We start from the raw sequence: 276,003 nt of genomic DNA, 5'->3' as shown, positions 1-276,003 counted from the left end.
TTAAACTCGTCCCTGCCGAGGGCAAATGATGTCTTTCTGGATTTTGGTTTTCTTTAAGGCAGCTTTTCCTCTAAGTTGCACCAAGGCAAAAAAAGCAAAAACAGTTGATTGCTGTCTTTACACCTTTGCCTGAACTATCTTCTCCTGTCATCTACACCTTAGTCCTTTTGCCTAATATGTTGGGAAGCATTCTCCTGCAGGCGGTAATCCCGGGCCTCAGCGAGGGACCAGTCAAACTGGACTCTAACAGGAGAGCTAGAAGGAAGACAATGACAACTTGCTACTGGACTTCTGGAACAAACGTCGTGATCTCATAATTTGTCCCTTTCATCCTCTGCCAGCCTCAAGGGGTTTCCTCAGTTCCATGTCTCTTTTGGGTAGTGCCTGCAACCCTATGGCAGAGCAAAGGTGGAAGTGGAGATGTTTTAAATCTTTTTGGTCTGCTTTTTTTTTTCGGGGGGGCGGGGGTTCGAGACAAGGTTTCTCTGTAGGCTTGGATGCCTGTCCTGGAACTAGCTCTTGTAGACCAGGCTGGCCTCAAACTCTCCAGTGCTGGAATTAAAGGCATGCACCACCACCGCTCGGCTTTTGGTCTGCTTTTTGTTTTTGTTTGTTTGTTTGTTTGTTTGTTTTTTGTTGTTGTTGTTTTTCCGAGACAGGGTTTCTCTGTGGCTTTTGGGACCTGTCCTGGAACTAGCTCTTGTAGACCAGGCTGGCCTCGAACTCACAGTTTCGCCTGCCTCTGCCTCCCGAGTGCTGGGATTAAAGGTGTGTGCTACCACTTTTTTAGAGGAACCCGTGTCCCCCAATTTGGATTGGACATTTGAAGAGTTTTCCAAACATTATACAGTTGAGGTGTTGTGTATGGCCCCAGACCGAAGCCTGCTCTCTCTCTCTCCGGAGTGTCCATGTGTCCCAACCATCTGAATGTCTTCTCTGTCAAGGAGTCATTAGCCCGCGATCATCCAGCGGTTCCCTCAGGGATCTTTCTGCCTGAAGCTCAAACAGGCCCTGCTCCAGGCGTGCATTAAATAGCATGAAAACACAAAATGCTACCCATCGAGAGGGGTATGTCCCACATGTCCACCTGTAGGATTTACCTCCAACATGACAGAGCCACAGAACACATGAATATGAGCATGGTCTACTCCACACAGACGGCAGACAAACCCCTCTCCAAGCCAACCCCTTCCCCCGCTGCCTGCCCCGCCCTGTGCTTCAGAGCTCTGCTCCTCTGGCCTCCCTAGCTTGCTCCTAGCAACAGCCAACAGCTCTCTCAGTTGCCAGGCAACAAACGAACCTGTCAGCCCCTTGGAGGCCCCACTCTAGGGAGGTGGGCAGCACACAGACCCCAGTCTATGGAGGTAGAGAGAGAAGACATGGCCCTCTCCAGGCCTGGGGCAGATTCCACAGCTCTTGCACCCTTCCCAGCAGCCAGCCATTCCTCTCCAGCTCCATAGTCTTCCTAGGAAGATTGGCAGCTCCTACTTCCAATGCTTTGGCTGCTCTTTCCTCATTTCCATGTGCGTCTCCAGAGCTATGGCCAGGCTTCGGCTCGCCACTCCAGTTACTTCCCTCCATTCCCATCAATTCAGAACTCACGTGGTTATCTCATCTGATTTCTTCCTGATTGTCAGTCCCGTGTTTGAGCCTCTGCCAGATAGCTCTGACTTCCACAAACCCATTTTGCCCAGAACTGGGTATATCCATCCCACCCCACTTGTACCTGTTCCTGGACAGTCACCTCCTGGTCCCTCCCACTAGCCAGAGTCAGGACCCTTCACGTCGGTCCACCAAATACACCCGCTGTTAGCTTCTCCAGTCTGTTCTCTGCCCCCCTTAGAGCCCCATTCTAGGAAGACACCGTCCGTCCTCTCCAGCCCTGCTTCCACAGGGTGACCAGGAGGACAACTGAAGGAACTTACATCGCTCCCTTTGTACAAATCTCTAGCTCCCTCCCTAGTATCATGAGGATAAACACGGCAAACACTGGTTTAAACTTTGCTAGAAGTCTGGAGGAGTAGAACACACCTTCAGTCCCAACACTCGGGAGGCAGAGAGGTGGATCACTGTGAGTTCAGGGCCAACCTGGTCCAGGACAGGCAGGAGAGAGACTGTCTCAATAAATAAATAAATTTTCACCAGAGGTAAAACAACTCTTGCCTGAAAGGACTCTGGAAAAGCTGCTGGCTGTGACTGACTTTGGACAAGGATCAGATGCCTTCTATGTCCTTGTTTGCTTACTAGTAAAGTGGATCTGTTTATACCCAAAGCACAGGACCAAGGGAGGAAATAGGTAAATGTTTAAAATGTCTGTGGCAAACAGAACGCTTCAGTGCAGGCAAATTGTTAAAATAGTGATTTATTTATTTTTGTTTTTTTGAGACAGGATTTCTCTGTGTAACAGTCCTGGCTGTCCTTGAACTCACTTTTTTAGACCAAACTGGCCTCAAACTCACTGAGATTCACCTATCTCTGCTTCCTAAGAGCTAGGACTAAAGGTACGTGCCACTACCACCCAGCTCTACAACAGTGACTTTCCTAGACCTTGTAGTGACTGACCTGAAGCTGTGGCAGTCCTGCTTCCGGAGAGCTGGGATTACAGGAATGGACCACCGTCATACCACTCTATCTTGCCTTGCTGGAGCACTTCATCCTCTATCCCATTAATCACTGCTATTCCAGCCATTTGGTTTTTTTTTTTTAAGATTTATTTATTTAGGGCTGGAGAGATGGTTCAGAGGTTAAGAGCACTGGTTGCTCTTCCAGAGGTCAATTCCCAGCAACCACATGGTGGCTCACAATCGTCTGTAATGAGACCTGGTGCCCTCTTCTGGCACGTAGACATACATGCAGGGAACACTATGTACACAATAAATAAATAAAATTAAAAAAAAAAACCCAAGATTTATTTTATTTATTGTGTATACAGTATTCTGCCTACATGCATGCCTGCAGGCCAGAGGAGGGCACCAGATCTCATTACAGATAGTTGTGAGCCACCATGTGATTGCTGGAAATTGAATCACTGAGCCATCTCTCCAGTCCACTATTTAGTTTTTTTTAATCTTTTTTTAAATTATTGCACTGCCATTTTCCATTTATTTATTTTTTAATGATTTTATTTATTTATTATGTATACACCCTGCATGTGTTGAACACCAGAAGAGGGCACCAGATCTCATCACAGATGGTTGTGAACCACCATGTGGTTGCTGGGAATTGAACTCAGGACCTTTGGAAGAGCAGCCAGTCCTCTTAACCTCTGAGCCATCTCTCCAGCCCCCCAGCCATTTGTTTTATCTCCAGGCTGTGGAATAGGTCTCTCCGGCATCCACTGTCCTGTCTTAGGCTATATACCACTGGAGTGGGAGCAGTGATTTTCAACCTGTGGGTTGCCACCCCTTTGGGGGTGAAACAACCTTTTCACAGAGGTCACATATTTACATTATAATTCATAACAGTAGCAAAGAAAATAACTTTATGGCTGGGGGTCACCACAGCATGAGGCACTGTATTAAAGGGTCAGAGCATTCGGGAGGCTGAGAACCATGTCACTGAAGTGAGTCTCATGGTGGGTTTCCCAACCCAGGTTCTGTTTCCAGATCTACAGGGCAGCAGGTAAGTGTTTGTCAATGACACTAATAAGTTACCTCAAATCTGCTTTACCCTACGTGGGGTCTCCTCATCTTAGAGATGAATGGATACCACCTATAACCCCAGCAAGGCAGAGGTGGAGGCTGGAGGAACTGAAATTGAAGGTCACCTTCCATTCTTAACAAACCTGAAACTAGTCTGGGCTGTCCAGAGGGTCAGACCCTGTCCCAGCCCTTCCCCCAGCCATTTGCAAGAAAAGAACTGCCATAATCGTACTAATGCTGCCTGGGAAGTCCAGGGAACTTTCTTGGTGGAAGAGATATTCTGAGCAGAACAGTGAGAGAGAACATTCCAGTAAGAGGCCTGGTGAGTTGTAGCAGCTCAGCAGTTAAGAACCTCGAAGCTCTAGCAGGGGATCTGGGTTTGGTTCTCAGCACCCACATGGTGGCTCACAACCATCCTTAACTCCAGTTCCAGGGGATCTGATATCCTTCCTCTCTTGACCTCTTCAGGCACTGCACAGAAGTGGTGCCCAAACATATATGCAGGCAAAACACTCATAGCCATTAAATAAAATGAACTGGGCAGTGATGGCACATGTCTTTCTTCGATCCCAGCACTCAAAAGGCAGAGATAGGCAGATCTCAGAGTTCTAGGCCAGCCTGGTCCACAGAGAGAGTTCCAGAAAGGTCAGGGCTACACAGAAAAACCCTGTCTCAAAAAACCCAAATAAATAAATAAATCTTAAAAAATAAATTAGAAAATGTTGCTGGGTGGTGGTGGCGCATGCTTTTAATTCCAGCATTCGGGAGGCAGAGGCAGGTGGATCTCTGTGAGTTCGAGGCCAGCCTGGTCTACAAGAGCTAGTTCCAGGACAGGCTCCGTCTCGAAAAATCAAAAAAAAAGAAAAAAGAAAATGTTTAGAGGAGGAGGCAGGCACCACACATGAAAAGGAGACAGGTAAGACTGAAAAGTGGGACTCAGGGAGGGGGGAACCCCTTGTTTATAACTCGATAAGCCGAGGACCAGGTGACTTGTCTGTCCAGCCCCCATGAAGACAGCAAAAGTTCCAGGTTTCTCCACTCTCAGGAACCCAGGAGTGCTTTGGGGGCAGAGGGTAGTTTAGCAAGAGCCAGAGACCAGAAGAAACCTGGATTGTGGCCGGCCCACCGAGCTCAGCACCACCTAGGCCCGACTGGAAAGCGTGATGATCAGCAGTGAGAGTGGCGGCAGCTGGAATGCTGAAGGGAACGCTGTCTCACCCCCACAGGGCCAGGACAGCCTTGCGGCTCACCACAGGCCACAGAGCGTGTCCAGCTTGTCCTGAGTTCCTGTCAAGCCGCAGGCCTGAGCAGGGTGAGGAACAGAGACCCCTTTAGTGGGCTGTGACACCCTAGCCTACAGGCGCCAGGAAGAGGAAGCTGCCAACACTTCCCCAAAGGCAGTTTCAGAGTGGGTGTGTCTGCCACTTTGGCCCTGAGTCCAGGAATGGTCAGGACCCCAAGGGAGGGCCAAGACCCTAGGTACCCCGCCTCCATGGAGATTAGGAGGCCTGGAGTCACCAGACAAAGACCCATGACCACAAATCACTCACTACCTTGGAGACAAGGCATTGCCAACTTCTGCTTGGAGCTTTCAGTGGTTCAGTGGCCAGAGCTCCTGTCCTGGCTATTACCCCCCCACCCCCGCGAACCAAGTCCCACCTTCTGGTCTGTCCCCTGTACTTCCCCCTTTGTGCTTGGCCCAGCAGTGATTCTGAAATTGAAGTGGGCGATCTTCCCCTCTCTTCCCTGTCAGGGTGCTTTTTTTTTTTCCCAAAAGGAACAGACCGAACCTGGGGCCCTAGACCCTAAGTTTTCCCTTTCTGACCATCTCTTCACAATCATTGACTTCAGCTTAGAGAACTGAAGACCTGAACTCTTTGCCCAGAAGTGACATCTGTCACATTACTGTCCTCCTGGTGCTGCTGAGGGCGGAGTCCGCCCGCCTTCCTTCCCTGCCCTAGTGTTCCTAGCCTTGGCACCCAGCAGTTTTCAGTGCTTGAGCAGGTGAAGTTTCCCACACATTGGGATGCGGGGGAGGGGGGGGACAGATCCACTGAGGAGGAAGTGACTCTGGGAGATTTGTGCAGGGACGTCAGCTTGAGGAAGAGAGCTCTGTCTCATGGAAAGGGACCATTGTGTGACACGCACAGAGGAGGGGGACAGCTCAGCCAGCAGCAAATGCAGATCTTGGGGCAGGAAGGAGCTTGCTGCTCCTGGACCAGGAGAGAGATTGGCTAGTAACGTGAGCTATGAGTAAGGACAGGAATGTGACAGATGCCACTGAGGAGGAAGGACACCTAGCATCTCCAAATGAGGGAGGGACCCAGATCTATCCTTGGAAGTCCTACTTGTCCTGGCCTGTTATAGATAAGCAGAATGACCCTGGAACCTTGCAATAGAACAAGAGGACACTCAGAGCTTTGGGGCCAAGAACCGAGCCTCCCTTCTCTTAGTGGTTGAATAGTGGCCCAATCCTCTACCTCCTGGGGGACAATCAGGGTCCTAGGAGGGCGTAGGAAATGGTAATCAGTTTTATCCCAGGAGCCACCGCTTTGCTCAGGTTGTTACCTAGTCCTCCTTCTTCCAGAGGCTGGGACTGGTAGCCTCTCCCGTGACTCGTTAGCGCTGTCATTAGTACTGCTTCCTGGAATTTAATTTAATGAAGAGGCAAAAACAGCTCTAATGAAGGTGATGTAACAGCAGCCACTGGGCAGGGTGCACCTTGCCATGTGGGAATGAGAGCTTTCTGTAGATGGTGGCCCGGAATAGAGAAGGGAGAAGGAGAGTGCTCGTTCTGGGGGGACGGCTGGTCAACCAAAAGTGATCAAACACCTAGAGGGACGCCTGGTGAGGAGTAACATAGGCTGCCAGAGAAGCTGCAGCCTCCAGGAAGCTGTCAGCCAGGAAGAAGACCCTAAGATGAGGACCAGCGCCTGTCATTGCAGCAGGCCAGGTGTAAGGTAGCGCCAGAAAGGAGGACAGAGCACAAAGGCCACGCATGGGCAAGAAAGAGTCAAACCTATGGCTCTCAGATGTGAGGAAAAAGAACAATCTAACTGTATTTTATGATGAAATCATTTGAAGGCTTTTTTCTTCTTTTTTAGACAGAGTAACAGGATTTGACGTTTCATTTTTAAAGATTTGTTTTTTTTAATTAATTAATCAGTTATTTACACAGTGTCTCACTATGTAGCTCTGGCTGGCCTGGAACTCATTAGGTAGACCAGGCTGACCTTGAACTCAGAGACCCTCCAGTCTCTGTCTCCTGAACAGTATTGAAGGTGTGTCTCACCACACTAAGTTGTTCTTAATTTTTAAGTGTGTATTAGGTTTTGTCTGCATGTATATAAGTATGTGCATCATATATGTGTGCCTGGTGTCCATGGAGGCCAGAAGAGGATCATACACCCCTCAGATTAGAATTATGGTTGTGAGTTGCCCTGTGGGTGCTGGGAACTGAACCTGGGTCCTCTGTAAGAACAAGTACTCTCAGCTAGTGAGCTATCTCTCAAGACCCAGTTTTAATTTTTGTTGTTTTTGGTTTTGGAGAAAGGGTCTCTTTGTGGAACAGCTTTGACTGTCCTGGAACTTGCTTTTTGTTGATCAAGAAGGCTTGGAACTCATAGATCTGCCTGCCTCTCTCTGCCTCCCAAGTGGTGGGATTAAAGGTCTGTGCCGTCACCACCCCGCCCCAGTTTAAGTTTTTTAAAAAAGACTTAAGTCAGGCATGGTGGCATATACCTTTAATCTGTGAGTTTGAAGCCACCATAGTCTACATTGTGAGTTCCAGGACATAGTGAGACCCTTAAAAAAAAAGAAGAAGAAGAATTTACTTATACAACTGTTTTGTCTACACACATGTATTAGAAGGTACTGGAAGACAGTTGTGAGCAACCATGTATGCTGGCGGACAAATGCCAGTACTCTGGAAGAGACCCAGTGCTCTTAATTGCTGAGCCGTCTCTCCTGCCCCTTTCTTCCATTTTTAAATTACGTGTATTTGTGTGTGGGTGCGTACATGTGAATGCAGTGCCCTTGGAGGTCAGAAGAGGGTGTCAGATCCCAGGAGCTGAAGTTACACACATTCAAATTGCCCAACATGGGTGCTAGGAACTGAATTCTGTCCTCTGCAAGAGTAGCAAGTGCTCTTAACTGCTGAGCCAGCTCTCCAGTCCCAAGATCTGATATTTTAATGATCCCTCTGGCTCCTATGAGAAACACAGCCTAAGGACAAGAGGCTGGGAGGCAGGGAGCAGCCATCATGTGAGGTGATGGAGTGAAGCCTGTCCCACGGGACTGTCCTGTCTCCTAGGAGATGAGATTTTAGGTGTGTGTATACAAATAACAATAAGGGGCTGTCTTTTGCTTCCTCCAGCAGGCCTAGGACTGGTTGGTCTCCTTTTAGTCTTCCCTGAAGGCTTAGCCTTTTCTCCAGATAAAGGTGGCTCTTTCTATATAAAAAGACCTTTTAAGGCCGAGTGTGGTGGCCCTTTCCTTTAGCCCCAGCATTCATGAGGCAGAGGCAGGACTCTGTGAGGTCGAAGCCAGCCTGGTCTGCATGAGTTCCAGGTCAGCTGGGACTACATGGTGAGACCTGATCTTAAAATAAATAAATACATTATTGTTGGCGTGTGTGTGTGCGTGTGTGTGGTAGGGCACATGTATGGAGAACAAAAGAGAACTTTGTGGAGTAGGTTGTCTCTCTACTTTTAAGCAGGTTTCCGGGATTTAACTCAGACTGTCAGGCTTATACCGCTGAGCCATCTAGCTGCCCCAAGAACACTTCTGAAGTCCCCATAATGGTTTCTTCACCCTTTCTGCACCGCTCCTTCTTCAGGAAGCCTTCCTGGCCCTGCCCCAGGGTCTTGACCAGTGACCACAGTCCACAGAGGACTATTTCACAAGTTAAAAAAACTGGGGACTGCTCAGGCGTGAATCTTAGAGCTGTGCAGGGAGCATCGTCGTGGGGTACCGCTTGTCTCGGACTCTGCACCCAGTCCTCTAGTACCCTTCAGTTATCGACATCCCCTCCTAAATGTCTCACTGCCTCCCCCCAAAAATCTACCTCCGGCCGAGCAGAAGGCGGAAGTGGTCTCCCAGAGAGTTGCCCCGCCTCTTCCGGGATCTCTGGGCCAGAGCGCGCGATTTCAGCGGCCACCTTCATGGAGGAGCGGCGCCCCCTGGCGGGCAGAGAGCGCATGCGGCTCAGGAACCGTGGCGGACCACGCTCTTCATCCATCTTCCTCTCTAGTCCTCGCTTGGCCTTGGACCAACACTTCTGGTTGCTACCGCCTTCCAGGTCTTCTTGTTTCCTGCCATGGGCTCTAGTTTCGCTTCCGCCGAAGCGTCAGTACGTGGCCGTCGAGGCCTAGTTCCTCAAAGCAGTCCCTGTTTAACATCTTGTTTGCCCTGTGCCCTCTGTGGTACCCTGTTGCTTTTCCCTTGCCGGGCAGCGGAATCCATCCCATCCAAGCCCTCCTCCCTTATAGCCATATCAGCTGGTCCTTAGAATGTCTCCAGTGACAACTGTCTCTCCTGGTGCTTTATCCGTTCTGTTCAGGATTCTCCCACCCTCTCGGTTTTCACGGCACAGCTGAGATTGGAGATTTAGAAAGTGGACGTCTTGCCTGCTTCCTGAAGGCTTAGGCTCGGTGTCGGTCGCTGTGCCCAGCCCGAGATATGCACTGTGGGAACTGAAATGCACTGTGGAGTTTGGCCCGAAAGTCAAGGGTAGGATACGGAGAGAAACTGAGTAATACCTGTGAAGGGGCTCTGAGACCCCTTAGGACCTGGGGAACATAGCTCAGCGGCTATGGCCTGCCTGTAATGTGCATAGCTCTGGTTCTGTCCCCAGCGGGTGAGAGAAGGGATCTGGGTATGGGTTGGGGATGTAGCTGAATCTCTCAGTTGGTAGGAGTGCTCTCTAGCACGCAAGAAGCCTTGGTTCCATATCCGGCACCACCTAAACTGGACATGATGCATGCATGCGATCTGAGAAATGAAGGCAGGGGAAAAGGGTCCATTCTGAGGTCTTCCCCAAGATCAGGTAGCAAGTGGACCCAGACTAGATCCCTATGGTATTCACCCGCTCACAATACCCCTATGGAGATCTGGGATCGGCTCTCCCTCCCTCTTTTCTGCCACCTCCGTATAATCAAGAGTCCCTGCACAGCTCAGACCACCAGAGGGCAGCAGAGGCCGCCTGCTGTAAATTCCGGGGCTAGGCGCTCAGGGCTCAGGCCACTCAGGCTCACTAGGCTGGCGGTGCTCAGGCTTTGAGGCCTTAGATTTTGTTGTTGTTTGTTTGTTTTCTTGGGGTTGTTAGTTTTGTTTTCTTGGGACAGAATCTTTCCTCGTAGTCCGTCTGTCTACAACTCCCTATGTAGACTAAACTAGCCTTAACCTAGACCTTGTGAAGTTTTGAAAGCAGGTTTCTTGTTCTTTTCTTTTCTCTTTTTTCTTTTCTTCCTCCCTCCCTCTCTTCCTCCTTCCTCCCTCCCTTCCTCCTTCCTTTCTGTCTTTCTTTGTAGAGATTTATTTTATGTGTGTACGTGCACATGTGTGCAGGTTCTTATGGAGGTCAGAAGAAAGTGTAAATGTCTGGAGTCAGAGCTTCAAATGTAGGTGCTGGGAACTGGACTCAGGTCCTCTGGAAGAGCAGCAAGTGCTCTTAACTGCTGAGCCTTCTCCGGCTCCCTGAAAGCAGTTTTGTTCTTTCAGACTTTCTTTCGGGGCTAGTCTTTCTAGGTCGCTCGCTTGTCATCACGTGTCACTGCTACAGGCTGACTGAAGGAAAGCCATTTGCTTAGCTTTTACACTGGGGTCAAGGCAGACTCCTGCACATGTCCCCAGGTCTTCCTACATGCTTGTTACTGTAACGGCTCATCTGGGACTCAGTGCGTGCTAGCTACCGCACTTGGTCAGGTTTCCAGCCACATTGCGCTCTCTGGTTTCCAGGTATCACTGAATACCTTCTCCATCACTGTCTTCTCGCTCAGTTTCCCCAGCATCCTTCTCGCCAGCTCCAGCTCGTCAGCCAGCTAAACTCCTCCATTTTTATTCTTTTCAGCATTAATTTCCAGTCTGTCTCTGCCTTCATTTCTTTCTTCCCTATTTTTTTTCATTTCATTTCATTTTTTAAACTTAAAAAACATGTGTAAACAGGACTGGAGAGATGGTTCAGAGGTTAAGAGCACTGGCTGCTCTTCCAGAGGTCCTGAGTTCAATTCCCAGCAACCACATGGTGGCTTACAACCGTCTGTAATGAGATCTGGTGTCCTCTTCTATCATGCAGACATATTTGCAGACAGAACACTATGTGTAAAAAGATAAATACATCTTTAAAAAATATGTGCATGAACACATAAATTCAAGTGCCCAAGAGGAGCAGAGACTTTGGAAGCCCTGGAGCTGGAGTTAGAGGCAGTTGTGAGCCCTCTGATGTGGATGCTGGGACTCAAACTTGGGACTTACAGACTAACAGTACAGAATCTAAACCTCTAAGCCATCTCTCAATTCAGCAACTAGAGCAATCCGTGAAACACTTAGACTTACAAGCGGGGTGTGGTGGCATGCGTCTTTAATCCTAGCATTCTATTGGCAGAGGCAGGTGGGCATCTGTGAGTGCAAGGCCAGCCTGGTCTACAGAGGGAGTTCCAGTCTAATCGAGGCGACACATCCAGATCTTGTCACAAGGCATGAGGGCTGGAGAGATGGCTCAGTGGCTAAGAGCACTGGCTGCTCTTGTAGAGAGGCCTGGCTTGATTCCCAGCACCCACATAGCAGCTCACAACCATCTGTTAACTCCAGTTCCAGGCAATCTGATGCCCTCTTCTAACCTTCTCAGGTCAGACATACGTGAGGTACTCATCTTCACATGTAGACAAAACACTTACGCACATTAAAAGTAAACAGATAAGTAAAAAGTATTGTCTGCTTTAAAAAAACCAACCAGTCAGACATGGTGGCGCATAAAGCAACACAAAGGGGGGAAAAAAGCAAAACAAAACAAAGAAAACTAAAAGCCTTTGAGTTGCCCCTTACCACTGAATCTGAATCAGACCTTACTCTCTTTCATTTCAGGGCCTGGCATTGTTCTCAGGCTGCAAAAAAAGTCCAAACATCCTGTGGTGGCTGACAGGACCCCACAGCAAGTCCCCTCTTCTGGACATTTCTACTTTGTTTCACCCAGGCCCAGCTTCAGTGACCTCCTGGCTGTTCCTCCTATGTTAGGGCACGTGAGGGCCTCAGGGCTTCCCATTGTCCAGTCCTGCTGACTGGAACAATCTCCCGAGTTTCCCCTGCATGTCCCCCTGAACATTCCTGTATGGTTTCTTCTGAGTGTCTGAAGGAAAGTCCATCTTCTGTGAGGTCCACCCTGGCCCACCTCATGACCCCTCTCCATTGCAACTTTTGATGCTTTTGCTCTGTCCAGTACTAAGCATTTTCTTTATCTACTTGGTTTTTCGAGAAAGAATTTCTCTGTGTAGCCCTGGCTGTCCTGGAACTTACTCTGTAGACCAGGCTGGCCTCAAACTCAGAGATCCTCCTGCCTCTGCCTCCTGAGTGCTGGGATTAAAGGTGTGCACCACCACCACTGACACATCTTTCTATTATTATTATTATTATTACTATTAATATGCACTGGTATTTTGCCATCGGTGTCGGGTCCCCTCAAACTGGAGTTACAGATAGTTGTGAGCTGCCACGTGGGTGTGGGGAATTGAACACAGGTCGTTTGGAAGAGCAACCGCTACTGCTCTCAACTGCTGAGCCAGCTCTCCAATCCCATCTTCGTTATTTTTATTAACTTTGTTTGTTTGTTTGTTTTTTGAGACAGGGTCTCACTATGTAGCCTGGCTGTCCTGGCACTCACTCTGTAGACTAGGCTGGCCTCAAACTCAGAGATCCACTTGCCTCTGCCTCCCAAGGGCTGGAATTAAAAGTGTGTGCCACTATGCCCGGCTAGTACAAAGTATCTTCTAATGAGTGAGATAACTTAGTGGTCATGTTTAATGCCTGTGTGCTAAAGGTCCCTTTCCCTTGTTCATTGTCATTTAAGGGAGTGTTTGGCAGTATGGTGGTGGCGGCACATGCTTTGATCCCAGCACTTAGAAGGCAGAGGCAGGTAGACCTCTGTGATTTTGAGGCCAACCTGGTCTATAAAGCGAGTTCCAGGACAGCCAGCACTATACAAAGGAACCCCCCCCCCAAAACAAAACAAAAACCCAACCCAACCAAACTAAAATGTTTGTGAAAAGTTTCCATAAATATTTTTGGGATGGTTTCTATATATCTTGAGAGATAAGCCTGTGCCTAATACGTGTGAGTCCCTGGGTCTGATCCCCACCACTCTACCTGGAAATAGGACTGGACCCTGGGTTCAATATCCAACACCACAATAACAAAACAAAAAACAAAAAAATGGATGACTCATTTTTCAGATGACAGGAGATTGTACACTTGGTGCAGAGATGCAGGCAAGGTCATCTCCTGGGCAGTGAGGGACCAATATATTTTTCTCGTCTATATTATCTTTTTGGTTTTTCTGTCTGTCTGTCTCTCTCTCTCTCTTTTTTCTTTTTTGTTTTTTCAAGACAGTGTTTCTCTGTAGCTTTGGAACCTGTCCTGGAACTAGCTCTTGTAGACCAGACTGCCCTCGAACTCACAGAGATCCACCTGCCTCTGCCTCCCGAGTGCTGGGATTAAAGGCATGTACCACCCCCACCTGTCTCTTTTTTAAAAGACTCACTTATTTATTTATTCTATATACAGGGTTCTGTCTGCATGTATGCCCACACGCCAGAAGAGAGCACCAGATCTCATTACAGATGGTTGTGAGCTACCATGCGAGTGCTGGGAATTGAACTCAGGACCTCTGGAAGAGCAGCCAGTGCTCTTAACCCTGAGCTATTTCTCCAGCCCCTTTATGGACTCATTATGTAGCTGTGGCTAGCCTTAGACTTGGAGTCTTCCTGGTCTAGTCAGTGCTAAGTACATTATCTTATTTTTCTATGAAGATCAGTCGTTAGAAAATAGTGAACGGCAATGAGAGTTGGATATGGTGGCACACCCCTGTAATCCCACCTCTGAGAGAACTGGAAGTTTGAGGCTAGCGTGAGCTACATGGTGAGGTCTTATCTTCCATTTCCTCACCAGGAAAAGAATGTGCTAGACTTTTGGGGTGCTCTAACAGCAATATTTCAAAGAAGACAAATATTCCCCAGTGCCTCTGAGTGTGTGCATGTGTGTGCGTTACCATGAGTTGCCCTCGGCCTCACGCTTGCTAGACAAGCACTCTGCCCTGCACTTCCAAGTCTAGAACATAGTTTTTCTCAAAAGCATAAAGAAGGAAAAGACCTAGGAAGCTATTCAAAACATATGCTGACCATCGATGATATTCAAAGAACTGTGGACCCGTCCTTGTGGAGGCTGGATCCTCGGGTCCCTGGACTGGCAGCCAATGTGGGAATACTCCCTTCACAGCCCCATGGGTACGTGGTTCTTGAATCTACAGTGCCTACATCACTTGTCCCATTCCTACTGGAGCCTGCCACCCTTGGTCAAGCTGAACGTGCAGAGAAGAACTGTGGAGTGAGGGTCCCCCTCCACACTGGCTCTGTATGGGAGCTACTGTTGTCACATCTGAACAGAGAAGCCTGCAGCCTTGGCTGCTGTCCCATCCTTCTTTGAATAGAGGATGTAAAAGGCTCTCAGATCTGCACATGGGATAGACTCTGCCCTTGACTATCCCTTACTGTCCATGAGCCAGGTGTTCTAGACAAGACTGGTGCCCCACCTAACAGAGAAGAGACTGGTGACCCCCAGGGGACAGTCCCTCCTGACAGTGTACCTTAGGTTGCATCTACTGCTAGGTCAGTGTCCAGAAGTTTCTTGTGGCCACAGGGCTCCTGGTTGAAGTCAGGTACCTAGGACCCATGGGACTCAGGAAGCCCCCCGCTGCTAGCTGGCACAGCTATGCCACCAGCTTGAAGTTCTTTCTTCAGGTCTTTCCCAAGCTGGCAGTTGCTTTTCAAGTTCAAACTGGATTTTTCTTGCTGTCCTTTCGCTGGTGGCCTAGCCTGGTGCAGGGTCTTTCCTAATGAGGGTTTAGTGCCAAGGCCTGGGCACTTCCATCCCTCTGGGCTGTAGCTGATTCAGGCCTGAAAGTTGCAGTGGGCAGCTTCCCAGTCCCACTTGGGCCAGGATACCTGGGGCTGCCCTGGATCCTTGAAGTCCCTGCCTTGCCTTGAACTTCACTCTCCCTTAGTCACTTAGGACTATCCCGACTCCCCTGATACTCACTAACCTCCCTTTATTCATAGAGGTGCTTATTAGCGATAAAAAGAACTGTGCTGCAAAGGGAAGGGTCCAGCTTCAAGGACCTGGACACGGAGTTGACAAACAGCCTAGGAGCTGGAGGATGGCAGGGCCCTTTCCTGAGGCTTCTGCAAGGCTCAGTTGCCCCCAGCTCAGACCCTCTCTGGAGCTGCTGGGGATGCACCTCACGTTGCCTCCTTCCGCAGGCTTCTCTCTGTCCCATTTCCTAGGGCCTCATTAATTCCTCCCCACCTCGCCCCGTGAGAAAGCAGGTCTGTGCTGAACTTGGCCCGGGCCCAGAGCTGGGTCTGAACATGCCACTGGTTAGTCGGAGAGGCAGGAGGTGGGGTGGGGGTGGGGGGTCTTGCTCAGTCCCCACTCATGTATGCAAGCAGACAGGAGAACCCCAGCGCCATCCATACCCTTATTAGCCCCTACCCTACTTTCCAGAACCCCGAAGACTATGGAGACCAAGAATATAAAACACAATCGGTCTTATGTATAATATTTATAAAAGGCCAGCCTCCCCAGCTCCATGCCAGTCTGCCTCCTGGGGGTTTTGACTCCCAAGGGCCCAGCCTCTCTTCTCCCAGCAGTGGAATGTAAGTCATGGCCCCGGCTTGAGGTGTGGGAGTCCCAGCCTCCCCAGGACTGGTGAGGGTGCCTACTAACCCCATCCTTAGCAGAACCTGCAGACCCCAGATATGGGGTAGGATAGGGTCTCCCTCCAGGAAGGAGATGCAAGAAGAGAACAAGAGTATCCTAGATTTGGGGCCCAGTTGTTGGAAAGGGGGCTGGGAGAGCAGCAGGCGGGGTGGGTTGGGTGGGGAAGGGGGGTGATGAGCCCTCTGGGTGCAGACTGTGGCTTCCCAGCAGGGCTGGGGGATGCCTTCAGGCCTGGGTTCTGGCTCTGTGTGGCTCAGGAGGTGGCTGCTGGGTCTTGGTGTACACAGCTGTGGGAGGGAGAGGAGGGTGGAGGGTTTTGGTGGGATCTGAGGCAGCAGCTCCACCCTGTTCCGAGCTCAGGAAGCCCCTGCAGCCCTGGAGCCCAGCAGGGGATGGTCCAAGGGCCTTGGTCCTGGCTCTTCAACAAAAAACCTTCCAACGGGAGAGGATATGGGTGGAGCCCATAGTATTTACAGAGTCTCTCTCCCCTGTCTTTCTCCCCTTACTGAGCCCCTGGTTGGGAGCAGGGGCTGGAGAGGGAGGGCAGGGGTGCTAGGATGAATACACAGAACAAGATGGGAGTCCTCCTAATGGTTTCCTCCATGATGGCTGGTCCCAGAGACCCAGTCAATGATGATGAAACTCAAACTCATGGTCATCAGCAAGAAGCCAACCGCAGCAAAACAAAGGGCCTGTTGAGTATCAGAGATGAATGAAAGAACCAAGATAGGACAGTTCCCTTAACCCCGCCCCAGCCCACCAGCACCCAGACCCCTCCTACCAGGATTTTAGGGGTGGATCTTGCAGGCTCCTTCTCAGTGGGCATGATTCGGAAGTAGAAGATGGCGGGAAAGATGAAGATGAGGCACGGAGCAGATGTGGCACCTGCAAAGACAGCTGGGTCACAGTCTCCTCCTGGCCCAGGTCTGAGGTGGACTCCCAGTGTTGTGAGAGTCCTGACTGATTCCAGGAGAGTTCACCAGCCTTCTCCTGCCTTCTCATCCGCTAGGCTGCAAGGCCTATGGTGTTGGTGGGTCAGGAAAATGTAAGTGAACGAAGCAAACAAGGAAGAAGAGAAACTTACTACAGAATAAAGCCATATGGATCCTGGGTTCCTAACACAGCTTGTTATAATTTGGATCTTGAATGCCCTTAGAAGGCCCTAGCATTTGGTGGTGGGGTCTCTAGGAGGTTCAAGTTCGGGTAGTCAGGTTGGTGCTGTTTGGAAGGGCAAGACTTTTAGAAGGTGGAATCTTGAGGGCAGTTCTTAAGCATTGGCATGGGCCCCTTAAGGGGACTGTGAGGCTTTGATCTGCTCCTCTTTCCCTTTTAGTTCTTAGCCATGGGGTAAGCCGTTTTGTTCTGTCACACACTTCTGTCATGATGGATTATCCCATTACAGCCCTCAAATCAATTGGCACCAGTCAATCACGACTGGAACCTGCAAAAGTATGAGCCAAATAAACCTTTTTGTTTATATGGGCACAAGGCTATCCCAGAATAGCCTCAATCTGTATAGTCAAGAATGACCTTGGGCATTAGTAGTGGCCCTTGCCTTTAATCCCAGTACTCAGGAAGCAGAGGAAGGTAGATGTCCGAGGCCAGCCTGGTCTACAGCGCGAGTTCCAGGACAGGCTCCAAAACTACACAGAGAAACTCACTCAGGTGGGGGTGGGGGAGAAGGAAAGGAAAAAAAAAGAACGATCTTGTACTCCTGGTTTTCCTGCCTCCACCTTCTCAATGCTGGGAACATAGGCTTGTGCCACACACAATGCCTTGCTTACGTGCTGCTGGGCTCTGACCCAGGGAAGGCACCATGCACGCATAGCCAGGCAAACACTCCACTAAACACTAAGCTGCTAAGCTATGTCCTCAGCTCCTGGACCTTTCCTCTCTTTTTATTTAATCTAAATTTCTCCATTTATTGTTTTGTCTGTGTGTGTATGGGTAAGGGCATGTGTGTCACTGTACACATGTGGAGGTCAGAGGGCATGTGTGTCACTGTACACGTGTGGAGGTCAGAGGACATGTGTGTCACTGTACACGTGTGGAGGTCAGAGGACAACCTAGAGGAGCTGGTTCTCTTCTTCCTCGTGTGAGTCCCAGGGTCCAAATTCAAGCTGTCATTGCTTGGTGGCAGGCGCCCTCACGGTCATCTCACCAGCCCTGCGTGTTCTCTTTATAGGTTTATAACTGCCTCGTGGGCTCGTTATAGTGGCACAGAGCTGACTTGACAGGCACAAAGGTCCCCAAGATTCTTCCATCACTTCAACAATGCATTTCTGTCTGTTGGCTTCAGCTCAATGCAGATTTGGAACATATGGAAGCAAGAGTGTTTTCAGATAGTCACAAGTCTCAGTACCCAGACCAGTGAGGCGGACTGAAGAGGAGGGTCAAGGGGTCAGACTTGGGTCATCCCAAAGATGTTTCAGAACTGTCTAATTTTCCAGCTTGGAACCTCAGCTGGGATGGGACAGTGGACAGCATAGCAAGATGCTTGGAGTCTGATTGTCCTGGATTGTGGCTGGATCGAGACTCTAGGCTCCCCAACCGCAGCTCTTCTGTTCCTTCAGTCACTCTGGACTTTGGTTCCCCGAAATGTAAAATGGGGTAAAACTTTCTGAGACCTTTTGCTATTGCCAGAAGCATCTTGCTATACTGCCTGGGCTGGTCTTGAACACCTGGGCTCAAGTCATTCTCGTGTTCCATCCTTTCCAGCTAAGATAACTACCGTCCCCAATCCAGGGAGGTCCTTCGTGAAGACTTGGTCCTAGGGACTGTCCCGTCATCTAGTGAAGAGGACCAACTCAGTGGTTTTGAGCCTTCAGAATGGACTGCAATAGTTTAAGGACAAGAGTTCAAATTGGAGCCTAGATCATGTACACAGGGGGGGGGGGGCAGGCAACTATCACTTAAATGGAGGGTATGTGCTGAGGGGGTCTGCTGGATGTATAGAGATGAAAAGTCTCTGGGACACTATGGGAATTCATACAGCAAGGCCAGACTCTCACCAATGATCCCAAAGATGCCCAAGATGTTGGGGGCGAAGATAACCAGCAGGTTGATGCAAGTAAGCAGGCCAGTGGCGATGAGCACGTGCCGCAACCAGCTGAACTCCTGGTTCTGAAACAGCATCTGCTGAATGGCGCGTCGTACCTGGGCATGGAAAGCGCCATCAGTCCGGTGACCCCCATTAGACCCTCCCTTCCGCTGGCCCCGTAACCTGTCTGCTGGCTCACCGGGAACAGGACGATGGGAACCGTAAGTGTGACTGCTATCAGCACGGCCACGCGTACACATAAGATCAGCGCGTCAAACGGGTCCACCTTGCTGTAGGTATGCAGCAGCTCCGACTCCACCCCGTCTGTGGCAGGCAGGGAGGGTGGTCAGCAGGCCAGGGGGCGGTGGACCCTGACACTGTGGGAAGTGGCACTCAGACTCACCTCCACAGCTGCAGGACACAGTCAGGCATTACACAGCTAGTGAGTGCCTAGTAATCAGGACACTATGGCCACTGACCAGCCCTTGCCTCCCAGCCCAGCCTCTGATCCCACCCGTGCTGATCCAGCCATACCATAGAAGGTGAGGTAGCCGAAGAGGGCAGCCAGGAAGTACATGACATACATGACAGCAATGGACAGGTTGGAGATGTGTTGCATCTTCTTCTTGGAGGGGCTGCAGGCAGTAAGAGAGGGGGCTTGGTGACAAGCTGACCCACCTTGTGATAACTATATATCCTCAAGGGTCCCTCTGGCTATCATGGAACTCCCGTTGTAGACCAGGCTGGCCTTGAACTTATAGAGGTCCACCTGCCTCTGCCTCCTGAGTGCTGGGATCAAAGGTGTGCACCACCACTGCCCAGCTCCTAATTCCCACTCTTATCGAACATGAATATCTTTGGTCTGGTGACATAGGCCTTATCCCCTCTCCCTCTAGACACCTATCTAAGAGCACATCATTCTCTCCAGACCGTCAAGGCCGCCACCATCCCTCCCCAGCCCAGGCACCTACTCCTTGAGTTCTGTATATATAGGCAGCACCTCAGGGTGGCAGACGAAGGCGAAGGCCATGATGGGGATGGTATACGCTGTCTGAAGACACACAGAACTATGTCAAGGCAGCCCTTCCCCCAGGCCCTCTCCCCACTTCCCCGGCCTGGCTCGGCCTGTTGGAACCTGTGAGTTGAGTGTGAAGTAGCTTGGGGTGCAGAAGGCTGCAGCCTCAGGCTCTCCCTGTTGCTGTGCCTTCTCCTCCAGTACCACCATGTGGCTGAAGTTGCCTGTGGCATTGGCCAAGTCGTGTGGCAATGGGCAGGGAACTTGGAACTTCTTGTAGATGACCTGGGTGAGGATGGGTGAGAGCGTCAGTGTCGGGCTAAGCTGCTGGCAAAGTCACCATGAAGCCATGTTTAAGCTTAGAAGAGCTGCCTTCTCACTCTGGCTTCCCCAGAGGTCCTCCCACCCCTGCCCTGCCCTGCCCTGCCCTGCCCTGCCCACAGAGGACTCCCTTGGGCCACTGCTCCCTCCTGACCAACATGGAAGGTGGCTCACTGCGATCAAGAAGAACACCATGCAGCTGAGAGAGAAGCCACTGGAGTAGCCCAGGTAACCTGCCGAGGAGAGGATTGTGAGAGTCAGGCCTCCCTTGCGTGTCCCTTCACGACCACCCGCTGACCCTGGTGACTCACCAAGCTGCCGCATTAGTGCCAGGGGCAGAATGATGGTGACAGACACCAGGATCACAAGGTAGTTGCCATCCATGTACCACGCCCTGAAGGAAGAAGAGTGGGGAACCACAGTCAGAACCTCCTCAGTCTGGGGTAGGGACCCCTGCTTCTCCCTGTTAGGGCACTAGTAAGGCCATCTTGTGTCCTCTGACCAACATGTAACTATAACTCCGGGTCTCCCTGCGCTTGATCTGAGAAAGAGGGTAGGTCTCATCTCACACTCCTGAGTGTGAGCTGGCCCGGGACACAGCTCGTGTGGGTCCCCTCCTGACTGCAGGTGCTGGTAGTGTCCTAAGCACACATAGGCCTGGGCCCATCCTGATGCAGGTGGCAGGGTGAAAGGGCATGGCTCAGGGAGGGTCTGTGTTTTTCTTGGGGGTCTCAGGGACTTGCCAATAACTTGTGGCCCTTGTGGTCTTTCTTGGCACCTGCATCTTGTGTTATTCAGGCCCTCCTCTGTCCTGGAAATGAACGCGGGGCACAGATAAGGGTAGAAGTTCCGGGACCATTCCTTCTTCTAGATTCCTTGGGAAAGGTCCCTGGGACCCTAGGTGCAGAATCCTGATTCTTTCTCTCAGCGTTTTCTCAATCGTGTGGCCCCTTTGCTTGCAGGCACTGGGTGGTCAGGAGCAGGGTTAACCTCTCCTCCCTTCCTCTCAAACACAAAGCAAGGCTGATGCCCAGCCGATGCTGGCTAAGTAGTAGGCACCCCCACACATGCCCTGGGCTTAATCTCTTGGTAGTGGCGGCGGGGGTGGGGGTGACCCCATGGTCAGGAATAGCAGGTGCTTAGAGCTAAGCCTGAGGCCCTTCTGCTCATGAGCAGGGTCCTGGGTCACATGGACCCTAGCTTTCTCGTTCTAAAAGTCCCCTCTTGGGGCTTTCCCTGGATGTTCCGCACAGAGACGGGAACTGAATGTGGCTCTATTTGCCGTCCTCTGCCCTCCAGGAGCCACACTTCTGACCTGTCTAGCAGGCTGGCTGGGCACCCATTGCTTCCCACCCTCCTTCCCCAGGCTCACGAGGTTGGCTTCTCCAGATTCAGGAAAGTCTGTATGACAAGAGGCAACTCAGACTTGATGATGTACAGGTAGCTGGACATGGCTGGGGGAGAAGGCAGGGGACAGCTGCTGAGGTCAGCTGAACCAGCCAGCTCATCCTGCACCCCACTGCCCCCACCCACCAGTCTCACCTCCAATGTTCTGCAGCGTGATGGCCAGAGCTGCTGCCAGCTTTCCTGGGGTCCCAAAGGCACGGTAGCCCAGCTGCTCATAGGCACGGATGCCTATAGAAACCGGATGTCAGGATAGCCAGGGGAGCTTGCCCCAGTTCACCTTAGCCCGCCCCCTCTGCAGGCCTGCTCAAGGCTCACCCACAATCCCCGAAGACTTGAGGAGCAGGTGGATGGAGTAGCTAGATAGCAGGGCAACAGCTGTCAGAAGGAACCTGGAGAACGTGAAGGAAAAGAGGCCACTGGAGGTTGGCTGGCAGGGAGTGGTGAGCTCAAGGAGGCTGGGAGGAAGGAGGAGTCTGTGACATAAATGTCTGAGGAGCGGGTGCAAGTCAGGAGACTCCAGAGATACGAACACTACTCTCTTTGACCCAGAGTGCAACGTGACCCAGGTGGGGGTCCTCTGGGTCGAGTGCCCTGTGCCTGCACTCCGAGCCCCTTTTTCTGGAGTCTTTGGGACAAACATGTTTTCCATTCAGGCTTTAGGGCCGGGCCACCAAATCAAGGACACGTGTGGCCACCCAAGGCCTGGCCACAAGGGTTCAGCCATCACGTGTAAACGTAGTAGAACAGACTCAGGCCTGTCGAGCTGGCCTTGTGGGTTTGAGGAACAGTGAGGTATATTTGTCCGGCTGGGGATGTTTTTGTAGCCGTGGACTGGTGCAGAGTAAGAAGTGCCCACCCACTGGATAGCGAACTGGAAGGTCCTGGGAGGTCATGGTTGGTGGTTGGCAGCTGTTCAGGGCTGTTTGCAGAGGCACTCACAGGAAAAGGATGATGCCGGTATTGGCCATGGCATAGGCGAGACCCAGGATGCCACTGCCCATGATGGCATTGCTGAGATTGAACACGGACATCCCAAACGATGTCTTCCCCTCGAACTGCAGGTACCAGAGTGGGATGGGGGAAAATGGGGCATTGTAGCATCCTTCCTCATTGTCCCTCAGTCTCCCATTGCCTCCCCAGAGCATCTCATCACTGTGTCCAACTTCCCCACAGTCCCCCAAGTCCCTCAGGTTGCCCAGCTCACATCGGTGAAGTGTGGCGCCTTGCTGGAGCTTTTCTCAAGGAAGCCCTTGCCTTCCGCACAGTGTTGGGGGTCTTCGGCCCTGCAGGAGGAGACCAGCACAAGTGACTTGGCTCCATCCCTCGTCCCTGTGTCCTGTGCCTTTGCCCAGTGCTTCCCTGAGCTACCACCAGATCCCTCTTCTACTTACCTCTGTGTGTCTGTTGCGGACACGCCCACTGGTAGAAGCCCCTCCAAGTGCTTGCCATTGGGCACCAGTTCCACCATCTCTGTCTGTCGGGGTATCTCCATGGCTCAGGGACTCCCCGGGAGCACCGCTCACACACCAACACAGTCAGACGTCTGTGGAACAGTCAGCCCCTCTGGTTATCTTTGGGATCATGATCTGGTCTCCCACATGAAGTCAGTGGCCATAGTACATCTCTGAGAGGGTCACTTAGGCAGCCAGGCACATGGAGGCTCACTGGGACCCGTCTCTTCCTTGGGATCTACCTTTGGGGTATGGAGTAGCACTTGGACATCTGAGCTCCTAGGACACCCTGATAAAGTACATACTCATAAAGTACAAGTCCCCTGTGTAGACCAGTCCAAGCAAGCTGTTAGGGCCTCAGTTTCTCTACCTGCAAAGCTTGGACCATTTGGGTGATCTGAGTCCATAGCTGAGTGGCACCAGAAACCCTGAATGCTAAGTGCTAGGTCCTGACCCCTCTCTGCATGTGCGCCTTGGAGTGAATCCCCTTCCTCACAGTAGCCCTGGGACACAGTTTCCTGAACTGGTCCTGTGTGCCAGGGGCCTCCTGGCCAACTTAGAATGGCACTGCCCGATGGCTGGAGGCCTTGGGAGAGGGTGAGGGATGTGGGCCCTGTTCCCAGATGCCCGGCGGGCTCTGTTGGCAGTCAGAACAAAGGGCCCTCTGTGGGCTGAGAGCTGGCGCTGTGGACAGCAGGCGCAGAAGATGCCCCCTCCAGAGCCAGGAGGCCTGAGGCGGTGCTGGGGCTGGACACCTGGGCCTGTCCAGCCTAGTTGTGGTGAAAGGCCCTCAGGGGCCCTTCCAGGAAATGGATGTCCCAGGGCACAGTTCTCTGGGCCACTTGGTCTTCATGCTCCTCACAGCCCTGGCCTCAGGACCATGCTTTCCTTCTAGCATTGCCTCTCTCGCCAGGGAGCCCCGGATCCAGGGCCTGCCATTGAAGCCACACCCTCTAAGCAGAACCCTCATTTCCCTGGGCCAGGAGCTCAAGGCTTGGCTGGCTGAAGAGGAGCCCAGGTCATTGTTGGGTGCCCCCTCTCTCTCTGGGCTTGGCTCAGTTGGACTGCAGAGGATCCAGCTTCCTCACTTCCCACTGAGCACCGCCCAGACAACTCGCTGGCCCCTCTCCCATCTCTGGGGCCAGGGGTTACCTACCGTGTCCAGAGATGTCTGGGCAAAGTGAACCCAGGCTTTTTCAGAACATCCTAAAGGCCAGAGTAGCCAGCAGAGGGGCTGAACCAGAGTGGAGACCAGAAAGGGGTGTGTGTGCCAGGCAGGATAGCCAGAGCCTGGGCCTGAGGCATAACAAGGTATCTCAAACCCAGCACTGACTCCTCTCCCTACTCCAGCCCCTAAGGGTCTCAGGTTGTCTTTGAGGTGAGAAGCTACAAGAAGCTCAAGCAAACACTCAGGATTGATCTTGACGCTCCAGGGAGCCAGGCTCAGGCCTTAGGCCCCCACACCCTGTAGACATCTGTCTCACTACGCCCACCGCAGTACCTCACTCACTGTTCTGGCTCAGAGCTCAGAGCTCGAACACCTCAGCCCTGGGGACTCCCCACCTGGCACCATTACCTCCCTCTGTCTCCCTGGTTGCTGATTTTGAACTCCTCATCCTCCCAGCTCGCCTACTGAGGACCCTGACTGTGTGGGCTTCCGTTCGTGGACTCTCTTCCCCTCTGTCACCCATCCCTCTATAGGCTGCCCTCACACTGCCCCTCTGATGAGCCCTCCCAGAATCTCACCTAGGTCGAAGGTTCCACTGCCAGGTCTCCAAAATCCCTCCAGAGTACCCCCTGGCACTCAGTAGGTTGCCCTTGCTTGGTCCCCACCCTGGGCAAGCTGGGACAAGCTCTTGGAGTGTGTTGTGTCAGCAGTCTAAGCCAAGCAACCTCTCTGCCGTAATGACAGAGGCCCCCAGGCTTGCCTGGGCTGGTGTGTGCAGGGCTTCGTTCTGTTATGGCATCAGGGTACCAAGCAGCTTGACACGGCCTCCAGGGAGACTAAGTCCATGGAATGGCTATGGGAGGTGCCTAAGGTGCTGGCTCTAGGCTCCCTGTCCCCTTTCAGGATGTGGGGCAGAAATCTTTGGGACCTGGTGGCTATTATTCATAACCAGTCATTACTAGGTCTCGGGCTGCCCTGAGATCCCAGGAAGGATGTAGAATCTTTGTCCTTAAGTGATCTCCAGTCTGGTAGAGGTGATGATACTCTTCTATGTCCCATTACCCCTCCTCCCAGCCACCGCTCTAAATCTCCTGCTACAACTGAATGTGAAACATATTCTTGTGCACAAAAGTTAGGGGGGAGGGAGTTATCAAGGGAGGTTTCCTGGAGGAGGTGGTGTAGCCAAGCCTAAATTTCCACCAGAAGCTCCAAGGCGTGAAGCAAGGAAGAGAGCCTTGGGCAGAGGGCACAGCGTGGACATGGGTTCTGAGGTGTGGTATCAGCAGGAGGTGAGGGTGGAATGAAGAGTCCATGGCTACAGACAAACCTTCCAGAGCTTAAAGGCTAGGTGAGGGTCTTCACTCAGTGAAGGCTGTTTCAGGACCAGAGTCCCACAGTGGAGACTAGTTTTGACCCTATGAAGGAGACTTCAGACCTCTCCCAAGGCTGCCAGCTCACCTCTTCCAGCCTGTACCCTCCTTGGCTATCTCCTGCCCTCCTATGTGTCGGGGAGTCAGGGTACTCAGGAGAGGAACCTGATTAAGGAAAGCTGGCAGCAGAGCCAGTCCCGCAGAGGCGAAGGCCCAGACTGTGCCCTAGAGTGGATCAGCCTCACAGTGTGACATGAACAGAGCACTCTCACCCGGGACTTCACGGTCGTCTGATACCTAGGGGTCCTGTGAGGCTAGACCAAAGCTGGCAACAGAATCAGGGAGCTCTAGGAGGCTTCGCCTTCACGAGCAGGCCATGGATGTCCAAATGGTCAAGTCTTAGGGTACAGAGAGCACCGAGCCCTCAGGCAGGTCATCAGGACGGCTTTGGTCATAAGTGCCGTATGGGCCCAGACAGTGAGCTGATGGCTGTCCCAGACCATTGCTCTGATGCTTGTTTGTTCTTTAGGGAGATGGGGAGGGGCTGCAGCATTACCAGGATGGTGCATCAAGTAACGCCTGCCCACGCGGGCTTCACAGAGCGAGAATTCATCAGGCACACCTCGGCAGGTGTTGACTTTGGCTAATTAAAGACTTGTAGGCCTAGGAATCCAGGCCAGCATGGGTTGGCTGTTTGCATCAGCCACTATGGGAACCACAGCTTTCTATCCTGCAGCACAGTTCCTAGGTCCTGCTAGCCTCCATTCTCAGGGACATGCGTGGATTTGCCGGGTAGGCTGGCTGCACGGTGGACTGTACTTCTCCCAGTCCTGTGGCCATATGTTTTGATGGGGGGTGGGTGTCATGTGAAGTTCATTTTTATAGCCCAGGCTTCCTGGACCTGGGCAGCCTTGACCTCAGCCTAAGGAAGACCTGGTGAGGAGCAGGTTGCTTAGAGTAAAGGGTCACTATGCCTACCACTGGGGGCCCCAAGTGGGGAAAGCTTTTCCTAGTTTAGCCATTATGACAGAGTACCTCTAGATAAGCGACCTCTCTGCTGGCCTGCTTCTCCTGATTTTAAAGAGAAGGACTTCATCCTGGGACAAAACGTTTATGACTGGGAAATCAGTGCACAGCCGACATGTTTGAACTTTAAGTCCCTAACACACAGCCCCAGAGACTGCTGGGAGAAGCTGCTGCCCTAAGAGACTGAGGTGCAGGGCAAGTAGGAGTCTATCAAAACAGTCGGTCACCTCTGGCCCCTCCCCCAGGCCACAGCTTCACATTGTGGTGGTAGAAGACCCAGACCCCAGTCCTGTACCTGCCACTATCCCATCATCATCACACAACAGAACAGGAGAGGGCAGCATGTGGCCAGTGTGTGGCTGGCATAGATGACCTGACGAGGTGCATGCGTAAGAGTGGGCAAAGCCACTCTGATGGCCTGGCGCATTGATAAGCTAGCCACCCCAAAGACTCAGGCTCTGCTCCTTGGCCCAGGGATCTGTAGCCTGTGTCTTGGTATTCTGGCTATCCGGAAGTGCCTAGGAGGATCTGAGGAGCCCAGCTGGGGCCGGAAGGTAGACTTTCCTGTGACAGGGTACGTTTCCTAGACAACCGGCAGATGCTTAAGAGCCACCTTGGCCTCATCTCCCACCTCAACTTGGACCCTCTCTGCTCAGGCTGGTTCTAAGAGAAACTGCAGCCAGAACCTCCTGGCCCAAGCTGGCCAGAGCCAGCAACAGTCCCTCCTCCAGCTCCATTGCCAGCTTGTTCAGAGGGACGTGCGGCCAGAGGGCCTGCTGAGGCAGAGGACAGGACATCACGTGACTGTGGCCCCCCAGAGGCAGGGGAGACCCTGCGCCAGCCAGCCCATCTTCCTCCCTGCCGACCCGGAATCCCCTGGAGGTGGCCAAATATTTGGACAGCCGGACTCCTGGCCCCAAGGAAAACTGGAACACAGGCCTGGGGCAGTTTGGGACTCATTGTAGACCCTGATGGGGGGCTAAAGCAAGGTCAGCTTGGAGGAGGGGAGACATTAGGTCAGGAGGATTGAGGTAGAGGGAGGGAGAGAGGGGAGAGATCTGAGGGGAGAGAGTGCAAGAGAAAACACACACATTTCACACATGCGCCCATGCGTACTGATCTAGACAGACAACCAGACAGACAGACAGGGGCCCAGGGAGATAGAGAAACTTGGTTGGATATTCAGGGGCACAGACAAAAGAAAACAGGGAGAAGCAAAAACCATACTTAAGTAGATGATTTGATATTCAGGCAAGGAGAAAGAGACAGTGAGGGAGGTCAGAAACAAAGATGACCATTCGAAGGTAGAGGGGGAGAAAGATGGTGGCAGGAGACAGCCAGCGAAAGACAGAGCCTCACATGTGGTGGCACAAACCTTAAGGCACAGCACTTGGGAGGCAGAGATTGAATGATCTCTATGAGTTAGAGGCCAGCCTGGTCTATACAGTAAGTTCCAGAGTTCCAGACCAGGCACAGCTGTGTAATACGACTCTGTCTTTTTTTTTTTTTTTTTTTTTTTTTGGTTTTTCGAGATAGGTTTTCCCTGTAGCTTTAGAGCCTGTCCTGGAACTAGCTCTAGTAGACCAGGGTGGCCTTGAAAAACTCAGAGATCCGCCTGCCTCTGCCTCCCAAGTGCTGAGATTAAAGGCGTGCGCCACCACCTGGCTACAACTCTGTCTTAAAAAACAAAGATAGAGAGCCTGGAAGGAGCCCGAATGGCCATGAGTGGAGGAGGAGGAGGAGGCAGGTATCACAGCACAGCAGGTACCATAGGGTGTCCAGCTGGAACTCAAGAGGGACTCCATAAGACCTCCACTGCATCTTCAGCGCTCCGGGAATTCAGATTCTATCCCAATGAGATGCAATGTTATCCAGTGGAGCCAAGCCCAGGAGGGTCATAAGGCCAGGTTCTACTAGAAAACTTGGAGACCTCAAAGCTGGTTCCTGAGACTTATTTACCTGAATAATGGAAAAGACAAACAGAAGTGATGGCCAGCTGGGGTGACTCCTATTGTCAGTGGCCACACACAGGTGCAGACGTGCTGGCTGAGGGGCTGTGTACAGGACGTGGCCCGCAGAGCGGAAATCCAAAACCAAGCAACTCTAGGCTGCTGGCAGGAAAGCCCCTCCTGCCCCAGCAGCTGGTCCTTCCCTTTGGCCCCCAGAAGTGCTGCCTGGTCCTTTAGAACTCCCACCCTACTGCCCTGTATCTGTCTTCCCATCCAGAGTCAAAGGCCTGCCTCTTCAGTACCCTTCCAGGCACCACACTGTGAGCAAGGCACATAGTAGGTGCTTAATCAACATCACTGAATGAATGGAATGGGTTCAAAGCCCTCTGAAGGTTCTCAGTCCAATTTACCTACTCTGAGGCGCCTGGTCCCTGGCGATGTCTAAAATAGAACTCCTCCCCCAGGGCCCCTTCCTGCTACAGCATAGCCTACACATCACCCCAGAAGCCAAAACTGCATCTCCCTAGCAGGCACTATCTTGCAGACATGCTTTGCCCTCGACCCACACCCAGCCTAGACTTCCAGGGCTTGCTTCATTAACTTCATATCTTTTCCGGGTCCAGTCTAGAGTTCATGATCTACCCGCCTTTATTGAGCCTGTTTCTCCATTTGTGTGGGACTCTAAGGCCACTCTCCAGGCCAATGACACAGCCACAGGAATAACCAGCTCCTTCCAGCTGGCTATCTGGAGCCTTGGACTGTGGTGGACAGCAAGCTTGAGACAAGAATTGGCACTCAGCAGGCTTGAGGGGACAATGAGAAGACAGGTTTCATGGATTCGGGCAGGAGAAAACTGAGACACAGTCTCATCCTTCCTGGAGACACAGTCCCCTACTCAAACCCAAGAAGTCAGAAATTGCCATTCCTGGTTTCAGTCATCCCAGCCTCTCCAAAATATGTCAGGCACAGGCTCATGCACTCGGGATCCTTCCACCATGGGGCTTCCCACGAAGGGTTTCCACAGCTGTGCAGAAGTTCCCTACTTCCAAACGGAGCTATCCTTGGGTTTATCTAGTTTTCTATCCCCACCCCCTGACACGCAATGAGTGCGCCAAGGGACTGGCTTCCCTTCCGAAAATAAGTCCCCATCACAAATATGTGCCAGGCATTTCTTCTATGAACAATATAATGGCGGGAAGTGGATGAAGTCCTAGAGGTAAGAACAGGACTGGCGGGCTAAAGGAAGAAAGCACATGGAGGTGTCCTCCATGGTACTCCTTAGGGAGCAAGAACCTTTGATGTAGGTCTCCTTAGCATTGTGCAGAAGGCAGACCTGGATTCAGGTCTCGGGGTCACGGGGGTGCAGATTCTCACATGCCCCACCCTTGGCCCCCTTCTCTAGTGTAAACAAACGGCATGCATTCATTGTAGCCAATGAAAGGGGCCAACCCAGCAGGGGTGGGCTCCTGAAAACGGAGTCTTGGGCCCCTGGCTAGTTCTCACACTCAGGCCAGCCAGGTGGTCCACAGGTGGAGAGGAGCGCCCATTGGGCCCCGCCCTCAGGCCAAAGAGCCAAAGGAACCCAGAGCAGGCGGTGCCCACCGACCCCACTGCAAATGACACTGGTTCTGGGGCTAACGTGGATCCCGCGGGTCCTCAGGCGTCCCAGCCCGATCTGCCCTCAAACTCTGCCCAGCGAGGCCGGAATAAATGTACCCAGAATGCCAGCGTGCCAGCCGGCGGATCTGCCTCTCAAGCGCCCGTCGGGGCAGCGCTCCAGCGTCTGCTCCCCGCCACTCTCTAGCTGGTGCCGGTGGGTCCTGACTCGGGAAGTCGGTCCACTGTCTCCTGAGCCTCAAACTAGGTGTCCTGTGGACTTAAACCCCGGGCTGCTGTCCCCTTGCTGTTCAGCTTGGCCCTGCCAAGAAAAGGAGTAGAGGAGGTGCCCCTCCCAGCACCCTGGCGCAAGCTTGGAGCTGGGGTGCCTACAGGCAGGCTCGCAGACCTGTGCCCTGGAGCGCGCAGGGCTCTGACTCTTGGAAAACTGGGACGCCTGCCCGGGTCTCAGGGTACGAGAGAGCTGCCCAAGCCCACTAGGGACTGGAGAATGTATACTGGGCTCGACCCGCACAGCGTCCCTGTACTGGTGGCTCTATAACCCCGGCAGTACCTGGCCTCGTGGTGGGCACGTTCGGCGCTCCGCCCCGAAGAGTGAGATCCGCTCTGCTCCAGGCTGAGCGCTGGGCTGCTGCAGCAACTGCAGCCGCAGGGGATGAAGGGTGGCCGGCCCCGCCCCTGGCCCGCCCCCGGCCCGCCAATCCCCGGCGGCCCGAGGGAGGAGGGGCTGGTCCGGGGAGGAGCGGGGGCCTGGCCGGCTTGCCTCAAAGGGGCAGTCGGTGCCCTCGGTGCCCTCGGAGCCTATAGGTGGGAGAGCCTGGATGGGGAGGGGTCGCTTGAGCCCTGAAGGATCGGGGCGATGGTTCAGGTCAAAGCAGAGATCTTTGTGAGAATTGTAGGTCCCCTGAACCCCTGAAAGACTCTGCCTACAACTTTGTAAACCTCATGGGATCTTCAGCCAAAAGGAGTGGGAACACCCACCGTAAGGTTTAAGTTCAGTGACGGGCTTTAAATGGACGACTTTCAGACTTGATGCCTTTTCTACCTTGCTTGGTCGCCTTTGCTTGTCAGTGGTGGATGGAGCGGGGAGAGTGGCTGTCCGAACCAGTTTTTTCTTCACCCCAGAGAGTCGGTATCCTTGAGGCTGAAGCAGGGGTGGGCTGGGAGAGCTGCAACATGAGGGAGGCAAGGGGAGACTGCTGTGTTTCTTTTCTGGTCTTGCATGTCTATGCCCTCTATTCCGTTTCTAAGATTAAGCGGCTGCTGTCAGCCAGCCTGTCAGAAGTGGGGGCAGGACTTTGAGGAAAGGACTTTCGGAGGACTCATTCTTGACTGGCTATCAGGGCCATCTCTTCCTGCTTCCCACCTAGAGCTCTGGTGAGGAAAGTGGTGTGGTAGGGAGCTGGGGAGGGGTGTTGGCTTTCAGAATGGGGGGGGGGGTTGGAACAGCTGTGCCCCTTGCTTCTCAGCCACTGGCTCTGATCCGATTAATGCCATGGCCTCTGCTGTTTGTTCCTTTCCAAGCTGGACTTCTCGGTCATATCTACCTCCTGATGTCATCTCTCCTTCCTGATGCTGTGGAGACCTTCAGAGACCAGGTCTCACCTCCTTTATGCCCCAGGCTGGGAGTCAGGACTCCTCAAATCTAGCAGGCCTGGATTCTCTTCTTGCTGACTCATAGCACCACCACAGCCAAGCCCAAGCGTGCCTCAGTTTCCCTCTGGCCAGGGAGAGGTAGGTGAAGAGAAAGCCATAAGCCATGAATTTAGGACTAGACGCTGGCTGTGAAGGCTAGTGAGCTGGGAGACTAAGCAAAACAGCCCTGGGATGGTGATAGCCTCCGGAAAGTCAAGCCTACATTTCTGGTAGCTAGATGACAGAAAGGACAGCTTTTCATCCTTAGCTGAGGTTGACATAACTTCTAGACCCGACCTTACCATGCCATGAAGAGCCACTAACTAGACTCTCACCCTCCAAAACAGCAGGAGAAGCTAGAGAGGGCGGCTCATGCTGGCAATCCCAGCCCTCCAGAGGGAAGGGGGAGAACAAAATGGCATGAGCCAGAACCACCTTGAATACTCACTGGAGATATTTGTCAAGGGGTAATGGCACCAACGGGCAGTTCCTGAGGATCCAGGTCAGGCTCCAGGTTCTCAGCATATGAGGATTGGGGTCCTGGGTCCAAACTGAACGGGAGCAGAAACCGACTGGGTTGGGCTGCTGTGGCAGGATTGGAGGCTAGTGAGATGAGGGGTCCCTGGGTAAGGCCAATCATGGCTAAGCTGGGGGGAGGGTGCCTGTTTGTCATTCCTGGGCCTGGACCCCTGCCAGGGTAAATAGAGCTCCGAAGGCCTTTCTCACCACCTGTGGAATCTCCCAGCCCAGCCTGCCTTAGCTGCAGAGCCAGGATAGGATGGATAGGACACACTGGTGACTGCCAGGCACCTTCCCCCAGAGGTCTGAAGAAATGCCCATCCGTGTAACCGCCATGTCGGGAGTAACTTCCAAGAGTGGGAGAGCTTCATCTGTGGCATCAGGCCAGCCCTTGCCTCCGTTCCCTGATCTCCACATTTCAAACACAGGCCTAAAAGACTGCCCGACAGATGGGATGGATTTTAGATGGATCTTAGGTCCTAGGATCTTACAGACTCTCCTTCCAAAACCATGTTAGCCCCTTGCTCTTCTCAGCCCTTGTCTAGCCATCCTCCAGTGGGGCAGCCTCTCTCACCATATCCCACCCTACACGGTTCCTTGAGACCCTTTCCAACAGCCATGCCTGGTCTTCACCGCTAACCTCGTCCTTGGATCCACAGTTTGCATGGATACTTGCAGGCTCCTCCCTTACACCGCCAAACCAACTTACTTCCGGTCAGCCATTCCTCCCCACATAGCATGGCTGACCACACATGGCCCTACTGTTCCCGGAACATGCCAGATTTCATGCGTCTGTGCCTCTGCCCTTGCGTTTCCCCCGAGCTTGAGATCCTCACAGTCCTATCTCCTCGGCAACCTTTGGTTTGTCCTTCAGCACCCAAAGGTGCTGAGAGCACTGCCCCAAACTGACAAAGAACCAGCTATTCCAGAGTTTGCAGTGGCCACCCAATCAACACCCCTCACCCTTCCCCCCTCCCACCCGCCAGTCCCAGCCTCAGAATCTACACATGCTCTCCATAGAGCACCCAGATGAGAAGCGCCTGCCAGAATGAGTGCACGAACAAATGAGAGCCTGGTGGAGGAGCGGCCTGTGGGGCAGACCCAGCCCAGGGGAGGGAAGGGACATGCCAGAGTGCAAAGAGAAAGAAAACTCCAGGGAGAGACTGGCACACGACAGGATCAGCGCTGGTCCAGGCTATGTGCAGGGCTGAGATACTTGTTAAGCAGTTGTGTTGGGGACTCTATGGGTTTACGGGAGAGGAGAATCTTATTTTACACTCCAGGGTGGAAGACCCAGACCCATGCTTCTGACTACACTGGTTCATTGTTTGGTGCCCAGGAGGCTACTCTTGGGCACAAGCAGAGTTAAATGTCACATTATAGAACCTAGAAGTATGGAAGTGACCTGTGGGCAATCCTCCTATCTAGCTTTCCCCAGCTTGGGTCCCTAGAGCTGGTGGCCTCCCAACCAAGCCTGCTTCTGCAGGTCTGGCATGCCTGCCCTCTCTCCCCTAGCTTCTCTGGCCACTGAAGCAGCTTAATGAGCCCAGGTCACATGGACCGTGCTGCTGCCCATGGGAAGGCCCACACTCCCAGTGGTCATCCAGCCAGGCCTTGACGTCAGTGGTATTAACCATCCACTTGTCTAATCTCTGGTCAGTGGCCTGGCCAGGCTAGACCTGTCAGAGCCAGAGCTGAAGATCATGAGGGCACCTCAGGGACACTTTGAGGGTGTAGGGCAGACAAGGTAGCTGGATAATAAATTCCCTAACTTGACAGACAGATGTGATCATGGTGCTCTCTCAGATGTCGGCCCTGGACTGAAGGCCACAGGCGTTCACTGAGCTTCCTTCTTAGAGTGCATTTGCACTCGGATGGTCAGTGGAGCTGAGGATTCCCGCAGAGGAGACTCCCCTCATACATAGGGCAGCTTGAGTATTTTCAAAGTGCCTATCTTGGGTTAGTTCAGCAGCATTTATAAACAAAAGTCTTTTAGCAGCTGTTGCTTCTTCCTCAGCATTCAAACAATTCAAAGAGAGCATAATAGCATACAGTATCAAGATTCTCTGTGTATTTTCCATCTTTATTTTAACCTCTATTTCTTCTATTTTTACTTTTACTTTTTGAGACAGGATCTCGGTATATCTTTGTCCTGGAATAACTCTGTAGACCAGGCTGTCCTTGAACTCACAGAGATTCCTCTGTCTCTGCCTCCCCAGTGCTGGGCTCAAAGGTGTGTGCTACCATACCTTGAACTCACAGAGATCTGTCTGTCTCTGTCTCCCAGGCATTGGGATTAAAGGCGTGTGCTACCACAACTTGAAGTCACAGAGGTCAATCTCTACCTCTGTCCTTGAAGCTAGAATGGCTAGCTTCAAGACAACCTAGACCACATAGTACATCCTGTCTCAAAAACAAAATAAATCGCCGTGATGGCACACACCCAGCCCTCTAGAGATAGAGGCAAGTGGATCTCTGTGAGTTCAAAGCCAGCCTGGTCTATAAAACAAGTTCCAGGATAGCCAGGGCTGTTACACAGAGAAACCCTGTCTTGAAAACAAACAAACATTAAATCTTTAAAAATAAAATTCAGGCTGGTTGGTGGGTGGCACACGTCTTTACCCCTAGCACTTGGGAAGCAGAGGCAGGCGGATTTCTGAGTTTGAGGACAGCCTGGTCTACAGAGTGAGTCCCAGGACAGCAGAGCTGTACAGAGAAATCCTGTCTCAGAAACCAAAAATGATAACTACAACAAAAACCCAAACAAACAAACAAAAAATCAGGAATCAAGCATGGTGGCATTTAATCACAGCAGGCTGGTTTCTGTGGGGCTGAGGACACTCTGATCTACATGGCAAGTTCCAGGCTGACCAAGGCTACATAAAGAAAGCCTGTCTTCAAAATTTTTTTTACGAGTCACAGTCCAGTGCGGTGTCACATATCTTTAAAGTCACAGCAAGATGGCTCAGTGGACAAAGCACTGGCCGAGCAAGTCTGCGTTTCACCCCCGGAACCCACATGAAGATGGAAGAAGAGACGACAAAGTTGTCCTCCGGCCTCTGCATTTGCACTGTGGTACACGCATGCGCCCACACACCCCTGTGTACACAATGATAAATAAAACTCTAAGAGTCAAGATTAATGCAAAAATTCACTGTGAATGCAATTTTAATAATCCAAGAAAGGCATGCTAATATTTATTGGAGCCTGAACCATATAGAAAAATTTCTGGCTGGTGGCGCACGCCTTTAATCCCAGCACTCGGGAGGCAGAGGCAGGCAGATTTCTGTGAGTTCGAGGCCAGCCTGGTCTATAAGAGCTAGTTCCAGGACAGGCACCAAAAAAGCTACAGAGAAACCTTGTCTCAAAAAAAAAAATGTTTTTATATATGTTTTCTTTTTCTATTTTTAATTTTTTTTTTCGAGACAAGGTTTCTCTGTAACAGTTATGGCTGTCCTGGAACTCTTTGTAGACCAGAATGGCCTCAAACTCACAGAGATGCACCTGCCTCTCCCTCTTGAGTGTTAGAATTAAAGGCGTGCACCACCACTGCCTAGCATTTTTGCTCATTTTTGGTGGTGGTAGTGAAATACATCTACCACAGAATTTATAGTCTTAACCATTAAAATTTTTATGGGTTATTAATGTGTGTGTGTGTGAGAGAGAGTGAGAGACAGACAGACAGACAGACAGACAAAGAGAGAATGTGTGAGTGTTGGTGCACACATGCCATGGCCTGTATGGAAGGGTGGGAGACACCTTTGGGGAGTCAGTTTTGCCTGCCCCACCTTGATTTTCAGGCAGAGTCTCTCAGTTTTTCCATGCTGAGTCCTCCATGAGCTTCCAGGCAGTGCTCCTGTCTCACTGTAGAAGTCCTGAGATTACAGAAGGAAAGTATCGCATTCGTCTCTGTCTTTCTCTCATGGCTTCCAGCTCCGCTCGTCGGGTCTGTGCGGCAAGTGTTCTCACGCAGGAAGACACCTCCCTAGTTCCATCTTAGTTATTTTGTTGATATATTTGTTTGTTTTGTCTTTTGAGACAGTGTTTCTCTCCATGTAGCCCTGGCTGTTCTGTTCAGAGATCCACCTCACCAGTGCTGGGGTTACAGGTGTGCTGGCCGCCAGTGCTCGGAAGTGCTGAGCCAGCTCTCTCCAGTCCCGATTTCTTTCCAAGACTTATTTTGTTATTTATTATGGGGTGTGTGTGTGTGTGTGTGTGTGTGTGTGTATCTGTGTAGGGGTTTGTGAATATGAGTACTGGTGCCTTTCTGAAGTCAGAAGAAAGCATCAGATCCCCTGGAGCTGGAGTTACAGGTGGTTGTGAACCGCCTGATGTGAGAACTCCAATCCTTGGAAGAGCAATATATGCTCTTAACAGCTGAGACATTTCTCCAGTTCCCCTAATTCTGATTTGGGGGGGGGGGGTCTCACTATGTATCCGTGATTGACCTGGAACTTGCTACACAGACCAAGATAGTCTCACACAAAAACCTGCCTGCCTCTGCTTCCTAAGTGCCCGGATTAAAAACATGTACATCATACCAGCCCTTGGCTGCCACTGTTGTTCTGGAGATGAGAGTCTTGCCCTAATCCTAGCCACAATCCTGTTTCAGTGTTGAGTGCTTCGGTAAGTCCTCATTACCTCCACCTGGCATCTGACCCTCTCCACTGTCTCCCCACGTGTCCTCCCCTTCCTGGCTCCTGCTTCCCTGAGCACCCGGGCTTACAAGTTCAGTCCGCTCTTACGCCGCTCTACTGACTCTGTCAGAGGAGCTTCTGCCTCAGCTCTCCTTGTCACTAGGTGCCTTCGAAGAAGCATGCCTATAATTCCAGCCCCACCTGAGTCTGAGGCAGGAGAACAGTGAGTTCGTAGCTAGCCTAGGCTACCCAGTAAGATCCTGTCTCATAAAACAAGCAAACAAAAAACTCCCTGATGACCCGAGACTGTCCCAGTAACATTTCCCATATCCCTCAGCCTCTGCCAAGAGTCATGAGCTGGACCCATTATGCTCCTCCAAGGTCTCTCGAGCCCAAGTCAGGTCACACACTTGCGCTTTACTTCGGAAGGGATTCTCTTCCTAGGTCACACATGCCTACTACTGGGAACTTAATAAATGTCTCAGACTCATGGTAATTAAGATTCCCCCACTGACCCAAGAAAGAACAGCAGACCTGGTGCAAAGGTTTATTGCTGAGTCTGGGCACGTAGCTGAGGAAGTACAGATTACGCCCTAGCCTTGCTGGACAGAATCACTGTGTCTCAGACAGTAGCACTGCCTCTGGTCCACAGGCTTAAGCAAAGACTTGCTGCTTGACGAAGAAAGCGGAAGTGGCTGGAGGACGTGGGACATTGTCTCTAATGGTTCAGGCCTGGTTTTCACTTCTCTCTCCCAAGGACTGGGCCCTGAATTAGGAGGGAGAACAGAGTCACATGGGATTGCCTGCGACTTCACATGGGATATTCTTTGCCCGTGGTTGATCAATAGGCATTGGACTCTGCCCTCAGCCACCCCTCAGCATAGCTTGGTTATTGGTCATAGCGGATGTCAATGTACTCTCCTTCAATACACCATACCTTGATCAGAAAACCCTGAGTATTGTGTGGGGGCGAACGAGGTGGGGTGTGGAAGTGTCCAAGGACAGAGAGGGAAGACCCAGAGGGACAGGGACTGGGAGAGACCCTGAGCCTGGTATTTGGGAATAGGTTTGGCTTGTGTCTCTCCCTGGCACCCATCTCAAAGTCACTAATTTATCTATGTGAGGCTACAAAAGACCAGAGCTTGAACTTTGGATCCCTTGGGTTACTGGAAGGGACAGTCACTGACCACTGGGTGGACAGATGTTGGACTTGTCATATGCAGGGAGCAGGCTGGAAAGACCTGCTGGCAAGTGACAGGCCTGCTTGAGGGAGGGATACCTCAAGCCCTTCATGAAAGCTGGGGAGGGAGGGCGGGCTGTTTGCTGAACCGAGATCCACCAGGTGAGCTGCTGCTGGTGGGGGTGGCAGAAGGGCGTCAGGAGACCTGGGTCACTGGGGCATTGCTGAGTCACTGTGAGCTCCAGCTGTCCCAAGTTCTGCCTTGTCCTAGCTGAGGCTAGCTGCTGTGGGTCCAAGAGGCCAGTGCAGCCAGGCGGTGAAGGGCGGGATTGGGGACCTAGGGGAGGGTCCGCACTTCAAGCCTCAGGGCTTTGGATGTGTGGCTAAGGGAGCAGCAGGTTGAGGCACAGGAGTTATTGGAGGGGACTACAGGGAAGCTGGGCTACAGAGTCTCAGAGCAAGGGACACACATGATTTCTGGCATCTGTGAAGAGAAAAGGGAAGGGAACTTTAGCATCCTTGAGCAGCAAAATAAACGGGATTAGGCGTTGTAGGGGCAGCCCCATGCACCTAGAAGTTGGGGAGCGAAGAACAAATGTTGAGCATAAGAGTAAGGGAGGGGCCTATTGTAATGGGTGAAGCCTAAAAGCCATGGGACGGGGCTTAGGGGTGGGCAGCAGTAAATGGGGCAGTCTGGAGCAGTGAGCACCGTGAGGAACGAGGGGCAGGGTTCGGGTCCTGAGATTACCGAGAAGGACGGTGGAAGATCTGGCTAGCTAGGATCCCATCTCAGAAGAGCCCGCAGTCTTTGAGGTTCTCCTTGATGATAATGTCGGTGACAGCGTCAAAGACGAACTTGACGTTCTGTGTGTCGGTGGCGCACGTCATGTGAGAGTAGATCTCCTTCACGTCACGTCGCATGTTAAGCTCGAGGAACTGCACTTTGATGTAGTTGCCGGCATCCTCGTAAGTGTTAGGTCCTGCAGCAGAGGGCAGCACTCACTCGGCGCGGGAAGACCTCCCTCGGGAAGGAGCATGCGGCGGGAATCCGTGGGGCTGGGGCACCGCCTGGCGGTCGGGACTAGGGAATCTCACCATCGTAATCGGGAAAGCAGATGCTGAGGTGTGCCTTTTTTATCTTCTCAGAGAAAACGTCCTTCTTGTTGAGGAAGAGCACAATGGATGTCGTGGCGAAGTAGCGATGGTTGCAGATGCTGTTGAACAGGTGCAGGCTCTCGTGCATTCGGTTCTGAGGAAGGCAGAGGCTGTTGGACACCAGGCTGCGCAGGCCGCGGCCCCTTGGTCTCTGGGCTCCTGAGATGTAGGCGCCTCCTCACTCCAAGCGCTCCCAGACAGCCTCTGCTTTGTGGGTCTCAGTGGCTACCTCGGCTCCACCTCCCTTCTCAAACACTCAGACCCCCCCTTGTCACTTACCACTTCGTCGTCCTCCACCAGCACCATGTCATAAGCGCTCAGTGCGGCGATGAAAATAATGCAGGTCACACCCTCAAAGCAGTGGATCCACTTTTTGCGCTCGGACCGCTGCCCGCCCACATCGAACATTCTGTAGGACAGAGCCAAGTCCGGATTTGGACCCGTGTATCAGGTCACTCGGATATGCCCACTGGCACCCCTTGTCTTCCTAAGCTGGCTGGAGAGCTCTCATATGGATTGGCATCTGAGGTGACCAGCCTTTCTCCCGGCAAGGGTAGGCCTTCACTCGGGACAGTGAAGTTCCGGTCAGGCCAGCGGAACAAGCGTGCAGGGGTCTTACCTGAAGTTGAGGTCCTTGAAGGAGAACTGTGTCTCGATGATGCCAGTGGTTTTGACACGAGAACGCAACACGTCCTGCTCAGTGGGCACATACCCTGGAGCCACCAGACGCTCGAGGTCTGAAAGGTAGCTGAGGAAGACCACTCATGAGTGGGTGAATAGTGTGGGAGATCACCCCAGCTGGGTCCTGCCAACCCACCCACCACCTCTGCTCCCTGGATCCCCGCCCACCTTTGCTCTCTGAATCCCCGCCCACCTCTGCTCCCTGCATCCCCGCCCACCTCCTCCGCTCCCTGCATCCATCTGTGCACTCACTAGCCAGCAGAGTCATTAAGCTGGTACTCTGAGGCACGTTCAAAGCAGGCTTGGATGCCCGAGTCTTTCCACAAACGCTGAATGATGTCGGACATCTCCTTGGGCATCGTGCCTTCTTCAATGGTATCCGCCATGTGCATCAACTTCCGGGCATCATCCTGGTGGTAGGGTAGGGTAGTGGTTGTGAACCTGAGCCCAGCCAGCTGCCTCGAGCCCCCAGGGACAGATATCAGCCTGCCCCACCTGTCGTGCGGAGTCTCCATACTGAATGTTGAGCGTGGTCATAGCCCGAACAATGGCCAGGATGGACTGCAGAGTGTTGCCATAAATGATGGCAATGAACTCGAGGCATTCTTCCAGCGAATAACCATCCTGGTGGATAATCCTACAACCCAAACCGCAGTCAGAGCTTCCTAGGCCAGCAGGGAAGGACTATCACTAAGGGCTTAGGATGGGCAGGGAACACTCACTTCATCTGCTTGACAATGGTGCTCTTCCCGGATTCACCAGCACCTGGAAGGGAAGCTGTACCTCAGAGCCGCACTGACCAGCACTGACCACCTCCTTTGGATCAGAGCTCTGGGGTGCCAGTTAGAACTCTAGCTACACTTGCCCTCATTTCTATCCAAAGTAAAGTCTTGAAGACCCCTAGGGGGAAATGGTTGGAAATAACAAAAGGGACCTACATCCTACATCAGTTATTCAAGTGGGGATTCCCCAAGATTCTTGTTTATAGAGCCTTTATTATACAGCCAGACCAAAATAAGGAAGTCCTCTAGGGCCACCTTGTGGGTATTTCTGGCACTGCATGTACAGGATTATCTGACTAGAACCAACCTCTGCTTTTCACCTAAAGACTAAAGAGATGCCTCTGAGAGGCTCAGAGGGAATTAGCACCTTAGATGGGGGAGAGGACAGAGCTGACATCCTTTCTGAGCCTGCCCTCCTCAAGGGTGTTGGATACAATTAATGGGATTTCCGGCTTAGCTTCTCGGCCTTTCTCCTGGGGGCCCTGGCTGCCCCCCTAAACCAGCAACTTTCCCTTGGGGGTTAAGCAGTGGCAGTGCCCCCATTTCTCTTCACTACCCATGGGATCATGGGCTGGGCTCTATTCATGTGGGCGTCAATATCTTTCCACTTTCAACCCCCACCCCACCCCTACACAGGGTTTCTCTGTATAGCTCTGGCTAGTCTAGAACATTCTCTGAAGACCAGGTTGACCTCAGACTCAGGGATCCACCTGCCTCTGCCTCCCAGGTGCTGGGATTAAAGGCGTGCGCCACCGCTGGCGTTTTCCACTTTCTTTAGCGGTTTCACAGGTCTACCAACGATAAAGTTATCGTACTCATGGACGACCCTAGAGCCTTATTCCTGAGGGAAAAAGAGCCACCAAGAAGACCCAAGCCTTGTTGAGCAGGCTTTGGAAAGCCAAAGGCTAGAGCTCGAGGGCCTGAATGCACACCTTCATACAAAGACGCGTTTGGTAAACTTATGCAGAGCGTCTCTGGGAAATTGTCATGGGATACCTAACCTTGGGGGACTGGGACATCATCACCTGTCAGACCTTGCTGGGGAATGGCTCCTACTCTGGACCCTACCCCACCACATTGTCACAAACACACACACACACACACACACCCCGCAAGGAATCCTTGCCTCATAGAAAGGGGCTGCTTGCCTGGCCCCAGGCTGCTGACCCACAGCAGCCCCTCCCCAACACTGGCCGCACCCCTACCCAGCAGCAGCAGCTTCACGGTGCGAGCATCCTTCTCAGCGTCCTCTTTCAGCTTCTTTTCTAGCTCTCTGGAATGCTTCTCCTCAGCGCTGGCCCCAGCCCCCATGGTCCCAGAAGCAGGCAAAGGGACAGGGTAGGCAGCTTCTGACCTCCTCAGACCTTTTGGCCCTAAAGCTGGCAATCAACTGGCTCTCTACAGACCTGTGCAGGCCCTGGCAGGATTGCTTAGTGGGATTTGGGAGCTAGGAATGCTCTAGGGCCAATCAGAGACAAGGACAGGTGAAGCTCAGTCTCCTAGCTTTTTAATCAGGCTGGCATGGCCCCAATCCTCGGGTTGCTGACTCTGCACCCCTCCACCCCCTCCAACTCTCCAGAAGAGACCCTAGCAAGTCCTTCCCCTGTCCTATAAGAGTTTGCTTGGTATAGTTGAGGAAACCGGGGTGGGGACTGACCGGGAATGCTGATGGAGAAGCAGGCACAGAGGACCTACTGCTTGCCCAGCTGGATTCACACCACTCTTTTGTAAGATTACATGGAACTTGGGGGAAGGTGGTGCCCAAACCACCGTCCCATTTGACAGGTTAGGAGAGATGGAGTCACATGATTAGCAGTGGTTCACGAGTGGGGTGTCTCCAGATCAGAGGGTTCTGTCCCTGCTGGAAGCCACAAGGGGATAGACTTTATATTTGCCTCATATTCGTGGCTAAATATGACCTGAGCATGTTCCCTACATGCCTTCTGCAGGGCAAGTCTGCTGTGCATGCCTGCGTGTGTCTTCCTGCTCCATACTAGGACTTACTGACACACTTGAACCTGTATGTGTGTATGTATGTGTACCTGCTAGTAGCTTGACCACATGCACTTATATACCTGTTTATGTGACTATGCATGTTGGCATGTACTTTACTCCTGAGCTGCATCCCAGCATCCTATGCATGCCTGTACTGGTACAGGTGGTCGTATGTTTATTTTTCTGTGCTTTGTGTGGGTTCACAGCTGTTCACATGTGCCTGAATGTGCAAATGTGTTAACTGTGACACACCCTACAGCCCACTTGTCTATGTATTTAGGTGCACACCTGTGTCCATGCGTGTGTGCACAGAGCTTGCCTCTGCCGGTCCATGTGCATACATTTGTCTATATTTACATGTATATTTAGGTGCAACAAAATCACTATAGAGGTGGCTAAACTCTGAGTGAATCTTTGGCAGGCTGATTGTCAGAGACGGATGCTGAGGCTGGGTCTGCCCCAGAGTATGGGAGAGTGGGGATTCACCTGCCCTGCTCCTATTCAGTCCACTCACAATGTGGGACCTGCCCGGGGTAGCACCAAAACCTGACAACCTCTACCGGGTCTGGAGACCGGGTTCAGTGTAGCAGTCGGCGAAAGCATGGCACCTGCTGAGCTTGTCCGCACACAACTGAAAACCTGTATCCTGGATCTCAAGGCTATCTAGACTGGTCTGGAGCCTCCTCATTGGACCCCTTTCCTGAAACCAGACCTGACTCTTCCACAGACTACTAGGAGGGTGCCAGGGCCACAGGCACTGAGCATGAAGTTACCCCTAATCAGGCGGTGCAGGAAGCAGCTAACTTAAACATTGGGCATTTATCCTCTGCTCAGGAGCCACCTACATCTTCCCTTACACACTGCAGGCAGCCGCAGGGGTCTCCAAGTCAGTACAAGAGCACTAACTAAATCTAGCCTGTTTTTCTACATATGGGTTTTTTTTAAAAATTATTTATTTTATCGGTGCTTTGCCTGCACATCTACCTATGTGAAGCTGTCGGATCCCTTGAAACTGGAGCTGTCACATGGATTCTGGGAAGTGAACCTAGGTCCTCTGGAAGGACAGCTAGTGCTCCGAACTGCTGAGCCATCTCATCTCTCCAGCCCCAAAATGGGGGAGTGCTTTTTTGGGGGGGCTTGAGACCGGGTTTCTGTGTAGCCCTGGCTGTCCTCAAAGGCACAGAGATTCGCCTGCCTCTGCCTCTCTAGTGCTGAGAAGTGTGGGCCTAACCCACCTCCATTCCCACTCCAACCACCAAGGAGAGAAGGCAAAGTCTAGTCCCAGAGCCAGTGTTTATTAGCAGGATGGAACCCAAGAGCAGCTGTGGCCTGGGGAGCAGAGGGCTGCAGGAGCCCCCCATCTACCCAACTGCCCCCAGAGCTATTTACACCCATCACCAGAAGCGGTGGGCATTGGGGAACCTTGGGGATTCCCTGCAGGCCCTGGGCCTCCACCATGGCCCATCTACCCTCAGGGCTGGGGGCTCTTTTGAGCCCAGCCCTCTGCTTCTCTCCCCACGGGTCAAGGTGGCACAGGAAAAGCTAAGGAGGTAGAGTGGGGTGGACCTGTCAGGACAGGCAAGGAAGGGAGAAGAGAAAGTCCTGCCCCACCCAGGCAGACTTCTCTTCTGATCCCAATAAATAGAGAATAAATACCTGGGAAAGGTTGGCCTTGACTGAGCACCCCTGACCCAGGCAGGGGCCTGAATCCTGTGATGGCCCCCGTCCTCCCTTCTCTGAGTGCTCTCAGGCCCCACCCCCAGGCCCCACAGCAGTCCTGGTGTCCATGTCTACGCCACGGAACAGCTGACAACACTCATCAGCAAAGGTATATGGTCCATGCCCTGGCAAATAGGGCTCGCTCCCTCCCTGTGTTCTGTAGATCTTGACAGCTGTTGAGCAAGATTTCCGCAGTCTGGGGACTGTGTGGTCTTGGCCTGGCCCTGGCAACTTCCTGGACCAGGCTGGGCATGCTCAGTCATGTGCCATTGCTGACCAACATGGGTCTAAGTTCTGAATAATGCTGCCACTAAGGCAGGCTATATACCCACCAATAAATACTGTCTTTGCAGGGGTAGGGTATGTATAGAATATAGATATTTTATATATATATATATATATATATCTTTTATATTAAAAGGGATGAGGGGCTAGGCTGGTCCTATGTAGGCCTCCAGTAGCTGCCTCATGTGTCCGGAGGGTGATGACGACGGTTCCGGGGCTTTTTCTGGTCCTGGGGTTCAGGAGGTCTAAGCGCTCCTGGAGCCTCCCTGGGGTTGGGGGGCACATGACGCCAGTAACCCTGGCAGTACTGATGGATGAGGCCCACTTCCGGCTGGGCGAGGAGCTGGGCCAGCTCCTGATAAGGAGGTGTGGGAAGGCCTGTGCCAGGAGGTGGAGGGACGCTCACAGCCAGTGGGGGGAAGAGGGCAGCATGAACGGCGTCCCGGCCCAGTACATGCAGCTGCACCCGAGTGACGATGTGCTTGAAGTTGTTCTCAGTGGCCGTGCAGGAGTAGAGGCCGCGGTCACCAAGCTGCAGGGCACGAAGCAGCAGCCCCTGCTCTGTACGCAGGAAGCGGTCCTCTGCACGAATCTGCAGGGGTAGGGGTGGGGGCTCAGGGGCTGGGTCACCACTCCACGGCCCTAGCCAGCTTCCAGATGAGACCACCTTCGTGGCCATTCCAAGCAGAGACACCCACATGGTATTTCCACATACCAAGGAAAAAGCCCACGTACTGCTTGCACATGAGAGGGATCTGAATAAGGAATCCACACATATTCCCAGTTCAGGAGGTGGATGATGACCCTGGGGGTTAGGGGTTCTGAACAATGAATGAGAAAATTTTGGAGCACACACAGAATTTCCATTTAATGAGAATACCCAATTGTGGCACCCACATACCATTTCCACATAAAGAGGGACACCAGTAAGGTTTTTCCAGAGAATATCCACAGAGTTTCCATATACTGGAGCTCACCCACGTGATGTTCCATACAAGGAGGATACCCCAACAGAGTACAGATATGGAATAGTTTGTTCTTTTGGTTTTTCAAGACGGGGTTTCTCTGTGTAGCCCTGGCTGTCCTGGAACTTGTTCTGTAGACCAGGCTGGCCTCGAGCTCAAAGATCCGCCTGTCTCTACCTCTTGTGTGCTGAGATTAAAGGCGTGCGCCACCATGCCCAGCTCAGATATGGAATATTTATCAAATGAATCCAGCCTATGAACGGATCCATATACTGAAGCCTAACCCACAGCTGCTATGTAAACTCATTTCACTTCAGTGATTTCGGTGTAAGGATGGGCACTTAGAAGGGGTTCACAGAGTGAAGGCTGCCCCAAGCTGGCTGCCAGGCTCTGTTTCCCCAACACGGGCTCCCACTGCAAACAGGAACTCCCACACCCACAGTGCAGAATTTGCCCCTTGTGGGACATAGGAACTCACCTCACGGCGCCGGTCACTGGGATCTCGCTGGAACAGCCACTTAACAGTGGCTTGGGGTGAGCGAGGCTGGCACTCAAGGAAAGCCGCACTGCCAGCCACTCCATACTGCACAGACTCTATGGCATTCTTGTTTGCTGTGGATCAAGAGGGCCTTGAGTGGAAGCAGCATTGCTCCTAGGCAGTCAGTCTGTTCAGTAGGGAGAGGCAGGCATCAAGGGGCACCCACACACAAAGACAGGACAACATCACTGGGAATCTATCCACATTCTGATCCCATGCCTAAGGTTCCCACCACTCAGGGAGTCATCTGCAACTTCACGGTGTGTGTGTGGGGTGTCTGTGGGCATAGTTGAGAAGCACCCTTCATGGTGTGTGTGTGTGTGTGTGTGTCTGTGGGCATAGTCGAGAAGCACCCTACAGGAAGGGCAACATGCTCACTCACCATTGGAATTGAACCCACGGCACTGCCTGATGGGGTTCCCGTGGCGGACATCTTGCCGGCGACTCCGCCTGGATGAGGATAACTCCTGAAGGAGTGTTCTTGGGAGGCTTGCTCCCAGGTTCCTGCACCCCAAGACTCTAGAGCAGGGCCCTATACCCCAGGGCAGTTATGTCTTCTTATCCATGCTCCACTCTGCTCTCACCCCCCTGAGCTCCCAGAGCTGTGGATAACATCCAAGGTTCTGGCGGTCTATACCTCTTGGAGGATGCTGTGTAGCGGGAGCAGGTCTGGCCATCCCAGGCACAGTAGGGATCGCGGGCAAGGCAGCAGTCAGCACAGGCAGCTCCATATGCCTGGCAGCGGTGCAGGCTCAGGTGTGTAACACCCACGGCTGAGGCCACATAGAGTTGTTGCTGGGGGCGGAAGCGGGGGAGTGTCAGCTCTCTTCCCACAGATAGTCCCAGGGTAGCCAGTCGGGCTGGACTCCTTCTCTCCCTGTTTCATGTTTCACTTTCCCATCCTGGTGCCAAGGGCGTGACCCCACTGGGACGCAGGCTCCAACCTCACTCCCAGTCCACACTGCCAAAAACTCACCCTCTTGGAAGAGATGGTCATAGTCTTCACGGCTGCTGGTTCCTGGAAGAAAACAGGGGTCAGTTTGGGACCCTGCGGAACCCTCCCAGCCCTGACTTAGATCTAAGGTTAGAGGCTGGGGGCCAGAGAGGGGCAAGGTACTGTGGACAGGACTGGGCGGTACTTCACCTACCTTGAAGACCTCCACTTCCTCCAGCATGAGCTCCTCCACCTCCTGGTCATCCTTGGGCAGCACGATGACCTTCTGCACTGTCCCGCGGTCTGGAACGGGCCGGGCAGGACCTCAGTGAGGCTGAGGATGCTGGGGAAGGGGCAAAGCCTCAGCCCCTTCCCCACCAAAGCCCCATCTCCTCTAGGGCAGTGGAGTAGGGCTTCCATGCTGAGGTTCAGGGGCCTCCCTTGGATAAAGGGAGAGTTGCGGGGGTGGGAGGACTAGAACAGGACAAAGGGGGTCATTGCCAGGGTCTGCACCCCACACCCAGACTTTCATTTTGGGCTCTGCTGAGAATAGAAAATGGGCAACTGAGTTGGGAGCTGTCATAATTGTGACAAGTATAATTACGTATGTGTTATGTGTGTGTGTGTGTATGTGTGTGTATGCATACATGCATGGGCAAGCATAGATCCATGTATCCTAAGTTCTTTTCAAGTCATACAAGGGCCCCTAGGTGCCTGGTGTTCCTGCTTTTCTGGCTATTCTGGTCAAGGAGAGAAGGTTCCCACAGTTGAGTTTGAAGCAACCCCTAGCTGGGCAGGATCTGGCCCCAGGATCAGTTCCTCCCATCCAGTGGGCCCAGTGTGGGAGGGTCTGAGAGCAGCAGTGGGTACCTGTGCCCAGGAAAAGCACCTCATAGCGCCCATCAGCTGCATCCACCTGGTCCACAGCGACGGTGGTGAGGCGGTAGGGTGCACCTGTACGGACCACCAGGGGTCGCCGCTGCAGCGGGTATACAGCCTGGTACATGAGTGGATGGGTACGCATGAAGTTGATGACTTCGTCAGGATAATCCTTAGTGGACTTCATTGACGGCGTAAAGGTTCCGCCAGGGCACTGTAGGCAGATAAAGAGCGAGCGTCAGTCCTAGGCTGTCCAGGTGGGGCACACGGACCCAGGAGCGCAGAAGCTTCCAGACTGACCCTATACCTACCTGTTTCCCTCTCCAGATCCCTTCCTGACTTCTCCCTTCCACCAGATCATGTGTCATGACCTCATGGCAGCTTTTGGCTAAACTGACCACTCCCTTCCCGTGTCCTCACCCCTGCCCAGCTGTCTCCTTCCTCTCTGGCTGTCCCTCTGGCTTCATTGCTCTTTCCTGTGCAGCTGGGCTGCTGGCCTCAAGAAGATGACACACAGTAGACCTGCTTCCCCTCCCCAATGCCTTGCTTCTGCCTGGGGCTCAAGTCGGTCCTTCCAATTCCAACTTCATTCTGGTAGGAAGCCTTCCCAGACCCCTTCCGAGACCAGTTTCCCCGGGGCAGTCCTGATGACCCACAGACACACCTGCCACTGCATCAGGTCAGATCACAGCCAAGTTCCCACACTCAGTCTCCTGGGGCAGGCCCACCCAGGTCACACTCAGATAAAGTGGGATAGTTACCAACAACACAGAGCGAGCATGGCTTGATCCTGCCCACTCCTCATCACTGTCCCTGCTGGCAGCCAGCCAGATTGACTTCTGCCCCTCTAAACTTCACCTCTCACAAAGTTTCCTAGAGTACCCTCCATGGGGCAGCCCACCACAGCAGGCCCCATCTGCCTCAGAACCCTGGGCGGACGCTTTCCTGACAGCTCGATGTGTGTTGTGTGAATAGTAATTTTCTTTTCTTTTTTCTTTCTTTTTTTTTTCCTTTCCTTTCCTTTCCTTTTCTTTTTCTTTTTCTTTCTTTTTTTTTTTTTTTTTGAGACAGGGTCTCTCAGTCCTGGCTGTCCCAGAACTCACTCTTAGACCAGGCTGGCTGCGAACTCACAGAGATCCATCTGTCTCTACCTCCTAAGTGCTGGGATTAAAGGTGTGAGCCACCATGCCTGGCTGTGAATACAAGTTTCTAGGTGTGCTGTGTCTCACTGCCTTGTTGACTGAGAGCGTCATTAGAGTGGAGTCCATGCCTGCAGAGGGTGGAGGAGGCCTCTTAAAAACAAAGTAAAGAAGCTAGGAAGATGGCTCAGAAGATACGAGCACTGGCTGCTCTTTTAGAAGTCCAAGGTTAATTAATTCCCAGCACCCACATTGAGGTTACAACCATCTGTAAGTTCAGGGGATCCGATGTCCTCTCCTGGCCTCTGTAAGAACCAGGCATGCATGTGGTGCACAGACATACATGCAGGCCAAGCACCCATACACATACAATAACAAAAACCAGAGGACATGCCTTCAATCCCAGCATGTGGGAGGTAGAGACAGGCAGAACTTTGAGTTTGAGCCAAGCCTGATCCACTTAGTGACTTCCAGGCCAACCAGGGATAAACAGTCTCAAGACAGCAAGGTTGAAAAAAAAGCTGTGTGGTGGTGGCGCATGCCTTTAATCCTGGCACTCTGAAGGCAGAGGCAGGTAGTTTTCTGAGTTCTGAATTGGAGGCTAGCCTAGTCTACAAAAAGAGAAACACATGGGGGCACTTACTGTGCCAGGCCGGGGATATGGCATCTTTCCTGAGAAGGGCATCCACTGGTAGTTGGGGCCCTCCTTGTGAGCAAAGGGCCCATTGAAGACCATACGGATGTCAGCCATAGAGTAGACACACACAGCAGAGCCTCGGAACACGGAGCTGTGTACGAACGAGCAGGTTACTGCTATGGCAAGGACAGGACAGACCCTGGGCCCATATCTACCCAACAGCTCATAACCGGGCCAGGGTCCTCCTCCACAAGCTATAACCCCCAATCCTGCCACTGCATGGCCTGACTCCAATCTCACCCTGAGGAGGTAAAGACAGCATAAATGACGGGGTTCCTGACATCCTGGGTCTGCTGCACAAACACATCCTCTGGAACAAAAGAGAGAAGGTACTGGGGACACTGCCCAAGGGAGAAGCCGGCCCCTAGAGGGACCCTGACCGTCGATCCATCCTCCATCACCCTCTATAGCTCTAGGATCCCGCTAGCTTGTTGAGCACTCACGGAGTTCATCGAAGTGGGTCTCGATGCCATCCTCCCCTGGCACCGAGCAGACAAGTCGTGCCTTCAGGAATGTGCTCCACTTGTTGACGAGGCAGCAATGGCCGCCATCATCATTCTGGAGGTGTGGGCAGGGAGCCAGATCAGATCAACTCATTCACCCCAAGACTGGCTGAAGTAGGTCTGGGGAGGGAGGGGCAGCGGAGTTTTATAGACACTTACGAGGCAGATGCGCCCGATGCGGGCATATACAGCGGGGTTCTGTGGAGCCTCTGCGGAGCGCTCTCGGAAGAAGAAGTAGAGTTTGTCGTCATTCCGCTCTGCGCTGTCAGGGATGAGCTCAGCATGGATAAATGAAGGGTCTGCGGGCAGATAGGCGGGCAGGGGTCAGCAGCATGGACACCCTGGCTATGCTTCTTTCTCTCCAGGAGAATCCCCAATAGGAAACCAGTCCTGTCCCAAGTTAGTCAGTCACAGGCTCAAAACTACCCCCCAGGCATGCGTCTGTAGACTTCCTTGCATGTCACAGCCACACTTCCCACTAAGGGCTTGTGACTGGTGCTCACCATTGAGCCACCGCGAGTTGTACTGATCGGTGCGCATGGCCGTCTGCTTCCCAAGCGTGCGGAAGATGGCTGCATCAGTGCCCATAAAATCGATGTACACTCCTGCATAGAGCTCCTCATCTGTAGGAGGGTCAGACGTTAGTCAGGGGACTGCTCAGACTCGGGGACTCCTAGGCAGAGGCATGCCCCACCATGGGGACTGCTCAGACTCGGGGACTCCTAGGCAGAGGCATGCCCCACACACACACTTTGAGATGCCCAGGGCATGATCATATCTTTTGTTACATGTTTACAACTGGTTCTTGGAGGAGACCTGTCAGGAGCAATAGCCAATTTCTGGGATTCCCCCATCCCAGCTTGTCTCAAGCTGCTAACCTGTAGTCACACAGGGCTGGGAGGACACACCAGTGTCATCCTGTAAGATTTCTACCACATGATTGTAACAGGCCTAAAGAGCCTCAAAAGCCAGATTACAATGTGGCAATGTAGTAAAACAATTAGGAAGTAATAAATTTTGAGCATTTATTATATTTTGCTGCCATTACTTCTGTTTTAAGACAATTGATTTGGTTGCAAGCCTTTATAATTTAATTTCCAATAATAGCCATATTTAACAACTGGATCACAAAATTCCTGGAAATTCAGCTGCTGAGCTGGCTCCAGCACATCCTATCTTCCTTCTGAGAGTCTCCAGAGTAAACCCTACCTCCCTCAAGTTATATCCTCTATTCTGGACTCAGCCTTCTTATTCACCAAGGGGAAAACACCTGCCCCTCCCCCAGCCCCAGGGACCTTTCCCAGGCTTGCAGGTGGCACAGCACCTGGCAGCTACTGTGTGAGATACCCTGGGGATGGACATTACGAACAGTCAAAAAGCAGGCAGAGGGCGAGATCAGGGGCAAGCAAGGTCCCCATGCTTCAAGCAGGTGCAACAGTGACTCCAGTCTCCAATAGGACACTTCCTTAAGAAGAGCCCCACTCTCCCAGACATCTGCATAGTACAGAAACGCGCCCTCCCTAGCTGGTCTGGGTGCTCTGTGTGAGCCCCTTCCGGTCTCCTTGACACATGAAGGAGCTATGGGACCCCTCAAACGACTCTCAGTACAAACCCAGCTTATCTCCCCTCTAGGCAAGACATAGCTCCAAGGGTTCCAGGCTTTGCAAAGACTCCACTTGGTATCTCGGGGGAGACCTGGCCTCTGGCTTATACACCTAGCTCTGCCTCTCAGCTCACCCAGGAATCTGTGCTGTGCCCTGACCCCCTCCAGGTATGCTAATGGGACATGGTCATGTTCTCTGACAAGGTCAACTCAGGAGTGTTGGTGACCCCCACACCTTCTAGTGGCAAAGGCTACATACTGACACCATAGAACCAGGGTGGGACGAAGGCACTCACTGATAAGGGCTGAGGCTGTGTCCAGCTTGGGGTCGTATGGACATTTGCCCTTCCCTGACTCCAGTCTCTCAGGCTCCAAGTAGAAGATGTAATCCTGCAGGGTAGAGAGGGGCTCAGCACATCCAGGCCAGTCCCACTGACAAGGATAAATTTCATAAGGTTCCTAGGCAAGAATGAACCCTAAGGGAAACCCTGAGTCCATCCCCTATACACCCCCAGGGTCCTTGGGTTTGAACTTCAGCCAGCCAGATCTCCTGGGGCAGGTCCATGGTATTTCCAAGGGAACTAATTTCTGATCTTATGCCTCAGACAAGGACTAAGAACCAAGTCTCAGAGGTCCAGGTCTTGGGGACCATAGGGTGAGTTTATATGGGCTAAAGTCCCTCCACGCTCAGGAAGATGCTTGCTAAACAACCTTGGGCTACAGAGGCCTGATACTTTGAGCTATACCTGCCTCTCCTGGGCCAAGGAGGGGCTGCAGACCTGAGTAGGAATGGGGGCATAGTTAGAATAAGAACAAGGCCTGGGGTCTTGTTCTCCTAGCATCGGGTCCAAACAGGGAGCTCAAGGTTTGTCTCCAGGCTTTTTGCTCTACCTGTGGACCTCAGGATGGACCCAAAGGTCATTCATTGATTTTCTGTCCCTCCACATCTCCCCAGAGAGTCAAGTTGGGGGAGTGGGGAGACAGCTGAGACCGTGTGGGATTCACAAAGCTAACAGCCATCTCTCCCCACACCACCCACTTTGCCCTGGGAGATGCTAGAAAGATCTGTGAAGTCTCTGGGACCAGGGAGAGCTCGCAGGCCTGGTGGGGAGGGCAGGGCAAAGGCAGGGCAAGGGAAGAGGAGGAATGCACAGAGGAAGGTGGCAGCGAGTGGCAGGATGGTGATGGGAAGGTCAGTTACACTTCGCACACGTAACCTCCTGTACACACAGACCGGCAGGCAACACAACTGGCACATGTAACTCACCACACACACATAGAATCTAGACAGCCTTAGATCTTCAGCACTCCCCATCAGGAAGACAGACACACACACACACACACACACACACACCATCACGCACAAACACGTAATCTCATACGTACTCACATGTTGTCATTCACCGGCAGCCTCTGCCCCCCTGCCCGCCCCTGCCCAGCCCCAGCTTGCCTTACCCAGCCCAGACTCCCAATCTTGACTAATGGACAGACACACTGCCTCAAAGGAGAGCCCCCATATGTGAGTGTGCAGGACTCCTGTGTCTGCTACCTGACCCACAGGAGGCATGGGAATAGACACATAGGAGTCATATGCCAGACCCTCTGTGGATAAAAAGGTGTGCCCAAGCACAGGCTGGCATGTGCTCATGTGTGTCTCCACACACATTCTCAGGACTGAGGCACAACTGTCCCCAGGACTCCTGTCTTCCCCACCTGGTGGCGTCAGGATTTCTTGCCTGCAGGGGTCCCACTGAGGCTGACAGGAGTCCAGCTGGAGCTGCTTTCAGAACCTGAGGGCACTGCAGGGGAAGGGATGGGAATGGGGTGGGGGCATGAGGGAGGAGGGAGATACTGGGGTAGCTGGCCTTGGGGCCAGGCCCAGGGTAAACTGAGCTCAGAAGTCATCTGGCTTGGCAAAAGACTAGAAGGATGAGGCCCACCTGGCGTGGGGCTGTGGGCGTCGGGCGGTCGGCACCATCTGTGGCCCTGCTGCCTCGGCCTTTGACCACCTGCATCTGGGTCCATGGTGGGGCCTGAGAAGATGAGGAATAGAGAGTTAGAGCTGGGGATGGCAGGGGCTGGGGGAGCGGGCTTGGGCTGCCAGCCTCTCATACCATACAGGTCAGGAACACACATGAACACATGGGCCCCCAGAGAACATATATGCATGTGTACACACACATACACACAGACTTGGCACACGCCTGTACACGCATGTGCCCCTTATGTCCAGTCACTCTCACACAAGCCCTACGTAGGTTACATCAACTCACATACATGCCCACATGGAAATGGAAAAGGGCAGAAGCAGGCAGGGTGGAGCAGAGCTGGGGAAAGGGCAGCTTCCCCAACCCCTGGGCCAAGGGGAGGAAGGCCGCTCTCCCCCCCAGGCCACAATGGTGGAAGCTGACCCAGGTTTCCAGCCTTCTGATACCAAAGACCCCACCAGGTCCTATGACTTGGCAGTTGGGTGAAGATCCACAGGCACAGCCAGGAGAATTACTGCCCCATGTGGGGCAAATGCTTACTATGCGCCAGGCACAGTGCTAGCTGGAGAGCGCTAACTCACTGCCTCTTCCTCACACCGACCTGTTAGAAGGGAACCGTGAGCCCCATTTCCAGGTCAGGAAACTGAGGCTCAGAGAGCTGAACAACTTACTCACCCAAGGTCACTGGGCTCGGAAGTGGTAAGGATGGGGCTCAAGCCCATCCTCCCATCAGGACCTTGGAATGAAGCCACCAGAGGGGACAGCAGAGAGCCAGGGCTGGAAGCTCACTCACCTGCGCACGACGGCCACGGTTCACATAGGTGCACATGGGATTGTAGGCACCGGTCCCGCACACATACAGATGTGTTCGGTTCCAGGGCTGGATGAGCCTGACGAAATTCCCACACTCTCCCTGCGGCCAGACAGAAAGCCGTGTAGATGCTCAGATACCTGCCCAGCCGCGCTCCCGCTCCGAGGTCACGGCCTCACCCTCCGGGCCCCAAGGCACTCACGTTGCCATCCTTGCCCGACAGTATGCACTCCTCAATGCGCTGTGGGGAGGCTGCCCAGTGGATCTGCCAAAGATGGGGGTTAGAGGATGCAGCCTGCAGGCCAGGCCCCTGACCCTGGGCTCCATGCCCTTCACCCTGCTCTGCCCCACTTCCAGGACAGCCCTTACAATGAGAGGCTCTCGGTTGATGTCATGCAGATCCAGGGACAGCACGTAGTCCTTGCTGCCCACGTACATGCGGTCATGGTCCTCGTCCTTGAGTAGGATTCTGTAGTCGGTAGTGTTGAGCAGGAAGTTGAAGAAGTGGGCGGTACCCGTGGCCTTGAGTTCTGTGGATGAAGAGGACACCAATTAGGGCTTTCAAGAGACAAACTCCCTCTGACAGAGAGGCACTGGGGCCACAGTTGTCCTAAGCTTCCACTTCCTCTCCCAGGGCCTACTTAGCTCCCTCTCCAGTTGCTGACAGCCATGGAGGGGAAAGTGGGACATGTGGGCAGGCCGGAGAAAGGGCCACACCCAAAGCTAAACCCTTGATTTACAGGCAGCCCAAGCTAATCCCAATGAAAGGGCCATGGGTGCAAGCCAGGGTGTATGATGGCATCCATCAAAGAGTCTGCTCAGGTGGGGGGGTAGATGTTTCCTCTCAGGGTGGGGGCCTGAAAGGGTTAATGAGCAGGTGGAAGTGGGGGGGCGGGGTAAGGACATGCTGCAGATGCTAGCACAGAGCCTGGATACCCTGCCCTCACCCTAGCTGACCACCAGGCAGAGGACATAGCTGGCACACTTCAAGGTCTCCACCTGCCCTGAAACAGGCTAGCCAGACACTAAAAAGCCCTGAAAGAGCCATAACACCCTATAGAACTTCAGTCCATCAGACCCCTCAAGGCTGCTAAGGAGACTCTCAGTCTACTCTGAACGAGCCTGGAGGTGTCAGCGTGAGAAAGGAGGCTCCCCCAGCAATGCTATATATAGGAGCCCCATGCCAGGGGCCAAGGGCAGGGGGTACAGCTGGGCCTTCTGTTTTCCCTTCTGCTTGTTTGCAGCAGCCCTGACTCCCATTCTCAGGATACCAAGACAGAGCCTTTCCTGGGATGAATGACAGGTAGCTCAGCCAACAACAAGCCAACAATGCGCACAGGACTCCTGGAAGTTTGTGAACCTGTCTTTGGGGGAGCTGAAAGGTTCACTTGGTAAGCCTGTCCCCTGTTCAACTCCAGCTATTTTTAGCTCAGGAGAGGTGAAAATTATGATTGAGGGTCATGAATATCCACTAGAAAGGGGGCATAGGTGGCAACATACAGAACACATACATGTACATACAGGAAATACACTTTACAGGTATGTAAGTGTGTCCTGCAACAGATGAGAGACTACTGGAGCATATATGAACATTCCCTGATCCCACAGCTGGCACCCAACTTCACAGGTGGAGCAACTGAGTGGGAGACCAGGACTAGGCACCTGGAGAGAGAACAGCTGAGATCTGAAGCCCGGGACACAGCCTGAAGGTGGCACCAGCAGGTGGCTGGCCCTGATTGGCCTGGCTCTGATTCCAGCTGGTCTGTAGAGACCCTAGGATAAGCTAGAGGGGCATGCTTGAGACCAGCAAGCTGGTTAGGGCACATGACAGGGATGGTCTGGGCTGGGCTATGGAGGAAGGAGATCTGACCGTCGGCCTCGAGACCGTGTCCAGTTCAGGATCTTACTGTTTAGAACTGCAGGGCAAAGAGAAGCCTTGCCCTGCTCAGACCTGATTATGTAGCAACAAGGGAGTATAGGTGATGACCTTGGCCAGCCACTGGGACAGAGGGACGCAGGGACGCCAAAGATCAAAGGGCCGATCCCTGCCTGGCTATGGCCTCACCCGCCTGTCCGGCGGTGCCTCTGAAGTCCTGGGCAGGGCAGCCTGGGCACCTGTCCTGCACCTGTTGTTGGGTCACTCGGAGTCTCCTGCCTGGCCACCCAGTCACAGTGACAACAGGAAAGTAAACACTCCCCCACCCCCAGGGCTGCGAAGTGGCCAGAGAGGAAGTGGGGCTGCCAGTGGAGCCCCCCCCAGGCTGGGACAGCCTGCCAGGGGTTATTTATACCCTGGCTGGGGGCATGGCCTTGGTTGTGCCCTTACTCATCCTGCTACACTGGGGGGCACATCAGGGGCAATGAAAGACAGGAGGGCAGAAGATCAAGTGGACACCTTCTAATAGCACCTAGGTCAGCAGTGGGAGGTTCAGAGAGCTAGCCTCCACGCACTCAAGCAGCCATAATCCCAAAGCCTTATGCTTCCACATCCCTATTCACTTTTGGCCTCCTAACCTAGACCCTACCCTACGCTGACTACCAGGGACTAAGATCCAAGTCCAAACCAGCATTCTGCTCCCAGGGCCCCACCTCCCTGTGAGAAAGACAAGACATCACTGGGCAGACGAGGAAAGAAAGTTCTAGAAAGGAAACAGAAGGCTCTCTTTGATGTATGTTGACACACCACCGCTATCTCCTCCAGTCTGGCCCAGGTGGAGGATGCCTCTCAGTCAGGCGCCTTGGAGCTTTGTGTTTACATCCAGTTTATCAGTGAGGACGGACATCAGGGTATAAGAAAGGGAAGAGACAGGCAGACTGCATGAAGATTGATGTCTGAAGGTTGGGGGCGCCGATGGAAACCAGTCCTGGTGATGAGAGACTGCCTGCCAGGAGATGAAGAGTCGGAAGGTGACTCGTCCTCCATCATCAAGAGACATGATTCAGGACCCTAGGGACTCCTCTCAATGGCCTCAGGACATGGCGTCAATGGCTCTGGTATTACAGGACACTCTGGTGTCACAGGACATGATGCTTTAGTCACTGTGGAAATGGTGAGGAGGCGGGGAGTCCCCAGGAGGCAATGCAGGTTGGAGAAGAGGGCAGAGGAAGGAAGGTCAGGGATCCTTATCCCTGGCTATGGCTCCACTTCTACTCTGGACCGTACTGACACACCCCCTGCTCCCCGCCCCCATTGAAATACCCTTGGCTCTGAGCTTCGTTTTCCAGTCTAGGACATTTCATGAGCGTCCTAAATTTCACAGTCAAGGTGGCCTGGATGGAGCCTGGGAGCTGTTACGCTTCTTGCCTCCTCAACACATCCTTGAAGGATATCTGTCTCAAGGGGCCCAGAGAATGGGCTGGGGTTCCCGGATCTTTTCCTGAGGAAGCAGGCTTCCTTCCAGAAGTCTCCATCACCTGAAGGATGTCCATCTCCCACTCACATCTCTGCTACTCCATTTCCTAGTGCTGGGGTGACGGGCAAAGAGGGCCACAGGGACGGAAGAGGCTTCCTGTTGACTCAGCCCCAATCTCCGCGACGCCAGCACGTTCCCCCAGCCCCACCCACAGAATCACAGCTGAATCTCAATTCATCAGAGCCAGCTCACATACAAGAAAAGCGGAGACAGGTAGTTCTCCAGGGTCGAGAGAGTCATGTGGAGGGCTCTAGCCTCGCTAACTCAAGACTCAAGTGTGTCAGGAGAAAACACAAATAAACCCCACGACTATCCCACAGCCTGGGCTGCTTCCTGACCTACCCTACCTAACCCGTGTACCACGGGGCAACCTGATCTACCCTACCTACCCTGTGTACCACGGGCAATCTAACCTACCCTACCTACTCTGTGTACCACGGGGCAACCTGACCTATCCTATCTAAACTGGGTACCACAGGACAAAGGATCTGGGGCTTTTATCCTCTCCCCAGGAAGCCTGGCTCAGAGCGGGAAGGGACATTCAAGCAGGTACCCTTAGCTGACACCTGCAGTATGAGCAGATCCTACTAGGTCCAGTACTCTGTAAGGGACTTGGGCCCACAGGGTCCGGGGGCCTGAGCGGTATCAGTGTGTGTGGTGCTGATGCTGACCTGGCCAAGTCATGTCTTCAGACCTCTACTCAGTGCATGACGGTAAGGCTCCAGTCAAAGTGAGTTCTGAGCTTGTCAGGGGAGGGTGGTGGCCTGGGTGCTGTTTCCTGGGAAGAGCCCCACACCCCGGCTCTCACCCAAGCTGGGCACAGGTTGGGTGGGGTAGCATCCGGGAAGGATTTTCCCGTCATGGGAAGGAAGAGCCTTTTCTGGCATCAGACACCTCATTTCCGCAGCCGTTCCCAGCTTCCAGACCTCTCCCTGTGGCTGTTAAGACACTGGCCTGGCGCAGAATGGCCTGGCCAAGGTCCAGGGGCAGGAACAATCTCAGTGCCTTCGGGCTTGATCCTGGGCTCTCTGTGTGGTTGATGCCTTACTCTAAAGAAGCCAGCAGGCGTGTCCACAGCCCTCCCCAGAGACCCCCAAGTGGGCGGGCCCCACACCCTGCTGTGCGTCTCTCGGACATCAGACCTGCCACCAGTGAGGCAGGGGCTGCTGCAAAAAGAAGAATCTCATAGGAGAGGTGGGTGCCGCCCCCTTGGTTACAGCTCCACAAAGCAATAGGCTCTGACTGACAGCACGACCTCCCCCGCTAAGGGCTGGGGACGAGGGAGTGATAGACAGGTCCCTATAGCCCAGTTCTGACCTCTGACCTCCTGTGGGTTAGTGGCAGCCCTAATCCCTGAGCTGAAGAGAAGAAATGGGATTGGGTGTGAAGGGGCTGCCAATCTGGATCTTTGTTAGTGCATCATCCACCAGGAAGACAGGCCTCGTGACCTGAGGAGGGAAACTGAGGCAAACCAGATAGATCTATATCTTATATATTTAAGATAGATAGATAGATAGATGGATGGATAGATAGATAGATAGATAGATAGATAGATAGATGAAAGCAGTGGCAGTGATGTTAAGTGGTAGAGCCCAGGAGCCCAGGAAATCCCCACTCAGCATTCCCATGGGTTCTAGGAAAGGGTCACCCTTAGCATCTTCCACTCCTCCAAAGCTATGAGGGGCCCCAGAGGAAGGCCCAGGGGCTGGCCTGGCCCCCTGGCTCCCAGCCTAATCCTCTTTTAATGAGCGGCCAGCCGGAAGGCCTCAGCCCCTGGCCACAGCTCTTCAACCCTGGGAGCCCCAGCCAGACTGAGTTGGGGGCAGGGCATCCCAGAAGTCTTAGTATGTTCCACCGGCTAGCTCAGGGCATTTACCCCACTCATACCATACCCAAAGCCAAGACTTCAGCCACGGACCAGGTCCACTCTGGGCCCTATCAACAGCAGTAGTACTTGCCGTTGCTGCCATGGACCCTCCCTTGGGCACTAATATATAATAACATGTAATATCTACAGTCAAACTCAAGTTTCACTTGGGGCTGAGCAAGAGGGGGCTGCCACTGCTGATCACCTTTCCCTAAGAAACCCTAGAAGTCAGGATGAGGATTTGGCCTTGGTGATGAGCTGTATCTCCTTGGGGAACAGACTATCCTAAACCACCATGTCCCCGGCCCCTTCCTGACCAGGCATTATAAAAGCAAGAAGCCTTCCTAGGATTCACAGGCACGGCACCCCACCACCAAGCAGGTGAGCCAGGTCGATGCCAACAAAACCAATTACAGCCGCTCTCACCCAATTAGCAACTAATTATGGCCTCATAGTCCGTTCAACATAATTAACATGTAAATGACTCCGTGTGTTTATATTCAATAACCACTTTGATTGAATTTAATTTAAATGTCTGAACTGGGAACCCAGTTACCATATTTCCCCTACAGTTGCCACTTCCAGGAAACCTACTCCAGGGGAGGGGGAGAGAAGTGAGCGCTCCTGCTCCAGGTCCTAAATCCTTGTACTTCTATCCCAGAGGAGTAGGGAGGTAGAAAGGTAGGAAGAAACCCTGATGGGACCCTCCAGATGGGAAATCCTCTAGAACAAGGGGCCGCTTCTTAAGGGCTACTGTAAACATCCCAGCTGCTCAGTAAACACCAAGCTCGAGTAAGAGCCACCCAGATGGACTAAAGCTCCTCCACTCTTCCTTCCCATCTCGGGCGGGGGGCTGGGGGCTGGGGGCTGGGGGCGGGGGGCTGGGCCTGCTATTCCCACGGCCGTTCTGCCCCACTGCCCACCTGCTCCGCCCAGGAGAGGGCAGACAAGGGACTAGGAGCCAGCTCATTCTGAAGTCAGGAAGAGCCGAGGGGAATGAGCAGCGGGGTCATGACACTCCAATCAAGCACACACAAGCCCAGAAGCAGAGGGTCCACACCTTGTCCTAGGGATGTCCAATCACTTCTGACCCTCTGTCCCCGCAAAGGAGGGCTCTCCAGACAAGATGCCTTCCCTCAATTCCACCTATCCCATGGCCCCATGATGTCTAGGCTGTTGGACAGAAGGTCAGGAGTCCTACAAGTACCATGCACAGCAGCCATATGAAAACACACATGGGCATCTGCCAGGTAGGACCAGCACAGTTCAGAGACTCCCTATATAGGGGAGCGGGGAGAAGGTGACCAGTGTAGGGCAACTGAGGCCAGGCAATCCCAGAATGCACAGCAAGCAATGTGAAAGGACCGAAAGGGCCAGCCCGAGGGGAACGCAGATCCACTTCTCAGGTAGAAAGAGCGAACCAATTTTCAGAGGTCTCCAGCTCCAAAGGCCCAGGGACTCACCCCTCCTCCCACATTCCAGACCTGGCCCGGAAACCCCTCACTCCTTCCTCCACCACAGCCTCCTCCTCCACCCCCACGACTGCAAAAGACAACAAACTCTCCATGGCTCATTTACTGCTATAAATCACCCGGACAGACAGGCCAGGATGGGACCGACAGGCTTGTGGGTGTCAAGACCCTCCCCTGCCCGCGGCCCAGCCATCATCTCTGCTGTCCTCCTCAGACTCACAGAGACCCTGCAGGCCCTTCCCACCACCCTTACAGGATGCCCCAGACAGCTGAAGCCCCTACCCCTTCACATTTTTATGGGGAAACCAAGGCAGGGATGCTTAGAGCCAATCCTGGAGGTTGTAGTGGTGCTGGGTCAGGAAAGGGTTAAAATCACAGCCTCTCTGTTGCAGCCCCCTGGAGTGTCACCCACCTCTGATGCTGCAGAAGCCCAAATTCCAGCTGCCACTCTGCCTGTTGTATATGATCCCTAGGACTCTCGCCCATAGCGGACATCAGCACCAAGTCCCTTGTGGGAAGAAATAAGGCGCTTGGCTAGCTATGGAGACTTCAGAGGAGACTTCAGACTTTGACATCAGGTCAAAGTAAAAGTCAAGACAAGGTAGTATTTAGGAGAAGTGGAAGGTGAGAGTGGAGGAAAGAAGAAGGGACCTGCTAGAGCCAAGACTAGAGCTAGACTCTCAGCATTCCTGGTCCCGGGAAAGGCTTGATGCTTTGTGTCTGTCCCTGCCATGTAGAGCCAGCCCTAGACAGCCGATGCTTGCAGGCAGATGAGTGAGTATGCCAGTGGGCCTAGCTGAGCCCAGACCAGATGCCACTGCCCAGCCCTGCTCCTTGCTATGCCAGGACCATGGGTCAGGGTCTGAAGCCCAGAAGGCCCTCTCTCCCTGGGGCTTGGGCAGCCTGGGTGGGAGTTGCAGGCCTGCCAAGCTCAGGCACCCACGTGAGCAGGGTTTTGGATTCAGGCTGTATGTAGCCTTCTGGCATCCAAGACTCTGGCAAAGGCCCTCTTGCTATTTCTAAGAAAAATGCAGTCGGAATCCTCTCTGCTTCTCCATGGACTCCCTTGAGGCAGGACTCACATTCCCAGGATAGCTCTGGGCCAGGCCACCCCAAAACAGGCTGCAATGTCAGAACAGAACCCACAGGAGGGGTCATTGCTGCAGATACCCAGGTGCTCAAGTCGGGTTCTGGGAGCCAGTTTCAGCCGGAGGCTGGTGCCTACTTCCCCCCAATGTATTTCTACCACTGAAATTTTCCCACCGCCTATATTTAGGACTTGGCCACGAGGAAACAGAGCTAAAGGCCACAGGGTGCTGGGTGGTTTGAACCCCGACTCTGCCCCTCCTCTTTCCTTACCATACTCTTCTCTATTTGAATGGCTGCCTCACCCATGAAACCTGCTTGCCTTCTACCAGCCCATGGTAGAAGTCTCTCCCTGCTGACCCCTCCCCAGCAGGTCCTTTCCAAGAACAATCTCCCTAACCAAAGGTCAGAATTCTGGAAGGGTGAGGAGACCTTGGGGCAACCCCCCCATCAATCCTCACCCATAAGCCACCATCCTAGTCACTAAGATATTCTTCTCTGCTGAGGACAGTGACCGTATCCACATAACTCATCCTCCCAACACCACAATGAAGTCAGAACTATTCCTGGCCCCATTTTCCAGAAGGTAGCGGGAACAGAGGCAAGTTCGCTGTTCCAGGTCTATTGATAATCATGATGTAAGCAAGGCAGCCCTGGGATGCTCCTTCCAGGATGGGTCTGGCAGTACAGGCGAATAATCCCAGCCTCCCCAGAGGCTGAGACAGGAGGACCTCAAATGCTAGGCCTGCCGGGCCAACAGCTGATGCTGTTTTTGACAGGTTACCGCCATTCCCACTTTACAAAGGGGGAAACCAGGGCTCAGGGAGTCTAAGCCATTTCATAGACGACACACAGTCACCAAGGATAAGACTGGGGTTTGACGGCATCAGCGTGTCATTCCAACAGAAGGAGGCACTGGAGGTCCCTAGTAGTCAAGGCCCTGAAGCCACCTTCCAAGCTATCGCTTCTGGAGAAGAAGAAGGGACGTGCACACACACACAGGTGTGTAGGCAGCCAAGAACCTTCTTTGGGGTTCGTTGCCTCCCAAGCCACAGGGTAAAAGATGCCTTTGGGGCCCCGGGTGAGATTTGTATCTTGGCAGTTTCTCTTTAAATTCTTTACGATTACGAAGCCGTGAGGGCTGCCAGGGAACATGATTTACTCCTCGAGCATGCACCAGCTCCCCACTCAGTGCCAAGGGAAGCCGGAGCCAGCAGGGCGGGGTGGGCGACATGCCAGAGCCTGAGACAAGGCCCGGGCTTCCGAAAGGCCCAGCCAGTGCGCCCCATCCAAAGCTTGGGGTGAGACTGGGTTAAAGGCCGAGGCTCCTGACCTGAGTGAGTTGGGCCTTCTGCAATCACAGAGGTCCAGCCTCCATCTCCTCCAGAGCCAACTGTCATCCTGGTTCATCCTGCAATGCCTACCCCTTCCTAGGGTAAAAGCTCCAAACCCACTGTAGCTGTCAAAGCCACCTGACCCCTGCCTAGCTCCCTGATGCCACCACTGGCCTCAGCTCCTGTACCTCTTCCTCCTTCTTACTTCTCGGCAATTACAAAGTTCTTCATAGAGTTTGGGGACTCAGGGAACCCCTAGGGGCCACAGTGATACTCCAGCTCTCCAGTCCCACCCTTACCCTCAGTGAAGCCTGGGCCAAGGCTCTGTCAAGGCTTGCTTCAAGCCCTTACACCTCAACCCCTTTTCACCACCCTCAAGGGTGAAGCAAATGACTTGTGAATACTCATTCTCTTCATTCCCAACAAGAAAAAGCAACCTGGTCCACTTATGCCTTATGCAAAGGAGTGGGCACCAAGAGGAAGAAGGCAGGGACCAGCCCACAGAGTGCTCAGCCTCGCTGAAGGGCCAGGTGCGCCTGGGGTCAGAGCCAACCTGGGCTCTCACCTCAGCAAAGGCGTCCACTCTCATCTCCATTATTGATAGTTTCTTCCCTGCTCTCCACCCACACAAGGACCATTTGCTCCCTTTCCTTATTCCTAACCTCAGTTTCCCCAGTAGCCCCGCTGCCTCACGTCACCACAAGATCCGTCACCACGAGATCCGTCACCACGAGATCCATCACCACGAGATTCGTCTCTCCCAAACATTTCTCAGCCCCAAATCCTTGCCAAAGCCAGCCAGACAGCAGTGGCATGTTGGGGTGGGGGTTGGCTTCCTGGGGAAAAGTAAACATTCCCCACACAGAACAAAGGACCTGGCAGGGCCTGGCACCTCCCTACTGCTGTTAGGGAGGTGGTGGCCAGGATTTAGGGTGGCCCAGGATAGGGGAAGGAAAAGTTTTTCCACCCAAACTTGGCTTGGGATTCTGGGCAAAGGGGACTCCAGGCCCCATCACGGGAAGGAGGAAGGGTTTACTGTCTAGGATCCCTAGCAGGCATCCAGAAGCAGGAAGAAAAGACACATCTTGTGCTCCTGGAAGGTGGTGGTCCCACTTGGCTCCTCTGTGCTGCTAAGAGATGGACACAGAAATCTTCCAGCCTGAATGAATGCAGGGCCCCTTTGCCCTCATGCCCTGCTGGCTCTAGACCTGGGGTGCCTGGGCGGATGGGTGGGCTGCAAGCTGGAAGCTGGTCTAATTCCTGCCTTTGTTCTTTTATCTTCTCTGGGCAGTGTAGCCCCTCACACCAGCACCTCTGTCCAGGAGAGTCTAGCTGAATCCAGTGAAGTGGCAAGTTCTGCTACAACAAACACCCAAAGCACGCCGAGACAGGCATTTTCAGCCAGGCGGTGGTGGGATTAAACCCAGATCTCTGTGAGTTCAAGACCAGCCTGGTCTACAAGAGCTAGTTCCAGGGCAGGCTCCAAAGCTAGAGAAATTCTGTCTTGAAAAACCAAAAAAAGAAAAAAAGAAAAAGGAAAAAGGCCAGCATCTTCTCCCGCCTTGGCTTCCAGCTGCTGTGTCACTCCAAAGAGGAAGGAGAAATAGACTCACAAAGTCCACTTTACCAACAGTGCTTCTGACAGCAACTCTCTACGAACCCTGTATGTGCACACTGGACGGGAAGATCCCCACCCCACTCCTCTCCGAGAGTCCTAAACTGGCTGTGAGACTCCAGTCCTTGCTCTCCTCACCGAGAGCCACTAGCAGAGATCACACAGGGCTGGGTCCCTCAGTGGGGCCACCTAGCAAGTGTTTTTCAGTTAGTCCCCTTATGGGTATTTCATCTTGTTTACCGCAGAATTCCCAGGACTCAGCAAAGTGGAGCACACAGTAGGTGCTCGAGCACCCGCTAAACTGAGCTCATATCCAAGCACAACACTAGGACATGAGGTCAGGTGAGAAGGGGGGAGAGGTGTCATTCTGGCTAATGAACCTGCCTCGGGCAAAAGTTCAAAGTCCCAAGATGGGGTAGTCCCAAGCATCCTCCAACCCTACCCAGGCCGCGCAGGCACAGCAAACAGCACCGTAGGCTGGCTGCCAGGAAGCTGGGCTTTTAGTCACTGTGGGTGTCGGCTTCAGAGCTAATTGAGAGGGAATCGACCCAACTTGATGTGGGCGCCAGCAAGCCCAGGACACCAGGGTTCTATTTCTGGCCTCGTCTCTGCCTCCTGGCCTGCCCTTGGCCCTGCCCTTGCCTGAGCCTCAGTTTCTTCCTCTGGAAAACAGGAGCAAAACCTTTTCCCCTTTGCCCCTGAGGTTCGACAAGGTTTAAAAGGAGCACTCAGGAGACTGTCCTATGTCTTCTTGCTTTCTGGCATGAATTTTAATAAAAAATAATACCAAAAGCAGTAAACCCAGGGGTCCTGAGGTGTAGAGTTCAAGCCCCTTCCCTTCTCTTGTTGGGGGAAACACTCCAGTGGCCCTAGGCAGGGAGGTGAGGGGGGGACTGGCCCCATCAAGATTTATTAATCTGCTCCCAGGAATTCCACCAGGGAAGGGTAGAAGTATCAGCCGAATAAATATCTCACCTTCCCAAGCCTGGGAAAGGAAGCCCTTTAGGAACTAGAACCCTTTAACTCTTGTCTGCCCATCAGGACTGGGACTGTTAACCAGCTCACTTCCCACTTCCTACTCCCCCATCCCTCCTCCAGGTGTGGGTGGGATGAGGCCAGGGGCCCTGCTAGGGAGCCATGGTGATGAGCTAGGGGCTGGGTTTCAGCCAAGCCTGAGGAAGAAAAGGTCAGTGCAGCCTTTCACCCAATATGGCTGCTGGGAAATCTGGCCTGCCCGGGTTGAACTGGCCCCACCCAGGGCAGGAGGCTGGCCAGCACTGCTTCTAGCCAGAGGATGGCCAAGACAGAATTCAGCTGGAACTCCAGATCCCCGAACCCCAGCACAGCCTGTGTACTCCAGGACCTACAGTGTGCACACATGCACATGTGCGTGCGCGCACACACACACAATATCCCCTGAGGAAGTGTCTAGCAAACACGTCATTGTGTGTTCATCTGCCGGGTGGGCTGGGTGCAAGGTGACGGAAGTAGACCCAGCCCCCCACTAAAGTCTAGACTTCCCAAAGTGCTCACTTTGGCGACAGCAGATGCCTTCCCTGAGCTCACTGAGCTCTCTATTTCCCCACAACCCTCCCCATACAACACAGCCAACAGTGCCCTTCCCTCACGGACCCTGGAACACCTGCCTGGGTAGCCATACACCCAGTAGAACTGTGTGCCTGCCCCTCCAGATGGCAGAGGCTCTGGTCTACCTCACGGTCTGACCCTCAGCCCTAGGAGCTGACAACAGCATCTTCCAACCTACGAGAGCCAGAGCTGAAAGAACCCAGTAATGTCTCCTCTCCGTCATCCTCCGGGCTCCAGTCTTTCCTAAGAGATCCTGCTCTCTCTCCATCCTTCTCCAAGTGACTGCACAGTTTGTCCTGTGCCCTGATCTCAATCCTGTCCTCTGCAGTGAAAGCCAGTGCTGTAAGGAAGGATGGAGTGAAGGGGGAGCAAAGCAGTCTCTGACCTTTGAATGACAGGCGGACGCGAGGTGTAGCGGGAACCTGGTCCTGGATGGGGGCGGCAGGCCAGGCCCCGGTCAGCAGGGAAGCCCATAGGATGAGGCCAGTGCGGAGCATTGTGGAGGGGCCTAGGGCCCAGGGCCCAGGCTCCAATTCTCTGGACACCTGGGGAGAGAACAAGTTAGAAAAATGTATGAGCCATTTCTTTTGTTCCCTTTTTTTTGGAGACAGAGAACTTATAACGGTCCTCCTGTGTTAGGATTACAAGGGAACAGCGCCCTGCCTACCTTCCCTTGTTCAACCTCTAACCAAATTACCTCAGTTTCCCTCCTTCAACAGAAAGTGACGGCATCTCCATACTCACAACTCTCAACTCAGGACAAACCTCATACTTTTTCCTGCCTTCCTTTGTCTGGGGACATATCACCGACGAGCCTGAAGTCCAGGCCGTAGTGGACTAGCTGGGAGCACCAGAACTGAGGGGAGTAGCTGGAGTCCCAGCCTTACCCCCTCCTGTCCCCTCAGTCACATGCTGGAACACATGCAGATGATGGAAACCCCTCTGTGGTTCACGGCAGGTTCCCACACTGTGCCCACAACCTGCAGAAAGGCCCTCTCTTCTACTCCTAGGTCTGTTTGAGCCAATGCGCTCCTCCCAGGACAGGAAAATCTGGACCTAATAATAGTGGAGGGGAATTATGGGAGAATGGGGAGCAAGAATGAGAGACATGCTGATGGCCCAAAGCAGGGGAGATGACACCAGCCAAAAAAGAAAAGTCAGAGAATAGCAAGACTCACATTTACTAAAAAGCAGAAAACAGGAAGCACCTAGGTTAGACAGGCAGAAGGACTTCCTCTATGAAGAAGTGAATCAGCTCAGGAATCAGAAAGGGTGCTAGAATGGCCAGTGGACCTGTGATAAACTGTGCACCAGCTACACTGCTCCTTCAAAGTCACCCACATCTCTGGCAGGTCCAAATTTTAATACTGTGTTTTTCAAATATTGTCTCCCCAGGCAGGCTGGCTGTTGGATAAACGCAGCTCAGCACAGTTGTTGAAACATATTGCTCCTCCCGATACGAACCCTTGCCAACTCCCACCCCCCACCCAGGAGCACTGGGGGTGGGGGCATTAAGAATAACAGCCTCATCCCCCCCCCAGATCTGCCCTGTCTATCCCTTTTCCCATGGGAGGCAATATGAGACCCATTTTCAGGCCACCAGGGTGTGTATGTGTTGGGATAGGGCTGGGATAGGTGGCCTGTTACTCCCCCAGCCAGGACTGTGCAGGGCTCCACTGTGGACTTCTGGACTCCAATGCCCTCCTCAGACCCAGCCCCCAGCCCTGGAGCCCTGCCTCTCCTGCCAAGGCAAACCACTTGGTGGTTCCTCAGACAGGAAGTGCAGCTCCAGCGGTGCTCGCTGAGTGCCTGGCACACCTCTCATTCCTCCAAGATCTCCCCAACCCAGATGCTCTCTCCCAGGGAGGCTGGCTGACTGGGGGAGGGGAGAACCAGCCCCAGCCCCCTCCCCCAGTCTGTTGGGGGCACAAAGCTAGTGCTGACAGAATTCAAGGCAGGCTCTGGCAGGGAGGCCGGGGAGCAAAGGGCTGCACAGCCTCCACCACCCTAAGGGTGAATCTGGAGGCCCCCATGAGCAGCCCTGCATATCCACACATCCACGCCTGCGTGCCCACGCACGTCTTTACAAGCAGGAGTTTGCTCAAGAACTTGACCTGCTAGTGGGGTGGGGCTCAAGGAAGCTAGGAGGGCAAGATGCTGTCTGAGTCCCTGAGAGCTTTGATCAGGGGGTTCAGGTCACTCCCCCTTGACCTCCTTTTCTCAGTATCCATTTTCACAGTAAGAAGTCAGGGTCACCAAAGCCAGTGTTGGGCTCACTCAAGGTGTCCAAAAAAGTAGGGGACCTTCCCATGAGGCTCCTACAGGGACCTCCCACAATTTTCTGGCCCCTGAAAAGGTAAATGGGGGGGGGGGGAATGAAGTCTCTTGGGACTTCAAGACCAAATTCAGGGTCCCTCTTTGGCAGTCTAGCGGTGGGGTCAGAGGAAAGAGAAGGATGAAGAAGGACAGAGGAAAGGGGGAAGGGGATCCTACAGTCCCTTTCCTTCAGGCAGCCCCTGGCTTCCTTCCATTCAGCCTTAGCCCCTCAAAACCCCCACGTCAGAATCAGCTCAGGTAGATGGACAGGGGAGAAACTGCCACCGCCACCTGGGAGCCCACCAGGAGGAAAAACCAAAAGGAGGGGAAGAAAGCTGGCGGGAGGGAACAAGGGAGGGAGGCAGCAGGCGGGAGGAGGAGAGAGGGAGGAGAGAGGGAGGGACGGAGGAGAGACGCCTGAACAAAGAAACGAGGAGCTGGGGCTGGCAAGGGGTGCAGGGAAGGGGCGGACAGAGGAAGGGGTCCAGAGGCACCTGGGGGCGGGACAGCGGGCCAGGTGGTCAAATTGTTCAGTCTGATCCAGACCTCCCAAGCTTATAGTGTGTGTGTTTATATGTGTGTCAGGGGGGAGCCGGGGGAGCCCGTCTTAGCAAAGGGAGGTTGGCTCCTCTAGCTAACAACTGCCTCCATCGAAGAGAGGCAAGAACAGGACTACGGGGGAACGCAGGGAGAAAATTACTAACAGCACCCCATCAGCTTTTCAGCTATTCCCCCCACACACCCCAAGACTCCTTCCTGGATCCTTAGCTTTCCCCCTCCCCCAACACCTCATGGGTCGGGAAGCAGATCTGCTGGGCCTGAAACCCCCTTTTGTGGCCAGGGTTTCCCAGTCAAGGTCACCTGGGCCAGGCTCCATCCCTACCCCCCCCACCAAGGTATGCAGAGTAGCGGGGGCTGAGGCCGGGCTTCTGGCCTTCTCGCCAACCCCCACCTTCCTACTTCCGGGCCTGGCTCCTTTGAAACTACGGGGGAACAGTGAGGGTGGCTATGCCTGCATCCTTGCCTAGTCCACGGGTCTATCGAGGCACACCCCCTGAGCAGCCGGAGTAGGCCCTGCTCCATCCCACCACCCCTGGGCAGTTTTCCCCTCGTTTGTAACTAGGGTAGCGGATACTGGAGAAACGGAGCGAATTCACGGGGACAAGAGTCCTTCCACCTGGCCCTGCTCCAGGATGGACATGAAGGAGGTTTCAGCTTTCTATTCCCCAGATGTTAATGGACGGGTGGCAAAACGCACCTATTTCAAGAATAAGGACGTGGTGGTCCAGCTGGGCCCCTAGCCCTAGTTCCAAAGGCCTCTTCATCTTGACACTTTCCTTGCCTCACCTGCCCTAGGCAACCCCTCACCCCCGTTGTCCCTTGCCCACTTCACCACTAGGGCCCTTGGTTCAAACTGGGGCTTGACTGCAGGCTCTTCCAACTTACCAACACACCTCACATACAGGAAAACCCCTAAATCCAAGCAGGACCAAGATGCAGTTGGGGGCCAGAGGGTCGGCAAAGGGCTGGAAGAAAAGCCCTTTGGAGGCAGATCTCTTGCCCACCTCCACGTGGGGGCTTCCCGTTTAGACCTTCCCTTGAGACCGACCTGTCTTCAGACTAGGGCCATTGAGGCAGTGCATGCGCACCGACTGGGAAAGAGTGCTACTGCAGGCGTCAGCGGAAGACTAAAACAGAAGGATCTGAACTCCCACTCCGCGAGGGTGAGGGTACCCACCCAAAACCTTGCGGGGGTGGAAAAAGTTAATTCTTCACACACCGGTGACCCGGCAGACCACATCACCCGGTCACACATCTTTACACCGCCTGGAAGCCGCGGGGTCCCCGCCGCCGGGACAGGTATGAAGCACATCCTCGTCCTGTCGCCTGGTGCCCGCGGACAGTGCGCCACGGCTAGCCAGACCCCGCGCACTGTACACTTCTAAGGAGTTGCAGTGCCGCGGGTCCCAGTGGGGTCGGGGGGTCGCGTTCCCTCTGTACTCACCTCGTCCACGGCGGCGGGGCCTGGGCGCCCGGGCAGTGGTAGCCGCCGCAGCAGCGGAGAGGTTCGCGTCGGGCCGGTCCGCTCTAGCGGCCCCCCGGGGCCACGGCCCTGTCCGCGCCCTCTTGCCTCTGAGCCTGAAGCCGGGATCCACACCGCGACCGCGGCTTCACTGGTTCCACTGGCTTCGTGCACGTCAGCAGCCGAGGCCCCGGGCCCCAGCCCGGGCCATGGAAAGGCTCAGGGGCGCTCGGGGCCGCCTCCCCCGGGGCGGGCTGCGGGCGCCCCCTGGCCTGCGCGCCGAGGGCGCATTCCCCGGTGCGGGGCGCGGGCGGCGGCGCGCGCTATGCTACGGAGCTCTGCGCTGGGCTCGGCCGGATGGCGCTGCGCTCGCCTGGCTGCCTGACTGGGGCCCGGAGACCGCGCGGGGCTGCACGGGTCCTCGAGGCGTGCCTGGTTCTACGCTGCGCTCGGGGCTCCCTGGACCGCTGCGGTTTGTTCCTTAGCTGCTCCGGTCTCGAGGCCGCTGGCGGGACGGGACGCTCGGAGCCGCGCGCGGAGAGCAGGCAATTGGCCGCCCGTGGGCGACATTTGCATAGCACGGCCCCGCCCCGCCGGGCCCGCCCGGCCCCACCCCCGGGGCGGGACCCTCCCAGCCACCGCCCCGCCCCCCGCTCCACCTGTCCGCAGGCAGGGCTCGGGGTTCCCAGGCGGTGGGCGACCCGCGCCAGGGGAGGCTGCTCTGCGCCCTGCACCCCCCGCCCTGGCATCGCGGGCGGCGCCCCCGCCCCGCCCTGGCTTTGTCTCTCCGTGGATACACCGCGCACATCGCGCCTGGTGTTTACCCGGGCGCTCAACTCCCTAGTGAGAAGGGCTGGAGCGCAGGAGAACAACCAGCCTGCACTCACCTGCGCGCCCCCTTCCTTGTCCCTCCTTCCTACTTGCAGTGAGCCGCGGCTGCCCCGCTGCGAAGGACCTGGGACGGCCCAGGCCTCACAGCAGGTGGCGGTGCAGCCCCTGGGACGGTTGGCACTTCTGGACCTTCCGACAGATGACTGCCTCCAGAGTAGGTCAAGACGGTACAGCCCAGCCACTAGCTCTGTCCAGCTACCCAAAAGCTCCTCACCTCAACCACTAGTAAGTCCTATTTCGAGCCAGCGTCTCCCACACTTCCCCTTTACAGTGCCATAGTCTAGAGAAACCAGATGACGAGTCGAGGCCTCCTGCCGTAAAAGGGGCACTTGCTTTCAAATAGCCTCAACAATTGAGCAAGAGCCTCCTTTGACCCCAGGAAGGGTCCCTCTGAGCAGCCCATCCCCCAAGGTCATGGCCCCATCAGCCAGAACCACTTCTCAGCCCTTCTCCACACACTCTGCTGTGATCCCCAGAGGTTTTGGCCCTCTTTGTCCTCCGGTTTCCTCCTCGTCCTCCATTGCCTTCCTATGCCCTTCTCCTACTCTCCCCACCTCTCTTCTCCCTCCTCTCTCCCTGTTCCTTTCTTCTCCCCTTGGCTTCTGTGTCCCCCCCTTTCATCTCCTTTGCCCTATTGCTCGCTTCTTCCCACGCCTGACCCCATTTGTCCTTCTCTGTTCCCTGCTCCTCTTCCTCTTCCCGTTCTTTCTTGCTCTGTTTTTCTCCTACTCTTCCTGGCTAAGACGCCTGGGAAAGCCACTCTTCCTCAGCCCCATTGACTGGGTGACTGTAGGTGTAAGGTAGAGAGGGTCACCTGACTCAGAAGTGGCCTAACACCCATGTGCTTCCAAGAGGGACAGGGTATTTGAGGTGAGGAAATATCTACCTGTTTATGGTGACAGCAGTGAGTGACAGCATCTGAAACACTGAAAAGAGGCTAGGTGTGGGGGCATATGCCTTTAGCCTTTCATCCCAGAACTTCGGAGTTCCAGGCCAGTTTGGTCTACATGGCAAATTCCAGACCAGCCAGCTCTATATAATAAAGTCCTACCTCAGAAAACGGACAAACAAAAAGCACAGACACACTGACAGGGCTAGGGGTGCTGCTCAGTGGTAGAACATACACAGGCTTAGCATGTGCAAGACTCTAAGTTCCGGCTGCGTATCAGAAACAAATAAATCACTGTGATAGCAGCCTGCCTCATCCTCACTGATCTGTGCGAGGACTGCCTTGCGACTACCGCCTTTGCACCATCACCGCGGCGGCTTAGGCTACCATGGCTACATACTCACTATGATTAAGTGGCTATCGCCAGGGGCTGGAGAGATAGCTCAGAGGTTAAGAGCCCTGGCTGCTCTTTCAGAGGTCCTGAGTCCACTTTCCAGCAACCACATGGTGGCTCACAACCATCCTTAATGGGATCTGGTGCCCTCTTTTGTCTGGTGCCCTCTTCTGTCATGCAAGCATACATGCAAATAAAGCACTCATATACATGAAATACATAGATAGATAAATTATTTAAAAGTGGCTATTGTAGTCAGATGTAGTGACACACACCTTTAATCCTGGCACTCAAAATATTGCGGAAGTAAGCAAATATCTGTGAATTTGAGGCCAGCCTAGTCTACAGCTAGAGCTATATAGAGAGACCCTGTCTAAAAAAAAAAAAAAAAAAAAAAAAAAAAAAAAAAAAAACAAAACAAAAAAACAAAAAACCAAGCACACCAAAAGAAAGTGGTTGTTGCCATTGCTATGGCTTCTGGAACCATCTCTTCCATTCTTCCACAGCCTCCACCTGTTGTCTCACAACTTTTCTCAGTATCCTTGACGTCACAGGCAGAACTGTAAGGGTGTGGCTGAGCTCCGGCTCAGGCTCGGAAAGGGCAGCTCACAGCTATCTGTGCATGTGTAGGACACTCAGACACAGAACAACCTGCCACACGAAGGCCTCAGGTGAGGGGGAAGACAAAAAGGGGGCTAGAGAAGGGGAGGAACAAGAATTGAACCTTACTATGCGGCATGTAAGGCCAAGTTCCCTCTAAACTGTCCAAGAGGGCTGAATAAATTACTTTAAAAATTGAGTATCTGAGTATTGACATTGATAAGCATGGTGGCTGCTTTTACCATCTCGGGAGATGGAGGCTGGACAATCAAGAATGTGGTCATCCTCAGCTACAAGTTGAAGGCTAGCCTGAGCTACATGAGACGCTATTTCAAAAATCCTGAATGAAAAGGAGGTAGAGAAGGAGTTTAAAACAAAACAAAAGAAATATCCAAGTATTAAGCTAGTCCCAGAAGCGCATGCCTATAAGTCCAACACTTCAGAGTCTTGAGAGAGGGGACTTGACAGTTAAAAGTTAGCTGGGACCACACTGTGAGATCCTGTCTACAGAGAACAAACACTAGCCAGGTGTGGTGGAGCAGGCCTTTAAGCCCAGCCCTCAGGAGGCTGAGGCTGGCAGATCTCTGAGTTAGAGGCTCAGGCTAGCCTCGAACTTGCTAGTAGCCTAGAATGACTTCAGCTGATCCTCCTCCTATCTCCATCTCCACAGCGCAGGGATTACAGCCATGTATCACCACGCCAGGTAGGTGGTACTGAGGATCAAACCAGGGCTTTGTGCACAATTGTTAGCTCTGTCACCTAAGTTGCACCCCCCACCCTGCAATGTGTGATTATATAGTACTTTCTGAAGAAGTCATATGTAGTTTTCTGCAGTTTTGCCTTCAATTTTAAGGATTGAAAGAATCTTTAAACTGGGTGGTGGTGGCGCACACCTTTAATCCCAGCACTCAGGAGGCAGAGTCAGACAGATCTCTGTGAGTTCGAATCTGTGAGTTCGAGGCCAGCCTGGTCTACAAGAGCTAGTTCCAGGACAAGCACCAAAGCTACAGGGAAACTGTTTCAAAAAACAAACAAACAAAATCTTTAAAACCAGCCTTGGTTTTCTTCCAGCATTTAGGAAGCAGAGGCAGACAGATTTATGTGAGTTTGAAGCCAACCTGGCCTACGTTGTAAGGTCTAGGCCAAGCAGAGCTACATAGAGCAGTAGGTTCCATGGCCCCACCGTAGAATGGATACAGAGACTGAGAGAGGTGGGCAAGGCATGTATGTGCCCTCCAGGCTGTGGTGTCTAAAGTGAGCTTCAGTTGAGAGAAAGACTTAGAGCAGAATGCCAGGCTCTGGTGCCTGCAGGGAACCAAAGGCATGCAGCAGACAGGTGCTCTGGGGTGGCAGAGTGCTGGAGCCCCAAGCCTCACCTACAGAGGTCAATATATCTCTATTGAATGACTAGCGAGCAAGCCCGTGGTGGAGCGCCAGCTCTAAAGATAACATGAGTCTAGAAGCCCAGAGGTGAGAGAGCCAACATCCTACCCAGTTTAACAGACCGGCTGACTTCTCCCTATGCCCTATGCATTCCCTGACCCCAGAGTTCTCTTGTATCCTCCCCCCACCACCACCCACAAGCCATTCAGGTTCCCCTTGAGAGGATGCCCTAGGGGTTAAGGAATCCCCAGCCAGGCCTTTGTCCCTCCTCTGTAAGACCCTCAGCTCCAGGCATGCCCTGCATCTTCTGTGACTCCCACTTCAGTCACAGGGTAGGGTCAGGGGAGAGCAGTCAGACAGCTCCTTAGCCTGTCCTGATGGTTGCTTGTGACTGGCTTTCTGCACCCTCTGGTGTTTCCAGGTGGGCAGGAACTGGCTTAGTCTCCACGCTGGGTGACAGAGCTCCCTAAAAGCAAGAGAAACGCTCCTTCCCCAGATCCTCCAACCCTTCAACCTGGCCCAAGCTGTGTTTTGGCAGATTTCATGCCTGTTTCTCTTCCTCTCGCTCTTTCAGACTGTGCTGTGGGAACTGTACTGCAGACTCTTGGCCTCCTGCTGCCTATACATCCTCTATCTGGCTGCCAGGTCTACCACGGGCTAGAGAGAAGCCAGAAGATGCATGGCCCCAGCTAACCTGAGAGGGACCCTACCCTTAACCCTCTGCCCTTATGAAGGCTGGACTTGGAGGACCTCAGAGACCTGCCACGCCCCTTGGACAAAGGTGGTGTCTACACTCTCTCCCCTGCACCAGTCTCGGGGGAACCTGTTTCCCGGGCCTAGCAGGCAGAGCAGGCCCTGGCCCGCCCAGCATTGCTGGCTCAGATTTCCCTACTTTCTGGTTTTCTCATCTCCCCTGCCCCAGGCGCCACTGCCTGCTCTTTCGCCCAGCCCCCCACCCCAGGAACTGGAACCAGAGAGGGGGAGAATTGGGAAGGGGCCTAAGAGGGGGTGTGGGGCAGCCAGTTGGGCAGCACCAGGAGGGGGAGGCAGTGAGGAGTCACCCCTGGCCCAGGGCCAGGATGAGGTTTGGTTCAACCTCCTGCCCAGCCTGCCCCAGAGGCTGGCTAGGAGCCGATCAAAAGCTGGAATGACCCACCTCCCTGGCTGCTTACCAGCCTTTCTGCTGCTCTTCCCTCGGCTAGGAATGTTCTTCCCAGGCAGCTACGCCAGCGAAACCCTGCATTTCCCCCAGGACCCAGCCTTTGGTCATCTCTTTCACCCTTAGACTCTGCCCCTTCTGCCCAAGGGACTCAGCTTCCCAGACCCCTCAGGCATCCCTGGTTTCTTCTAGAACCTCTGAACTCTCATTTTGGAGCCTTCCCCTCATGTATCTAGAATGTCTTTCCAGTTCTTTCTAGACCCTTTGGGCCCCTGGGCAGAGGCCCTATCACCCAGGAAGCCAGTCCTGATGATGGATGACTCAGAGCTCCCTGGGGTCCTCAAGGTCCTACACCCATCCAGGCACTAGGAAATCCTGAACTCTGTCAGCAACTGCTGCCCATGTGTGTTCAGTGTGAATAACAGAGACAGGCACAAGGGACTAAGATCCTTGCTTTCTGTATGTGTGTGTGTGTGTGTGTGTGTGTGTGTGTGTGAGAGAGAGAGAGAGAGAGAGAGAGAGAGAGAGAGAGAGGTGGGAGGACCTAAGCTCCCTAGCTTTGAAGTGACCCATGACTAAGGGCCATCCTGAGCACATCCTGTTTAGACAGAGGCCATATAACCCTGCTGCAACCCATCAGGCCTGACTAGCCTGCACGGGGAGCTACGAGCCAGGTCTAGAACTCCACCCCTATCTAGTTCTGCAGACCCACACCCCCAGTAAGAGTTGGGGTGAGAACTCGGGGTTCCTCTGCTTCCTTGGCATAGATCTCTCCTCTGAGAACCTGGTTAATGATGATTGGGCAGCAAGGCAATGGACCTGGCTGAGGACATCTACCATACCACTAATCCTGGCCTTGCCTGGCTCTGTGGGCAATTCTCCTTACCGTAGGCAGTTCAGGCCCAAAAACCTAAGTTGGTCTGGATTCTTGCATTAGTAAATACTTCCAGCTTCACCTTTACAATTTGCCGAGTGCCAGGTGACCACAGGTTACCTCTAGCTTGCTCAGCACCCACAGCTGCCACCTCCAAGGCCATCTTTGCCTCTTATCTGACACTATGAAAGCCACCACCCTGCTCCCTCAACCCCCACTCTTTCCTCCCACTGTTTAGGCAGGATTCGGAGTGACTCTGTTAAAATGAATGCAAGGTCATATTTCTCTGCTTACCCAAAGCTCTCCAGGGCTCCTACTTTTCTGAAAGTCAAATTCAACTGTGGTATAATAGCACACACCTATAATCTTAGCACTCTGGAGGCTGAGGGAGGAGGATAGTGAGTTCAAAGCCAACCTAGGCCACATAGTGAGACCCTCCCTAAAAAAAAATAAAAAGAAAAAAGAAAGGAAAGGGAAGGGGAGGCAGGGTAAAGGACTTGCCTAAACTCCACAACCTGAATTCTAAGTTTGATCCCCAAGTCCCACATGATGGAAGCAGAGAACTGGCTCCCTCAAGGTGTCCTCTAACTTCCACCCATACTAAACAAAAATGTGATATAACAACAATAAAAGGAAAAAAAGAGGAAGAGGAGGAGGAAAGCTGTCTTTACATGGACTGTCCCCCATCCCCACCCTCTGACTCCTGCCTTTCCTTGCACACCTGAACCATTCCAGCCTCAGGGCCTCTCTTCTGACTGTTCTGGCAAGTTCTTCCTGCCGACACCTGCATGCATTCTCACACGGACTCCGCTTGTGCTGGGCTGCTGCCTTCTTTCTGGTCCATTCTGACCACTGATGCGCCCAGCAATCTTCATTTCCCACTTCCCCTGCCTCCTTTCCTTCCCCCAACATACCCCAGAAGAGAACTATTTTCATGTTCAATGTTCAGTGGTTAATCTGTCCCAAGAGGGCAGGCAGCTCTGTTTTGTGTGTTACTTCCCTAGATAGTGAGTGGAAGACCCAGTTGGGGTTGAGGGTGCTGCATATTCTGACCTTTTCCCCTCAAGTGGGGCCTCTGTTTGCACTGGGGAGGGGAGATGACCATGGGGCCTCTGCTCCACTGGGTGTGGGGAACATGGCAGGGGTGCTTGTTTAATGCTTCCCCCTTAAGAACTGGGCTCAGGAGACACACTCCTGAAAGCAGCAGCTGCAGTAGCAAGGACTCGGCTCTAACTTAAAAGGCGAACAACTTGGACCTTGAGCTTTCTAGGGGCAGACACGGTCCCTTGGGCAGAGGTGGACCCCAGGGCTAGGAGAGACCCCAGCAGCTCACTGACAAAGCGGGACATGGCAGCTCTGGTCTTGTGAGGTTTCTGGCTACCTCCCAGGACCGCATCTGCTCTGCACACTCCCTCCATGTGTCTGTGTGGCCCCGTCCTGGGGGAGGGGGGCCCAAAGAGGGTTCTGCAGCCAGGCTTGCAAGCCCGGGATCTGGACTTACTTAGTTCCAAATGACTGGGGAATGTCCCTTCCGTGACAGTGGTGGTGGTGGCGGGGGTGGCGCGTGCCCCCCCCAGTCCCTCTCTCCCAGCAGGGGAGTGGGGCCCAGATGAAGGCAGCCCCCCATAGGAGGGGGAAGGGCTAGTGCACAGACACTGGGCACCCTGCCATCAGGCCTTCCTCCCGAGGCCTGGCTACAGGTCATCCTAGAAGAGGGGTTACAATTTAAGGTCACTGTCCCTTTCCACCCTCCAGAGAGCTGAGATCAGAGCCTCCCCATTAAATCCCTAGCCTCCTCGAGTCGGGAATCTGAGAGTTTTCACCAACAAGGCCTCTGAGGCATAGCAGCACCAGGATAGGCCAACCAGGAATGCTCCTTCGAGAAAAATCCCCGCTTTGCAGAGTGTAGCCTTCGTGCTCTGGAGGACGGCAGGACAGCAAGGCCAATGCCAGCATGTGTCAGGAAGCTGGGCTCACTCTGTCTGTCCTAGAAGCCGCTCCTCATGCTGCTCTGTGGAGCCGAGCCTCGTGGGTACCTTTGTCCTGGTAGAGCTCGATTTCCAAGCATAACTGGGCCTAATGGGCCCATCACCATGTGTGTCTCCACCCCTTCGTCCAAGGACAGGGAGGGGCCTCCACAGCGTCCTTAGAGATCTGTGGAGGCCCAGGTCAGGCCCTGCACTCACTCTGGCTGTGTATCCTCACTTATCCACTGAACAGAGACCTTGAGGAATAAGAGCCTACCTGATTTTGTCGGTGGATTCCAGACCGGGGACCTCCTTTGAATCTTGGGGTGCAACCTCTGTAAGGGAAATGACTAGGACTGTCTTGAGGGTGATGGGGTTTGGCATGTTCTGGTTTCAATTTAATTAAATTTATTTACTTGATACAGCATCACAGGTTGACCTCCAACTCTATGTGCCCATGAGGATGACCTTGAACTTCTAACCTTCCCACCTTCACCTCCCAAATGCTGGGGTTACATGTATGTGCTACCCTACTCTCTCTGATTTTATGTGGAACTGCATCAAATCCAGGGTTCCACACATGCTGGGTAAGTACTCTATCAACTGAGCTATATCCCTAGTCCTGATTTAGATTTGAAAGCATTCCCCTGGGTAATATGGTCCTAGAGAGAAAGTTGTGGATATCCAGGGGTGAGGCCCCAAATTTGGGGCCTGTTGCTAGACCTCTTCAAAGGTAACCAGAATCCTTGGCTTTCTACTAAATCCAACCCATTGGGTACGACCTGGATTTTGGACTAGAGATCCAAGCTACCTCCCTGGCTCTCCTAACCTCAGACACAGGGCGAGCTTGGCAAGTCTCTCTCCCCTCCTCTCTTACAAGATTGATTTAAACCTTAATCTGGGGACAAGTTTATACAGAGCTCTAGCTTGTACAGAGGAGTAGGCACCGACCCAGATGGAGGGATAAGAACCGGGAAGGGGTGGGGTCGGAGGTGGGAGGGGTAGAACAGCAGAACAGATCTCACACTCTGCCTTCCTAACTTGAGAACCCTAATGCCGGGGGACCTTGTTCCTGCCACCCAGTAGAATATCCATGTGGCTACAGCCTGCCTTCTACCAGCTGCACTGGGCATAGGTAACTAGGCTCTCTGGGGCTCAAGAAGCACCCTTGGCCAGCAATCAAGATATTCCACAACCATCATGCATGCATATGATGCACATATATGTGAGTAAAGCATGCATATGTGTAGAATAAAAATTTAAAAGAAAGAAACACGCATGTGTATAGGCAAATGTGTGTGCGTGTGTGCGTGTGTGTGTGGTGGCTGAGGTTTGATGACAAGGACGTCTTCCTCTATTCTTCTTTATTTTTGTTTGTTTGTTTTTCAAAACAGGGTTCACTGTGTAACAACCCTGGCTGTCCTGGAACTCACTCTGTATTCCAGGCTGGTCTCGAACTGACAGAGATCCTCCTGCCTCTGTCACTCTTTATCCTGGCTGCTCTGTCACTCTTTATTCTTTGAGGCAGGGTCTCTCAGTTCAGTCCAGAGCTTGCAGATATGGCTAGTTTTACGGAGATTCTGAAACTACTGGTGGCCACCACACATCACCCAGCATTTTACTTGGGTTTTGGGGATCTGAACTCAGGCCCTTTTGCTTGTTTAGTAAGCGCTCCAACCACCGGGCCATCTCTCCAAACTCATGTTGTCTCCCTTTTTAAGGAAGGAAGTTGATATGGGGTCTTTTCTCAGTTTTTTATTTTTTACTTAAATATGTATGTGTGTGTATTCATGTTTATGTGTGCGCACACGCAAGTGAGTATTTTCGGGAGGCAAAAGAGGGTGTTGAACCTCTCTGGGAGCTGGAGTTATAGGTGATTGTGATCTGCCTGGTGAGGATTGGCAATTGCTCTTGACCACTGAGTCATCTCTGCAGCCCCTGCTACAGGCTTCTGGTGGATCTAGCTCAGGTTAGTGAGAGCATAAGACATCCTGCACATCCTTCCTCGTGCTGGGATTAGGCAGCTCCATGCGCAGCTTTCTCCTAGGAAGCAACATTTTTGCTTGCTGTCTTCTAGTCTGTGTTGGCTCCGTTCTCCAGTACCTGCCTCAGTCTCTCGCCAGGCACCCGGCTCCTGCCTGAGTAAAGAACACACATGACAGCCTGTGGCAGAACCAGGAAATCCTGGCCCTTCTCTGCCAGCTTTCACCAGTCTCAGAACAACTAGCATGGGAGTAGTCTGTCACTTCAGACCTGGTTATCTGGAGATAATCGCAACAGTTTATCCCCAGTGCCTCAGTTTCCCTCCCAGGGAATGAACTGGTCTCAGCATTACCTGCCCAGGCTCAAGCTCACGCACCAAACTTTCAGTGTTTCCAGAACGAGGGATTCCAGCTGAAGACGGGCCTTTATATATATATTTTTTAATTGGGACTGGAGAGATATCTCAGTGGTTAAGAATACTTGCTCGTCTTGCATCGGACCTAGATTCAATTCCCAGCACCCATATGGTGGTTCACGAGCCATCCTCTGTAACTCCCAGGTACTTACATGACAGACATTCATACACATAAAATAAATCTAAAAATATTTTTTGTGTTTTGTTTTCTGGGGACAGGATCTCTCTATATATACTGTCTTGAAACTCACTATGTAGACCAGGTTGGTCTCAAATTCAGAGATCCACCTGACTCTGCCTTCCAAGTGCTGAGATTAAAAGTGTGGTACATTACACCCAGACTAAAAACTTTTTTTTTAATTGATTTCCAGGTTGAGACCGGGTCTTATGTAGCCCAGGCTTCATGAACTTGTTCTGTAGCTGAAACTGGCCTTGAATTCCTGGTCATCCGGCCTCTACCTCCCGAGTGCTGGAACCCAGGGCTTCAAACATGCTGGATAATGCTCTATCAACTGAACTATATCTCTAGCCCCTCCAAGACAGGTCTTAATCTCCTTTAGATGGGATGGGTGGGCTCCGTGTTGGCAGAGAACTTCAGGGAATGAATAGTATTTCCCATCATGGGCCAGATTAGTCTCTGGGGTAGCATTCTTCAGAGAGCGGTTGAGCATGGCTGGCCCCAGAGAGGACAGTCCTGGGTCATAATCTTGTTCAGGGTCTGGGACCTTAGAGGTAGATACACTGTAGCTCATCCGGCCAGGGCCCTGGTCATTCTGGGACTTTGGCCTGGTTCAAATACTCTCTCTGAAAGCTGCCTTTGGCTTGACCAATAGCCCTTTGTCCTGTTAGCAGCAAGGCAGTGATTCTGCGCCTGTGAGTCAGGACCCTTTCCCTGTCACGGGGATCGTCTAAGACCGTAGGAAAACAGGCATTTACAGCACAGTTCATAACAACTGCAAAATTACAGTTATGAAGTAACAATGAAATAATATTATGACTGGGGGGTCAGTATACATGAAGAACTGTATTAAAGGGTCACGGCATTAGGAAAGTTGAGAACCACTGTCCTAAAAGAATTATAACAACACCCTAAATCTCCATCAGACATCATTCATTAATTTTGCAAACATCACATGCGTGACCTGCCGTGCTCTAAGTACACAGGCTAACTTCTTCATTCTAGTTTGGGCTGCTCTTTTCTTCTTTCTTTCTTTCTTTCTTTCTTTCTTTCTTTCTTTCTTTCTTCTTTTCTTTTGGTTTTATTTTTTGAGACAGGGTTTCTCTGTAGCCTTGGAGCCTGTCCTGAAACTAGCTCTTATAGACAAGCTGGCCTCGAACTCACAGAGATCCTTCTGCCTCTGCCTCCCGAGTGCTGGGATTAAAGATGTGTACCACCACAAACCGTCCCTATGGAATAAGTAGGTCAGGCTCTGAGGTGAAGGGCTAAGGACTAGAAGCCTAACCATCAACTCTAACTGTAGTTGGAGTTCCCTGAGGGCAAGAGAAGAGCCTAGGCAAGAGGGAGCCTGGTGTTCAGAGAAGCCAGAGTCCATAAGCTAAGAGGCCAGCCAGCACAGTTCTGATGTTCTAGAGTTTCTATGGAGGTGAGATGGTGGACAGACTCAGGAAGGGTCACCTAGATGGCCAGGCAGCCCTGGAGACATGTGACTTCGCTGGTTTTCACTCTGCCATCCTGCACAAGTTGGGACAGGGTGTATGTGCAGAGCTGTGTAGAAAGCCTGTTGGCAGGACCAGCTAACGGGGGTTTTCATTTGTCCCTGGTGTTCTCATTTTAAAGTGGGGACACACTGACACATCCGTTCCTCACCAGGTGGTGGGAGATTCAAATGAACCACTGGGAACAGATTTCTGAGAGCAGCCATTAGTGTGCATGGTGCATTTTCTCCGAGTTGTTATAACTTATTGGCCCTCCCCACTAGTGACAGGGAGACCAAAATGCTAATGCTAGGAACACAAGGGCCTGTCTGGAGCTGCTCTGCTGGAGCCCCAGAAACGAAGGAACAGGTGTCTGCCTTCTCATCTGACACAGGGATGCACTGAGGTTGGGGTGGCTCATAGCTGATGGGCTATGAGCATCTCCCTCCACTGCCTCTGCTTGTCAGGTATTCAGGCCCTGAAGCAGCTTACACGATGCCCTCTTCCCACCCGCTGGATCCTCCTTAGGGAAAGCAGCCTCATTGTCCCCCTGGGAGAGAACCTGTTTGCAGGCTGTCATGGGAACACAATGTTAGAAAAGCAGGCTGTCTGGGACTCATGGGTCCCATACCGCCCCCCTCTTAAACAGGCCCCGGCCGGCCTCAGCTCTTGATGTCCAGCCTATAGTTCCTCCAGACCATGACGGACCAGCACAGATATAGGAATCAGCATGACGAGGTTCTGGGGGTCAGTAGGGAGCTCTTCCGACCTAGGGACAGGCATAGGAAGAATGAGGTGACAACTAGATCCAGTGTCATGTGAAGTAGCTGGTCAGAAGGGAAGCAGGGTTGGAAAGAACCTGCCAGCTCTCCACGGGGGGGGTCTGGGTGCTCTTGGAAGACCCCAAACTGTGGGACTTTCGCTGCCTCTCTTGCTTGACTGACAACTCTCTCCTGAGGAACAGGACACCTCTTTCACAAATGCTGACAAGTTGGGGGCCTCGAGATTTCTAGGAGGGCACAAGGCCACAGTGTCTCTGCCTACCTTCCTAGTCCTCAAACTTGAGTGCCAATCAAGCACATCCACGGACGAGCCCTGGGCCGAGGCAGGTCCCCTGCTTCCAAAGGCTCTTTTCTGGTTCCCTTGATCATAAATGGTGAAATTGAGGCAGAGAGAGGGCCTTGTCCAAAGTGCCAGGGGGCAGAGAACTTCACCACTTACATCAGCACCCTTCACAGCGGGAAGAGTGAGGCTCTGGCTGCGGGCTGGACGTCTGGTGTTTCTGCCAGCCTTGGTCCTGCCTCTCTGAGCCCTGCCCTGTCCACTCCCCAGCAGCCCAGGCAGAGTTTTCCACCTGCATGACCTTGCTCCCATGCTGCTTTGCCTCTAGTCTGGCCCTCATCGGCCTCTCCTGAGCTGGGGGACCCTCTGGTCTGCTCCTGACTGCTTCTCTCCATATCCTTCCTGAAGGACTCCTCCTTGGCCGTCATCCATGGCTCTTCCAAGTGCTTCTGAGGAGTCAGGTTGGGGAGACCACCTGAGGAAGAGCTGGAGACGGGCTAAGTAGAGATTCAGGGCAGGGAGCACCAGAGGACAGTCAGCCTCAGTCTCCCCTAGGGGCTGTCTCCGTTCCAGGTGTCAAGCAGGCTCCAGGCTACCCCACCCCCACCAGGTGTGAGGCTTCCGGCACCTCAGAGGCCCCTTTGTCCCTTATCTTCTCTGCCTCTTTGGTGGCAGCAAACAGATAAGCATCCCTTTCTGGGCTGAAATTCCAACCTGGCAGCTACTCCACCCCCTGGAGGTCTGGGACCTGCCAGCTGCACACTCTCGCGGGACCCACCCAACACGTACAACCCACCTACCATTCTCCTCCCTAGCTTGCACAGTTTTCGCTAACTCCTCCCCCTCCTCTACATTTGAACCAGTGCCCCCACTCCTCCCTTGACCATATCCTCATCCCTGACTCTCTACATTTTATTGACAGAGTCGTCTCTCTTTTGACCCTCATAGCTTGGGGATGTGGTCCCTGACCTATCAGTGGGAGACCGAAGCCCAGGAGCTGACCTCTGTGTGATCTCAAAGATCCCCCCCACACACACACTCCAGGGCAATCCCAGACACACCCCCTAGGCTTCCTGGATCACCCCTTCTCGCGGACTTTCTCTGTCTCCATCTCTCAGCCTCTCTTCTTCCCTGTCTCCCCCCTCCCCCCTCATTAAGCCTCCTAAACCCGCCAGCTCCCTGAAGCAGGAAATTGCATTCTGCCAAGATTAAATGGACTTGAACGCCCTGCCTCTGCCCGTAAGGGAGGGGAGCTGAAAGGAGCCAAGTTTGTTGGGGGTGGGGGTCAGGTCCCTGAACCTCAGCTAGGGAAAGAGGACCTAGCAGGGTGGGGTATTTCAGGGAGGGATGGGGGCTTCCTGCAGGACAAAGGGGAGAGGATGACAGGCCCAAAGTAAGTGAGGCTCAGAGAATTGTGTCCCCTTCTCACGACAGTGGGATGCAGGAGACTGAGAGGAAGTCACTCAGTGGGGGCAGTGGCAGGTTCTGATTAGGTGGGGGTGGGGTAAGGGGCAGGAGGAAATGGCGATTGGGAGGTGAGAGAGAATGGCTGTCTAGTTGAGATCCAATCAACAGGAAATGGGAAGTGAACTTTCACGGGTGTAGTCACTGTTTTCTGGAGTACCCAGTGGGAGGAGTTGGCACATCTCACTTTTGCCAGTGGTCCAAGGTCTCACAGCAAGGGCACAGTCAGACCTTCTGACTTCTGGAACCCTTTACGAAGTCCTGAAAGCTTACAGGACTCAGTAGCCTACAACCAAACATTGTTGAAAAGTGTCAGGACACAAAAAGCCAGGGCTAGTGACTCAGGCCTGTACTTTCACATGGGATGCTGGCTAAAGGGAGAAACGAGCGCAGTCTGCTCTGAGTACAGGAGACCAGAGGGCTGCGAATGGACCAAGGAGAGAGATATGCCGAGGCTAGCCCCTCACTCCAGAGGCTCAGACCCTACGGTTCTCACCAGCCCCATGTCCCATCAATGAGGACAGTCATCCCTATTTCCCAGATAAGTGTTCTGAGGCCAGACCAGTTGTCTCCCTCTTTGGGTCATAGGATTCCCCCAAGGCTAATTTCACAAATGAGGTGAGTAGGAGATGGTTGAGACCAGTTGCTTTCTTCCCAGGTAGAGCAGAGAGGACAGCTAGGCCTCCACAGCACCCTGGGTCTAGTCCTATGTCTAAGGCAAGCCTTGAAGAAACAGGGAGGAGTTGGGCCTGTTAAAACTGGTCATATGTCGTCTTAGAGTTGTGACTAGAGACGAGAGTGCCTAGTAACGCTATCTATGTCACTGTCCACACTGGGAAGGACAGCTTGGTCTCTTCAATGTGGTTTCAAGAAATGATCAGTTGAAGCTGGTCAGTGGTGGCACACACCTTTAATCCCAGCACTCGGGAGGAAGAGGCAGGCAGATCTCTGAGTTGGAGGCCAGCCTGGTCTACAGAGTGAGTTCCAGGACAGCCAGGATTACATAGAGAAACCTGTCTTAAAAACAAACAAACAACAACAAAAAAGAAAGAAAGAAAGAGAAAAAGAAAGGAAGGAAGGAAGACAATGCTTAGCCGCCAGTTGTGGGTTAGAGGCTCATGAGCAGCTGTGGGAAGCCTGGGGCTCCACAGCAGGGCTGGAGGGCTGTCCTACTGCAGCCACCTTGACAACACATATCACCATTGAGGGCCCCAGCCCCACCCACCCACCAGGCTTTGTTCACATGCCGGTGCCCATTTCAGGCAATCTGAGCTGGGCGGTCACTTTCCCAGAAAGGAGGCTGGCTCCATCCTGGCGGCTGCTGAGAAATGGGCTTCTCTTGTCCAGATGTGGGAGAACTGACCCTTACATCCTGGGGGGGCTGGTCGGCTGTAGAGCAGGTATATACCTGCCCCATGCATCTGAGTTTGCCTGGCAGACCCTGGGCAAGGGCACGGTGGAGTCTCCTTAAGACTGGGGTTTGAAGGGGCCCCTCCTGCCACTCTTAGAATGTTGCTGGCCTGGATGCTTCCTAATGACTTCCTGGTTGGTTTTGATCTCCAGGTGGATCACAGAACAGATGCTGAAAGATTTGAGCTGACTTGTCCTTCAGATCATGAATGGAAATGACCCGAGCTCTACCCTGCCTTGTTCTGGCATAACATCCCCGGGCTGTCAGTTATGAACGAAGAGGTGTCCCTTTCCCCAGCACCTCTTCTCTGACCTTCCTAGCCACTGCCCTCCAGTCATAAGAGAGGTTTTATGTTGGACCCTAGTCCCGGCTAATTTATGTCAAGGGCTCCTCTTCAAGGGAGTCTCCCTCATCCATCTTCCTCAGAAGTTCCCATCTCCTGTGGATCCTAGCACTGGGCAAAGGGCTTCATCTGTCCTCAGTCCTTTTTCTTTGTCTTCTGATAATATGGGGACCACACCTGCCTTGGTCACTTTGGTCCAGGGCTAAAGAGGAAAGAATACACAGGTTTGGACTGGTCAGATGTCACCCTTGGGGACACTGAGTAAGAGTTCAGCCAACCAACCAATAGATCCTAAGATTCAGGCATCTTTAAAATGTTTTAATTAATGAATTTCTTCCCTGCTTTGCATGTGTACAGCCTGTGTGTCCTTCTTTTTCCCCAGACCTTGGAACAGGCAGGTGGTGGACAACAGGGGCAGGTGGTGGGGAATGGAGCAGGTGTGGGGAACAGGGCAGGTGTGGGGAACAGGGCAGGTGGTTGGCAACAGGGGCAGGTGGTGGGGAACAAGGGGCAGGTGGTGGGGAACAGGGCAGGTGTGGGGAACAGGGCAGGTGGTGGACAACAGGGGCAGGTGTGGGGAACAGGGGCAGGTGTGGGGAACAGGGCAGGTGTGGGGAACAGGGCAGGTGGTGGACAACAGGGGCAGGTGGTGGGGAACAAGGGGCAGGTGGTGGGGAACAGGGCAGGTGTGGGGAATGGGGCAGGTGGTGGACAATGGGGCAGGTGATGGGGAACAAGGGCAGGTGGTGGGGAATGGGGCAGGTGTGGGGAACAGGGCAGGTGATGGGGAATAGGGGCAGGTGGTGGGGAACAGGGCAGGTGGTGGGGAATGGGGCAGGTGGTGGGGAACCAGACAGGTGGTAGGGAACAGGGCAGGTGGTGAGGAAAGACACATGGTGGGGAGGGCTCTAGACATGTGGTTTCTACCTTCAGGAAGCTCAGAATCTTCCCTGAAGCAAAACGAATTGAGGAAAGAGGTGCTTCCCTGGAGAAGGCCAGAGAGAGGTGGACCTGGCAGAAGATCAGGAGATGAGGGTGGGCCATTGAGGATGGTCATACACGGTGCTGAGGGATGAGGCTAAGGCACCCACTCACTGCCACTGAATCTGGGTAGTCGCACAGACTAGAGTGAGGTGGCTGCCCAGGGAACATGACATGTGTTCTCGGCCTGAGCTGGTTCATCCATTAAGCTATAACTGCTTGTTGGCATCATCTCAACTCTTCTCTTAAATGCCCCCAACACACACACACACACACACATACACACACACAGAGGGGGAGAGAGAGAGAGAAAAGAAGAAGAAGAAGAAGAAGAAGAAGAAGAAGAAGAAGAAGAAGAGAAAAGAAGAAGAAGAAGAAGAAGAAGAAGAAGAAGAAGAAGAAGAAGAAGATGAAGAAGAAGAAGAAGAAGAAGAAGAAGAAGAAGAAGAAGAAGAAGAAGAAGAAGAAGAAGAAGAAGAAGAAGAAGAAGAAGAAGAAGAAGAAGAAGTTTTCTGGGCCCTGATACAAAATCCTAGAGCCCCAGGGACCTCTCAGAATCTCTAGCTCCCTGCATATGCATAGGCAGGGGAGGGGGGAGGTGTTGGCACTGACGTTAGAGGAGCCAAGGTGCCAGGAGTCTAGGCAGTGCCCAGTGCTGAAGCTGAATGAGTTCCTTACACTGCCACCCAGCTGAGCCTTGTCCTGCCCCAGCAGAGGACCTCAGAGCGGTCCTGATAGTCTCTCCAGTGCGGCCCTCCTTTAGTTCGGAATTGGGTTGCTGCATTAACTTTCCAAGACCAGAGGTCTTTTTTGGACCTGGTGGCAAGCTTGAGCAAGTCACACTGCCTCTGTGTGCGTCCCCAGGACTTTAGCTATGGAGTCTGAAGTGTGGAGACCTCAACAGAACAGCAGTGTGGCTCAGAGGGAGCTCTTTGGTTAATTTAGGAGTTGTTGAGGAGAGAGCGCCCAGCAGCTCCTGGCCTGTATAACTCTGGGAGACTCCCACTGATTAGAGAAAGGTGAGTGCCTGGGAAATGGGTTTCTGGACATCCCCAGGAGTCTACTTAAGGGACAGGCTTAGGAACACCCTCCTTACCTGGGCTCCTCCTCCCCAACCTAGCCTGGGGTTTCTCTAGTCTGGGAGTCTGGGAAAGGCAGGTAGCACTCCTCCATCCAAGCTCATCCTCCCCCTCCTCTCCCCCCCCCCCTCTTTGTCTGAGGTCCTGGTCCAACCCCTCCTCCACCCCTCACGCCAGCTGGCAGGAGGACAGAAGAATTAATGATGCCTGCCCTTGAAAACTGTGTGGCTTTGTCTGAGCCAGTGGGGCCTACAATAACTCACAGGAAGTGTCAAACAGACTTTATCATCCTGCGCCCGAGGACCACAGACCCAGGTGTTCGGGCTCCTGCGGGTTTGGTGGAAAGCACAGTAAGGACTCCCTACCCCAGGTGGAATAGAATCTGTGACCTGACCGGGGCTACTACTTACTGGAGCCTAGGAAGGGCAATGCTCACCCCTAAACACTGGCCTCTAGGGCAGGGAGTCTCTGCCAGGGAAAGAGAAGCATGATTGACAGGACCTTCCATTTACCTGTAGCGCCCCGAAGTTGATTCACCCATCTGGACCTTCAGAAGGACTGCAATACTCAAGAGACAGGGGAGCTAGAAGTGGCTTCCCTTTGTGTCTGACACCCAGCCCAAGTGATGGAAGGGATGCGGGGGACAGGCTCAGAGCAGAGCTGGGGGCATGGGCAACTCGCGCCTGCAGCAAAACCACCAGGAACTTCCCCCTTTTCAAAACGTCTTCTGCCTGCCTGCTCCAGGGACAGGCGAAGGTGTGAAAGCAGAATGCAGATGAGGTAGTCTCAGCGAGCAGGTGCTGCTTGTGACCCCATTGTCTCCCAAACCTAGGCCATGAAGAAGAGGATATCTGTCTGTCTGTCTTGGGCTATCAGAGTCTCTTCGTTAGCCGAGAAAGAGGGAAGGTATATTGACCCTTATGAATTTACAATGAGTACACTTAATGAATCAGGTGTCTAGGGACAGAGGGGAGACAGGAAGTTGCCGGACTGTATCTTCGGCCCCTCCCTTTGGTCCTCCTCCTGAGATGCCCTTTGCTCAAATCCAGTCTGCCTCGGGTTCTGCTATGCTAAGCTACTTAGCACCAGGACACAGCATAAACAACATCTGTCCCCTGGCTCCGTGTCTGAGGGAGCCCCGGTATCTTGAGATCCTAGGATGAGCCCTGAGGACATAGAAAGCCTGTCATGGGTCGGGTCACTGTGGACTTTACATGTTCCTGTGTTCTTCTATAGCCACGTATCCTTGCACCCTATCCAGGCTCCAGGTAGACTGGTCTCTGCCTGTCAAGCCATGTAAAACTCATCTTTCCTGCGGAGACGTGGGGAGAGGCCCATCCTTTCTCCAGGATCCCCTCAGGGAAGGACTGGATCAGTCTGGCTGTCAGTCCTTCACCCCTCCATCTCTAGCTGGTGGCTATGGGCGCCCCTCCCACCCTCCTCAACATTCTAACAGTCAGAGAAGAAAAGAGAAGAAACAAGGTGTCTGAGGATGAGGATTGAGGGGTGGAAATTACCTCAACTGAATTTTAAAAACCCCTGGCTGGTTGCCATAGTAACGGAAAGGTGCATCCCATCACCATGGCAACAGGCAAACACCGAGGTCTGCTGCTGGTATTGGGGATTTGGGATATGGCCGGAGGGGGTGGGCAGAGGAGGCGGGCTATAGCAATTGGGGGTGGGGGACTGGGAGCCCAGAATTATTTGCCCCTGTTTTTTTCGGGGAACCAGAAGGCCAGGCTGGATATTTTCTTCCTGGCAGAGGGGTCACAAGAGAAAGAATGTTGAGGAGTAATCCCATGGCTCCCACCACCAACCCTCAACTTATATGATCTCCATCCTGGGAAACTGAAGTGGGATGCTGGGCTCCTAAACTAGGCAGAACGTAGAACTTAGAAACTCTTTAGCTGGGCTTCTTGCCTTCAGAAAGGACAACCTGGGGAGTCATCAGTTCTGCTCTCAGGTCTTGAGAAGGTAGTATGTGACAGGGACCAGGCCCAGGGTGCCTGGAAGACAGCTTTGCCGTATGCTGAAGAGGTGCCTCTGACACACATGCCTGGATGGTGACGGGGACGGCCGGCCTCTCACCCGGAGGATGATCTACACACAAACCTGGTCCTCAGAGCCATGGGGCTGATTTGGTGATGGTCCAGAGAGAGGCAGAAAGGGTCCTCTTTTGATATCTCTGAAGATTTCAGGACAAACCCGGCAGCTAGAGACACATGACTTGAGGTGGCCCTGGTGCAGGCACAGTCAGTTCTGACTATACATCATCCATCACAGGCCCTGTGCTAAGGACTGGACAATTAGGCCCACTGTTCCCCATGGCCTGACTGTCTACCAGCAGAGTGAGTCTCTTGGGTTACCCAGTGACACTGTAAGATGCTTGTTAGACACACCCGGGAGCATCCTGGCTCCTGAAGTGGCCGACTTTTCCATTAACAGCGCAGTGAAGCCGAGCTTCAGGGCTGATACAGGCTGCCTGTGGCCTTGGAGACCTGGCTCTGGGGATGGGGGGAGTGGAGTGGGAGACCTTCCCAGACTGCTCACCAGGCCAGTTTTTAGTGGGCTTGCTCCAGACCAGATTACTGGGGTTGTGCCCAGAGTTCCCTCAAACTGAGGGCATGGCGTGGTCACCAGGATTCTGAGGTTCTGAGGAGACACAGGAGCACCTGGCAGGCTGCTGAGCCTGGGCTGCCCAGGTGGGCTGTGCAAGTCATGAAGGTTTGGGAAAGAAGGCAGAAGCAGCCTCTGGCAGCTAATGCTGCCTGCTGGGTACTGCTAAATAAGAGGGAGGCAAAGGCTTTCCTATCATTCCCCAAGTCCAAGGACTAGTCAGTATCTCAGCTCCTAGCCCCAATGCCTTGGTCATGGGTAGGGAGTCTGGGATGGGGAGCTCAGGGGACCCCTTTAGGATCCTACCCTCCAGTTCAAGTCAACCTGGATTAGCCACTGACCAACTACTGAGAACAACTGTTCTCTGTTGGTGGTTTTGTAACATTTCTATTACATGTGTATATCTCTGTGTGCATGCACGCGTGGAGATCAGAGGACAGCCTGCAGGACTTGGTTCTTTCCTATCATGTGGGCCTTGGGGACTGAATTTACCACCAGGCTTGGCAGCACGATCCTTTACCCACTGAGCCATCTCACCAGCCCCCAGCAGCCCCTCTGTTACCACAGAGCCCACCCTGCCTGGCTGTGTACGGACCCTGTCTCCACCAACCCAAGGGGGCAGAGACTAATAAGGGTAAGATGGAGTTTTCATCGTCCAGGGCTTTGGACGAAACCATTGAGGCAGGGTGGAGTCACTGACCTTGACCCCTGATAGGATTGGGCCGGACAGAACCCAAACCGTGTAACAGGCTTTGAGGCTTTGTCTTGGGCCACCAACCAGCTCCCAAATCATGACATGGACACCCCCCCTTTTTTTCTTTTCTGTTTGTTTGTTTTGGTTTTTCAAGGCAGGGTTTCTCTATTGCTTTGAAGCCTGCCTGGAACTCCCTCTGTAGACCAGGCTGGCCTTAAACTCACAGAGATCTGCCTGCCTCTGCCTCCCGAGTGCTAGAATTGAAGGCTTGCGCCACCACTGCCCAGCTCTTGCTAACTCTTATAACTTAACCTGTTTCTCTTCATCTACATTTTGTTTCAGGGTTTTTGTTTTTAACCTTTCTTTCCTTCTGTATATCTTACTTTCACTGCTTCTCATGTCTAACCAGCTGGTGGCTGCTTGACTTCCTGCCCTAGGCAGTCCCTGTCTTTCTCCCTTGTCTAGATTTCTCCTCCTACTTATTCTCTCTGCCCATCAGCTCTGCCTGGCCTTTCTCCTACCTGGCTATTGGCTGTTCAGCTCTTTATTAGGCCACTCAGGTGCCTTAGGCAGGCAAGGTGAAACAAATGCAACACATCTTTACATAATTAAACAAATGCAGCATAAACAAATGTAACACATCTTTACATAGGCAAAATAATATTCTACAACACTACTTCTCACACTTGGGCACACACGGGGACTGCATGTACATCTTTGTCCTGAGATGGCTGAGACCCTTCTCCAGATAGACACTTTCGAACTATCCTTGGCTGACAAGTGCCATCTCCATCCCCACTCAACCTGGTCTGGGATGGGCCTCGTGGGACGTAGCACTGTGTAGTTTAAGTAAGCAACTGGTATTCCTTTCTGCTGTGGTCTGTGGCCCACAGATATGAGCATCTGGGATATTCGGCACCAGGCTGGCTAACCCCAGAGGAGGAAGACTCTAGCCCCAGGCTGGGTCCATCTCTGCCTCCAGTCTGCACAGGTGCGCCTGGTTCTTCTGCTGGCTGGCTCCCAAGCTTCCATGAGAAAGAGGAAATGGTGGGCAGGAGCCAGAGCATAGAAAATGGTCTTCTCTTAGGTTTACTTGACTGCCTCCTCCCTTAATCCAGGAGCCTAGCTAGGGCAGGGCTGGCCTTACTGGGAGTGTACCTTGAGAGCAGGTAGGGAAGCCATGGATAGCCAGGTCACTTGGGCCAAAGGCGTGGGACAGAAATGCCTGCTTTCCACATGGTGTGGCATTTCTACTACTAATGACTCAAGTTCAGGGCTGCTTTTGCTGTTACTATTTTGTTTTTGAGACTAAGTCTCATACTATAGCTTAACTTACGATGTTGCCCAGGCTAGCCTCAAACTCCTGCCTTGGCCTCCAACTCCTGCCTCGACCTTAGGGTGCAAGGATTACAGGCATGAACTACCAGGTCCAACTAAGTAAGGACTGCATTGAATTCCTTAGCTAAGGACAGTCAGTCAGCAGTCACTACGCTGCCCACACAGGAGCTAAGCACATTACCCTGCCCCCCAGCCCTAACTCTACATGAGGTCTGACTTACCACATCCAGCACACTTCCATCCTGTGCATGTAACATTCTGTTCCAGGTACCGTATGCACGCCCACAAACGAAAGACAGTATTTATGTCTGGAAATCACCAATATTTACTCACATTTTATGACACCCCCGCCCCCACCCCTGCCTGGGAGGCGTGTGTGCTTCTCTTCTCCAGTGCAGTATTTGCTCATGAACTCAGAACAGTGTTTACCCCAACTCCGGTTGTTTTGTTTCCTAGCAGCCTAAGTCCAACACGACAGTCCCTGAGCCCAGAGCTTAGCTGCCCAGCTTAGCATAGAGAAGATCTGCTCTTGAAGCAGACAGCATTCATCAGTACTCAGCATGTACAGCGAAGCTTACTTACTATTTTTGAGACAGGGTCTCCTATGTAGGCCTGGCTTACCTGGAACTAGATATGTAGACCCGGCTAGCCTCAAACTCACAGAGATCTGCCTGCCTCTGCCTTCCCAGTGCTGGGATGAAAGGCGTGTGAAACCGTCATCCCTGGCCTCTGCCTTCCTTCTTGAACAGCCTGGAGCCTTTTCTGCTGTTGGTCATGGCATTCCCATGGGGAGGCAAATGGAGAGGTTGGAAAGAGAGGACCAGCCTGCAAGAGTGTTCTGGAACCTGTGATAGGTTGCTGGGCTGCTTCCCCTAGATTTGTTTCTCAGAAGTGTACTGAGTAGTTCTCCTTCCTTCCAGCCCCTACTGGGTGACTTGGTTAGAGGGTCGCTTAAGTCATTAGCCAGGGTGGCAGGTAGCATGTTGGCAGATGGTTGGTGAAGAGCTGTCTTCCTCCTCTGCAGACAGCCTGGCAGTGGGGACAAACTGTGTAGTGGAAAGGCGCAGGGGTGATGGGCCCTGGCTAGTGTGGCATCTTAGAAGTGGGTTCCCTCACAACCTTGTGCTCCTGAGCCTTGTCCTATGCCAGCAGGCTTTCTTAGAGTCCCACCCACCCCTGTCCAGTAAGAAGCCCCTAAGCCTGCTCTGAGACCAGGCTGCCCCCAGAAACTAAAAACTTGTGGTTTTGAGGCCGCCTCTCTTTCCTGCGTTCAGGACAAAGGTTTGGGCCAGGACCTGGCAGATTCTGCTTATCTCTGCATAAATATTTATCAGGCTCCAGGGGCTAGAGCCTGCAGCTGGCTAGGAGAAGGGTAGGAAGCAGGGGTGGGGGCAGATGCTGTAGAGGATCTCAAAGCCCTTTTCTAATGAGGGTGCAGGGAGGGGAGAGTGCCGCCCTGGATCCTCTGGAGGGAGAAGACAGATGGACAGCGGGACAGTCAGGGAGAGCTTGGGTATAATCCAGCAACCAGACCTTGTGTACCCAAGGAAAATGGGGGGGGGGGGGGCAAACAGGCAAGGCTGGAGACATTGTAGCCTTCTTAGGAGTGTTTGAGAGCTGTGCCCTCCACACAGTCGGTGCTCACCATCATCATCCCCCTGTGGTGACCCTCATTCCCCACACAGTCCTAGAACTGCATTGTCCAAATGTCCTAAGAATGGTACCACACACTCCCAGCCATGGTGCTCCTCCACCGCAATGCTCTTTCTAGATCATGTGTCTGTGAGCTTACTGCCCTTGCTGTGGAAGGACTGTGTCAGGTGCAAGCTCTTACCTTTTCCCACCAGCTCTCCCACCCCACACCCTCCTTCTGGAACTACGCCAGGCCCTTTGTCCCTCCTTGAGCACCCTGCTCCCATCTTCCAAAAATGTCCTCTCAAGCTACTCCCCTTTTCCATCTTCCAGATCTGTGCTCACCCAGGAGTCTGGGCTCCTTTCCTTCTTCATGAGCCTCTTTTCTCTCTAACCAGAGGCCCTGTGAAACCAGGTGAGTCAAACAGGCTGGCCACCTGGGGGAGGGGGGATCTTCTCAGATCCTCAGCCTAGCTCTCCTCCGGTGCCACTGGCACCCTGCCGCTGCCTCTCCTCATTGGCATGCTGGTGAGACCCACAGGTGGAATCAAAGCTCTCCGCAGCACAGAGCTGAGCGGCACAGCAGGGATCGGGGAGACAAAGGCTCCCCAGTCTGGGGAAGAACGGGAGTAGGGGTGGCAGAGAGGGCATATTTTGGGGCCCAGTGTTTCCTTCTCAAACAGTGCTAAAGATAAGGAGGACAGCCAGAGCCAATGAACACCCCAGCAGATAATGAGGGACGCGGGGGAAGGGACAGCCTCAGGCACAGCCTGGGGGGGAAGGCTCCCTCCCAAAGCCCAGAGCGCTCATTAGTAGAAGCCCACGGGGAGAGGCAGCTAAGTGGGTCAGTCTCCTCCCCCAGCTGCCTGACAGGTGTGGGTTGGGGAGGAGGCTTCTCAGCCTATTGTCCCTCTAGGAAGTCAGGTCTGTTCTTAGCCCCTGTCCCTTGACCCCTCTTCCTTAGCCCCTGCCCACCCCCACCCCCGCCCTGTTTTTATATCCTTATCTTGTAGCTCCTGTCTCCCAACTCCTTTTAAGCCTCCAGTCCCTCTACCCTACCCCCAGACTCTGTCCTTCAAAGGGCCACTACCTCCTCCCATGGAGTCCCCCTGAGCTCCCTCCTCCCTCCCCGTTCCTGCCCCCTTTCTCGTGGGCTTCTCCGGTACTCTACACACCAATCCCCGTAGGTGTGGGGGTGGGGCGGCTCAGCCAGCCTCCCTAAGGCATCCTCCAGACTGAGCCACACCTGGGAGAAATTGAAATCTTAGACTCTTCCCCTACCCCCGCCAATGGAGCAGACATCCCTGTCCGGGCCACGAAAGGCAGTAAAACACAGCTCCACTGGGGCCAGGCTGTGGGCTGTGCCAGAACAAGCATTCAGATTTGGGGAAGGAAGCCAAACAGGGCATGCTGCAGGCTCCAAGCCAAAGCTTTTCTGTCCTGATCCCCTCATGCCTTGGCCTTGGGCATCCAATCTGGGGTCCCAAACTCCCTCTCTTCACTGCCCCTGTCCCCGAAGATGTATGGAGTGGAGGAGAGAAGGAGGGAATTTCAAAGGTGGGTCTTCTTTGTGCAGAATGTCTGGGTCCCATCTCCCAAATGTGGGTGTATAGCCTGTTAGGTACTCACCTCTTCTTCTAGGTCCCAGTCATGTTTTTGGCTGTATCTTGATCAAGGACTCCCCTTTTCTGTTCAGGTCACCTTCTTTGAGTAAGAAGCATCTGACCGGTCCCAGGACAAGGGATAGGATGCAGATGAAGCTCTGCCACTTGCCTTCAAGGTCACAATTCTGGGAAAGGCTGAATAACTTTTCTAGTTTTCACCACGGTGCACGGCAGCTCCAGGGTCACTATAACCTGATTAGACTGAGTCTGGCTGCGTAAGAGTTAATCTCAGTCCCCACCCCCGCCCCCTGCCCCATGTGTGCACAAATTCCAGGAACGCTTCCCATTAAGGACGCTAGCTCCGAGCAGATTTCATTTACATTAATAAGAACCAGAAAAATCCGTGTGTGGGGAGAGGTGGAGTGTGTGTGACAGGCAGGGTGTGTGGTTACCACTCACAGTTTGTTTTTGAGGCTGGTAGAGGGCAGCAGTGAGAGGCTCAGAAGCGGCCTCTGGGCCAGGGTTTAGGTGCTGGGGAAAGGTAGAGCTCATCCAACTTGAGAGACTCCTGTAAGGGAGAAGAGCCCATTGAACTGCGGGGACTCTTTCCTGAGATAGGGGAGAAGGGAGAGATGGCTGGTCTTAAGGTTCAACATGAAGGAATGGCAGAACCCAGCCTTGGGGAAAATTAGACAGCAATCTCTGGAGATGAGAGCCAGGGGACCCCTCATTTGCATGAGCTGTGGAAGACCTGGGCATGCTGAAGCCTACTGAGCCCCCTTTTTACCAGTCTGTTGTCTCTCCCTCTTTTCCTGGGGTGGTATGGTTACTTTATTCTGAGACCTAAGGACATTAACTCATCCCTCAATCTTCTTGCAGCTTTGACTCAGTCCTGATGCTAAGCGGTGGCTGGCCCTTTTTGATCCATTTGGGAGCTCAGGAAATGCCTAAGATTCGCTGCTACTCTTGCAAAGGACCCAGGTTCAATTCCCAGTACCAACGTGGCAGTTAACAACCATCTGTAACTCCAGTCCCAGGGGAATCTGCCGCCCTCTTTTGGCCTCTAAGGGCACTAGGCATGCACTTGGTGCACAGACATATATGCATGCAAAATAGCCATAAACATTAAAAAATAAATCTTGCCTTTAATCCCAGCTCTTGAGAGGCAAGAGGCTGGTGTATCTCTGAGTTTGAAGGTAGCCTGGTCTCTGGTCTACAGGGCGAGTTCCAGGACAACCAGGATTAGATTAGACAAACCCTCTCTTAATCCCCCGCCCCACAATTTTGGAGGAAAAAAAAGCAAAAAACAAAATGAAACAAAACTACCCCCATCAAACAAGGAGGACCTGCAGAATGAGTACATGCACAGGATTATGTCCTGCGTGGTAATTCACATTGTTGTCATGAATGCTGTAGCCCTGAGGATTCCCATCTTCATCTTAGTTCTCAGACAGCTGCCAGCATAGGTCTCCTTCCTTCAGGAGTGAGTATATCTGATTCCTTCCAGGCTGTTCTTGGCACACAGGGCTGAACTTTGATGACTTTGTCTGCCCTGCCCTTTGTACTGGAGGCTGTCTTGGAGGTACACATGACATATGTGCTCTACACATTAGACTGAAGGCATTTGATGCAGTGGTCCTGTATACTTCCAGGCTTCTGAGAAAATATGCACATGTTCTGGATGACATCTGGATGCTGGATGACTGTCTCAGTCTGTGTCCACACCGCCTGATTGCGGAGGGTGACCCCTCAGCCTGGCCAAAAGCTGAGCAATGGGAGGGAAAGAAGCCCCAGTTGTGGTACCCTTCAGGTTATGGACTCAACTTTGCCATGTTTCAGGCCTGAGAGATAGGCATCATCTGCAGGGCAAGCTCTGGTGGGTTTCCACACACTGCCTCTGGGCTCAAGTCCTCAAGAGCCGAGGCTTAATTGCTCCCATGAGTCATTGCAAATAGCCTCTGTCCAGCCTGACCCTGACAGGTGACGTCTAGTACTGTCAAGTTCACCTGGGCTCAGGGGGATTCCTGGCTTCTGAAGAGAGAATAGGAGTCCTGGCTCCTTTTTCTCCCATTTGCTGTGGCCTCATCAGTATGCAAAACCCACCCATTGCACAGTTGTCTTATCTCAGCAGCCTCATGGGCAGAGCAGAATGGAAGACTCCCCCAGACCCTCTGGCTGACTGCTCCTCCCCTTCTTATCTTGCCCCCTCAGCCTCCCGCCCCCTCGCAGCAGCTGCAGATCTTTCCGGCTTCTCTTCCCAGCATCCTCTAGGTCTTGCTCTTTGTCTCTCGTCTGTCTTTTTCTCCCTGGGGCATTGGGGGTACAACTGAAGGGCTGGATCACTCCAGAGCTGGGGTGATGGGTGCTGGAGCCTGCCCTTGTTTCGGCAGGCTGGAGGGTCTGAGTCAGCTCCTCGGAGGGTCTGGAGATGCCAGCTTTCAGCTTGTTCTTCAGCCAAGCCTGTCATCATCCTACCTAGCCAGTAACTACAGTACTCACCCTGAATTGATGGCCCCAGATTTTGAGGTTTGACAAGGTACCTGAGTTGGAATCCAGCTTTGATATTCACCAGCAGTAACCTCCAGCTATTTGAACATCAGTTTTCTCTCTAAACTGGATGAAAATGGAGCTTGGACTGAGACAGAAGAGAACTCTGTACTTCTTGCTGTAGACTGCTTTCTTTCTAGGTGTGGCTCCTCACTGTAGTTTGTTCTGACCTTAGCAGATCTTATACATCTTCCCCTCCTGCCACTTTTTGCAAGACTAGGGCATCCCAGCTTCTGAGAGCTCTGGGCAAGAATGAGTGCAACTCCCGATGGACTGTGGAGATACAAGCTTCAGGTCTGATGGGAACTATGCCAAGATTATTCTGAGTCAATAATTATGTAGATGGATGAAGGAGCCCGAGAGGCAGAAATGTATTTTATCGACCAAAGGAATTATTTACCTGGGTAGGAAGGGATTGCTAGGAGACTGAAGCACTTACTGTGCACAGGGCCAGCCTGGTCCTTGCTCCACTACCCCACAGCTAGGGGCTGTGGAACTTCCTTTTTTTTCCATTTTAGAGAGACAGGGTCTCATTATGTAGCCTTGGCTGGCCCAGAGCTCACTGTCTAGATCAGGCTGGTCTCGAATGTATAGAAATTTGCCTCCTCTACCTTCCTAATGCTAGGATTAAAGGTGTATACTGCCACCTCACCAGGTGACAACTTTAACAAACACCCAAGACAGCGTGTTTCTCTTTGTAGCCCTGGCAGTCCTGGAGCTTGCTCTGTGCCTCGAACTCAGAGATTCACCTGCCTTTGCCTCCTGAGTGCTGGGATTAAAGGCGTGTACCACCACCATGAAGCAGATAAAAAGGTTTTTAATTATGTGGTCAGATCTCCTGGAGCTAGAGTTACAGGGCAGCTGTGAACAGCCCAAAGTGGCACTCTACAAGAGCACCAACCATACACTACTTTCTGCTGAGCAGTCTCTCCAGCACCCTCTCCCTTTTTTGGCAAGTTCTCACTATGTAGCTCAGGCTGACCTTGAATTTATAGCAGTCCTCCTGTATCTGGTTCTAAGAGCTAGGATTATATACCATAAGAAAACTTTTTAGCTAGTGGAGCTTTTGGAGGAGATAAGGACCTTTGAGGACTTACAGCCTTGACAACAAAGTACTTTATGAGTTTAGCGATATTTCCTATATTTGGTTTAAGAAAAGTCTTGTGAACTTCCAGTACTTCAGGTCCTGGGACAGGACAGTCTCTTGCTTACTACTGTCCAACTGGCTTGGCCAGATAGATGACCGAGTGCTGCCACCTCCTGGCTATGTGAAGCACTGTGTTCTCAGGCATTGGGTCTCCTGAGCAATCGCCCCCTTATCACTCCACCTGTCCCTGAGGGCATTCACCCCTCCGGAATAGGAGTAGCTGGGCTCCAGGCACCCTTGAGACCCCCCCCTCCCCCCAGGCAGACTGTGCATGCCTGGAGAGCTTAGCTCAGGCCTGGCTACTCATCTGGGCTTTGAAACTTGTTTGATGCATGGCCATGACAGCTGCTCCTGGATGGTCCTCAAAGCCCTGCACATTGTAGCAGCTGTCCCAGCCAAGGACAGTCTGGACTCAGGACCCTGGAGGCTTCCTCCAGGTCAGCCTGAGCTGATGGGGAAGTTTGCACTGCCTTAGCACCTAAACCCAATCAAACCTAGCTAGGAGAAATGCACCCTGTAGGCAGGGTAGAGCAATTTCACCCCTGGTACTGGTGCTGAATCCAACCCCGATGATCAGTGTGAGTCTATCTGTGCCCTTCTGGCTTAAGCCCTGGTTAACAGGGGTGAGAGCTCTACAGTACCAGGATCCTCCAAACGTGGTCTAGCATGAGACCGAGCCCCAAGCCTGTAAAACTTCAAACACCTGGGTTCAGATACGTGCTAACAGGTGAAGCTGAGGAGCAACATCAAAGTCGGAGTTTCTTTCCCTCCAACAAGCAGTGTAGAAAGAATTCAAATGCTTCTTTTGGTATGGGCCATCAACTTAAGGCTTGAGATGGTCGAGGGAAGACTGGCTTCTGCAAGGAAGAAACTACTACCCAAGCTTTGGTGATTTGGGTGCAGCTAACTAGGAGTTTCCCAGAGCCCACCCAACCTGTGCTCACCTGAAGAGCCTGACAAGAGTTAATGAGGCTGCTTATGACTGCCGCTCAGGTGGTGAAAGCACTAGCCTCTCCCTAGAGACTTCCGGAGGTAGGGCTGATGCGTCCCTTGGGCAGACATTTGTCCAGGTGATACAGTCAGTGCCCAAGTGTTGGGAATGTGTGGCCTCCTCTGAGAGGTTGCCATGTATGACCACACTTGGGAGTTTTGCATTTGATTTCACTTTTGCCTAGTAAAGCTGCAACACAACTTTCCAGGGCACTACTAAGCTGGCTGGGACTGGCCTATTCAAAGTCCTTTCTATTGTCCATTCCAACTTCATAAGGTCCATGCCCACCTGAACACAGATTACCTTCCCCCGATAATATCAAATCAGTGGAGTTAAAGAAGTTTCACATTGGCTGTGTGAGCACTAATCCCAGCTGTGGTGGCACACCCAAAGTTCCTGCACTTGAAAGGCAGAAACAGAATCTCTGTGTTCAAGTCTAGTCTTGTTTACATAGGAATTTCCAGGACAACCATGGATACATAGAGAGACCATCTCAAAAACTAAAAAAAAAAAAAAAAAAAAAAAAAATCAAGTAATGAGGGCTTGGAGACAGTTCAGCAACTGAACACTGGCTGCTCTTGCATTAGACCCGGATTTGAACCCTAATAACCACATTGAAGACTCCAGGGAATCTGACATAACTTCTGGCCTCTACAGGCTCCGGGCATACTGTGGGCATATACAGGCAGAACACCTATACATGTAGAATTAAAAAAAAAAAAATCAAAGAATGGTGGGCGATGATGGTGCATGCCTTCAATCTCAGCATTTGGGAGGCAGGAGGATCATCTCTGAGTTTGAGGCCAGCCTGATCTACAGAGTTAGTTCCAGGACAGACAGGACTACAGAAAAACGTTTTGAAAAAAAAAAAAACAACAAAACAAAAAGTCTTTCTGGCTAAAATGTTTCTTGTCCTAGTGATAAGGATGAAATTTTATCTGCCAAAATAGAAAGCCCATAAAGAGGCCCAGCACTTTTCCTTAGCATCTGGGAAAACAGAAAGCGAGGAGAGCTGTGGGGTTGGCATTGGTACCTTCATGCCAGCAAAGAGAGAGAAAGTTTTATCTGAATCACTGCCAAAACAGTGAGGGTCATGCCCATAATCCCAGCACTCTGAAGGCCGAAACAGAAGGACCTCAAGTTCAAGGCTAGCCTGGTTACACTGTAAGACCGAAAACAAACAACAGGAGCAGGAGATGGTTCCGGAGTAAAGGCACTGTTCTCCCCGAGGACCAAGGCTTGACTGCCAGCGCCCACAAAGCAGCTCATATGCACAGACATATACATGAATACACATAAATCTAAAATTGCTTTTAAAAATTAAGAAATAAAAATAAAGGAAGGAAGATTCTACTTGACAGAGCAGTTATGTAGTCCCTGTCCTGGCAGGTCTAGAACCTGAAAACTGAGAACAGAAGCGCCCACACCCATGTTTAGGAACTGGAAGGAGAGGCAGACAAAAGACTACCGCCAAGTATCAGATCAGCCTGGGCTATTATATATTGAGTCTCTAAGCCTAGCCTAGGTTATATAACCCATATTTAAAAACCAAACAAAGAAAACCACCAGGTGTGACTGGCTCAGACAGCCTTTACCACCCATTCTCTTAAGAATAAAGACACAGGAAACCCATTTTTGAAGGTATTTCTTTTGTAAAGGAGCCAGCTAGACTGAAAATCTTCCAAAATTCTGTACAAATGTATAATATACAAATATACACAAGGCTATTGCCAAGACATAACAACAACAAATGACAGTGGTGGCTTTGGTGTTGATAACCACTCAGAGCTTCTCAAGCCCCCAGAAAGGAGGGATACAACACAGGCTACAACATGTAAAACACATTACATTTACACTATGTACACTGAAGTATAAAAAGCCCATTGTCCCCTCTGTTCACAAAGCCTCAGGTGGGAAGGAAGGCTGTTTACCAGATAACCCACATAAGGGAGCTCCTTCAAGGTGGGAGAACCCTGCAGAATGAAGTGGTTCACCCTAAAACTATTAATAGCACAAGGCATGCTCTTAGAGACGGAAAATAAGAGCAGATTGAGAAGATGGCTTGCTCCCTGTGCTCGTCACTGCTTCCCCGTCTCACTCCATCTCAGTGAACCGGGCAAACATGGCTTTCCGAACAGCATCTTTGTAGGAATCGGCACCTGACAACCCATATGCACTGCCTTTGGCTCCTAAGCCAGCTCCTTTTAGCCGGACTTGAGCCTGGGGAAACAAAAAGATTGTTAGTAGCTTGTAGGCAGAGTATGCATCCACCTCTCATCTTGCCCACACTACTGAGCAGAACCACCCACTAGGAGAAGACAAAGTTGCTGACACTGGACCTGATAGTTTTAAGGACTGGGGCAATAAAAGTGGCTAAGGAAGATGAATCTACCCATACCCTTCAAGGCCAATTAGTAAATATTCATGCCTAGTAAGGAAGCATTTTACTGAGGCCTGGAAAAGGTACTCACAGGCACATATTACAAGAGGATAGAAAGCTGATGTGCAAAGGGGTAACATGCTTGCATAAATTAAAAAAGAGAAAAGGTGACAATAGCTGTGCTACCAGGCCACAGCAACTGTAGGGGCAATTGCTGGTCAAATTCCTATCATAGTCAATGGGTCTGAGTCTCTGAACCTAGAATTGTCTCACCCTAGGCTCTGACAAATTAGTGATTTCTTCTACATTTAAAATGGGCATGTGTGGGTGGTGGGTGGGTAGAGAGAAGCCTTGGGATTCTCCTGTCTCAGCCTGACAAATATGACTGTATCATTGTATTCAGCTTAAATTTTCTTTAAAAATTAAAAAAAAAATATTGTGTTTGCTTGTGTATGGGGCATGTGGCATGGTACACACATCAGAGAACTTTGTAAAGATGGCTATCTCCTTCCAGTTTTTTTCTTTTTCTTTTTTTAAAAAAAGATTTATTTATTTATTATGTATACAGTATTATTCTGCATGTATGCCTGCAGGCCAGAAGAGGGCACCAGATCTCATTACAGATAGTTGTGAGCCACCATGTGGGTGCTGGGAATTGAACTTAGGACCTCTGGAAGAGGAAGCAGTGCTCTTAACCACTGAGTCATCTCTCCAGCCCCATCTCCTTCTAGTTTTATGTAGGTTCTGGGGACCTAACTCAAGTTGCTAGGCTTCCATGTTACCTACTGAGCCATTCTATTGGTCCTAACATATATTTTAATCACTCGTTTTTATTTTATGTGTATGAATACTCTAATTGTATGTGCACTACGTATGTGCAGTGCCTGTGGAGGCCAGAAGAGGGAATCAAAAACCCAGAACTGGGATTGTAGACGCCCAAGTGAGTGCTGGGCACTGAACCTGGGTCCTCTGCAAGAGCAGTGAATACTCTAAACTGCTATCAACTATCTCTCCAATTTTTCTTTTTCAAATTTTAATTTTTTTAAACAACAAGGGCACCAGGCCTTATCATGCATGCCTTTAGTTTCAGCACTCTCTAGGCAGAGGCAGGTAAAGCTCTGTGAGTCTGATCCTAGCCTGGTCTACATAGTGAACTTCAGAAAACATAGCTATATAGAGGGCCCCTATCTTTAAAACCAAAAACAAAGCAACAATGACTTCCTCTCAAAAATACAACAATGAGGAGGAAGAAGGGCTATCGGGGAAGGTGTGCCTTTGTCTATTTAGCATTCAGCAGGCATGCAAACCCAGCACCCAGAAATGTCAGTCTCTATACGTACCTCAATGGGAGCTGTGATGCCTTGACACTTTCTTCCTAAGCCTGAGCCTTCCCGCCAGCCCATGGCCTGCAGCATCTTGTTGCCAATGTTACTGTGGTCAATGCCATCTTTGGTGGGCTGCTCGTAATTCCTGCCAGTGGCAAACACACAGTTATTTAAAACAGCCAGAGCCCCAGCTAATGAACTGGAAAATGGTGCTCATCACATACACAGTGCCAGCATCAAACTGCTTCTTGCGTTTGGGCTCTGGAGGTTCTGGAATTCCATACTTCTCACGTCTTTCTGCAGCTCGATCTCGGTATTTCATCTACATAGAAAACAAGAAAAAGTAAGAGAGTAGTATTCTTACTTCAGCCTTTTTTTCCCTTCAACAGTCTTATACACGCAGATGTTAACCTTACATACCAAATTCCTTTGTTTTCTTTACAACTCTTGGTCACATTGCTTGTTACTGTCCTAAAGATGAGGAAAGAATTGCCTATCTCCAGCTAATATTTGAACAGGTCTACTTCCAGAAACAGATAAGTATTAAAGAGGTTCCCTGAGACCCATCCAGCAGATCCAGGACAACTGGCACTATAATCAGTGGGAAAAGGAAAAGCACAGACACCTCAGAATTATCCAGAGTAAGAAACTTCGAAACCATTTTTTTGGGGAGGTGAGGTGGGTTGAGTTGGGTTTTGAGAAAGGGTTTTTTGTGTAGTCATGGCTGTCCTGAAATTCACTCTGTAGATCAGGCTGGCCTCAAATTCCCAGAGATTCGCCTGCCTCTACCTCCTGAGTGCTGGTATTAAAGGCGTGTGCCATCACTGCCTAACGGGGCCATGGCAAAGTGTTTTTGCTAAACCTTTCCATTATGTCTTAGGAACCTGGAACTAACTACTACAAATAAAAGCAAAATACTCTTGTAGTGCTGTTTGCCTACAGTTCAGATATTTGGAAGACTGAGGTAAGAGGACTGACTGCTTAAGCCCAAGAGGTCAGGGACAGCCTGTCACAATAGCCAAGATGCTATTTAAACCAACCAACCAACCAACCAACCAACCAACCAACCAACCAACCAGAAAGTACTACAGACAAAAATATGTCAGGATTTTCATCCTAGCGGTACACTATACATTCATTTACCTCCCTCTCCCTCAGCTCCAAGGCTTCCAATTCCTGTTCGCTCAGCCTGGATCTTCGGTAGATGTCCATATTTTGCTATTACAAAAGAGTTAACAGACAGAATTCAGACCATTTTAGTATGAAATGTCATGACATTAGTACTTGGTTTTGTATTCTAGCCAAATATCAATACACCATAGCACCCAAACCAAAGCTAGGACATGTGAAGACACAGTGCTTCTCTATGCTCTACAACTCCAGATATCCACTCAGTAGAAGGTACTGACCCTTCACCAGGGTCACACTCCTACCATTCCCTCCTTCCCCGCTCCCTCCCCACCCCCTCCCCCTGTAAGCTTTGAGAAGCAAGGCCACCTTGTGTAAGTCAGAGAGCTGCTGGTGCCTGACTAAAGCATCTTTGTTTGGGAACTGACGCCGACAGAGCAGGCAGGCCATCTTCTTCCAGTCGGCTAGTTTCTCTTCCTCACTCTCAAGTCTCTCTACCAGCTCTTCCTCATTGTCACTATCACCACTGTAAGCAGCAACCAGACCTCTCTGGGGACAAAATAATAATGGGTCACTGGAAATTACATAGATAAAACAGTGCCAAAATTTGAGAGAATCTCCATTACTCTGTGTTGTCCTTTAGTAGTGAACCACATCTTAACAACTGTATGGAATAGCCTTCTAGTACCAACCCTTTTGGAGCCTAAGAAATGGGTTCTTGGATGACTGTTTTTAAACCACTGACCATGCATAAAAAAATCTAAATACAACAAGAGAGCAGAGTAATGGACCAGCTAATCCAGTATCTATCAAGGAAAGTAAGTTTCCGCTTTGTCCTAATTTTCTTTCCAGACCATTAAAAATTCTATTTACAAATGCTACAAAAGCCAATTTACGTAGTTTAGGGATTCAGGCTTCATTCATCGGTCCATCTCACCTGATCTCAGGCACAGAACACAAAGCCCTCAATATGGATTCTATAAGCCAAAGCTGCTCCAGATACCCACTGACAGAGAAAAGCATCCCATTTTAAGAAGGAATTGCATCAGGCAAGATGTAGCAGAGACTGAAACTGAAACATAAACCATACACTTAGTTAAAACACAGGTGGTACTTTCTTACTTTAAGGGGATTTTCTTCATCTCCATTTCGTACCATTTCGGGGATGAGTTGCTGTCTTTCAGCTAAGGCACCCTGGAAAACAGAACAAGTCATAAGCCTCAAGTGTTACAAAGGTGCCCATTATGAAGTATTCCATTCCTGTTATCATTACCTTCTTCTCAAAGAGAGCAAAGCCAGCGTCTGCTGCTGCAGATTCTCTCCGTTCTTCTTCTCTCAACGAATTGACAGGTTGAAAACTGTTTTTAAAATTTTCTTTCTGCTTATTTAGACTCTTAGCCCAGCGTTCCATGTCTTTGGCAATCTAGCATTAAACAACAGACACCATCAAAAGACACTTACTTCTCTGTAACCTAATAAACAAGCCAACAATAATACGTTATTGGGCTCACAGGTTGACTCAGTGGTAACCTGAGTTTGGTGCACAGACCCCTTGGAGTAGGAGGAGAGAACTGATCCCTTCACATTGTCTCTGACCTCCACATACAAGCAAGCACACAAACACAAATAAATGTAATTTGGGATGGTGGAGGCTAAAAATGTGCATTGCGTCAGGTGACGGTGGCACACACCTTTAATCACTTGGCAGAGGCTGATGGATCTCTAGGAGTTTTGAGGCCAGCCTGGTCTACAGAGTGAGTTCCAGGACAGCCAAGGCTACACAGAGAAACCCTGTCTCGAAAAACCAAAAGAAAAAAAAAGTAAAATAAAAAAGTACTGCTTTTAAAAATTTATTCAATATGTGTGGGTCTGTGCATATGACTGCAGTGCCCGCAGACCAGGAGAGGGTGTCAGATTTCCTGGAGACAGAGTTAGAGACAGCAGTAAAATGCTCACTATGACTGCTAGGAATCAAAGTCTACAAGAGCAGTATGCTCAGATTAACCATCTCTTTGTGCCTGGCTTTTTATATATACGTTGTTGAGGATTGTATTCAGGTCCCCATGCTTATGCACAAAGTACTTTATGGACAGAGCTATCTCCTTGGCTCCTGTTTTACTATTATCAAGACAGGATCATGTATCCTTAACTAATTATGCCCTTGCAAATTTTTCTTGTTCTTCTTCAGGATTTCAAGTCCAGAACTTGAAATAGTAGACAACCATTCTACCTTGGGCTACATCTCCTGCCCAACCAATTTTAGATTTTTGTGGATTGAATGCCACAAAAATACATGCTAGGCAAGTACTCTACCACTGAGTTGTATTACCAACTCCTTTTACTTTAACTTTGAAACAGGGTTTTACTAAGGTACCCATACTGGGGGTTGGGAGGAGAGGAGATGGTGCCCAACTGGCCCTAAACTTGTGAGCCTTCTGCCTTAGCTTCTCAGATTGCTGAGATTCCAGGCTTGTACCATCAGGACCAAAATGAAGAATTAAGTCAACGCAACCCTCTAAGGAAAGAATCGTGGTTTCCTTGTATAGGTCATACCTGCTGAGCTGTTTTGCTTTTGGGTTTTTCTTTCTTCTCCTTTCCCTCTTTTGTAGAAGGCAGGCCTGTCTGCTGGTTAGTGCTAGACTCTGCAGCTGGCACATAGGTCTCCTTCTCTCCATCCCAGTACAAGTATTGCTGTGTTAAGGAATTATAGTAGTACTACAAGAGAAAAGAAAGTAAATGAATATAGATTTGCTGACTAAATTTTTGTGATGCTACAAAAATTGAACCTAAAGCCTTAAATATGTTAGATAACTATTCTATCACTGGCTATACCTCAAATTTTGCTATGATAAAAATTAAATTATTGTCAGTAGTAATGTATGTCTGTAATCCTAGCACACAGGAGGGTTAGACAGGAGGACTGCAAATGCAAGGTCAGTTCAGGCTACATAGCTGAGAACCTATCTAAAAACGAAAAACAAAAACCCAAACAAATCTGGTCCAGGCACCTGTTTGTAATCCAAGTATTTGGGAGGTGGGCAGGAGGATCAGGATTTCATTCTTGACTACAAAGGTAATCCCTAGGCAGACTCTTATTTCAAACATATGAGCGAGCAAAACAAACAAAAAAACCAACCAACCAACCAACAACAAAATAAAATATACCAAGGACCAATGATATGTATTTCCTGTTCAGAAAGGACTAATAGTACACCTTGGAATGCTTGAGAATAATGATAAAGTATGAAACTTCTAGGAAAAGCAGAATATGATTAGTTCACAAGAATTTAAGAGGGTTTTACTTTTAAAAAACAGGATCTTGGGGGCTGGAGAGATGGCTCAGTGGTTAAGAGCACTGCCTGCTCTTCCAGAGGTCCTGAGTTCAATTCCCAGCAACCACATGGTGGCTCACAACCATCTGTAATGAGGTCTGGTGCCCTCTTCTGGCCTGCAGGCATACATGAAGGCAGAATGTTGTATACATAATAAATAAATACATCTTTAAAACAAACAAACAAACAAACAAACAAACAAACAAACAAAAAAACCAGGATCTTGGAAGTAGAGAAATGGCTCAGTGGTTAGGAACACAGGCTGCTATTCTAGAGGATCTGGGTTTGATTCCCTCCACTCCAGTTCCAGGGAATCCAACCCCCTAGTCTAGTCTCTTCAAGCGTGGCAATCCATGATAAAACAAATACGATCTCATGTAGCTGGGCTCATACTTGATGTGTAGAAGAGGATACCTTGACCTCCTCATCTTCTTGCTTTTAACTCAGAAATTTGGGATAACAGGCATGTGCCACACCTAGTTTATTTGTTTTTATTTGGTTTTGAGACAGTGTCACCCTATGTAGTCCTGGCTGTCTTGGAACTCACTATGTAGATCAGGCTACCCTTTTGAAATCACATAGATCTGCCAGCCTCTGCTGAACATGTGTGCGCTACCATACCTGGCCTTCTTTTTCTTTTTAAATTTTTTTAAAAAATATTTATTTATTTGTTTGTTTGTTTATTATATATACAATATTCTGTCTGCATGTATGCCTACAGGCCAGAAGAGGGCACCAGACCTCATTACAGATGGTTGTGAGCCACCATATGATTGCTGGGACTTGAACTCAGGACCTTTGGAAGACGAGGCAATGCTCTTAACCACTGAGCCATCTCTCCAGCCCTTTCTTTTTCTTTCTTAAAATTACATTTAGTGTGCATGTATTTATGTGTGTCTGGGTGCTCACATCAAGTGTAGAGGTCAGAGACAATTTGCAGGAGTCAGTTTTCTTCTACCATGTGGGTCTTCAGGTCTGGCAGCAAGAGTCTTTCCCTACTCTACTTGCTGACTCCTCTGTGATGTCTCTTGCAGGAAAGGTACTGTCAGACTGTCACATCTATAGCTGAACTAAGGAGAACTGCCATAAAATGACCAGACTGAACAAATGAGGGAAGTGAAAGAACTATGAAGAAGCTAGGTACATAGACACAATGCCCTTCACACTTGGCTCTCAGAAACCACAGGCGCTCAATGTCAACTTCCTGCTAACTGTACTTCTTTTGCTCTGCTATATATACAGTTCCCAGTCATAAATATTTATGGTGTCAAAGTTGTTTCCCCTCCTTAAAAGTTATACACACTACCAAAAATAAAACATTCCTGGGACGTTCTGCTATCCTAAGGATACACAGGTATGCTAAGTCAAGAAACTAAACACAAAAGACCACATAGTATCTGTGTCCATATTTTTAAGAAACATCTATAACAGGTAAACCCAGAGACAAAAATATCTATTCATGGTTTGGTGGGGAGCTAGGGTTGGGGCCTGAGCCATAGGGGCACAGGTGTGCAGGAGCGGAGTGATTTAAGATGGTAAAAGAGTCTGTACGTTAGTTACAGGTGACAGCTGTATGATGAAAATGTGACTACATTAAAATCCACCAAATTATATATTCTGATTAAAATAGTGAACTTTATTTCATTTGAAAGTGGTGCGGGAGAATTATCTGTATTCTGTCAATTATGTATTTTAATAAAACGCTGATTGGCCAGACAGGAAGTATAGGTGGGTCAACCAGACAGAAAGTAGAGGCGGGGCAATGAGAATAGAATAAGGCTACGGAGGAGGAAAGTCCCGCCGCCATTCCTGCGCAGACCACCGAAGAGGCAACATGTAAGCTGTCACACTGAGAAAGGTACTGAGCCCATGTGGCTAACGTAGATAAGGATAATGGGGTAACATAAGTTATAAGAGTTAACAGGAAGCCTGACCTAATGGGCCAATCAGCTTTATAACTTATAGACATCTCTGTGTGATTGATTTTCTTTGGGACTTGTCAGCTGTGGGGTACTGGGTGGGACAGAAACCCAAACAAGCCGGCCCTCATGCTACATGAAAGGGAAAAACTCTCTCAGAAAACAAGACTTTAAAACTTCTAGCTAGGTTTTTAAAAAAAAAATTTCTTTTTTAAAAATGAGCATTAGTATTTTGCCTGCATGTGTGTGTGAGGGTATCAGGTCCCCTGGAACTGGAGTTACAGACAGTTGTGAGTTGCCATGTGGTGGTGTATGTGTCTGTATATGTGTAGGTGTGAGTGAATCCAAGTGTCCCTAGAGTCTGACAAAGGCTCCGGATACCTTGGGTGGGCAGGAAGTTGCAGGTATGTGCTGGGAATCAAACCAGTGTCTCTGGAAGATTACCAAGTACTGAGCTCTAGCTTTCCAGATTCTTTTTTCTCACTTTGTAGCCCCCAGCTGACCTGAAACTTACTATGTAGATCAGAATCAGTCAAACTCACTCTGCATCCCCAACTGTTGGAATTAAAGAAATGCACCAACCAACATGCTGTGTCCTAGGCACAAAATTGTGGGGTTTTTTTTTGTTGTTGTTTTTGTTTGTTTGTTTTTTAGACAGGGCATCTCTGTGCAGCCCTGGCTGTCCTGTAGACCAGTCTGTCCTTGAACTCAGAGATTTACCTGCCTGTGTCTCTCAAGAGCTGGGATTCAAGTAGTGCTCCACCACTACTTGGCTTTTAAAATCTTATTTTGACAAAATTATCTCTAAAAATAGAATCTTAACAGTGGATGCTGATGGGGGAATGTCCTTATTGGTATATATACAGATACATATCCATTTAAACATTAAAGAGTTGCATACTGGCGGCTGGGGAAATGGCTCAAAGAGCAATGACCACTCTTTGAGGGGTCCCAGGTTCAATTCTCAGCACCCATAAGGCGGTTACAACAGTCGTCTATAATTCCAGTTTTAGGGGATCCAATGCCCTACTATAGCATTCATGAACACTGCACACATGCGGGGAACAGATATTCAAGTAGACACAACACACATAAATCTTAAAAAATTAAAAGAGCTGCTCATTCCCAACTTAAATACTTTTATGCATATATATTATAAACTCAAAATTTTTAAAAATATATTTTATTGCCGAGCAGTGGTGGCGCACGCCTTTAATCCCAGCACTTGGGAGGCAGAGGCAGGCAGATCTCTGTAAATTTGAGGCCAGCTTGGTCTACAAGAGCTAGTTCCAGGACAGGCTCTAAAGCTAGAGAAGACTAAATATATATATAGTGTTTTGCCTGAATGTGCGTGCGCGTGTGCGCGCGTGCGCGCGCGCACACACACATACACACACACACACACACACACGCACACACGTGTGCTCCATGTTTGTGCCTGTTACCAATAGAGGTCACAAGAGGGCATCATATCTCCTTATCAAGAAGGATCAGTAGTTGTGAGCTGACATGTTGATTCTGTAATTTGTTTTTATTTTTTGAGACAGGGTTTCACTGTGTAGCCCTGGCTGGCCTTAAACTAACAGAGATTCGGCTGCCTCTGGTCTCCTGAGTGTTGGAACTTGAATCCAGGTCTTGTGCAAGAGTAACAAGTAATGTTTCCTACTGAGCCCGTTCTCTAGCCCATCTCAAAACATTTTTATTAGGACTGTCAACAATATGTATGTATACAATATGGGAATGGAGGCACGTGTATGCCCGCCAGAGGACGCTAACTTACGTCAGGCTTGCGTGGCGAGCACTTTTATCCTATGAGGCAGTTCACTGGGTCTCTCAACATTTTTTAACCTTAAATCCTGAAATTAAAAGCATGCACTGGTGGCCATAAAGAAATTAATGAGGTGCTGGAGAGATGCCTCATCTGTTAAGAGCAATGACTACTCTTCCAGAGGACCTGGGTTCAATTCCCAGCACCTACATGGCAGCTCACAACTGTCTATATAATTCCATTTCCAGAGGAGCCAACACCCTTACACAGACATACATGAAGGCAAAACAACAATGCACATAAAATAAAAAATAAATAATTAAAAAAAGAAAGAAATTAATGATTAGCCAGGTGGTAGTGACGCATGCCTTTAATTCCAGCACTCGGGAAGAAAGGGCAGGTGATGTCTGGTCTACAAAATGAGTCCCAGGACAGTTGTTAAACAGAGAAACCCTGTCTCAAAAAACCAAAAACCAAAGAACAAAAGGAAATTGATTCATATTTAAAGTCCTGATAGCTCATAACTTCGAAAAAAAACAAAACCCTACAACTATCTGGGTTATATACTCTCCTATAGAAAATGTTTTATCTCGGTTCCATAAAGGTATTAAGTGAGACCAAGTTTTTTCTAGGGATAGTGAAAAGGGAAATAGTACTTACTTGTGAGTTAGGGTCATAGTAGAGCCCTGTTGTAGGATCATAATAATATCCTGAAGATTCATCATATTGATAAGTAGACGTGTCAGGCACTGCTGCAAAAACAAATCCCAGGCAGTCATTCAAGGTAAGAAACTGTATGTCAATCACTAAGCCAGTGAGCTACAGCAGGCCTCAATATTCTTTCTTCACATTCCCAATGTCCCTCTGATACCCACTTCAAAGGGAGAGGAACTTTATTAACAACAAAAGCAACAATTAGGACCTTCCAACTGTTAATAGTCCCATGAGGTTTGGCTTACCATATTTGGTACCAGGAACTACACCAGTAGGGGAAGCAGCTGGGGCCTGTGTACTTGTGCTAGTGCTAGGCTGTGCTTCCTCAGTCTGGAAAGAACATTAGCTTCAATATAATTTCAACTGTAAAGCCTTTTAAGAGAACTAAGTCACTGCAATCATCCAGGAGGAAGGACTCCCCTGACAGACAGACTGCAGCAAGGAACTAGGGCAGTTCTATAACAAGAGACATGCTGACAACTTTCTAAAGGTCAAGCTGAAGAATTTACAAAGTATAAATATGCCCTGTTTGGGTCTTTATATTTAAAATACATGCACATAAATATAATAACCTTAAAAAACCTAATAATTAGGTGAAATGTATGTAATTAGTCAATCCTGATTCACATACCAGGAAAGGGTAATGTTTACATAGCAACAAAGCCAGCAATTCTGTATTTAAGAGCAAAGATTACCGGAGAGCCAGGTGGATTGGAGGTCTGATTATAGAGTTGGGGACTCTGAGACACTACAGCTGATGAGGTGGTAGTCACTGCTGTGCCTGATGATAAACAAAAGGGTTAGGGAGAGCTAAAGGACAGTTTAACACCAGGGCAACATTCATTTCAGTCCTCACTTTGTAAACTGCTCCTTTCTTTATTTGGAGGGAGGATTTTGCTATGTAGTTGAATGGTGAATTAAAGTCATGAACCCTCTGCCTGGAATTACAAATGTCACACCGGCCTGTGTCAATTTGGTGTGTGTTTTGTTTGTTTTCTGAGAAGGTCGTGTTATATAGAGCAGGATGCCTTCAACCTTGTGGTGATCCTCCTGCCTCTGCCTCTGCCTCTGCCTCTCTAGTGCTGGTGCTACAGGCATATACCCCTATGTCTGGTTCTGTATGTCAGAGTTCTTAACCTAATCCCCACAAAGGACCCTTTGTAGGCAGCTGCTTAAAATTCTACTAGGGTAAGATATACAAAGTTTTACATTCTATATTATGGCTAAGAAAGGAAGAGAAGCAAAGATATGTATCTGCTCTGTGCTGAGAAAAGATCTGACTCTAAGATTTTTATAGTCGGAGGCTGGAGAGATGGCTCAGTGGTTAAGAGCACTGACTGCTCTTCCAGAGGACCCGGGTTCAATTCCCAATAACCACATGGTAACTCACAACTGTCTGAAGATCCAGTTGCAGGGGATCTGACACCTTCACACCAATGCACATAAATTAAAGTTAAATAAACCATAAAAAATATTTAAAAAAATGCCTTCCTTGATTAAAAGAAAAGAAAAAAGACTTTTATAGTCCTGCAAAAAAAACTAAAGCAAATAATTTTTTTCCCTTTCCTTTCCTGTTTTTTTTTTTTTTTTTTTCGGTTTTAAGACAAGGTTTCTTTCTGTGTAGCTTTGGAGCTTGTCCTGGCCTTAAACCCACAGAGATCTGCCTGCCTCTGCTTCCCAAGTCCTGGGTGTGCCATCACTGCCTGGCCTCAAGGACTTTTTTCCAAGACAGAGTATCATGGAGCTCAGGCTAACCTGGAACTTGCTATGCAGCTAAGGATAACCTTAACCTTCTGATCTTCCTATCTCCACCTTCTGCTCACTAAGACTAAAGGAATGTGCAACTACTCCTGGTTTTATGCACTGCTGGGGATTTATTCCAGGCTTCATGTATGCCACACAAGCACTTTACAAACTAAACCAGCCCCAAAGCCCTGGCTCCCACCCTCAGAGTTTCACTATGTAGGTTCTGCACTTGCTATATAGACAAGGCTAGCCTAGAACTCATGAGAGAACTGCCTGCCTCTCTTTCCAGAGTGCTAAGACTATAGATATGCCATTAGCACCCAGCCCAAAGTCATCTTATTATGGCTCTTCTGGTGGGTGTCTGAGTGCTGCTATAGGGTCATATACTCTGCTATAGGGTCATAGACCTCAACTTCTGTGGTCACTCAAAATTCAACATGGAGTTTCGAACACTCAGTTAAATTCCAAGAATAAAGCTAATCATAGCATGGTCTCTAGGAACTCATATTGAGTCTCAGTATTCACAATAACTTTTACCAGCCCTTCTGGCAAATGAGGACAGTCCTCAATGTGCCGTCTCAAGTCTTGCAAGGAACTGACTTGTAGCTTCGGGTCAAGTTAATATTTCCTCAACCATAGTTACTTCAAGAGAAGCAAAACAGCAATGAAGCTTATTACCTGATGTAGACGATGCCTCAGATTCCAGTCCTCCAGCTTGTTGCTGATAAAACTGCTGGTAATCCTGTGAGTACTGAGGGAAATCCACCGGTTAGATCTGCTGCTTTAGACAGTCCATAGAACAGGATTTGAATGCTAACCAGGTTCACCTACCTGAGTGTACTGTGCATAGCCATCCTGGCCTGGCTGCATATAACTGTAGTCAACACTGCCTCCTTCACCACTTTGAGACTATAAAATACCAAAAGAAAAAAAATCAAAGATTAATTTAGTAGAACAACAAATAAAGATATCAAAACATAATCCCTAAAAACATTCCCGCAATCGTCTATTCTGAGCACCCCATCTTAAGTAAAAAGACCCTTCATCTCACTCTTACCTGAGTGGATGACCACTGAGCAGCAGCAATGGCTGTACTAGCTACAGAGAAAGCGCTGACACGGTTACCATCTGGAAGAACCAAATCTCTGAAATTATAAAGATGAAATCACGTGATTCTCTCTGTATGTCAGTTTATGCTTTCAACAGTTCCAAGGGAGCACCAGCTAATTTCTGCCTGTGGGGTTGGGGGGGGGGGGGGTAGTTTGTCTCAAATGCTAGCAAGGTAGAACTTCTGAAGGAGAGGAGTCACTGTCTTGTCTATAACAGATCCAATCATCTCCTGGATAACTCATGATACTAGAAATGGAAATTTTTCTTTTTGGTGTCTTGTGTGTACTGTACATGTTAACATGTGTGTGAAGGGTGTGCTCACTGCATATGGAGATCAGAGGCTGACATCTGGTGTTTTCTTCTCATTTCCTCCTTCCTTCCTTATTTATCTCTACCTACTTACCTACCTACCTACCTACCTCTATTGTTTTTCCGAGACAGGGTTTCTCTGTAGCTTTGAAGCCTATCCTGGAAAACTCTCTGTAGCCCAGGCTGGCCTCAAAGTCACAGAGATCTGCCTGCCTCTGCCTCCTAAGTGCTGGCATTAAAGGCATGTGCCACCACTGCCTGGCTCTCTACTTTATTTTTTGAGACAGAATTTCTCAAAAAAATCCTAGCTGTTTTGGCTACCAGGATCTCCTAAGGCATCTCCTGGCTCTAAAAAAGGATACTTGGGCTGGAATGATGACTCAGTGGTTAAGAGCACCAACTGCTCTTCCAAAGGATCCATGTTGAATTCCTAGCATCCATGTGACTAGGAATTAACAACTGTCTATAACTTTAAGATCTGACACTCTCACACGGACATACATGCAGGCAAACCACCAATGCACATAAAGTAAAAATGAATAATTTTTTTTGTAAAAAGGATACTTATAGCATTAGACAGTAATGTAACATATTAGTATACTAACATCCTGCAAGTTAAGGATTATTTCTGGACAGGTTTGCATTACACTGCTGCAGTTAGCATAGAATGTGTTCTCAATGTATCTGCTAAAACCACTTCTGGCAACTGTTATTAACTGGTGATAGACTCTAAGAGAAGACAATCTTCTCCCTCTTGATCTACAATCAGGGAAATCAGTGTTGACAGTACAAATATACAAAACAAATGCTAACAGTTTGAAATAAGGACAATGATATCACTCACTTTCTGGCACTTTTTGCAAAGTCAACCCCAATAGTTTTCCCATCAATTTTCAATGGAGGATGAAGACTCTGTAATATCTGAAGCAGCTGAGAAGCATCCTGAAGGATAAAGTGAAGAAAAACAATTTTGTCATATAATTTAGAATATCTCCCTACCACCTACTCCATCTAAGAAACAAAGCTTTGTTTCCATTAAAGAGAGAAAGAGAGAGAGAGACTGACAAAGAAAAAGGCAGTAATTTCTTACTATACTTATGGACATAAAAACTTTAGAAAAGAAATACCTCTAAGACAGAATTATTAAAGGAACACACACAGTATAAAAGGTACAAAAGATTGAAATGACACTCCAATTTCAGTTGTCCAAAACCTCAGTCTTCAATTTAGTGTAGCAAAACTTTGAACATTGTGTTCCAGAAGCCTCACATACACTATCAAAATTAGCTGAGCCACAATTGCCCCTTAACGCTGTTTTCTGTTTGAGACAGGGTTTCACAATACAGGTCTGGCTATTAATTATGGCCTAGAACTCAACCTACAGATCAGGCTGACCAGGAACACAGAGATCACCTGCCTCTGTCTCTAGTGTGTGGGGATTAAAAGCATGTGCTACCATACCAGGCTGTTACTTGACTTTGGTTGAAGAGATGTCTCAGCTGCTAAAAGAACTGGCCGCTCTTCCAAAGGATTCCGAGCACCCACAAGGCAACTCACAGCCATTTATAACTTGAGTTCCAGGGGACTCAAACATGCATGTGGTACATTAGCTGATAAATGATTAAAATTATCTTCCCCCATCATCTAGTGAAAGTTGTCTATTTTGCTCTAGTTCTTTGTCACTGCCTAGCTCCCTACTACCAAGGAAATCAGTATGGCTAAAAAACTATCAAAGGTACAAAGAGACAGCGTCAATATAGGGATTTTTCATTTGGGAAACATAAAACCAAAATGGAAAGAGTAACATCTTATTTGGATGTGTACAATACTTGTTTATACTGATGGGCTTCACAGATGATTCTAGAAGCAAGCTTTCCAAATTCCGCTATTTCTTGCTAACTATTTTTTTTTTTTGATAGAAAACTCGGAACTGGTTGTGTTAGTCATGGGAGATTTCTGGCTCTGTAACACCATAAATTTCTAAGTGTGATGTCTTTCTTGAAGACATCTGCTACTTTACAGTTCTAACCAAAAAATGCTGTTCAATATTCAATTGTGAAATAAATTCATTTAATTTCTTGAGCACACAACAGATGCTTTTGTTACTTTAGGAATAAGAGAATGCTTTTTACTGGCTGTAATGGTTTATTATGACCACTATAATGCCATTTACCACCCACTTCTGTATACAATGAGCATGTCACCTAGAGCCTACATTATCGCTTCCCGTGCTGACAGAGTTCTACATGGCACTACACAAATAGTGTACATTCAGAAAAGTTATTTTAGTTATTTTTTGGATGTGTTTTGTTCTTTTTATCCTGTGGGATTTTGTCTTGTTTTGAGACAAAATCTCGCTATATAGCACTGGAAGGCCTCAAACTCATAGTTTCGCTGCCTCCTGAGTGCTGACATTCAAGGCGTGCATCACCACTTCTAGTGCTTTTTGTATTTTGATGCTAGAGCTTAAACCCAGGACTCTGCACACACTGTGTCACTAAACAACTTAGCTTAGGCTACATTTATTGCCTAGACCTCTGTTCTTTTTTGTTGCTTTTTCAGGACAGGGTTTCTGTGTAGCCCTGGCTGTCCTTGAACTCACAGTGATCTGCTTGCCTCTGTTTCCTGAGTGCTGTGCCACCATCACCCAGTCAACCTCTGCCCTCTTAACAGTCAATAAGATATTTTAAAAAAAGACAAAACCAAAGATGATTGGAGAAGCTCACCATTGCAGAAGACAGCTGCACAAATGCAAAGCCTCTGTTCTGTTGTGTCTGTTTATCTTTTATGAGGCGAATGTTATTGACAGCTAAGGATGCATAGGGAGACAGTGCTGTCATAATGGAATCCACCACAGTGTGTGGAGCTATGTTCCGGAGAATAATTGCTGTTGGTAAACAAGAAAAATAGCAATCAAGCATTCCCATGATCAGTGCTTTCTTTTTCTTTCTTTTTTCAAGACAAGGTTTCTCCGTGGCTTTGGAGCTTGTCCTGGAACTCACTCTGTAGACCAGGCTGGCCTTGAACTCACAGAGATCCATCTGCCTCTGCCTCACAAGTGCTGGGATTAAAAGTGTGCACTATCACAGCCTGGCCCATCAGTGCTTTCAAAATGCAGGTTTACAGACTAAACTATATATTTTTACAGGATTTTGGCATATTTTTTAACTTGGGCAAATTTCTACAGGGCCAATTACAGCTGTGGGTGCTCCCTTAAAACATATAAAGGAATTGAGACTGCTAAGAGAGGTCAGCGTAAAACCAAACATGAAAACCAAAGGATTATGTTGAACTTACTATCACAGTAGTAATCCACTGACTGAACAGACTCTGTAGTTCCAGGGGGCACTTCCTGTTCAGAGTCTAGAAGCAAAGGAGAGCCAAATGAAAATGGACAAACAAACATCACTTTCTTTTATTAATTTTTTTGGAGGGTCAAACCAAGGTCCTGTGTGCATGCTTGGCAAGAGCCCTATCACTGAGATATTTATACCTTCAGTTCCCCAAGCAGTTTTTTGTTTCCAATATATTTAGATTAAAAAAGAAAGAAAGAAAGAAAAAAGGACATGGTTTTACTATATAGCCCGGACATGTTTTAAACTCTTAGCAACCCTAGCTCAGCTTCCTAAGTGTGACAACTACAGGCATGAGAACCGTTCCCAGCTACAATGTATTTTTTAACAAAGAAATACACTGTAACTTCTAAAGCACTTTTGTAGGAGACAGTTTCATATAGTCAAAGCTGGCAACAAACTTGCTATATAGTTAAGGATGACCTAGAACTCTAGATCATCCTGCCATCAACTCCTGAGGGCCAACTGTTTTTATTTTAAGCACATCTGGCAGCCTTTGGTTTTGTTTCTAATTTGGGACGGTGCTCTTCTCTTTGCTGTATTTCATTCACATGCCAGCAAGTGCATGTAGAGGGAGAAGTCCATGGCTGGTGTCTCTATTACTTCTTGTCTTTTGACAGTTTTTCACTCACTCTGAGCTAACTCATTTGCAACCTGGCCAGAGTACCAGAGATAGCCCTGTCATACCTTTCTAGCACTGTAATTATAAGCACAATACCATGTCCTGCCCTTTTTTTTCCTTTTAAATTGTGTGAATGTTAAAATACCTTACCTACTGAGCCATCTCCCCACCTGCCCCAATTTTTGATTGTCTTACTATGTAACTTTGGTCAGCCAAAAACCTAAGATACCCATTCTGGCCTTGAATTTTTTTTATCCTCTTGACTCACTAAAGGTGTGAATCACCATGCCATTTTTTCTTTCAAAAAAAAATCTTAGCTGGCCAGTGGTAGTGCACACCTTTAATCCAAGCACTTGGGAGGCAGAGGCAGGCAGAATTCTTTGAATCAAAGGCCAGCCTGGACTATAGAGCAAGTTCCAGGACAGCTAGAGCCACACAGAGAAACCCTGTCTCAAAAAACAAATCTGTGGCTACACTTGAATTTTGACAGAGGTAATACAGAATGCAAGCCCTGGACCAGTGCAGGACAGCACCACTATGGACTAAATAAAAGTAGATGTAGCATGCAGACCAGGTGAACATCCTTAATTTTGGAGAATTTCCCTTTGTCTTACAATCATGCAGCATCTACTTAGCCCATGGTAAAAAAAAAAAAGGCTATATGTAAGTTCCTAGTTGAGACATCCTTAAAAAAATCTATGCTTTTCCTTGGGTACATAGGCAGTAATTCAGGTTTAATTGCATTTTCCAAACAGCTGAATCCACGCTTACCAAACTTGTCTGCTCCACATCGGAAGCATTTTAGTCTTTTCCTGAAATTGTTAAGGCAGCACTGGAAAAAAAAAAGTTTTATCTGTAATTATTTCTTACATTAGGCTAGGCTTCCTAGTCATCATGTGGGTTAGAACAGTGAGGCCACAGGTAACTCAAGTAACTAAATATAAAAGACATATTATGTATAGACAATTATTATTATGTATAGACAAAAAGGCATAACCTAAAATTTTATCATGTTACACCCTCTGAATTCTTCCAAGAAAAACACATTCTATTTTGAGGTAGGATTCCGCTGTCACCAAGATGAGAAGTTTCTTGCAGCAGCCACCAACAAAAGTTCTGCTTTATGTGAAAAGAGCATTACATGAACTGTAATATATATAAACATAATATAATCTGAACATGACCTTTCCTCTTTCCAGCCTCACAGACAATGAATTATCTTAGTACTATCAAAATACAGCATTGGCGACAGGATCAATGTTATTATACACCAAGGCTCTCAAGGATCTTGGTTAACATAATAAACAGGGTATGTAAAAAACTTGAGATTTCAGAATTTCATAAACAACAAAGTGAAACACATCTAAAAAATCTTAAATGAAACTCTGGGCTAGAATCCTGCATCTTCATAGAATTCCAGGATTGCTGTCCTTTAATGCCAGCACAAGAAGACCAAAGAAAAGTCAGAAAGCACAAAAAAAGGACTTCTGATACAAGCTGATGATTGTGCTAATTTTCTTGGTAGGAAATCCAACAAACAAATGGACAAAGAGACAAACTTAGTCTATTTATTTGGGAAGAACACAAGCTTACCTTGTTACAAAGCCAATCTTCAAACTTAGGTCTGGGATTGCTATAATGCATTGCAATGTGCTTTCCTTGAATCACCAATTTTTTCTGTAAAAAAAAAAAAAAGAATTAGTTATTCTCATTGTGAAGAATGTGTGTCCATTTTCCCAGGGCAGAGCACACTTCGGAAAAATCAGTGCTCTGGAATTAAATGGACAACATACGGGGAGGACCAACCACCGCCACCTATACTCTGCCCATCCAATCCTTCAGATAGGCAGTAAGAGAATGGGATGCGGAGTAAAGGTAAACGGAGTCAGGGAGTGCTGAGAAAGCTGCCAAACACTAAACGCTGACATGCACCAGGCTGTGTCTCCAGCAGAGACAGAAGTCCTAACATTTAGCATTGACAGGCTGCCTGAGAGTGACAGTCTATTTCAAAAGCAGAAGACAGACCTCTTCCAGTTCTGAGACTTGTCTCCTTTATTAGCCCTTAGCATGGTTTCCTTGGGCTTGTCTGTAACTTTTCCCCAGTCCCCATCCTTATGTAATGTAAATGCCTTTGTATTTTCCCTTCCCCAAAATTCTTGCTTCAGGATGTATTTTTTTGGAGGGACAAAAGGAGGGGGAGGTTTCTCATTTTAAAAGGGAACTTGATCATAACTTTTTAATAAGGACTATTCTGAATGCTACCAACTCTGAAACAGCTTAAATGAGGTTTTCTTGCCAAATGTGATCATGTCATGTCCTAGGTGACAGGTGTGTTTTTCTCTAAAATGGATTGTACTCTTTTCAGGATGAGTAACCAGGAGGCCAATGAAGTTTCTTCGGGGGGTAGGAAAGTTCATAATATGTATATATCACCTTTAAGGCAACCAAGTGAGTAAAAGGAACTTTACTTTGAATGGTCAAAACTCTGAGCCAATCTAGCCAGGAACATCCCTAGCACCTGCCCCCAAAGAGCCTTCATTTAACAGGAGCATCTCTGTTCTTTCCTCAGGGTGGAGGATGGTGGTTGTAGTAGTTGTCTAACACTATCAGAACAGACTTAAGTTGGACATTCAGATTTTATTTATTTATTTATTTTGAGACAGGGTCTCAATATGTTGCTCTGGCTGGCCTGGAACTTACAGAGATCTGCCTGCCTCTGCCTCTGGAGTTCTGGGATTAAAGGCATGTGCCAACATACCCAGTTCAGATTTTTAATAGGAGTCTAACCCCTTTATAAATTATTACTGTTGGGCAATTTGGTTCTCACAAATCATAATATGAATTTTGTCTCTGTAGCATCTAAAGGCAAAATTGCATGTCTGGCCAAGATGGAAAGAGTTGAAAGGCCATCTATGCACTATGATGTACAGAAGCAAATATAAGATATAAACATATCCCACTAGAAGGGATGAGTGTTGGGAGACTTCAATCTACCACTGGGTTCCTAATCCTACTGGCCTTTTATTTCTGGAGTGAATTTGAATTATAAGAAATTATTACATATTAACAAAGCTTTGTATACATTAAAATTGCAAAGGCATTAAAATGTCTTACATGTTTTAATTTCTTAGGTTATTCATTCTGACACACCTACTATATCAAAAGAGGCTATCAAGAAAGTGAGCTTACATAGTAAGTTTTATTGTGCACATTCTTGATTTACTAGGATGGTATCCATGGTAAGAAATGCATGAAATTTTCTACAAGACAGGACTGTGATGTCATTTTTATTAATTAGTTTTGTTTTCCAGACAGGGTCTCACTAAGTAGCACTCGGTGTCCTGGAACTCATTCTGTAGCCCAGGCTGGTCTGAAACTTAACAGAGACCCAGCTGCCTCACTTTCCTGAGTGCTGGGATTAAAGGTGTGTGCCAACACTGCCTGGCTTGATTTTTTTTTTTTTTTTAAATTTTAAAGAGTCTCACTCTATAGCCCAGGCTGGCCTTGAACTCAGGGCCATCTTCCTGCCTCACCCTCTTGAATCTGAGATTACAAGAGTGAGTCAGCATACTTTACAGGTTGTAATTTCTGGGTAGTGAAACTAAGAGTCTGATTTTTTTGAGATAGTGCATTAAGATTATAGTCTTAAGCTACCAGACCTGACAAGAAACTGAGTGTCTTCAAAACAAATTAAGTCAAAGCCAACACCCTTATCTTAAAGTAAGTCTTGCTAGTTATATTAGCTAATCATATAACATTAACTCTTATTCTTGGGTGACTCAAATCATAAAATGCTGTAGAAAAGTAAGAGTCAAGTAACTACCTCGTATGCACTTGCTTAAAGGTAATCAATATATTGTGCTTTGGGGATCTTACAAAAAATATTTTTTTAATGACAAACATTAAGCATTATCTTGACACACTATAAAATACTTCAGTCAAGGCTACAATAAATGGTTTTGAACAGATTATAAGAGGCATTCTCAGGGAGATTAGAATCTTAGTGCCACTATGCCTAGATGAGACAGCAACAGGACAATGATTCCATGCCAATATTGTAAGACCTTACTGTTCAAAAATTACTTTGTCCTTAACAGTCTCAGAACAACCAGCTGAGAAGTTACGCCTCTAGTTGGCATATGGTCTCCAGGCAAAACAAGGAATTACTTGTTAAACTGCCTGCTACAGACTTCTATTACATTCTGTTCACTGTCAAATGGAGAGTTCGATAGTTTAAATTCTCAATGGATACAATGAACAGGAATATAATCAGGCAGGAAAGGGAAGCATTGGGTTATTTTGTTGACTACCACACAGATTTTCAGAAGGTAAAGTTCTTTTAGGTAGCCACATTTAAAAGCAGAACAAATTCTGCAACAGTTCTCGGTACTGCATTTACTCTAGTAATGTCAATTTTAATATACACAAAGCTTTTTGTTGTTGTTGTTAAAAAATATTAAAGTCACTCCTTTGGAACAAACCACTCCTTCAACCTTTTTTTTTTAATTGTACAGACTTGTTCCATTTTCATGAATATCTAGACTTGGTGAGTGAAGCAACCTGATTGGCTTCCATCCAGCTGGTAGCATCTTGCAAGTGATAAAACTCCACGAAGGCGAAACCACGGCTTACACCTAGAGACAGCATTCAGATATAGACGGGATACTCGTGTTAGTCAGTTCCTTTATAACAGGCGAATCTCTCTCCCACTGCTTCAACACTGCGTGACAAAGCCAATTGGGAAGCAGCTTTACAAATGTGACTTGACTTAGGGATCTTCTTGATACTTTGCCATGGCAAGGAACAGCCGCCTGAATTAAATGCCACTTGATTTGATTCCACACTTAAAGTAACCATGCAACCGACTAAGAACAGTCAAACAAGGAGTTTATAAATCACTACTTACCGAAGAAAAAGAAAACCCCTAAAAGCAAAGTTTTAAAAAAGTTCCTCAGATGCTAGCATCATTTTCAAAGTCATATTCCTTAGCCATGGCAAACCTTTCATTCTGAATTCATGTGTTTGAAGACTGGGGTTTATCAGGATGTTCTTTAGGGACTGAGGTGGGAATGGGGAAGAGAACTAGAACAGGCAGGAACTAAGCAAGCTCTCACCTGTTTTCCTCTTCATCAGCCTCACATCTGCAGGCTGAGGGCCTTCAAAGGACTCCATCATTTCTCGAATCTGTACAGGGTTTTACAGTTAGTTTAAGCTACAGTCATAAAGAAAGTTTAAGGACTGGGATTATATCAACTGAAGTCAAGTCTTTCGCTTACAACAAGAAAACGCATTTATTTTAAAAGTCATAGAGACTATTTTTTCATGAAAATAAATATAATAACCTTGTTAAATGCTGCCTAGACATAGACACTTCCCTCCAGTTCAATTATTTGTTATTCTAGAGTCCTGATCATGAGGTGATATCCTTCAAGCATCAGTCCTTTAATCTCATGGTCTTGTTTTCTGAAGAACACAGAAAATACGATTTCAAGGAGACATAGAATATGTCCTCAGAAGCACTTCTGAACAAGAATAAAAAGAGGCAAGTCAAGTTCATGCCTGAAATCCCAATGAGAAGACTGAAACAGAGGACAAATACTTGAGGCACAATGGGAGGCAGAGATAATAGAAACCTGGCTCAACAGAATGAGCAAACCCAGACTACATATAAACTTTGAAACAAAAAATAGAAAGGGAAAAAGAGGGACACATTGAACAAAATGTTTTATTTCATTTAGTAGATTGAATCCTACTTAAAGTATACAAAAAAGGAGAGGGACAGGGCTGGTGGTAGACAAGACAGAGAGACACAGAAACACTATAAACTAAAATTGCTGTGTTTCAAGCCTACTCTCACAACTCTAATGCTTCCACTTCAAACCTTTTCTGGTCTCTTGGGTTGGCCAATAAAGGAACATAAAGTTCACTTTTAACCCAGATTTGATTATAAGTTTGGCATGGCTGATATTAACTTGCTCATAAACAAAGGCAACTGAGGTTTTCTCTACCATTTACTGAAAAAAAAAAGGGGCAATCAAGATAGTTCAGTGGGTAAAGGTTGATCTAAGACTCACATAGAGAATTGATCCTTGCAAGTTGTCTTCTGACCTCCACATGTACGTTCCCTCAAATAAACTCTACTTTCATTTGAGAAAGCAGCTTATGCAGTCTGTACTGACCTTTAACTTGATTCTTCTGCCCCTACCTTCCAAATGCTGAGATAGAACTCAGATCTTCATGTATTCTAGGAAAGCACTCTCCAAACTAAGATTTCTAGCCTCAGAAATCCTACATTGAAAACCAAACTTACAGAATTTTTTCCTTAAAGAATAAAACATAAAGCATCATAATCCTTTCTCCTTACTTACATAACAGCCTCCAAAACTAAGCTACAGTACTGTTTCTTTTATGTTACTAATCTTCTGTGGATTTCCAAGGCCATACAACCCATTTAATCAATAAGCTTTCCTGTATCAGTTTATAGGATTTCTTACACCCCTGACTTATAGCTACAACTACGGAAGCACAATTTACCTCAGTTCCCTCATCATCTTAACTCATGTGCATTATGAGTTACCATGAAAACTTTGTGTTTGGAAAGTGTATATTTACAGCGTCTACATGAGTATAAGTGTGTGCAAGTGGAGGTCAAACCAGGACATCACATGTCTTCTTTCACTTCTCACTTTACTGTCTTGAGACAGGGTCTGTCACTAAACCAGAATCTTGCCCTTTTAGCTAGACTAGCTGGCAAACTGGCTAATGAACTGTTGGGATCCACTTGTCTCTACACCTCAATGTTGGGGATGACCTAACATGCAGTCAGTCTGTTTATTATGCAGGTGCTGGGGATTTGAACTCAGAGCCTCATGCTTGTAGACGAAGCACTCATACCACAGAGCCTCTGTAACTTTCTTGTATAGTTGGCTGGGTTTTCTTTCTTTCTTTAATTAATTACTTTAAACGATTTATTTTTATGTGCATTGGTGTTTTGTCTGCATATATGTCTGTGTGAGGGTCAAATCTGCTGGAGTTATCGGCAGTTGTGAGCTATCATGTAGGGACTGGCAACTGAACCTGGGTTCTTTGGAAGAGCAGCCAATGATCTTACCTCTGAGCTATCTCTCCAGGCCCTTGGCTGAGTTTTCAAAGCTAATGGCACCTTCCTACCTCTTTTCTGCCAACAGCATTTGACTACCATGGAATCAAGCTGTGTGTGTAAAGCCTTATCAATTCAATGTTTCTATATTTTAGATGAGCTCACAATTTCATTCACTATACCCTTCCCCCAGTTCTTTACCCAACCAAAGTGTTTCAATCAAAAATCAGGCCAACTAATATCTCCCCCAAAAGGAGTTCTTTCCATATTTTTCACTAGCAAAAACAAACATCTAGGGCTCTGCAGCAAGACTTTCTCAATGTTCCATTATGGGGATTAAAAAAGAATAAAGCCCAGGCATGGGGATGCACACCTTTAACTTAACTCCAGCACTGAGAGTTCGGGTTCCGCATGGCCTACATAGTGAGCTCTAGGACAGCCAAGACTACATAGAGATCAGTCATCCTCTTTCAAACAAAAAAGTTCCCCATAAAACCATATACAAACAAAAGAATAAAGGTCTTACTATACTGCCTAGATTGACTTTGATCTCAGTTCAAGAAACCCTCCTGCCTCAGCCTCCTTAGCAGCTGGGATTATAGGCACATGCTATTGTATCTAACAATACCTAGCCAATTACAACCATCATATGCTGTCTTGGCTATTCATCCATGTTAGTAGGTGGCTTTGTACCATGGTGACACCTAACATAGTATATACGGTATAACATGAGCAGTGGATCACAAATAATGAAATAACAACTCACTATTAATTTCAACAATGTATCTTACATTTACTACAACAGCTACTTCAGTTTCAAATCTACTACTTCAAATCTATTATATTGGGCAGGGTGGTGGTGGTACACACTTTTAATCGCAGCATTTGGGAAGCAGAGGCCAGTGATCTTAGTGAGTTCAAGGCCAGTCTGGTCTACTGCGAGTTCCCAGACAGTCAGACTACACAGAGAAACCATTTCAAAAACACCAATCCAACAAAGTCAAGTAAGCCAAGTATCACAATATCCCTTTCAACAAGTTTCTCAGCGATTTCAAATGGAAAAATGTAATTTTGTTCAAAATAAAAGAAAGTCAGATTATTGATGTTAATTTTTTGGTTTTCTTTTTTGGCAGTGCTAGAACCCAGTCCTTGGATTCTTTAAGGATCTTATTATTATCTCAGGCTGGCCTGAATTACTGATCTAAGCCTCCTAAGTGCTTAGATTACTGGTACACAGCATTAGGTTAGGCATTAAAAATTAACTTTTTCTTCAAAAAAAAATTTTACTGTTCTGGAACTCTCTCTGTAGATCAGGCTCACCTCAAATTTAGAGACCCACCTGTCTCTGCATCCTGAATGCTGGGGTTTAAAGGCATGTACCATCACCACCCAAACAAGCTTTGAAACTTTTGAGAGCATGAATTAGTTGTACAAATAAGACTTATACTTGGAAACTTTAAAAAAATTCTACATTGAGCTTCAAAGGTTAGATATGAATGGTACTTTACTTTGGTCTATCACAAAAGAAACCACAAGACAACGACGCCTACAAGAATGTCAGAACCACTGTTTCTCTTACATCGCTCTCTGTGATGGTGATAGGAAGGCCACGCAGCATGATGGTCTTGCTCTCTCTCTCATCACTGATGTCATGTCTATAATCATGCTCTCCATAGTCACCATCTGAATGGTAGCCATCTTCAGACCGGTCACTGTTCCTTCTTTCACGCTCTCTCTGGACCAAAGCAAATAGAATAATAATTAAACTCACCGGTACTCCTTGATCTAGACCATATGTATACCATGTGCACACCTGTTACCCACAAGAGTCCAGAAGATGGTGCTAGACAGCTTGGAAATGGAGCCAAAGATAGTAGTAAGCCACCATATGGGTGCTAGAAACCAAATATGGGTCCTCAGGAAGAACAGCGAATATTCTTCACTGCTGAGTCATCTTTCTAGCTCCCAATGCACTATTGCTTAAAACGACATCCACTTAGTTGAGAACAATGGTTTAATAATTCACAATAAATACACTAACATTTTAATACAATGTCTTGTTAAGAGTATAAAATTATGTAGAGAAAGTGGGAAAGGCTTCTAAGTTATATAAGCAATATAATTATTTCCAAACATAGATATGAATAAAAACAAAAGCAGTTAAGGTAACAAATTAAACATAAAGATTCTGAGGCATAAGGATAGTGTATTGTTAGAATTTGTATCTTAAAAAGAAAACAAAACACAAAACCACTACCAGAAACCAAATCCATGGCTTGTACATGCTAAGCAAATTTCTATCCCACCCTCTACTGTCTGTCTGCCTGCCTGCCTGCCTGCCTGCCTCTCTCTTTGGTTTTTCAAGACAGGGTTTTTCTTTATAACAGCACTAGAGGCCTTGAAACTAGCTCTGTAGACCAGGCTGGCCTCTAACTCAAAGAGTCTCTGCCTCCCAAGTGATGGGATGAAAGGTGTGAGCTACCATTGCCTGGCCACAGTCTTTATTATTTTTTTTTTTTTTTATTTTTTGAGACAGGGTTTCTCTGTAGTTTTTGGTGCCTGTCCTGGAACTAACTCTTGTAGACCAGGCTGGCCTCGAACTCACAGAGATCCGCCTGCCTCTGCCTCCCGAGTGCTGGGATTAAAGGCGTGCGCCACCACCGCCCGGCACCTGGCCACAGTCTTTAAAATGTGAACAATATGCAGGGCGGTGGTGGCACACGACTTTAATACCAGCCTTTTTGTGAGGCAGAGGTAGGTAGATTTCTGTGAGTTTGAGGCCAGCTTAGTCTACAAAGCAGATGCCAGAACAGCTAGGACAGTTACACAAAGAAATCCTGTCTCAAAAAACAAAACAAAACAAAACAACAAAAACAGGTATAACACATCACAGGGCAGAATGGCCCATCCCTTTAATCACAGCACTTGGAAGGCAGAGACAGGAAGATCTCTTGAGTTTCAGAGTAGCAGGGTCTACAAAGTTACATAGTAAGACCGTGTCTGGGGGATGGGGTGACAATGACACCTAACTTTTTTTTTTATCGTTTTCGTTTTTATAACATCTCGACCAGTTTCCCCTTCCTCCTTTCCTCCCATTCTGCCACCCCAACCTCTTCTCTGTCCTCCTCCACAACACCTAACTTGTAATGTTGTACTGTGATGCAAAGAAGTTCATAAAGTTCAGATACTCAAAGGAGTCCATGGTGAATCTAACACTAACTTTGGCTATTAATATTAATACTATTAAAGTAAGGTCCACTATGTCTTTGGAAGTTACAGTCAACCTGAATATGCTTCAGAGTAATAGGTACAATATTCAAGTTGCCACACTTCCTATACAAGAAGATTGGCTATATAATTTTAATCAACAATTGCTATTACTCACCTCTGGACTATCATAGTCTCGATAGTCATCATATCTATCACCTCTCCGATCATCACTTGATCTCTTATAATCTGAGTCCCTTCGCCGGCTTCTAGATTCACGCTCATCACGGTCATCTCTGTCTATGATGGAACCGTATCTTCCACTACGTTCTGTTCTACTCACTCTGCAAAGAAAAACAATGTTTATTTAATCTTAAGTATATCATTTTGTACATTCAGAAAAAGAATTGTCCCATGTATCAGTTTATAAGTTACATCCAAATAGCTTAATGAATCCCAAAATGTACCCAGAGAACCACTGGCCTCTGCCGGGATTAAAGGTGAACTTTGCTCAACATCAAAGAATACATCTTAATTCATGTACTCTCAAAGGTATCATATGTACCAGAAACGGACCAATGCCCTAGATGACCTAAGTCTTCCCTTCAACCCCCCACCAATCAAGCCTATAACCAAGTACTTCATTTGGACACATAAGTGGATAAATATAACAAACCAATAGCCACAGAAAACATTTATTTCCTAAAACCTTTTTTACTACTGGCAACAAAAGGGTAAACTCCCCCCCCTCCCTCCACCACACCATAGGGTTTCTCTGTAGCTTTGGTTGTCCTGGAATTATTTCTATAGACTATACTGGCCTTGAACTCTGAGATCCACCTGCCTCTGCTGGGATTAAAGGCATGTGCCAGGGCTGGGCAGTGGTGGTGCACGCCTTTAATTCCAACACTAGGAAGGCAGAGGCAGGTGGATCTCTTGTGAGTTTTGAGGCTAGCCTGATCTATATAGAGTGAGTTCTAGGACAGGCTCCAAAGCTATAGAGAAACCCTATCTTGGAGAGAGAAAAAAAAAAAAGAAAATAAACAAAATAAAACAAAAACCAAACCACAGGCCACTACTGCCCAGTAAAAGGGAGATTTTTAATTACACATCATTGCAATAAAGATGGCTGTCACAGGATTAGAATGATGTATGAAAAACAAGTCTCTCTAGATTTTCAATTTCATCTATCACAGGAACTGGCCTTAATACCACATAAAGGCTTTGTTAAGTCAAATGATTTGAGATGAAATATCCGCAGTTGTTGAAACAGCCAAGTTTTCATCTTTGTTTAATTTATTTGGTCTTACTGGAGATTGACCCTAGTGCTTCATATGCTACTGAGTTATATCCCCCATCCTAAAATGTTCTCATCTTAATACTGTAGTTTTTTCCTTTCCCTCTTGATGTAACTAACACGTATACCAGGCCTCTCAGAGCTAAGTCTTGCATTGTATCATTAGGGAATACAAGGAGCGGCATTCACTCACTGCTTGTCAGGCAGGCTTTGAATAGCCTGTCCTGTTCTCAACTGGAACTTCCCATAGCCTACTCCATACTGTTCTCCTTAACCTCATTCTTATTTAGCCTTCAGATTTCACTCAGAGAATACTTTCTCCAAGAAGCTCTCCTGGCTGTGTACCAGAAAAAAAAAGGCTTCTTTTGTGTCCAGACAGCACTTTAAATATCTCTTATAACATTTAACTCTCTCACTAGAGTGAAGTTTGTGAGAACAGAACCATAAAGTGGCCATGAACACTGGAAACAAAATAAATGTTTAAATATTCGTTAGGTAAATAAACAACTTATTACTGTTTTTCTTCTTTGCAGGCACGGTTATTATTATTATTATTATGATTTTAGGGCTTTTGTTTTTTGAGGCAGGCTTTCTTTATGTAGTCCTTGTTGGTCTTAAACTCAGAGATTCGAACTACCTCTGCAGAGATTAAAGGCATGAACTGCCATCACACAAGATACCTAAACAATTTTAAACAACTAGTTCAGTCCGCACTAAAACGCTGAGATCAAGGGCAGGGAATGTATTGAAACTCACCTTTTGTCTGAACCCATTGTCTCACTGAAGATCTAGCACTCGGCTCCAAAAGGTGAAATTTTTTTCTCTAGGAGAAAAAAGATTGTTGCAAATTTCAGAGATCACTTAATTCAAGTGCCCTACAAACTGTAGCTAGGATTCAATCAATCCTTAACTTGGCTAAGGTGGGGGAAGAGGAGGAGGGCTGTCAACATTAAGTCATGCTTTGTTAAGAAACAGGAAGATGAAGGATACTTTAACATAGTAAGACTAACATCGTAAGAAGGAGGATGACACCTTGGATACTCCTACTACTATTACAAAGCAAAAAGCTCCTTGTTTTCATTATGGTCGATGGTTAAAAATTCATCCAAGTGTCTTCATGAATATAAAATTCAACACTAAAATCGAGAAACACTAGCTTCAAAATTTTCTGACAAGAACTTTAAAACCTTAGGTGAAAGCTAATCTGACTAAAATGTATATGTATATTGTAACGCGTGATCTATTTCAGTAAGACAAGACCTTGACATGGCTTAATACCTGATCAACACAGGCCACCGAGTGACCAACAGCCTGCCCCCTTCCCATAGGCCGGAATAAAACATCACACAGGTGTATTCTTGGATACCTGTGATGTCCCACAAACTAGTTAGTTACAGCTGTTTCTAGCATCTAGTCTAAAGCAGGCGTTCAACGAATATTCGTTGACATAATAAACGAAAGAGACATCTAGAGATTCAAGTTCCGGGGTCGAACGGCTACGGCTGTCCCTTGTTTCCCGGGAGGTGCCCCTACCCACCTCCGTGGGGTGTCGTAGCCGAGATGGCGGCGCTAAGGCCTATGCTACTGAATCCGGCATTCGGTCTGTCCTTCCCACCTTAAAAACGTCCCTCCCCGCCTGAGAAGGTTCCCAGTCCTCAGATCACCATCACCAAACCACCTTTCCGAGAGTGAGATTCAGTTGCAGGCGCTCTCGAGGGGTGTCCGAGGGACAGACGCTCCACCACTCCGCTGGACAGGGGATTCGGGACAACGTCCCAGCCAGAGACAAGCAACTCAAAGAGGCGGGCCGAGGTCTGAGTTAGGGGACGATCTAAGAAAGCTGGCAGAGCCAGAGGCGATGAGGGGCGCGGCCCTCGAACGCTTGCTTAGTTTAGTCCCTTCAAAGCCGAGGCTGAGCGGTCACCTCTGACGGCTGACAGAGACTCAAGGCACAGCAGCAACAGCAAGAATCACTGGGACGTGATGAACGGCTGCCGCACTCACCCCTCAAGAGGGAACGAAGCAGAAACAGTAGCGGCTCTGCGTCCCAGAACCTCCTAAAGGGTTCGGCCGCTCTACAAAATGGCGTCTCCACCGACCGTCTTCTCCTACCCACAGTACCGCGCGCCTGGACCCTCTCCACCCCCACCCCACCCGCCTCTTCAGAGGCATCCAATCGGCAAAGGCGCATGTCTGCGCGATGGCTGCCGGGAAGTGTGGTCTCCCAGGCAGCCTGTCACTCGACCCCGTGTTAATTTTTTTTTTTTTTTGCATATTTCATCTACTCCTTGACAAAGCTGCCATTCAGCCTCTGAGGACCCGGATGTAAACCCTACAAGTGCCTGACACACTGTAAAACATGTAAATCCCGCTTCTAGAGAAGGAATGCTAACGATTACCTTTCTGGAGACTAGGTGGTACACGCCTGTAATTGCACTCCAGATAATGAAGCAGAACTGACAGGAGTTTAAAGTCATTTTAGACAACTTCATTCTAATCCCTCCTCTCTCTCTCTCCTATTGTCCTAGGGCAAGACATTAATTTCTGTTTTACAAACACACAGAGCTAACAATTGTAAACTGGAAGTTTCTACCATGAATGATGCAAGATGCCAAGAATTCAGAAGTCACTGGGTTTACTGGCCACTACCAGTGATCTTAAAGTACTTTATATTTAGAGCTAGGGCTCCATGTGGCCCAGGCTTGAACTCACTATGAAACTAAGGATGAACTTGAGCTTTCTATTCTCTTGTCTCTACTTCCCAAGTGCTGGGACTATATGCTTGCACCACCATGTCCGGTTTAATCAATAAGTTTTTTCTTTTAAGCGATTTTATTTTTGAGGTGTGAAGTCTGGAAAGATGGCACACTGGTTGAGAGACAGGGATGCTCTTCTAGAGCTGGGTTTGGTTCTAGTCTACAAGGGCACCTACAAGGTACACATTTTCACACATAGATACACGTAACTATCTTTTTTAAAAAAAAAGATTTAACTTTTTTGATGTGATTTATATGGGCTTTTTTTCTTTGCTTGCACATATTTCTATGCACTTAAAAAAAAGTTTATTTTTAAGTGTTCTGCCCAGAAAAAGGCAACAGATCTCATTATAGATGGCTGTGAGCTACCATGTGGTTACTGGGAATTGAACTCATAACTTCTTGAAGAGTAGCCATTGTTCTTAACCTTTGAGACATCTCTCCAGCACTCTCTATGTACCACTTTGTGCCAGGTACTTAAAGAGGCCAGAAAACTGCATTGAGATCCATTGGATCTGGAGTTATAGGCAGCTATGAGCTGCCTGAAGTAGATGCTGGAAACCTGTCCCGGGTCCTCTGGAAGAGCAGCAAGCACAAGTGCTTTTAACCATGGGAGGAGGAAGGAGAACTCCCTCAGTAAATTCTTTAAAGCATCCCCCAAATGTTTACTGGACCCATGAAAGTTAAATGGTTGGTTTTTTCCCCTTTCCTTTCCTTTCCCTTTCATTCTTTCTTTCCTTCCTTCCTTTCTTTCTTTGAGACAGTGTCTCACTATGTACATAGCTCTGGAATCCTAGGAACCACTGGCCTCTGCTTCCTGAGTACTCACTGGGATTAAAGGTGTAAACCACCACTCCTGGCTGCCAATTCGCTTTAAAAACTAAAAGCTCTCCTACCCCCAGATGAGTCCATCCAGAGATAAATGCCATCCTCTCAGTTGTTGTCAGGTTCCATGTCCTGTGGAGTTGAAGAATTATATCCCCCAAGCTATCTGGTAGCTGAAGTACCAATGACAATGGAGGTTGCTTTTTTTTTTTTTTTTTAAAACTTCATGTCCATTGATTTTGCCTGTATGAGGATGAGGGTGTTGGATCCCTTGGAACTTGAGTTACAGTTGTGAGCTGCCATGTGGAAGCTGGGACTTGAACCCAGGGTTCTCCAAGAACAGTCAATGTCCTTAACCACTGAGCCATCTCTCCAGTCCCCATGAACACAATTTTAATAAAATACAGTCCTTTATTTTTTATTTTAAAAATTTTTTAAAGTTGGGTCAGGGGAGCTGGAGAGATGGCTCAGAGGTTAAAAGTGCTTGCTGCTCTGAGAAGATCTAAATTTGGTTTCCAGCACTCACATCACGCAGCTCACAAGTCTATAACATCAACTCCAGAGACTCCATATCCTCTCTCTGTTCTCTAAATGCACCCCCCCCCCACAGAGGCAAATAAACATAGTAATACTAACCAGAAACAAAAATAAAAACTTGGACAAGTGAGATAGTTCATTGGGTTAAAGTGCACTTGTCACCAAGCCATCCTGAGTGCTGGGATTAAAGACCTGTTCAAGGGTTTTTGTTATTTATTTGAGACAGTGTTTCTCTGTGTAACAGATCTGATTTTCCTAAAACTTACTTTCTAGATCAGGCTGGCCTTGAACTCAGAGATCCAACTGCCTCTGCCTCCAGAGTGCTGGGATTGAAAACATGTGGCACCACCACCTGACAAGGTGAGTTTTTAACCACAAGACCTACATGGTCTAAGAAAGAGGTTGGATTACTACAGGTTGTCCTCTGTCTATATGCCCACATACATATACACTGGTTTAACTTCAGCATCCCCTGAAATACACACAAAATGAATGTTTAATGTATATATGTGTATTATCTACATGTACAACTTTATGCCAGCAGAGGATATTAGATTCTAGTATTCTGTGAGCCACCATGGGGTTGCTGGGAACTGAACTCAGGACCTCCAGAAGAACAACCAATGCTCTTAACTGTGATCCATTTCTCCAGGCCCCAAAATTCATGTTTTAAAAAATGAAAGTTGCCAGGGAATTTGATTGCCTGTAATCTCAGTTCTCAGAGAAGTATCAGGAGTCCAAGGTTGTCCTTAATTAACCTGGGGTACATTAAGACTCTCTCAAAGCAAAAACTTCTTTCACTGTATTTTCTATTGCATTAGTTCCAAAACTGGGACAAAAGTCTTTTCATTTTTTGCCAGATAGTGGAAGAGTGTTTTTGTTTTGTTTTGTTTTTTTTTGTTTTGTTTTTGTTTTTAACAGACTCATGAAAATCATTTCACTGGGGTGGATCTTTTGAAACAGGGTTTTTCTTTCTAATTCAGGCTGACCTCAAATTCTTCATAATCCTTCTATCTCTGCCTCCCTGCTGGAGGGTTGGGATTTATACTGGTGTAACAAGGATTCTGGAGATAGCTCAGTGGTGAAGAGCATTTGCTTTTTAGTTCCTACACCCACATGGTGACTCACAACCATCTGTAGCACTTTCTACGGCATCCTTGGACACTAGCATGATAAACATACACACGTGTAGGCACTTCCATATAAACATAAAGATAACTCTTTAGGACTGGGTATGTCATAATGGCACATGGTTTTAATCCCAGCACTTAGTGATCTCTATGAGTTTGAGGTCAGCTTGGTCTACAAAGCAAGTTCTCAGTCAGAGCTACCTAGTTTCAAAAAACAACAAACAATATAAAAAAATACAGACTTATGTAAAAACTCTTGTATATACCCCCAAAACAAAAAAATTAAAAAAAAACCTCAAAAACTAAGTTAACTAATCAGAGGTGAGTTTTGATGAGTTAGAGAGAGAAAATGACAGAATAACCCACAAGTATTTTCTGTGATTCTAACAATTATTCTAAGTCCTTTTTTGACATTGATAAAAGGCCTCAGGAAGTTTCCTATAAGACATCACTTTTTATATCCATTCAATACTTTCATCAGTATTCAATGTGTTTTTTCCTTTTTGTGGAAAGATTGTTTCAATTCAACTACATTATCAAATATGATTAAAGAAATATAATAATAAGAAAAAATTAAAATTAAATTGGGTCAGGTGTGATATTGCAGATTTTTAATTCTAGCACTTGGGATGCTAGAAAAGCTTGAATGTTCAGCATTTAAACACATTCCAGCACCGTGCTTTAAACACATTAAAGGCAGGTTTTAAAAACAAATAAGCAGGGTGGTGGTGGTGGTGCATGCCTTTAATCCCAGCACTCAGGAGACAGAAGCAGGTGGATCTCTGTTACCTCCCGCCTTATATTTCTTTCTATTGAGCCATATCCCTTCCTGTCTCCACCTCCCTAGTGCTGGAATTAAAGGCGTGAGCCACCATTGCTTGGCTCTGTTCCTCTTTTAGACTGATTCAATCTCGAGTAGCCCAGAGTGGTCTTGAACTCAGAGATTCTTCTGACTCTGCTTTCTGAGTGCTGGGATTAGAGGTGTGTGCTACCACTGCCAGGCTGCTATGGCTAACTAGGAGCTTAGAGCTCTGCACTCTGATCTTCAAGCAAGCTTTATTTGTTAGAGCACTAACAAAATATAACCACATTATATAGATATGCTAGGTCATAAGGGTAGATTATTGAATCTACTCTGAAAAGAAAAAGGGGATATATAAATAAGATAAATTGGCTTAGCTCTGTATTCTATCTTTTTTTAAAAAATATTTATTATGTATACAATATTCTGTCTGCATGTATGCTTGCAAGCCAGAAGAGGGGACCAGACTTCATTACAGATGGTTGTGAGCCACCATGTGGTTGCTGGGATGCTGGGAATTGAACTCGAGACCTTTGGAAGAGCAGGCAATGCTCTTAACCACTTAGCTATCTCTCCAGCCCTATCTGTATTCTATCTTCAAACAAGCTTTATTTGTTAGATCACAAACAAAATATCACGAGAGAGAGAGAGAGAGAGAGAGAAAAGGCTCTTCTCACTGATTGAAAAGAAACATAAATCTAAAAGTCCAACAGCATTCACATTAGCTATGTTCATTCTCTTACTCAGATAGCAGGCAGTATTCTCCAGCTCACTACAGCATTAGCTGACCATTTCATCAACTCAGATGTGCCCACATGGAGTCATTTTCTACTTCTTACCATTAGCTCTACTCTTTATCCATAGTGAAAAGAAAAAAAAAATGAACAGAGCTCATTCACATTGAAAAAAAGTTTATTTAAAAAAGTTCTAGCAGCAAGAACAGTAACAAAACAAAAGGAGAGATGGACAAACAAAACAAGAAGGAGGTTGTGTCCTTGTGGGGTGTCTCCACTCTTAATCGAGTTCTTTATATCGAGCAAACATAACTCTTCGAACAGCATCTCGGTAAGTTTCATTGGACTGTCTCTTGCTGGTTCTTCCTGGGGCGCCACCACCAGGTCCCCTCATCCTTCCTTCAGTCTGAAGAACAAAGAGTGAAGTGAGATCTTTGGATAAGGAGGAACACAATGCCATGACTTCAAATAAAGGCTTCAATAACAGACAAGTTTTCAGAGGAATAAAATGAGTCAGTCTTTAAAGGTTGGCAATCTCAGAGACCCAAACCTACGCAAATGGGCAATATTTCCTATGATTACTTTTTCAGGGACTCTTTCTGAAAAATAAGGAGCTATGTCCTTCCAGGGAACTAAGACTAAGTTCTAACTTCATGATCCCCCATCTTAGCTATCAAAGACCACTGCTGACAATCCCTCTCATAGACAGAGGTCTCTAATCTTTGATTATTGGCTTCCTGGCTCTTTTTAGTTCCTGTGTACCCCTAAGGCCCCAAGCCTTTTTCTTTCTTTTTTTTTTTTTTAATGTGTCTATACTGGGGATTGAACCTAGAGCCTCAGGCTTTAGAAATGAGTGCTCTATTCCCAAGCCACAGCCCTCCTTGTTCTTTAATCAAATGATACTTTAGTTTCAAGATGCCTGGCTCCCATACTGTCCTCATTGCATATTCTTTATATAAGAGTATGATAAACTCTATTCAAACTTCTCTGCTACCTTTTCACTGTCAGGGAAATCACCAAGCACTCAACATAACAAGTTGTAACACAGGATCGAGGGGAAGGCATGGTGAACTGGAAGGGTACATGTCACTATCCTGACAACCTGTGTTTGATCATTTGATCCCGAGGTGGTAGAAGGAGGACTGATTTCTAGAAATTTTGATCTCTATTTTGAGCATGTGTTTTGAGGCCAGATAGTAAAAGTTAAGTATATTCTATGTTCATATAACTCCCAGGAATAAAGAATTCATCTCACCTCCTCTGACGAACCCAATCCAGGATGGCTATATCCCAGGCCTGCCCCTTTCCTCCAGCCAGTGGCCTGCTGGTTACAGCCTCCTTTGCTATTAGTGTCAGTATCTTCTTTATCAACAGGGTTACGATCACTATAAGGGAAACAGATATACTTCTAACACCACTTTCAAGGTGACCTGCTGACCTCTTGATTGAGATCTGTTTCCTATAAAGTATGTTAAGCAAAACTTGATTCCCATTTAACTAGGCTTGTCCTAAGGGTGCAGAGGTGGCCTGGATCATGGGAAAGAACATAGAAACTTTAGAGGACTGAGAAGAACAGTCATGGATGTGGCAATAGTGGATATGTACTCCAGAAATACAATGGAGAGAACACAAACATGAACAGATATCTCCAAAACTGAAAGGCACTTAAGGAAGATGACACATCCCAACTGGATCTGGACAAATGACGGGCTTATAAACTAGTCATCTCTCCAGCCTCTAAATACTTCTTATCAATGATAACAAAACAAAACAAAATGGAAAATCAGGAGTTCCCTATAAAGATACTATATAGACAATTATTGAGCTATGACTACAAAATAAGACGAAACACCATTCTTAGACTATGGCGGGTCTCTTCTGAGACTTACTCTGTCAATAATCTCCCTTTCTTTATAAACCCAACCTTCCCTGCCTGACCCACCCTGCTCTTTTAAGGCTCAACAACAACAAAACCTGTTCAAAGCTCTATAAATAAAAATGACTACTTTTGGGGGCTGGAGAGATGGCTCAGCAGTTAAGAGAACTTGCTCTTCTTCCAGAGGACTGGGGTTCAATTCCCAGTATCCAGATGGCAGCTCACAACTGTCTGTAGCTTCAGATTCAGGAGATCTGACACCTTCATCCCAATGCACATAAAATAATTTAAAAAATAAATCAAAATGACTACTTTTAGCTAGGCACGGTGGTGTACAACTTTAATCCCAGCAGTTGGTATGCAGAAGCAGGAGGATTTCTGAATTTGAGGCCAGCCTGGTCTGCAGAATAAGTTCCAGGACAGTCACACTACAAAGAAACCCTACCTTGAAAAATAAAAAACAAACAAAGAAAGTTCCTTTACTTCTACTCATGAACCTTTTTGTCCCTTTTCTTCTTTCCTTTCAAGGCCTCAGATCCCTCTTGTTATAAACACCCAACAGAAACCCAAGAATCTTCAAAGCCACTGATCACAAAGCCTGGTAGATTTAATATTTTTCTCTGATCTAGTCACAGTCTGCCTATGGCAATTATCTCACAAATAAGGATCATCATACTCTTTCTTCAAGTTTATCTTCTATATGTTTAATAATCCCTAAAATAGAATGTCACTTTATGATTTCTTGCTACCTTAAAAAAAAATTGTAGTGAGCTGACCTCTAATCTGTTGAGAAGCCCTATTTCCTGCCATTCAGCAACATACTCCATCTGTTTAGCTCTGTCAAATCACATGTCAAATGCATCATGAGCTCCTAAAAAACAAAATCCTGGCTAGGTGGTGGTGGCACACGCCTTTAACACCAGCACTCGGGAGGCAGAGACAGGTGGATCTCTGTGAGTTCGAGGCCAGTTTGGTCTACCAAGTGAGTTCTAGGATAGGCTCCAAAGCTACATGTAGAAAAACCCTGTCTTGAAAAAAACCAGAGGTTTCTCCAATTGAAACATTCCTCTGCTTCCCTCCTTACTGGCTTTTCTATGGGACACATCATGACTTAAGTTTTCTCTACTCTGTGTACAAAGGACCAGTGATAATATATGGTTTGTCCACTGAATATTTCTTGCACTTAGTACAGTGGCAACACATCAAGGATTATCATCAGACTTGATGTAATTATGGGATTTATAACTTGGGAACTGTTTGTCTGGAAACAAGCAGAGGAAGTTAAGAGGTCATATATCTCTAGCAACAGCCAACCAATTACTTTAGTATGCAATTGTGAGAATGGAGAACCCAGAGAAATAGTCTTAAGAATTGAACATTATGGGGGCTGGAGAGATGGCTCAGAGGTTAAGAGCACCGACTGCTCTTCCAGAGGTCCTGAGTTCAAATCCCAGCAACCACATGGTGGCTCACAACCATCTGTAATGAGATCTGGTGCCCTCTTCTGGCCTGCAGGCATACATGGAGGCTGAACACAGTGTACATAATAAATAAATAAATCTTTTAAAAAAAAAAAAGAATTGAACATTATCAGGTTTATAATACAGTATTACTGACATACAGTTTCGAGGACAGTCACTTCAGCCTTGGCTTCAGTAGCAAAAGTACTTTAGTCAGTCAACCTTCCATAGAAACACATATATTTTCAGTGTAAAGAAAAGAGGGTCAAACAGCCATGGTGGATCTTATGGTCATGGAGTACAGACAAAACTGGCTTCTAATAACATCACATTTCTTTCCTTTTTTTAAAAAAATATTTATTTATTTATTATGTATACAATATTCTGTCTGTATGCCTGCAGGCCAGAAGAGGGCACCAGACCTCATTAGAGATGGCTATGAGCCACCATGTGGTTGCTGGAATTGAACTCAGGACCTTTGGAAGAGCAGGCAATGCTCCTAACCTTTGAGCCATCTCTCCAGCCCCTGACATCACATTTCTCTAAGAGAGAAAGTAGTAAAGCATTTGCAGAAGACAATTCTATCAATACATCTCAAGGCTATAGCTGATTATCTGACGTACCTGTCAGCTTCCCTGGAGTACTTAATCCGTTTCCTTTCTGGAGAATCAAAAGATTGGAGCTTTTCCCTTCGATCATTTCCTCTTTCTTTAAACCTTCCCTGTAGCGAACAGAAGAGAAGACTTGAGGGTTCTACCTAAGAGAATGATTGGGATGCGGATGGTCTACCTATTCCTGACACTATTAGCGGGGTGGTTTTTAAGGTTAGGTATATAGGATCTTACTGTGCTCACAGGCTGAGATTATACCATCCTCTCACTTCAGTCTCCCAAGTGCTACCTGTGCATGGAATTTATTATTATTTTGCTTTATTTTTTTTTTCCTCAGACATGGTCTCACCTTGCAGCTTTCTTTACTCTTGAACTTACTGAATTTCTCCTGCCTCAATCCCAAAGCACTGGAACTACAGGGAAGAGTCAGTATATCAGGCTTTGTTTTTTTTTTATAAGTAATTTTTAAAAATAAATTTAAAAAATTTGAAAGCTGGCAGAATGCCTTTAATCCCAGCACTCAGGAGGCAGAGACAGTCAGATCTCTGTGAGTTTGAGGTCAGCCTGAAGTACAAGGAGAGTTCCAGTACTGCCAGGGTTGTTACACAGAGAAGCTCTGTCTTTACAAGCAAACAAACAACAACAAAAACCGAATAGGAAATAAGAGTGCTATTTATCTAACATACCTGAAGAACCTAACATAACCTTAAAAAAAAAAAAAACCCAAAACTTTACTAAGTTATAATTTATAAACAATGAGACTCTTTCTTTTCTTTTCTTTCCTTTTCTTTTTTTTTTTTTGGCTTTTTGAGACAGGGTTTCTCTGTGGCTTTGGAGCCTGTCCTGGAACTAGCTCTGTAGACAGGCTGCCTCAAACTCATAGAGATTCACCTGCCTCTGCCTCCCGAGTGCTGGGATTAAAGGCGTGCGCCACCACCGCTTGGCAAAACTCATTCTTAATAAAGAATGAAAGTTCTGACAAATGTATATATCATATTTTGGGACCTCTTTTTTTTTCAGTCTTTTTGTAAGGAGGGATCAGTACAATAATCAAAGTATATACCATGGGGCAAAAAGATTTTGAGCACAGTGAATAACTGTTCATCAAAGTTTACCTCCCGTTCTCTCCTCTCCAGATAGGCTAGCTCTTGCTCAGACTGTTTTATCTTCCGGTGGATTTCCAGGTTTTGCTGAGAAAAGAGGAAATTTTATGAGTATAGGTCTAGGAAAAACAACAAAACAGTTCTAGAAATGCTTCTAGGCCTTTCCCAAAAGGTGCTTAGGTCTGTAGCTAAAATGACTCTTAAATGACTAAGACACCCTCCAACAAACAATCCCTAAGTGGTTCTGCCTTGTTCCATCATTAAGAAAACTATATTCTAACTGACACACAGATTATATGGTAAAGCACGTAAGAGAATTTCTATTTTTGTCCAAAATGAAGATAAAAATCTGATCTATCTTTATTTCTTTACTTAAAGTATGTGTATGAATTCCTCTGGGACTGGAGTTACAGATGTTTGCGATCTTCCATACAGGTGCTGATAATTAAATCTAGGAACTTCTGCAAGAGCAGTTAGTAGTACTCTTATGGTGGTTTGAATAGGAATGGTTTCATGGGCTCATATATTTAAACATGTGGTCATTAGGGTAAAGTGCTACTTGAAAGGGAATAGGAGGTATGGCCTTGGAGTAGGTGCAGCCTTCTTGGAGGAAGTATGGCACTGGGGGTGGGCTTTGGGGTTTCAAATGCTTAAGTCAGGCTCAACATCTTGCTCTCTTCCTGCTGTCTACTGATTTGGATGTAGAATTCTTATCTACCTCACTTGTACCATGTTTGCCTATGTGTTGCCATATTTCCCACCGGGCTGATAATGGAGTAATGTCCTGAAATTGTAAGGCAGCACCAATTAAATGTTTTCCTTTATAAGAGTTGCCATAATCATGGTGTCTCTTCACAAGCAATAGAACACTGACTAAGACAATCATTAAAGAATCTCTACAGCTCATGGCTTATCTTTAATTTAAGATAAAAATAATGGGAGAGAGGGTCTGAACAAACCAGAAAAGAATCACATGTCCCACACTCTGCCTACTACTTTCCCACCCATCATTCCCAATCACTAGATACTTTTCCATAGATCCAGAAAAATATAGAAAGAGCACCAAGCTCTGAAAGAACAAAAACTCTTCTGAGAGCACCACATTCTTCTTCGGCTTACTATACAAGTCCTTAGGCATGTATATGAAACATTGTGAGTTCAAAATAGTTCTTATATGGAGAAGCAATTCTTTGCTCTTGACACCATCAATGAAAAGAAAAAGGCTACAGTATATGCTCTTTTTTTAAAAATATTTATTCATTTATTATGTATACAATATCTGCCTACATGTGTGCCTGCAGGCCAGAGAGGGCACCAGATCTCACTACAGATGGTTGTGAGCCACCATATGGTTGCTGGGAATTGAACTCAGGACCTTTGGAAGAGCAGGCAATGCTCTTAACCACTAAGCCATCTCTCCAGCCCCCTACAGTATATGCTCTTAACGCCAGTTCAGTTTATAGATTACTAGATCTCTGGCTCCTCCTTCCAACAACTACTTTTTTTTTTAAAGATTTATTTATTTATTTTGTTTACAGTGTTCTGTCTGCATGTATGCCTGTAGGCCAGAAGAGGGCACCAGACCTCATTAAAGATGGTTGTGAGTCACCATGTGGTTGCTGGGAATTGAACTCAGGACCTCTGGAAGAACAATCAATGTTCTTAACCTCTGAGCCATCTCTCCAGCCCCCAACAACTACTTTTTAACCTCTTCTTCCATTATTAGCATTTTGTTTTGGTAGGAGCTGAAATTCAAATGGGTCAGTTTGATGATTTAGAATTCTAGCAGGTCACAGATAATTAGGAAGTAGTTTATTCCAAGGATCATTAGGAGGAATTTCTCAGAATCCTAGAAGCTTTGCAAAGTCTCCAGGGTGGTAGCTGGGACAAGCAATATATTTAGTATCAAAAGTAGGGCTTCTCAGATTTTGGTTAACAAAGACTTTTGGTTCTGTACTGAGAGAAGTTTAATCTAGTTCCCTTGCATCTTATCTTGCAACATCTGCTAAGAAGGAGTATGAAAGAGATTACTCTCAGAACATGAGTCCATCTAAAGGTTTTACTTCTTTATAATTTGGTTCCTTGGTAAGACTAAGGGAGGAATCAGTATATGTTATGTTAATGTCCACCAAACAACTAGTGTATTTGCAACTTAAGGCAATAAATACTACATGGAGATAGAAGCCTGATTCACCTATGATGATGACAATACATTATCATATTAGATATGATATCTGGATAGAACCAGGTGAAGCTAACAAGTATCAAAGAAGGAGCTTATCTGAGTCACAACTATTAGTTAACGGGAAATTATCTTTCTAGTTACAAATCCTTTTCTTCTTGCACAGCTTGTGTATTTGGTTCCATAGTCATAAGTCATTGAGTCTGAGAAGGAATTAAGCAAAGTTATTCAAAGTTATTCATACGAGCCATTGAGTTTGAGAAGGGATTAGGCAAAGTTATTATTTTGGTTTTTTGAGATGGGGTTTCTCTGTGTAGCCTTGGCTGTCCGGGAATTCACTCTGTAGACCAGGTTGGCCCTAAACTCACAGAGATCCACCTGGTTCTGCCTCACAAGTGCTGGAATTAAGGCATGGAACACCAGTCCAGCTTATTTTTTAATTAATTAATTAATATATGTATGAATATTTTGCCTGTGTGTATGTGTGTGTACCATGTACATGCAGTGCCCAAGGGGTCCAGAAAAGGGTGGAGACCAGAAGAGGGCATTTGGAACTGCACTTTGTCTTGTGAGATCACTATGTAGGTATTGGCAACTGAACTCAGGTCCTCTGGAAGAGCAGCAAGTGCTCTTAAGTGTTGTACTATCTCTCCAGCTCCAGGCAAAACCTTTTAACTCACATCAATTCATGAATTTAAAAAAAGGATGAATGAATCAGCAAAATGGCTCAGTGGGTAAAGGTGCTTGTTATGTAAGCCTGGGTGACCTGATTCTCCTGGAAGGAAAGAGTTGACTAAACCACACAGTCCTCTGACTTCCACATATGTGCTTGGAACACTGTGGTCACACACTTATCATGTAAAGGAGGTTTAAGTATCTCCACTTCCAGCAATGGTAAGAGCCAAAATTCGAAAAGGTCATGGACTCTTCCTGAAATACCTTGTGCAGGTCTGACAGCTGTTGGTGTTTGATAAGAACTTCTTTATTGGGAAACTGCCTTCTGCAGAGCAGACAGGCCAGTTTATTCCAGTCAGTGAGTTTGTCTTCTTCATTCTCTTTCTTGGTCAGCTCCTCCCGCTGCTGAGGCTGTGCTGTGCGAAGCTGCACAGGAGGGGCCTGTTCCTCTTCCTCTTCTTCCTCATAGTCACTGTCTCCTCCATATTCACCCAGGAGACCAATCAATGGGTTTACCACCTTAGGCTGGAAGAAAACGTCAGAGCTTATAAAAATATTTAACCTACATTTGGGAATATTCTGTTAAGACCATCTCCTTCCTTTGTTCTAATTGATTGGGTTTGGTAAATGTCCACTACCTATCCTATTCATCTCCCAAACAGAAGTGGCACAGCTGAGTTTGACTTTGTAAAGAACAGAATAACATGATAGAAAAGAACTGACAAGCCAGTAACTTAAGAAGGAAACAGGAAGAGCAGTGAGATGGCTTATCGGGGAAATGCTATCTAGGTAAGACTGACTGAGTTTAATCCCTGAAACCCACATAAAAGTAGAAGGAAAAAAACCAATGCCATAGCGTTGCCCTTTTACTTTGTGCATATGTATGCACACACACAAAATAATTAAAAAAGAAAAAAAGAAAAAAGGAGGAGCCAATACCCAGTGTGATGAAAAACCCACAAGGTAAAGAAAAAGAAGTTAGACAACAGTCTCTGATTTGTTACACCCCTGATAGCAGGTAGCAACTTTTCTACTATGTACACTTAAGAGGAATCCTTACTTGGGATAGAATTAAGGAACTAAAACAAAAGGCAGGAGCCTTTGGGGTTCCTTTCCCTCCCAGATCAGCCCAAGATATCAGAATCAGCCTTACTGGAGGGGGACTCTCTTCTTTCTTCACTGTAGGAGGCAGGGGCTTCTTAAAAACATCTTCTGGGGGGGACTTCCCCTCACTGGTACTTTCTTGAAACTGAACAACGACAAATGTAATTTTTATATGATAATCACTAACAAAAACCGGGTTAATAAGTTAGTTTTGTTAAAACTGGTTTTCCAAATATTCAAACATCTGCAACATTTTGAAATTTTGAAATACAGAACTTTTAAAAGTGAGTCAGGTGGTGTTGATGAACGCTTTTAATCCCAGTACTCGGGAGGAAGAGACAATGGGATCTCTGTAAGTTTGAGGACAGCCTGGTCTACAGAGTGAGTTCCAGGATAGCCATGAGTTACACAGAGAAACCCTGTCTTGAAAAACAACAAACAAAAGTGTAATATTTAGGCCAGGAGCAGTAAACCACTTACCTAAGCATTCGAAAGGAGTAAAACCCTCAGTACCAACAAATAAACACCCCAAAACGCATTAGTGTAATTGTGTGTCTACAACAATTTAGGCACCAGATGAGGTATTAATATATAGCCTTTCCTTATAAGTCTTCTAGATTCTAGTTGGTATTACTTCCCTCAAAAGGATCAAGAATATGTTAGAGGTAGAAACAGAACCTGAACATAAAGGCAGCATGATTCTAAATTTTAAGTTCTTGGAGGCACGCGCGCGCACACACACACACACACACACACACACACATACATATCAAAGATAAGTCTCTTTTCTTTTTTTCTGTATTTAGACAAACAAATGGAAATACCAGGAAGGGGAAAGGAAGTTACAAATTGAACCTCAAACAAATTCATTCATTTTCATTAATACATAACTGACATGAAGGGACCCATGACTTTAATCCCAGCATATGGGAGGCAGAAGCAGGTAGATCTCTGTGAGTTTGAGACTATACTGGTCTATAGAGAGTTCCAGGACAGTCAGAGCTACACAGAGAAACCCTGCCTGTTTCAAAAAACAAACAAAAAAAGAAAAACATCACAGTAAAGATGAAAAAAGACCAGTAAGAGGGACAGAAGAAAAGGAAGGTATGGCTTTAATGATAATTTTTACCATATCACATCACTCTAACAAGATAGTATAAATATGAAAATTACTTATGAAAAAACAGAATGTGAATAAAAAAATAGAGAATGGAGGGCTGGCAAGATGGCTCAGTGAGTAAAGGCACTTGCTGCCAAGACTGGTGACCCAAGTACAATTCCTGAGAGCTTGGCAAGAGAGAGCTGACTCCTATGACTTAATACCAGGTGTCTGCCCATGCCTCAAGTTAAAAAAACAAAACAAAACAAAACAAAACAAAAAACAGTCAAAACTATCCTTGTTACAATTGTAAGAGAAGTGTACACATAGAACCACACACTTAAAGGACAATAAGCTGGCAAGTTAGTTCAGCTAGTGACCTAAAGTCAATCCCCAGAGCTGACAGAGCCAATATAAAGCTGGAAAGAGGACACTAACTCTACAAAGCTGTCCTTTGACCATCACATATATGTGTGCTATGAATGTACATCCATGGTCGTGTGACTGCCCATACGTAAAATACAAACAAAAATAAATAGACATAAACAAAAATATAATTGGGCTGGGCAGTGGTGGCGCACACTTTAATCCCAGCACTCGGGAGGCAGAGACAGGTGGGCGCCAAAGCTATAGAGAAACCCTATCTCGAAAAACAAAAACCAAAAAACAAACCAAACAAAAATAGATAATTGAGCTGGGAGTGGTGGCATACACTTTTAATCTTAGTACCCAGGAGGCAGAAACAGGTGAATCTATGACTATTGTTTGGATGAGGGTCTCACTCCAGTCCTTTGCATGCATATATCCAAAGAGTCTGGAATGTTTAGATGGAAGCCACACCTCAACCACTCCTGAGACTCCATCCCCCTGAGAAAGTCGCCAATTGATGACCCTTCCCCAGAGATGCTTGAGACCATTCCCATAGGGTATTTAAACTGCCCGAGAACAAACGTGGGGTTTTCTGGTTTATCTTCCCTGTCTCCTCTCTTGGGGGCTGGAAAGTCATCTGGGAGTGTTTGTATTTATTAAATCTGGGCTTTTTCTAATTCGGTTTCATTTGGTCTGATCTGGATTATTGTGCTGGTGCAGAGGTTTACGGGGTACAGAAACTTTACAAGTATGAAGTCAGCTTAGTCTAGGCTAACCAGGGCTGTATAGTCAGACTGACACTCTCCTCCCTCTCCTCTCACCTATGTGTTTAAGTGTTTTGCCCCCCCCCAAGTATACACTAGAGAGAGAGCACACACTAGAGTACACACACCATGTGCATGCCTGGTACCCTTGGAGGCCAGAAAAGGGTGCTGGAGCCCCAGAACTGGAGCTACAGATAGTTATAAGCTGACTTGTGTATGTTAGGACTTGAACTGAGGTCTTAGCCATCTCTTCAGATGCTAGAGCAGTGTTTTCCAGCCTTTGGTCTAACAAATCTTTCATATAGGTCACCTAAAACCATCTGAAAACACAGATAATGCAAAATTACAGTTATGAAGTAGTAATGAAAATAGTTTTATGGTTTGGGGTCACCACAACACGAGAAACTGTATTAAAGGGTCACATTAGGAAAGTTGAGAACTACTTACTATCCTAGAGTACTTTTCAGTGTATAGAGTATTTTGCCTATATGTATGTCTGTGCACCACATATATACATATATGCCTGGTACCCAAGAAGGTCAGAAGAGAAAGTTCTATCTGCTGGAATTAGAGTTACAGGCAGTTCATGTGAGTTTTGGGAATTGAATGTAGGTCCTCCAGAAGAGCAGCAGGTGCTCTTAATTGTTGTTCCATCTCTTCAGCTGTCTCCCCTTGCTATTTTGTTGTTCATAAAAGTGGTTTCAGCCGGGTGGTGGTGGCGCATGGCTTTAATCTCAGCACTCTGGAGGCAGAGGCAGGAGGATCTCTGTGAGTTCAAGGCCAACCTGGTTTATAAGAGCTAGTTCCAGGATAGGCACCAAACCTACAGAGAAACCTTGTCTTGAAAAAAACCAAAAAAATTGATTTCTCTTTTATATACATATTTTATATTAATATGTCACTTACTAATACATTATACAACATTATTTATTTGCATTTCTATGTTTTGTTGATTTTCCAGACAGGAAAATCCTGTGTAGCCTTGGCTGTTCTAGAACTAACTCTATACATGAACTCAGAAGAATGTTTGGATCCCCTAGAACTGACTGGAATTACAATTGTGACCCTCATGTGGGCACTGAGAAGCAAACCTGGATCCTCTGCAAAAACAAGTGCTCTGAAGTGCTGAGTTGTTTCTCCAGGACCCCCTAGGGAATTTTTAAAAAAGATTTATTTATTATATATACAGTGTTCTGCCTGCATGCCAGAAGAGAACACCAGATTTCATTATAGATGGTTGTGAGCCATCATGTGGTTGCTGGGAATTGAACTCAGGACCCCTGGAAGAGCAGCCAGTGCTCTTAAATTCTGAGCCATCTTGCCAGCCCCCTAGTGGATTTTTAAAGTGACTAAACACCTCTGTTCATGATGTCTCTAGTTTACATGTGATCATGTGATAAAAGAGAGCAGACTAAGAACTGGTCTGACCTTTGTCACTCCTCTGTCTTTCTTCTCTTTGCTATCTCTTTTAGTCGGTTCTTTCTTGCTACTTGACTTTCCTTGACTGGTAGATTTTTTTTCCTTGATCTCTTCTTCCTCTGGTGATTCAGGGTCCTGGGGCACATAGACTTCTTGCTGTGATACAGTATGAAAAAAGTAAGTCTATAGAATGCTTGCTTTTCCAGAATTTAACGTTTAAGGAATACAGTTCCCTTCAAGGGAACAGAATGGTTCTTATACAAGCTGAAGAACCCGTAGCAATCTAAGAAGCCATTTCAGGGGCTAGTATTTATTTAGGCCATCAATTATACACTGTTCCCAGAGCAGCGCTGTTCTTATCTGTAATGCCACAGTGCATTTCTATATAAGCAACAGTTTAGATTCCATAAATTTTACCACTTTTCAAGCAATGAGCATCCAGAGAAATCAGAGAATAAAATACTCAGAGTAACACATTATGGGTACTTTTCTCAAAAGGATTACTGACAGAGTAAGTAAAGCAAAAAAAAAAAAAAACAAACAAAAAAAACCAAAAAAAACCCCACAAAAAACAAAACAAAACAAAAAACCCAAAAACTAACCTGGGTGTTGGGGTCATAGTAAGTTCCTGCCAAGGGGTCATAATAGTAGCCAGTAGCAGAGTCATATATGTAGCAGTCAGAGGATGCTACATGGAATAAAATCAGAGCCAGCATTAGTTTCTGTCCAATAAAACTGTTACTGAGGGCTTACCAAGAACAAAGCAATAATTTGGGAAATTAGGGTGCAGAGGTTATACAAGGTATATTCTCCTTGGGTGAGTGGCCTTAGTTAAGTATTTTGGCTAAATTTATGACCACACAAGTTTTAAGTAATGACTAGCCAATCAAGATGGAAAGAAAGAAAGAAAGAGAGAAAGAAAGAAAGAAAGACAAAAATTACTTACACTGTTGCCCTTGCCGATTTGTATCTGAGGACCAATCTGAATTTCTATTTCCTCCTCTCCTATCTCGGAAATATTTTTTACCCTAGCAGAGAAAGTGAAGGTAGAATTATGGAACTACACAATAGCCATTAACCTTGACAGACATCCTTTTAGTTACCTGAAGGTTTTAGAGGACATTCTCAATATGTTAAATCCTACCTGACAGTAATGCATGTGGTCAGAATGGTCCCCAGAATCATTTCTGCAACACAAAACATGACATATCAAAGACTGAGCAAAAGGTACTCGAGGAATGCTTAATTCTATCTTTCTCACTGTGTAGGAAAAGGAACCACCCAGACAACAGGCAGGTGGGGTGGTCCAGATACTTGAATGGAACAGCAGTGCGATTTATAATGTGTTGGAACAAAACCAATGACTAAGTAGAGGCTAGAGCAAAAGCTACCTCATGACTGTGAACTCATCTCTGATGTGCTATCTCCCAGTTAGCAAGCAGTTTTTGGTCAAGATGAGTAAAGAAGTAAAGAGTAACGGGATTAGATATTCTAGGATGACTCTGGTTAGGACAATGGGAAGATTGTATATTTACTTAGGATTCTAAAGAATGAGATAAACGGGCTAGAGAGATGGCTCAGAGGTTAAGAGCACTGAGTGCTCTTCCAGAGGTCCTGAGTTCAGTTCCCAGCAACCACATGGTGGTTCACAACCATCTGTAATGAGATCTGGTGTCTTCTTCTGGCCTGTAGGCATACATGGAGACCAAATGTTGTACATATAATAAATAAATCTTAAAAAAAAAAAAAGAACGAGATAAACTGAGGTTCCCCTGTCCCTGAATCCAGATGTGTTGGCTCATGGTTGTACCCTTTGTACTCTGAAGTCTAAGGCAGGGGACTGCTGTGACTCTGAGGCTACCCTGGGCATGAGATTTTGCCTCAAAAATCAAAAAGCTCTTTGTGCAGTGATGGTGGTGCATGCCTTTAATATTAGCACTCAGGAGGCAGAGACAGGCAGATCTCTGTGAATTCAAGGCCAGCCTGGTCTACAAAGTTGAGTTCCAGGATAGTCAGGAATGTTTCACAGAGAAACATTGTTTCAAACCCCTACACCCCAAAACTCCAAAATTAAAAGAAAAAACCTTGCCATTAATTCCAGCAATCAAGGGGCAGAGGCAGGCAGATTTCTGTGAGTTCGAGGCCAGCTTGGTCTGTCTACAAGAGCTAGTTCCAGGACAGGTTCCAAAGCTAGAGAGAAACCCTGTCTCAAAAAACCAAAACCAGAAGAAGAACAGAGAGAGAGAGAGAGAGAGACAGAGAGAGAAAGAAACAAGGTCTCACTATGGAGACTTAGATGGCTTAGAACTTGCTATGAGATCCAGCTGTCTCTTTCTCCTTAGTGCTGGAATAAATGGCCTACAATAACATGCTCAGGTGGAAATACTATTAAAAATGAAAACAATTCTATAGTCAGAATATAGCACATTATAGAAAAGCGAAAATGGATAAGCAGGTAATAGAAGCAGCTCATGCTGGGATTTAACAATGCCCTACTATTTGTCTCGCATCCAGGAAAAGCAGGTTCTTCCCTAAAACTTAAGTGAGGCCTTACCTTCGTTTTCCAGTAGCCAGGTTTACAGCTACCATCTTCCCATCAATGCTAAACGGTGGATCAAGGTTCTGCAAAATCTTCACTACTCGAAGAGCTTCCTAAGGAATCAAAGACAAATTTGAACCCAAAGAGAGAAAAGGCTACATCCTTACAAAAAGAACTGAACTGAACATGGATTTTCCTTCTTAGAAGATAAAATTACTGGGTATAATGCTTTGGTAATAAGTTGAAAAAATAAATTTTAATGTGGCCAGGTGTAGTGGTCCACCTTTAATCACCTTTAATCCCAGCATTTGAGAGGCAGAGGCAGACAGATCTCTTGAGTCAGAGGACAGCCTGGTTACAGAGAGTTTCAGGACTGTCAGAGTTACATTACATAGTGAGACCCAATCTTGATAAAAACCACCCACCCTTGAAAAAAAAAACCTAAATATACATAAATAGAAAATTTTATGTGTATGTGTCTTTTGCCTGCATGTATGGCTGTGCACATGTACACACCTGGTGCCTTTGGATGCAGGAAGAAGGCATCAGATCTTTTGGAAATGGAGTTATAGATGGTTGTGAGTCAACATGTAGGTCCTAAGATTCAAACCCAGGTCCTCTGGAACTGCTCTTAATCACTGAGTCATCTCTCCAGTCCCTTATGGCAATTTTTACAGTATGAGCAGTATGGTAAACATAACTGGTGAGCATGTGCGTGTGTGTGAGAACTGATACTCAACCTAAGCCCTCATGCATGCTAGATAAGCACTAAGCTACATTCCACTCTTTTATTAAGTTTTAATGTAGAGCAAGGATCTCCCTGGATTGCACAGACTGGCCTTGAACTCATACTGTAAAAATAAGCCTTAAATTTTTTATTTTTATTTTACATGTAAGAGTGTTTTGCCTAACTGTATGCACCATATACATGCCCAGTGCCCCAGAAGGTCAGAAGAGGGTATCAGATCCCATAGACGGGAGTTTGGGGTGGTTGTGAGCTACCATGTGAGTGCTGGAAACTGAACCAGGTTCTCTACAAAAGCAGCAAGTGCTCTTAACCACTGAGCTAGCTCTCCAGCCTGCAAGTAAGCTGTTCTTCTCTCTCTCTCTCTCTCTTTTTTTTTTTTCCAAAGACAGGACAGGACAATTCTGGATGTCCCGGAACTTGCTTTGTGACCAGTCTGTCCTTGAACTCACAGAGATCCACCTGCTTCCTAAGTGCTGGGATTAAAGGCCTGTGCCACCACCACCCGTGACAGTAGCTTACCTTAATAAACATTAGTCCCAATGGAGAGAATTCTCCATTGCCCCCCACCCCACCATATCTCCTTATAAGTGGAGACAAGGGTTCACTTTGTAGGACAGACTAGTCTTGAACTTGTCATCTACCTACTTCAGCCTCTAGAGTGCTAGGTTTTCAGGCCTATACCCTCATACCCTGCTTCCCCAAACATTACTGAAGGTTATTTAGTCATTGGCCTTCATTTTAAAGTGGGAAAAACTCACTGCATGGGAGTCGAGGTCTATAAAGCCATAAGTGTGACCCATGGGGCCAGTTCTGTTCTTGATGATACGGACATTGGCAGTAGTAAGATGGACGTAGGGCTCCAGCACTTCAACTATCACCTCAGGCGGAGTGGAACGATAGATACGTTTTAGCATGATTGCTAAACGAAGCAAGCAAAACAGAGACATTAAGGAAAGAGACATAAAACTTTGAAGTTCCAAGAACTTAATGGTCATTTTTAATCTATATAGCATCTTGCTCTACCAAGGTTGTTTTTTAAAAATCATTTTCCTTTTATAATTTATTTATTTTTATTTTATGTGCATTAGTGTTCGCTTGTATTTACATCCGTGTGAGAGGGTATCAGATCTCGGAGGTACACAGTTGTTAGCTGCATGTGGGTGCTGGGAATTGAATTTGGGTTCTCTGGAAGAGTAGTTAGTGCTCTTAACCGCTGAGCTATCTTTCCGGCCCCTCAAGATTAGTTTTTATAAAAAAAAAAAAATTTCCTACTTTCCTTTTCATTATCAATTCTTAGAAACCTAAAATCATGTCTTGCTGCATTTTTTTTAAATATAGCAATTCGCTATGTGGAAGATATAGATTCTGCTGACTAGTAAAGCCAGCTGAAATCAATGCCTTCTAGATTGTGCATAGCTGGCAGAGGCCATAACATAAGCCATCTACCTATGGTTCCAAACAATCACATGACCTGATAAATCACTCACTTTTGCTCTCTCCATCTTGGCGTGTCTCTCCAGACCATGATTCCTTTTCTCTGTCTCTTCGGAATGCAAGACCGTCCCTTCGAGAGTGAGGGAAATATCTTTCCGTGTCTCTTTTTTGATGTCCCAATCTTGATTCTTGTCCTTCTTCCCGCTTCCTGAATTCATGTTCCTTATCAGTTGGCCGTGGCTGGTTAGGTTGTTTTTCTGAGGGTACTGGTATGGATGTTTTCTGAGGTTGAGGATAGGATACTAGTTCTTGCTTTACTTCTGTCAGTAGGGAGAATTTAAACAGAACTCATATGATTTTATGAAACCAACCAATGCTTTTTCTAAATTTATTTATTATGTATACAGTATTCTCCATATTCTGTCTGCATGTGTGCCTGCAGGTTAGAAGAGGGCATCAGATCTCTTTACAGATGGTTGTGAACTACCATGCGGTTGCTGGGAATTGAACTCAGGACCTTTGGAAGAACAGGCAATGCTCTTAACCACTGAGCCATTTCTCAAGCCCCCCAATCAATCCTTTTAATATCATTGAAAAAATACTTTAAAAAAAAAATCTGATGGTTCTTGAGAAAAAGTTATTTTAAAAAATGAAATAGGGCTAGGCAGTGGTGGTGCATACCTTTAATCCCAGCACTCGGGAGGCAGAGGCAGGCGGATCTCTCTGAGTTTGAGGACAGCCTGGTCTACAAGAGCTAGTTCCAGGACAGGCCTCAAAGCTACAGGGAAACCCAGTCTCAAAAAAACCAACCAACCAATCAAATAAAAAGCCAAACAAACGCTGGGAATGGTGGCAAAGGTCTTTAATTCCAGCACCAGAGAGGCAGATGCAGGTGGATCTCTGTGCATTCGAGGTCAGCCTAGTCTACAAAGTGAGTTCCAGAAAAGCCAGAGCTGTTACCTAGAGAAACTCTATCTTGAACAACAACAACAACAACAACAAAAAACCCAAACCAACCCCCCCCCAAAAAGCAAAAAACAACAAACAAGCAGGGGTTGAGGATATACACCAGTGGTAAAATGGTACCTAGCATGTACAGGGTCCTGAGTTAGAATCTTAGTATATGGGAGAGAAAACAGGAAGGATAAACGGGGAGGAAGAAAGGAGAAGGGGAAGAGAAAGAGAAACAGTGCAGGGACAAAATTAGCAAAGACATGGTTGCTAGGGGTTTAACAGCATATACCCAAAAGCACATGTCTAGAAGCCTCGTTTCTTCTGGAGTTATAACGCTAACAAAGAACACAGCAAGACTGTTTAGTGAGCATATTTTGTGATTTTCTTCTTACAGCTAAAGTTCATTTTTTCATTTAGTTAGTTTATGCATATGTCTGTGTGCATGCCATGACATGTATAGGGAAGGAAGTCAAGAGGATAACTGTAAGGAGTTAAACACTGAATCTTCTTATCATTTAATATTTTCTCTTTTTTTATTTATGTAATTCATTCATTTTAAGAGGCTTTACAAAGGAAACCATGTGGTTCAAAAAGAGACATTTTATGGGAGCAATGTAATGGGCACTTAATACTAGTAGCAGATGATAAGTGAATATATATGCTTGCTTGTTTTTCTCCTCAACCTTTCCTTGTGAATGTGATATACTGAAGATCAAACCCATGTTATGCAAGTATTATCACTGAGTTATAGACTCAGCTCCAAATATTTGCTGTCTAAGGTTTTCATAAACCATCCATCCATCAAACCACCATAAGAGAAGTCTTTATGAGTTGAATGCTAGGCAAAAAGGCTACTAATCCTGAATTGTACCTGAAAAAAAAAATTAGTCAGGCAGTGGTGGTGCATGCCTTTAATCCCAGCATTCAGGAGGCAGGGGCACATGGTTCAAGCCAGCAGCACTACAGAGTGAGACCCTATCTCAAAACAAAACAAAAAACAGTAATACAAAAGTCATTATTATTATTTTTGAGAAAGGGTCTTACTATGTAACCCTAGTTGGCATGGGACTCTCTATGTAGACAAGACTGAACTCAAACTCAAAAAAGAGCCACTCATCTCTGCCTCCTGAGTACAGGGATTAAACGTATGCATTACCATGCCTGTTCCTCTCCGTTTCTTCCCCCAAGACAAGGTTTCTCTGTCACAGATATGGCTGTCCTGGAACTTTGTTAGGCCAGGCTGGTCTCAAACTCACAGAAATCTGCCTACCTCTGCACTTCTCAAGTGCTGGACTTAAAGGTGTTCACCACCACTGTCCATCTAGAACTGTATTTTTTTTTAAACCATTGAGTCATCTTTCTATTTTTTAAAATAAAATAAAAATATTTTGTTCACTGTGTAAGACAAAAGGCACCATTTTTTTCCCACTCACCTTCCTTAGGGCTTTTGCAGAACGAACAAGACTGATGCCCATCCGTGCTTGTCTTACACTGCAAAGAATGGAAAAGAAAAAAGAAAAAAAACTTCAATGTGACCAGAACCATTTTTAGAAATCTTAATGAATATCTAACACAGTAATACCTGACAAAAATGAAAGAAACAAGGAATATCCCAGGATCCCCTCAAATATTTGATAACCTCACTTGTTGACAATGACAGACAGACCTGAGTACTGTTTGAAAACTAACTTCTAAGCAAGCATTTAACAAGGACTACAATACCTCTGACCTGAATAGGGACCTTTAAAGAAATTGCCCGTTAAATGGTTTAAAGGAGACAACAGCCAAAAGCCATTGCCATTTATATAATGTACCCAAAACCTGGTCTTGGGTATATAGTTCCTCATTCTCAATTGTCTTCATTTTTAAGAATGTAACTACCAGTTGGGCAGTGGTGGTGCACACCTTTAATCCCACCACTCACGAGGTAGAGGTAGGCAGATCTCTGTGAGTTCAAGGCCAGCTTGGTCTACAAGAGTTAGTTTCAGAAAGCTAGGACTGTTCCACCAAGAAATCCTGTCTCAAACAAACAAACAAACAAACAGGCTTCTAAAGGATAATAAAAAAATAAGAGATAAAACAAAACCTAATACATTCAGAGTAGGACAAAACAATTGATACATTGACAACAGTCTCAAGCTGAGGGCTATCCTTTAGCCTAGGTCCAAAAATGAGAAGAACCACAGCTCTTGACTATGACAGCACTGCTGGAGCACAAAAAAAAAAACTTAAACTGGTAAACATTGGGGTCAGGATCTTAACTCGGTAGGTAGGCATAGTTAAGTACCATGAAACTTACCTATTTTAAGTGCACAGTTCAATTATTTTTAGTAAATGTGTAGTGCAACCACTGCCACAATCTTAATTAAAGTCATTTTCATTATTCCCAAAGAAAACTAGTAAAGTTATTTTCTATCATTAATACCAGCCCATAAATTGTATAATATAGGATCATTTCTTTGCTCTCACATTTCTTTTCCTTTTTAAAAAAGATTTATTATGTACAGTGTTCTGTCTGCACGTATGCATAAACGCCAGAAGAGGGCACCAGATCTCATCACAGGTGATTGTGAGCTACCATGTGGGTGATGGGAATTGAACTCAGGACCTCTGGAAGAATAGCCACTGCTCTTAACCTCTGAGGCATCTCTCCAGCCCCTTGATGTAACATTTCTAAGGTTCACTTAAGTATTAGTACTCCATTTCCTTTCATCACCAAAAGACATTTGAAAACAATCTATGCTGCTGCTGGTGGCACACACCTTTAACCCCAGCCCTGGAAGGCAGAGACTAGTATATCTCTGTGAATTCAAGGCCAGCCTGAACTACACAGTCAGTTTGTGACCAGTCAGGGTAATAGAGAAACCCTGCCATAAAAAAACAAACAAAACAACAACAAAAAAAATCTATAACATGCTAAAGTCTGCACACACTGGGACAAAACCTCTACTGTTCTAAGCACAGAGTGTATAAAGCCTTCCAAGAGAGTAAATTGAGTAATTACCTTGGCACATAACCAGATCATTCTTTTAAGCAACAGTCTTGGCAAAAATTGTAAATCTGATATCAGATATTAATATTTCTTTCTTCTGGTTATTAGAAAATAAAGTTGAAAATATTTTATTTTCTTTTAAAGAAACCCATATTAAAATTAATATGGAGAGTATAAATGGGGAGGGATCCATAATCTTACAATAATATGAAGACAACACTCCTAAAATGTTAAAATGGCCTTTAAAAATTATTTATTAATATCATGTGTATGTGGGTCCATGATGTACAATGTGAGGACACGTGTCATTGCATGCACGTGAAGGTCAGCAGAAAATTTGTGAAGATAATTCTTTCTAACTTTACTTGGGTTCTAGGAATTGAAGTCAGCTGTCAAGTTTGTGTTGTACAACAAGCATTTTTACTCACTAAACCATCCCACTATTCACCAAGGGCCCTTTTGCAGAGATAGAAAACAGACCCTAAAATTTATATGGAACTGCGAAAGATGTTGACTAACCAAAACAACCTTGTGGTGCGGGAGAATTATCTGTATTCTGTCAATCATGTATTTTAATAAAACGCTGATTGGCCAGGCAGGAAGTATAGGCGGGTCAACCAGACAGGAAGTAGAGGCGGGACAATGAGAATAGGATAAGGCTAGGGAGGAGAAAGCTCCCTCAGCCACTCCTGTCCAGACCACCTAAGAGGCAAGATGTAAGCTGCCCAGCTGAGAAAGGTACGGAGCCATTATGGCTAACATAGATGAGAATAATGGGTTAAGATAAGTCATAAGAACTAATAAGTAGCCAGAGCTAAGGGCCAATCAGTTTATAATGTTATGGAGTCCTGTGTGTGATTTTCTCTTTGGGATTTGCCGGCTGTTGGGGTACCGGGCGGACGGAAACCCCAACAAGCCGGCCCTCATGTTACAACCTTGAAAAGAACAGAGAACTCATATTTCCTTTATAAATCTTACTCATTTTATAATAAATCAAAATAACACACATGTGTGGTGGCATACACCTTTAACCCCAGCACTCAGGAGGCAGAGGTAGCTGGATCTCAGAGCTCTGCAGAGTGAATTCCAGGACAGCCAGGGCTGCACTGAAAACTATCTTGAAAAACCAAAAACCAACCAAACAAAAATCAAAACAACAACAACAAAAATCAACCAAACAAACAAATAAATAAAAAGTCCCAACGATCATGGTACTGACATTATGGATAAACATGAAAATTAGGTCTAAAATGAGAGCTGGGCAGTACTGGCACACGCCTTTACTCCCAGCACTCTGGAGGCAGAGACAGGCAGATCTCTGTGAGTTCTAGGCCAGCCTGGTCTACAAGAGCTAGTTCCAGGACAGGCTCCAAAGCTACAGAGAAACCCTGTCTCAAAAAACCAAAAAACTAAAATGAGAGACTCTAAATTTGTAGATGTATGGATTTTTGATAAGAGTGTCAATATGATTCAACTGGTGAAATAGTTTCTTCAAATATTACTCTTAAGTTCTGAAAATCCCATATACCAAACACCAGTTTGCACACAAAACAAGTAAATTAACAGAGACTAATGATGTAACTTTATGGTAGGGTCCTGAGTTTGATCCCCAGCACCATAAAACAAATACAATCAAAACATTTCAATAGATCAAACACCTAACTATGCAGGTGTGATAGTACACGCTGATAATCCCAGTACTTGGGAAGCAGAAGCAGAGAATCCTTAGAGCCCTAGGTGCATAGTGAGATCCTGTCTTAAAACCAACCACCCAAACTACTCTCACCCACCACTGCAGTGATAGTAAAACTTTTAGACTAAAACACAGGGTTAGGTCTTCATAAATCTTAATGGACAACAAATGTGTTCAGCAACAGAAAACCAAATAAATCAACTAAAAAGGGCAAAAGACTCACTGAACATTTTTCCTAAAAAGCTATACAAATGGTTACATAAAAGATTGTCAATCATTAATCTTTAGGGAAACACAAATCAAAATAATGAGATAGCCCAGTAAGTAGAGGCATTTGCTGACAAAACAAAGGATCTGAGTTATATTCCCAAGGTCCATAGGAGAGAGGGCAAGAACCAAGGTCTGAAAATGGTCTTCTGACCACCACACTTTCAACATTGCATGCTTGTGTCTATACACACAAAATAAAGTAATTTAAAAATGATAAAATATGAGGGCTGGTGAGATGGTTAAATGTGTAAAGACTCCTGTTGCCAAGTCTGACAGCCTGAGTTCAATCCCCAGGAGCCATATAGAAAAAAGAACTGACTCCCAAAATTTCTGCTCTGCCCTGGTGCCATGGCAGGTGGGTGGCCAAATACACACATAGTGTAATAAAAAAAAATTTAAAGGATAAAATGCTGCTATATACTAACTAGGATGGTCTTCATCAAGAAATGGTAAACACTGCTGGGCGGTGGAGGTTGCATGCCCTTTTAATCATAGGAGCCAGGGACGTTACAGAGAAATCATCTTGAAAAACCAACCAACCAACCAAAGACCAGGCTGGCCTCTGACTCACAGAGATCAGTCTGCACTTGCCTTGTCTCCCAAGTGCTGGGATTAAAGGCAAGTACTATCAACCTATTAAGACTTTGTCTTTAAAAAAATTTCTTTTTTTTGCCAAAATAATAAAACTAGGGGCTAGAGAGACGGCTCAGATATTAAGAACACTGGCTGTTCTTCCTGAGTTCAATTCCCAGTAACCACATGGTGGCTGACAACTACCTGTAATGAGATCTGGTGCCCTCTTCTGGCAAACATATATACATGCAGGCAGAACATTATGCATAATAAAAAAATAAATCTTAAAAAAAAAAAGTAGAACATTTGCTTAGCAAAGGTTGAGTTTTGTGTTTGGTCACTATCAATCTCTGGCTCCAGCTCACGGGAGTGGGGGCAGGAGGTCTGAAACTAGATGGTACTAATGGTTGCACAATATTCTTATGGTATTTAATATGCCACTGAATTATGTATTCTTTTTGAGACAGGGTTAAGATCAGGAATTTGTGATCTTCTTGCCTTAGTCTTCTTTGGTTTCATTTCTGTTGCTATGACAAACACCCAGACAAAAAACAACATAGAAGAGAAAAAAGTATCTTGTTTACAAATCCATGTTACAGTCCATCATTTCAAGAAGTCAAGACAGAAACTCAAGCAGCTATTCACAGTTAAAGCAAAGGTAACAAATGCACCCTTGCTTGATATCAGTGTGTTATCTCCTCTCTGACATTGTTGGAGACTCCCTGCCAGCTAGGCATCGTGGTGCATGCCTCCTTTAATCCACCTCAGAGGCAAAGGCAAGTCTCTGAGTTTGAGGGCAGCCTGATCTACAGTTAGTTCCAGGATTGCCAGAGTTGTTACACAGAGAAACCATGTCTTTGGAAAACAAACAAAACAAATTGAGTAAGACATGGGAAGAAAGCTAATAACAGCACTCCTCCATGGCCTCCACTTCAGTTTTTACCTCCAATTTTCCTGCCTTAAATTTCTGCCGATATCCCTTCACAGCAGATTATAACTGTAAAATGAAATTAAACTGTCTTAGTTATGGCCTCTATTACTGTGAAACCAGGCAACTCATTTTTTTTTTTTTTTTTTTTTGTTTTTCGAGACAGTTTCTCTGTAGCTTTGGACCCTGTCCTAGAACTTGCTCTGTAGACCAGGCTGGCCTCGAACTCACAGATATCCACCTGCCTCTGCCTCCTGAGTGCTGGTATTAAAGATGTGTGCCACCATTGCCTGGCTCCATGGCAATTCTTATAAAGGAAACATTTAACTGGGGCTAGCTTACAGTTTAGAGATTTAGTTCATTATCACCACGGTGGCTGGCATGTAAGCAGACATGGTGCTGGAGAAGGAGCTAAGAGTTATACAACTTGAACTGCAGGCAGCAGGAAGTGAATTGTGCCCCATACTGGGCATAATTTGAGCATAGACTGGATCTCAAAGCCCACCCCCAAAATGACACACTTCCACCAACAAGGCCATACTTACTCCACACCTCCTAATAGTCTCACTTCCTTTGGGGGCCATTCTCCTTTAAACCACCACATAAACCCTTTCCTCCCTAAACTGTTTTTGGTCAAGGTGTTTTACGACAACAATAAAAAGCAAACTAGAAGAATTGCCATATCTGTTTTTTTTGGCTTTTTGTTTGTTTGTTGAGACAGGATTTTTCTCTGTGGCTTTGGAGCCTGTCCTGGAACTAGCTCTTGTAGACCAGGCTAGTCTCGAACTCACAGAGATCCGCCTGCCTCTGCCTCCCAAGTGCTGGGATTAAAGGCATGTGCCACCACCGCCTAGCTCATATCTAGGTTTTATATGGGTACTAGGGATATGAATTTAGGTTTTTTTGCTTTCACATCACAGCCTGTGCTCTTTTCCAATGAGTCATTTCCACACCCCAGGTCTTTCTCTGTCTCTGTCTCTGTCTCTCTCACACACACACCTCTCTGTCTCTGTCTGTCTGTCTGTCTCTCTCTCTCACACACACTTCATAAACTTTATATATATATATATATATAAAATTTTGTTTGTTTTTTTTGTATTTGTTATTTCTTTGTATTCTTCTCTCATATATTACATCCTGACCAGAATTTTCCCTCCTTTCCAAACCCCCAGTCACATCTCCCCTCCCTACTGTGCACTTTGGCTGGCCTGGAGCTTACTTTGTAGGCCAGGTTGGTCTTAAACTCAGAAATTCACCTGTCTCCACCTCTCAAGTGCTGCTGGGATTAAAGGTGTGGGCCACCATGCATACCTTGTAATTAATTTTAAACTATTAGCAATAAAAACTGAAATAACATTTTAACTCATTGCAATAACACCTCCAATAAAAAGTATAGCTTAAAAGTTTCACAGGCAGCATACCTAGAGATGGAGATGTGGAATGTTAATTTCTTTTCATTTAACGACTATTTTATTGAATGCAATGTAAGGAAATAGTTGGTTAGGTGGTAATTAGAATATTGCCTTTACAATGCTTATTATTCTAAAACAAGAGTTTTTAGTACTTACACGTTTGCAGTACCAAAAATCTGGACTTGGTACATACTCAAGAGTGACCTCTTTATCATGTATCATTAGAGTTCCCTGTAAAAAGAAAGACAAAAGCCATTAACTAAAACCCTCAGAGTAACAGAGACAGGAAGACACAGATGGCCTTTCTAGTCTCCAAGCTGAAACATTTTACAAGAAGAATATCCACAAATTCGTGAGATGTCTGTTTTAAGTCACATATTTGGGACAGTGTGGCAAAGTAGGCTTAAGTTTAGGGACGTGGGTGGGAGAAGGTAAAACTTGTCTTCAGCCTTGGCTCCAGCAGGCTTGGGTACTCTCCTTGGGCAGGCTATGCCCAGTTACTTCTCCAGGTCTCGTAGAACAGTCTCCTGTGTTCAAGCAAGTACCTATCCCTTGCTCCCAAACACTATTAAGCAAAGAGGCAAAGGTTCTCTTTCAATTACCTTCTTTTCTATGTCTAACATATCTCTTTGGAGAGGTAATAAGCTCATAACTGATGTCTACAGCATTTATTTGGAATACTGGCTGTACAGCAAAAGAACCAGGAGAAAGAAGTACAACACCAAAGACAGAAACAAAGGAGGAAGGTCAAAGTTTCACAGCAGATTATATTCTTAAAGCAGCAAACTGTGAATAGCCATTAGCAGCAACACCTGTGGTGGTGTTGGTGGCAGCGGCGGCGGCAGCATCATCATTTAGATTTGGAGCCTACAGAGTGAGCCAACCCTAAGTTTGAGGAGCAACAATTGGCAAAGTCTCTGCAAAATCTGGCACAGGAACAGGTGGGACAAGAGGTCTCAACAAGTCTCTATAGAGCTTCCTTGCCTATTTTTGGACAAGTCACAAATTCTACTTCACATTAAAAAAGTTTTAATAAACACACGCCAGAAGATATATTGGAGCAGAATGGGGAAAGGGTCTTTGCTTACTGAGAAGGGACCCTCAACCACACTGGTAAGTGAACTAACCGAAGATGCGACTCTGGAACTAGCCCCTGCGCTGTGTTCATTCTCCGCCCTCTAGGGTCCTCAGTGTCTCCTCAGACAGGGCTCTGAATTATACAAGTCATTTCCTTGTAACTGGACCTCAGTTTCTTGCTTGAATCCATACATCTGTCAAATAATGCTTTACCTCTCTGCTTTTCACACCAAAAGAGTCAAGAGAAATACATAGAATAAGATTATTGTCTTGTTTAACAAAACCAAAGAAAAACTGCCTACCTAACTGGGTCTTAGAATATAGTTTCTGACAAACTGTTTTCAGTATTGCTCTAAAAGCTAAAGAACAATACTAAGAAAAATTGCTAACATTTACTAAGCACTTATTCAGAGCCACAAACTGATACGTTTATTATATTGCTTAATCCCTTAGATGATCCCATGAAGCAATACTTTTACTTTTCAGATAAGGAACTACTTTTAGAGAGGCTGGATGACCAGCTGGTGAATGTCAGCATAAGATTCATTTAAGTCTATAGATAAGGGCCTCTTGGCTCGTTTATTCACCAATTTGTGGTTGGTATTAGGAACAGGTAATTTACCCTCAAGAGTCAATCAGGAAAGAGATCTGTACGCAGGGAGAGTCAGGGTCAAACTTCTCTGTTATGCTCTATTCATGCAGGAAAATTGGTAAATGTAATACCTTTCCAAAGCAGACAGTGCATCTCATTTGGGAGAGCATGGGCTCTCCCAAAACTGAGGAAGTAGAGGCATGAGGATTATTAGTTCAAGCCAGTATGGTCTACAGAACAGTTCTAGGCCAGCCAAGGCTACATAGTTAAGACCCTGTCCCGTCCAGAAGATTAATACATAAATAATAACAAACATACAGAGGCTGGCACTATAGCTCAGTACATAAAATGCTTACCACCATGCCTGACTAACTGAGTCCAATATACATGACCCATATGGTAGGAGAGGACTGATTCCTACAAGTTGTCCTTTGACTTCTACATGCACGCTAAGGCACACTACCCACTAATTTATTTTCATTCTCTCTCTCTCTCTCCTCTCTTCTCTCTCTCTGGCTGGCCTTGAACTCACAAAGATCTGCCTGCCTCTGGGATTAAAGGCCTGTGCTACCATGTCTTGCTTACTCTGTCTCTTCCCAGAACTCAGGAGGCAGAGGCCTGCTGGTCTACAAAGCAAATTCCAGGATGGCCAGGGATACACAGAGAAACCCTGCCTAGAAAAAAACAGAGACAGAGGCGAGGAGAGAGAGAGAGAGGGAGGGAGGGAGGGAGGAAGGAAGGGAAGGTAGGTAGATAGGTAGGGGGAGGAGGGAAGGGAGGGCTGGAGAGATGGCTCAGACATCTTCCAGAGATCATGAGATCTGGTGCCCTCTTTGGGTGGACTCTGGAGTAGGTTCTCTTAAATTTGAATCTTGCCTCTACTCCTTCAGAAAGATCAATGTCTTTATTTTTCAGTTTTCTCATCTGTAAGGTGGGATTAAAAATTACTTTCTGTTTGTTATTTTTGCTTTTCAAGATAGGATTTCACTGTATATCCCTGGCTGTCCCTGGAACTCTAAAGACCAGGCTAGGATGGCCTCAAACTCAAAAGATCTGCTTGCCTCTGCCTCTGTCAGGATTAAGAGCATGTGCCAGCACTGCCTGGCCAGAGAGTAACAATTTTTAACTCACAGGATAATTGTAAAGATTATGTTAACTGGTTCGTGTAAAAAGTGTATTATGGATTAATAAGTGAGGGCTTAAATAAATGTTGATTACTTTGAACACTAAATTCTCAAAAAAAGGACCTGTATCAGTAGGTGAAACTAGATGGAGTCAAATCTCATCTAGTTTGTCAAGAAGAACATTTTATAATCCATTTCAGTCTTCTTGGAGACTAAACTTTAAAAGATAGGGTCTCTTTAATCAGTCTTGGTTAGACCCAAGTTGGCCTTAAACTCAGAGATCCACCAGACTCTGCCTCTCCAGTGTTGGAACTAAAGATTATCTCACTACTCCCAGTCAGAATCTATCTCTGGTAACAATTGCTGGTCCAGCTCTTAAGAGTCCACACTAAACCTTGCTGGCTCTTTGTTATCAGCACCAAACATGTAGCTAATATACCTTAATAAGTTCTTGTTGTACAGACAGAGCACTAAACAGAATCATTCCTAAAAGCCCAGAATGCTTGACATACAGTGTGCTTGAGGAAGGTATTGCTTTCAGGGTACACATCTATATACACAGAAACCAAAACATGAGGTTTACCATTTCAACAGTAAACAATAGTCATCAGGCAAAGCACTACCGTGGATTTGTATATTCTGAATTCATCACTTGGAGGTATCAGTAGATTTAGGAATTTCAAAGTCAAGGGATAATTCTTATAATTTCCAAAAGACAAATAAGCTGTGATAGCAGCTTCAATGGGTAACTTTATTACAGGAATGAATTCCTAGCCTACGCTAGTCAGGGGTCCTCATAGGTATGCCAACTTTGAGCTTATCTCCAAAAGTGGTCTCTCTTCTCTCTTTTTGGAGACATGGTCTTACTGTTTAGCTCTAGCTGGCCTGGAACTAAGAAGTCATCTTACCTCTGTCTTCTGAGTGCTGGGAATAAAGACATTTACTATTACCCAACTTAGTTTTCAGTTTGCCTAAACTTCCAGCAGTTTTCAGGTCTCTACTTTCCCAGGGCTGGAATTAAAGGCATCTGCCAATCATCAGAGCTTAAAAGCAATGATTCCTTCTCGTTTCCTATAGCCTTTATATTTTTTCAGCCTTTATATTTAATCAGCACATATTAGACAACAATATACAATGAAGCTGCTAAAGATTCTGAAGTGGTTTTAATAGTATTATTTATGAACAGTCAATTATTCTACTCAAGAACAGTCATGAGAAAAACCTGAACAAAAACAATTAGGGTTATCTATGGCTTGATTATCCAGTTATCATCAAACACGGGTAGTTCAACTCTAAAGCATATGTGTGACATCTATTCAACACATCTCTCCCCAATCCTGCCAGCCCTTTTCCAGAAATCTGCCAGTGTCTCCTAGGGAGATAGATCAGTAAACTAATAGAATGACACAATAATTTTTATTGGCTGTCTACTCGTAGTTGTCTATTACCTACCATTTTCATATATTAAAGAAATTTATTCATTATGTTAAAGCTCTCTAGGCTAAAAAAACAAAGGTCAGTATCCCAATTAAACATGGTAGCCTAGTTCCTAAAGAAGTGTCATGTATTTAAAACTAAAATCCAAGACATAACTTTTCTACAGTGCTAAAGTTTATATTAGTCTGAAAACCACTAAAACCCCCTCAAGACCAAAGTCCCCTGTCTTATTTAGGGTTGCTATTGCTATGACAAAACACTATGACCATAAAGCAAGTTGGGGAAGAAAGGGTTTATTCAGCTCACACTTCCATACTGTTCACCACTGGAAGAACTCGGGACAGGAACTCAAATAGGGCAGGATCCTGGAGGCAGAACCAGATATAGAGGCCATGGAGAGGTGCTGTTTCTTGGGTTGCTAGCATGTTTTCTTATAGAACCCAGGACCACCAGCCCAGGGATGGCACCACCCACCATGGGCTGGGCCCTCCTCCATTGATCATTAATTGAGAAAATTCGTTAGAGTTGGGTTTCATGGAGGCATTACTTCAATTGAGGTTCCTTCCTCTCTGATGACTCTATCTTTGTCAAGTTGACACACAAAACCAGCCAGTACACCCTAACTTGGCAAAATCACATGTAGATATTCCAAAGTATATTTCAAAGAGTTATAATGAGAAGCTGCAAAAAAAGGCATACAAACTTATGTCTGAGAATGGCAAAGCAACAACTCATTCTCTACCGCACTGATACTGAAGTGAACCAGTCTGACAGCTATTGAATACAAGCATCTAAGTCCATTTTCTTTTTCACTAACTGCTCTTAGAGACAGTTGGCCTGTGAGGTATTAGACTCTAGATATGCCCCCACTTTCTAGTAACCAAACCTCAAGAATTCCTAAGGTACTGGGAAGTACAAACCACTGCCAATATAAGCTTAGACACAATTATACTTGATACTGAGACTATGACTGGTATGTACCATAAAAGACTTTTCAATTAAACATTAAAGTACACAGAGCAAGAAAAGGTTCAGAAGTAAAAGAAAATATGTAACCTTTGTGATTGTAACTCACTGAAAAATCACAACCCCATCACTGACTTTTTTTTTTTTTTACAAACACAGAATGAGACAATGAGGTCACTGATGGCTGAGAACTACCACTGTTGACCAGAAATAGTAACATTTATAGACCACTCGTTACAAAGGCACTCTCCACAACTATCATCTCAACTTTACCTGATTCTCCTGAGTAGATGATAAGTAAAACCTATTCACATGGAACTGCCTATCCAAGATTACAGAGCTAGTTAGCAATATATATATAGTCTGAAAGTTAGATTTTCCTTTTAACTAGGCTTTCTTAGCTTTAAACTTAGTGCCAGTTGCTTCATGACACTTGTTACACCAATGAGGTCGTTTCTGATGAGAAGATAAGCAAGATAAAGATTAAAGAAATTCACAGGCAATGGACAAGGTTACTGAGACTGATATAAAAGGCTTGATTCTTTTGCTGTTACTCTTCTTTTATGATTTTCATTGTGTATATGTCTGTATGTGAGTGCTGAGACCCAAGGAGGCTAGAGGCTAGTCCCCCTGGAACTGCAGTTATAAGTAGTTGCCAGCCATTTCATGTTTAGGTGGCAGGAAGTAAATTTGGATCTTCTGCAAGAATAGCATATACTCTTAACTGGTGAGTCACTTCTCTAGCCGCTTGTTGCTGATGTACTTTAAAGATAAAAGTTTCACTATATAATCATGTTAGCCTCAAACTTAGGATCATCTTGACTCAGATTCCTGAGAGCTATGATTACAGGCATGCACTACTATACTCATCAGACCTTGTTTCTTGAAAGCATTGTTGTTCCCCCAAACTAGCTCTCTCAAAGTGATTGTTCTGCTCTTAAAGCTTCGACAATTACTTTAGGTGATTTGCTGTGAGGTAAATTGTTGCTATCAAGTGGTTATTACATTGAAGCATCATAAAAGTAAAATAATAGCTATTTATTTATTGGTTCTCAAGTATCCCAGGCTGGTCTTGAACTTCTGATCCTTCTATCTTTACCTCCTTTTGTTAGTGCTATGATTATATGTATGTGTTATAGGCCTAGTTCCCATAAATTTTTTTTAAAAAAACAGACATATTGGAGTTGAGAGAATATATAGCTCAGTGGTAGATTGTCTGCCTTACAAAAGCAAGGTTAGGCTCAATTTCCAGCACTGCAAAACAATCAAATATAAGATATCTTATTGAGAATAAAAGTATACTTTTATAGACCTCTTTTGGATCTAGTAGTCAAGTCCATTCTGTGACTCCTTCATCCATGTTCCACGAAAGCAATGCAAGGTTTATGCATTTATGGAAGAGTCAAATATTTATAAAAGTAACTATTCCCTGCTGTGGGACAATGATCTTGTACCCTGTAAAGATTTATAAATTGTACTGTTTTAATAAAACGCTGATTGGCCAGTAGCGAGGCAGAAAGTAGAGGCAGGGCTATAAGAAGAGGAGAATTCTGGGAAGAAAAGACTCCAACTACAGTCGTCATCCTGACACAGAGGAAGCAAGATGAAACTGACTCACTGATAAAAAGGTACCATGGTACATGGCTAACACGAACAAGAATTATAAGCTAATATAAGTTATGAGTTAATAAGAAGTCTGAGCTACTAGGCCAATCAGTTTATAATTAATGTAGACCTCTGTGTGTTTCTTTGGGACTGACTGGCTACAGGATTGGGAGGGACAGAAACATCTGTCAGCAATTCACAAAGGCCAAAATTAGACAAGATCAAGGGGAATACATTTTAATCCTAGCACTTAGGGGGCAGGTGGATCTCTAAGTGTTGAAGCCAGATTGGTCTACAAAGCAAGGTGCAGTCAAAGTAGAGCTATACAATGTGACTGTGTGGGCGCACTCAAGCATATGTGTGTGTAATATTACAAACAAGCAAGGTTCATGAGGACACGTACCTGTAATACCAGCATTCAGAAGGCTGAGGTAGGAGGATCATGAGTTCAAGGCCAGCCTGTATGACATAGTAAGAGCCTGTCACAAGAGGCAAGAAATGCTCCACCACCACCTGGCTGGTCCACAGCTCCTTTAAAAACTTATTTAGTTATTTATCTATGTATTTATTTATTTGTGTGTTTATACACCTGCATATGAGCGCACATGTATCACAGTTTCCATGTGGAGGTCAGAGGAAAACTTTGGGAGTTGGCTCATTCTTCCAACCATATGGGTTCCAGAGATCAAATTCAGGTCATAAGGGTTGTTGGTAAGTGCCTTTACACAGTGAGCCATCTCTCACCTAGCCAAGACAGAATCCCTTCAACAATATACATACACACAAAACAACAACAAACCAAAGGTTTGACACAAATTCAACCTAGCAGGTAGATAAAGTTTCTTCACTAAAGGTATTTCACTAAGAAAAAAAAAAGCTTGAAACTTATTTAATTATGTATCCTTTTGCTTGTTTTTCAGACAGAAGTCTCACTAGACAGTCCTCACTGGCTGGGCACTCAATTATGTAGAACAGGCTTACCTTGGACACACAGGATCAACCTGCCTCAGGTCCTCATGCTTCTATGGAAAGTATCTTACCAACTGAACTATCTCCTACAGTCTAAAAGGTATTTGTTAAAAGAAGGGCTTGGGGATATGGCTCAGTGATGGAGAACTTGCCTAGCATCTGCAAGGCCCTGGGTTCAATCCCCAGTGTATAGAAAAACAGTCTAGATAAGGTATCCTTTTGGTATGAAAACTATCAAAATTTCTAAGATAATAAATGATTATAAAGTTAAAAATTTTCAATAAAATATTATAAAAAAGAATCCATCAAATGGAAAACTTTAAAGAATATGAAGAAGTATCTATGTATCTGGATTTTCTTTCTTTCTTTCTTTTTTTTTTTTTAGACAGGTTTCTCAGTAGCTATGGAGCCAGTCCTGAAACTCACTCTGTAGACCAGACTGGCCTCAAACTCATAGATATCTGCCTACCTTTGCCTCCCGAGTGCTAGGATTAAAGGCGTGCACCACAGCCACCTGGTTGTATCTGGATTTTCTGATTCAGGTTCAATATTGTGTTCAGTCCTGTTGAAGGACTGTGTCAAGCACCACATACATAACAATTAGAGGCTGGAAGTCTGTAGACCAAGCTGGCCTTGAATTCAGTTTTGCCTTCCTCTGCCTCTTGAGGGATTAAAGGCATATACCACCACTGCCTGACTGAAGATTATGCTTTATTATGGGAGGATAATAGACAAGCACATTAGTGTATATACTATACAACTTCATTTGGATAGTGCTGCTGGAAACTGAACCCAGGGACTAGCACATGGCAGGCATATACTTTATTATCACTGACCTATACTCCCAGATCCATTGTATAATAATCCGATGGCAAAGGAACAGAATGAGAAGAATTCTCTAATGCTGCAGGCAGTGAAAGGAACCAAATACAGAAGAATCTCTATGTCAACCATGTTGACAATTCCTCAGAATGAAGTGTACTATGAATTGCATGCAAGATGATGCTGTATAGAAATCTGAATTCAAGCATTTAATTTTGGAGAAAGCTTCATTAAGATTTAGGAAGGGAAAAAAAGGGCTTAGGAAGGAGATGGCATTTGTAAATGTAAAAGCACTTGCCACTACACCTGATAACTTGAGTTTGATCCTTGGAAGCCAATGGGATCAAAAGAGGGGAGAAATGACTCTTGAAAGTTGTCTTCTGATTTCCATATCTATATACGGCATATGCATGTTTGTGCAACACACAAAATTTAAAGAGACTCAGAAGTAAACAAAAGTTCTATGTCCTAGGAAGTTCCTATAACTGTAGAAGGCATTTTAAGCTCTACAAGGCTCTAAAAGCAGTGAACCATTGCTGAGGAGAGGATTCCTGAAGAGCCAGGCTACCTGAAACTTAGGCAGGAAGTTCTAGGGATGCAGCTTTTGTGAGGTCACCCATTCTGAGGTAAGTTTTAGGTGATGCAGTTGTCTTTGTGTTGTCCATATACCTGTTAAATCCTCATCCCTGTAAAGTAATACCAATAAATTCACTCATTTAATAAGCTAGACTTTGGCGAACTGTTACTTTGGTCTGTCAAATACATGTTTATTCATGTTTCCTGAGCAAACATCACACAACAAACGTATAAAACTGGAAGTGGTTCAGATATAAAATAATAAACCACCCTAAGACTGCAAGTAAACAATCAAGACACATTTATTCTTGCTGTGATACACCTGGAGGAAATGCTAGTCTTTTTGAACTGGAAGCACACCATCTTTGCCCTTGTTTAGGCAAATAAAATACAGAAAAGCTTAAAGTGCAAAAAGTACATTCAAAGTTGTCCGAATTAGTTTTTTGTCACCTTAAACAAGTTAGAATTGTCTGGGAAAAGAAATTTCAATTGAGAAAACGTCTCCATCAGACTGCCTGTAGGCCAAGTCTGTAGGGCATTTTCTTGATTAATGATAGATATGAGAAGGCCCAGATGATTGGGGTGGGGCCAGCTCTGGGCAGGTGGTCTCAGGCAGCATAAGAAAGCAGGCTCAGGCTGAGTGGTGGTGGCGCAGGCCAGTACTCAGGAGGCAGGGGCAGGCAGATCTTTGTGAGTTTGAGCCCAGCCTGGTCTACAAGAGCTAGTTCCAGGACAGGTTCCAAAGCTACAGAGAAACACTGTCTTGGGGGGGAAAAAAGAAAAAAAAAAAAAGAAAAAGAAAAAGAAAAAGAAAAAGAAAAAGAAAAAGAAAAAGAAAAAGAAAAAGAAAAAGAAAAAAGAAAGCAGGTTCACTAAAGCAGTGACCCTCCACTGAGTTCCTGCCTTGGCTTCTCCTGATGATAGATTGTAACACATAAGCCAAATAAACCCTTTCCTCACCAAGTTGGTTTTGATCATGGTGCTTCATTAAAAAAAAAAAAAAATGTGGGATTCCCCTCTGTATGCTGTGAACATGTTTTATTATCATTGGTTAATAAAAAGCTGCTTCAGCCGATGGCAGGGCAGAATAGAACTAGGAGGGAAAACTAAACAGAATACAGGAATAAAGAAGGCAGCAGAAGTAGCAGCTGAAGGAGACAGATACCAGAACCTTATAAGCAGGTCACAGCCTTATGGTGATAGATTAATAGAAATGGGTTAAGATGCAAGAATTAGTTAATAAGAATCCTGAGCTAATAGGCCAAACAGTGTTGTAATTAATGTTTCTGTGTGATTATTTGGGTCTAGGAGGTCAGGAAATGAACGAGGAGTCTCAGTTTATATAAACCCTAATACACCACATAGCATATAGTCCTATTCTGTAACTTCTAGTGTTTGAGCCTACTAATCTTGTATTTAAACTGATTCTGACACTGATCAATGACGGTGATTATCAAAACATAAGTACATTCTTTTCTTTTAAAAGATTTATTTATTTATTAATTGTACAGTGTTCTGCCTGCATATGTCCCTGCAGGCCAGAAGAGGGTACCAGATCTTATTACAGATGGTTGTCAGTCACCATGTGGTTGCTGGGAATTGAACTAAGCCATCTCTCCAGCCCCACATAAGTACATTCTTACACTGGATTCAAATTGGCAATCCTAACTCAGGTTCCTGAGTAAAAAGTTACAAGTATGCGCTACCATATCAAGTTTGCAAAATGAGGGTTTTTTTTTTTGTTGTTGTTGCTGTTTGTTTGGTTTGGTTTTTCAAGACAGGGTTTCCCTGTGTAGTTTTGGAGGCTATCCAGGAACTCTCTCTATACACCTGTTTGGCCTCAAACTCACAGAGATCTGCCTGCTTCTGCCTCCTGAGTGCTGGGATTTGGGCCACTACTGCCTGGCTGCACAATGATTTTTATTTTAAAAAATAAAATAGCCAGGCAGTGGTGACACACTCCATTAATTCCAGAACTCGGGAGGCAGAGGCAGGCAGGTCTCTCTGAATTCAAGGCCAAAGTTATAGGACAGCCGGGGCAACAAAGAGAAATCCTGTTGGTGGGGGGGAGAAAGAGAAGAAAGGGGAGGGGAGGGGAGGAGAGGGAGGGAGAGGAGAGGAGAAGGCAGGGGAGGGGAGGGGAGGGAGGGAGAGGAGAGGGGAGGGGAGGGGAGAGGAGGGGGGAGGGGAGGGGAGGGGGGAGGGGAGGGGAGAGGAAGGGAGAGGAGGGGAGGAGAGGAGAGACAGAGAAAGAATGAATGCACTTTCAACCATGTTACCAACAACACAGGATTTCTATTTTATTGTTCAAAGTCGTTGCTTTAATGTCAGCTATTACTTTGTCTTATGAACTGATGAAAATGAAAAGGGATACAAATTAGATCTCACATTAATGATACTTTATGGACATTCAAGAACACCTGCTTATAACCATTTGGTCACAACTGAGTCACAGGTACAGAAGTTTCTACAAGTGTAGAAGCTGGTTCTCTCATTCCATCACATGGGTTCTAAGGATCAAACTCACATCCTCAGGTTTGGTGGCAAAGACCATTTCTCCTTCAGTCATTTGGTCAGTCTTACTCCAAGTGTCTTGTTTGGTATGCACTCTGATTCGAATCTTTCTCCTCTAACCACACACGTTTTTGCTAGACTTGTTTTCCATATCACACTCAAATTCCCACCCAAAGTTCTGGTTCCCTGTTTTGTTTTGTTTTTTTCCCGAGCAAGGTTTACTCTGTAGCTTTGGAGCCAGTCCTGGAAACTAGCTCTTGTAGACCAGGCTGGCCTCGAACTCACAAGAGATCTGCCTGCCTCTGCCTCGGAGAGCTGGGATTAAAGGCGTGTGCTACCACCACTGTATTTCCTAGCTAGAAAAACACACTTTTTCCTGGGATCTGCAGAGATGGCTCAACAGTTGAGTATGCTTGATGCTTTTCTAGAGGATCTGAATTTGGTTCCTAGTACCCCTAATAAGGCAGCTGATGACTGCCTGTAACTCCGACTCCAGGGTGACTATAAAACCATCTTTTGGCCTCTGACAGTACCTGCACCACATGGCATACACTCAACACAATTACACACATAACTAAAAATGAAAATAAATCTTTTCTAAGAAATTTTCTTTTATGTATATTCTTATTTATATATTTTATTACTTATCCATATATTTAATTTATTATTATTATTATTTTTATTTTTTTTAAATTTATTATTATTAAGGTTTTGCCTGCATGTATGTTTGTGTACCATATATATGCCTGGTGCCCAAGGAGTTAGTGAGCCCCTACATAATTGCTGGGAATCACACCCAGGTTGTTTGTAACAAGTGCTCTAATCCTTTGAGCCAAAAAATTTGACCGTTGATGTGAGTGGATAGTAAATTAGTTTTACACATTTGTTGTTGTTGTTTTATTTTGTCAAGAAAGGGTTTCTCTGTGTAAGCCTGGCAGTACTGGAACTTGCTTTGTAGATCAGACTGGCCTCAAACTCACAGAGATCGCCTGTCTCTGGGTTTAAAGGTGTGCTGCACCACCGCCCAGCTAGTTTTACACATTTAAATTATAAAATAAGGTCAGTGAGATGACTCCCACAAATTTTTCTCTGGCATTTATACTCATGTCATAGCACATATGAAAGCATGCTTACACAATAAATAAATTTAATTTATAAAATGTAATAAATTAAAGAATAAAGTGGTTTTAATTATTGCCTTTGATACCTACAGTGGTAAACTTATGTCAGAGGGAAGTAGTAATGACTGATAGTATCCAGGCTTGAAATAAGCAAACAAGGCTTATTTCAAAGGTGATAGACTGAAGATTCACAGTATCTGAGCCTACTTATACATAAACAGGAAATAGGATAAAACTACATTACCAGAAAAAAATGTGACAAGTGATGGATTCTTAGACTAGAAAACTGTACAGTGGCTAAAATAAAAACAGCATACTGCGACTAAATGAAACAATGAATTTTAGAAAAATGCTAAAAGCTGAACATGGTGGTACAGACCTGTAATCCCAGGAGCAGGAGCCGGAAGCAGGAAGACATAGAGAGTACCAGGCCAGCCAAAGCTATGTAGTTAAGATCTTGACTTAAAAAACAAACAAACATGGAGCCAGTAAGTAGCTAAAGGCATCTGCCAACAACCGAGTACAAGGACTAGAACCTAGGTGCTAGAAGAAGAAGACCTCCACATGCAGTTATGGCACACGTATCCCACCCTAAACATGGGAAGGGGCAGGGGATGAAGGGGAATAAAAATTAAGACAAAAAAAAAAACAGGGCTGGGGAGATGCTTAGTGGGTACAGTGCTTGCTGGACATATGTGAGGATTGAAGTTCAGATCCTCAGAAACCAGGAAAAACAGAATATGAAGTGGAACGGAGACAACTCAAGATATACAAAACAGAGAACAATCTGCCTCAAACAACTTAGAAAACAAAAACACCTGAATTTTTTTTTCCCTAAACTGCAAGCTTTAGAATAGTTGGTACAAGAGCAATTAGATGCTCAGCAGCATATTGAAGAATCAACCAGCTCTTGGAATCCTCCTGTATTTGCTGTTGGAAAGAAATCTGGAAAATGGAGACTGATAACAGATCTAAATAAGGTGATTCAACCAATGGGCCCTCTACAATCTGGAATCCTTTGCCCTCCCTATTGCATAAAGGATGGCCTCTTATAATTATTGATTTAAAAGACTGTTTCTTCACTATACCTTAACAAGAAACGGACAGAGAAAAATTTACCTTAACGGTGCCTATTTATAATAATTCTAATGATCTAATGGGAGCTCACCAAATCCAGCTGGACCGGGACTGAACGAGCATGTGATCAAACCAGACTCTGAATGTGGCTGCCAATGGGGGCAGACTGAGAAGCCATCAATAACAGCACTGGGACCTGTTTCTACTGCATGTGCTTGCTTTTTCGGATCCTAGTCCATTTGTATGCACACCATTTGTAGGTTTGGATGGAGGGGGAAGGGCCTTGGACTTCCCACAGGGCAGGGTACTCTGCCCTCTCTTAAAGAGGGAGAGGGAAGGAGGAGGGGGAGTGGGAGGGGAATGAGAGGAGGGGAGGAAGCATAAATTTTTAATGGAAAAAGAAAAAGAAAACAGAACTTTGGATTACCTGTCTAACAAGGTGAGAGCCACAAACAAACCCTGGAGCAGTCCACTAGAGGGCAGCAAGTACAAACCAAATTTAACTCTGCCCTCAGAAAAAGATTGATGGTATGCCAAAAATAAATATTACAAACATGTTAAATGTAATTCAAATTAATTTAACGATATGAGATAAATGTATGCAAAATGTTAAAAAAAAATTCTCAGCCTTCAAAAAATATCAGTGGAAGGTTCTCCCATAGAGAATGTTAAACAGCCCCACCCTGTGACAATATTTTGTGAGTAAGCCACTGGAAATGATATGTATGCAATTTCCTGAATCTATACATGGACAACATTTTTCTATCTGATTCCAATGTAAATACTTTAGAAAGAATCCTCAAACAAGTAAAGAAAGTTTTGCCTCGTTGGTGATTACAAATTGCTCCTGAAAAAATACTAAGAAGATTCTATTAATTATCTAGGTTATAAAATAAGTTTACAGAAAATTAGAACACAAAAAGTGCAAATTCGAAGAGATCGATTGCAGAACTCTTGATGAGTTCTAAGGATTGCTAGGAGACATTTCTAAGGTACAGCCCACTACTGGGATAAAACCTAATCAAATAGTTCATTTAAACAAAACCTTAGATGGTGACAAAAACTTAAATAGTACCAGGGAATTACCAGCTGAAGCTGAAAGAGAATTGACTTTGATTGAAATTACAGAAGGCACATGTGGATTGTGTGAATCAGAATCTTAACTGCATTCTGGTCATATTACCCTCCAAATATTATTTTTTTCCTATTTTTTGTTTGTTTTTGGGGGGACAGGGTTTCTCTGTAGCTTTGAGTCTGTCCTGGAAGTAGCTCTTGTAGAACAGGATGGTCTCGAACTCACAAAGATTCACCTGCCCACCTGGGCGCCACCACCGCCTGGTACCTCCAAATATTCTTAATTTTAATGCAGAAGGAAGATATTATCTTAGAATAGATCTTTTTATTTCAGAATGAGTAAAAATTAAAAACTTATATTGAAAAGGTCTTTGAATTAATTAGAAAAACTGAGATTTCGTCAATTAGTAGCAACAGAACCAGCAGAAATTACAGTACCTTTTACTAATGATAAAATGAACAAATTATGGGAAGACAGTGAACCCAAGGCATAGAACTTGTACTAATTTTTTTTGGAGAGATTAACAACAACTATCCCAAAACCAAGAGAATTCAATTTATAAAGAGAGCTAATTGGATCCTTCTTTGCATTGGATCCATCCTCTAACCTCCACATGTGTACCCCAGTACTCATGAATCCAAACCCCAAGAGCGAACATATAAATACACACATATACTTATACACTATACATGCCTTCCTTCCTTACTGTCTTTGTTCATCCTTCCTTCTTTTAAGCCTTAAATACACAAAGTAAGCTTGATGCTGGAAAGATAGCACTGGTTAAGAGTACTTGTTTTTCTGAGAAATGGTGGTGCATACCTTTAATCCCAATATTAAGGAAGCAGAGACAGGTGGATCTCTATGAGTTGGTCAACCTGGTCTACAGAGCAGGTTCTTGGACAGTCAAGGCTACACTGAGAAACCATGCCTCGAAAAACCAAAGAAAACCTCGAAACAACAACAAGAACAACAGGGAGTACTTGTTTCAACCCACAGGACCCAAGTTCAGGATACAGTGATCAAATCAGGTGGGTCACAGCTACCTTTAACTCCAGCTCCAGTGTATCCAGAATCCTCCCCTAGCTTACTCGGGTCCACCTGCACACATGCAGCATGCACAAATTCTACATTTAAAAAATCTTTAAAAAAAACTATACAGTGTTAAAACTTATATTTTTGAGACATGGTTTCTCTGTGTAATAGCACTAGCTTTTGGAATTTACTTTGAAGACTAGGCTAGTCTCAAACTCAGAGATCCCCCTGCCTCTGCCAACCAAGTGCTGGGATTGTGTTAAAATTTAAGGATGGCTTTAAAAAATAATGACAAGAAGGAGCAGGAGTAATTTCTACATAAGAAGCAGTGCTCTGGTTAAAGACCTAGGAATTAGTTAAATGAGGTATTGAAGTAAAAATACATTTATGTTATAATATTTTTTAGGTATATAATACACCAAAATGAAAAAAATACCTATGGAAATGCTCTTCACATTTGTGCATTTGTGTATTTTATTCAGATTCTTCACAAAGAGTCATTCTAGGTAAAGCAATTTTTTTTTTCATGAGCATGATGCTCTAAACAACTGAGTTAATTAGGTGTTAATCTAGCAATTTTATAAAAAATATAATATTTAAATGCCAACAAAGTTGCTTAAAATACACTACCTATTTTGGTGTGCTATTAGATGCATGTATATATGTATGTACATGTGTATGGAAGGCAGAGGCTGATGTCAGGTGTCCTCTTCAGTGGCTCTAATCTTACTTTTTTGAGACATGGTCCCACTGAACAAATGCTTACCTGTTAGGCTAGATTGACTGGCTAGCAAATCCCTGTTTTCAGCTCCCCAAAAGTGAGATTATAGTTGCTGGTTCTACACTTGACTTTCTATACTATTAGCACTCAGGATCTAAACACAAAGTAAGCTTTCATGGCAAGCACTTTACAGACCCTTCTCCCCATCTCAAAAAAGATGACTTTCTGGATCTACGAATAATATCATTGTAGAAAATTCATCCTAAGCATCATGTTCCTTTTGGCTTAAAATTATAATAGTCATTTTTTATAATAGTGTGTGTATATGTATATATACACACATACATATATGTATGTATATATGTGTATACATAATACTATATATATGCACACACACATATATACACACACTATATATATATATATATATAGTAATTCTCCTTATGGATTGTCTCAATTCCTACAGTTTGAGGGGGGCTTTATCACTGTAAGAGAGTAGGCCCCAGTACTGCCTCCTTTAGTATATCCTTCTATTAGCTATTTTTTATACTCAAAACAAGCACAGATTATCATTAAAGACTTAATATATCTCCAGTGGTTTTTGGCTCAAATATGTAATGCCTAGAAAATCTAAAAACAGCAAAGACTTTTATAAGATCACAAAAGAAACAAAAATAAACAAGGGATTCAGACACAAATTTTTGTGAAACCCTACCTCACAGTCCATTAAAATATTTAACTTCACTATTTCAACATATATATCACATAGATATCTACTTAAACATTAGATAGGGTAACCGAGCAATGTTGGCACACAACTTTGATCCTAGCACTAAGGAGGCAGAAGCAGGCAGATCTTTGTAAGTTTAAGACTAGTCTGGACTACAGAGAGAGTTCTAGGACAGCTAGGGCTGTTATGCAGAGAAACCATGCCCATAACCCCTCCACTCCCCCCAAAATATTAGTGTTAGAAATATTATTTTCAGGTGTGTGACTTTTGTTTATGCTGCATTTTAATTTTTTTAATTTATTTTTTTTATTTTTTATTGAGCTATATATTTTCTCTGCTCCCTTGTTTCCTTTCCCCTCCCCTTCAGCCATCTCCCATGGTTCCCATGATCCCAATTTATGCAGGAGATCTTGTCTTTTTCTACCTTCCATGTAGTTTAGATACATGTATGTCTCTCTTCAGGTCCTTACTGTTGTTTAGGTTCTCTGGGATTATGAATTGTAGGCTGGTTTTTCTTTGTTTTATGTCTAAAAGCCACTTATGAATGAGTACAGATGATATAATTGTCTTTCTGGGTCTGGGTAACCTCACTCAATATGATGTCCATCCATCTGCCAGCAAATTTCAAGATGTCACTATTATTTTTCTGTTTCATAATACTCCACTGTATAAATGTACCACATTTTCCTTATCCATTTTTCGGTCAAGGGATATTTGACCGAAATATTTGATATTTGATATAGGTTGTTTCCAGGTTCTGGCTATGACAAACTATGCTGCTGTGAAGCAGATACTGTTGTCTAAAACACCAGAGGGTCCTAATAAAGAGATGAAAGGCCAATAGCGAGGCAGGAGCAAGGATAGGCGGGGCTAGCAGGCAGACAGTACAAATTGAAGGAGACATCTGAGAGGAAGAAAACAAGAAACAAGAAAACAAGAAGAGGAGGGCATCAGAGGTCAGTCACCCAACTACACAGCAAGCCAAAAAGAAAAAGAAACAGAGAAAGTATACAAAAATAGAGAAAGATAAAACTCCAGAGGCAAAAGGTAGTTAAGGTAATTTAAGTTAAGAAAAGCTGGCAAGAAACAAGCCAAGATATTATAACAAGGCTGGGTATTCATAACTAAGAATAAGTCTACGTGTGTGATTTATTTGGGAGCTAGGTGGCAGGTCCCCTAAAAAAAAGCCACAAGAGGAAAAACAACACAACATATTAAAAGTAAAATCATAAATTCATCAATTTTTTAAAAGATGTATTTATTTATTATGTATAAATGTTCTGTCTACATGTATGTCTGCGGACCTCTGGAAGAGCAGTCAGTGCTCTTAACCTCTGAGATATCTTTCCAGGTTCTTGTTGTTGTTGTTTTTTTTCCCCCCTTTAAGATACCATTTCATTATGTAACTGTGGCTGGCCTGGAATCCACTATGTACACCAGGCTAGTCTCAAACTCAGAAATCCACCAGTTTTGTCTATCCAGGATCACTGTTAAAAGAAGTGTGCCATCACACCCAGCCACGTCAAATTTCTTAATAGGCAACTATTTTTCAAGTCTAGAACAATAAAAATAAAAAGTCAGAGAGAGAGACTGGGGTTCAAGCTTAAGACCCAAAAAACAAAGCAGCCAGCCTGGCTCTTACCTCAACCTCAGTCCAAAAAATGGCGTTCCTGCCTCCAGGAATCTCAGACTGTGTTTGAGAGCCGTCTCCTCCCATTCTATAATCCTCTCTATGACTGGGATTAAAGACATGTGCCACTAGGATTAAAGGCACACACCGCAAAGTTTCTATGGCAAATAGTGTGGTTATTGGGATTAAAGGTATGAGTTACTGCTGCCGGATCTATAAGGTTGGTCATTGTGGCTGTTTTACTTTTCTGATCCTCAAGTAAGTTTTATTTATTAAAATAAAAGTGAAATGCTACTACATCTAGTTGTAGGAATTAATCCCAAAGCAATGAAAGATGTTTGACAATATAGTTACTAGGTAGGTTATTTATCACAGATTGTGTAATGTTAAATAAACTAGCTTTATAACTCATGATAATCTATGCTATGGGATGCTATAACGTGACTAAACACAGATATAACCAAATGTATCCAAGGGCGCCTGAGGTTGCTCAGGGGACAAAGGCACGTGCCTATAAACCTGATGGCAACAAATCAATCACTAGAATCCACACAGTAGACAGAAACAATTTCCATAAGCTTCACTCTTGACATGTACACATATGCACAAATAAATGCAATAAAAGATATTTTCTAAGAGGCTGGAGGGATGGTGCAGTGGCTAAGAGTCCTTAATGCTCTTGGAGAGAACAAAAGTTCGGTTTCCAGCATCCATGTCAGGAGGCTCCAAACTACCTGTAATACAAGCTCCATGGGTATCCAAGGCCTCTGGCCTCCACGAGCACCTGAACTCACGTGCACAGACCCCTCCCCCCATACACATAATTTTAAAAATAAAATTTTAAAAAGATTTGCTTATTATTTGTGTGTCTTAGGGTGTGTATAGCTATAAAGAAACAGCCTAATTACAGCAACTCTTATAAAGGAAAAATATTTAACTGAGGTTGTGTGGGATTCCCCTCTGTATGCTATGAATTTGTTTTATTATGATTGGTTAATAAAGAAGCTGCTTTGGCCTATGGCAGGGCAGAATAGAGTTGGGTGGGAAAACTAAACTGAATGCAGAAAGAAAAAAAGCAGAGTCAGGGAGATGCCATTGTAGCTGCTGAAGGAGAAAGATGCCAGAATCTTACCACAGCTTCATGGTGATACATAGATTAAAGGAAATGGGTTAATTTAAGATATAAGACATAGTTAGAAAGATGCCTCAGCCACTGACCAAACAGTGTTTCCAACAGTGTTCCAGGCTGGGTGGCCGGAAAACCAATGTATAGTCTCCTTTAACAAATGGCGCCCATCATCTGGCATGGATCCACATAAGACCTTAAAAAGCCTAAAAAAAAAAAAAAGTAAAAAAAGGGGGGGGCTTCTAGACCCTCAAAAATGGGAGCCAAATACAGCTTCTTGGTAACCATAGTTTTTTTCAGATAGGCTCTGTTTGCTGGTCGTAAGCTGAAAGTACAGCTCCTTTAAAAAATGGCTTCCTGGCTCATAATGGAAGCATGAATGACTCTGGCTCTTTTGGGATGTCCAAAGAACACTTAGGGTTTGTGAACAGCATGCTACAATCTGCGCAATGGCAATACAGACCTGCTGCTGCATCCCTGGAAATGGGGTGGTCAACACAGCTTGTAGAGGCAGTGAAAATATCTCTTGGGCACATCCCTCTTAGCATTAAAAAAAAAAAAAAGGGCTCCCTGTTAGAAAATTACTACAGATATGCAATACATAGGCTTAGGAGAGGAAAAAGAGTATAGACAGTTATATCTTTACTAGTGACAAGCAATGCTTTCCCACCGATCAAACAACAGGAAGGGGATTAACCCTCCAAAAGATCTTCAACATTATACTTGGAAATCCAACACGACAAAAAAATGAAACAAATTATTCAGATTGATAAGACACATAACTGTCTTTGTTAAAAAAAACAACAACAACATGGCAGTCTGGTTGAAACATCCAAATAAAGGTTATGGATAAAGCTCAGTGGTAGAGTACCTGCCTAGCACCCCACAAAAACTGGGTTCAATCTCTAGCATAGTAAAGGGCACCCTCCTCCCAAAAGGTGGCACACCCCAGTGTGTTCGTGTGTGTACCCATACACATATGAACCTGTGCTGATTCCTGCAGTGAGGAGACAGAATCAGGTGGAGCTCTGTGATTTTGAGGTCAACCTAGTCTACAGAGTGAGTTCTAGGCCAGAAAGAGACTGTCAGCTCTGACAGGACTTAAAAAAACAAAAACAAAAAACAGAATCATAAAAAGAAGTGGGGCTTAGTTCACGAGAATTAAGTCCTGGAGGCTCTCCCTTCATGAATGAGCTGTTCTCTTGGAGTGAGCTGAGTCTCAAGAACAGATAGTTTCTGTGAGCAAATAAGACTACAATTCCTATTTGGCCCTTTTGTGTACATCTCTGTTGTCCTTTGTTTTTCTGTAAGCTTTTAAGCCTTTAAAACATATTTTTTAAAAAATAGTTTAAACTATTTATTGTGCATATATGTATTATGGAATACTCTTTTTGTACACTGTGAAGATGTGTTGCTGTCATTGGTTTAATAAAAAGCTAAATATAAGAGGTTAGGAGGGACTTGTAGACAGGAAAAAAGTGCTAGAACGAAGGGTGGAGTTGCCAGGAGACTCAGGGAAAAGATGAACATGCCATGCTGAAAAAGGCATCGCTGTTGCAAGGAGGCCATTAGTTTGTTTCTTGGCTGCTTAGCACCAAAATAATCACACAAAAATTGTATTATTTAAAACACTGCTTGGCCCATTAGCTCTAGCTTCTTATTGGCTAACTCTTACATCTTAATTTAACCCAGCTCCATTAATCTGTGCTTCATCACGAGGTGATGGCCTATCAGCAAAGTTTTAGCATGTCTGTCTCCGGTGGAGGCTCCATGGTTTGTCTCTGCCTCCACCTCCTTTCTCCCAGCATTCAGTTTAGTTTTCTCTACCTAGCTCTGTTCCCATATAGCTCTCTACAGGCCCAAAGAAACTCCTTTATTAACCAATAATTTTCACAGCATACTGAGGGGAATGCCATATCACCTCCCTTTTTCTATTTAAATGAAAGGGAAGGCTTTATCTTCAACATAGTAAAATTACATACAACAAAACAAGTATCAAGCAAGAATTAGTTATAATACTTTTATCAATTTTTTCTTTTATCATAACTAAGGAAAAGTGTAACTATCAATTCTTAAACTCCACCAAAGACTCCAGAAGAATATAATATTATCTAAATAAACTGGAAGAGCATTGTAAGCAACTTCCAAAACTCTAGAATTGACAGAGACATCTCGCTGCCTGGATAGTCATCCAAAGCTCTTTTGTATCACTGGAGCATCCATCTTCAACCTACAGGCCCATAGTATCCAGTGGGCACCAGCTTGTAGGAAAGGCTGCTAGTTAGTTCCTGGCCACTTAGACCTGAAATAATCACACAGAAACTGTATTAATTAAATCACTGTTTGGCCCATTAACTTTAGGTTCTTATTTGCTAACTCTTACATAATACTTTAACCCATCTCCATTAATCTGTGTATTGCCACATGGCTGTGGCTTACTTGTCTCTGGCGAAGGCTACATGGTTTTTTTTCTAACTCCTTTCTCCCAGCATTTCATTTAGTTTTCCCCACCTAGCTCTGTTCCCCTATAACACTGCTATAGGCCCAAGCAGTTCCTATATTAACCAATAATATTCACTGCATAGAGGGGAATCCCACATCACACCGCCATATGGTTGAGCATAAATAAGAAATACGGGTTAAATTAAGTTGCAAGAGCTAGCTAATAACAAGCTTTAAAACATTGGCCGAGCATTTATAATTCATAATAAGTCTGTGCGGTTATTTGGGAATTGGCTGACAGGACCAAAAATTTCACTTATGTATGTGCATGTGTATGGGCACACATTTACCTGTGCTAGTGTGTGCCTGGAGGTCAGGCTGCCAGGATTGGGTAACAAGTGCTCTTACCCTGAGACCCCCACCAGCATTCCCTTTCTATCTCTCCGTTATGCTGTGAGATGGGATGGCCATCAAGAAATGGCTATCTGGACTTTCCTTCTGCCCCTTACCCCAGACAGGGTTTCTCTGTGTGTAGTAGCATTTCATTTGTATTTTAATAAATAAAGCCTGCCTGAAGATCAGAGAGTAAAACACTACCACTGGTCAGCCTTACAGATCAGGCAGTGGTGACACACACCTTTGATTCCAGTAGCCACATTAGTTGCCATAGAAACCGGATGGTGTCTACTTTTAATCCCAGTGGTGTATGCTTTTAATCCCAGCCCAAGAGAGGATTATAAAACGGGAGGAGACAGCTCACATTCATAGTCTCATTCTGAGGTTTTCTGGGGGCAGGATCACCATTTTCGGACTGAGATTGAGGTAAGTAAGAGCCAGAGGATGGTTGCTTTGTGTTTTTTTGGTCTTCAGGTTGGCTTTATTTATTAAAATACAAATGAAATGCCACTATATCTGTTTATCTCTGGTTGTCCTGTAAATCTCTCCATAGACCAGGCTGGTCTCAAACTCAAAAAGGTTCACCTGTTTCTGCCTCCTAAGTGCTGGGGACTAAATGCATGTGCCCCCACCACTATCTGGACTTTCCAATCATGATAATTATGCAACAATAAAGTATATCTCTTTTCCTTGAAATTACCTAATGTAAAGGTATTGCTGTGACAGACCTAACCATGTGTGTGTGGTTTTTTTTTTGAGGATTATGTAAGTACTCTGGAACACTGGGTTAGAAAAGCCATTGAATGGTCAGAGCTTGGCAAGTTGCTCTGTGGGAGCCTGTAAGAAAACCCTGAGAGTAGTGCAGATGATGGCCTGGCTTGTGAAGCTCAAAAAAAGGTTTTAAAACTCCATCATGGTCATTTACTATTTTGAATTAATACTCCGTGGTATTAATCTCTGGTCAGCTAGGGTTGAAGAATAAGCCATGATAAAGCAATTGTAGAATAAAGGTGGTCTAGCCAGGCATTGGTAGTACATACCTTTGATCCCAGCAGTTGGGAGGCAGAGACAGGCAGATCTCTGTGAGCTCAAGGTCAGTGTGGTCTACAGAGTGAGTTCCAGGATAGGACCCAAAGCTACAGAGAGAAACCCTGTCTCGAATACCAACCAACCCAACAAACAAATATAGAACAATAGAGGTGATCTGAACTTAGATAATCTATGTGGGCTGCAAAGAACAGAGCCAGAGAAGTTACTCAACCCTTTGTAGGAACCCAGATTGTGACTGAATTCCACAGTCTGGACACTGAGTTAATTACATAGTTGGAGTTTAGTTTTGTTATACTTTGATTGTGACTATGCCCTAGCTCTTCCCTCTTGAAATAAAATATTTAATTTTTGATTTTATAGTAGTCTACAATTGAGTGACGCTGAATTTTAAGAGATGTTGGATTTACAAGACAGGGTTTCTCTGTGTGACCTTGGCTATCCTGGAACTTTCTCTATAGACCAGGCTGCCCTCAAACTCAGAGATCCGCTTGCCTATGCCACCTGAGAGCTGGGATTAAAGGTGTGTGCCACATCACTATTTGGCTTGGACTTTGAGTTTCTTAAAGAGACTAAACTTTTTAAAAGTTTTTTGTTTGTTTTGTTTTAAAGATTTATGTATATCATATATGTATATGAGTTCTCTATCTGAATGTACACCTGCATGCCAGAAGACAGCATCAGATCCCACTAGAGATGGTTGTGAGTTACCATATGGTTGCTGGGAACTAAACTCAGGACCTCTGAAAGAGTAGTTAGTGCTCTTAACCCTAAATATTTTGAATTTGTAAGACTGCAGGACTTTTTAAGTTCGGAAAATGTTTTGTATTGTGATGTTGATAGTTAATGTGTGATCTTGGGAATGAAGAAGAGAGGGGAGGCTGTAGCTTAATAGTGATATGATTGTATGTCAGATTGACAAAGAGTAAGTTGTGCTGTCAACGTGACAGAAGCTGGAGTTATTGGAGACGAGGAAGTCTCAACTGAGAAAGAGGCTCCATGAGATCCAACTAAAGGCAAGCCCGCAGGGCATTTTGTTTATATGAAACAGGGTTTCTCTATGTAGCCTATTCTGGAACTTGTTCTGTAGACCAGGCTGGCCTCAAAGTCAGAGATCCATTCACCTGCCTGGCTGCATTTTCTTAGTTAGGGATTGATGTAGCAAGAATCATCCTGTTGTAGATGGCACTACCACTAGGCTGGTGGTCTTGGTTTCTATACGAAAGTAGACACAAGAAGAAGCACTTCTCTAAGGACTCTGCATCAGCTCCTGGTTCCAGGTTCCTGTGCTGATTTTTTTTAGTGATGCTTTATGATGGGGAAGTGTAGGGTAAGTATAAGACAAATTAAACTCTTTCCTCCCAAATCTGCTGTTGGTTATAGTGTTTTAATCACACCAACAGCGACCCTGACACTTAGACTTGGGGGAAAGAAAGGTGGTCAGCAGATAAGACAAAGTACTGCTCTTGTAGAAGACATGGCTTCAGTTTCCATTACCCATAAATTCACTCACACTCACCCACAACTCTAGATCCAGGTGACATGACACACTTTTCTGAAGGAGGGTACTAGACATACATACAGTAAACATACATACATGAAGGCAAAGCAGTCATACACATAAATAATTCTAAATAAATAAAAAGTACCAAGACTCAGATATTTTATGACAACACAAAATAGATATTAAGACACAAAATTTCCTATATGCTTCAAAAACTAAATAACTTGACACTAAATAAATAAAGGGCTGAAGAGACGGCTCAGTGATTAAGAGCACTGGTTCCTCTTACAGAGGATCAGGGTTCAATTCCTAGCACTGACAAGGCACAGTCTGTAACCCTAGTTCTAGGGTCTCCAATGTATTCTTCTAGAGTTTTTGAATACTTCACTAACATGATGCACAGAAATGTAAGCAGGCAAACACTCATACACATAAAATAAACAATTAAAAATGAGAAAAACTAACAAACATAAAAAACAGCAGTAGAGCACAGTGATGTACATTTGTAATACTAGCCCTGCCAGCCTAAGCCATGGTATAAAACAAACAAAATCAAAGGTACTATTACATTAATAGTAAATTAATAAGAAATTCTAGGTCATAAATATAATAAGAGGTATAAGAGCCATGTGAGAAAAACTATAAAATTCAGGACAGGGTATGGTGCCATAGACCTTTAATCCCAAAACTCTGGAAAGAGAATTAGGTGCATCTCTGTGAATTCAAGGCAAATACTGATTAAAAAATTCAAAAAAATTAATATATAAGCTAATTCAAATTCATCGAAAAGACTCAATATCACAAAGACATCAGTTCTTACTAATTTCATCTATAAAGTCAATGCAATTAAAAAACCATTTATTTATTTTTGCGTATGTGTGTATGCCTGGTTGTCTGTATGTGCACCATGTGCCTACAGGTGCACCTGGAGACCAGAAAAGCATGGTAGGTCCCCTAGTGGTGAACTTACAGGCAGTTGTGAGTCACCATGTTTATTCTGGAAACAGAACTTAGGTACTCTGGAAGAGTAGCCCATGCTCTCAACCACTGAGCCATTCTTCAGAACTTCAATGTACTTTTAATCAAAATTCTAGTAATATATTTGTATTTGTGTACATCAACAAAGGATCCTACAGCTTGTATGGAAATAATCTTAATTTTTTTTTAAAAAAAGTGCAATTTTCTCCTTCCTTCCTTTGCAGGATTTCTACACAACCCTGGTTGTCCTGAAACTCACTCTGTAGACCAGGCTATCCTCAAACTCACAAAGACGCACCTATCTCTGCCTCCTGAGTGCTGGAAATAATAGAGTGCACCACCACACCACACAGAACACAGGGCCCCAAAAAATCTCATACAAGATTTTGAACAAGGACAAAAACAATTCATTAGGATAAGAATTTCTTTTGTTGTTATTGTGTTTTGTTTTATTGAAACACAGACTCAGTTTGTAGCTCAGATTGATTTATAACTCACTTTATAGCTCACGTTAGCTTTGAACTTAAGTTTCCCAAGAGTCCGACCATACCTAGCTCAATGTATTCATTTTAACAAAGACATCCAAATAATTAGACATCCATCTGCAAAAAGAAATCTTACTCAATCATAGAGATTAAATGAAAATGTATTAGACCCACACGTAAATTGAAACTATAAATCTTCTACATAAAACTATACATAATGAAAAATCTAGATGACCTAAGTATTGCAGGTAATTTTTTTTACATTCAACTTCAAAAGAAATGATGCATAAAAGAACTGATAAACTGGATTTATTAAAACTAAATTTTCGGCTGGAGAGATAGCTCAGGGGTTAGAGGACTGGCTGTTCTTCCAGAGGTCTTGAGTTCAATTCCCAGCAACCACATGGTGGCTCACAACCATCTCTAGTAGGACCTGATGCCCTCTGTTGGCCTGCAGGCAGAACATATATAACTGAGTCTATAATCACTACTATTTAAAGTACACCCCCAAGGATTTTATCAGCCTCCATAATCCCCATTATCCCCCTTCTTTTAATTTCATTATTTAATGTGTATGAGTGTTTTTGTCTGCATGTATATCTGTGCACCATGTGTGTGCCTGGTGACTGCAGAGGCCAGGGAGTTACAAAGAGTTGTGAGACTTCATGCAGGTGCTGGGAAACAAAATCAGGTCCTCTGGAAGACCTGCCTGTGCTCTTAAACACCAACCTATCTCTTTAGCCCCTAGCCCTTAAAGATTCTATTATACCACATATATAAGGCCATAAACTCAGCTATGCCTTTGTCTAACCCGCCGCTTAATAATTAGAATGATATATAATTTTGCTTTTAAAAATTATTAGATTTATTCATTTTATGTGTAAGTGTATGCATATGTACCATGTGTGTGCTTGCTGCCTGAGAAAGTCAGAAGGGGGTCATTGAATGACAAAAAATGGGAGTTAGAGATGGTTTTGAGTCACTAAGTAGGTGCTGGGTATCAAACTCAGGTCCCTTGCAGGAGCAACAAGTACTCTTAACTTCTGCCTTTTCTTCAATACCCATCTGTGCTAGTTAGTTTTTTGTCAACTTGACACACGCTGGAGTCACCTGAAAAGAAGAAATATTGAGGAAGTCCCTCCATTTGACTGGCTTGAGGACATGTCTGTGGGACATTTTCTTGACTGTTGGTTGATGTGGAAGAGACCATCCTACAGTGGTTAGTATCATCCCAGGACAAGTAAGTGATCCTTGGTTATATATATAAAAGCAGAACAAGTCATAAAAAGAAAGCCAAGGGGCTGGTGAGATGGCTCAGCGGTTAAGAGCACTGACGCACTGACTGCTCCTCCAGAGGACCCGGGTTCAATTCCCAGCATCCACATGGCAGCTCGCAGCTGTCTGTAGCTCCAGTTCAAGAGAATCTGACATCATTATACCAATGTGCATGAAATAAAGTTAAATAAAGTTTTAAAAAAAAAGCCAAGAAGCAGCACTCTTATGATTCTACTTCAGTTCCTGCCTCCAGGTTTCTGCCCTGACTTTCTTTTATGACAGACTGAACGTTACAAGATGAAATAAATCTTCTCCCCTACTTGCTTTTACTTATGGTGTTTATCATAGCAGAAAAAAGACAAGATGCCACGTGCAATCAAGTTCTAAAACTGACAAGACTAAGAAAACCAGCACCTTACTGATGCGGGATTCCCCCTTGGTATACTGTGAATATGTTTTATTACCATTGGTTAATAAAGAAGCTACTTTGTCCGAGGGCAGGGCAGAATATAGCTAGGTAGGAAAGTCAAACTGAAAACAGGGAGAAAGAAGACAGACTCAGAGAAACGATAGCAGCCGCCAGAGAAGCAAGATGTGAGGTAACTAGCCTTGAGTCCCTTGGTAAAACATAGAACAAAAGAAATGAGTTAAGTTATATGTAGGACTAGCAAGTAAGAAGTCTGAGTTTATAAAAGGCCAGACAGTTTATAATTAATATTAAGCCTCAGTGTGGTTATTCAGGAACTGGGGAGCTGGAGAGAAACTTCCAGTCACACCTTTACAAATGTTAGTTTTATAAAAATTCAACATGAGCAAAAAATACTAGCTCAAAGAGATGTGGTAAAAAGGAAGCACAGAGCTAAAGGATATAGTAAGTACTTTCCAATTTAGAACAAATTAGAACTAAATTATTTCTATCCACTAAAATGAGCCATGATTTATGCACAGTAAAAAATAAGAACAAATTTGCTGTTATGGCAGACAGACAGAGAAAGTTCTCATAAAACTGTAAAATGATTGATGTTTATTTTATCACATTTACAATAAGTACTTTTTATAAACTGAGCATGGTGGTATACATCTTTAATCCCAGTACTTGGGAGGCAGAGACAGGCAGATCTCTGTGAGTTCAAGGTCAGTCTGGTCTACAGAACAAGTTCCATGACAGTCAGGGCTATTAAAAAAGAGAAACCTTGTCTTAAAAACCGAAACAAAAATTATAGCAAAACAAGCAAACAAACAAACAAAAAACCCCAAAAGAATTACTTATAATTAGAGCCTGAGGTATAGCAAAACTAGAGGTTGGCTGTTAGCGCCTAGGGTTTTAGAGCCACAGGTTACAATTCTATATGCTGCCCATACTCCATCTTGCACAGTCGTCTCTCGCTTTCACCTGAGAAAATTTAAGATTTTTTTAAGAGCTAATACATTCACTAGAAGACATATGGATGCCAGGAAGCAGCATTCTGATCAAAAATTTAAACTAGTAGGCCTAAATAAGAAATACTGTTAAACTAAACAAACAAACAAAAGAAACAAATAAAAAAGCCCACCTGACTCCTGAGAACTGTCACTAATTTTTTTTTGAAACACACTAAATAATAATACAGAAGCGGCTATAATTTAAGACTTACGTAACTGAGGGGTTGGAGAGGTGGATCATTGATTTACAGTACTCGTTGCTCTTGCAGAAGACCCAGGTTTAATTCCAGCATTAACATGGTGGCTCACAACCATCCATAACTAAAGTTCCAAGAGATCCATACTCCTCTTCCAACCTCCTCAGGCACCAGGCATGCACATGCTGCACACATGCACATGCAGGCAAAACTTTCATATACATAAAACTAAATAGTAATAGACTTACTTAGATGAGTGTGGCAGACCATGTCTACAATCACAGCACATGGGAGATAGAGAGAGGAGAATCAAGAATTCAAGGCTTTGGCTACATAATAAGCTGGAGACCAGATAGTGCTACAAGAAACCCTGTTTCAAAAAAGCCAAAACTAATAAATATTTTTTAAAACTAAATTAGACCAGGTGGTGGTGGCACATGCCTTGAATCCTAGCTCTTGGGAGAATCTCTGTGAGTTTGAGGCTAGACTACAGGTCTACAAAGTGAGTTCCAGGACAGCCACAACGGTTATACAGAGAAACCCTGTCTTGAGAAACTAAAAAAAGATATATATATATATATATATATAAATACATTGCTGGGCGGTGATGGCACGTGCCTTTAATCTCAGCACGTGGAAGGCAGAGGCATGTGGATTTTTGTGAGTTCAAGGCAAGACCAATCTGGTCTACAAATACTTGTTCCAGCAGTTAAGAGCACTAGATGTTCTTCCAGAGGAATCGGGTTCCCAGCACCCACATACGGCTCATAACTGTCAGAAACTCCATTTCCAGGAGATACAACACCCTCACATTATATACATACAAGTAAAACCTCAGTGCATATACAGGAAAAATAAATTATTTTTAAATAATAATAATATTAGCTACTTCCAGGACAGCTAGGGCTGTTACACAAAGAAACCCTGTCTTGGGAAAAAAACCAAACAACAAAACCAAAATGAAACAAACAAAACTAAATTAGGTCCAGCAAAATGGTTCAGTGGAGGGAGCATATGCCACAAAGTTTGACTACCCAAGTTCTATCCCTGGCAGTCACACAGTGAAAGGGGAGGACTGACTTCTGCAAAATGTTCTCTGACCCTCACACATATTCCACAAAACAAATAAAACAAATGTAATTTTAAAAACTAAATTAAAATTTTAAGAGCTGGCAACTATCCTGAAAAGGCCACAGGTTCTGGATTTCCACCCAGCCTGTGCTTTGCTTTGAACATACAAACCCTCTCCTAAGAACAAGAACATTCACTAACTCTTAATTTACACTCTTTTTATACTGACTGCACTTTTCCCACATTTCTGCTGATACCTGTATTGAGGACAATTAAAAGGTAGTGAGCAGATGTTTCCAGAAGACATGCAAGGATTGAAGGACCAAAGACACAAGTTACACAAAAGAGTTCTGTCCAGGAAACCACACTTTCTTCAATAAATGTTTTGAGGTGAGAGTTGTTTAGGCAAAAATACAGTCTCCTAAACACTTATACAGATTGATTATTGACTGTTGTTAAAAATAATGGTTTTGATGTTGTTGCTTTTGCTTCTCAGAATGCACAAAACTGAAGTACTGAAATGTCTCAAGATTACCATTATGTTATTATTACTAACTTAATTATGAGTCCAACAATTTTGGTCTTTACTTTCTTCTTGATGGATCATTAACAGTCTTTCCCCTACAGCACCACTTTCAATCACAAGGGCAAATAACATTTATGATTTTGTTTTAGGTCTAGAATGGTTGCACACACTTCTAGACAGACCCAGAGACAGTTGGAGCTCTGTGAGTTCAAGGAGAGTCTAGATAACACAGGGCCTTCCAAGCCAGCCAAGGCTACATAGTGAAACATGTCTCAAAAAAGCCAGGTGTGGTGGCACACACCTGTAATCCCAGCACTTTCTCTGGTAGGCAGAAAAAGGCAGATTTCTGTGACTTCAAGCCAGCCTGGCCTACAAATCAAATTCCACGTCAGTCAGGATTGTTACACTGAGAAACTCTGTTTAGAAAACAAAACAACAACAAAAGGATTTTGAACACACTTATAATTTCACACTTTTTAGAGGCTGAAGCCAGAAAAACCATCACTTGGAAGCCAGCCTAGACTAGAAACAGGCCCTGGTTCAAAATACAAACAAAAGATTTGCTAAACCAGTGAGATAACTAAGTGGGTAAAGGCACTTGCAGCCCAAATTTGATAACCTGAGTTTGATCCCAAGAACCCTAGTGAAAAAGGAAAAGAGAGAACCAACTCTACAGAATTGTCCTGTGAGATCAATACATGCACTGTGGCCTGTGTACTCACAAATATATTGTGTTTATTAATTAAAACAAATTTTTTAAGACACAAAAAGTAAAAATAAAATTATTTGGCTTCCTGTATAGGCCTTCACAATCACTCTAATCTCTTTAAATAATCCAAACTCTCTTTTTGTTGGAAAAAAAAAAGTTTTGTAGAACATCATATATGTCACAGGCTTCATTTTTCACAGCAGAAAAAGGTGGTATGAGAAGGAATTTCCATGTTAGGTGGTAACAGCATCCTACTGCTTTTTACAAAGTCAGGACAATTATGTTGGGCAATGGTGTGCGCCTTTAATCCCAGCATCACGCAGAAGACAGAGGCAGGTGATCTCTGTGAGTTCTAGGATGGCTAAGGTCAAACAGAGAAACCACGTCTCACAAAATCAAAACAAACAAACAAACAAAAAATTTAGTAAAAATTCCCAAGGAAACAATTCTTAGGAAAATGTCTGAACAAAGAAGAATAGAAAGCGAGCATCACAGTAATAAATTTGAAAATTCCCCAACAATAACCAACTCTTCAAGAAGTTAGTACATACTGCTGGACAACCATGGAAAGGGCTCAATATTTAAACATAATGCTTCTTGCTTCTTACTTATCTTCCCAAATCTTAGTGCAATGGCACATATAACAAAAGGACATGAAGTTCTTCTTCAGCCCAAATGGACTTGGACAACAAAGAAAACAATATGTATAAGATACTGTTAGAAGTACATTTCCAGTCAGTGGCACACGCCTTTAATCCCAGCATTCAGAAGACAGAGACAGGTGAATTCTGTAAGTTCAAGCCAGTCTGGTCTATGGAGTGAGTTCCAGGACAGGCTCCAAAGCTATAGAGAAACCCTGTCTCAAAACGAAAGAAAGGAAGGAAGGACGGAAGGACGGAAGGACGGAAGGACGGAAGGAAGGAAGGAAGGAAGGAAGGAAGGAAGGAAGGACGGAAGGACGGAAGGAAGGAAGGACGGAAGGAAGGAAGGAAGGAAGGACGGAAGGAAGGAAGGAAGGACGGAAGGACGGACGGACGGAAGGACGGAAGGACGGAAGGAAGGACGGAAGGAAGGAAGGAAGGAAGGAAAGAAGGAAGGAAGGAAGGAAGAAAGAAAGAAAAAAAATACATTTCCAAGTCTGGTTGGTGATGCGCACACAATCCCAGCACTCAGGAGGCAGAGGCAGGTGGATCCATGTGAGTTCAGGGACAGCATGATCTATTTAGTGAGTTCCAGGTCAGCCAAGGTTACAGAAATGAGGCCCTTTTTCAAAAACAAATTAATAAATATTAAATACAAATGTAATGACAAAGATGAACACAACAGAGACCATACAAAACAAAACAAAACAAAACTGACCAAACATTGCCAACAAAGCATAAAATGAATGAAAGCTTCAGGGTTATCTCGTTCTCCTAGACAAAGGTGATGAAGGAATGAGCTAACATACTCACATCTTCATATTTGATAAAGTTATTTCTCCAGACAGCTAATACACATACTCTGATGAGTTTCCCTGTCACAATACTGTTGCAGAGATTCTTCCTGTTTGACTTCTGCATGCAGACACTGAGAAGCAGCTAGAGGAGAGGGGTCTTGGTTACTACAGTGAGCAGCCTCACAAATGTATACATAATCCACCATACTCTACAAAGCAAGCCAGCAGAATTCTCCTTGATTTCCACCTCGCAGATCTACAAATACCAATCAATGATAAAGAGATTTCTTATCAAGACAGCAAAAGGTTATGAAAAACTCAATTTAGAGCAGTTCAGAGAACCTTTAGAAGTATTTGTAGATACAATCAGGCCCTGCTCTGAGGCTTTCAGCAGATCTCTGACAAATTAGAGACTGTACCAATTTAAGTAATTCTGTAAGTAAAACTTGGAAAAAGGAGGACAGATGGCTAGAAACAATCTTCTATAAACATTTTATGTACTCTAAGGAATCATAAACATTTTATGTACTCTAAGGAATCAGACCTTTTTTGCATTTTTATCCTCCACAAGACTCTTAATTATTGTGACATTAAGGGCCTAAATCTAAATCTAGATATGAAAATAAATTTATTTTCCTAGAATTATGATCAGAAATTATTTGATATATAGAAGAAGACAGGACACATTCATCTTACTTCAAATGCTTAAAAAATGCCAGCTGCTCTGTTAAGTATTCTGCATTCATTATTCATCAAGAATCACTTCTCAACAAGCCTCTCTGACTATCTTATAGGCTCTCAATAGCCTGCTTCTTCTTTTTTTACTTTCTTTCTTTTCTTTTTGGCTCTGATTTTTCGAGACAGGGTTTCTCTGTATAGCTTTGGAGCATGTCCTGGAACTCCCTGTGTAGACTAGGCTGGTCTCAAACTCAGAGTCCGCCTGCTTCTGCCTCCCGAGTGCTGAGATTAACAGCATTCATCACCACCGCCTGGCTATAGTCTACTTTATTTTTAAACAGCACTCAGCACTACTACATATTGTCCTACTTTTAATCTTGTCAACTTGCTTGTCTTATTTTTCCATTAAAATTAAGTTATATAGCTTATTTTGTTCCCTGTGGCATCTTCAGCATCCTGGCACACAAAAACACTCATAAATGAATGAAATGAATGATCCACACTAGAGCTTATTGAGATATTAGGAATAGTGTGATTTTAGACCCAGGGGGGTTAAGAAATTTGCCACAGGTAAACCAATACCTGCTTGGAGAACCTGTATTCCCTCTTCGTGTTGCAGTACCAAAGTAACATAGGGTTTATTTTTCTGAGGATCTCGTATTTTTTCCATCAAATTTTTTTTGCCATCAAAATATTTATATATGCCCTGAAGTATGAGAAAGGCTACTAAAAGAACACTGATCTGATCATGAAGATTATGGAGTTCAACAAGAGAGAATTCCATGGTCATGGGAGAAATAAATATCTAGAAAATGGGACTGACTGTAAAGAAAGTGAAGATGTTTTTATTAAATTAATTCATTTGTTTTGGAGATGCACTACATCTGCACCCACATGCACCCATGTGGAGGTCAGAGAACAACTTGCCCTCCCTCTCCTTTCACCCATGTAGAGGTCCCAGGGCTTGGCTCATTAAGTTTGGCAACAAGTGCCTTTACTTGAGCTATCTTTGCCAGCCCAAATAAGCCTTTCCTTCTTTCTAGGTATAAGATTACAGGTTCCTAAAAGATAGAGCTTTGTTTTGAGACAGAATCTTACTATGTATCCTGGAATGGCCTAAAAATCCTCCTACCCTTGGCGTCCCAGGCGCTGGAATTATAGGTGAACTCAACCATACCCAGATAGGGGCTGTCTTAACTGCACTTCAGAACAGAGTACCACAAGGCACTCCATCATAATGACCTCCAAACCTGCAATACTATTTCAAATCTAGAAGAGTAATGGCTGTGTTCCTAAGTTTTTCTGGTCTCTCAATCACTAGGGGACCTGGGAACCATAAAATTGTTGACTGAATGGCTAAAGAAGATGGAAAGGACATCAATATGCCACCTTCTCTTAACTGTTGCTAGCACAAATGAACATTTTTCCAAAGGTCCAACAGAATACCTGTTTGTAAAGAATGATTCCCTAGTTCCACCTGACAATACTGTTTAAGAGACTAGATACTTTATAGATAGGATTTTTTGTTGGGATAGAAAATGCTTTATATCTCTTATTGTTTCCCTCCCTTTTTGAGTGCTAAGAATTGAAACCAGGGCCCTGTGCATGCCAGGCAATATCTCTATCACTGAGCTATATTCCCAGCTAATGTTGATACTCTTAAGATTAAAAACAGCTCTTATAAGCTGGGCATGGTGGTGTAGGCCTTTACTTCTAATTAAGGAGGCAGACACATGGATCTCTGTCAGTTCTAGGCCAGTTTGGTCTACCATAGAATCCCAGGTCAATACGTTCTATATTGTGTAAACTAGTCCTTTTTTTTTTTAAGCTTTATTTTATGTACATTGGGTGATGGTATCAGATCCCCTGGAACTGTAATTAAAGATGATTGTGAGCTCCCATGTGGGTACTGGAAATTGGACTCGGGTCCTCTGGAAGAACAACCAGTGCACCTTACCACTAAGCCACTATTCCAGCGCCATAAACTTATTTTTAAGAAACAACAACAACCAACTCCACATCAGACAGAGGTTTAATCTTCAAAATATACAAAGAACTCATCAAAAGAACAAATAATCCAATAAAAAAAATGAAGTACAGACCTAAACAGAGAACTCTCAACAAGGAACCTAAAATGGCTGAAAGACACTTAAGGAAATGCTCAGCAGTCTTAGTCACCAGAGAAATGCAAATCTGAGATTGCATCTTATACCTGTAAGAATGCCAAGATCAAAAACACTGATGACAACTCATGCTGGAGAGGTTGTGAGGTAAAGGGAACACTCCTGCATTGCTGGTGGGAATGCAAACTGGTACAGCCCCTTTGGATGTCAGTGTGACGATTTCTCAGAAAAGTGGAAACAAACTTCCTTAAGACCCAGCAATACCACTTTTGAGTATATATTCAAAGGATGCTCAATTGTGCCACAAGGACATGTGTTCAACTATGTTCAGAGCAGCATTGTTTGTCACAGCCAGAACCTGGAAACAATTTAAATGCCCCTCAATCGAAGAATGGATAAGGAAAATGTGATGTATTTATACAATGGAGTACTACTACACAGCAGAAAAAAAATAACACCTTGAAATTTGTATGCAAATGGATGGAGCTAGAAAACATCATTGAGTGAGGTAACCCAGACCCAGAAAGAAAATTATCATATGTACTCACCCATAAGTGGTTTTTAAACATAAAGCAAAGAAAACCAGCCTACAAATCACAATCCCAGAGAACCTAGACAACAATGAAGACTCTAAGAGAGTCTTACATGGATCTAATCTACATGGGAAGTAGAAAAAGACAAGATCTTCTGAGTAAACTGGGAGCATAGGGTCTTTGGGAGAAGGCAGAAGGGGAGGGGAGAGGCACAATAAAATGTAGAACTCAATGAAAATCAATAATAAAAAAAAACAACAACAAAATAGTGATTTAAAAAAAAGCAATGGTACGTTAGGAAAGAACAGTACAAAAGAGATGCATCTGCCATGGTTCTCCCATTTATATTTCAACTAATCATAATAAGATAATGGTAAAAGATTATTAAATGAATATTCTCATTTTCAGAGAGACAATCAGGATAGAATCATACAGATTAGAGCTTTCATTCTTCTCTCAAAAATTATAAGTAACACAATTTCTGATAATACTTATTGACTTAGTGATGGACAGGCAATAAGAAACCTGTTAAGTGAAGGGATATGGCCCTCCATCCAATTATTCTGTGGTGATTGAATAGCAGAAAGTGCTTGCACTACTACTAAGCTACAATACATCAATAGTTTTCTCTAGAGAAAGGTATGTTGGCTGTTAATTGGTTTTTTTGGTCAACTTGACACAAACCTAGGGAAGAAGGAAACTTAATAGGGATAAAAAACAAAACAACCCTTTATAAGATTGGCCAGAAGGCAATTCTGTAGGGCATTTTTCTTTATCTTTTCTTCTTTCTGTTTTTTTGAGACAGGGTTTCTCTGTGGCTTTGAAGCCTGTCCTGGAACTAGCTCTTGTAGACCAGGCTGGCCTCAAACTCACAGAGATTTGCTTGCCTCTGCTTCCCAAGTGCTGGGATTAAAGGCGAATGCCACCACAGAAAGGAGAACTTTCTTTCTTTCTTCCTTCCTTCCTTCCTTCCTTCCTTCCTTCCTTCCTTCCTTCCTTTCTTTCTTTCTTTCTTTCTATGATTGCTTTGAGAGGACCCATCTCACGGGGGCAATGCCACACCTGGTTAAGTGGTACTGGACAGCATAAGAAACAGGCTGGCAAGTCATGGGTAACAAGTCACAGGTAACAAGCTAGTGAGCAGCATTCACTTATGGTTTGTACTTTAGCTTCTGCTTTCCGGGTTCCTAGTGTGAATTTCTGCCCTACTTCGAATTTCATGATGAACTATGAACTGTAAACTGAAATAAATCCTTTCATCCTGAAGTTGCTTTTGGTCATGATACTTTGTCACAGCAAGAAAAAACAAATTAAAATAATGGCTCATAACTAACCTCAGCACTTAGAAACTCAGGCAGGAGAACTACCAAAGGTTCACATCTATCCTGAGTTACACAATTAATTCTAGGCCTGTTTGGGCTACAGAATGAGATTATGCCTTAAAATAAATAAATAAACAACCCACAATACTATCTCCATTTCAATAAGGGAAAAATCCCTCCCCTCAAAGAAGTAAACAATAAAGCTGGGCATAGTAGTGCAGGCCTTTGATTTCAGCACTCAGGAAGCAGAGACAGATGGATCTCTGTAAGTTCCAGGTCAGCCAAAGGGGTAGTAAGTGCCACGAATCATGTAATCATGTTAAGTAGAGCCAAGTTGATGAGCAAGCACTAGGCTACAGAAAAGATTTTATAAAATTACTCTCCTTTGGCAGAACCTTCTTTTATGATGCACAGATGCTTCTAAGTATAGATAGTAGATATCTAACAGTCAATCTACATCCCTAAAGCTGCCTCTCCCATCTCATGATAGAGGATCTGAGACAAACCAAATTGATTTTCCCAAGATAAAAAAAAAATACAAAACAAGAAGGATTCTATTTAGCAATTTCTTCCCAAACCAGTAACCAGTGTTCAATTAGATAGATTACAATTTTAGGTGGAAAGTTGAGTAACTCCTGAAAGTTCAAACATGAATGCAGACTCAATATTCACCAGCTCTGCCTATAAACATCCAATGACTTGAAACAAACTCCAACTGGCAAAGAACAACAATGAATGAGACAGACACAAACTATCCATTCCTCTTTTCTCCTCAACGGCACTCTTTCAAATATACCACATATAGGAAGAACCTTAGAGCCACAGAAATCACCATTAGTGTGACCTTTATCCTAAGTCTGGGAATGACCACTGATTGACCTAAAATTCCTGTGCAGGCAGATCCTTTAAAGCCTAGACAATAGAGGATCATTTGCACCAGGAACCTACACATCTTTATCACACTTCAGAGGGAAACACTCCAGATCTGTCATATTTCCCATGTACAGTCTCTAGAACATAGTCAAACTAGAACTGGAACCTAGTTTCTTAAATGCACTCTGTACACATTTACTATTCTAAGTAAATTTCCCAGCTTTTAAAAAAAGTTTCTTTGCACAACTGGTTTCTTACACCTTTCCAAAGTGAAATTATTTGAAACCCTCCCTCCCCATATATTAAAATATCCTTTCAGCATCATTTGACCGAAGTATAAAGCAACCTGGTTGGCCTCCATGCATCCGATGGCATCTTCCAAGAGTGAAAACTCCACGCAGACATAGCCATAGTCGTAACCTGGGGACAGCATTTAAATACAGACGGGAGTGGTGTTAGTGCCTTGCAAACATAAAAGACACATTTATATCCCCTGTTCTGAACCCCTTAAACACAAGCCCTCCCATCTATCCCCCACCTTGACACTAGGCAAAGGTGCTTCCACAAACAGAAAAAGTACTGAAGGAAAAGTATGGGTGTTTCTGAAGTTTGAAATTCATTACAAATGGCTTTTTTCCTATTAACTAAGAAGATTCTTTGCCCTCTTATCACTGCTGATCAGAAAAGGGTAATCCCAGAAATTTCACAGAAAGTTCCCACAGAAGTGTGATCCAAAATATTTTAATGACAGGCTGAATCTTCTGGAAAAACAGCCAAAAAGAACAGAAAAGAATCTGAAAAAAAAAAAAAAAAAGATGTATCCGAAGAGAAGGAAGAGAACCAATTATTCCAAAGCTATGCTAAGAGTCACCATTCTTCAAGCAGAAACCACCTTCAAAGAGAAGTGCTGATGGAATAATGCGTCTATTCTATTTGGATATACAGTAGGCTTCCGGTTGACAAGGAACAGACCGTTTCAGCCACCACCATCACCACCACCACTCTACCCTTCCCCTTTTCAAACTCAAGTAAAAATCAGCTAAAATCTTTATAAAAGGAGAAATATATAAAAGCAGAAATTAAATAACTTGATCCAAAATTGTGCTTACATGCAAAAAGCTGATGGTAGAGCAAGCAAGGGGAAAGATGGCAGTTGTTAGTAATCAATGCATGTACAATAACTCTAGGTATCATTATCAAATGCCTTCCACCTTAACATTGAAAAAGCATTATCTACAGCACAGGTCTGAGGCTCTAACGATGCATGACACTGGAAAATTATGGAATTTACAAGCTGCTAAACTCTACTTATTAACCTGTCTCATAGTTCCTGATACTGCTACCATATGATTGTAAAAATAGACTTGTCACTGCAATGTTCCACACGTGGTTTCCATGCTTCCTCCATTTTCTCACAGGATAAAAAAGCTCACCTCTAGAACTTACACTATGCAATTAGAAAAAATAGATGTGATTTATTCAGATGAAAAATAAACAGAGGGAAAGAACACAACATAAAACCTATGTGGATTTTAAACATAAGTAGATACAACAAGAAGAAACTGATACTCATTGAATGAAGGTATCCAAAACTATAGTTTACAGGGCAAGTTCCAGCACAGCCAGGGCTACATAGAGAAAGTGTTTTGAAAAAGAATTAAAAAACAAAACATAACAAATAGTAACTTGGTTAGAGTCTAACCCAGTGGTGTAGAAGGTTCTAGAATTAAAGTCTGCTACCAACAAGAGACAAAAAGAGAAGTTGGCCTGGGTGGCACATGCCTATCATTTTAGCTGACACAAGAGAATTGCAACTCAAAGTCAGCCTGGACTAAACAGCGAGACCCTGTCTCAAAAATAAAATAAGAGAGCTGGCTCACCGATAGCACATTTTTGCTCTTCCCAAAGACCCGGGGCGGGGTTTTTTCCCCCAGTACCCACATAGTGTCTCACAACTTTCTGTAATTACAGTTCCATGGGATGCAATGCTCTCTTCTGACCTAAACAGGCACCAGACACATCCATGGTACACAGACATATTTGCAGGCAAAACATTCATACATATAAAACAATAAAGTAAATATTTTAAAATCTTTTAAAAAATAATAATAAACTTTTAAAAAATATACCAAATTTCGTGAAACGGACTGAATTCCTTGTTACATAGAATAAATGATCTAAATGATCTAAAATGTTTAATGATAGTGATAACTTGACTTTAGACTTGATAACTATTTTAACTACAAAATGTTGCTATATAATGATACAATGATGTATATCCTTGCTTTGAGTTTCAGGAAGTGATCAGAAAAAAAAAAAAACCACAAAAGTTTGTAAAAACCTCAGTACTACTCCAGGCTGAGAGATAGAGAATTTACTTCTATTTTTATTTTTTAAAGAGTCTCACCATTTAACTCCAGCTAGCCTGGAACTCACTAGATGGACCAGGATGGCATTGAATTTACAGTGATCTCCCTTCCTCTGTCTCCAGAGTACTGAGAATAAAAGCATGCACGACCACACCTACCTAGAGACAAAATTCTCTATCCTAATTTCACAGTTTTAGCCAACTCCAACTTGTCTAAATTTAACACAAAAATCAGGTTCCTCTTATTAGTATACCACACTTCAGATACATATTTGTTTACAACTGGTTAATTATAGAAAATTTTTTGTTACTTACTTACTTTCAAGTGGAGTTTCTAAACAAATTCAGTTTGAAATATATATATATTTATAATATGCTATGTAATATATATTATAAAAATATACATAAGACACTCTACGTTTATTTTGTAAACGGTTCTAAATACTCTTTTGAAGTACCAAAGAATAACACAAAGGAACATATATATCATTTGCCACCAAATTTCTACTGTGAATACTCAAAAGCATGTCCATAACCAGAAAGGGGTAGCCATGGATCACACAGATGCTCTCTTGAATGCTTTGATTGCCATTAAAAACATTATCAAAGAAGTGCACAAGAGTATGTAAAACAAAACTCTCTCCACAAAATGAAAAAAAACATAGACAACTAACACCAGATTGCAAAGCCCTAAGTTTCCTTGCTATACTTAAAGAGGCAAACTCTGTGGCCCAGAAGAAAACAGACTCTGTGGGAAGAACAAGATGAATCATGACAACATTCATACTTTGTTGAAGAATAAGAAGGTTTTGATACTAAAGTCACTGGGAAGGAAAATATGTAGTCTATAGGAGGCACAATGAACATCTGTGTATATATCAATTTAAAATCATGTGAAGTTCACAAGCCTACCATTCAAGTCTCTTCTGCATTAAAGCTTAGCTATCAAAAGAACACATACTTAAAGTTTAGCTATATAGGGTTTTTTAAGGTACCCAATCTTGATTCCAAGCATTCTCTACATTCAAACTTTATAGTTGTATCATAAAGATTTTCAAAAATCACCAGAAGACAATGATACTAAGTATTTATATAGTACCTGTTACAAACAAGGTCTATTACAAAATCCTTTAAATATACTGGTTTAATTCCCACAAGACTACTATAGAAGTAATTATTACTATTCACTCACGGGAAAAAAAACAAAGAAAGGATAAGTAGTTTGCTCAAAGACACTTTAGTTTCAAAACCAGAGCTAAATCTTTTAAATCCAAGCAGTTCAGATTCAAATGGATACCATTAATCACCACACTGTATCCTCTTTCATTTTTTCAGTATGAAGGTTTGAATGCTGGCACGTGCTAGGTAAGAGCGATACAACTGAGTTATCAATCTAATCTTATTCTTCTACTTAAAATAATACAGTGTGTGTGTTTGCATGCATGTGGGAATCAGAGATCAACTTTTGCTGTTGATTTTTGTGTTTAGAGACAGAGTTTCTCTGTGTGGCCCTGGCTGTTCTGGAATTTTCTCTGTAGACCAACCAGGCTAGCCTCAAACTCAGAGATCCGTCTGCCTTTGCCTCCCGAGTGCTGGGATTAAAAGCTTGCGCCACCGCACCTATCTAAAGACAAAATTCTCTATCCTAATTTTACAGTTCAGAGTTCCATTTTTCAAAATCATTTTCTCTCCTTTTAGCATGTGGGCCTCAGGGATGGCATAAACAACCTTTGTGAAAAGCACTGTTACCCACTGAACCAGCCCACCAGTCTGTCTTGCTCAAAAATTTTTAAAAATTAGAATACATTTACAACATTTCCTCCTCCCCTCTACGTTCTCCCATGCCCCACCCTCACGTTCCCACTCAAATTCAGGGCCTATTCTGCTTTGCTGCTGTTACATATTTAAGCACATAAACCTAGAAATACAACCTGCTGAGTCCATTTAGTGTTGCTTGTATGTTTATAATTTCAGGGCTAATCATTTGGTATTTTAATTCTCAGACAAGGCTAAAATGCCCAGGCTGACTTATTTTTGTTTTGTTTTACTTATTTTAGCTTTCTGAGACAGGGGTCTTGCTATGCAGCTCTGTGTGGCCTCATATTTGGAGTAATTCTCCTACTTTTTACCAACAGAGTATTATGATTACAGGAGAATACCTCTATTCCTTGCTCCCAGGCTAGTCTTAAACTTCAGTCTGTAGTCTGGACTGCTTAAACCTGCTATTCTCTTGCCTCAGCCTCCTGAGTAGTTAGGCCCCAGTCTTTCACTCTGTAACAAGACCCTAAGATTGTTTTAAATAAGTAATCTTAAATTCAATTTTTTTTCAGCCTTAATACAGGATGAGTCCTACACACCTGAGGACAAAAAACCCTTTCTATAATAAAGAAATACAGAAATTAGCAGCACAATAGTTACTCCTATTTCAATACTGATAGCAGAATCAAGGTGAGTGGGCCTAAAGAAGCCAAGTTAAAAGTATTCACTCTCACAAAAAACTCTATTGGTACCCACAACCCTTCTGAAAAAACAAAAACTAGAAATTCTTATAAAAGATGGCTATAAAATTATGTAGCAATATGGAATTACAGAGCAATTAAATGAATACACTCTCAATGATAATTATGTAAATTGTACAAAAAAAGACTGGAATTAAATACCAACTGAATCTAACTCAGAAGTTAGAGACAAAAATCAGCATATATAAAAACCATGCAGTGTCAAAGTTATACTTGGAGAGCCCAAGATGAAGAACAACATACCATCTTTCAATATAGGTAAATCCAACATTGCCAGTTTTTCCTCCAGCGTTGCAACAGATCAGTTTTCCTTTGGCTGACACCAGATGAAGAGGTTGGCTTGCATTTAAGGGCCACAATGTATGAAAAATATATCACTTTAAATAACAGAAGCACAGCCAGCAAAGTAAATGCTCACACTCAGAGAAACTTGGAATTAGAAACCAAACGAAGTCTTAGCCAGGTCTCATCCCCACCTCCATGATGATTCAGTGAAAAGGAAAACAGGAATGTAGGAGAGGGAGGCAGGATTCAAGAAACCACAGATAATTATACAAAAATCTGAAAATGAATTAATGCAATACAATTGTATACAGAACAAAATGATTGTATTGCTATAATGGAATAAACTGGGATTTTCTTGTTTCCCAGATTTCACAATTAAGTTAATCTGAATTCACAGGAAAAGTTCTAGTTGTCACAGATAACTGTTTTACCTAGAGAAGTAACATTTTAAACCCATTCAGAATTATTTGGACTCAAGATGGTAAAAACTGTTAAATTTCCACAAATAGATTTTTACCAAAGGAAGTAACAAAACGTCTATTTTATTACCTTTTTTAAATGCTGTTTTTCTGGGAAGACATCTTGGGAGACTAAAGGACGTTTGTATTTATTTATATGACTACTAAAAAAAGTATAACTGACTCCATTTTCTAACCTAAATGCACAGAACTTCTAGAAATGTAATATTCCTTTTGCGTTTTTAGGCAGCTAAGAAAAATAAGAACAGAACAGGGGAAAGAAACTCTGAAACGGTGACACTTTCAAATCTTGGCTAGAAAGATTTGACCCCAGGACTCACATGATAGAAGGAGAAAACCAATTCCCCCAAGTTGTCCTCTGAGCACTATACAAGCACTGTGAGAGTCTTGTCACAACGCATATATACACACATCTTCTACATCTTCATTAATCATTTAGTTACCAAAAAGTATCTATGAAAATTAATTAGGTAGTTAAAGAGGAATAAGGTACAGAAAACAAAGACCTGATAAATACCCAACCTAACCCAAAACTAACTCTTTAGTCTCTATTGCTGCAAAGACATTGATTCTACAATGCTAACAAACACAATCGCAGATTGTTTAAGTCAACTGTTAGTTTACAACAGGCCCATCTTTTTTCTTTCAGACTTTTTTATTGATTCTTTGTGGATTTCACATCATATATTCTAATCACATTCATCTCTTTATCCTTTCATATCTACCCTCTGCCCTTGTAAACATGTCCCTACCAAAATAAAATAAAATTTAATGAAAACTAAACCAAACAAACAAACAAAACAAAACAAAAAAAACCCAAACAACGTAACATAAAAAAGAAAGGAAAACAAAGTTTTGGCATAGAAGCTATAGGACCCTTTAGTCCATTCATCTTTACTTGTAAATGTACATTGCAATGAGTCTGGTTTAAGGCCTCTGGCTTCTGCTACACCCTCTTACTAGGTCCTTCACTGGAATTGCTCTTAGATATCTTAACTGCTGCCCTGTGTCATGGAGATCCTGAAGCTTTGTATCTGCAGGTCTGACCCCTTTACATGCTCCAGCAGTTCATAAATGAGGTAAATATTGGTCGGGGTGGGTCAACTCATAGTCCTGGTTCTGGGCCTGGGTGTTAGCTAAACTGGTCAGCCTGCCAGTTTCCCCTCATCAACACCATCAGGGCGAGCTATCCAGCACTGCCCCGGTTAGCTCACCCACTGCAGCAGGCAGCAAAGAGTGGGGCCAGTTCTTCTGTTCTCATGCCCTAGGACCAGCTCACTCACACTCATATCACCAGGGCCAGTTCTACTGTTTTGCCCAGGCAAGGTGCAGGGCCAGCTCTCCTACTCTTGTACCCCATGAGACCAGTTTTCCTGCCTGCCACAGTTGGCAAGGAGAGAGGGCATACGTCTTTCCCTCACCCATGCCACCACATGGCAGATGAGGGGGCAGAGTCAGTACTCCTGCTCTCATGCTGCTCCCGCCCCCACCCCACCCCGTTCACCTGTGCGCCTACCAACAGGGTCAACTCTATTGTGCTACCTGGCTGAGGTACAGGGCCCACTCTCCCTACTGCTGCAGCTAGTGATGGGCAAGATCAACTCTCCCACTCTCTAGAACTCAGGGTCATCTCTCCCACGAATCACAAGCAGTGAGGGGTGGGGGATGGGAGAGAGCATCTCTCCCTCACCCACTACACCATATGGTATGGGTGTGTAGGGCCAAAATCTCTCAAGGCACATTCTGGCCAGATCACCTGCAGCCCCATCAACTGGGTCAACTCTATTGTGTTGCCCAAGTGAAGTGTAAAGCCCACTCTCCCAAATACTGCAGCTGGTGAGGGACAGGGTCGGCTTTCCCACTCTTGTGACCAGGACCAGTTTTCCTAGCTGCAGAAGGTGGTGAGAGGCAAGAGATAGACAGGCCCACATTTTGAAACAAACATTTTGTTTAAACAAATGAGATAGGCAGCCCTACCTTCAAAGTTATCTAGAAAACCTGAATTGACATAAACCCAGGTGAATTTCCTATTTAAGAGTCTATTGGTTGAACTTCAACAATACTAGAACTGACATGCCAACTATGAAATGCAAAAGGAGGATTAAAATTATAGATTTTTATTTCTTCTCTCTTTTTGTGTGTTTGTGTGTATTTGTGTGGGCACCCATGGGGGCATCAGATCCCCCGTAGCTGAGTAACTGGAAGTAATGGTGCTGGGAACTGAACTCGGGTCTCCTGAAAATATACAAGCATTCTTTTTTGAGGCAGGTTCTCACCATGTAACTCTAGCTGGCTTGGAACTCCCTACCTCTGCTTCCAGAGTGTGGGATTAAAGGCATGCAAGCACTCTTAACCAATGAACCATCTCTCTAGGATTTTAAAGAAATCAGGACTGAGGGAGTCGCAGTTTATTTTATTGAAATCTGATTTAAATAAACTTTTTCTCTAAACAAAAGTATTGTTTCTATAGAAGCAAAGTTCTGGAGGCAAAAGCAGGAATATTCCTAAACTTTAGGCCTGTGTGGAATATTATTTTAACTAGGTAAAGATGTGTTACCTTTGTTTGTGCTGCAGAATATTACTGCAACTGTGTAAAGATGTGTCACATTTGTTTGTGCTGTGTTTGTTTAATGATATAAGAATCTGTGTTTAATTATGTAAGGATGAGTTGCATTTGTTTCACTTTGCCTAACTAAGGCACCTGATTGGTCTAATAAAGCACTGAACAGCCAATAGCTAGGCAGAGAAAGGATAGGCAGGGCTTCCAGGCAGAGAGAATAAATAGGAGGAAGACTCTAGACTCAGAAGAATAATAAAAATAGAGAACAAGGGAGAAAGAGGAACATGCCCGGCTCCAGCAGGAAGACAGACATGAGAAGCAGAGAAAGTAGGATATACAGAAGAAAGGTAAAAAGCCCTGAGGCAAAAAGTAGATAAAGAGAAACAGGTTAATTTAAGTTAAAGAAAAAACCCCAAGCTAGGCCAAGCATAAGTTTCTGTGCCATGATTTGGTAGTCTAAAAGAAAGTCTGGTACAGAGGCCAGCCCGGTCTACATAGTGAATTCCAGGATGACCAGGGCTATGTGGAGAGATCCTGAGTCAACAAAGAAAATACTGACAGAAATTGTAGGGAACTTGATTCCATAGTACCTATTCTCTGAAAATACAGAATTTTAGAAGAAAAGTAATATATCAAAAAGGTAAATGATTTTAGCAAAAAAAAAAAAAAACAAAAAAAATCTGATTCAGGTATCAGGATTGCAATCAATGGGAATAATACAACAAAAAGGACTAGTAATATGTTTTATTAAAATTAAGAAAAATCTCTAATTTGTATGCCATACTACCTACTGGGAAAATGGAATTGGTTCATATGAAACTCATCATTTTGACATTTTAGGAGCATTTGCTTCCCTTCAACTATGCATATAAGGACTGCTGGGGGCAGGGGCTGGAGAGACAGCTCAGCAGTTAAGAGCACTGACTGCTCTTCCAGAGCACCCACATGGCAAGCCACTGTCTGTAACTTCAATATCTGACACCTGATGTGGAATTCCCCTCTGTATGCTGTGAATACCATTGGTTAATAAAGAAACTGGCTTGGCCTGATAGGGTAGAAAAGAACTAGGTGGGGAAAACTAAACTGAATGCTGGGAGAAAGATGGGCGGAGTCAGAGAAAACCCATGTAGCCCCACAGGAGACAGCCACGGGAACTTTTAGCCAGTAAGCCACAGACACGTAGCAATACACAGAATTAATAGAAATGTGGTAAATGAATATGAAAGAGCTAGCCAATAAGAAGCTAGAGCTAATGGGCCAAATAGTGATTTAATTAATACAGTTTTTTTATTATTTATTTTTATTTTATGTGTATTGGTGTGAATGTATGTCTATGTGAGGGTGTCAGATCTTGGAGTTACAAACAGTTGTGAGCTACCACATGGGTGCTGGGAATTGAACTCAGGTTCTCTAGGAGAACAGCTAGTTCTCCCAACAGCTGAGCCATCTCTCCAGCCCCATTAATACAGTTCCTTTATGATTATTTCAGGGCTAAGCAGTTCCCACCTTACAACAGACACCCTCACACAGGCATACATACAAACAAAACACCAATGCAAATAAAAAAATTAATTAAAAAAAAGGATTGCTGGTTTATAATAGAGCAGATAAAATAAGCAAAATATACAGATATATTGGCTAAATTTCTCAAACTGCATGGTTCTATTTTATTTAGTTTTCCATAAGGACCAATTAGTTACTTTGAGAAAATAAAAACATAGGGATGTGGATTAGTGTTAAGACCTTGGGTTTGTTCCTATGTACTACACACACACAAAAAAAATAAAAAATAAAAATAAAAAAATAAAGGAAAAAATGTTCAGTTTTCCTTCTTCATTTTCTGAGACAAGATCTTACTATAGGCTACTTAGACTAGTCCTGAACTCACTATATAGCCCAAGATGGCCTCCAAGAGAATAACCCTCCTGCTTTAATTTACCCAATAATGAGATTATAGGTAGGTATTGCCACAGTCCACTAGCTTTTATTTCAAAACCTGAAATTAGTCACAAGGGTCATTTTATCCTGATGATAATGGGTTCAGCGGAACAACCATTAGGAAACTTTCTTACTCAATTTATTTTTAATACACTGGCAGTGTGAACACAATGGAGGATAATGTCCTACTTAGAGACCATAATCTAATGAATGAGTCAAGATGAGAATAAGCAAAATCTATTTCCAGATACTAATTAAGTCAAAGGAGTGCAGTTATTTTTTTTAAAAGTCAGTGATCTCATTCAAATCATATTCTCACTTCTTCTCCACCATTACTCACCCACCCACTGTGCACAAAACAACCAATCAGAAAATAAAAAGGGGGGGAACCTTCGTAAACCTGTTTTTCTCAAGGCAAGAACACCCTTCATCCCAGGAGAAACAACATAGTAATAGAAGGATCAAGAGAGAAGATCACCTGTAGCAAACTGACCAAACAACTGAGGTCCCAGACAGAGACTAAAGTCTTCTTTTCATTGCTGTGTCCCCAAACAAATAACAGCACAGCATTTGGTTCATTCAATGCCACATCAACCAGAATGAGCATCATAACTTAAGCAACATAAAAGTAAGTTATAGTTCTGAACATAGATATAAAACTACAATTAACTCACATGAGATCACAGTCAAGTCACATGTCTCTGGACTTTGTTATCTAATATGTAGAGTAAAAATGATTAACTACTTTTTTTTTTTTTGCTTCTTTAGTTTTTCTTCCAGATAGAATTTTGCTATGTAGCCCAGGCTGACCTCAACTTGCAGGAATCTTCCTGCCTCAGTTTCTCAAATTCTGGGATTATAGATATAGATGTGAACCACCATACCTACCTGTGACAATTCCTATAGAGTGGTTTCTGGGATGCAATAACATCTATCAGTATTTCTATGTTCCTATACAAAGCACAATCAGGAACTAAGGAACACAGAGTTGCCTCTATGACACTGATTCTCAAATATGCCCTAGCATTAGTATTTTAAGAGTTCAAGATAGTATGAATTCCCTCATTGAGTTCTAGTGCATATGAAAATGCATCTGCTTCCTATATAGGTTACAAAAATCACCTAATTCTGACTAGGAAAAAAAAATACATAATCTACAAACAGCTTTTCCATTGTCTTGGTCCTAGCACAAAATGACCCTCAACACTGTCTTTGATTGTTTTTGAGACAGGGTCTCACTATATAGCCCTGGCTGGTCTCAAAGTCAGAGAGTGCTGCCTGCCTCTGACTCCTGGGTGATAGGATTTAAAGTATTCACAGTCACACAAGGCAAGAATCAATCTCAAAATAACCTCCATTAAAATTTCCTCAAAAACTTCTTTTTACCACATTTGTCAAACTTTTTTTCCTTTCCTTTTTAATAAAAGTAATATGGGGCTGGAGAGATGGCTCAGCAATTTGCCACACAATCCTGATGACCTAAGCTTGATCCCCAGTACTCACAGTAGAAGGAGACTCCACAAAATTGTTCTCTGACCTCCAAATATGTGCAATGGCAGAAGTATGTACACACACACACATTAATAATAAAACTGAAATTAAAAAAAAAGTGTTTTCTAGGGTTTCGTATTAGTCTAAAAGACAGGGGCTCTGAATTGCTGTTCTAAAACTCATCATGTAGACCAGGCTGGCCTCTAATTCACAGAGATCCTCCAGCCTTTGCTACTGAATACTGAGATCAAAAGTGTATGCCACTATATCAGGTAAAAACTCAAATATATTTTAAGACTGCAAATACTACTATTTAAAAACTATCTCCCACAGCGACTGGGTATGGTGGTACTTGTTTATGGTCCTAGCCAACAATGATGATGAGACAAAAGGGATCACTGGAGTTCAAGAGTTTGAGGTCAGTCTATAAAACAAAACTGTACCTTCTTAAATAAGTCATGGTGACAGATACCTGATTCCAGCACTTCAGAAGCAGAAAAACTATATAACAAATTCTAGTCAAGCCTGAACTTTAAGAAAAAAAATAAAAACCAGATAGCTCAGGAGTTAAGAAAACCCACTATTCTTATAGAGGACTTGGGTTCATTTCCCAGCACTCACATGGTGGATCACAACTGTGTAATTTCAGTTCCCGGGATTGCAATACCTTCTTTTGGTCTCTCTGTAGGCACTGCACACATAGGGTGCACTTATATACACACATGAAAACCATTCATACACATAAAGTAAAAATAATTTATTTTTTAAAAAGGGAGTGATGGTGCAGGCTTTTAATTCCAGGACTTGGGGACAGAGACAGGTCGATTACATAACAAATTCCAGGACGGCCAGAGCTACATAATGAGATCAAGTCTCAGAAAAAGGGGGGGGGGTGATATATCCTGATAACCCAGCACTCAGGCTAGATACATTTTTCTCTACTTCTTTCCTAATAATTTTCTATGATACCCATGAAAAGTACTGACATCTTTTATTTTACCCCTTTAAAACTTAGAGATAGAACAAATAAATATTTCTGATCTCTGTAAATAACAATAACGTCAGCATCTCTTTAGACATTAATTCTTTTTTAATCCTGTTTCCTCTAACTGAAGTCTATGGTTTGATGAGCTCCCTGAAGTTAAAACAATAAAGGTAATCCTCCAAGCAACAAATGTGAGAAGCAAAGATTAAGAGGTGTTTAGCGCCAGGTGGTGGTGGCGCATGCCTTTAATCCCAGCACTCTGGAGACAGAGACAGGTGAATCTCTGAGTTCGAGGCCAGCCTGGTCTACAGAGCGAGTTCCAGGACAGACAGAACTACACAGAAACACTGACAGCCAGAGCTACACAGAAACCATCTCAAACAATCAATCAAACGAAAAAACACACAAATGTGTTCATAGTAATATACTCTCTCTATATAATAAAAACTTAAAAACAAGGCAACTATGGGAGTGACAGTAGGTAAAGCTTCAAAATGAAGTTAAAAGGGAAGCCAAGAAATAAATCCTAGAAAATAAGTGGAGATCAAAAGGAAGAAAGCAGTTAAACGGATCTGACAAAGAAGTGAGCAGTTACTAGTCAAAGACTGAAGACAAGCTCGGTTTGGCTACAGATAACAGGAAGTTAAAAACTGATACAGAAAGAGGCCACACAGTCATAGACCAGCTTACAGTCTGTTTTGTAAGTTAGAAAAAGAAACTGGGGATTTCTTCTGTATGAGGTAGACAGCTATACAAAAGTTTTAGGCATAAGGATACCACGATCTGATTGGTATCATTTAAAGTTCATTCTACCTGTCACCTACAGGTATAAAACCGGTATCATGGAACTAGTAACTCATTCATTAAAAAAAAAAAAAGAAAAGAAAAAGAAAAAAAAAGAAGCTACATATTGAATACACAATCATGTCATATAACAAAAGGTCATTGTTTTTAACATCCTAAACAATTTTGTATGTACATCAATACCTTAAGTCTGTCAATTATGATTCTAGTAACCATTACAGCTAGCAAACTTAAAAACTTCCACTTTGAATCCTACACACTTATGTAATTTTACCTTGCTTGCAAACCTGACTATTGAAATGAAAATCATTGAGTACTAGAGAAACTAAAGAGTTTAAACGGCTGCTTTACTAACGATATCAATACTTAATGGAAGCAGTTCATGACACAAAACTGAAACTGAGGTTATCACCCTGTAAATTAAAAAGCAAATCTACCCTATAAATTCTATCTTTAGTTCTCAGAGAATATATCAAACACATGCAACAAACACCTACAAAATTAAGGCACACAAGAATTACATACTTACTCTTAGTCATGTTTACAAATAATTGTTTTCTGAGAAATAATACTTCTGAGTTTCCTCTCTAATTACAGGAAAAATACACTTGTAGACTTAAAACCACATTATTTTAAGCACAATAATTTATTTTTTGTGCTTTTAACTGCAGAGCCCATGAGAAAAAAAAAGCTATCTCATCAGATATTAAAATTCCATTCCAAACCGGGCAGTGATGGTGACACCTTTAATCCCAGCACTAGGGAGGCAGAGGCAGGTGAATCTCTGAGTTTGATGTTAGTTAGTCTGATCTACAGAGCAAATTCCAGGATGGCCAGGGCTACACAGAGAAATCCTGTCTCAAACCTCCCGCTCCCCAAAATTTCATTTCCTCGTAAATTATTTAAAAGTTAACTATAAGGTCAGGTTAGTAGCTCAAGGACAAAATGCTTGCCCAGCCCACACACAAAAGCCTGTGTTCAATCCCCAGGACTAGAAAAAAATTAATAATAACAGATTAAGCAAATAATAAAAATAAACTATACCCTCCAAAATATGGCACACTATAACTTGAAGATGTCTTTAAATATATTACTGTGAATCTCTATATTCTATCAAATGTAAATGCTCTATTTTCTTCAATTCAAATTCTAGAAAAAAAAGATTGCCTTTATTTTTATTTACTTATTCATTGATTTTTGTTTTTTTTGGGACAGGGTTTCTCTGTGTAGTTTTGACTGTTCTGAAACTCTCTCTATTGACCAGGCTGGCTTCAAACTCGGAATACAGATGTCTCTGCCTCTGAGTTCTGGGATCAAGGGTGTACACCACTACTGCCCAACCAATTTCATATTATGGAGTCCCAAAAATATTCGGCAAAACTTTTGAGTGTGCGGTATTTCACTTGCTTATAGTAAGGTTTAAAGGAGGTGACCAAAGGTGGCAATCAAAATACTAGAAGCATACACAGCATTTCAGACTGCAAACAGAGGTTAAAGAGAAAGTTCATCTAGATCTATTCATGGATTTCGAAGCCTGAGTTGTGGCAGGACTCTTCTCAGAGCAACACAAAATTGGAGAAACTACAAGTTTGAACAATTTCTCTCGTGAGCTGTTAAATTTCACTTTGAAACGATGAAATATAAAACTTTATACACAGCAAGCTTACTAAATCTCACTAGGCTCAAATGTAAGCATCCCACCATCATGAAAAACATAAATAACAAGTTTAATAATTTAATCATATAAAACAGTCAAGGATAGATGCCACAGCACTCACTTTATATCTCACAGGCACTCAGAAGAACTGGAGCATGCATCCTCATTGCCCATGTGGGGATAAACAGTCATACAAAGAACCACGGTTAAGACTAAAGCTGCTTGTTATTTGAAGGCACCAACAGGAAACTTCTAGAAATCTTATTTGTGATTTCTTAAAAACAAATTTTTGAGTAGCACATAATGCAGAGACATTTGTCCAAGAGTCTTCCTAACCCAAGATTACATGCACATTAAAAGAACTCACCTGTATTATACTCCTTCAACTGCAACTCCTTCACAGGTATGCCATCACAAGTCCTAAAGGCATTAAGAATCTGCAAAAATATGATATTTACACTAATGATACAAATCATAGTTAAATGCTAATGTTTATATTTCACTACTGGTTTTCACTCTATAAAATTTAAAGCAAGGACTATTTTATAAAGACAAATTAAACCATGTTGTAAGAATTTAGCAGAGTGACTATATCTATGGTAAACATTAGAATGAATAGTGTTTTCACTGTATATAGGGTAAGCATTAGACTAAACAGTTATTTTCTAAAAGTACTCTGACCTTGAAGAAGTCATTGTGGAAAATAGTGATAGTTTTCTGCGACTTATAGAATTATTTTTTACTGGGTACTGAAAACAGTGCACAATAAAGACTAAAATGTCAGGGTGAGGTGCTTTCCTTCAAAAAAACATAGATTAGATCAGGGACTTTGGTATAAGGAATTAAATTAGCAAAAAAACAACTTTGTGTAACAACTGATAAATATGCCTTTGTATGGCTGTTCAAGGTTCAGTCCATCAGAAGTTGGACCTCTCTGCTGTCACGGATTGCCTAAAATTACATTTTGGAGTGACCTCTTTCTTTGACCAACTCACAAAACACAGAACGCCTGAAGAACCATACTCACTCTATACGTTCAAAGGGTGATAAATGAAGTTGGGCATGACGACACAGACCTATGATCCCAGCTAGCCAGAGGCTCAAGGTTGCTAAACTCAATGTGAAGTGGTAGAGGGAGCATACCAAAGAGAAAAATAAACAAACTGAATACAACATACATAGGTAGGAAAGCTGGGTTAATAATGTGGCTCAGGAGCCAGGCGTGGTGGGACATGCCTTTAATTCCAACACTTGAGAGGCAGAGACAGGATCTCTGTTGAGTTCCAGGCCAGCTTGGTCCTCAAAGTTAAGTTCTAGGACAGCCAGGACTGTTACACAGAGAAACCATGTCTCCAAAAACGAAGAAGGAGGAGGAGGAGGAGGAGAAGGAGGAATGTGGCTCGGTAGTAGAGAGCTTGCCTAGCATATTCAAGGCCTTGGATTCACACCCAGAACTCTTCGAAAAGGCAAAAGAGCAAGGCTGCAGGTTTTGAAATCTATATATATTCCAAATCTCTCTTTAATTGCTGTGTGTAAACCTTTAATGCTTAGTGTCTCATGTTAAAAATAATGCACTGAGTATAATCTAGTCCAGTCCAGGGCCTTAGCACTTGAACTTAATCTAGTTATTTGTTCTGTTCAGGTTTGAATTCAATCTAAAATGGCCCAATTCTCAATCAGACAAGATAGCTCAGCTGATAGGGACATTTGAAGGAACAAATGACGGGACACTAGCCCACTCAAGCATGTGCTTAGGCGGGTCTTGACATTCTTCCTCTTTTCCTCTGCCTTGCTAAAAAAACATTAGGTTACATTCCTAAAGTTAGTCACCAAGGTCTACTCCCTTATTTGACCTCTTCTTCCTTCTGAGGCTGACTACCAAAGTCTGCTAACAAAATCTCCCTTTAATTCACCTAAAAAGCATGTCCAATTAAAATTAACCACCTCATCCTAACATGCGGTTTCATCCTTTCTTTACCTTTATAAACTGCCTTTTGCCTATGTGCCACATCTGTCTCCTCCCTATCCAGAGGCAATACTTTGTCCCTCTGGGACGAATACATCCCCTTTCCCTGTACCCTTCCCCTTCTCCATCTTCCTCTATTTCCTTTACCACAGCAAATTAATCCAGTCTAAAAAAGACCTCCCCCTTTTCCCCTCTTAAAAATTACACCTGCAAGGTCATTTATTGTTGTTTTTCTGTCTGAGTCAGAAAGCAGCCACTTTAACTTTTCTTCCCTGCTTAAAAAAGAACCTTTCTGTGAAAACAGTATGGTTTGTGCCTAATCCAGGGTCTAGAAGGAAGCTCCAATCCCCACCATGCGAGAGTCTCCTTCATAAACAAACAAAAACACAAAAGAAAGATAAAAATAAAACAATTCTGCAAATTGTTCTCTGACTTCCAAGCATGTCATGGTATGCAAACACTTGTCGCTACATACATGCACACACACAAAGAAATAAATAAAAAATAAATGTAATTTTTCAAAAGAGAAGAAAACAGCCCAATCTGATGACACTCTAAATTTTTTGTTGATATCTGACACAGGATCTCAAGGAGCCCAGACTCTGCTGTCTCTACTTCCCAAGAGCTTTTAAAACTTTATTTTCCACCCCCCTCCCCGAAAATTTACCACTTCTTAAAACTATCTCTCTCTCTCTCTCTCTCTGACTTTTTTCGTGACAGGGTTGCTCTATCTGTCCTGGAACTTGCTTCGTAGACTAGGCTGGCCTCGAACTCAGAGATCCACCTGCCTCTGTCTCCCAAGTACTCGGATTAAAGGCGTGCGCCACCCCTCCTGGTTTATCATTCAATCTTTTTAAAATTATAATTATATTGTATGTGTGTCAGTGTCTATGTATAGGTATGTGCACGTTTGTCTGTGTCTATGTGTAGATGAGAGCAGATGCCCTCAGAGGCTAGTAAGGGGGTGTTAGATTCCCTGGAGCTAGAATTATGGTCAGCTGTAAGATGCCCAACATGTTCAACTTGAGACCTCTAAGAGAGCAGCAAGCGCTTTAAACCAGTGAATCATATTTTCAGCCTCTACTGTCTATATTTGCTTGTTTTTGTATTTTTCGTGAAGGTAGCAACGTTCTAATACTCACTGGTCTATTATTCAGAGCCTAACACAGTGCCTGGTGTAGGATACAAGAAGAATATCCTTAACAAAAAGTCTGGATCCATGCCAGACAGTGGTGGCACACGCCTTTAATCCCAGCACTTGGGAGGCAGAGGCAGGTGCATCTCTGTGAGTTCGAGCCCAGCCTGGTCTACAGACAGAGTTTTAGAACAGCTACACATTGAAACCCTGTCTCAAAAAATAAACGCTGGATCCAGGACGAAGCACAAATCTACAAGCACACTGAAACGCAAGCCAGCCAAAGCTACACAGTGAGATTGAAATTGTGTACCAAGAAAAAAAAAAAGCAAAACAAAACCCCCAAATCTCTGAAATCCAAAATACTTCAAAATATGAACTTTGTAAGCACTTTAGATTTCAGATTAGGAATGTCAAGCTAGCAAATTTTACATAAATATTCCAAAATCTAAAAACCATAAAACTTGAAATATATCTGGCCCCAAGAACTTCTAATAAGAGTTTTTCAACCATCAGTGGAGTTAATGGATTAAAAGTACTTACTCATAGGACAGTGTAATAATTCAGTGAACTAATGCTTGTTAGCCGTTTCACAAAGACATAGTTTTACTTTTAATAATAACCTAAATAATTCTTCCCTAAATTCTGTATCATAATTTGGCCAGAAATTCCATTGAAACAGAGCAATTTGGCACTCGCAGTTCTGTTTGTTTTTGAAACAGAGTCTATGTAGCTGTACTGGAACTCACTATGTAGATCAGGCTAACCTGGAGATCCACCCAGTTCTGAGTAGTAGGAGTAAAGATATATGGCAATACACCCGACCTGGCACCCAGTCTTTACTACTGTAAATCAACTGCATCTTTGTGTATGTACTTCTGATATAACATAGTTTCAAGAATGATTACCAAGTCTGAAGATACCTGCCATGTGTCATTTTACAGCATCATGGCAGTAACATCAAATAAACTCTACAGGTTATTCCAAAACTACTTCCTGGCTTAGATATTGTACTATAGGTATTCTAGATGTTAACTCTGAAAAAGGTAGGTTGAAAACTAATTAAGCCTTCTCTGGTTATTTAGTATCAAAATAAAGTGGCTATGTAGCTGGCCCAGGCTGGTCTCTTTTTGTGGGTGGGAGGTACTGGGAATTGAACAAAGTAAACACTGTATCTACAGTTCTTTATACTTTTTTGGGAAGGGGGTTCAAGACAGGGTTTCTCTGTATAACAGGTCTTGCTGTCCTGGAACTCACTTTGTAGACTTGCTTTGTAGCCTCAAACTCACAGAGATCCGCCTGCCTCTGCTTCCTAAGGCGTGTGCCACCACTGCCCAGTTAAACTTTTATTTTGAGACAGGGTCTCACTAAATGACCCGGGCTGTCCTGATCTCATTCTGCAGCCCAGATAAGCCTTGAACTTACAATCTTGACTCAATCTCCTGAATGGCTAAGATTATAGGCCTATACTACCAGGCTCAGTTCTGGCTTCTGTTACCAAGCCCAACATTGGCGCCGAATTGTTTTAGTTAGCAGACCAAACAATAGGTTTCATTGTAGTGTTTTCATACATAAGTATCATTGTACTTATATCTACCTTGCCCCACTATCCATTCTTAGGGTTCAAATTTTTCATCTTCTGTTTCAGCCTCCTGAGTACTGATTACAGACATCTATCACAACACTTGATTCTGTACATTTCTTTACATGCTCCTGTTAACCTGTAATTTTTGAAAGTAAATTTTTTTTTAATTTTGAGACAAATTCTCACAATTAGTCCAGGTAGGCCTCAACTGGCAATTTTTCTGCATATTATCTCCCAAGTGCTAGAGTTATAGGCATGTGTCACCACACCTGGTTCTTTTTTTAATTGACAGAGACAGAACATGTGCCTTACCTCTTCCTTTGTGGCATTTTCTGGCACCCCACTTAATCGAATAAGTCTGTTAGGTTTCTCCTCACTTGAGCCAGTCCTATAATCTTGATCCTTGAATTCAGAATGTAAAGTTATTTCATAAATACGTTTATTTTTACATGTAAAATAAAATAAAAACCAACATGAAATACAGTCAAGAAATGAGAACTTATAATTTTCTCTCATTTTTTTCCTAGCATTACTGAATTATAAGTATGCTAAGAACAAGGCTTACTGAGGGAGTCTTAATATAATAAAAATGGATGTTATAAAATTCTCAAAACCTACTATTTAGTTACTAAGTTTTAAGATCACCAAGCAACAGGTAAGGCATGCCTTTAATCCTAGCACTTAGGAGGCAGAGGCAGGTGGATCTCTGAGATCAAGGCTAGCCTGGTATGCACAGTGAGTTCCAGGACAGCTGGAGCAACACAGAGAAAACCAGTCTTTAAAAAAAAAAAAAAAAAGAGAGAGAGAGAGAGAGAAAAGAAAAGAAAAGAAACACACACACACAAAGAGATCACAAAATAAAAGAAACTGCAGTAGATACGGGTAAAATCTATTTTAAGATAATTTTCATAATTAAATTGCAAGTATAACTTTCCTCACTTAGATTTAAGAAACTTAACATGTAAGCTAATTAAGCTAGCTATAAGAGGAAACTTGCAACATTAACATCATATCCTCATGACTGCAAAAACATTTCTAAGCATTCTGTAAGTGAACTTAAATAAGAAAATAAATCCTAAATCACAAGGACTACAAAAGCTGTGAGACCCACTCCCCAAGACTGGTAGTTTAAAATCAATTTATCACAGGTCATTTAAATAAGCACAATAAAACAAAACGACTAAAACACACATCAAAACATGCTCTGAGTCAAGGGCTTTTCTCTGGATATTTAAACTCCATTATTCCATTCTCAAATACAAAGTTTGCTTCTGAATAGTTGTATAAGACTTGAGGGACTGAACATTTTGCATTCTACACTTCACCCTTGAGAAAAGTATAATGAACCACCTCATCAACATACCTGAAGCTCCTGTTGGGCATCTCGGGACATTTTGCCCTGTGGAAAAGACTTGTTCTGGCCATAGCCAAATATCTGGCTTCCTGGCAACCTGTGATCCACATCACAGTATTCAATGCTTCTGTAATCAGTGTCTTGTCGGCCAAGAAAGTCCAAATCACCTTCTTCTTTAAGCAGACCAGTATCTGAACTCTGCTGATCACTTCCAGAAAGCTTTGGCTTGTCTTGGTTTTGAACCGGACTTTGGCTGTTCTGAAAGTCTGATGGAGATTCATGTTCAAAGGTTCCACTTTGTGTTTTTCCTTCTCTTGTTTCTGAATGCTCAAACTCTCCCTTCTGAACACCAAAAGCAGGCCTTTCTACTGTATGGTCATGTGTGGATTCTTCTCTCTTGTTCACATTCATACCAGAATGTTCTCTCTCTTGTGTAGAAGGCTGAATGTAATCCAAAATTTTTGGATCCACAGGAGGCATCTCCCTATCTTTAAATTCCATACAAGGTCCTACCTCTCTGCCCCTAAAATCTTGGTAAGTCCTAGAACGGTGTCTACCTCTAAAATCCGAATGTGGTGTATCCCTATTTCTAAAGTCTAGATCAGTAGTAGCTGAACCTCTGCCTCTAAAGTCTACCTGTGTTCCATCTTTATCCCTGAAGTCCAAATCAGATACATCTCTGTTCCTAAAATCAGAACGAGACTGATCTCTGGATCTAAAATCCAAATCTGATAAATCTCTTCCCCTAAAGTCTGCATGGGGCCCATCTCGGCTTCTAAAATCTAAATCATATGTACCCCGCCCCCTAAAGTCAGATGGAGGAACATCTCTACTTCTGAAGTCAACAGGGTGAGAATCTCTGTCTCTGTAATTCATATGAGGTGTCTCCCTGCCCCTATAATCCATAGGAGTACCATCTCCACCTCTGTAGTCCATAGGTGTTCCTTCTCTATCCCGAAAATCCCCAGAATGTATATCCCTATTCCTGAAGTCCAACTGCGCTGAATCTCTGCTCTGGAAATCCGAGGATGAAAAATCTCCTCCTCTGAAATCATGTCCAGGTCCCTCCCCTCCTTGATAGTCACCATGTGGTCCATCTCTAGCTCCATAGCTGAAAGAATGCTCCTCTACATTTGCAAAGGGAGGTCCTGAATGCCCCTGGAAATCAAAGGGAAGTGAATCTCTGCCAGGAAAGTTGCCAGAGTGTCTCTCTTGAGCATGACTCTTAAGGGGAGGAGGAGGATAATCCCTGTTCCACCCGGGAGCAAACCTTTCTTCTTGGCTCCCACTGTAGAAACAAAGACAGGGTTATTCATATTGTCCAGAGAGTTTGAAATCTACACACCAGCATATTCTTCTCTAATCACAGCACATTCTTCTGTAAACACATTTTGGGGGGGCAGAGTTCTGTAACAAGGTCCTAGATCTGCAGAAAACAGCAAGTTTTGCTATTTTAAGACGAGGTGTCCGAGTAAACTTTTATGCTCCCATTTCAGAACACGAGGTAAGTCAACACAAGGTTTTCAACATGACTGCTGCAGAAAAAGCTCTCACCCAGTCCTGCAACAGGGAAAATCCGCAATACCAGATAAGCTAACAAAGGAACACACTACAAAAATTCCCATTTTCTACAACCAAGGAACTTAAAATTCCAAGGTCATCATGACAATTACTATACATGTGAAGTCAGGGAAATCAATGCAATTCTCTATTTGTTTGGTTGTTTTGTTTATTCTTTTGCTTTTGAGATAGGATTTGGCTATGTAGCCTAGCTGGCCTAGAAATCACTACATAGACGAGGCTGGTCTTGAATTTGAAGCAATTCTTCACTTCCTGAGTAACGGAATTATAATAATAAACAGCCAAGCTCAGCCTCATAGTGTAAAATTTCTTGTAAGTTTCAGAATGTGTCTTTCTCATTGCTGAACCCAATGGTAAAAAATTCCAAAAATATTTTGTTTTATTACATCAAGGATTTTATTCAATTCAATGAGTAGAGGTAAAAAAGGAAGATTAGTTGTAGTTCTTCATGACCAGTAGTAGTACTAAACCCCAGGTCTACTGTGGCTCTACCTGAAGAACCCTCAGCTGGGTACAATTATAACTATCCAAGAGTATTGAAGGCATTATCAATCAACCACAAAGCATGTTAAGTCATCTCTGCCAAGCTAAATTACCCAAAAAGTTTAAAGCTGAAAGTGACCTAGAACCTAGTAAGATCTTTAAGCATAATCTCCATGTCCCAAGTAAAGAAGCTGACACACCAAATTCTAAAGCCTCAAGCTAATTTCAAGACAGGGTTTCTCTGTGTAACAGCTCTGACTGTCCTGGAACTTGATTTGTAGATCAGGCTGCCCTCATACTCACAGAGATTGGCCTGCCTCTGCCTCCTGAGTTCTGGAATTAAAGGTGTGGGCCACCATAACCTGGCTCAAGCTACCTTTTTATTGCAATGAAACATTATTTTAAAAATACTAAGTTAGAAAAGCAAACAACAACAAAAGTATATATAGCTGGGACAGAACAGATGGTTCAGTGGTTAAGAGCACTTGTTCTTCCAGAGGTCCTAGGTTTGGTTCCCAACGCCCACATAACAGCTCACAACCTGTATAATCCAGTTCCAGGGGATCTGACACCCTCTTCTGGACTCTTCGGGAAGCAGGCACACATATGACATATATACATTCAGGCAAAACATACACTCAATTTACATAACTCAATAAATACACAAGAGTTGCCCAGTCACTACCAAACTTCTCCCTTTAGCTAATCACTAGACCATTTTACACATTTTTGGCTTTGGTCAAAGATTAAGGGACAGTAACACATGGTGTTAATTTTATTACTTGGAATGTTGAAGAGGATAATTCTGAATTTAAGGTCAGCTTCAGTTACAGAATGAGACCCTGTTTCAATATACAAAAAGATTAAGGAACTTAAATAGGCAATTAGGCACCTGGGAATCCCAGAGAGGCATGTGGAAAAAAAGGTGTGTGGGGTGACTGAAGGGCTATCTACTACTTGGCAGTACAACCAAAGCATGGAGATTTTATCACGACCAACTCAAGTCTCTCCTTCCCAAACACAGAGATTCTATCATATGACCCTTCTGAGACCAAACTACACCAACACACTAAAACTCAGACAACTGACTCTAGATCACTCAGTTCAGGAGAACTGTTACAATACCATCAGCACTTCTTTTGTACCTTATTTTTAATTTATCATTTATGTGTTTTTTTTAATACATACAAACATATCCACATACATCTCACACACACACATAAACACACATGGGAGGGGTGCATGTATGTAGAGGCCAGAGGAGGACACTAAGCATCTTCTATGGCACTCTACCTTATTTTTTGAGACCTGGTTTCTCACTAAATCTGAAGCTCACTGTTTCAGTTGGGCTAGCTGGACTGAGTTTATAGACCATTTCGTCTCCACCCTCTTGACACTGGGTTACAAACACATGCTATTGTTTCTTGGTTTTTTGAGACAGGGTTTCTCTGTGTAGTCCTGGCTGTCCTGGAACTCCCTCTGTAGATCAGGCTGGTCTTGAACTCACAGAGATCCATCTGCCTCTGCCTCCTCTGCTGGGATTAAAGGTATTTGCCTCCATCACACTGTTGGGTTTTTTTTGTTTGCTTGTTTGTTTTTTAATGTAGGTACTAGGGATTTAAAATCAGGTTCTCTTGATTTCTCAGCAAGCACTCTTGCCCAGTAAGATATCTTCCCAGATGTCTTTCTTACATCTTCCCACCAAACCCTTTCACAAAGTAAATAGAAATTTAAAGCATTAACACAAACACTAGAACAATGTACAATTAATGGATTTTTCAGAACATGACAACTTCTATTGGTTCTCAATAATACTAACAACAGTTATGTCTTTGTGGCTCATCATAAACAAGTTTAAATATTCTTCGTAAGGATAAAATTTAACACAAAAATTAGAATTTTATCATTAACCACAGTGTCTCCCATAGTTAAAAATCATTCAAGTCCTACTAAACGGCTTTCTGGAATACTTAAGCTTCCTCAGACACTCGTGGAATGACTGCAGAGGCATCTAAAAGTATGCATTTTCTCACTAGAACACATCCAGCATTGTCCTTGAATACTGCCATGAGGATTATCTTACCCTCAAGTCAAGCAGATCAAGAGTAACCTACCACACTACAGTTCTTATATCTATATTTTATAGTTTAATCAAGAAACACTTTTATTAAAATAAAACAGCAGTAGTGCCAAGATTGGTGATCCATGCCTTTTACCTCTGAGTTCAAGGGCAGTCTAGTCTACATAGCAAGTTCCAGACCAGCAAGGGCTACACAGTGAGCACCTATCTCCAAACAAAGAACAGTAGTGGTTATAGAAATTATTTTAAGCTATAGTAAAACAACTTTATGAAGAAAAGTATTTCAAAGAGCAAATAAAAGTTATTTTCCTAGAAGATACCTTTTTTTGTGAGTCTCTCAAAAATATCTCCCTCTGGCCAAATACCTTAAAAATTAGGGGCTTATCTCTTAGCCAGAGAAAGGAAGATCTCTGTGAGGCCAGCCTGGTCTACATATCCAGTTCTAGGACAGCCAGGACTACAGCTGAGAGACAGAGAGATTCTATCTTGAAAACACAAAAACAAAAACAAAAACTCAAGTACTCAGGAGACAGAGTCAGGAGCCCTGTGAGTTAGAGGCCAGCTTAGTCTGCATAGTGGGTTCCAGGCCCACCATGGCTACAAGTGAGACTGAACACACACATGCCACACACACACATTCCTAAAACACGTCATGTAAGAGCTATATGTGGTAGATGCCTGTGACCCCAGCATTGTAGAGGCTGACGCAGAAGGATTGAATTCAAAGCCAGTCTGACTTACACAGAAAGACTCTCAAAACAAAAACAAGCCAGGTGGTGGTGGCCCACACCTTTAATCCCAGCACTCAGGATCAGGATTAGAGGCAGGCGGATCTCTGGGCTGGAGACCAGCCTGGACTACAGAGTAAATTCCAGAACAGTGAGTGATATACAGAGCACAGAGAAATCCTGTCTCAAAAAACCAAAAGAAAAAAAAAAGTTCTTAAATATGGGAAGGAGAAATTGTGCAACAGAGCCAAATCTATCTAATGTTCTTTGCTGTTTTTTTTTTTAAATTTTTATTTCATGTGCATTGATGTTTTTGTCTGCATGAGGGTGTCAGATCCCATGGAACTTGAGTTTCAGACAGTTTTGAGCAGCCATGTGGGTGCTGGGAATTGAACCTGGGTCCTCTCAAAGAGCAGTCAATGTTCTTAACCACTAAGCTATCTCCCCAACCCTAAAATTTTTGGATGATAACTTAAACTACCTTAATTCTGTAAGAAATAGTCTGACATACAAAATCATCACCATAAGTAGACTAAGAAGACAGACAATAATCTAAATATTTTTAAATGTTACATATAAACACTGATTTAGACTGGAACTTGGCAAACCTTTTATATTTATTTATTTATTTTTGGTTTTTTGAAAAAGGGTCTCTCTACATAGTCTTGGATAAGTCTGGAACTTATTACGTAGACCAGGTTGTCCTCAAACTTACAGAGATCCATCTATTTACACTTCCCGAGAGCTGGGATTAAAGTTGTGTACCACTATGCACGAACAAACTTTACATTAAAAGCTAGGTAGTAAATATATTGTAGCTTTGCAGAGTATACATTAGATATCACAACTCTATAATTACAATATAAAAGCAACCACAAACGATTTGTAAATAAATGAGCATGGCTATGTTTTGATAATAAGTTACTTCCAGTGCTAGAGTGATAGCTTAGTGGTTGCAATCATCCACATGGCAGCTCCCAACTGCCTACAACTTCAGTTTTAAGGGACCTGATGCTCTCTTCTGACCTCTGTGGGCACTAGGCACTCATGTGGTACATACATACACATACATACATGTGAGCAAACACTCATGCACACGAAATAAAATCATTATTTACTTATTTATTTATATTTTGTGTGCATTTGGTGTTTTGCATGTATTTATGTCTGTGTGAAAGTGTCAGATCCTCTGGAACTGAAGTTAGAGACAGTTTTGAGCTGCCATGTGAGTACTGGGAACTGACTCTAGATCCTCTGGAAGACTAGTCAGTGCTCTTAACCGCTGAGCCATCTCTCCAGTCCCTAATAATATACATATTAAAAGTATATTATATGTGTGTGTATGTATATATACATATATTATACTTTTAATAACACACACATGTATACATATATACATACTTTGAGAGGCTGAGATTAGAAAATTGCTAGTTTAAGGTCAATATGGATCATTCAAAGAGACACATTCCTAGCATCCCATTAACACTAGTAACACCAGCTCTGAACGTTCTGTCACTCTCCTCTGGTTTCTACACACACTTACACAGGCATACATGCACAAAAACATACACTAAGCATTTTTTTAAATATTTATTTATTTATTATGTATACAATATTCTGCAGTCCAGAAGAAGGCACCTCATTACAGATGGTTGTGAGCCACCATGTGGTTGCCGGGAATTGAACTCAGGACCTTTGGAAGAGCAGGCAATGCTCTTAACCACTGAGCCATCTCTCCAGCCCCCTACACTAAGCATTTTTAAAAGAATTCCCTATAAAATGAAAGCATAATCCATTTATAACTAAGTGCTACCACCTTTTCCACTCTTTGTACCCAACAACCTCTAAAGCTGGTATTTGTGTAGCTTAGAAAAGCATATCAATTTCAATAGCAAGACGCAGCTCTAGAGTCTATAGACATAAATTGGTGAAATTAATATAGTTTTCAAGGTTTCACTTTTATATATGTAAATATGTGTATATATGTAAGTATATGTCATCTGTGTTCAGATCCCTGTGGAGTTTAGAATAGGGAGTGGCATCCCTGAGAGCTGGAGTTACAGGAGGTTGTAAGCTCCCTGACGCTTTGGTTTGGGAAACCAAACTTGGACCTTCTGCCAGAGCAACAAATGTTCTTTAACTGCTGAGCCATCCTTCCAGCCCCTTAATGGAGCTTTCATAAACTTAAGTACAACATATTTTGCTAGATCTCAAAATATATATTGCTTTGTTAAAATAGATAAAAGAATTAACAAGCGTGAAGGCAATTCCAGCTATTTGGTAAGCTGGGACAGAAAGACCAGAAGTTTAAAGGCAGCCCAGGACACACTGTAAAACCTTATCTTGAAAGTAAGTAAATAATCTCACACCTGGGATGCTAGAAGGATTCCCACAGCTTCAATGCCCATCTGAGCTATGTATTTGAGTTCAGGTCAACATGAGCCAGAGTGACACACTGTCTCAAAAACCCAAAACAGATAAATGATTCTGGCATATTTTTAATATTTGGCTGGGTGTGATGCCTCACACCTTTAATCAGAGTACTCCAGAGACAGGAGCAGGAGGATCTCTCCGAGTTTGAGGCCAGCCTTGGTCTACATAATGAGTTCCAGGAGAGCTGTGGCTACATATACATAAAAAGATGAAAAACTCTGTCTCAAAAAAAAAAAAAAAAAAAGCTAGCAAGAACCAAAGCATTTGCCAAACATATAGGATGCCCTGAGTTCTTACATAGAGAAGTAAAGAGAAACACATACTGGGCATATATTCTCAATCACTTTAGAAATGACTAGAAGTTTTCTACTTCGGAAAAAAAAAACTCATTTATTTCTCCACAAAGAAAATATTTCTTTTATGGTAAGTCAAGTTACATTATAAATACTTGAAAATTTAAATACTTAAAAGTTAAGACTTACCGAAAAGGTCCTGTTCTGTTAGCAGATCGAGAATCCCCCCACATCTCTTTCTATATCAAGAAAGCTTCAATAAGTCGATCTTTTTCCTACCAAACTCTAGTACAGTAGTACCTGTATAAAATAAATCACAACAAGTAAGTACTTTAGAACATAAAATATAAACTAAACTACTTAATCTTTGCTTGTTAAGTTTATCAGGGACTACATCATGAAGGATATTTTCAGAGACCACTTTAAAATATTTATACAGGGTCAGTGAGAAGGCTCAGCACTTGCCCCCACGCCTGACAACCTGAGTTTAATCCCCTAGAGCTACATGGTGAAGAAAACCAATTCCCAAAAGCTAGCTTCTAATTTCTTCACACACACATATACACAAAATAAATGTAAATAAATACAGATAAAATTTATAATCAATTTATAACTAAAATAATCGTTGGGCATGATGGTGCATACCTTTTATCCCAGCACTCAGGAGGCAGAAACGCAAGCATACACATACATTAAAAAAAAATCTTTAAAATTTTTTTCAGCCAAGGGTAGTGGCATATGTCTTTAATTCCCAGCACTCTGGAGGTAGAGGCACTTGGATCTCTGTAAATTCAAGCCCAGTTAAGTAATAAAGTGAGAGCTTGCTTAAAAAAAGAAAAGAAAAAGAAAAAGAAAAAAGAAAAGAGAGAGAGAAAGAAAGGGCGATGGTGGCGCACACCTTTAATCCCAGCACTCGGGAGGCAGAGACAGGCAGATCTTTGTGAATTTGAGGCCAGCCTAGCCTACACGAGCTAGTTCCAGGACAGGCTCCAAAGCTACAGAGAAACCCTGTCTTGAAAAACAAACAAAGAAAAAAGGAAAACGAAAAGCCAAATACCAAACAAACAAAAAAAACAATTCACAAGCCATCAAAATGGCTTGCTAAAAGTTTTAAATGTCTTATTCCTCCAAAGAAACATCTAAAAGTACTTTCACCATAAGCCACCTGAGTTCCAACCATGAACACAACAATAGAAGGAGAAATCTTTCTCCCCAAAGTTGCTTTCTGACTTCTATACATACATGTGGGATATATACATCCACATCACATGAAATAATAATAAACTCAACTAAAAATTGGGCTGATGAGATAGATGGCTCAGAGGTTAAAGGTACTTGCCACCAAGTCAGACTGCCTGGGAGTCAAATGGGCTGAAAAGAAAGGACTGACTCCCAAAAGTTGTCCTATAGCTGTCACTTGTGTGAAATACATACAGAGACGAGGCCTATGTCCCCTCAATAAATAAAATGTACAAAGGTAAAAGAAAAAGGTATCTTCAAAGCGGTAGGGACATTGTATGGAATATTGTATGGAATTTTTATCTTCCCTTTCCCTCTTCTTCAAGAGGTAATTTTGCTCTTTAAGCAGTGCATACTAATTCTGAGCTCCTTTCCAAGAAAAGAGACAAATGTATTTGCAAGTTATTTTATGAATTTGTTCTACCTTATCAGGTGGAAGGGAAGGGCTATCTGAAGGACTAATACAAAGTGCTTGTTTCTGTTTCACTTAACTTAGCTCAAACAGGAGCCCATGCCTTTAATCTCAGTACTCAAGCAAGCATGCAGGCAGATCTCAGAGTTCTAGGCCTGCTCTGGTCTACATAGTAATGGTAAGACCCTATCTCAAAATAACAACAGCAATAGCAAAAACAATGATAATTATTGTTATTATTATTTGTTGTGGGATATTTTTATTTTATGTGCATTGGTGTTTTGCATGTATATGAGGGTGTCAGATCTTGGAGTTACAGGCAGTTGTGAACTGTCATGTGGGTGCTGGGAATTGAATCCAGACCCTTTGGAAGAGCAGTCAGTGCTCTCAACCTCTGAGCCATCTCTCCAGCCCCAGGATAATCTTTTTGTACACTGTGAAGATGTGTCTTTGCCAGGGCACCTCCTGATTGGTTTAGTAAAGAGCTAAACGGCCACAGGCTAGGCGGACTTCCAGGCAGAGATAAAAACTCTGGGAAGATCTGAGGCTCTCAGGATTTGTCAGCAAGATGTGGAGTAAGTCAGACAGACAGTATGGACCAAGAGGTTAATTTAATTTATAAGAGCTAGTTGGGAACAAGCCTAAGCTAAGGTCAAGATTTCACACTTAATAAGAAGTCTCCATGTCATTATTTATGGGAGCTGGTGGTTCAAAGAAAGTCAGACTATTTATTGTTGTTGTTGTTATTATTATTATTAATGAAGGAGAAAAGGCCTTTCATTCAGGATTAATGAAAGCTGTAAAGGAAGCTATAGGTTCAGATATTGGCTCTAAGAGATAACAGGTACAAACCAAGAACAGCTGGAGTAAAGTACTTGTAAATTAGGCCAATCAAAATCAGTACATAAACCTGGCTGTGATGGTGCACGCTTCTAATCCCTGCACTTGGGAGGCAGAAGCGGGTGAATCTCTGTGAATTTAAAGCCAACCTGGTCTACAAACTGAATGACAGGACAGTCACGACTACACACAGAGGGACCCTATCTTGAAAAGCCAAAACCAAATCCTAAACCAAAAAAAGAGAAAAAAAAGTATAAAGGGGCTGAAAAGATGGCTTAGTCGAATATAACTAGGCTTTCTCTTTGATTATTTATTTTTGCTGGTTTTACTTACTTTTTTACCGGGCAATGGTGACGCAAGCTTTTAATCCCAGTACTCAGGAGGCAGAGGCAGGCGAATCTCTGTGAGTTCAAGGCCAGCCTGGTCTACAAGAGCTAGTTTTTTATTGGTCATGGTCTCACATCATAACCTAAGCTATCCATGAACTCATTCACTATGTAGCCTAGGCCGGCCAGTCTAGAAACCAAGGGAATCCTGTCTCAGTTTTTGAATTACTTGAATTAAAGCACGAGTCACCACTCTTGATTTTTGTTGTTGTTATTTTGTTTTTTGGTAGATAACAAGATCTCACACAGCCCAGTAGGGTCTCAAACTTCCTAGGTAGCTCCTAACACTTAGACCTCCACATTCCCAGAGCAGTTTACAAGCAGGTACCACCACATACAAGTAGATTTGTATAAAGCAACTGAGGAAAAGGCTCCAGCAAAAAAATCTGTTATACAAGACAATTCAACCAAAAATGCACATAATCAAACACAAATGTAAAGAGTTAACAACCTCAACACTGAGATCAAAAGGTCAAGAATCTTTCAGAAAACAGGAATAGCCAGGCATAGTGGACCAGAGTCTACCCTAATCTACAGATGTATAGATCTACACAGTATAGATCAATCTCCAGAACAATCAGAGCTATATAGAGACCCTGTCTCAAACTCAGAAAACAAACAAAAAAAGCAGAAAGGGAATAACAAACAAACCACCACAACAAAAACCAAACATACAAACCAAAACCCTAAAACACCAAAAAGGACCTATTATTGTAAAATATATTGAGGCAAAAATTCATGTAAATATAGAAAAAGGCAGCTCTCTTCACAAAGTAAAAATAACAACTTCAAGGTGACTGACTAGGAGACTATTTAAAGATCTCTGGCAGTAGAGGAAGTCTTTAGAAAATAGTTCAAGCCAGGTGGCGGTGACGAAGGCCTTTAATTCAAGCACTCCAGAGGCAGGGACAGGCAGATCTGAGTTCAAGGCCTGCCTGGTCTATAGAGCAAGTTCTGTCACACAGAAACCCTGTCTGGAATTACCCCCCACTGCAAAATAAAAAAAAGAAAAAAGGAAAAGAAAAAAGAAAAGAAAAAGAAAAAGAAAAAGAAAAGAAAGAAAAGAAAAGAAAAGAAAAGAAGCCAAGTGGCAGAGGCAGGCGGATCTCTGTGAGTTCAAGGCCAACCTGGCCTACAAGAGCTAGTTTCAGGACAGGCTCCAAAGCTATAGAGAAACCTTGTATTGGGGGGGGGGGGGGGGAGAAAAGAAAGAAAGAAAAAAGAAAACAAAAACAGTTCAAAACTCGGTATTGTGATAAACACCTCTAATTTCAGAAATGAGACAGAAGAAGCAGAATAAAGAGTTCAAGGTTATCCTAGGCCAAGTCCAAGGTCAGCCTAGGCTCCCCTCATCTCTCTGCCAAAAAAGAAAGAAAACAGTTTAAAGCTGCATGCAGTGGCACATGTTTATAATTCCAGCACTCAGGAAACTGAGAAAGGAAGACTGCCACAAAGTCAGCCTGGTATCATACACCTGTAAACTTACTTAGTTAGCCCTGGGAAATGGAGGCAGAAGGCATAAGAGATCAAAGCTGAGTCAGAGAGATGGCTCAGCAGGAAAAGTGCTTGCCACCAAGACTAATAACCCACTCTTGATTCTGGGGAACCACATGGTAGAAGAAAACCAACTTCAGCAAGTATTCCTCTGACCTCCACACACACACACACACAAATAAAATTTTTTCTAATTAAAAATCCTCCTCCTCAGCCACATACTGAATTCAAGGTCGACTTGGCCTATAAGGAACCTTCTTTTTTTTTTTTAAAGATTCATTTATTTATTATGTATACAGTATTTTCAGTATTCTATCTGCATGTGTACCTGCAGGCCAGAAGAGGTCACCAGATCTCTTTACAGATGGTTGTGAGCCACCATGTGGTTGCTGAGAATTGAACTCAGAACCTTTGGAAGAGCAAGCAGTGCTCTTAACCGCTGAGCCACCCACCTCTCCAGCCACAAGGAACCATCTTTAATATAAGTTTAAAAATAATGCTAATAAATAAAAACAAACAAAAAGGCCAGGAATGTTAACACATGTCTGTAAGCTCAGAAGGCAAGAGGCACATAGATCTCTGTGGGTTTGAAGATAGCCTGGCCTCACAGTGAGATCTATGACAAAAAGCTACAAAAATAGAGAGACCCCATCTCAAAACAAAACAAACTCAGCACTCAGGAAGGAGAGGTAGGAGATCTCTGTAATTTGAGGCTAGCCTAGTTTACACAACAAGTTACAGAACAGCCAGAACTATTAAAAAAAAGAAGAAGAAGAAGAAGTAAAGAATACTTTGTTGAAATTTTCTGCCTACTTAAATTTCTTTAACAGTTAATAATGTGGCTGTCCTTGTCATATTATAAGTAAGAAATTCTTTATCATGTTTGAATGTCAAGATGATTCTTTTGGTGGTAAAGGTGCTTGCCACACAAACCTCATGACGCCCAAGAGTTCCACTCCTGGAACCCAAAAATAAAGTTGAAGATTGAAAAGGAGAAGAGACTACACAAAGTTGTCCTCTGACCTCTATATGCCTCCTCATCCTGCTACACACACTCACACACATACACACACACACACTTAATCAACAAATAAATTAATACAAAAAAGATAATCAAAATAAGCATATCAATAATGAGAAACTATACAGAGAAGTAAAAAACAAATTCTGGAGTGGAAAAGTACACTGCTTATAACAAAAAATACAACACAGATTTCAACAATGAAGTTGACTGAGCAAGAGGAAGAAAGGATCATAAAATTTGAAGAAAGGACAGTATAAAATTATCAACTCACAGAAGTAGAAAGGAAAAAAACGAATTCAAATGAATGAATGAAGGATAAAAACAAATGAAAGAGCATCATCAAGCAGACCAACATTTAAGCCACAGAATTTCCAGAGGGCTGAAAATACAGTTGAGCAGATCACTTGATATGACGCATTAAGCTCCTCATTCAATCTCTAGCACCAAAAGAAGAAATAAACTTTTAATTCTAATTTATTATTATTATTATTGACAGAGAAGCCAGGCTGGAGCTGAAGCTTTAATTCCAACACTTGGGGAAGAGGCAAGACTATTTCAGTGAATTCAAAGTCAGCCTCATTACATATTGAATTCAAGACTAGCCTGGGTTACACGTGACTATATCACAAAAATAAAAGATGGAGCTGAAAAGATAGCTCCACAGTGAAGAGCACTGGCTGCTCTTCCAGAGAACCTGGATTCAATTCCAGCATCCATATGACAGCTCACAACTATTTGTAAGCCCAGTTCCAGGGAACCTGACACTTCACACAAATATATACGCAGATAAAGCATCAACGTACATAAAAATAAATAAATTGGCCAGGCAGTACTGGCAAACACTTTTAATCTCAGCCCTCACGAGGCAGACACAGGAGGATCTCTGTGAGTTCAAGGCCAGCCTGATTTAAAAAGTGAGTTCTAGGACAGACAGGGATACACAGTGAAATCTTGTCTTGAAAAACCAAAAAATAAATAAAAAATAAAAAGAAATGTAGTTTAGTAGCGAAAGCAAATACAATTCCTAGCGGACAGCAAGGTAAATCAGGGTAATGTTGCTTGCTGTCAGCCTGATGGCCTGAGTTCAACCCCTTGTACCCACAAGGTAGGAGAGAACAGATTCCACAAGTTGTACGCTGACTTCCTCAAAAGCATCACAGCATATGCATGCACACTTTAAATTTTAAAAATAACAGGACACTAGTCATGAAAATATATAATTCCTAGATCCAACATAATCTCAAACTGTTACCAAAGTTTAAAATATTTTTATCTTTAAGGGCTATAGAGGTGGCTCAGTGGTTAAGAGCACTGCCTGCTCTTCCAAAGGTCCTGAGTTCAATTCCCAGCAACCACATGGTGGCTCACAACCATCTGTAATGAGATCTGGTGCCCTCTTCTGGCCCGCAGGCATACACGCAGACAGAATCCTGAGAATACTGTATACATAATAAATAAATCAATCTTTAAAAAAAATTTATTTTTTATGCATATAAATATTTATCTGAATGTGTATAAAGGTACCATGTGCAAGCTGTGCATGAGACCAAAAGAGATACCAGAACCCCTGAAGACAACATGTGGGTACTGGGAATCAAACCTGGCCCTCTGGAAAAGCAACAAGTACTCTTAACCACTGAGCCATCTCTCCAGCTCCTATTACCAAAGTGTAAATGGAGCCTGAAATGTTGATGCATGAACAGCATGACAACAGACATAAAGGTCAGAATAATCTAAGGAGTCATTAAGTTACCTACCATACCAATTAGTTCTAAAAATAAATGGTTTAGAACCATTATCCCTGTAAGACACAAATATTAGTCTATCTTACACACCACACCCCACATCCATCACAATCCATACAATGCAAAGAATTCAAGGGCCCTGTAGTGAATTTTGAAGACAACAACACAGGCCTATGTCAAGTAACTGTAGTGCAGATCCTGGAGCTAGTAGCATAAATATCCAAATGAGAGCTATGAAAGTTCAAGTAAAAAGAAAATAAGTTTCACATTGAAAATGGCTCAGCTGGTCTGGAGAGAGGGCAAGCCTACAAGCTACATTCGTAATCATGTCCTTTCAGTTCCTTAGTTTCATTTTAGCAATCAAATTCCCCAGAATCCAGTCTGGTTTCCGGGTTAATCAGCACATGATGGCTCAAACCTGTAATCCTAACATGAGAGAGAGAGAGAGAGAGAGAGAGAGGAGGGCTACCATAAGTTGGAGCCAGCTAGTAACATTCTGTGTCAAAAAGAAACAGCAACACGAGAGCCAGGTATGGTGGCCATAATCCTAGCACTTGAGAGGTAGAAACAAGAAGACAAAGAGTCCGCAATAAGGGTGAAGACTCAGCTCAGCAGATAAGAGACCTCGTTGCTCTTTCTGGAGACCTAAGTTCAGTTATCCACATAGTGACCCATAACCATCTACAACTCCAGTTCTAAAGGATCTGAGGCTTCCTCTGACCTTCTTACCAGAAGCACACAGGGTATACACATATACATTTAAGCAAAACATTCACACAAATACAATAAGATAATTAAAAAAAAATAAATAAAAGTTCATGCCAAGTGGTGGTGACATACACCTTTAATTCCAGGACTCAGGAGGCAAAGGCAGACAGATCTTGGAGGTCAGCCTGGTCTAGAGTGAGTTCCAGAACAAAAAGAACTGCACAGGGAAATACTGTCTAGAAAAACAAACAAAAACCCCCAAACAAGTTCCTTGGCTACACAGGGTTTGAGGCCAGACTACGTTACCTAAGACCTTGACTAAAATAAGTAAGTAAAACTTAATCCCAGGGGGCTGGAGAGATGACTCAGTGGTTAAAAGCATTGCCTGCTCTTCCAAAGGTCCTGAGTTCAATTCCCAGCAACCACAAGGTGGCTCACAACCATCTGTAATGAGGTCTGGTGCCCTCTTCTGGCCTGCAGGCATACACGCCGACAGAATATTGTATACATAATAAATAATAAATAAATAAATAAAACTTAATCCCAGCACTCAGGAGTTAAGCACAGATGTCCAAGGAAGTCAGAGGCAGGGGATCCCCCTGGAGTTGGAGTTACAGGAGGTTTTGTGTGCTGGGAACTTAACTCAGGTCCTCTGCAAAACAGGAGACATTTTCTTAACACTGAACTGTATGTTTCTCCAGCCCCTAATTTTTTTTTCCAATAAAGTCTTCCTTACTTAGCCCAGACTGGCCTTGAATTTCTGATCCTCCCACTTCTCCCTCTTGAATGAGGGATTAGAAATGTTCATTATCACACCTAGTTTTATTACAAACTAGGTTTCTAACCCAAGACTTTTTGCATATTAGGCAAGCACCAAACCAACATCCTTAGCCTCTCTAGTTTTTTTATTGAGGTAATGCATGGTAACCTATCACCTTAATTATTTTTGAGCATACAGTTCAATTCAGTGGTATTAAATACACAATAATGTTATACAACCATCAAGACCATCCATTTCCTTACCTCTTCTAATCTTGTAAAATTATGGATTAAACAGTAATTTCTCATTATTCTCCTGCCCTTCTCCTGGCAACCACTTCCATAAGATTTATGGTTTTGTTTTTGAGACAGGGTTTCTCTGTGTAGCACTGGCTGTTCTGGAACTCACTCTTTAGACCAAGATGGCCTCAAACTCAGAGATTCACCTGCCTCTGCCTAGAGTGCTGGGACTAACTCATGCCTGGCTGAGTTAGTTCCTCAACAAAAGAAATCATACAGTACTTTTCTTATGACTGATTTCACTTACTGTGACATCTTCAAAATCTAGCCATTCTGTAACATAACAAAGTGATCATCCTTTAAAATTAAATTGGGGTGGGGGAGGCTGGAGAGATTGATTAAGAGCACTGTCTGGTTGTAAGTTGCCTGATGTGAGTGCTGGGAATAGAAATAGGATCCACTGGAAGTGCAATGAGTACTCTTAAGGACCATGCCATCTCTCCAGCTTCCACTTTAAAAACATCTTACCTTGGGGCCGGAGCTCAATGGTTAGATCACTTGTTTCTCTTTTAGAGAATCTGGGTCTGGTTTCTAACACTCACATGGCATTTCACAACTTTCTGCAACTCCAGTTCTGACACTCTCTTCTAACCTCTACAAACACCAGACACATATATGACAACATACACATATTGACAGGAAAATATTCATACAGACAAAAATAAAAATTTTAAAAAGCACATAAAAAATCTTATCTTTGATCTGAAAAGATGATTCAGTGGTTAAGAGCACTTGCTACTCTTCGAGAAGACCTGGGTTCGATTCTCAAGACACAATTCTTTAAAGTCAGTCCCAGGAATCCAACAACCTCTTCTGGTCTCCTGGGGCACCAGGCACACACATGGTATACAGACATACATGCTGGCCAAACACCCATGTACATAAATTTAAATAAAAACAAAAATTGTAAAAATATTCTTTGTATGTATGTGTATGATGTATGTATACATATACATTCATTTAAGCATAGGTGCATGTGTGCCGTGGTACAACTGTGGACATCAGAAGACAACTTCAGGTGTAGTTCTTCACTGGCCACCTTCTTTGAAACACGTCTCTGTATTGGTTGGTGTTGCATTTACCAGGCGGGCTGGCCCACGAGAGCTTAGGAAGGCTGGAATTACAAGAAGTTTATCTTCCCTTTTAAGGCTAATTAATATTTCAAAGTATAAACATACATAAAGAAATCACTTTGCTCATCCATTCACCTATCAATTAGTTCTTGGGTTGCTTTCTTTATGATATTGCTGGATGAGCATGGATACAAATAACTTTTTGAGATTACGTTCCCTATCCCTTGGGATACACCTAAGTATAATTGTTGGATCATATGGTTTTTGTTTTGAAACTTGATTGTTTATAGAAATAAAACCAGGCCCTCTTCAGGCTTACAGAAACCCCCTACCTCTGCCTCCCAAGTGCTGGGATTACAGTTGTATATCATCATGCAATAGGTGTACATCACTGGAATTCCAGCACTTGAGAGATAAGAGGGTCAAAGTTATGCATACATGGTGACTTCAAGGCTCAGGCTGCTACATGAGACCATATTTCAAAAATACAAAATAATATATATTTTTAAACATATATCATATATATGGTATCTACAGTCAGGGATATAATAATAAGACAGTAAGGGTTACAGAGTGAGACTAAGAACACCAATGTTATTATTATTATATCTAAATTTAATTATTTAAAATATTAAATTAAAAATATTTAATTATTACTTTTTTTTAAAGAATAAAGGTTAAGGTTAAAATAGAGCTGGAGTGGGGGTTTTAGCTTAGTAGTAAAATGCTTGCCTAGCATGAAATGCTTAAAATCTGAGTTTAGTTTGACAGAACATTGCAAAAACAACTGGACAAACTATATTTGTATATCAATGTTCAAACATTATTTACTACAGCCAAATGTTAAAATAGATGATTGTGGAGTTTGGGTGGAGGTGACGCGGGCCTTTAATCCCAACACTTGGGAGGCAGAGGCAGGCGGATCTCTGTGAATTAGAGGTCTACAAAGCAAGTTCCAGGAGAGCTAATGCTGCTCCACAAAGAAACCCTGTCTTGAAAAAAACAAAACAAAACAAAGACTGGGAAGACAGAAGAATCTAAGATCAAGGCCAGCCTGAGCTCGGCCAGGGCCTACAGAGAAATCCTGTCTCAAAAAACAACAAACACAAAGAACAACAAAAAATAGATGACTGGATTAAAAAAAAAAAAGATTTATTCAGTCAGGCAGTGGTGGCACACGCCTTTAATCGGAGGCAGAGGCAGGTGGATCTCTGTGAGTTCGAGCCCAGCCTGGTCTACAGAGCTAGTGCCAGAACCCAGGACAGGCTTCAAAGCTACACAGAGAAACCTGTCTCAGAAAAAAAAAAAATATTCATTTATTATGTACATAGTGTTCTGCCTCCATGTATTCCTGCACACCAGAAGAGGACACCAGATCTCATTACAGATGGTGGTGAACCATCATGTGGTTGCTGGGAATTGAACCCAGGACCTCTGGAAGAGCATGCAGTGCTCTTAACAGCTGAGCCATCTCTCCAGCCCCCTAGATTTTTTTTTTCTTAATGTATTCTAAGGGCTAGAGAAATGACTCACTGGTTAAGAATAAGCACTACTCTTAGGAAGATGGTTCAACAATTAAGAGCACTGCCTGCTCTTCCAGAGGTCCTGAGTTCAATTCCCAGCAACCACAGGGTGGCTCCCAGCCATCTGCAATGAGATCTGGTACCCTCTTGAGGAAGAGACCTGGTCAGTTGTCCTCATCAATTTAGACCATGAAATCCAATACAGACAAGTTCAACAGAACTGCCATACACTGGCTGTCCATGCATGTTTCAGCAATGCCAGGGTATACATTCCATTTTTCATTCATTACTCTCTCAGAGGACCAGCATCCACAACAGGTGACTGGCAACTGCCTGTAACTCCAGTTCTATGGGGTTCCACGCCTGTGGCCTCCATAAACATCTACACTCACTTGTACATACCCACATGCAGATTTACATAAGTTAAATTTTTTTTTAATTTTTTTTCTTTTCTTACTTTTTTTTTTAAATTTAGCTCAACTTTTCATCTCGTCTTCAACAGAATATACATCTTGCCTCTGGTTAAACAATTTCAAAGAAAGGGGACTCTCACCCTCAGAGGCAATTGGTTCTGTCTTTTTGTTGTTGTTAAGATTTATTTATTAATTATGTATACAGTATTCTGTCTGCATGTATGCTGCAGGTCAGAAGAGGGCATCTCATTACAGATGGTTGTGATGTGGTTGCTGGGAATTGAACTCAGGACCTCCGGAAAAGCAGTCAGTGCTCTTAAACTCTGAGCCATCTCTCTAGCCCATAAGTTAAAAATTAAAAAATAAAATTAATCTGTTTTAGGTACTCTATACAAAGGATGAAATACTATTTAATTAGAAGAGAAATAAAATTCTGATACATACTATCCTATCAATCAACTTTAAAATGATTATACCAAGCCAATCAGGCCAAACACAGAAAGGACCATATTGTATCATTCCATTCATACTTGAAACATAAATTCAAAGAGAAAGTAAAAGTTACCAGGGGTTACATGGAAAGTTACTCTTTTAGGTTACAGAGTTTCTGACAGATGAGGAGAAAAGTTTTAGCAATAGCCATTCTTGGTTGCAATAGTTTTTGTGACTGTTAACTAATGCCCCCCTGAACTGTATACTTGAAAATGGCTTAAAGGGTAAAATTCTGTTACAGTGTATATAAAAATATACATTTGGTATAATTTTAAAGAATAGCAGTATAATGTGGGGTAAGGCGACATACCCTATAACCTCTGTAAGAAAAAAGCTGCAGTAGTAGGAATTCCAGGCCAGTCTGGGCTACATGAAACTATCTCAAAAAAAAAAAAAAAAAAAAAAAAAGTGAAGTTGTCAGGCTTGGTGACACAGGCTTTAAATTCCAAAACTGGGAGGCAGAGTCTGGTGGCTCTTTTGTGAGTTCTAGGCCAGCCTGGAATCTATAGTGAGCCTCTATCTCACTATAGTGTGGAAGGGGAGGGGGTTGCTAGGGGAAAAGCTCGGTTGTTAAACTGCTTGCTGAGCAAACATAAAAAGCTGAGTTCAATAGTCAGCACCAACAATAAAAAGGTAGGAGTGAGGGTTCACATTTGTGATTTTAGCACGGAAGAGGTGGAGACAGGAGAATTTTGGGGATTTAATGGTGGCACCTTTACAGAATGAAATAACCAACTCCCACAAGTTGCCCAACCTCTCAGAACTAAAGTTTGCACTAGCCTGGGCAAAACTGGGAGTAAAATTATTATCTCAAAGGGAAAAAAAAGCAATAGTGGTGGCTAATAGCTAGTGAACACTTTCTGCACACCAGACATTGTCCTAAGAGCATTACAAGTATTACATAACAAATCTGGGCCTGGGGACATAGCTCAATAGGAGAGCACTTGCCTAAAATTCACAAAACTGTGGGTTCAATTTCGAGTATCAGAAGTTGGGCATGGTATCACATGCAAAAACTGTCCTGACTGCTCTTAGGGATGGAGAGGGAGGAGGAGAGGGAGTGGGGGAGTGGGAGGGTGGTGGGAGGAGGGGCAGAAATGGAAACTTTTATAATTTAATAAAATTACAAAAAAAAAAACTGTCAAGTAGCACAATAAATAATCTATCTCACCAAAACAACCCTGCACAAGATGAAGAACTGAAACTTGGGAAAGGTAAATAATTTGTCCAACACCAATGAGTTAGTGAAGAGTACAGGGATTCAATGTCTTATCTTTGAAACTCTACAGTTATCAACTCTACTATAATGTGTTCCACACCACGACAGAACTGTTAGAAAAGGCACCCAGACCAGGCTTGTAGGCATACATTTTTAATCACACCACTCTAGACACACAGGCAGGCAGATCTCTGTAAGTTCACGACCAACCTGGTCTACACACCTAGTTCCAGGCAAACCAGAGCTGCATCATGAGACCCTGTCTTCAGTAAGTAAATAAATAAATAAAAACTGTTCAATAGTTTTATTATCTATGTTACTCTGATTCTGAATCAAGTCAATAACATCAGTTTATACATCTAAGCATGTCAACAAATATATTTGAAAAGTCCTTTAAGGGCTGGGTGTCTAGTACAATGGCAGAACACTTTAGCTTAGAGTACATTTATTTAATAAGCTCCCCTTAGCAAGGAACGACAGCAACCAATTGTAGTATTTTGAAAATACAAGCAGAAAGATCAGGAATTTAAGGCAAGCCTAGTAGTTCGAATCCAGGCTAAGCTATGAGAAACCCTGTTTCAAAAAGACAAAAAAAAAAAAAAAGTTTGTTGGGACAATAACTTTCCCATTGGAAATGCTTCCTTATGTGAAGGGCTACAAAACCCATAAACACAAGTCTGGTAACAAACTTCTGTAAGGAGGCTGGGGCTGTTTGCAGCTCAGTGGTAGAGAACTCGCCTAGAAAGTGTAAAGAAAGCCCTGGATTCAATGACCTGCAAGGAAGTTATGACTGCTCAGAACTGAGTCCAACCTATCCTAGAGATTTTATAAATAGATTATATATACTATATAATCCTATAGATTTTAAACAAAGGTAAGTATTTATGTAAGTGTACTAATTAAGGAGTTAAAATTCAGATTCAATTTTCTTTAGTGTCTCAATGCAGTTTAGGATGGCCCCAAACCTGACATCCTCCTACCTCATCCTCCTAAATGCCAGGATTACAAGTATGCTCCACCAGAAACGGCATTAGATTCAACTTGTACGCTTCCTCAAGATGATCATACAGCAGTCGTTACCTTCCACATCGTCACTAACTGTTACTCGCCTTGACACCTTTTCCTTTGATGTGCACAAGCATAGGCAACTATGGCATATTTAATCAACGGAAAGTTGGAAACTAACAAAAGTCCAATTAGTCTCAAAGTCTGAACTTAATAAGCAAGCCTAGAATGTGCAAAAAGAAAAAAAAAAACTACCCCCAGGTTATGTGCCCTACAAATCAAGCCGTTTCTTTTTATTAAAAAACGCAGCCCCACACTCGAATTCATTAGCTCAACGTCAATTCTAAAGTTAAAAGAAAAACGCGTTATATACAAGGCCAAAAGAAATCTAAAGCAGGAATATGTGGAATTATCACTCTCCTCCTACATTCGCCCAACGGGTGCAGACCCCACCAGTCACCCTCGCCCGCCTCCCGGTTCTCCGGGCCCGTGGGCCAGGTTCTGAGCTCTCGCACCTTCCTGGCTGGGCGTCTGGGTGGGCGGCCAAGGTTACTTGCAGGGCGCAAGAACTCCGTATCCAGTGATGTCTCAGAACTGGATCACAAACACAAGGGAAAAGAGAAAAAGAGAAGCCCGCCTGCAGCTTCACGGAACGAAGCGCCGAAGCCACTATCTCGCGCTGGTCCCTCACCCCACAGCTGGCCGCTCCGCGAAGGGACCGGTAATTCTACCGCCGCCTCGAGCCCCGCCCCGGGCCCGCGACCGTTCCGGGGCGTTCCGGCCGCGAGCAGTGCCTCCCTCAGCACACCGCCGCTAGGCTGTCTTTGCGAGCGAGGCCGCGGTCGCCCCGTGTCTTCGAAGTCACGGCTTCTAGGCCGCGCGGGCCCACGATTACCGGAGCCGCCCGGACAGCTGACCCTGTCCCAGCAGCTCGGGCACGCCCTCTCTCCTGTCCTGGGCCCTTACCAAAGCAGCGCAGCCCCCGCGGCCCGCTCCTCCTCCTTAGCGGCCGCCACGGACCCAGCGTCGCGGAGACCGGAACTTCCTCCCGGTGGGCTCCGGCTTCCACAAAGGCGTCGCGCCACCGCCTTCAGCGCGGGGCCCGCCGGGAGATGAAGTACGACCGCAAATCCCGCGGCCTCCACTCCCGCCGTGCCCCGCGCGCTAGGGCTTTGTCGGCTGGTGGAGCCGCTGCCCAATGGAAAGGCACGCTGCTAGTCCCTCCCAATGAGAAGGCACGCTTTCCCGCCCGTGGGGCCTGCTGGGAGTTATGGTTTGGCCTCCCGTAATGTAGCTGCTTGTTTTCTGGTGCTATCCTCGTAAATGTGCTGGATGTACTGGTGGCTTTGACATGGCATCCCTAGGTTTACGCGCCGCCAGGTGCTCCGGGGTGGTCCTGGTCTTGCCTCTGTAGAGGGAGACTGATTGTCAGTTCGTGTGCAGAAAATAGGAGAGAATCTTTTCCGACTTAATCCGATAAGGCAAAGGGCTACTAGCAATTCAGGTACATCGTAATTCTAACGGAAAACAAGGCAAAACTTCTGCTTCGCAACTTCTTCCATAATATTCCAGCTAATGATCTTACAACAGCTGACTCCAAGTTTAGAGGTAAATTGTCTACATTGAGAGGCTTGTTGGTCCCAACCACCTGGTGTCATGATTGAAGGGACTCTGGCCAGCTCGAGATTGACCGGCATGGCTCTGGGAAGCCTGGCCCGTCTCCCATTCACCCTGCCTTGCTCAAGATTACGTTTATAAAGCTAGCCACCAAAGTCTGTTCCCTTATTTGACCACTTCCTCTTCCTGAGGCTAATTACCAAAGTCCAGCTATCAAAGTATTAAAGTCCAGTAATCAAAGCTCGTAATTCACATGCCCAATTAAAAATGAACACTTCATCCTAACATGGGGTTTCCCCTTTATAAACTGCCATTTTCTTAAGTTCCATATTTGTCTCCTCTCTATCCAGAAGTAGTCCTTTGTTCCTCCGGGGCAAATATTTCTTCCGCCCTCATCCTCTATCTCCTGTCTTTGTCTCTTATTTCCTGCCCTCTGTCACTCTTGGACAAATAAATCTCCTTTGTACTGAGAACTTGGTCTTGGGGTCCTGAGCCAATGCTTTACCTTTCAATGTCTGCATGCCCCTGTCGAATATATCCTGATATTGTAACCGAAAGTCAATACTATAAGATCAAAGAAGGAGGACTGGAAAGATAGCTCAACAGTTAAGAGCACTAACAGTTCTTGCCGAGGTTTAATTCCCAGAACCCACATGGTGCTTCGCAACCCTCTGTTCCTCTGGTAACAGGGGATCCGGTACCCTCTTCTGGACTCTGAGGGGACTGTACATATATGGTACATAGATATACATAGCTCAGACAAGATGTCCATACATTTAAAATAAAAATAATGGGTGGTGGTGGCGCACGCCTTTAAACCCAGCACTCGGGAGGCAGACGCAGGCGGATCTCTGTGAGTTTGAGGCTAGCCTTTGTCCACAAGAACTAGTTCCAGGACAGACTCTAAAAACTACAGAGAACCCTGTCTCGAAAAACAAACAAACAAAAAAGAAACGTCATAATGGAACCTATTGGGGGCTGGAGAGATGGCTCAGAGGTTAAGAGCACTAGCTATTCTTCCTGAGGTCATGAGTTCAATTCCCAGCAACCACATGGTGCCTCCCAGGTACCTATAATGAGATCTGGTGTCCTTTTCTGGCATACAGGCGTGCAGAACGCTGTATACATAATAAATAAATAAATCTTTAAAAAAATAAAAAATAAAATAAAAATAAGCCTTCAATTAAAAAAAAAAAAAGATTGGGGCTCAGAGGTTAAGAGCACTGGTTGCTCTTCCAGAGGTCCTGAGTTCAATTTCCAGCCACCACATGGTGGCTCACAAGCATCTGTAATGAGATCTGGTGTCCTCTTCGGGCCTGCATACATGCAGGCAGAACACTGTGTGCATAATAAATAAATAAATAGCTCTTTTTTAAAAATCAATATATGCTGCTCCCATAAATGCCTATTAAAAAGCAGGGCAAGGATCCAGGCAGTGGTGGTGCGCACTTTTAATCCTACCATTCAGAATGCAGAGGCAGATGGATATCCGAGTTTGAGGCTAGCCTAGTCTACAGAGTGAGTTCCAGGACAGCTACACAGAGAAACCCTTTCTCAAATAAATTACACACACACACACACACACACACACACACACACTTATGTTCTCTCAAGCTAGCCATCTCCATATCTGAAGCACAATTCTAATTAGTTGGATTTTTTGGTTTGGGTTTTTTTTTTTGGTTTGTTTGTTTGTTTGTTTTGGTGTTTTGAGACAGGATTTCTCTGTGCATCAGCCCTGGCTGGCCTGGAACTCTCTTCTTTGTAGACCAGACTGACCTCAAACTCACAGAGATCCACCTGCCTCTGACTCCCGAAAGCTGTGATTAAAGGAGTGTAGCACCACCGGCCGGTGATTCTAATTAGTCTTAACAATAAAAACCCGGAATCAGGTATTGAGAGTAAAAGCTGAAAGATCAGAGACTTCTTACCTCTATGAATACTTAGATCAAATTGGGGGTGGTGGTGTCTGAATCAGACTGAATGGGGGCAATTCTGTTTCTACAAATCCTCAGACTGAAAGGGGGGTATCAAGTCCTCAGATTCCATGGGTGCTGAGATCCTGTCTTCACCTGCCTTATATTCCTGTCTCCACCTCCCTAGTGCTGGATCAAAGGCTTGGGATCCCAAGTTCTAGGATCAAAGGGGTGAGCTTCCACCACTCCGTTCTGTTTCTGTATTAAACTGGTTCAATCTCCTGTAGCCCAGGGTGGCCTTGAACTCCTTCTTTTCCTACTTACGTCACCCAAGTGCTGGGATTACAGGTGTGTGCCACCACTGCCTGGCCTCTGTAGTTAACTAGTGCTAGCTCCACCCTCTGGTCTCCAGGCAAGCTTTATTTGTCAGAACACAAACAAAATATCATATAACACATAGAAAGTTCCAAGACAGCCAAGAATACGTAAAGAGATTTTTGTCTCAAAAAAAAAAAAAAAAAAGAGGGGTGGGGGTGTGAGAGAGATCGCTCAGCAGTAAGATCACTAGCTGTTCTTCCAGAGGACCCAGATTCAATATCCAGCACCCACATGGCAGCTCAAAACTGTAACTCCACTTCCAGGGGAACCAACACCCTTACACAGACATGCATACATGCAAGCAAAACACCAATGAACATTTTAAAAAAAAAGGACAAGGTCTCTCATAACTCGGGCTGACTTTCAATTCACTATGTATTTAAAGCTAGTCCTGAACTTCTGATCTTCTATCCCTACCTCTCAAATACTGGGATTACTGCCATGGACAACTGTGCTTGTTGGGGGGAAGGGTACTGTGAATGGAGAAGCCAGAGATCAACTTTCAGGTGTTTTCCTCAGTTGCTCTTCACCTTATTATTATTATTTCATATGTGGGGGTAATTTGCCTGTGTGTGTGTGTGTGTGTGTGTGTGTGTGTGTGGTGTCTGTAGAGGCCAGAAGAGCGTTATTGATCTCTGGAACTGGAGTTAACAGTTAGCTATCATGAATGGAGCTGTGGATAAAATCCACCTCTAAACAACCAGGGCTCTTAACCACAGAGTCAGCCCTCCAGGCCCTTAACCTTATCTTTTGGATAGGGTCTCTCACTATACCTGGAGTTTACCAATTGAGCTAGACTGGTTGACCAGCAAGCTCCAGAGACCTCTGGTCTCTACCCCACTTCAGGACTGGGATTAAAGATGGGTGCTACTGTATCTGAGACCACATACAGGTCTTCACACTTGCTTGGCAAGTACTTGACCAACTTGGTCATCTCTCCCAGTTTTCTTTCTTTGTTTAAAAAACAAGGTGGTGGAGCTGGAGAGATGGCTCAGTAGTTAAGAGCATTGCCTGCTCTTCTAAAGTTCCTGAGTTCAATTCCCGGCAACCACATGGTGGCTCACAACCATCTGTAATGAGGTCTGGTGCCCTCTTCTGGCCTGCAGACATACACACAGATGGAATATTGTACACATAATAAATAAATATTTTTAAAAAATAAAATAAAAAACAAGGTGGTTTTAGGGATGGAGAAATGTCTTGGAGTTTAAAAACATGGACTTCTCTTGCAGAGGACCCAGGTTCAGTTTTCAACACCCACATGGTTGCTCATAACCTTGCATCTCAAGTTCCAGGAGATCTGATTCTCTCTCTCTCTCTCTCTCTCTCTCTCTCTCTCTCTTCTCTCTCTCTCTCTCTCTCTCTCTCTCTCTCCTTAAGACAGGGTTCTCTGTAACTTTGGAGCCTTGTTGTAATGTGGAGCAGGCTGTGTTCCCGCCCGGCTCCCGACCACCCGGCTAGCTTTACTTGAAATAATTACACAGAAACTGTATTCATTTAAACACTGCCTGGCCCATTAGTTCTAGCCTCCTATTGGCTAACTCTCACATCTTTTATTTTTTAAAAAAAGATTTATTTATTTATTATGTACACAACATTCTGCCTTCATTTATGCCCACATGCCAGAGGAGGGCACCAGATATCATTACAGATGGTTGTGAGCCACCTTGTGGTTGCTGGGAATTGAACTCAGGACCTCTAGAAGAGCAGCCAGTGCTCTTAACCACTGAGCCATCTCTCCAGCCCTAACTCTCACATCTTGATTCAACCCATTTCTAATAATCTGTATGTCACCACGAGCTCGTGTTTTACCGGAAAAGATTCAGCATGTCTGACCTGGCAGCTTCATGGCAGGCAACTCTCTGTCTCTGCCTCCTTTCTCCCAGCATTCTGTTCTGTCTGCTCTGCCTATCTAAGTTTTGTCCTACCAAAAGGCCAACGCAGTTTTTTTTTTATTCAACCAATGAAAGCAACACATAGAAAGAAGACCCTCCTACACCAGAGCCTGCCCTGGAACTAACTCCTTTTTTTTTTTCAAGACAGGGTTTCTCTGTGTAGTTTTGGAGCCTGTCCTGGAACTCACTCTTGTAGACCAGGCTGGCCTCGAACGCAAGAGACCAGTAAACCCCATTTGCCCAAGGACTTCCTAGAATGTTGTTCATGTAAGATAATAAGCCATGTATTTTTAGCTTCTGTAAACAAGGTTGAATGCCCCCAACTGCACAGGATGTGTTTGATCACATGTAAGTAGGTGGGAGGTATATACACAGGAAGTATGTTAGCATGTATGCTGTCTCCAAATGGAAAAAAAGTGGAAAGTACTTAGACTTGTAGGTTTTGCCTTTATAAGCACTGAACTAATGTAATTCATAGCCATTCTCTGGGAATCTCTGGTATAAACCTGGCTAGTATTCAGTAAAACATAACTTCAAAATTGGCTCAAAATTTTTAGTAGTGGTCTTATTCTCACCTGGTAGGATTAATATTTTCTGGAGACCCAGTGGGATCAGACCACCCACCCACATTGTAAAGCCAGGTCTTCACTCCAGGAGTCTGGTGCTGTGGAATAATTACCTCATACACTGTAAAGATTTGTCACTCAAATTGATTTAATAAAATGCTGATTGGCCAGTAGCCAGGCAGGAAATATAGGCAGGGCAACCAAACTAAGTCTGATGGGAAGGAGAAGGGAGAGAAGCGACTAGAATAGCCACTCTGGGGAATTAGAGTGAAGTCTGCTGCCACAGATAGCAAAAAGGTTATCAGGTCATTAAGAACCTCCACTCTCAGCTGTCTGGATGGAGTTCAGATATTTGATTTTATCTCCTTCATTGAGGAGACATCCCTGTGTGATTAACATTCTTGGTTCTCTTAGTGCTTTTTTGTGAGTACAAGGACCCCTGTGCCTCCAACAATCCTGCACTCACTCTGTAGATCAGGCTGGCCTTGAATACATAGGGATGTGCCTGCCTCTTCCTCCCAAGTGCTGAAGAAGCCTTCACTGATTTTTTTTTTACAAAGATTGATTTAAGTTGTAATAGAATGATATCAGATCCAGAAGTTAGGCAAATATTAATTGAATCTGTGGCATTTGAAAATGCTAATTAACAATGCAAGAGGATAATCAGGCTTTTAAAGGAAAGATCACCCATAGGTGAATGAATCTGAAATACAGTCAATATAGGATCTCATACTCTTGATGGCACATGGATAGGAGAGGTAATTTCCAAAAACTTTCAGAAAAAGCAAAATGGCAGAGGTTTTATTTATAGTAAACATAAATATAGTAAACATAAATTATAGTAAAGATAAAGAAAAGTATTTAAAGAGATAATCCAAACAGAAGTCCCAAGCCTTCTGGAGAATGCAAAAGGTGCAGCAAAGGTCAACAATAAACTAATGAATGCAGACCAAAAACGGACAGGCAAGATAACCCTTTGCTACTGGAAAACACCTTGGAGGGCCTCTCACAGGCCCCCATGTCAAATTTGGTTCAATCATTCCCTGTCACTATGGGGAAACTTCTCCACAGGGCAACTAAAGGACCTAATGCATGCTGTTAAAAACCATACTGGTCTGGTACAAAACAGCTTCAGTAGGTAAGACAGAATTTCCAGGGGAGGCCATAAAACAAGTATTTTGACAAACTTCTATAAACGATAAAAGATCAAAGTTAAAAATATGAATAAATGACATTGAGGGTTTGGTAGACACAGGGGTAGATGTAACAATAATTGCACCAAAATCTTGGTTTCCATATTGGCCTCTTCAGGAGGTAAATTTTCAGTTCCTGGGGATTGAAACTTTATCTCAGGTGAAACAAAGCACACGATGACTCAACTGCATAGGGACAGAAGGACAGAGAGGAAAATTTAAACCATATGTGACTAATATGGCAATGAATTTATAGGGATGTGATTTATTTCAGCAGTGGAAAACAGATCAATATTCCTTCAATCTCAGAACAAACCATAAAGTAGCTTCTGAAAGAAATATTAGAAGGATTCTCAAGAGTGGTCACAGACTGTTAAGGTTGTACATAAGCAGGATACACAGCTGCTGATCTTTCAAAGGTACCAACCAGCCCTACCATTAACATGGCTAACTGGCAAACCTATCTGGGTGGAACAATGGCCTTTGACATCAGAAAAAGAACAGGAATTAGAACAGCTGGTACTGCAATCTATGGTGAGCCAGCTCCTAGACCTCTCAGGGTATGAAAGAAATCCACAGAGTTGGCACATTGAGACTTCTATCTGAGGGATTTGGGGAAAGAAAGACAGACATTCCTATTCTAGTGGTTTCTCTTTATTCTCCCATGTTGAATTCCAACTCCCTTTGTTCTTCAGATATACATATATATATATCTATATCATTCAGATATACATATATATATAGATATATATATATGTATGTATGTATGTATTTCAGCAAAGGCTTTTAGGAAATAATAGGAGTTACAATTGAAGGTCACATTACATTTCTTTCTTTCTTTCTTTCTTTTTTTTTTTTTTTTTGGTTTTCTGAGACAGGGCTTCTCTGTGTAGTTTTAGAACCTGTCCTGGAACTCGCTGTGCCCAGGATAGCCTAGCCTCGAGCTCAAAGAGAACTGCCTGCCTCTGTCTCCTGAGTACTGGGGTTAAAGGCACGCACCACCACCACCCAGCTTTTTTTTTCTGAGACAGGGTTTCTCGGTGTAGCTTTGAACCCTGTCCTGGTACTTGCTCTGTATGACCAGGCTGACTTCGAATGCACAGAGATCCACCCGCCTCTGCCTCACAAGTAAATGATAAAAAAAAAAGCAGAAGTGTCAGATGGTGGCGGCACATGCCTTTAAACCCAGCACTTGGGAGGCAGAGGCAAGCAGATCTCTGTGAGTTCGAGGCCAACCTAGTCTACAGAGTTCTAGGACAGGCTCCAAAGCTATAGAGAAACCTGTTGACAGAGGCTGCTAGTTCATTTCCTGACCAATTGATTCAAAACAATCACACAGAAACTATATTATTTGCAATACCATTTGGCCAATAACTTAAACATATTTTTAAGTTGCTCTTATATCCTAAACTAACACATCTCCATGAATATATGGATCGCCACATGGCTGTGGTTTACCAAGTTAAGTTCTGTCAGAAGTCCAGCATCTGTCTCCGGTGGGGCTACATGGCTTCTCACTGACTCTGCCTACTCTCTATATATCTCTTTCAGCCTGGCTTTACTCTGTTAATTCACTAGCTGGAAGCAGCTTCTTTTTTGTTTGTTTGTTTGTTTGTTGTTTTGTTTTGTTTGTGTTTTTTGAGACGAGGTTTCTCTGTAGCTTTGGTGCCTGTCCTAGAACTAGCTCTTGTAGACCAGGCTGGCCTCGAACTCACCCAGATCCACCTGCCTCTGCCTCCTGAGCGCTGCAATTAAAGGAGTTCGCCACCACTGCCCAGCAAAAGCAGCTTTTTTGTTAACCAATGGCAATAAAACACATTCACGGCATACATCAGAAACCCTATCTTGAAAAAACAAAAGAGAGAAAGAGAACAAAGTCATCCCAACAAATCACATGCAATAATTCTAAATAAATTGTCACAGAGCAAAGAAGGCGCATTTTTTTCTGAGTCAACTCCCTAATTGGTGGGCTGTAACTTGCAGCTGCAAAGAAAGGATCATTCATTTTGTTATCTATCTAGAGAGGTAGTCTATACAAGATTTTAAAGGAGTATAAAACTAAACTACTAAAGAAATTGTGTACTGTATCCTATACTTCTGAGTATATAAACATTTTAAACTAACATTTTGTGGTTAGTGATCATAAAAGTCAGGCTTTCTGGGACTTAGAGACTATCTGTTTATAGAAAATAATGTGTTTTAAAATCTTTAGTTTAGGGCTGGAGAGATGGCTCAGTGGTTAAGAGCATTGCCTGCTCTTCCAAAGGTCCTGAGTTCAATTCCCGGCAACCACATGGTGGCTCACAACCATCTGTAATGAGGTCTGGTGCCCTCTTCTGGCCTGCAGGCATACACACAGACAGAATATTGTATACATAATAAATAAATAAATATTTTAAAAAATCTTTAGTTTAGGAGCTCAGGATTATCATAAATCTCTTAATATCTGCTCAATTGTCACCGCTCAAAGAATAATGACATTAAAGCATTTTAAATCTTAAAATATATTTTCTGTCTTGTGTGTAACTTTGGACCATAAAAAAGGAAACTTGTAACTCTTTCTCAGGGCTATGAAGTTAAACATTTTTTAGCCCTGGCCAGTTAGAAAAATCTTTTCCCTGTGCTATATCTGAACAAAAGCTGGTTTTGTTTCTAGACTCCAGTTATTTGCTTGCTTTGCTGTCATCTGTGTAGTTTAAGGAGCCAACATAAAAAAAATATTTGGCTGAACTTAGTGTGTTTAGATTACATAGTCATATTATAAACCTGAGGTTGGGAATTTGTGCAGAGAGTTAATCCCTGTCCTAGGTTATCAGCAAGACCTAACAAAACAAGCTGGTATAACAATTAGATTGCTTAGCACTTTTAACCTTAGTTCAACAGATCAGGCAGCTTATTTTAGGTCCTTGTGAATTGGGCTGCCTTATCTGGGAGTAGTTTATCTTCAAAACCATTAGCAAGGCACCTGGTCTAATCTAAAGCTACTTTGAAGTTTTATATCACCTGATAGAGTACAACTGTCTTAGCAGCTATGGAAAATTCAGTTGCTTTTACAAAACTTGACTGTGTATCATTTCTTTGTAATCATTTTCATTCATTAAAACTCTACATAATATCACATTATTGATATCAAACAGTATAGATTAAGGAGGACTCATCTGCTTGACAATCCACAGATAAGAATGTCCATTAAATCAGCATGTATTCATGAGTTAACACACTCTGATACAGGGAAATTTACAATAGTACATGCAAAGTTACAGGCAGAGGCAAAAAATATTCCAGAGTCTGTAGCCTCGTGGCTTTGCTTAATGAGGTTTCCCATCAGAGAACTTCTTTCTGGTGGGTTGACACTTTGAATATTAATTACCATCTGCTGTTCTTATGACAATGCTCCCAGAAAGCTGGTACAGGAGCAGCTAAATGCTCAACATATTGAAGAATCGACCAGTCCTTGTACTTCTACATTTATCATTAAAAAGAAGTCTGAAAATGGAGCGTGTTAACAGATTTGAGAGCCAAAAATAAAGTATTTCAGCCAATGGATCTTTACAGTCTGGAATTTCCTTGCCTTCTCTATTACCTAAAGGATGGCCTATTATAGCAATAGATTTAAAAGACTACTTTTTTTGCTATGCCTTTACAAGAACAGGATGAAGAAAAATTTGCCTTCATGATGCCTACTTATAATAATTCCCAATCTGTTAAAAAGTATCAAAATGTATATTTTAGAATGAATAATTTTCTACCACACAGACAGAGTAAAAAATTAAAAATCTATGTAGAAGAGGTTTCTGAATTGATCTTGAAAGGAAAATTGAGTCTTTGTCAATTAACAGTACTGGACTGAACAGAGATTGTAGCACCTTTTACTAATACTGCAATTTCCTCATGATGGACAGAAAATGAACATTGGCAAAGAGCTTGTGTAACATGTAAACCTGCTTGTTGGGGTTTCTGTCCTGCCTGGTTTCTGTCCTCCTACTAGGTCCCAAAGCTGTTAAGCCCCAAAGAAATCACAGAGGTCTACATAAGTTATAAACTGATTGACCTATTAGCTCAGGCTTCTTATTAACTCTTATAACTTATATTAACCCGTTATTCTTATCTATGTTATCCACATGGCTCAGTACCTTTTTCAGCAGGGCAGGTCATATCCTGCTTCTTCGGTGTCTGGACAGGACTGGGGAGCAAGCTTCCTTCTTCCCAGAATTCTGTTCTCATTGCTCTGTCTCTGCTTCCTGTCTGGTTGCCCCACCTATACTTCCTGCCTGGTTACTGGCCAATCAGCGTTTATTTAAAACATAATTGACAGAATACAGAATTGTCCTGCACCATTTTCCCCTCTTTTTTTTTTTTTAAAGGAAACAAGAACATCCATAGTCCATTTTTTGGGAATGTGGATGTAGTATTCCAGGCTACTTCCCGCTGGTTGGGGGTGCTGATAATCTTATGGGGACCTAAAGAAAATTTAGAATTATGATCAAGTCATGACTAGAGTATCCTGTGAGTCTTGATGATCTCAGGCAGCAGTCTTGAATCTGTTCTGGATGTAAAACTCAGACATCTGGGCCTGTCTTGAAACAAACAAACAAACAAGAAAGAAGGAAAGAAAGAAAGGAAGGAAGGAAGGAAAGAAAAGAAATAAACTAGCCTACTGGTATAGCACACTTCCAACAGGATAAAATTTCATAAATCTTTCAGAATATTTGTTTTTGCTGTTCTCTACAGACATGTTGGGCAGGTGATCTTTATGTAGTCCCAACTCAATTAAAAACTAAAGCTGGGGCTGGAGAGATGGCTCAGCGGTTAAGAGCATTGCCTGCTCTTCCAAAGGTCCTGAGTTCACTTCCCAGCAACCACATGGTGGCTCACAACCATCTGTAATGAAGTCTGGTGCCCTCTTCTGGTCTGCAGACAGAATATTGTATACATAATAAGTAAATAAATAAATATTTTTAAAAAACTAAAGTTAGCTTTGGAGTTGGAGTATGGTTCTCTCCTTTTCTAAACACAAGCATGTTTGTTAAAAGAAAATATGAAGTATCTGTCTCATACTAGAAGATCTACCCTGTGTAGAACAGAAAAAATGTTCCCTCAGATTTATTTTGCCTCTTTAAAACTTTTCTTAAGGAGTAAATATCACACGAATTATAAGATCAATCAATCTATATCTATATATATTTAAACTTTGTGTTTTAATATTAATGGTCATATAGAGTACTATCTAATTCTAACCTTAGGCTTTAAGTAGCTTCCTGTATGTGATTTCAGGTTTGAATCTGAAGCAGATATTTAAAAATGAAGTCCATGTATCCTGGGTAATTTAATAGACTATGGTTCTTTAACCTGTCCTAGATCTGCTGCATATAACATTTAAAATGTTTAAAATTTCCACAGTTAATGATAAATACTCCTTACAGTGACCTTTTTTATTTCCAAAAGATGATGGAGCCCCAGGCGGGCAATGGTGGTGCATGCCTTTAATCCCAGCACTCGGGAGGCAGAGACAAGCATATCCCTGTGAGTTCGAGGTTAGCCTGATCAACAAGAGCTAGTTCCAGGACAGGCATCAAAGCTACAGAGAAACCTTGTCTCAAAAAAAAAAGATGATGGAGACCTGCAATGACGATCCCACCTGGATTGAGGTAACACCACGAAGCTGACAAACATAATCCAAAAATCAGCTTTGGACTGCAAACTGCTCATAACTATTTGAAGATAATTAAGATGGTCCAGCCTCAAGGAGTACTCCAGACAAGGATAACTGGGACATCAGATAGCCTTTCACTGTTTCATCACGCCAAGACTGTACAACATTCAGATTCCCCATGACTTGATCATTATCTCTATTTTCTCAGGGTCCCATAAAGACACCAGTGCCCCATGTCTGTTGTAGGAGGTCACTTGCTTGTTCCTGGCTGCTCAGGCCAGAAATAAACACACAGAAACTGTGTTAATTGTAATTCTGTTTGGCCACAGCTTAAGCATGTTTCTAGCTAATATCCTAAACTAATCCATCTTCATTAATCTGTGTATCACCACGTGGCTGTGGCGTATTGGGCAAAGTTCTGTTCTCTCCAGCATTTGTCTCCAGTGGGGGCTACATGGATTCTCTTGACTCTGCCTTCTTCCTCCCAGCATTCAGTTTAATTTTCTCAACCTAGCTAAGTTCTGTCTTTCTATAGGCCAAAGCAGTTTCTTTATTCATTAACCAATAAAAGCAACACATAGAAGGACCTCCCACACCATTTCTCCTTTTCTGTTAAACAAAACAGGAAAGTTTTAACTTTAACATAGTAAAATTACATATAGCAAAACAGTATCAAGCAAGAATTATAGTTACATTATTTATATCCTCTTTATCTTTTATCATAATGAAGAAAAATTATAACTATCTATTCTTCAACTCCATTAAAGATTTCATAAGGATATAATATTACCTAAGTAAACTGGAAGTGCATTGTAAACAACTTCCAAAACTCTAGAATTAAAAGAGACATATCATTGCCTGACAGTCACCCAAAGTTTTTTTTGTACTGTTGGAGCATCCATCTTCAGCCTACAGGCCCATAGTATTTAGCAGACTTTTCCACGAAGCAGAAAATTTGAAGATCTATTCTGCCTTGTAATGGCAAAGTTCATCAGTTGCTTTCTTCTGTGTCCTAGAGAATATCTGACAGACTCTTTCAGGTAGCAGGAACCCTGACGGACCATTTTACCTTTAGACAATTTCAGCAGTCATCCCTCTATGGGTCCTGCAGGTCCAGTCCACACAGCACAACATCAAGCAGTCCAGGCATCAGCAGTTTCCTGCCCAAATGACTAACCAACTCCATGAGGAGCCTCTTGGATGTCCATCATCCTCCTGAAGCAGATTGGTGCTGCCAGGAGCAGGTGTGTCTCATTGTAATGAAAAGTCCTAACTTCTTTTTTGTTGCTGTTGTTGTTTTCATCTCTAGGATTTTAATGAGTTTTTCCATATTTATTTCTTCTTGTTACATTTCTGTTCATTTTTTGTCTCATTTCTTTTCTTTTTTTAAGAGTTTTGGTTTTTTTTTTTTTTCGGGTTGGAGAGATGGCTCAGCGGTTAAGAGCACTGCCTGTTCTTCCAAAGGTCCTGAGTTCAATTCCCAGCAACCACATGGTGGCTCACAACCATCTGTAATGAGGTCTGGTGCCCTCTTCTGGCCTGCAGACATACACACAGATAGAATGTTGTATACATAGTAAGTAAATAAATATTTTAAAAAAAAGATGAGGAGGGTCATGATTTCTTGACCTTCCTGCCTCTTAGAAAAAGAAAAAAGAAAAGGAAAAAGCTGAGCAAGGAGATAAACAGATTAAGAAATGGACTAAAGAATAGTGATTCATAGTGGACTCTAGCCATAAACAAAGGATATTAAGCCTATAGTTCACAAGCCTAGAGAAGCCAAATAACAAGATAAACCCAAAGAAAAGCATATATAGATCCTCCTAGAAATTAGAAACAAACAAGATCGCCGGGCAAAAGTTGGGAGCATGGGGGTGAGAGTAGGGGTGGGGGTGGAGTTGGGGAAAGGGTAGAGAGGAAGAGAGAAGGGAAAGATTGGGGAGAGCTTGGGGTAGTTGGAGGGTGGAGATGGAGGAAGAGCGGATATAGGAGCAGGGAAGAAGATATCTACATTAAGGGAGCCATTTTAGGACTGCCAAGAGACTTGACTCTATAGGGGAGCCCAGATGTCCACGGTGATGTCCCTAGCTAGGTCCTTGGGCAGCAGAGGAGAGGGTGCCTGAACTGTCCTTGCCCCACTATCACACTGATGATTATCTTGAATTATCACCATAGAATCTTCATCCGGCAACAGATGGAGATAGAGACAGAGACCCTCATCAGAGCAACAGACTGAGCTCCCAAGGTCCAATTGAAGAGCAGAAGGAGGGAGAAGATGAGCAACGAAGTCAGGACCGCGAGGGGTTGGTCCACCCACTTAGGCAGTGTGCCTGTTCTAATGTGAGCTCACCAAATCCAGCTGGACCGGGACTGAACGAGCATGTGATCAAACCAGACTCTATGAATGTAGCTGACAATGACTGAGGAGCCATTGATAAAGGCACTGGGACCTGTTTCTACTGCATGTACTGGCTTTTTGGGACCCTAGTCTATTTGGAAGCACAGCTTCCTAGGCCTGGATGTAGTGGGGGGAGGGCCTTGGACTTCCCACAAGGCAGGAGGGTTCCCTGCCCTCTCTTAAGGAGGGAGGAGAATGGGAGGAGGGGAGGAAGTGTAAATTTTTGAATGGAAAAATAAAAAATAAAAAATAAAGAATGGTGATTCAGCTCAAGATCCCACCTAGCTAAGTTCCCAATTTGTGAAAAAGAATTAAAGGAAAGATTAGAGCCAGGTGTAGTAGTACATGCCTATAATCTCAGAACTCAGAAAGGGGCTGGCAGATCACTGAGGTTGAGACCATCCTAGTCTACAGAGTAAATTCCAGAATAATCAACCTTAGGCAGAGAAGGAAACCACTGGAAACAGAAAGCTGGTGAATATGTAATTGAATGAGGGTGCCATGTTCTAGCCTCCGAAAGCAGTAGAATTTAGCAGCTTTGGCCACATGGTTCTGGCTTTATTGTCAAGAATAGAAGAAAGGGGCTATGAAAATTTCCCCCACAACTAAGGAAAGTTGCTGAGAGCAGGCATGTGTCTGTGAATGGAGGGCTAGAGATGCCATTACATGAAGCTGTGAAGTTGAAGCCTAGATTGCCTTGGAGACCCCAAGATGTTGGAGATTCCAAAGCTTTGGGATACCTGCCAAGGAAAGTTGCTAATAGGGAGTGGAACTGCCCAAGAGAAAGAAGTATGGTGCAGTCAACAAAGCTAAAAGGAGTTGAGATCTGAAGATCATTTTGATATCAGACATGACGTACAGAGTTTGGAGTTTGACCAACTGGATTTTGGTCTTGCTTTGGTCCATTATTTCCCCCACTATGCTCCCTTCCCTAAATTTTTGGAACAGTAGTGTAGATTCTGTGTCATTATATGTTGGCAGTATGTGATATGTATTTTTAAATTTGATTTTATAGAGAATTACAGTTAAGGGATTTCATGAATCTCAGAAGAATCTTTGAAGTTTTTACTTTTAAATTGTGATAGACTATAGGGATATTTGAAGTTGAACTGAATGCTATAGGCAGAGTCTTTCCATCCCAGCAGCTGCTTCAAAATTACCACACAGAGGCTTATATTAATTATAAAAGCTCAGCCAATTGCTCAGGCTTATTACTAGCTAACTCTTACATTTAAATTAGCCCATATTCCTTATCTATTTGTCGTCACATGGCTCATGGCTTGTTACCTCATTTTCTACATATCCTGCCTTCTAGGGGGCTATTTCTAGTTGACATCTCCTCTTGTCTCTCTGACTCTCTTCTCTTTCTCCCAGAATCCTTGTTTGGTCATCTCATCTATAACTTTTGCCTGGTTATCAGCCAATCAACTTTTCTTAGCCAATGAGAGCAATACATATTTATAGTGTACAGAAGAATCATTCCACAGCCAAATGCATTTTGTGTTATGATATTGTTACAAGTCTTTGGGGGCCAGGGAGTGGAATGTGTGATTTGAAAGAAAAAGGCCCCCCAACAGGAGTGGCATATTAGGAGGTCTGGCCTTGTTGGAGTAGATGTGATCTTTTTGGAGGAAGTGTGTCACTGGGGAGGAAGGCTTTGAGGTCTCATATATGTTCGAGCCCCACCCAGTGAGACAAACCACTTCCTGTTGCCTGTGAGTCAAGATGCAAGAACTCTCAGCTCCTTCTCTAGCACCATGTTTGCCTGCATGCTGCCTTGCTTCCTGTCATGACAATAATAGACTAAACCTCTGAACTGTAAGCAAGCATTAAATGTTTTCCTTTATAAGATTTGCTGTGGTCATGGTATCTCTTCACAACAATAGAAACTCTAACTAAGACAGTTAGAAATATTAATTTTGTTGTTGAAGAATTCTAGACAAGAATATTAAAAGACAGGATGTAATTAGAAGACTTAGGAAAAGGAAAAAAAGGGGGTTAAGAAGGGCAATATCCACTTCCAAATTGGACTGGACTGTCAATGATGTATTGATCAGAGACATCAAGCTGTTCCTTATGGTTTTGAAGATCTATCTGGTGTTGTCAGGTCTTGTCTTTTACTATACCCAATTGGTATATATCGAAGCAAAATTCTTCCCTGAGGAAGAGACAAAGACCAGCCTTCTGTACTGTTAGATCTAATCCTTACTGATTAGCACTACAGCAGCCAGTAAGTCTATTTGGCCATTAAGAATAAGAATGCTCTGAGTCACCCATTGGAGGTCTTGGATGAACTGTGAAGAAAATTGAGAGTAGATTGTGAGGGAAGTAGTTAGTCCACTGGTCCAATATCAATGTCAATGGTGAAACCCAGGACTTCAAGAAGGGGTAGGATTTGAACTGCTCGTTTATCATACCTCCCATTATAAAGCTTGGGATGGGAACCAGCAAGGATTCCTCACCAGGTACCACCCCTAGTTTTGGAAAGAGGAACATCAAAGTGTGGTATATTCCTTTACACTGTGTGAATATATGTCACTGTGATTGGTTTAATAAAGAAGTTATCTGGGCAGTAGTAGTGGCACATACCTTTAATCTCAATACTCAAGAAGCAGAGACAATCAGATCTCTTGTGTGTTCAAGGCTAGCCTGGTCTACAGAGTGAGTTTCAGGACACGCTCCACAGTTAAACAGAGAAAACTTGTCTCAAAAAACAAAAAATAAATAAATAAATAAATAAAATAAAGAAACTGACTGGCTAATAGCCAAACAGAATAAAGCTAGACAAGAGAGTAAAACTGAGAATGATAGAAGAGGGGCAGAGCTGAAGATCACCACAGATGCAGACAGAACAAGATGGGCATGACATACTGAGAAAAGGTACCAAATCACATGGCAAAGCATAGATAAGAAGTATGGATTGATTTAAATGTAAGAGTTAACTAGTAATAAGCCTAAGCTATTGCTTGAGTATTTGTAATTAACATAAACCTCAGTGTGTTTATTTGGGAGCTGCTAGTGGAACAGAAACTTCTGCCAACTAATGGCATTCCAACATGAGGCCAGAATTTCCACATAAGACCTGACAAAGCTTTAGAAAGGATTTTAAACACACAAACAGTGTCAAATGTAGCTTCTTTTCTTCGTTTTTTTTCTTTTGATTTTTCGAGACAGGGTTTCTCTGTGGCTTTGGAACCTGTAGACTGGAACTAGCTCTTGTAGACCAGGCTGGCCTCAAACTCACAGAAATCCACCTGCCTCTGCCTCCCAAGTGCTGGGATTAAAGGTGTGTGCCACCACTTCCTGGCTTCAAACGTAGCTTAGTAACAACATTTTCTTGGATAGACCCTGTTTGCTAGCAACAAGCAGAGGCACTGCTTCTTTAAAAGACAGTTTCCTGCTCAGTGCTAGTTGCAAAAAAAAAAATGAGTACAACTCTTTTAAGAGACCCTGCTACCAAACATTTAAATGGGGGTTTATTAGCAACTGGTGGCCCACTACTCAGTGGCAACATGGTTCCAAACACTCCCAGAGTTGGTAAACATGGCTCTCTCCAGCTGGTACTTTTGCCATAAAGCTAGGCTCTCAGAGAACCAAGCATGGAAGAGCCAACTGCCAAAACAGAGGGCCTAGCCACACTGCTTAGGAGTTCAAATATTCATATGGTCCACAGAAGATTACAGATATGGAGTGAAGACAGATTCAGACAGATAAAACCTCTAAATGGGTTACAGTGTGTTTTAAAAATGTGCAGAGCCTTGGGAGAGAAAAGAAAAAGGATATGAATAGTCCTAAAAAAAGAAACATATAGTTTTAAAATGATAACATTCTTTTTTGTTTTGGTTTTTTTTGTATGTTTGTTTTGTTTTGTGAGACAGAGTTTTTCTTTAGCTTTGGAGCCTGTCCTGGAACTAGCTCTTCTAGAACAGACTGGCTTTGAACTCACAGAGATCTGCCTGCCTCTGCCTCCCAAATGCTGGGATTAAAGGTGTGTACCACCACCACCATGCTAATAATAACATTTTAAAAGAAGAATAGAGTAATAAAAAATATGTCATGCACTAGGTAAATGGTCTTCAAACACTTCAAAGACCTACAGAATATGGTATTTCAAATGTTTTAATAACCTAAGGCTTTTCATGACAGTGAGCCATGTCTCCTCCTGGCAGCACCAATTTACTTCAGGGAAGATGATGGGCATCAAAGAACTCCATATGGAGTTTTTTCTTTATGGCAAAAGTCAGTCATTTGGGCAAAACACTGTCCCTGCCTTAGTTGCTGACAATATACTGTCAGGACATGAGAGAAAGTGACTGTTAAACTTTGCCAGCACAAGGTGGGACAGCCCTCAAAATGTCCTGCTTCAGGGAAAAGTCTGTCAGATATTTTAGGCAGGGTTTCTCTGTAACTTTGGAGTCTGTCCTGGAACTAACTCTGTAGACCAGGCTGGCTTCGAACTCAAAGCAATCCTGCCTCTGCCTCCCAAGTGCTGGGATTAAAGGCATGTATCACCACTGCCTGGCTAATAAGAATATTTTTGAAGAAACAGTTGATTTGTTCAACCTTTCCCAAAGAGTGGGGATGATATGGGATATGGAAATGCCAACAGATCTAAGAAGTTTGGATAAAATTTGAGTAATTTGAGAAGTAAACTCAAAGGCCATTATCTGATTGAAGGGAAGTTGGGGCACCAAATGAGGGGTGATCTCTCAGAGGGGAAGATCCTGTATTGTTTGACCCCTTGCATTGTTGTTGGGAAATGTCTTCTCTCACTCTAAAAAGAAGCCCACCAGAACCAGAAGGTATGGGGTTCATCTGACAGTGGGTATGTGGGTAAAATTGAGTGGCCTGTCCATTCCTGGGAGAGATCTCCCGGCATAGTGAGGGGTAAAGGGGAAGCTACAGTACCTACAGTTGGGGTAGGATGTTCCAAGTGAGTTGGGTAGAAATGTGGGTGTCTGGGTCAATCCAGGACAAGAATATTTTGTGACTGAGGGTCGAGAGGACTGGAAAGACTCCATTGTTGCAGTCTAGCACAGAGAAATGAGGTTTCTGAGGGATGATGAAGAGGGGAGTATAGGACTAGGTAATACAGGGTAAGGGGAGCCACAGAGTTAACGATTCAGAGATCCTGTACCCAGAGGTAGGTTCTGTTGGGTTTTTAACCACAAGTATGGGAGTGTTAAAGGGGGAAGACTTGGGGCACAAAAGGTTTTTTTTCCTTAAGAAATCAGAGATAAGAGGTTAAGCCCTTATTACATTCGTTCCTGGGAGGGAGAGATGGAGAGGGAGGGAGGTAGAGAGGGAGGGACAGTTAGTTAGAGGTATGTGCACAGATCAGAAGACAAGTTGAGGGAGTCAATTTTCTCCTTCCACCATGTGGAACTAGAGCATTGAACTCAAGTAGTCAGGCCTAGCTGTAAGTGTCTGTGCCCAGTGAGCCATTTCACTCACCATCGTCTTTCCCTGAGATTTTGAAGAAGTTTTCCTTTCTTCCTTTATCACTTTGTAGCTCTGGTAAGGCAACTGCTTTCTTGTTCTGCTGACAAAGATTATTCCATCATTTCTCATCTGATTCCCTCCTGGTTCATTGTCTCTCATTTTTTACTCATGATTAAATCCTTACTTTGAGCATGTCTTGGCCTTTTAGCTAAAATTAAGTGAAGCTCTTACTTTGGCTACTGGAGACACATGACCCTAAATAAGATGAAGGCAAGAAGATAGTGTTCTTGTCAGACACGATCCTTTTCCTGTGAGGATTTGCTTGTTCAAGTGAATCCCCACTCTGGGAGCTATGTTCCTCTTTTCAGGTGCAGGTGCCTTTCTGGGTCAGCTTTTACTACACAGCTCTTTTTTTCCCCCTGGTTTTTCAAGACAGGGTTTCTCTGTGTAGTTTTAGAAACTGCCCTGAAACTCGCTCTGTAAACCCAGGCTGACCTCGAACTCATAGAGATCCACCTGCCTCTGCCTCCTGAGTGCTGAGATTAAAGGCTTGCACCACCACTGCCCAGCCTTACTAAACAGCTCCAACTTCATTAATTTAGACAATAAAAAAACACCTTCGATGTACTTTAAGCTGGGTGTGTGCTTCAGTTAGTAGATTGCTTGCCTTGTATGCACAAAGCTCTGGGCTCAATGCCCAGAACTGCATAAACTGGGTGTTAAGACACAGTCCTGGGGGCTGGAGAGATGGCTCAGAGGTTAAGAGCACTGGCTGTTCTTCCAGAGGTCCTGAGTTCAATTCCCAGCAATCACATGGTGGCTTACAACCATCTGTAATGAGATCTGACGCCCTCTTCTGGTGTGCAGGCATACATGGAGGCAGAATGTTGTATACATAATAAATAAATAAATTTAAAAAAAAGACACAGTCCTGTAATCCTAGCACTTGGCAGGAAGCAGGAAGATCAGGAGTTCAAGGTCATTCTAGGCCTCACGGTGAGTTCAAGGCCAGCCTAGGGTTAGGTTTGAGGACTTAGTTTTACATTGCTGCTTTTTTTTCCTCTCTTAGAGCTACTCAGTACTGGTGTACCTCAGGGTTTAAATGTTATTCTCCAAGCTACAGTCTGCCTTCACTTCCTTGGTCATCTTCTCTAAGACCATGAGTTTAAATATTAGTGACAGACACCCTGAGATTTTGCATTTCTAGCAATGAACTTAACATTAATGTACCCAACTGTCAACTCTGTATTTCAGTTATTTCTGCAGCATAAAAACTTGAGCAAGAGAACTGGTTGTGTTTGTCTTTACACTGTTAATCCCGCAGGGCAAGGATAAGAACATTGCCACAATTTTCTGAGCCAAATTTGAAACAACTTTTATTAAGTACTGGCCAGGACTGTGGACACCAACCAGCTTCATACCCGGGATTCCCAGAGAATGACTGTAAATGGAGTTAGTCCAGTGCTTATAAAGGCAAACCCCACAAGGCTATGTACTTCCCACCTTCGTTCACTTGGGGGCAAACATGCAGCCTAATGTTCTTCCTGTCTTCATACCTCTTGCCTATGTGTGATCAAGCGTATCCTGTGCAGTTGGGGCCACCAACCTTGTTTGCAGAAGTGAAAACATGTGGCTTATTGTCTTACATGAGCAATAGCCCCCCAGCATTCCATGAAGCTATCTGTCTGGGCAAGTGGGGCTTATAGCTTAGAGGTAAATTTGTTTTATAGATCTCTTGAGCACAGGAATTTAAACTTAAAATATAACTTTAGCCCTCACTTTCCCCCCCTTGAGTTGTATCCTGAGTCAAATCCTTGATTCTGTGTGGTATCTGTTTATATTGGGATCTAACAACCATCAGCTTAGTGGCACCCAGACAGGAATTTATGAATCTAGTTAAGGCATTAATGATGCAAGGACCAATAGATTGAGCAGAAACAGAAGGGCCAGAGGCCCCGTGGTGGCTGACATCAAAGTGATTGTGAGAATGGGGATTAGTCATTTATTTCACCCCAGGTCCCCTTTTCTTCTGCAATGTTTTTTTAGAATAGCCAAATTTACCTCTCATGAATCCTGAGTGGTTTTGTATAGAAACAACAATTTAAAAAGGAAGAAAGAATTTTCTCTTAAAGCCACAAAATAACCTCCCTGTTCTACAAAGAGCAGGAGAAGTACCCTATCATGTTGTAGAACTACCTCAGCTACCAAATCTACCTACTGATAGATCTGGATCTATTTGGTATTAATAAGAACCTTTCCCTGGTATGCTAATAGGCACTATAAAATAGCCATTTTGTCCCTATGCCAGAGAGTTTTCTTTTGACCTAAGATTCCATCCTTTTGTGGAGGATAAGGGGCAATGTTCTGTCTTCTGTAACTTCTTCATACTGAAATTAGGACATTGTTGTCAGGGCCCAGGAAAGCGGGAATGCTAGTTAAAGGCTGGGAGGGGATTCGGGCAATGGGCATTCATCAGAAGCATCTGGTTTGCTGACCCAGCAGGACAGGGAGCAACCACATTGGTTGAACTGGTTCACATCGGCTTTCAGCGAATCCAGGGCTCACGGTCATTTGGAGCAGCTTGTAGTCTGCAGTTGATTCTTGGATGGTGCTACTGCCGTCTGGTGCTTATGTGAGTATTTTTGGATTACAAAAAGAGATAATTTTTTGTTTTTTTGGTTTTTCAAGACAGAGTTTTGTTGTAGTTTTAGAGCCTGTCTTGGAACTAGCTCTTGCAGACCAGGTTGGTCTGGAACTCACAGAGATCCACCTGCCTCTGCCTCCCAAATGCTGGGATTAAAGGTATGTACCACCACTGCCCGGCCTGAGATAAAATTTTTTGATATGGCACACACCTTTAATCCCAGAACTTGGGAGGCAGAGGCAGGCAGATCTCTGTGAGTTCCAGGCCAGCCTGGTTTACAAAGCAAGTTTTAGGACAGAGATACACAGAGAAACCCTGTCTCGAAAAACAAAACAACAACAGAAAAATTAGATATATTAGCATTACCGTTGTTTATAATCTGTACTGAAATCCATATTATAGATAAAGCAGCTAACAGGCGTCTGTGAAACAGCTAGAGTAGACTCAAGCCTGTGAGACGTAGCAAAAGCTATGACTTTGGGTTAAAAAGCACGAACATTATTTTCTCTCTCCATAAGACTGAATATGTATAGATTGGACAGAGATGTTTTTAGGCTGATGAGAAGCACCTTTTAGTCTATATTTAGAAGAGAATTTAAAATCCTGAGCTTGCGAGTGATAATAGAAGTGCTTTACCAACTTATCAGAGCTCCACTGATCTTTGTTAAAACGCTGAACTTTTGAAATCTTCGTGTAACAATAGCATAGAAATATGAAACACTTTTATTACCTTAAATCACCTTCTTACACCTTTACAACTTGCATTTACACTCCTATAAACACTTTCTTGGATGCTCAAAATTCTTAAGCTTTCCCGTCCTCAGACCTTTACACGCCTTAGAGCACTTTCTTAGACCTCAGAACCGACATAAACTTAAAACCGCTTTTGTCCATTTACACAAGTGTTCGATTAGCAGTCACTGCAAAGCCAGTTCGTAAAAAGTTACATCTGAAACCTGCTTATCCTTTACTATGAAGCCTGTTAGCAAGGCAAACACATCTGCCTTGCTCAACAGGAGGCCTACTAGCTCTAGAAAAGGCAAGGCTTGATTTTTAGGTGTGAAATGAACTAACAACGTAGCTGTTCACCTGTGGCTGTTAAACTGACAAAGCCACAGTTAGTCTACCTTCAATGCCATCTGAGATCTGAAAATGATAAGATAAAGCAGGAAGTGTAATCCAGATGGCCTACGCGTCAATTAGACAACAGACTTACCCATTACTTAGACAGTTACCTTAGGCTCCCGTGGTCTTGGTGGCTTTGCTGGGGGCAGAGGTCCCAGAGCGGTGTCAGTTTTTGACTGCCAGGCCCAGAAGATCTCAGAGACTTTCCTGTAGAGGAGGAGTTTGGGGAAGTGGCCTACCCTGTCTAGGCAACCAACTCTCCAGTGTCCTGCTTGCCCGCAGTATGGATAGGGTCCTGGTGGCATCTGAGGCAGGGGGCAGTGTTTCTCAATGGTTAGCATTACCACAATTCAGGTGGCATCGTCTGTGTCCCATTGTTTTCTTTGGAGACCTTAAGGTTGCCTCTGGGAGCTGGCATTTCTGACCATCACAAGAAATTTTTTCTATTAAACATTTTAAATGCCATGCTCAGAAGATCTCTGATGAGTCTGAGAACCATCATAAACAAATAAAGCTTGCCACTGTAAATGAAGAATTACATTTGAACTTAGCATGGCTACAAGAATAGTTCTGAGAACATTTACAAGGTGACTGACCATTAACTTTCATGTCTTCGCTATCTTTAACAGTTTAAAATAAGCTAGGAGTTTTTATAAGATTAGGATTTGCAAATTTATCTCTGCTAAGTTTGAACCTTAAAAAATAATAATTTCCAAATTGAAGCTCTTTTAGTATCAAAATCAATACAGTGTATGGGAGACTGGCAACTTTACTCTCCTGGTCCATTATCAGTGCACCATTACAGAGTATTTGTTTCCTTCCTTCCTTCCTTCTTTCCTTCCTTCCTCTTTCTTTTTGGAGACATGGTTTCTCTCCGAGCCCTGGCTGTCCTGGAACTCATTCTGTGGCAGACCAGGCTGGCCTTGAACTCAGAGATCTGCCTGCCACTGCCTCCCAACTGTTAAGATTAAAAGTGTGTGGCACACCTGTCCAGCTATCATAGTTTCTTGTGTGACTCAGTTTATCAAAATAGTTAACACTTGCCAGGTAGTGGTAGCACATGCCTTTAATCTCAGCACTCAGGATTATTTACTTACTTTTTAAAATTACATATTAATAAAGATATTATAGTAAAAAATTTACTTATATAATATATACATATACTTTTTTTGAGAAAGGGTTTCATTATATAGCCTGGTTGTCCTGGAACTCCCTTGTAGAAAAGCTGGCCTGGGATTTACATCTCTCTGCCTGTCACAGGAAGAAAAAAAAATTCTACTCATTGTAATCAACACTTTGGGAGGTAGAAACAGGAGGATCAGGAGTGCATGTCAGCCTGGGCTACATGAAATATGTCTTCAAACAAACAAGATGTTTTAATAAGTAGCCATAGTGGCTTGCCTCTAAAGGTGTTTAAGCACAAATCTTAGAAATGTGTGCATGTATGGGCACTTACTTATCTGAGTAGTCAGAATGCTCTGTGAATCCAGTACTCATATCTACGGGGCTTTTGCGCTTAGGAACAAGAGTGAGGACTGGGGAAAGTAATGACTCAGTGGGCAAAGTGCTTGTTCCACAAGCATGAGCAACACCTATGTAAAAGCCAACCTCATTGGTGGGTATATTTAACCCCAGTGCTGGGGCAATAGGATCAGATGGATCCCTGAAGCTTGCTGGCCAAGCCAGTCTAATCAACTGTGAATGCCAGATCCAGTGAGAGGCCCTGTCTCCAAAACTAAAGTGGAGAAACCTCAAGGAAGATGCCTGTTCTGGTTTCCTTTCTGCTGCTGTGATAGAACATCTGACCAAAGGCAGCTTAGGGGAGGAAAGGGTTTGTTTCA

The 276,003-nt window shown here is 44.7% G+C and overlaps 5 protein-coding genes and 1 long non-coding RNA gene across 20 annotated transcripts; 1 reads left to right on the top strand and 5 right to left on the bottom strand.

The window, feature by feature from the left end:
* Positions 1 to 15,453: 15,453 nt before the first annotated feature.
* Slc38a3 (solute carrier family 38 member 3) lies at positions 15,454 to 33,040 on the bottom strand. Of its 5 annotated transcripts, none has more exons than XM_048423246.3 (18): positions 32,923 to 33,040; positions 32,074 to 32,210; positions 30,972 to 31,159; positions 22,801 to 22,952; positions 22,614 to 22,692; positions 22,349 to 22,464; positions 21,725 to 21,798; positions 21,545 to 21,637; positions 21,375 to 21,456; positions 20,314 to 20,396; positions 20,177 to 20,235; positions 19,802 to 19,966; positions 19,638 to 19,717; positions 19,201 to 19,301; positions 18,866 to 18,990; positions 18,638 to 18,782; positions 16,408 to 16,511; positions 15,454 to 16,318 (listed from the first exon to the last, which is right to left on the bottom strand). In XM_048423246.3, exons 4-18 carry the CDS (start codon positions 22,899 to 22,901, stop codon positions 16,214 to 16,216), a joined length of 1,512 nt encoding a protein of 503 aa, XP_048279203.1. In that variant the 5' UTR covers positions 22,902 to 22,952; positions 30,972 to 31,159; positions 32,074 to 32,210; positions 32,923 to 33,040; the 3' UTR covers positions 15,454 to 16,213. The 5 variants fall into 5 exon arrangements, with proteins under 5 accessions (XP_048279203.1, XP_048279202.1, XP_048279207.1 ...); XM_048423245.3 differs by having other exon boundaries at positions 31,036 to 31,159; XM_048423250.3 differs by lacking the exon at positions 30,972 to 31,159.
* A 4,274-nt stretch (positions 33,041 to 37,314) lies between these two features.
* On the bottom strand, positions 37,315 to 43,715 carry Gnat1 (G protein subunit alpha transducin 1). Of its 3 annotated transcripts, XR_015737657.1 has the most exons (10): positions 41,785 to 43,715; positions 40,520 to 40,562; positions 40,293 to 40,434; positions 40,050 to 40,207; positions 39,736 to 39,864; positions 39,396 to 39,525; positions 39,057 to 39,210; positions 38,710 to 38,941; positions 38,061 to 38,445; positions 37,315 to 37,547 (listed from the first exon to the last, which is right to left on the bottom strand). XR_015737657.1 is itself a non-coding variant. In XM_087905267.1 (9 exons), exons 1-8 carry the CDS (start codon positions 41,888 to 41,890, stop codon positions 38,751 to 38,753), a joined length of 1,053 nt encoding a protein of 350 aa, XP_087761393.1. In that variant the 5' UTR covers positions 41,891 to 43,715; the 3' UTR covers positions 37,315 to 38,445; positions 38,710 to 38,750. The 3 variants fall into 3 exon arrangements, 2 of the variants coding, with proteins under 2 accessions (XP_087761393.1, XP_087761394.1); XM_087905267.1 differs by having other exon boundaries at positions 37,315 to 38,445; XM_087905268.1 differs by lacking the exon at positions 38,061 to 38,445.
* A 133-nt stretch (positions 43,716 to 43,848) lies between these two features.
* Positions 43,849 to 71,872, bottom strand: Sema3f (semaphorin 3F). Of its 3 annotated transcripts, XM_048423717.3 has the most exons (19): positions 71,331 to 71,872; positions 67,395 to 67,554; positions 55,005 to 55,165; positions 54,838 to 54,900; positions 54,618 to 54,737; positions 53,777 to 53,869; positions 52,133 to 52,226; positions 50,737 to 50,856; positions 50,393 to 50,532; positions 50,174 to 50,288; positions 49,971 to 50,040; positions 49,677 to 49,821; positions 47,886 to 48,108; positions 47,230 to 47,318; positions 47,058 to 47,099; positions 46,719 to 46,876; positions 46,464 to 46,531; positions 46,022 to 46,155; positions 43,849 to 45,170 (listed from the first exon to the last, which is right to left on the bottom strand). In XM_048423717.3, exons 2-19 carry the CDS (start codon positions 67,504 to 67,506, stop codon positions 44,760 to 44,762), a joined length of 2,358 nt encoding a protein of 785 aa, XP_048279674.3. In that variant the 5' UTR covers positions 67,507 to 67,554; positions 71,331 to 71,872; the 3' UTR covers positions 43,849 to 44,759. The 3 variants fall into 3 exon arrangements, with proteins under 3 accessions (XP_048279674.3, XP_048279675.3, XP_085544952.2); XM_048423718.3 differs by lacking the exon at positions 53,777 to 53,869 and having other exon boundaries at positions 71,331 to 71,871; XM_085688826.2 differs by lacking the exons at positions 67,395 to 67,554; positions 71,331 to 71,872 and adding an exon at positions 64,470 to 64,492.
* Positions 71,873 to 79,596: 7,724 nt separating this feature from the next.
* LOC146894501 (uncharacterized) lies at positions 79,597 to 88,116 on the top strand. The gene is made up of 3 exons (XR_015001657.2): positions 79,597 to 79,842; positions 79,931 to 80,092; positions 87,649 to 88,116. It is a non-coding gene; the product is annotated as an uncharacterized LOC146894501 (long non-coding RNA).
* A 15,984-nt stretch (positions 88,117 to 104,100) lies between these two features.
* On the bottom strand, positions 104,101 to 135,912 carry Rbm5 (RNA binding motif protein 5). Of its 3 annotated transcripts, none has more exons than XM_048423964.3 (25): positions 135,782 to 135,912; positions 134,534 to 134,600; positions 132,659 to 132,824; positions 130,853 to 131,008; positions 127,289 to 127,358; positions 126,735 to 126,808; positions 123,768 to 123,851; positions 122,946 to 123,006; positions 121,497 to 121,562; positions 120,926 to 121,086; positions 119,044 to 119,141; positions 117,838 to 117,925; positions 117,612 to 117,689; positions 117,459 to 117,531; positions 115,730 to 115,815; positions 115,280 to 115,364; positions 114,981 to 115,072; positions 109,855 to 110,016; positions 108,575 to 108,724; positions 108,424 to 108,495; positions 107,671 to 107,850; positions 107,317 to 107,391; positions 106,398 to 106,495; positions 106,189 to 106,318; positions 104,101 to 104,688 (listed from the first exon to the last, which is right to left on the bottom strand). In XM_048423964.3, the coding sequence occupies exons 2-25, from the start codon at positions 134,548 to 134,550 to the stop codon at positions 104,563 to 104,565; spliced, it is 2,448 nt and encodes an 815-aa protein (XP_048279921.1). In that variant the 5' UTR covers positions 134,551 to 134,600; positions 135,782 to 135,912; the 3' UTR covers positions 104,101 to 104,562. The 3 variants fall into 3 exon arrangements, with proteins under 3 accessions (XP_048279921.1, XP_048279920.1, XP_048279922.1); XM_048423963.3 differs by having other exon boundaries at positions 135,456 to 135,894; XM_048423965.3 differs by lacking the exons at positions 126,735 to 126,808; positions 127,289 to 127,358 and having other exon boundaries at positions 135,456 to 135,893.
* Positions 135,913 to 140,721: 4,809 nt separating this feature from the next.
* On the bottom strand, positions 140,722 to 250,454 carry Rbm6 (RNA binding motif protein 6). 5 transcript variants are annotated; one of them, XM_048424259.3, is made up of 22 exons: positions 250,302 to 250,454; positions 234,893 to 235,003; positions 227,115 to 228,393; positions 226,064 to 226,153; positions 221,433 to 221,502; positions 206,326 to 206,399; positions 200,467 to 200,592; positions 166,923 to 166,997; positions 160,332 to 160,389; positions 157,998 to 158,264; positions 157,269 to 157,429; positions 155,778 to 155,875; positions 154,368 to 154,410; positions 154,170 to 154,251; positions 153,826 to 153,911; positions 153,233 to 153,379; positions 149,622 to 149,717; positions 148,733 to 148,993; positions 145,624 to 145,698; positions 144,521 to 144,618; positions 141,817 to 141,946; positions 140,722 to 140,967 (listed from the first exon to the last, which is right to left on the bottom strand). In XM_048424259.3, the coding sequence occupies exons 2-22, from the start codon at positions 234,934 to 234,936 to the stop codon at positions 140,842 to 140,844; spliced, it is 3,486 nt and encodes a 1,161-aa protein (XP_048280216.1). In that variant the 5' UTR covers positions 234,937 to 235,003; positions 250,302 to 250,454; the 3' UTR covers positions 140,722 to 140,841. The 5 variants fall into 5 exon arrangements, with proteins under 5 accessions (XP_048280216.1, XP_048280217.1, XP_048280218.1 ...); XM_048424260.3 differs by lacking the exon at positions 250,302 to 250,454 and adding an exon at positions 249,851 to 250,108; XM_048424261.3 differs by lacking the exon at positions 200,467 to 200,592.
* Positions 250,455 to 276,003: the final 25,549 nt, after the last annotated feature.

This window comes from Myodes glareolus, chromosome 4 (genome assembly GCF_982192425.1).
Source record: "Myodes glareolus chromosome 4, mMyoGla1.1, whole genome shotgun sequence".
NCBI lineage: Eukaryota > Metazoa > Chordata > Mammalia > Rodentia > Cricetidae > Myodes > Myodes glareolus.
This window is presented reverse-complemented; position numbering and strand designations above follow the sequence as displayed.

Coding starts and splice junctions, on each gene's coding strand:
- Slc38a3 (XM_048423246.3), bottom strand. CDS start 22,901: ATGGAGATACCCCGACAGACAGAGATGGTGGAACTGGTGCCCAATGGC. Junction 22,465..22,613: donor AGGCGCCACACTTCACCGAT/GTGAGCTGGGCA, acceptor TGGTACCTGCAG/TTCGAGGGGAAGACATCGTT. Junction 18,783..18,865: donor TTCCCATCGTCCTGTTCCCG/GTGAGCCAGCAG, acceptor TTCCATGCCCAG/GTACGACGCGCCATTCAGCA.
- Gnat1 (XM_087905267.1), bottom strand. CDS start 41,890: ATGGGGGCTGGGGCCAGCGCTGAGGAGAAGCATTCCAGAGAGCTAGAA. Junction 40,208..40,292: donor ATGGAGACTCCGCACGACAG/GTGGGGCAGGCT, acceptor CCCTACCACCAG/GATGATGCCCGGAAGTTGAT. Junction 39,865..40,049: donor CTTAATGACTCTGCTGGCTA/GTGAGTGCACAG, acceptor GGTCTTCCTCAG/CTACCTTTCAGACCTCGAGC.
- Sema3f (XM_048423717.3), bottom strand. CDS start 67,506: ATGCTCCGCACTGGCCTCATCCTATGGGCTTCCCTGCTGACCGGGGCC. Junction 49,822..49,970: donor GCTGTCTTTACCTCCTCAGG/GTGAGATTGGAG, acceptor GTTCGTACACAG/CTCCGTGTTCCGAGGCTCTG. Junction 45,171..46,021: donor CCAGTGACCGGCGCCGTGAG/GTGAGTTCCTAT, acceptor CTACCCCTGCAG/ATTCGTGCAGAGGACCGCTT.
- Rbm5 (XM_048423964.3), bottom strand. Junction 123,852..126,734: donor GCTGGATGGAAGCCAATCAG/GTTGCTTCACTC, acceptor TTTTTTTTACAG/AAAAAATTGGTGATTCAAGG. Junction 108,725..109,854: donor AAAGCAAAACAGCTCAGCAG/GTATGACCTATA, acceptor GTTTAATGCTAG/ATTGCCAAAGACATGGAACG.
- Rbm6 (XM_048424259.3), bottom strand. CDS start 234,936: ATGTGGGGGGATTCTCGATCTGCTAACAGAACAGGACCTTTTCG. Junction 226,154..227,114: donor ATGCCCAACAGGAGCTTCAG/GTATGTTGATGA, acceptor TCTGAATTCAAG/GATCAAGATTATAGGACTGG. Junction 140,968..141,816: donor GATTGGGTTCGTCAGAGGAG/GTGAGATGAATT, acceptor TTTGTTCTTCAG/ACTGAAGGAAGGATGAGGGG.